The sequence below is a fragment of the Platalea leucorodia genome, assembly GCF_965183815.1.
Source record: "Platalea leucorodia genome assembly, chromosome: 3".
Classification (NCBI taxonomy): domain Eukaryota; kingdom Metazoa; phylum Chordata; class Aves; order Pelecaniformes; family Threskiornithidae; genus Platalea; species Platalea leucorodia.
This window is the reverse complement of record NC_138825.1, coordinates 5,999,739-6,241,806: the sequence shown is the minus strand read 5'-3', so window position 1 is coordinate 6,241,806 and position 242,068 is coordinate 5,999,739. Positions and strand designations below refer to the sequence as shown.

General features: G+C 40.3%; 3 protein-coding genes across 7 annotated transcripts in view; 1 reads left to right on the top strand and 2 right to left on the bottom strand.

Annotated features, from left to right (window-relative positions):
• The window catches only part of PAK5 (p21 (RAC1) activated kinase 5), a gene marked incomplete at both ends in the record, with an annotated part of 172,196 nt that extends 161,417 nt beyond the window's left edge, over positions 1-10,779 (top strand). For all 3 annotated transcript variants that reach the window (XM_082305228.1, XM_082305229.1, XM_082305230.1), the window contains 6 exons: positions 299-790; positions 2,547-2,680; positions 4,784-4,910; positions 7,854-7,979; positions 9,881-10,015; positions 10,624-10,779. In XM_082305228.1, coding sequence (XP_082161354.1) covers positions 299-790; positions 2,547-2,680; positions 4,784-4,910; positions 7,854-7,979; positions 9,881-10,015; positions 10,624-10,779 — 1,170 coding nt within the window. The remainder of the gene's footprint in view (positions 1-298; positions 791-2,546; positions 2,681-4,783; positions 4,911-7,853; positions 7,980-9,880; positions 10,016-10,623) is intronic.
• Positions 10,780-19,145: 8,366 nt separating this feature from the next.
• Positions 19,146-28,132, bottom strand: LAMP5 (lysosomal associated membrane protein family member 5; the record flags this gene model as incomplete). The annotated part of the gene is made up of 6 exons (XM_082305951.1): positions 19,146-19,324; positions 25,474-25,662; positions 27,102-27,207; positions 27,281-27,412; positions 27,661-27,833; positions 28,093-28,132. The coding sequence occupies 6 exons, from the start codon at positions 28,130-28,132 to the stop codon at positions 19,146-19,148; spliced, it is 819 nt and encodes a 272-aa protein (XP_082162077.1).
• A 6,015-nt stretch (positions 28,133-34,147) lies between these two features.
• PLCB4 (phospholipase C beta 4) lies at positions 34,148-241,464 on the bottom strand. Of its 3 annotated transcripts, XM_082306164.1 has the most exons (40): positions 241,375-241,464; positions 220,453-220,512; positions 166,476-166,543; positions 125,452-125,552; positions 121,770-121,850; positions 121,346-121,405; positions 119,849-119,992; positions 110,573-110,652; positions 109,951-110,004; positions 104,445-104,526; positions 103,204-103,304; positions 102,523-102,580; positions 97,573-97,681; positions 94,704-94,914; positions 93,974-94,067; positions 93,253-93,332; positions 92,696-92,780; positions 90,041-90,131; positions 89,025-89,120; positions 87,368-87,468; positions 85,608-85,643; positions 82,812-82,953; positions 82,084-82,168; positions 81,739-81,863; positions 79,678-79,729; positions 77,312-77,414; positions 75,389-75,553; positions 72,336-72,540; positions 67,752-67,840; positions 67,195-67,345; positions 64,418-64,467; positions 64,231-64,296; positions 56,969-57,084; positions 52,375-52,450; positions 46,278-46,453; positions 41,592-41,693; positions 39,792-39,849; positions 39,280-39,366; positions 37,098-37,134; positions 34,148-34,300 (listed from the first exon to the last, which is right to left on the bottom strand). In XM_082306164.1, the coding sequence occupies exons 4-40, from the start codon at positions 125,533-125,535 to the stop codon at positions 34,212-34,214; spliced, it is 3,621 nt and encodes a 1,206-aa protein (XP_082162290.1). In that variant the 5' UTR covers positions 125,536-125,552; positions 166,476-166,543; positions 220,453-220,512; positions 241,375-241,464; the 3' UTR covers positions 34,148-34,211. The 3 variants fall into 3 exon arrangements, with proteins under 3 accessions (XP_082162290.1, XP_082162291.1, XP_082162289.1); XM_082306165.1 differs by lacking the exon at positions 166,476-166,543; XM_082306163.1 differs by lacking the exons at positions 166,476-166,543; positions 220,453-220,512; positions 241,375-241,464 and adding an exon at positions 131,855-131,872.
• Positions 241,465-242,068: the final 604 nt, after the last annotated feature.

Genomic DNA, 242,068 nt, shown 5'->3' with positions numbered 1-242,068 from the left:
TTATTGTATCTACAAGCAGGTACCTGGACAGAAACATAGACCTGAGATGCACAAAAGATCTCGTGGTCTTCCCTGGCCTCATTTTGGTGCTGATGAGAGCACAGCAGTGCAGTGGTCTGAAAAATCTCTTCTCAGATACAGGGCAGCAGTGTCATGTTGAGAAGAACGGGTACCTGCGGGAGCACGTTGTGCCAGCGCCCGCTGAGGACCTCTGGGGGTGCCGAAAACGAAGCGAGTGGGTGGACAGCGAGAAGGCTGGCTGTTCATCCGTGTTCACTTGTCTGCTTTTGCGTTGCAGGTGGATTATGATCGAGCGCAGCTGGTCGTTAGCCCACCGCTCTCTGGATCGGACACCTACCCCAGGGGCCCAGTAAAGCTACCTCAAAGTCAGAGCAAAGTCAGCTATTCAAGCAGCAGCTACCAGTACCCTCTGGTCTACCACAAAGCATCCCACTATCACCAGCCATCTCTCCAGCCCAGCTCTCCTTATATTTCCACCGCCTCCTACCCCAGCTCTCCAAGTATCACGTCAAGTGCTTATCCTCCGCCCAGCTGGGGATCCTCCTCAGACCAGCAGCCCTCCAGGGTGTCCCACGAACAGTTCAGAGCTGCCCTGCAGCTTGTGGTCAGTCCTGGTGACCCCCGGGAGTACCTGGACAACTTCATCAAGATCGGGGAGGGCTCCACGGGGATTGTCTGCATCGCCACCGAGAAGCACACAGGAAAGCAAGTCGCTGTGAAGAAGATGGATCTCAGGAAACAGCAGAGAAGGGAGCTGCTCTTCAATGAGGTACGCTGTTTTGGGTGGTGCGAGGGGTTTTGCAGCCGGTAGGTTCAACAGGAGACGTGGGCCAAATGGCAACCTCAAGAGCCACATTAATCTCTTTCTAAAAGAGGTGGTGAGTCCCATGTGCATCTATGCTGTGTAAATATTGTATAACCGTACCAGTTTCAAATGAGCTACATCTCCTGGCTTTAAACCTGTAATGCGGTGGGAAGTCACAGTAAACAGCTAATCAATCTGTCAGCCGGTCCGCGTGGCTATCGGGTGCACAGACGTAGCCCAGCTGCCTTTTTCTGACTGTTTGCTGGTGAAATAGTTTGTTCTTCCGAGATGGAGGATCCAAACTAACCAGACTATTCAGGCACCGTATTCTGGCATATACGTGCTTTTTGTTTCCTCCCTCCTTCCTCTCCTAACCGTTAGCAGTCCCTTTGCTTTCTTGATGGTTACTAAGCACAGAGCTGACAGTCCCTTTTTCATGGCACCATCTGTGTTAATTCCCACGTCTCCTTTCCTGAGTGGTTACAGCCAGTTCAGAGCCCACAGCTGCCTATGGAAGATTGTTTTCCCCATGTACATTATTTTAAATTTAAGAACACTGGTTTTCATTTGCCAGTTTTTCACCCAGTTGTTTGGTGCTGAAAGTTCCTTCTGCAACTCAAAGAGTTTCTCCTTTTTTACTTCTTAGTCCCATAAAGAAGCTAGTGGTGTGTGTTCTCAACTCCCTTTTCGAGATCACTTATAAATATGCTGATCAATGCCAAAAACACTGCAGGTCCCCAGGGAAACCCTTGTGAGAACTAACCTTTTGCTTCTGTCATTTGTTTCCTGTATTTTAACTCTAAAAGGATCTTCCCTCAGCACGTAACAGACTGGTTTCTTTAAAACCTTTAAAAACTTAATATTTTTAATTAAAATATTAGTTTTTAACAAACTTCACACAGTTGTCCTTTGCACAGTCCATGCCTCCACTGGGTATTTTGCCTTTGTTTTGCCTCTGCTGGAAGACTGCACTGGTTTGCGTTGTGGTAGCTCTAACCAAGCATCTCTTGAATGGTAACATCTTGAAGCAGGTCCTGCATGCTGTGCAGGACCAAGCTGCTTCCCTGAAACGCTCCAGTCACTCGTGTCATCTGAAAATTTCTTTTCAGCGGTGCTGAAATTCCTCAGTCTATAATGAAGCCTTCCCTGGCTGTTGTTTTCTCTCATGATTGCCTTTCTGACGTCTGTCAGTACCACGTGGCCGTGGTCGCCACCTTGGCCGGGCTGCTGTTGCTGTGGTCCCAGTTCTGTACAGTCCCTTTTAGATGTGGGATTTGAGTCATCTTATGAATATCCCCTATATTACCAGCATTCTGTTAAAATTCTGTGCAAAGTACCATTCGATACATGACGAAGATGGCTTTTATGGATTGAGCAATTGATCAGCTCAAAAAAAAAAAAAATCTGTTGTACTGAAGGCAACTGGCAATAAAAAAGCAATGAAGTAAACAGTCCTGTTCCTGCAGTCTGAAAAAAACCCAATTATCTACCACTTATAATTTAGCAACTAAAGATTCTTCCTTCTTCCTAATGCATTTACGATGACTGTTATTTTTATGTAAAAATATTGATTTTATTTATGCATTGGCATAAGAATTAGGAAGGATGTGATTCATAGCAGAACCTTTACTAAGCACAAAAAGTACAGTGAAAAAAAGGTCAAAACAAGTATCAGATAATGCTTGTAGCAATTCACGTATCATCGTTTTCTTCCTCGCAGGTTGTAATCATGCGAGATTACCATCATGAAAACGTGGTTGACATGTACAACAGTTACCTTGTTGGCGATGAGCTGTGGGTTGTGATGGAGTTTCTGGAGGGCGGCGCTTTGACAGATATAGTGACTCACACGAGGTGGGTTGGGTGTGCTGCGCCGGGGACCCGCAGCGTAAATCCTGCAGCGTAAGCCAGGCCAGAGGGAGGTGCCGCGGCTTTCCTTCGCGGATGCCTCCGGACCGCGCCCGCCGCACCTCACCGCCTGCTGAGGGAAGCTGGGTACCTCCTGGCTCTATATGTGTATTTTTAGATATATATTTATTGCTGTATATTTGTATTTACATCCAAAATACATATATATACAAACATAAAAATACATACATGCGTAGAATATACATACACGGAAAATACATATACAAACATATATATATGTATGTGTGTGTATAGCTCTGTATGTATGTATGTGTGTGTATGTATATACATACGCTTTTATATATATACACACGCACATACTTACACTGTAGCATGCTCACTTTACCAGCATAAATAAGCCACTGCAGATGAATTCCTGTCAGTACCAGCATTTTTTACATACAAGGGAAAGAAACACCTGAAAGGGCTTGCTGGTAGCTGGGGATTTGCTAACGCTTTAGGAGGTGGTTTAGCAGCAAAGCAACTTTTATCCATTAGTTCCTCAAATGGCAAAAAAAAAAAAAATCTTCTTTTCCCTGTTTGGTGATCTGTATGGTTGTTTTTTGTGGTCATAACTATGTCAGTTGTACGGGTGATTTCTCTCCGTACTCATAACCCACGTAACCACAATGTCAGAAATGTTAACTGCAAACCGAGCCTAAGATGTAATGGGAAAAGTATTTTTATATCAGAATATTTGTGCTTACGGCAGAGCTTGTTTCCATATTTCAGTTAATATTGCACCTTTAAACGAGGCTATTCGCCAGCACGAAAGCTGTAGTGTATGGAACCGCTCTTCCTCTTCTGAGTGCGGACATCACGTTTTACAGCCCTCTTTACATCTGCTCTTCACTCATCTTTTCCTGATAAGTGGGATAAAATGAGATAGAAAAAAGGAAGTCTTTATTTAGTTTCTTCCTCTTGAATTAAAAAAAAAGAAAAAAATCCCACATCATTCCAGTGGGGGAGTATTTAGGTGAGCAAGAAGAAAAGCAAGGAATAGTAAATTAGAAAAGTTATCTCCTCTCGTAGTTTAATGGTGCTCTTAGATCCTACCAAAAGCAGAGTTGGTAACACAGGTATTTTATTTTCTAGTGCTGCCTTAGCTGATGTGCTGAAATAGATCACAATATTGCACGTCGTTTCTTAACTCCTGCTCCCCAAAACATTAAAAGCTCTGCCTTAGATATTTCTGACAGGAGTTTAATGGCAAACAGATGTTCCCAGGACACCACTTCTTACGAGCTGTCATCTATTTTTTTACTCAAAATAGTCTTTCCTTAGTCTTCCGGGTTTTTTTTTTACATTGCATGACCTTCCCTCAAAGATTTTGCTAAAATACTGCAAACGGCACACAAAGTTAAAGCAGAAAGCTCCACGGGTGTTTTTCTGCTCACGTAACAGGGATGCTGGGGTCGTCCAGCAGCGGGGCCGCGGGGTCCGGGTATGCCACCCATCCCGGCCATCGCGCTGTGGCACACAGCTTCTTCCAGAACGGGGTTTTGCACGCGTGTACAGAAGTGAGGACTCTTGCTGTTTATTTTTTCTACTGAAATACCCTGAATATTTTTATAGAAGGCATAAAAGCAAAGAAGTGCTCTCGAAGAGCTGCACCCAGGGCCTGATGTTCTGTCTGCACAATTAAGAGTGGGTTTTTTTCATATTTATTCCCTGCCTGTTCCCTGTTTCCATCCCAGCAGTGATTTACCCTCCTTGGCAAGCAATAAGTTTACCGTAAATAAGGCATTTCTGTTATTTCCCAGAGGGAAACGGGCTCACTGTAACACACCACATCACATAATACACTCTGCTTTTTTACTGCTGTAGGGAGACTTATCCAGACCTCCTTGCAGCGTTGTTCCTCACTCCTCATCTCCCCTTTTTCGACAGAAATGGGACTGGAGAGTCACCCCACAGAGCCATGGCCTAAAAGATCCCCTGGCTGTCCCTGTGCTGGCGTGAAGGGGGACTTGTGCCTCTTGGCTCCAGCTCCCCTTTCCTGCTCTCTTCATTAATGCTCAGCTCGTTTCTTCCACCTTCCTGTTTCAGGATGAACGAGGAGCAGATAGCGACTGTCTGCCTGTCCGTCCTGAGAGCCCTGTCCTACCTGCACAACCAAGGCGTCATCCACCGCGACATCAAAAGTGACTCCATCCTTCTCACAAGCGACGGGAGGGTGAGTGCCCAACGTTTCTCCTGCCATCTCTTGGGGCTGGCATGAAAATAGCTGTACACGTTCAAAGTGACACTGACTTAAAAAAAATAAGCCAGGCGTGTGAAACCAAGGAATATGACCTGTGAACAACTTGTTAGAGAGCTGAGTCAGAAAAACAGAGGCCTGGCCTTGGCCGGTGATTGACGTCTGCGCTGCACGCAGAGTCCCTGGGGGGGATCGGAGCTGTCAAAAGGCAGTGGCAGAAGAAACTATGCCACATGGGTGATGGTTAGGTGACGGGAGACCTTTTACGCTGCACCGCTCCTACTCTGATGCCTCTCAAAAATATTTTCTTTTTACTACATTTAGTTATCCTTTAGTTATCAAGCTTCTATACATTTGCTCTGTTTTCCCAAGCTAGTTAGGAGGCTAACATCAATCTATACGAATAGGAAAGATTCTGCATTCCTGCTGAAAAACTCCTCTGATGGTGAGAGTAGCTTTTGCTGTAGGTACGCTTACAAGAAGCTTGATAATACCTGTCCCACACTTCCATTTACTTGGATGGGATGCTGCTGTCAGTGAATTGCTCTTTCTTTGTGTTATTAATGAGTGGGGAGAGAGGGAGAGAAAATGCTGCGCAGGACCTGCACAATAAGCAAAATAAAGTTTGCATGCAAAAAAATACTACTTCGGCAGTGTTCGGTCCCAAAGAAATTGTTATTCCCTTACAAGGAGAAAGGTGGGTTTGGGCAGCGGTATTTCTGGGCATATGCAGCCGTAGAACTTGAGGCGCCTAGAACTTGGGGCACCCAAAGGCTTAGGTGGAGGGAGGCAAATCACTCTTAACTAGAAGACCCTAATTTCTGCTTGAGTGAGGCACTACTTTGCATCTCACCTTGTGGCCCTGTTGGGATAATTTGAGTAGAAACTAATGCACTCATGGCCAGTGAGTCCCATAAGCAGGGCTTTAAGGGTCTTTAAGCAAGACTTAGCGGGTTGGACTGAGCCCAGGAGCACCTGGTCAGTCTGGAACCAAACCTAGACCTTCTCCTTCAGAAGGTAAAACTCTTGGCTTCCCAGGCCTGGTCTGATTCCCTAATCAAGGGCTCGCCTTTATAATTTGATTCCCGCTTCACCGAGGGAGAGGGATTTTCTTCCTGCAGCGGTCACGGGCTGCTCCTGTTAATCCGTTGGGGGAAGAAAATTCCACGTGTGTAGGAGTTTTTCAGTTGCAATTTCAATCCATGCTGCTGAAATAGCATCTGATCTGCTCTCGGGATCTGCATACAGTGCCTCATTATACTCATTACTCCAGTACTTATTATCTGCATTGCAGATTTCTTCATGGCTGTGTTGTGCAATTATCTTTTTTTAGAAAATCGTCTTCTTTTACGTACTCGAATGAGCAATAGATACGCAAAACCTCTTGTGCTCCTACAAAAGAAGATTGGGCTCTGCTTCCAAAATATGCATTATTTCTCCCATTCTTCATGCTGTAAACTGAAAAATACATTTAGCACAGAGAACTTGGCTATTATTGGCTTTGTTTTAGAAATACCAACAATCATCTCATAATTCTGTTAAAAATAATACTCTTAAATTTTAAAAAAAAGTAATGTCTGTATGAATCAATGAAAGAAAACAAATCAGTGCTGATAATAAAAAGCTGGTCTACACAATGCGGGGATTTATGCAGCTTCCCGCTTCAGTCGTCCTGGGGCTGTTTGGGCTCGCTTCGTATCCCCAGGGGCCGAGTACGTGATGGGATACACGGCTTACGGACCTCGGACATGGGTCACCGCTGCACTGTGTACCTGGAGGTGATGGGGGTTAGGCTAATGTCTGGGAAAACCCTTATGATAGCTCCTAGGCCTCCAAATAATAAATACCTGGGGGAAAGAAGAAAAAAGACTTTAGCCTTAAGGAACAAGCTGCTTCAGGAGGGGGGTGATGCCTCCGACACTCAGACCAGCTTGTAGGTTGGAGGAGTTTTCACCTTGGCGTTGTACAGCAACGGGGAGGGGGAGGCGATAATTTTCCGTAATTTTTGTTGTAAAAAAAAAAAAAACTTGGCATAAAAGTATGAGCAGGCACATGATGCAGCAAGAGCTGCTCTCCGGAGTGCTTGTGTATCCCATTATTTCTATTTCAGGTCACTGCCACAGCTACTCAAGGACAGTACCGTCTTTAATTCCCGAGTTCCCAAGCAAGGCAGCAGGTCCCCTTATCTCGTACAACCATTTTGGGAGAGTCTTGTACCCTTCCCTGCCTTCCCCAAATTAGCTCCTCTACTACATCAAGAAGACAGTTTCTTTAGTGATAGTCCACAGTGTGAGGTCCTGGTCTTGAAAAGTAATTGGCAGGGGTATTGCTTTTTGTGAGTGTTAGATCATGCTCTCTGTGGTGAAAGAAAATGGAGTGAAAGCCACTTGTTTCATCTGTTTTCTGGCAAACTCACAGATCGCATACCTGATACAAATAATAGGAGTGGTGTGTATCACTTGAAATAGGTATATTATTGAGTATCAGTATACATACGTAGACTACAAACATGGGGTTTCTATATATATACACAATAATAGATTCATTATAAAGCACTGTTATTTCAGAATTTTTTGCTTTCCTTCTATTTTTTAAATATTATAAGCCATTTATCACCTCCGCATCTTTTGCCGGTGGAGAGGCAATGAGCGAGCTATGACAGGCGATCTTATTAACAAGCACCACTGCCACTCTCTCCTACTTCTTTCCCTTGCCTTCATTTTCATGAGCCGCGCGTTCCCCGGGCTGTATTGCCGTCTCCAGCCGCGCTTCCAAAACTGCTGCTGTCCTGTCCCAGGCAAACGCTGCAGCTCCATCCCTGTCCCCCAGGCCACAGCTGGAGATGCGCGTCTCGGAGGCGTGTGGTCTCGGAGGAACCGGCCTTGTTATTCACGAGGGGCTTTTTCTTTTACTTTTCAGATAAAATTGTCCGACTTTGGGTTCTGCGCCCAAGTGTCAAAGGAGGTCCCCCGGAGGAAGTCGCTAGTTGGGACGCCGTATTGGATGGCGCCGGAGGTGATATCCCGCCTGCCCTACGGCACCGAGGTGAGCACAGCCGGGCATCGCGCGGACCCAGAGCAGCTCTTTTCCCTCTGCGTGGTGCCTTGGCCAACCCATCAGAACCGCGCAGTTCAAATGCATTTACACCGATACGCCAAATAGCAGCAATTATGTTTGCCCCAGAGTGCTACACTGTGGCTCTTTTTAAAGTATTTCTCCAAGACGAAGTCGTTAAATAACGACTCCGTTTAGCGCACTAAACAACGTAGTGCTTTTACATATTTTAGCTTAGGGTGCTGTATTAAAGGAAACCGGCATCATTTTCACACCATGAAAGACCCTTTGACGATCTTTACTATCGGGCCTGCGAGCTGGAGCTGCAGTTACAGGTGTCTACACCTGCGTATGCCAAACCACATGCCCGTGCTGCACAGCCAGGTCACAGCAGCATTTGCACAGACCTGCAGCAGAGATCCGCTCTGCTGTCAGCCAGCTAAAGCCTGAGACCCCCTTCCTCCGGAGGAGCGCCGGCAAAGGCAGAGGCATGGCCCTGCAGGGTCCCAAACACAGGAGCCGGCTGGGTGGGTTGGATTGCCCCCTCTGTCGTAGCAGTCATCTCCACAGCGGCTCATTCCTTGCAGTCATCGCTCTCATTAGTTGAGAGACCGGGGAGGGGAAAGCGTATCTGTGGGAACTATTTTAAGCACTGCCAAATGGTCTGAAAAAGGCAATTCCGTTTTTATCGGAATCCTTCAGATGAGACCAGAAACGTGGGGACGCGGCAGCTCTGCAGTGCCGTACCCCATCCGTTAGGAAGCTCTGAGTCACGGCACTTCTGCGCTGCCAGCCTGGGAAGAGCAATCCCCTCTCCCGCGCTCAGCCGTGACAGTGACTCACGCCTCCCCAGCCAGAGACGCGGCTGCGTTTTCTCCTCTGCGTGGTGAGGGGAGTCGTCTTCGGCTCAATAGTGCCGGTAGTAGCAGCTGCAGAGAGCAAACCTGCAGGACAAATATAGATACAGATATAGCTGTAGCTAGAGATACATTGACGCACAGATACACGCATACATATACATACATACATGTATGAGAGAGGGGGGGAAAAATGAGCCCAGGGCTGAGGGGGAGACGCTGCATCTTCACAGAGCGCGGCAGGGAGAGCACCCTGCAGGCACTGACGTTCGCCCAGGACGTGTGGCGTTGCAGAAGACATTTCAGGGATAATAACATCAGCTATTATTAGCCCATTAATAACACTGAAGGGATTATAAAGTGGCTGAACTTACAGCTACATTAGGTTTCCCCACCAGAAGGGAAAGGAAAAGAAAAAAAAAAAAATTTTTAGGCCAGTCCTAAAAAAAAAAAAAAAAAAAAAAAAAAAAATTTTTTTTTAAGCTGGAGCTGAATCACTTTCCAAAGGGATTATCTAACGTGTTACCTGTGCTCGCTGGAAGTGGGCCCGGGTGTAGTAAGTGCTTGTGTTTGCCTTGGGCTTCAAGATTCAGGGGAAACAGAGTACCTGATTTCACAGCAGCTGAACTCCTCCGCTCTCCCACTAGCTGCACCTTTCTGCAGCACTGCAGAGCCAGCCTGGGGTAAATATGGAGTGGGTGCAAATCAGTGCAGCTGAAATGCAGTGCATTAGGGTGCAGCCAGCTTCTTGAACAAGTGTCCCAGTGGACAGCACCTCAACCAGCTGCAGCCCTGGGTTTGGAAGTAGTTTCTAATTTACTACTTCTTACTGCTCAGAAGAAAAAAATTGTTGTCAGCTGGTTAAAAAGAAAGCTTTGCAGTGACGGCTCACCAGACTGTTGGCTTTTAGACTGGACGCAGACAGCAGGTACGGCAGCAGGAGCCAGCTCGGAGGTTTGCGTGAACCCAAGCTCTGAGCCCGTTAGCCCCTTGCTGCGCTGCCAGCGGTGTTTATGACCAAACTGTGTGTTGCAGGTGGATATCTGGTCCCTGGGCATCATGGTGATAGAGATGATAGACGGCGAACCTCCCTACTTCAACGAGCCGCCGCTGCAGGCCATGCGCCGAATCCGGGATAACTTACCGCCCCGGGTGAAGGACATGCACAAGGTCAGACTGTCTGTAGGTGATGAGGGTCTTTCCACATACAAACATTTATAGCCACACGTATCCACGCTCAAAGGATAAATTCCATCTTTAAGGCCCCTCCTTGAGCAGCAGGTCCTACGTAGGGACGTAGCCTTTTTTTTTTTTTTTTTTTCCCCCCGGCCCTGGCTTTGCTTTTGCAGCAAGTGATGGCAAAGGGAGCTGGGCAGAGCCTCGTGCTCCCTGCGCTTCCCACCCTGCCCGAGGACCAGAGGCACGTCAGCCCTGCTGCAGATGGGTTGGTGCATCCATGCCCAGAGCCAAAGCCTTCGGGTGCCTCCCATTTTGGGTGTGCTTCTAGAAGTCAGACCTGAGCCCTCTGCATATCTTAATGCTTTTCTCACCTAGTGCACGCAAAGCTATGCAGTGTGTGCTGTTCTGCACCTCACTGATAGCCAAATTCTTTCAACATTAACGGCACGTAGAAGACGTGCGGCTCAGTACATCTGTTGCCATAGGGAAGCTCAGTGCGTCCCTTTTGTCTTCCCAAGAAAAGCAGTGTGCACAGACCCAGTGTAGGCTGGAAACGGGTGTCTGTCTTTGTCCACCCTAACGCCAGTGCCATGTTGCAGGTCTCCTCAGTCCTCCGGGGCTTCTTGGACTCGATGCTGGTGCGGGAGCCCTCGCAGAGAGCTACGGCACAGGAACTGTTGAGACACCCGTTTCTCAAACTGGCTGGGCCCCCTTCTTGCATCGTGCCCCTCATGAGGCAGCACAGGCATCGCTGAAGCCGGCGACTTTTCAGGAGGTGGTCGGTGCAGAGTCTGTCTAATGGCCGCGCAGGAATCCCGGCGGTTGTGTGGGAACCACGGGCAGGGATGAGTGAAACCTTGTGGAGGAAAACCAGCCCTGCGGAAATAATGCGGTGTATAAAAACCCAAGGAGGTGCTCTCTGGGGCTGCGCGGGACCGGGGAGCGATCCTGGCCGCCAGCCGGGTGGCCACGCTCCGCCGTGGACCGTCGCTCCCCAGCGCTATCGTCGTCTCGGCCATCCAGGCAGAAGGCGCCAAATGCAAACAAGGTTGGAAAGATAATTAGTAGAGGATAGCACAGCCAGAGTGAAACACCAGAATTTTATTGCAGGCTACGGCACTTCTATTTCAGAAGAACACTTTTCTGACAAAAAAGCACTTTTTATCTCAGTCATAGCAGCGCAATGTATTTTGCAACAAATTTGTAATTTTCTGTACAGTACATTTTGATAATTTGCAGTACTTTGTCATGTAACTGTTGTGTTAGTTGAAGTAATTTAAGTGTACCTTCGCAAGAATTTGAGACGATAGTTTCCGACTTTTTTAACCCTTTTGAAAACAGAAAAGAAGAAAAAAAAAAAAAAAAACCACCTTTAGGAAGTTAGAAGGTTTTGCAGATTTTCCGTTGGGGTGAGGAGAGCGCTCGTCCCGCCATCACGGCAGCCTGAAGAGCCAAGGATAAGTGATGCCTGTGACGCAGTGGCCGTCAGAGCTGCTGCTGAATGTTAGCAGTCGTCAGGCTCTCCCTCATCTCCCCGTCTCGCCAGCGGTGGGAGCTAACGCGTCCGGCGTACCCTTGCTCAAGGGTCATCTGCGCACGCCGCGGCCGTCCCGTCGTTTCGTGCCACCGCAAGGCCAGTTTTGTTGTCACAAAAAATCTCCGTTATTTCTGTCACGCTCTGGAAGCGGAAAGGGGCGGCAGGAGCCCGCCCGCCCGCCCAGCGGGCATCCTCCCGGGCGCAGACAGACCCTTGTGATGCGTTACGAGATGTTTGCCATATAGAAGTCGTGCTGCTGTCTAGACCTTTTTGAATGTTGATGCAACAGTTGACTACTGCGGTACAATTTTGTGTTATTTGTTGGATGACTTTGCATGTTAACTGTAGGCCTAAATAGATTTGCCTTTAAAATTTTTAGAAGTGCTTCATAATTATTTCAATGATAAATGAATTTTATTTATTAATGATTAGTTCTTTTTAATTATGTATAATACAAAAGCCATGTTTTTCAAAAGTTTGTTTTTCTTACTGACCTCATTTTACGATCTCATTAAGAAACACAAAGCCAATTTTGTGAAAACACAGTTAGTTTCTTTCTTATTATGGAATTTCATAGTGAATAAATTAATTGTTATTTATTGTAGTAAATTATAACCAAACATCTAAACCTGGCAGGAGCTGTTGCTTAAAGGTCTTCCTCCGGGAGAAAAGAGTTGCCAATAGTAAAGAAGCTCCTTTAGTACTCTCCTTTAGTACTGCCCTTAAAAAGTTAAAAAATATTTGAAGGGAGAGAAAAAATTAAAAAAAAAAATGAAAAGAGGAGATAAACATGAACTTGAACATGGAATAAATGTTCCTGCATCTGGGTGTCTTACTCCCCGCTGCTTTCTCTTCTTAACCCTGTTTGCACATTTTAAGACGACACTAAAGAAAATGTGTCCGGCTCCCGCCGCCCCGCCGCAGACCCGCTCCCGGTGCCCGCCCGCAGCCACCTGGCCGAGCGCGCAGCGCCCACGGCCTTCTGAGGGCTTTGCTTCTATTTTGTAGTCTTGACAACTCAGGAAAACCGGCTGCACCAGGAAAGGCAATGACCTACAGGCGAAACTCCAATGCTAGCCACAAAAGGAAACTTTTTTAACCATCTTTGAATAAAAAAGGGGTTGGGGTTGGTGGGGGTCTTTTTCTTCAATATTCAGCACATTTTAGGCTGTACAAGTGAAGAATTTTCTGCAACTTTCTTATCATTAGATACTTTAAACAGTATTCATCGAGTTTACTGAAAGTTTTGTCGATTTCAAAGGTTTTTTTTGTGAACACCAGCTACTGGTGAGACAAATGCACATGCAAGTTAAATAAATTAATTAATAAACGCTTTCATTTTCAGTGTGTTTTTTTTTTCCCCCATGCCTTGTTTGTGTTTTCTGAATTTGACTCAATCACACGGTACCAGACGAAGCAAATAACAAGAAAAAAAAGACGGTCCGTGTATATATGTGCGAGATGATACACACACACACACGTGTATATATATATATATATTAAAAAAATATATATAGTGATTTATGAGCTGCCCCTGGTGATTTTGAAGTGTCAGCGGCCATGTCTGTGTTGAAAGGCAGCTGCTCCGCCCTGGCCCCTGGTGCCCGTCTCGGCCGCGTCCTGACCGCGGGGTGGGGAAAGCCCAGCCTCAGTGAAGGTCGTGGGCTGAGCTCCAGGACCGTGAGGGCTTGGGGTTAGGAAAGCCACTGATCCAAAATAAAACCTGTGCCTGCCCGCCAGCCACGGGGAGCTGGCAGTCAGGAGTCGATGGCTGTACGGCTGTGAGAAAATAGGTTGGTTCGTACTTTTTTTGATTGTATTTATTGGTTTAAGATAGTCAAAGAGTGATATGCTGCTGTCCAGCTATAAGTTTCCAAATTTAGAAGACCTCAAGAAAAGAGTATGAGCATCAATGACTTCCCCTCCTCCTGGCTGATGGCACAATCGCTGCATAAACACCTATGGTGAACTCCAGGACATGAGTCACAATAAGAAGCCTGAGATTCTGACTGTGCCTCTACCCAAAATTAAGAAAAGAAAAGAAAAGAAAAAAAAAAAAAAAAAGACTTACCAGTTGTCCCAAGCACATCAGACTTAACAAACAAGGACCAGCAGGTTGGAAGAGGCAAAAGAGCCCCTACACGACTGGGAAAAAAAAAAAAAAAAATAAATCTTGCTGTAAAATAAATTTGCTGTAAGGAGGAAAGTGCAAAGGCTTAGGGTGTGCAGTGCAATGGGGCATGGCAAAACCAGGCAGCCCATGAGCTAAATACATCACCAAAAAAAACCTAAAGTGAGGGGAAAAATAATGGAGGGAAATAATCGTTCAAATCTGTATCATCGGCCTTTGCAAAAACCTTGACGTGGGAGACTGACTTAATTTCTTTCTGGCACCTTCCAGCTCCCAAAGAGGCCAGTCCTGATCAGCCCTGCAGCACCCATTTGTCATGCACCAGCCTCCCCTCTTCTCCTTGCACAAAAAGAAACCCCTGCAGCAGAAATCAGCAGTGTGGTTTGTCAGGCTGAAGCAAATGATGTAGTTGGAGAAATACTACAGAAATACCCATTTCAACCCAAGATACCATGATTTAGCCATTCCAAGAGGTTCCCCCCCAAACACACACACACGTGCACACACATACATACACACTTACTTATGTTAGAAAAATACACAACTTCTCCTCTACACACAGAAAAAAAATAAAAAACCAAACCACCACCTTCATGGCTCAACCCAAGTTGGCAGCGCCGGCACTGGAACCCCCCAGACGTCCTGTCGCAGTCAGTCATACAGCACAGAACATTTTGAGAAGTGATTAGCACACCCACACACCTCCACATGTGAGGTTACCCCCCCCCCCCCCCACCTGTTGAAACATTTCCACCTTGCTTTCCTTGCCCCCCCCCCTTTTTTTTTTTTAACTTGGCCTTAATTTTTGGCTCCTAACCATTCAGCTCTCTTGCCTAGCAAAAACATTCCTCCCAGGCTCCCCAGCAGCAACATCAGTCAGCTAATGAGTCTACGCTATTACTTGCTCCCTTAAGCACCTTCAAGTCTTATAAATGAGGTTTTATATTACTTTCAGTTGCTGACATCAGTAAATTATTCAAAATGCATTAGCCATCACTCAAAAAAAAAAACCAACCAAAAAAAAATGCTTAACGTTGGCTGTTCCACCCACAGCACTTCAAATAGAGCCAGAGCCAGCCAAAAAGCAGGGAATAACCATGGCCTGTTACCTTACACAGTTGACTGAGCTGCGTTCATCACCCTCTCTGCAAATTCGTTCCTTGGGTAATCTCTGTAGGATCTTCCCAGGTCTTGTCTCCTGCAACCTGATGGCTCCCGAGCCCTCATCCCGGTCCCTGCAGTGCCCACGCTGCAGGAGCAGTTTCCTCCATCACTGTCACCTCGTGGGCTAGGCAGTCTTGCCCTTGTTGGGCATCTCAGCAAAAAAACATACACTCTTTAGTCTTTTAGATACCCGATGTTGGGAGCATCCATTCACCCAGAAGACGTCTTCATCTGCTCCACCGGCTGAGGCTGAGCCCCGCGTACGGCCGGTTACTCCAATGCATTTATTCCTGCCTGTCACTAAGGAACGATGGCTTTTTCTGAGGTCAACAGCTCTAAAAGTATTCACAAATACTCATAATTTTAGTAGCAGGGGCATTTATTGGCTATGTAACTCCCCTCCTCAGAAATACATCAATAATTTATAATTAAAGTTCTAATCATAAGTAAGTACTTTGTAAGTCATTCACAGCTGCTTTAGTAAGTAAGTGCTTAATTATTACAGGTCCTTATAGAGCTCAGTAGGTTGACAAGTTTCTTCTATTTATCCACCTTCTACTAGTGTGTTCATAAACATCTATTAAAGCAGAGTGTTCAAGTTTGCCGCTAGCTCATGACAAGCCATCGATGAGTGAAAGCTAAGTATAAAATGAAATCACAGTCGAAGTGCTGCCATCCTCAAGATGCTGCTGAAGTTTGATAGGCAGGAGGGAAGCTGGATGGCTTTTTTTAACCTCTCATAACTAATTTTTCAAAAATAGGCTTGGAAAGCTTAAATCAATGGAAAATGCAGGTCAAATTCAGTAAATAATTGTTAGCAAAAGGATGGAAATAATTAAAAGATTCAAAGGGTTTTCTTTCAAACTTTTTCTTTAAACAAGATACATCAGTCGGGGGCACAAGGCAAACTGTCATTGAGCTGCAATTATTGTTCCTATTTCCTTTCTTCCCAAAAAAGAGAGGAAAACCGTTTCAGTCCAACAAGAAATTATTTTCTATCTTAATTCAGAAAACAAAGAAATTACTTACTGTATTCGTGCAACTCTGTTCCGGATAGCTTACAGATGCTTGCAGCCTGAAGGCGATGCTGAGCGCTAGCTAAGGGAACCCTCTATCACCCGAGGTGAAAAGCAGCAGGTACATGGTACATGGGCACGGGGTTCAAGAGCTGCATCAGCTTTTGGAGGCTGTCCTCTCGTCAGATGGCCGATGCCACCGCTTCAATGCATCGGCCAATGCTCAAGCAGTGGGATCAGTCAAGGACGGCTTCCTATGAGCGGTGAAGGCAATGCTTTCTTTGGGTGGCTCTGCTGTGACTGCCCTTACGGGGTCACTGCAGGTTGAATTAAAATTAGTTTGCAAAGTCAACCATAAATTAGCAATTTTTTTCCATCTCAAATACCTGTAGATGTTTGAGAGAGTCTCCCCGTTACAACAGGCACGTCTTGCTCGCTTTCTGAAAACGAGGAACGAACAACATGACCTACAAGGGGCTAAAACCCACCAGCAGCTTTACTTGAACAAGACACAACAAACTCCACCTGCTCTAAAAACCAGCCTTCCTTCAAGGTCATCCCTTCATTGGGTTAAAAATTTGGGGGGCATCAGAAATCAAAAACATTTATAAAAATGCTACACTGTGCGTTTCTTTATCTCTGTAAACCTTCCACTAAAGGCAAGTGGAAGGGAAGAAGCTCTTTTTTACGTCATCCGTTTAAAGTTTCAATATCCAAGTGGATATGCAACTAACTCAAATTTTGCAAAGAAAAAAATCCAACGCCAAAAGAGGGATAGGTGCTGAGGAATGTGAAAAGAGGGAAAAAAAAGCCCTAATGGGCTCTCCTAGAGAAACAGACGGCACAGGGGAAAACCGGGACCCTCTTCCTTGTTTCCATCCACAAAGCCCTTCTCTTCCCCCATTTTTCACAGACAACATCTCAACTCTTTTATCTCTCTACCCATTCTCAACCAAACCAGCAGAAATTGCTCCTCCTGACAGCAAAGAACTGCAGCTCATTGGGAAGAAACCAGCTGGGTGGGGACCAGCCTCTTATTGACCGGGATTTCTCCTGTCCGGTGCCATTTCCATCCCCATCCCGCCACTGTGTCCTGCCCCCCGCTGCTCACCCACACAACCACGCCATCCCAAGGGCTCGCTCCTGCAGCCACCTTGCCGAAATATGCTGTGAAGAAGACAAATGACAAGGGAGGGGGCTCCTTTGGCATCTGTAGTTCAGCTGTTTGCTTCCTTTTTTACTTTATTTTCTTTTTTTTTGGATGTCAAATAGAGGAGCAGATGCTCCAGGCTGACGGGAGCTGGCTGGGAGAGCCTTTCTGGCTGGAGGGCAGAGAAGAGCAAGGCAGGACAAAGCTGATAACTATGGCCCCTCTCTATTAAGGATGAGCCTTTAATCCTTTTATTCACCCTCCTGCTACCTATGGCTTTTTCTGGCTCTCTCTAAAAGAACCTTTTCTTTTTTTTTTTAAATAATAATCAGCTCATTGTAGGCAGTGGCACTTGGTCAGCCTAAAGCCCGCCCAGGACACTTTCACTGGAGTTTTAAAAGAAAAGGGCAAAGCCATAAGCATCATTAGCGCCATAATTTTGCTTCTTGCATACAAATGAGAAAACAAAACGCGAGCGTAACAGAGAAATGAGACCAGACACAAGCCAGGACTAAAGGCAGGCTCTTGCTGCATCCACCTTAGTTTTCACCTTTGACAAAAAAAACCCTCATAAATTTTGGAGGAGGCTGCAGCATTAAAAAGCAGTTAAGTTTCTCCTCTTCCACTTCTCAACATTGAAATTACTGTTTTTCTTGGCCTATTACCCTGTTTTTAAACTGACAGGGGACAGTTTGTATGCATCCCTGTTCGGATCAAATCAGTTCAAGAAGAGCAAAGGATTTTCCATACCCTAAACAAACACGAGGTCTGGACTAACTCTTGTTGCGGTAACACCGGGGCCAAGGGAAGTCAAAGGTTTCGGTGGGAACTGGATGGGACCAGAGTGAAACCCACCATCGCCCACAAAACACATAGGAAAGAAACGGCCGAGAGATTTGAAGAATATTAGAAATAGCCAACAAATCACAGAATACCGAGCCACCGCCATGTCTTCACCAAACCATCTGCACCAGAACACTGCTAGAATAAATCCTACGTTTCACATCCATTCAGACCATGTCTTTTTGCACCGATTCCATTAGATACCATGGAGTTAGTAAAAAGCACTATATCATTTCAAAATAAGAAGGCAAATCATGTATTATATATGTGCATGTTTTAATTAATTTTAAAAATGGTCTACATTTAAGGATAGATTTCAAGGGTTTCCTTATATTTTTTTCTGTTACATTAGATTACACCTGAATAATCTGCATAGTAACTTTTAACATTTCTGTTTTCTTTTTTTTTTGTTTCATTGTGAAAATACCAGTTGCAGGTAGCAATGTAACATCTCAATGACAATCACAATACGTGCAGGATGTCCAGCCAGAAGCATTTCTCAGTTGACTCGCAGTAGCATGGCACTTTATAATTTGTGTATCAATACTCTTTTTTTATTATTTTTTAAGTTTAATTCAGATGTGGCTCAAGAAGCAAAAACAAACTTTCCTCACTCAGCCTCAAGCGTGGGGTCAGCTCCTCAGCTGGCTGTGATCTACTACACTGGATTTACTCCAGTTTATACCAGCTTGAGGTTCTGGCCTTTATTTTTTTTTTATTTTATTTTATTTTTTTCCAAAACACACCTGTATTGCCTTCATGCTTTCCTTAACATGAGTGCAAACATCAGGAATGTGGTCTGAGTCCCTTCATTAGAGGGCCTGCCCTGCTCCCTGCACAGACGTGAACGGAGAGGGCTGAACGCTGCCAAGAGCGGCGCGCTGGGGAGGTAAGAGTCCCGCGGGGGGCGGCGGGGAACGAAGGGGGGAAAAAAAGAAAAAAAGAAAAAAGCTAATTTTGCTCCAGTGTTAAACTTGACATGTGAAGCATTTCTGTTTCCAGATGATCGGCCCAGCTGCTTAAGAAGGTATTCATATCACCTACTGCCACAGACAGACTCCTAAAATCAGATGCTCCGAGTCTTCTTGCAGAGACAACTATGTCTCTGCACTGACTATATTAAAGCCTAACCTTAACTTGTGTGTCTCCACGAAATACCCACGGTTAGGTGTTGTGAATACCATCTCTCGCCCCCCCCCCCGTAACCTTTCCTCACCCTTAGAAAAAAGTGCTTTTGCTTTTTCTACCTGATAAACATTTGGGCTGCTCAATCCTGTCCCCTATCCCATGTGTTTGTACTGAGATCTGTCCCGAGGAATTTGCACTTGGTTGGCTGTCAGCTTGTGGTGGATATGGTAAAGGCAGAGGGTTATCACGATAACCAACCCCAGTATCAGGCCCAAAATCAGAGGCAGGGTTTCTTCTAACTGCTCCCTCTGGTCCACCGGGCACTTGTGTTCTGCAGGGAAAGGAAGAAAAGGAAAAAGAGAGAAAAAGAGAAGGGAATGAGACATTGCAAATCTGAACGCCTGCTGCAGTAGGGAACCGACCCCCCGGAGTCACGGTTCTGTGCCGGGGGTCCCTGCGCAGAGCAAAAATAGCCACAGCAGGAAGGAGAGACAGCAACAGTCATCGGAGTCCCAGGGAGAAAATCAATTGCTTTGGAGGAAAGTGAAATCACAGTCACAACGCAGGGTTTGGAGGGAGAGGTAACATCTATCAAACCAGCCAGCGCGGTGGGAGAAAATGCTTTCATGCCTGTAAGCTCCTCTTCAGGCCTCTGCCACACCAGTACAGCAATGGCCCTGTTGGGAATGGGACAGTGAAAGTACAAGTTTCCTGACCATGGCTGAACATCTGCTTTGTTTATTTAGTTATAAAGTCTATAAATATTGTATCACAAGACCTCAACATCAGTAGGTCTTTAACCCTGCATCAGACTTACCCTGCTCACGGTTAAAAAGATTTTCCCCCTCTATCTGCAAGTTGACAGAATTGTAACAGCATCTCTCCCCTCTCTCTGAGCTCCCCATGGGGAGTTTACCAGCACTGGCAGAGCACACGTGTGGCCAAACAGCATCCTGGCACCCCATGGTTTTTGTCAAATATGGCAAAGGATGAGCAGAAGCAACACGAGCCTCCCCGGTGTTTTCCCTTCTGGCCTACGAGTCCCCATCATAGTCTAATAAACCACTAGAAAATAATAATAAGCACCCAATGGGAAAACACTTTCCTATTTAGCTTGCAAAGGCACAGCCACCAAGGTTAGGAAACACGTTACGCTGGTAATCCTGGTTCAGCTCCCTTACACTTCCAGAGCCTACTGCAGGCCTGAATGACAGAATCACGATTTACTTTTTTCCCCACAGGACTCTTGCCCATCCGTGCCGATGGACAGGCAGAGCCGATGCTGCCGAGATGGGGCTGCCGGACCAAAAAGAAGAAAAATGCCAACTCGCGGGGGGAAGGGGGGGAAAAGGGTTATGGGGTACAGGAGGGACAGTGATCTGGCCCCTGGATCATCATCTTCACAGTACTAGAATTGTGCTGAAAACAATGAAAACAGCAATTACTTTAAAAAAAAAAAAAAGTAAAAAAAAAAAAGTTAAAAAAAAAAAAAAAAGGCTGCATGTTAGATGAACACAAAGGGCACCACTAATTCCTCCCCTCACTAGACTGTCCAGATGGGTTCCCCAGGCAGCTGATTGCAAGACGCAGAGATCTGCAATAACCAGGAATGGCAAACGCTCTGCAAATCTAACGGCATGTGGCAAAGAGCAGGAAAAACCCAGAGACCCCCCAGGCCCAAGCAGGACACGACAGCAGGGACGGCTCCTCCGGGAGCTCCGGCGTGGAGCCGTCCTCCCAGCACCAAGCTCGCAGAGATGCCATTAGGAAACGTCTCGAGCTGTAAATGAAGTGAAACAAAAAAAGCAAAAGTGAAACGTAGTCTAACAAAAAAAAAAATGTCCTTTTCGGTTCCAGTTGCTCACTGTCTCACTAGAGGAGTGATTAATCACCAGGACTGTTACAGGCGATTCAGCAATTGCTGCAATGCAGGGGTTTTGTTTGTTTGTATTAAGGAGAAAAGGGAAAAAAAAAATCCTGATTATTATTTAGCTCCCAAAATTGGGTTTCTAGAGTTTTATAAAATTCTTCCCGGTTTCTAGAGCTTTATAAAATTCTTCCCGGTCTAGAATGCTAAGGCCTGACCAGACCGGCAGCACCAAGGCAGAGACTGCACGCCTTTCCTTAAACAAGAATGACGCTGTGTTTGCAGGAGAATGGGGTGAACGCAGGGGTCTGCAGCCAGTGAAGAAGGCAAAGCTAAAAGCACCAGTGCTGCGACGCAGAGGACTAACCCAACTCTAACATACTTACTTGCGATATTTGAACTCCCAGCTTTTGCCAAAGCAAACCGGCTGCAGAGCGCAAAACGTGCCAGAGGACATGGCCAGAACTCCAGTGTCCTCAGAAAGCCACAGTTGTATTTAAGTGTCTGAATCTTAACTCAAAGAGGTGTCAATTCTTGCAAGCAGCCAAGGAAGATAGTTCTTTATCCTGACACTTTTTAAAGAGGATTAAAAGAAAAAAAAGCCCATAAGGGGGGGGGAAAAATCAAAGCAAAGCTTGCAGTCTCCAGCAGCACACCCACAAACCGTGCCGCTCTCCCCAGCTGCACGTCCCCGGGGGCAAAAAGCACCCTGCCCCGGCAGCGAAGGCAGCCTTGCAGAGCAGCCACCTCCTGCCTTACCAACACCTTCTCCTCACAAGACGCATCCGTTTTCTCGTTTTGGAGCAGATCGCCAAAGTCCGTGCTCTTTGAAGAGCATAGGAGGAATGGGAACGGGGCTGTGGGGGACACAGCATGGCAGCACAGGCAAGTGCAAAGCACAAAGACATTTGCAGAGGATCTAAGGCTCCCCACATGCTGACTGCTAGGAGGATAAATTTTGTATTTTAACATTCATACGGTGTTAAAATACATCATTTTACAACAAAAATATTTTCACATTTGTAACAGTGTGTACTTCACCATTTGTGCTGCATTTTTCACCCCAAAAGTTCCAAGCATTGCACAGGCACTGAGGTCCACACCACCATGGAGAGGTAGGTAACAGGTATCATTCCTGGTCTATCAGCAAAGGAAAACACAAAGGGGGAGTGGGAAGGGAGAAGGGTTTGCATAAAGTCCACAGCAGACACAAATCCAGACACTCAACCCCATCAAGCACCGTGCAGGCAGGTGGGCTGGCTGATGCACGACAAATGAAACGCCATCGCACTGGGAACTGCCGTGTATTTGAAATCAATGCCTTCTGCAGGAAAACAGCCCTTTCCACCAAATTTTCCTGAGTATTTTGTTTCAGGTCACAGGAATCTCCGCATGTGCCCAAATCGCTGGGTTTTACCCTCAGTCCAGGAAAGCAAAAAGGTCCCTGGCAAATTTTAACTACGTGAAAAGTAGTTCATGTGATGCTGGGAGTTTTGCTGCATCCTGCACCCGGCAGGGTCACCCCTCTGCCAGAGAGGTGCCACCCCGCAGCCCCGGTCCCTGCGGGCAGATACAAAAGAGGCGTTTAGGTACGTTCCACGTTGTTCTTTTGTGCTGTGCTTCCTCCGACACCCCGCAGCACCCAGGCTCACGTACCGCCACGGTTTCTATGGTGAGTGCTTGTCCAATTTCAGTATTAGGCTACGAAACCACCCAACAGGCCCATTTTCTTGTTTCAGCATCCTTCTGCGGAACAAATAGCAGCAAGGCAAAAAAAAAAATCAGCAGTTTCCCACAGTCACGACCGCAAGCCTGAGGACCAGTGCAGGGGCTGTTCAAAGGGATGGAAAAACAGCTCAGTTGTGTCTGGCATGGTAGGATGGATTTTGGAGATTTTGAGATGGGCATTTATAAGTGATTAGCTCAAAAAAGAAAGACTGGGTGCTTTTTTAAATGTGGCCGCATACCTTGCAAAGAGGACCTACTTGGTGCCAAGGACCTTTGAGAAAATGTGACCCTCGTTTGGGGTGGCTCAGAGGGAGATGAGACCTCCCAGGATCCTGGTCCCTAATTCTCAGCCTTTGTACCCCTTTGTATTTTGCATTATTTTGATTAAAAACAGAAGAGCTGACAATTTCTGTGGTTTTTTTTCACCAATTTAAACACTCTCCTTGCACCCTCTTGATCCAACTCTCTTTTACACCAAAAAATGTACACACAATTTCCCTATTAAATAAATTTCCCAAGCTCTGAATGAAAAAAATGTTCTGCTGCTTCTGTATTGAAAAAGGTAAATACATGTATTTATGTACATTTATATATATATACATATGTATGTGTTTGTAAGGGTTGGAAGCAGTGTCTTTAAAAAAAAAAATAAAATGGATATTCTAGCACATGAGTTTAAGCATTCAAAAAAATCAAAGCAATCCAGTCACGCCCTACAAGCTTTTAAATCCATCCCAGACAGGACAGTGTCAGGACTAATGACAAAACCTTCCCCCCGTTTCTTTGCGGTAAAAGGGCCCTGACCCTCCTGCATCTCGGCGATTCTTCTGCTCTAGCAGGTCTCCTTCTCTATTCTAAAATATTTTAAAATGTTCTGTAGCTTGTTCATAATTAATAGGAATTTTACCTAATGGGAAATTAATGAACCAAAAAGGAGAAGGCTAATTACTGTAATTTAAGATTGGCAGCGATTCTCAGACCCCACAAAGGATCATGTTTTGCCATGCACGTGCCGAGGACGCGCTGGTCCGCGGGGCTGGTGGGGACGCGCCGCGGGGTGAGGCGGCAGAGCCCTGTGTGAAGCTTCACTGATAAATGCCCTCTCGGGCATTTCTGACCATCCTCTCCAGGTGCTCTTTGCTATTGAACTTCCAGGGGAATTAAATAGAAAGCAGTGTCATTGAATAACGAGAGCAACAACAATAAGCCAGAAAGCTTGACAAAGAAAGAAACAGTGCTTTCCTCAGAAGGAGGAATTCCCCACACGTTTAAAGATTGCTAAACCAAGTGGGGTCTCCTCGTGTCCTGGATTTAAAAAAAAAAAAAACAAACTACAACAACGCAGGAAAAAACCAAACAAAACAATTTACCACCTGATACAAAAGAGCATATCATGAAAAAGGCAGGTAGTCCCCCTTTGGCAATGAACTCCGAGTTTGACTGTTTAAACTGTGAGCTCTCGGACGTTACAAGTTTGGTATCACAGAGACACAACAGCTAAAATTGAGTCCAGACTTGCATATTTTAAATATGCTTTTCTCAGCCTCCAAGGTCTGCCCAGCCAAACCCTGAGTGTAGGAAGCCTGGATCCACAGGAGGAGGGAGAGAATGAAAATGTGCCAACAGACATGATACGAAACTATGAAATTCTACCTTTTTCTCCCTGTAGCCTACGCAAAACGTGGTACTACTTCGATAGGAAAAAAAAAAAAAAAAAAAATTGTAATTTATTTGTGCCCACGGATGAAACCTACTCCATACTACACTGGCCTTGCCATGAGTAACGCAGCCACGCAGAGCTCTGCCAGAGCCAGTGTACATAATAGCATGTATTTACTACATCAGTCAGAGGAACGTGAGTCATGAGCCTAAGTGCTCAGCTCTGTAGTCAGCGCTGGTTTTTTATTGTGTTCTATGTTATTTTGCATGTGGGAAATATTTAAGCCACGCGTTTTTAATGCTAGGCTTGAAAATAACACCACCATTTTCCAGCTCATTATTAAAAGATTTGGCTATTGCACATTTTATTTGCATCTTGTTAAAATAACGGAGTTAACTAATTTGCTAAGATGGCACTATAAAAAGGAGACTAGTCTTGAAGCCCTAATTCAGGCAAGCATGTTTAGACTCCCTCGTTCAACCTGACAGAAAAGGCAGAGGGAAGTCGGGGAGGAGGAGCACCACGGGTTCCTCAGGATAAAGGCAGGCAAAATCTGCAGGAATTCTGCCCCACGGCAGTACTGCTGCTGACTTCAGTACAACCCTTTGATACGAACAGCACGTGTTAACTCACATTTTCTTTTATCCACAATTAACATCAAAGAAACCTAAGAAGAACAGCATCCCATGTGTTTGGCGCATGAGGCGCCTCACTGAAGTCCCTGTTATGCTTCCTTCACCCTCGCAACGAGCATTAATCAAACGGAAGCCAGCAATGTGCATTGCAAGTATTTCCTCCTGCCGCAGCCCCAAGCTTTCCTCGGGGTGCTGTGGCCCTAAAAAGCCCTTGGAGCTGTACTGAAACACCTTCTGTGCTGCAGGGGAGACGCCTAAGCCTCGCAGGGCTCCTCAGGGATCAGGCAGTTCTGGGGCTTACTGGCAACGCAGCCGGATGAGTCCTTACAGAACTCATATTGCCAACATACATGCAACGACAGCCCGTGTCTTGATCAAATAGCAGCTGGGCTGAATTTGTAAAGGCTTTGGGGAGACCACGGAGGCAGGGAATGGGCTGGAGGGACTGCAGGGAGCACTGACAACCCGCTGGAGGGAGGGGAAGGTGCTCTGATAAAGGTGGGACCCTTCAGTACCTTGCAACACCCCCAAAGGCCTTGGCAGCGTCAGCATCTCGGGGATGCAGGACGGGCCTTTGCCCTGCACCTTACCTTCACTGAAGACAAAATCTGCGGTGATGTCGAAGGGCTGGACACGCACTTCTGACAGCAAGAGCTGCACAGACTTCTGGTGGTCGCTGGAGATGAGGGAGATGGTCTGCTGTGCCTGGCACTCGTAGGACTTCCCAGCTGGGGTGACCAGGGCAGAGAGCCGGTGTGAGCTGGCCGTGTGCTTCCCGGCTGGCCAAGGGGCAGAAACAGCAGAGGTCAGGTCCCGTCTCTGGGGGACCGACGTGACTTCATTAACAAAGCTAATGAATTGAACGCAAGGGTATGCAGGCGGTGTGCAATGCGGCAGCCGCATGCTCCACTGCTCTTAAAGCAGCATTTTCTCCTGGGGTGGGGCCACGCTTTCGGCATGACACCCCCACACAGCCGGGGCAGTTCCCGCACTGGGGCTGCCTGTCCGCAAGCAGGAACAGACGGCTGCAGCGTTCGGTCCTGCCGGCACGAAGGAGAGCTGGCTCTGCCGCTGCCAGCTACGCTCATGTCACAGGACTTGAAGTCCATAAAGTCGGAGGAATGGTAGAAAAGATGTGTATGCAGGTTTCAGCCTCGGACTGTGCTCGTACTCCCCATGTTTGGGAAACGGCAATTCCTGAGGCTGCACTTGGGCTCTAAATTCAGGTGGAAAGGAGCAATGCAATTTTGGGACCTCACTACAAAGCAAAACAGGCCATAACACCCTTCCTGAAAATACAACATGACCATTTCACCCAAGTATAGATTATGAGAAAATATTTTCCCATCACATCAAGCTTGTTTTATAAATGATGGCCGAATGCGGCTCAGCAAGGTGGAATGAGGGATGCCTTCCACCTCCCGCTCTTCTGCAGCCCTTTGTTCCCCTCCAGCAGCACAGAAAGGCAATCAGTGTTTCACATTTGCGGAGGGTGATGAGGCATGGCCACCACCGTGTTTTGGGGACACAAACAGTAGAAACATCAGTGGGAAAAACAGCTCCACGACCAGCGTCTTATGCCACAAACTCTTAATGCACCATTCACTGGAGTTTAAAAATCTTAACAACAACTTGCAAATGAGAGTATTTCAATTTTCAATACAAGACAACTCATTCCTGAGCAGAACTGAAATAAAAACAAAATGAAAGCCAAAAGAAAGGAAACCCAGTGAGAAAAGAGGTGGCTGTTGGGTGTGGAGGCGTGTAGGGGTATGGATATTGATGTCAATCTCATCGTTATCTTGGGAAACCGCTGCTTCCCACCTATCCAACCATCATCAGAATGGAGGAGATAATTAATCTTAAAAAACATCTCCCGCAGGAAAGGAGACAAATTTTTCCAGGCCAGGCGGACCCCTGCCCTGCTGCCCACCCCCTCGGGCCCCTGGGTCCTGCTGGGAGGGCCCGGAGCAGCGCAGCAATTGTAGCAATTAAAAATGAGAATATAAAGGGGGGGGGGGGGGGGGGGGGGGAAATTAATACGCAGCTTAAAACCGGCACCTGGTCCCAGCTTTGTCAGGTGAGTTTGGGGTTTCTTTTTTCCCCGTTAAGCTGCATTTAGGCGAGTGGCCCGCGGGGTGGTCGTGTGTCGTCCCCCCCTCCCCGGCTCCCCCTGACCCCAGGGATCTGCTTTAAACCCCGTCCCCCAGGCGCTTACGGCTGACGGCGTCCTTGAAGTAGGTGCGCTCGGCGGTGTCGTAGGTGAACTGGATCCGGCTGAGCCTCCAGAAGGCCTCCTGCCCCCGGGACGTGTTGTGCCCCTCCTGCCGAGACAGGGCCGGTCAGGAGCCCGGCGATACCCCCCGCACCCCCCAGCTCCCGGGGGGAGCCCCGTACCTTCAGGAAGAACAGTTTGAGGGTGTACGCTTGCTCCAGCCAGGAGATCTCCAGCTCCGACTCGTTGGTGCCGCACTTGCCCTTCATCTCGGCGCCCCGCGACAGCGGGATATCGGCTTGCTCCGTGATCAGCTGCCAACGGGGAGCGGGGCTCAGGGGGGCGGCCCCGGGACACCCCACCACCCCCCCCCCCCGATACCCACAGGCCCCCCACGGCCCCGGCTGAACATCCTCGGAAGGGATAAAGGACTTTCCAAAACTACCGGCGGGTTTCCCCCCCGCCTCCCCTGCCGGTCCAACGTGCAGCGGCTCCGCGGCTGCGGCAAGCCCGCGCCCCGGCCGCCCCGCAGCTCCCCCGGCGCCCCCCGGCCCCCACTCACATCCACGTAGTTGCTGGCCCACACGTCGTAGGGGACGATGAACTTGGCGGCGAATTCCGCCATGAGACACGTCGTCCGGTTTTCCCGCACCACGAAAATGTCCTTTTCGGGGTTAGGGGAGAGCCCGGAGAGATTTTCAACTTCTTGCTCCGCAGCCAGGCGAGCCGCGGCGTCTGCGGGCAAAGAGGCGCTGAGCGGCGGCAGTGCCCGCGGCCTTTTGCCGGCTCACATTAACACCCCCCCCGACCCGCTGGAGTAAGCTCCTCTGTCGCGACGGGGCGTCCCTGTCGCGATAGAGCGGGCAGTGGAAATGGGGCAGCCGCTGGCGGTGAAGCAGGACCGGTGCTCTAGCAGCGCCAGGTCGGTCTCAGCGCCAGCAGCTGCCTCATCGCGACAGGGCTCCGTGTCGCGATTCGCCGCCGCGGTACTCACGCAAGAGGAAGAGCAGCCCCGGGAGGCGCCCCCCGGCCATCCTCCCTGCTCGGCCCCGGCGTGTCCGCGGCTGCTGCTCCTCCGAAAGGGTCCGCTCCGGAGGAAAGAAAGCAAAAAAATAAAAAGAAGAAATATTAAAAAAAAAAAAGGGAGGAAAAAACCCCTGAAACACCTCCTTCCTCAGGAGCTCACAGGCTGCAAAAGCACTCTGCTGCGGAGTGGCGGGGAGGAGGGACGGGGAAGAGTGTGTGGGTGTGTGGGGAGGAGGAAGAGGAGGAGGAGGAGGGGAGATGCCGGCGGCGCTGATGGAGGCGCCCACGCCGAGGGACGGGGCGTACGCGGCGGGAGGAGGGATTCCCCCCTCCTCCGGCCTGGGGGCCCGCCGCCCCCCGCCGAGGGGCTCTCGGGGATCCCCGCGGGGAGCCCGGCGGAGGGGGAGCCGGGGGGGCCCGGGCCGGCCCGACGGTGCCGCCGGAGCGGGGCTAAACCGCAGCGAGCGGCCGCCGCTGCCCGGGCGCACCCCGCAACGGGCCCGGCCCGGGGCACACGGCTCCCCGCCGCCCCCGCTCCCCTTGGGGGCCGCTCCGGCCGGGCAGCCGCCGTCCCGGGCCGCGCCGGCGGGGAAGCGAGCCGCCAAAGCGGGACAGCGGAGGGAGGGGGGGGGGGGGCTGGTTATCTAGTCCAGCGCCGGCTGCTCACGGAGCGTCAGTAATTTCGGTGAAGGCGAACAGCTGCTTCGTGTTTTAATTTAGAAAGAAACGTGCAGCTATTTTTGTGTGACAAGGTCAGAAGCAAACCCGGCACCCTTTTGTAAACGGCCGCCAACGCACCTGAGTTCTTAAGATGTCGTGACATACTCTAAAACAGACCATCACGTAGCAAGGGGAGCGGTCCCGACAGCACCGAGGAGGTGCATTAAAACAATACAGGCCGTGCCTCCGCGGAGCGATACCGGGGGGATTTGGGGCACAGCGGGGTGCGCCTCGGGGGGCGGGAAGGGCTGGTCCCTGCCAGGCCCCAGGTCCGGGGCGCTCAGGAGAGCAGGGGCTGCAAGGCGGGGGGGGGCTAAAAGCAGGGCGCACCCCATCCCTGCCGGGAGGGCTGCCCCCGGGCAATCCCCTTTAGTCCCTGTAACACCGGTGCCTGCGTCTCCCCGCTCCCGAGCGGGGTCTCCGGGGAGGAGCCGGCGCGTCCCCCGCCCGCAGGCACGGCCAGCCCCGCTCCGCCGCCCGGCCCGGCCGCTCCCGGGGCAGCGCTGGCCCCCCCGGCCCCCCGCCTTGCGCTCCGGGGTTTCGCCTTTCCCCCGGCCAGGCGATGCGACGTTAAAATATCTATTTCGCCTCTCATCGGGAGCCTTTACGGCCCTTTAATGCGCTGCCACCCTCGCCCCGGCACGAAGAGCGCACCCGAATATTTACAATTTACAGGGACACCGGTCCCAGCAGCAGCGGGCGACAGCAGCCTACGGAGGATAATTTTTTTCGTAAAGAGCCGAAAGGCCAGCAGCTGTTTGGAGCGCATGGCGTTACGCAGATTCACTAGCAATTCGCATTTCTAGTTCGGGAAAAGGAGTCCGGAGGAAACGGTCCAGGGTTTTGCGAAGCCAGGTATTACGAGGTGAGTTCTGATTTCTCTGCCAGGGCACACCTGCAGAGAGGGGCTTTTCTTGCTGGGAAATAGCTCTTTAAAAATAAAAGCAGATACTGAAGCAACATACTGATTTTTGTAACTATTCTATTGAAATCCCTTTTCTGCTGGCTGCACATATTAAATATTATATTCTGGCCACTTCCTCTCTCTCCTGTTTTATGATAAAGAGTCGTTCCTGCCCGCCAAAATGGAGCCAGACCTGTGCCAGTCGTGATACAGGATTAATCTACGGATAATAGTTTCAGGGGACTATATAAAAGAAAAAAATATAATCTTGTATACGAGGCTCTTTCACTGCAATAGACTGTATTTCTGTGGTGAATTTAATGCCTGGTCTTTCCCTGATGACCTCGGTATTTAACTAGCCTCTATTTCCTCCTCTAGCTCCCTATTTAATTTCCAATTTTTTTGAGGTTTCTAGGTAGCTTCTAAGCCTCCAAATAAATACATGATCCTGAGCAGCTGCCCGTGCATCCAGCCTGTGCAGGAGGGTACCACAGGGAGCAGCTGGCTGAGAGACACAGGCAAGCCTGACCCACAGCCCCCCGAGCCCCCTGGCGCAGAACCGTGCTCTGCCGGCACCCGCCAGCTGCACAGCACAACAAAAAAGCCTTCGGCTTCAGTGACAATCCCTACTTCCAGCCTGCAGAGCGGTGTTTATCCGGCTCTCCCTGGCAAAAAAGGGAAAGGCCTAAGATTTCCTAACAGCAAGCAAGCCCCAAAACATTGACAGAGCAGAAAGGTCTCACCTGAGGGATCCAGTGCCACATTAGCTGACCCAAAATGCTGTGACCAGGGCCAATTTATGGTCACAGATTGGATCACCTGGAGCCAGCCCTGCAACCTGCCCTTACCCCCAGCTGTGGGGACTGCCTGTGTCTCTCTGAAGGCTGAATCCCCCTTGCTACCCCCCAACTACCAGACAGCAATAACTCTTACCAGCCTCCTCGCAGGGAGCACGCAGCACGGTGACAGTGGGGCTGCGGCACTGGGACCGCTGCTGGTGCATCCCCAGGAGCCGGGTCTTCTGGTCAAGCGGGTCTGGGACATGTCTGCCACTGGCAGCCGGCTTCACAGGCAGCCCCTGGGCAATAGCATATGGAGCGTGCAAGGAAATCGGGCCGCGAGGGGTATTTTGGGTCTCTGGCAATGCAGTTTGACTGCACTCGAGCGGGGTGGGGGTTAAACAGACCCCCACTTGGAAACAGTCAAGCTATGACCAACCCCCAAATTACTGGAAGTGAAAGGATAGGGGGCTGCCTGTGAGGCCAGGGTGTCGTGACCCTCCCCATCACAGCTGCGCTGAATTTTTCTGAAGAGATTCAGAGAGGGAGAATCTGCCACTTCCCTCGATGAAATTTCACTGAAGTGGAATCCATCACCCCGGCGGCGAACGACATTTTAAACTGCTTTAACGCAGTATCAATGTTCAAATTGATTAGCCTATTTCATCTCAATGGAAATTCTCACCTCATTACATTAGCGGCCAAACTTCAAATAATTTTTGAATCAAATACTACTTAAACAGTATTTCAAAATACTTAGCTGACAAAATTAATCACTTAATTTCAAATTACTGTCTGCATTTTATGCTAAATTGTCAATGGATGAAATATGTAGCAGTTCTGGGAGCTGAGCCTGCAAGCTGAGGCTACCCAGCTCCACTGTTTCCCAGAAGCACATTTTCTCTCTGACTTGATAAATGTCTCGCTCCTGGCTGAGCAGCGAGCACAGACTCAAAAGGAGGCTGTGGACAGTATTTCCTAGCCTTCCGAAACCAGCGTATCCCCTGATGCACAGGATACTTGCCAGGGAATTAAGACAGGCAGGTTTGATTTTCCTCAGAGAGGGACATGAGCTGAACCCAAGCCCTCTATTTCCAGTTATTTCTTTAACAGGTAGGGCAGTGGTTTCCAGCCAGGCTGTGAGTGAGCCTAAGAAAACTAGTAACATTCGATGCTTCACCATCTGGTTCCCTCCATATCTGGTGTCAATTTTGCTTCTCCTTACTGGCTAGAAACCACTGCAGTAGGCAACAGTATAAAATGCCAGCTCGCAGCACTGTCTCCACCAGCTCTGTTTTAGAAGACATTTTTAATTAAAAAAATAATAAAAAAAAATCTATATATTAAAAAAATCACTGCCCTTTTTGAGATGCCAGCTCCTGTCCAGCATGCTCTAAGACTGCTGCTGCTCCCGGCTCCCTCCCTCCAGCACTCGAGAAGAGGACCAGCCAAGCTTAGAGAGCAGGGAGAGCTGCTCCCAGTAGCACAGGCACACACAACTTGGCTTTATAATGCTATAGATCATAAGGAGCTGGAGATGCCTCTGCAGGTTAAGTGGCATCAGAATGGGAGTTCTGAATAGGCATCACGAGTTTGTTTAAATCCTGCCTTAAACGCCTAAAGACTTCACTGACCTCTGTCTCAGTTGCATTCTCAAGGTAGTGCTGCTACACTGTACTCGGGTTGCTGCATCTCAAGGTAGTGCTGCTACACTGTACTCGGGTAGTTCTGTAGTGCTGCGAGGACCAATGCTGCACAATTCTTCTATCACTTAAAAGAAATAAGACTCCTTTGAATAAATAAGCTGTGATAGAAATATATTTACACTATGCACATTTTTACAGGAAATACAATTTAGTAAAAATTTGTAAGTAATAAGACCACCACCACCCCCCTACAATTCACTACAGTCAAAACTAAAGGTTTTGAATTTTTAAGGTTTTTATTAGAGAAGTTGAAAGTTTCATCTCAGGACTGACAATAACATAATTATCTCTTTTCATTTATTTTGTTTATAGGAATATGTAGAATTTGTTTGTACAAGCATATACAACAAAGTAATTGGTGCTTAGTACATTGAAATCAGGAATCTGATTTGTTCTAAACTACCAGTTTTCCATGCAGTCATCTTTGAATTGGCAGCATGGACAAATTCCAAGCGGAATGCTTACATGCATTGTTTTGCAATATAACTACAGCAAGCGCTGGAAACATGCAAATTAACACATTAGCAAATTGGGTTTATATCTAATGGACATAAAAAGGTTATTCCTGATATGAAATTCTGAAAATCTGCATAAATACTTCTGTGTAAAATTAAATTAGTTATGTACTTTTCTTTTACTACAAGTATCAAGAATGCCCACGTAATTAATATACACACATATATATAGAGACCTTGTTATGCTAAAAGTCTTTGTAATTAATCAAACAATACTCTGTGCCATACATTTATTCAGTATTTACCAGCTAGTAGAATGACTGTGGTCATATAGTAGGCATTACAGTCTTAGTAGCATTTGTATCACATGCAAACATACTCTTAGCATTTCTGTTTACTAGTTTTATCACGTGGCAACATGTATGTGATTTTCTACAATGTTGTGATTCTGAAGTGTATAAATACTTTTTACATTTTCACAGTTACAAACTTTTTGCCAAAAGCCGTTTAAACAATCTTTAAGTTACAATGAACTGTAATATCTGGGATCTGCCGCAGCAGGATCAAAATGCAATTTCTATACAAGCAATGTAGGATGTAAACTTTTCTTAAAGTGCCTAATATGTAATTCCTTAGAGCACTGATCAGTTTTGGCACAAATACACTGTATTTCCCTCACGCTAACCATTGCAGTAACTTTTACAGGATATCGGCTTCTTTCAGACATGATAGAGTTGATATGGCACTTGTGAATGACATCATTGGACTGCAGAAATATCCTGTCAAGTTACTGTTACAGTTGATGAATTTGGCCGATGACTTTGTACATATTGTACTTTTGAATATACGCAGTTAACTTTCAACTGCCTACTGTCTGCTGCCTGAAAAATACTTTGAAATCTAATTTAAAATTGCCCAAACTCAACTCCTTACTATACTGATTATTACGGTGACTTAGCAGAAGATCCAGTTCAGTGGGCTCGACGACATCAGGTGCTGAGCATCTGACGAGCTGTTGCTTCTCAGGATCTGGCAGCATGGGGTTTCTACACAATATATCACACGTGAGAATAAAAATGGTAAATAACATGACTTGACTACAGTTTTGTTGCCATCTGAGATGATGTTAAAAATATCTGTTGTGTTTCAAGGCTCTGATTGTGTAAGTCTCTTGCAGGCAAGCTGCCTGTTGAGATACAGAAAGGAATACAGGACTGGGTTTAAAAACTGTCTTCATCTTCCAATTAGTGTTTTTCTAAACAAAGGAAATTCTTATCATGGAAATCCAACAAAGGAAATTCAGTGCCCAGTGTTAAAAAAGAAATAATGCAAACCTTAAGACTTGGTGGTCCATAGCTACACTTTATATATTAAAAAAACAAAAAACAAAAAACAAAAAAACCCAACCAAAACACCACACCCCCCCCCAAAAAAAGGAGAAAAAAAAAAAAAGCCCACTTTTCAACCTCAGCAACGTTATTTTGAATTTTGCTCTCTTTTTAAGGATGCTGTATTCTCCAACTTCAATTCGCTTGTTGAGGCTTTAGACCACTGTTGCTGGCCTGCGATCCATCTCTGCTTCCAGCTTCACCATCTGCTGCATCTCCTTTGCCTGCAATCCAAAATAACCACATGAAGCATTGCATTAGACCTTTTGTTCAAAATTAAGCACGTTTTATACGATAGTGTCTGAGTGAAATACAGGCAAAACACACTAAAGATATATGTAATAACATCATGCTTACTCCCCCCAGCGTCATTCTGTTTTCAAAATCAGACGTAATTCTTACAACTGCAAATTCTTGGAAAATATTTTTGATCCTATTCCAAGACTCATGGATTGATTTTCTGAAGAATTGTATGGTAAAATGCAAAGCTCCAGTTTTGGGGAGGAAAACTAGGCAGATGCTGATTCGACTGTTTCTCCTGATAGGAAATGGCTTTGGGAACGTATGGTTCGCTGCTGTGGTGGGAGTACTGCCGTCTGTTACTTCCTGAAACGTTCAGAGAGTTCATCTATGATCTGGACTCGTTTCTTTCATAAAGACAATGAATGACAAAAACCCATCAGTGTAATACCTTCCTTGCAGCGGGTAACATTTTTTAAAAAATGTCTAAAAAATAATTTCCATCTGGCCTGGAGATCCTTACGATTACAGACACGGTGTTTTTCACCGCAGGATCAGACTACTGCTATATGCTCCATGGGGTTACATATGCTGAATCCACCTGAAACTGTATCCAAATGCGTTGTGCAGAATACAGCAACGAACCTATGCCAGATCTCGCTATAAACTCTGCATGCCTCGGGCTTTGCAAGCAGAGTTAAAGCACTGTATATAAATGGTAACTGGCCTGGGAATCCCCTGCTTAGAGAGCGGTTTTTTAATTCCCTTCCTCTCCCTCTCCCCTCCTCTCTCTCTGACATGCACACACACACATTTACTCCTTCTGTGGCTCAGTTACAGATTCAAAGTTGTGCTTTGGTTTGAAATTCTGCAGTTTAAAGGAACTGGGAGTCACCAGCTCTTCATTTTCTCTGAGGGCTCTCAATCTGGGAAGTGATTTAAATCCATATCCCAAAGGACTCTGAATAAGTTGCCCCAGAGGGCAAGCTAACCCATCTATCTTTACAACCAAGATCCCAAGGATTAGGACAGGTTTAGCAAGAGGCAAACCAAGCCAGTATTTTCTTTAGTGTAACTTCTTTGTGTCTGTCACGCAGGGAAGAACGGTTACTGGACTTGATTTACGTGAACTATGTTCCTAAAAAAGTTGTAAATGTTGCTTAGGCAGGGAACTTTGCTACACAAGCTCCTACTTAAGGAGTCACCTATTCTGGATGTGCAAACACATATTTGCATATGTGAAAATGGGCAGATGTAGATCTAATGAGATGCACAGCTATTCATTTTGCAAGGTAAATGTGGGTTTGTGCAGATGTGAAATACGTGCCTTCTTGAAAAATCTAGCCCTGTACTTTCACAATCATGATCATCATCTTGGGGAAAAAAGTAATTATGATAATAGCAAAGCAACTGTCATAAATATGATTAAAAATTAATCAACGCTCTCCATTTAAATGAGTTAAAAGCTTGAAAGTAATGAAGAAATAATTTTAACATGAAAATATGGAAACATAATAAATAAATCAATATGTACAACCTCTTCTGAAATGTTGGCTGGATTTTGCCTCTGTGTGAAATGAAATCCCAGATAAAACAAAACCCTGTGTGTGTTTGTGTGAGTCACACGTTTCATGTTTTAAGCTTGTGACTTAACTATTGGCACATAGTGTCCTGTAAATATTCTGCATGCCAAGATATGGCATACGGAATTATTTTAGAGATAACTTGGTTTCAAAGAACACATTAGCATAGGACCAGGATGCCTGGTTTTGCTAGTCTGAGGCTGGTTCAGACAGTGCGTTCTGATGTGAACGCACAAGCACGATCCTTGAGGACGAGCCTTCTGGAAGGCAGTCTTGAAGCTACAGTGCATCCATGGAGTGAGTGGCAGCTAATGGACTCTGCTTTCAAGATGCTTGCTCTCTAGTGAGATCTGAGACAGGCTAACAACCATATAAAGTAAAAGATTTTTTTTTTTTTTCCCCCTAGCTTAATGAATGCTTTTTTTCCTCATTAGATGTCTATAAATAAATGTTAAAGTGGGTGCTGTCAGACTCAGTGGTGCAAGATACAAGTATGTTATCAATTCAAGAAAATAATTCAGATCAGGCAATACTGTACAACTGGATGTTCAAGCGTTTCCCTTGGTAAGACAAGGGTTAACAGAGATTTCTTTTGAGTAACGATTATTTAGGAAGCCACAGCAGCACAGCCACATGGTAAATATAATTGCCATACCTTGTAACGTGTTGGATTTTGAAGTGAATTTTAAAGCACTGGAAGCCTCTCTTCTTTAGACACGAAAAAGCTATTTCTAGCCATCTGTTCTATATTTTGCTATTCTTAATGTGGAAGTACTTATTTTATTACCATATTGATATATGTGGATCCTCTTTGTCTATCAGCATTAGCAGTTAATCATATGTATGTTAACACTAAAATAGTTTTCTTAGATCAATAGACACTTCTCACAGACACAGTTTAGAACTCTAAGCGTATCTTTCAGTAACAACAGGTAATGTACAATACAAGTTAATCTCTAAATATTTCCTCTGCACATCACTGCTCATATGCATCTGAATTTGGGATGCTAAAGCACAAAATACTGTTAATATTGTGTCAGGCTTAAATATCCGTGTGCAAACAAGATTAACATTGTGTTCACTATGTCAATGGTACTTCCCAATGGTTGCATTTACAAGGAGGGCTCCAATGATGATGAGTTAATTTAGAAGGAAAGCACACTGAAATAATAGTTTGCTTATTATACGTCCATCCTACCTTGTGTTTGAGACACTGCATGACAGGATTTCAAAAGCTGTTTGTACAAAAATAATAATGTCAAAATTGAGTAATACAACAAGAAGCAAATTAAATGAATGAAAACTGAAGTGAGATTGAAAAATTAATGCAAGAAAAACATACATAAACCAAAACAAATTTAAATTCATAACAGTTTGTACTGAAGGCTCTTTCCACCCATAATTCTACTTTTCTACATTGCATATTTGTAGGAAAAATTTCTTCTCTTGTTTGATCAGGAAAAAAAAAAAAAATCATGCTTTGAACTTCTCGTTAAACAAATACCACCTTTATCTTGATCCAACCAGCTTTCATACATCAATGAGTGTAACAACGAAACCAGACCCAGCTGAGGTTTTGCACTCGTGCACTTTTGGGGCTAAAAGGAAGTCGTCAAAACAGCAGATATAAAAATATATGCTCCGATGGATCAAATTAGAGTGAGTTAAAAAGCTGTTAAGGACCACCCCAGTGGCGGAGGCCACCACATGCCCACACAAAAGTGATAACCAGCACGTGAATGATCTTACTCCATTTAATCATTGACGATTTAAGCTGGCTTCATCTTTGCACTGAAATGGAGTATGAGCAAGCTCAGGTAGGCTGTTACCATCTCTGAGCGGTGGAAGCTGTAACCCCAGGTGAGGGAAGTATCTAATTGCCGAAAGAGGTGACTCCTTTAATGACTCACACTTACTTCCCAGCAACCTCCCTCCCTTATACATAAGGTGTTTATCATGTTGTGGTTAAAAGCACAACTATAATCATTCCCTCCTGTCCTTATGTTTTTAAAAAATGGATCCAAAGCCCTCTGAAGCCAATGGAAAAAAAAACCACTGCTAACACCTATCTCTGGATCAAGCCCATCAGTTTTTGCCAACTAGCACAGTTCACAGGGAGTTCTCTGTCATGCTCTCTACAGTGATGCTACAGATCCGCTGTAGCCCAACTGCCGCCCCCGAGTGCCTGCCTCCTCTGCCTTTTGATTATGTGCAGATATTGCTCAGGAGCAGACTGACTGACAGATCCATTCGCGCTGGATGTTAGAGACAGCATCTACAGAAACCCTGTGAGGGAACAGAGTAGGAAGCTTTGGCTGTTGTCCAGAAGGGAGGTGGAGCGATCAGAAGACAGAGCCATGGTGGCTGGGGCTCAGTGGCAGCAGCTGCCTGCAGTCCTACATGCCATCACCCCCCTAGAAGTTAACCAGGCTGCAGCCTTTGGGGCTGTAGGACTCTCTCCTGACAGTGGAGATCCTTGATTTGCATGTACTCTTCTCTTCCCTCCCACTCTGCAAGATGGTTTTAATTCATACTATAATGTCTGCCAGAGAGTTCAAGTTCTGAACATTTAATAAACAAAGAAGTACATAACCCTTGAAAGTAACCGGTATTAAATGCACCTCTTCTCTCTCATCTTACTGAACTGCTGGGTATATTCCCCTTGTAGTTTACGTTTTTGTAAGTGCAGTACTGCAAGTCCATACAATTATTACAGCTCTGCTGGCTCAACCTTTCAGCAAGGGAACCACTCAGAACATAGCATTGCTTCTACCAAAAATAAGATTAGGATTTTCCTTTCCTTGCCAAGTAGTTTTTCAATTAAAAAAAAAAAAAAAGCTTATAAACTAGCAGAAAATAATAAGGTATTTTAATGAGGAAAGAGTGTACTAGGACAGATAAAACTCCCCATGCTACTATGCATCTCTAGAATTCAGTCCAAACTAACTCTTAGAGTTCAGAGATGCTCTGTGCACATGTTTCACCCCTAGTTTCCAATCAGCACTAGAAATGTAAGTTCCAAAATGAAGGAAACAAATTTGCTTGAGGTACTTTTTGGGAGTAATTAAAATGGATATGCTGGGCCTTTTATGACTGTCATATCTAGCTAACAAGTATCAATGCGGCTGGACAGCTGAAAAGGACAGACTCTGGCTAAGCAGTCTAGCTTTCACATGCTTATCCAAAACAAATCTGGTTCTGTATCATTATTTAAGTCACCTCACCTCTTCATTTTAACTCCCCAAGTAGGTGAGTGACCAGGAACAAGGTCATTTTCCCAAGTTCGGTAATGACTTACATTCAGAAGCATTCTACTCAGCCTGATTCTGGTTACTGTTTTCACTAACTTGCTTTTCTTTTAAGCCTCTAAAATAAGATACCTGCTCATTCTGCTTCTCCAAGACTTCTAAATGCTCAAGCTGAACTTTTTTCAACTGATCCATTTCCTTTGACTGCTTCATTGCCAGCTGTAAGCAAGAGAAAATAATGGGGGAAATGTAACACATTGTTATCAAGCAAAATAAAAACTTGCTTGAAACATACACATATATACATTGTCTTGCCCCATTTGGATGGCACAAAACATCACATGAGGCTTATTATATCGCCCAATCTTAAGAAGAGCTATTCATATAATAATATATGTATATTATACGTATTACATATATAACATATATTACATAAAAGTAGCAAATACACAACAATGAATAGTAATTTTGTTAATTTAAAATAGCTTTCTCTTATATAGATGTTAGATCTTTTACACTATAAGTATGTGGAACAAAGCAAGGACAAACATCTATTTGTTTACTAGAGCTGGATTCTCAACACAGAAAAATGAAAATGAATATCCAGAAATAGTGCCCAGTGACTTTGTCAAGGTCATAGTTACCCTTTTTCTCTCTTCCAGGAACTTTTTTGTGTTGCTGCTGTTCAGTTCTCTGACTCGCCTAAAAAAATGCAAACATTGTCCATGAAGATTCATTGGAAAAAAAGAAACCCAAGAGAGAGAATCACAAACTCACAAGGTGTATTTTGGTTTCTGATTATCTGTACCATGTGGGACTAAGGGCAAATTGTACACTCCTCTGGCAACGCACCTTTACACTTAAAGGTTTCCAAGTACGTTGACAGTATGATTGAAGACTTGAAAAAAAAAGACCAAGACTGTTTTGAATGAAATTTGCTTTTTCTGTTACTCAAGAGTGGTGGACAGAACTTAAAAATGTTTAATTCATTTGTGTATCCCTTACTGCACTCTGCTCTCAATTTATTTTGGTATATAAAAAGTGCTACATTTTCTTAACAGTGGTAATGGAAAAATCACCTGATGATTGTAAGTAAAGTTGCAGCTTACCAATGCTGTAAGGTTCTTAAAGCTGTTATTTAAGCAAAAAGATAAGTATACAATTAATATTTACATAAAATACCTAACTGCAAAGTGTCTCTTCCTAAGATTTCCATCATGAAATATATCAAAAATAGTTCCAAGAGCTGCATCAGACTAATCGCAAAGCCTGAAAACCAGAACTGCATTCAGACTGCTTTCAAATCTGGGAACAGATTTATCCCAGAGTCATTAGTGGAGGTCTTGCATTAACTAAGCATACAGTTACCAAGGGCTCCGACAACTCGTCTTCCTGATGAGCTAGGAGGCTGTAACACTCAAGGGACTTAGTTCAGTGGGAACAAGTTCAAGCCTTTTGACCAAAATAGCCCAGTGCCAAGGAGGGAATGTGAAAGAGGAAAGAATGAGCCAGATGGCAAGCCCAAAGTGAAGGGGAAACCCTGAAGGCTTATAAGACATCATCGTGTAGACTCCGCTTTTATCTATTTATTTGGAAACTTTTAGGATAAATAGAAGAAACTTAAAATAGCTGTAATGCAGATCAATCCTCCAAAAAGTCTCAGTAGCTGGTACTGGCAAGTGTCTCTCAAGTCAATCAAGGCTGTCATCCCCAAACGTGCTGTGAATAACCCACTTTCGCAAGTGCAGCAGTGCCCTTGGTTTGCTGAGCCTGGATGCTGGCCCGGTCTCCAGTGCCAGCACATAACGAGGGAGAGAGCTGCAGTTCAGTCAGGAGCGGAGAAACAGCACGTGTGTTGCTGTGGAGTACGTCTCCTGCTTCTTCACTCCTATCTTCCATCACCCTCTCTGCTGATTATCATCACTTTTAGCACTCCTTCCTTCTGTTCCACCTCTCCTCTGTGTTATCAGTAGATGAGGGAGAAAGCCTTTCACTGGCACCACCTCCTGTGTTTTTAGTGATGCTGCCTCTCCGGTTACTCTAACTCCAGCTAGAACCAAACCTCAGACTCCCTTTTCAGTATAGCCCTCATTTCATTTAAAAAGCAACAGCAAGAAAGTATAATGCACTTTAAGTACAATCATTAAAACTCTTACAGATGTGTTTCAATTTAATAGTGTGATTAGACCTACAGCAGTCATAGCTGATGAGTATAAAGTTAAGAACCTTTTTATTTCCCTTATCAGGGCATTACATTTATTAAAAGCAGAAATATGAGAAAAGCGACATTTTTCCTAAAATGGTCATCTAAAATATATTCAGCGCAATCATTAGGCATTGTTTCCATACGTAGATGTGTGGTTTTGATAGAATTAATCCATGAGTTCACCTATCAGCCTTTGAAGGCATTCTTCCCTTCTCAGGAAGGGAACTCTGATACTTACCTCTCTCTTTCAGCTTTATTTTTGATAGATTTGTCTTGGCTTATGGCTTTGCTGTTCTCCATAGATATTTTAGCCTGGTTGGCACGCATTTCCTTGCTTTCCCTGGGCAAAATCAAACAAAGTCATTAATGCCTAAGATGCGATTGTGTTGAGGTTGGTTTCCTGATATTACTCTACACTCTGGTTAATTTTGTCCTTGAAGCATTAAGGAAGAGGAAAGAACAAAACATAGGAAAATTGCCTTCCTTTGGGTAGACTTTATACAATTTGAGCAAGCATTTGGAAATCTCCATTTGTTCCAGAGAATATCATCTGAAAGATCAGTTTAAAGCATTTTTACACTTTGAAAGAGTATAAAAGACTCTCTTTTCTCCCCAGTATATGAGTTGTCCAAGTATGAGCTACTATCAGCCATTTAGAAAATACGATTTGTCTTTTAAAACTGCCTAAAAAAATTACAAATCCTGCACTCGGAACATGACTGCAATATGAATAGTAATAACACTTGCTAGCTGTGGTGTGAGCTGACAGACTTCTTTTTAAGATGTCTGCTTTGGGCCTGAAAAGAGCCTTGTGGTTTAGACCATGGTCAGACTTGGGTTGGGTTTCTCCTTCTGGCCCTGTGAACCTTGTAGCCTTTTGTGTGAAACAAAATAGCTTTAACAGGAGGGTGGAAACCACCTGCCAGGGGTAATGTCCTGAGTGGTGTGGTTTGACTCTGGAGGTGGAAAACCTCTTCAGTGTTTCAGCCAGTATAGTAGAAAAATAGAAAATAAGTAAATAAATATCCTGTTGTTTTAAAAAGAAGAAGAGATTGTGATTGTTTGTTGGGAGTAACAGCACAGATGCTGACTTTCAGAAATGGCTTATGAACTGTGAGCGAGCAGAAGGCTTTTCGTCACTCTGGGTAAGCCAGCCAAGCTCCCAAAAGGCCGTCCCTGAAGGCTAGCTCTTGCTTTCCGCCTGCTTAGCATTCCAGCACTTGCAGCTCCTGATCTTAAGCGCTTATTTAAACAGGAATTATATATGGAAATTAGGCAGCGAATAACGGATTGTAAAGTCCCCAGTAGTGCAAAAGCATCTAAAAGTTACCCGTCACAAGCCAAGGCAGTGCCTTAGGCTCTTTTTCTGGACATGATCTTCAGTAGAGCACTGAACAATTATTGTACTTATTAACCCAAAATTCTAAGTATTTTGCGTGCACAGAAGAGGAGGGGTGTGGCACACAACAGAGTGCTTAATTTAACGAAATGTTGTCACTGAATCTTTTTTAGCTTTCTTTCATCTCTAAAATATATTAATTATTAAGTTGCATGAAGAAACGTTGTTCCATGACTTATATTTTCCACAGTTTAAAAGTTTTATTAAAAAAATGCAGTGCTTTTTTTTCCTCCCCCAGTTCATAAGGTGAAACATTTCCTGAATACAGATTTAAAAGCAGCGGTATCACAGCAAAAATTAGACTGGGTTCTAAAAAATATTGTGTCAAGAGCACATTTCATTCCAACAGTCTTTTCTCCAAATAAAAGCTTTTATTTTCTATACTGAATCTGAAGTAATTTTCAAGCACACTTTCTTAAGAGCAGTACTGAAATAATTTATTTTTATTACTGTGCTCAAGGGTATGAAAAAAGTTACGCGTAGGTGTTCAAATTGATTTAGCCTATTTGCATCAGATATAATTTTAGAGTGAAAGAAGTTAAGAGGATTAGAGGACTACTGTGCATCACTGATGATTTCAAAATGAGGCTTTGGCCATGGATATGGCTGAAAAAGCCAACACATCTATATGCAACTGTTTCTCTGTTCTGCAAACTATAATCTAGCTCTGAGCTGCGCTGCTGTTGGGTCTTTCTGGGTGCGTCGGGTTTTCATCGCTTGCAAGAAATAAAAAGTATTATTAAGAGAAGAAATGAAAAATCTTATCTTCCTTTTAAAATCACCAAGCAGCACTTGTAGGGACCGCTCCTGGTTTCTGAAACAGGGCTTTGCAAAGATGAGGCCAAAGTTCTAGTGCCAGTTCACTGCTCAACCGCCTGGCATGGGGCTTTGCGTCGAGTCTCAAGTTCAGCCCGCGCTGCCCTGGCTGGCAGCGCTACGCCGCCACGAGAGAACCCCCTCCCGCTTGCGAGTTTGTGCTGGGGCTGTAGCCAGAGTTAACTGGAAGAAGTAGATACAGCAGGACGGTAAAGAAAACAAGGATTCTGAAAAACGTGGCACATGAACTGCAACATTTAACTGCTGATTTCCTACTGCATTATACTGACTGCAACTCTGAAATTTATACAAACATGTCTGTTAAAGGGATACTTAACTTTAAGCATGTAAGTCTGTCCTTGGAATTTATACATATATTTAGATGACATTGAACTGTATTAACATGTTAGTTTATGTCGCCAGTACTGTTTGAATGACTAGAAATCTCTTCTTCTATTAAAAAAAAAACCCACACATAATTTTTCTCTCTCATGTTATTTTATCTGGAGCACGTAACGCTTGCGAATAACAGCTTCACATGCCCAATTTCTGAAATGCTGCAAGCTCGCTACATCCAAGTCAGTCAAGCTAACCCAGTCTGGGGTGGCAGGGGGCACAGCACCCTGGCGTTCAATAAGCTTCAGATTTTTAGTAGCATCTTCTGTCTTCTGCTTTGTTTTTAAATGAGCTCAAAGCACAAACTGTAATTGCTTTTTTTCTGCACATGGAGAGAAAGTATCTACCCTACAGCAGATAACTACATCACTTTAGATGACTGATCTTTCCTACTCGCCCTGTGTCCTCTGTTGTGATAGCTAACTCATTACCTCAGCTCACAGAGAGGGCAGCGGCAAGAACATCATGCTGAGAGCATGGGCCACCTCCCATGCTGCTCTCGGATCCCTTTTTTCCTATGGTTACCTGAGTTATCTCTTGGCTATTGCATACACCTACACAGGTAAATGCATGGGTATTCCTACACACAATATATTCTATAAAAAAGTTTACAAGTGATTAAGTGTAAAGTCTCTTTGGGGCATTATTATTCACGTTTCAGTATTCCACATTCCAAATTCTCCTGAAATATTCATGGATTCAGAGTCTTAAATTTGTTTTAAACAGAAAAGTCCCTAGTCTGCACATTTAGAGGTTACACACAAATTCCCAACTACGCAGAAACACACTAAATTACAATGAATAAAGCAGAAAGAATTTTGAAGGTTGTTACTCTGGGACAGCTGAGAAGAAAAAGTTCTTAGTATTTATCAGGATGTAGATTTTGAAGTCTGGTTCTTAGTAGCTCTGAAAACAGAACAATACATGGACTGAACACAAATGATTTCTAATAAAGAAAGCAAGATCCATTACTGAGAATATAAGAACCGTTTACAAGAAATAATATAGGGCTGTTTAAACAATATAGAGATACAAACATTCTAAACCCAAGGACAAAAACTGTAAGAAAAAAAGCTTTGAAAAAAAATTAAACTTTGCCCTAGTGTACATATAATAGCTGCCTACAATGACAGCCTTTAGCAAAGTTAAGAGAATAAGGAAATATGTATGGAAAAGAAAACAAAAACTTACTTTCACAGGCTATGTATTAGCAAATTATCTTCTAAGCATTGTAGTGAATTTCAAATAGGACAGAAAACAGGACTCAAAAAAAAAAAAGTGATGTGATTTCTCTGGGCTGACGCAGCCATGTATGATTTAGAGATACAGTACCAAGGACTACACCTTCCTCTGGCTAGTATCTTTTGAATGATGCTTTGTATTATAATGTAACAATTTTTGGACTTCATTTTTGACTGGGTATGTATTGCAGGACAGCTTGAATACATGGGTTAACATAGAGATTAACATAAAGATGAGCTCACTAAAAGCCTTTTGCTGGGACAATTCTCTGTTGGATGGAAAGCTTGCAGGTCCCAGCATGTGTTCTCTCTGATGCAAAGATAAGCTGTTTTTTTCACTCAGGAACTTAAAAAATCATTTCAATTCCTTCTTCAAATGTGATTTATTTATTCCTTTTTCCCCATGCTTTTTATGTGAAAGATGCTGAAGACAATTACACATGAATACACATACGTATGAATATATACGTATGTATATATTCCTCTACTTACTGCCATTTTTAACCCTGTGGATGCGATGTGTATTTACTTTTATTTAATTTCAAATGGGCAGGATGGTTAATTACAAAAGCAACAAGAGAGTAGTGTCATGCAATATCTTTGAGTATTGCCAGTGATCATGACATACTGTATGAATACATCAGTCTAACGTAGCTTATCCTGCTACCTGTTGTTTTTATGATCTTACTTTTCATGGACCTTTCTTATAATCACCAATGCTATAAACACATGCGTCCGCAACTGCTAGCAGCTCCAAAGGATATCTCCATATTTGATACTTCTCCGTTTCCAGCCTCTGAATTAAAAGTTCCTGGGTAAAGCATCCGCAGTTGATGCAAACTACCACCACTTATCGCATCCACTGCCTTTAATGAAGTTCAGGTAATCTAAACCAGCTAAGAAGCCCATTCCTGCATCTGTCTAAATCTGGTACGATCACTTCTTTTACTTCTACCATGCATACAGCCCAGTACCTTTGACAGAAGTACAGGAGCGATCAACACAAGAAACTAAAACAGTATACAAAGCAGACATAAACCAACCCTTATTATCAGGTAACACTGCTGCTCACCTGTCATGTGAAAATTTTAGCTGCTGGGTTTGTTGTTCATGAGCATTAATCAGCAGTTTCTTCAGTAGTTCACACTGTTGGTTCAAGTGTAAATCACGGATTTCTTGCTCTTCGGCACTGTGCGTATTGATCATCTCAGACCACTCTTTAGTGTGCTGTGCCACAATCTCTTTGACCTGTAGGGAAGTAACAGCAGCTTTGCTAGAGGTTCTCAGCTAGGCTAGGGGATCAACTATTACTGCTGCTAAAGATGATGTAAAGACAATCATAAAAAAGATAAAGAACGCAGCTAAATTGTGAAAAATGAAGTTACACAAATGAAGTTGCTTCACAGAGGAACAAAGCCACTGAGGATGCTACAGTGTATTACAAAAACAGATGTAAAACAACCCCTACTATTAGGACTCTATTATCTAAAGTGCCCTGAATAAATTGGCTGCGTTTATGCTCTTGACTGTACTACTGTTATTATTAAAACCTTCTCTAACACTGAATTCATAATAAAACGGTTTCACATTTTTGGTTGCCAAGAAAAAATATATATTAAAAGTATTGAAATTAACAATGGAAAAAACCTAGTGAGCGGGATTTCTCCGAGGGCTTAAATACAGTCTTTGATTTAGTGGAGACACTTTTACAAACACAGTCAGTTTACAGAGAAATCCTGTCTTTAATACAATCTGAATCTGAAGATGGGCTACGTATCTTTGTTTTATATTCATTAAGTCAGCAGGGAATCTGACAAGTATTCTTCTCTTGCTTATCTCCCAAGACTCACAAGAATAATGAGATTAAAGTTTTGGAAAGTTCCCAAGAGACAATATGAAGAAGTCTAAATCACCAGAGTTGTTGTTATAAGAATATATTGCACTCAATGATTTAGAAAAGAAGCTAATAGAAAGGTATATTTTATTATCCTTTAATAATTATCTTTGGGTATTTTGACAAGCCATCATACTTTTCCATAAATGGTATACAAAATATGCCTCACAATAAACCTATTTTCAGGTAGCCATTTCAGCTGCTACTATGGTAACTAATAGCACCTGGGTCATCTTCCTTATTCCTCAAATCAAAAAATGACACAATATTGCTCAGAAAGTGAGAGACCGATGCCAGTATTTTAGGTGTGGGCCCACATGTGGGCTCTGCATAATGCAGAACAGACTCTCCTGCACACACTGATGATGGTGAAAGAAGAGGGGACCCTAAGTCCAGTCTCCGTTCTGCCCTGGAGAGGCTCCTCTGAAGGCCCTCCTACACAAAGCTCGTGTTGTGTAATAAAGCTAGACTCCTAATGAAAAAAACAACAACTGAGTAATTTTGTAATAAAGCTAGACTCCTAATGAAAAAAACAACAACTGAGTAATTTTGTAATAGATCAGGGTGACTACCACTACCTGAGAGCCAGACTTGTATTTAACTATCGTTAAATAGTGGTCCCATATCAAAACAGATAGGATTGGAGGCAGAAGCAGCTGATAGAGAGCTACCTGGAGTTTTCTGTGGCTGTCAGAAAAAAACCAAAAGCATTTTGGGGCAGGAGAGTGGTATGGCTAATATAGGCCTAATTCATCAGGGTGTTTAAGAGTGAGTGTACCTGCAGCAAAATAAGCCATGCTTATTTTTGTGCATGTGGGTAAGTGTACTACTAAACCAGAGCTCATCAAGTACGAAGTGATAAATACACTGAAGGATGTGGAGCAGTTAGTGGGAGTAGTATCTTTAATAAAACGTTCATAAGGCAGTACTGCCTTCAGAGCCAGAAAAACATGAGGATTCAGTTTTAAAATAGGTCAAAATCAATGCTTGGATGTTGGTAAGGAAAAGACACTAACTTTTCAGATGGAGCTTCTGAAAGGTCGAGGGGCAGACACTCCAGCTCACCTCTGGCATCCACCTAAAGCACTTAAGTGAGGACCAAGTTTAGTCCAAGCTCCTTGTATTGCTGATGCAACAAGGTGAGCAGTTTCAAAGCAGGATTTATCACACCTAAACACTGCCTGGAGATGCCTCTCTCATATCCACAGGGCCTCAAGCAACTAGACACTTCAGTTAGGTTGCATGCATCTCCTTTCAGTAGTGACCTCACTTGGTTTATCAACCCCCAGGGAGACCTAGAGTGGACCTCAGGGGACCTAGAAGTAAGTCATGGCTGAAGTTCTCAGGAAACCCATTCCTTATTTATTTATTTTTCAATGCAGAGTTTCCAGATGGAGTCAGCTCCACCCACAATTTGGAGGAAAAAGGTACAGGTAGATCCAAAGTCCTGAGTAACTGGGTGTAATTGGGACCACAGCAGAAGAGGGACCACGTACTCAGAAAACTTTTATGGTCACAACGATAGAAAGTATTAATATTTAAAAAAGACAAGTGCTATTACGTGACCCAGGAAGCAGGCAGAGCCAGCAGTAAACCACACCTGTGTGGCACACATCTCGGCACAGGAGCCAACACATGGTTCCTTACACAGATATGTGATTCAAATTGCCTTCCTGCAGAGAATGGTCTGATGGGGCTCTGCCCCTTTCAAATATCAATAAAATAGTAACGGGAACTGTGACAGAGCTGGCCGGGTATTCTCCTCCACCGCTTGCTGCTGTGCCACTCTTCCATATAGTCTGCCATTTAGGACTGGGTTTCAGACTAATCTGAAGTATTAGAAAGTGCAGGGGATATTACCATACGAGATCTGATCCCCAGTTACAGTAAGAGCGTTTTACATTGCCCTAAAAGGACAGGCAGGCATTCCAGTAAACAAAAAAGAGTTTGCTTTTATTTAAAGCCTCCTTATGCTGTAGAGGAAATGCAAAACAATCTTTGCATAAAAAAAGAATCGTAACTTAATAAAACTGTGAAACAAATAAGTGTATACATAGTGGAAGCCATGGCAAAAGCAAGTATTTCGTGACTTAACCGCAAAGAGCGTTTACAAAGCCCAAACAAATGCAGAGAAACAAAGACTCAGGGGCCCATGGCAAATGAATAACGTGATCATTGTTTTTAAATGGTTAACGTTATACACTACAGAGGAACACAAGGGCAGGAATCCTATACCTCAGGTACACTGATACCAAAGAATCACAGAATATCTTGAGTTGGAAGGATCATCAATTCCAACTCCCAAAGAAGAAACCTGCAAAGATACTTAAGCATGGCAGCACTTTAACTGTTTAATCTGAGAAGATAGGAAGTAAGAATCATAAAAAAAACTGCCTGTGTTCATGGACAGATGTGCTACTGATTTGAAAATCAGCATGCAGTCTAAGAAGCAGGTACAGCTCCTTGTAAAACAAGTTTTTTTCTGGGAGTGGGAGAGAAATGTGAGATTTCTTTTCTAAAATATCCTGCAAGCTGGAAGTCTCATTTCAGGTAGAGCAAGATATAACCTGATGAGAAGGATGTAAGGGATTTGCCAAACACCAGTTACAAGACTTGAAATACCCAATTTGACTCAGATTCAGACGACCTTAGAACTCAAGACCATTAAATCATCTGAAATCCAATTTTGCTGCAGATCTGTGATACACTTCAAAGTTCAGATGTAGTAAATTCAGTGTACATCCCTGCTTTTCTCCTATTTATTAGCATCATAGTTAAAATTACTATTTCATTTGCACTGGGCTGTGCTCTTGTCCTACTTTCCACTATTAAGGTAGTGTTGCTTGTCCAAAAGGATAAGAAAAATAACCATTAGCTAACTTCTCTCTTTCCTGTTCTACAGACTGTGTTTGCAATCCTGTCCTTTCATCTGTTCCTACACTGGGCCTAAGAGACTAATTAAAATCTTGATAGGGAACTTTCTTTTACACAGCATATACAGAAGATGTTTGTTTAGTCACTAAGTTCAAGCAGGAATAATCTTTGAAGTAATCTTTCCTTTTTTTCTTTTCATCCTCTGCCTGCTTGATATTGGGACCTACTTTTCTAATGCAGGGGAGTAATTTGCATCTGCTAGGTTAATTGTGTGTGAAGTACACATTGGGACATTCAGATCTAATTTAAATATTTTGTGCCAAACTTGGGCTGGATGTTTCCTCACGGCAGGAAGACTTTTGTAGATGAAAAGGTCTCTTTGGTGCCAGAAGTGTACATGCACATTGCGACACAGAGCTGCACTGGAGGACACGAGCTGTAATTAAAGCTGAATTATGGTACAATCTGATATCAGAATTAGTGGGCCAAATGCTGAGAAATGCTGAACAACTGTTAATTAATCAAACTCCCACTATATCAGTGTAATGCATTCAGCATCTCAGAATTTAATCTAATTTAATTGCACCTACCTTCATCTAGGAGAAAAGTTAATTTCCCTGTGGTGTTAAGCACTGTTTTCCAACCTGTTGCTTGCAAACCTTTGAATGATCTCCAGGAATAATTCAAGGGCCCACACACGGCAATTGAAACAAAAGAAGTCTGTGAGAATACTAAAATCGGTACGTAATCTGGACAATTTTGATGGAACCACAGTGAGCAAGATATTGAAAATCACTGACCTAGAGAAAACCACAGAGGTAGCTGTCTTGCAGAGGAGTTCTTCAGGAATTATCCAACACACAGAGGCTTGGCATTTCAAAGGAGCTTACATTTAAGTCTCCTTTGAAAATGTCATCCTAAAATCTGACATGGGAGTGGACAAAAATCAATCTATTTTCCAGGTACGGATTAAATTGAAGGGAACCAGTTTGAAAGCAGGATTTTAAAGGGAACAGAGCTCAGAAACTGCATGCATTTGTGGAAAGGGAAAACATGAGTCACGTTTACTGGATTTGGAAGGTTAACGAACACTTGGATGTCCCTTGTGTACAAATCACACCTCAGCTCCAGACTGTGAACGACACAGGTGAGAAGCAGAGATCACAGCAAAGAATTTTCTACACAATATAACTTCAAATGAATTTTGGAGCTTATGCCTGGATGCCAGGGAGCTAGTGCTCCTCAGAGAGTTTAGTTCACTAGGAAATGAATGAATTATCTTTTTTTTAAGTTGTCAACAAATTTGCTTTTATTTAAGGAAACAGTTCTGGACTTTTCATAGGAGAAGGAGATAGGGAGATAAGACAGTACACTATGTTTTATTCCTGGGGATTTTCCTACGTATTTGAGCAGGCAGCCTAAACAAGAAAGAAACCTTGTTTAGAAAACCAGGATCTTCTCCATATGAAATAATAATACCAAAGAATAAAACCAGGAGAAGAAAAGATGGAAATGACCTTATTCTAGTCTCAAAGATGTGGCTGCTTTTCTTTGTATTTTCCATACTTGTCTGATTCTTTTCACGGGTTTCAGCTTTTACAGTAACTCTCCTGTACTGTGGTCAGTCTCCTGTACTTTTCTCCCTCCAGATCATTTTGTACATGGATGTGTCTTCTAGTGTACCTGCCACACTCTAGTTTGGATACCTTTCAGAAACTTGAAAGCTTGTCAACAGGTGGTAGATAAAACTCTCAAAGGAAATATGAAGTCAGTGAGCATAGCAGTGGTAGGGAAATACATAGAGGAAGGTGCTCTAAGCAACTCAATGTGAGCCATGAATCACAGCTTGAGAATAGCTTTTTCAATGAACTGAGGTTGAGTCTCAGAGCACTTTTCTTCTCAGCACCTTGGAGAAAACAATACAACTAAGCAATAGAGAAAAAAAAAAAAAAAAACAAAAAAAAGAAATAAGAGGGCACTTGGTTCAAGAGCAACTTGGACTCCTCCTTCCCTAAGCAGCAGACTAGCAAGCGCTGTCCATGGTGACAATGAGGGAAAATGAAAAAGAAACTTCTTTATGTACGTATTTGGGAGAGTATTTAGCATCCAAATTTCATACAGAATATATTTGTCTCTTTGTTTAGCTAGAACTGACACAAGTGACCCGTTCAGCTTTATGAGGCATGAATATGGCACTTTCTTCAATAAAAGGGCAGGAAATTGACGTTGCTTTTTAAATTTTTTTTAAGAAACGCTTTTAGACACCCTATTACTCCCATTCTTTTCAACATGTTATTATTGCTGAAAATCATTCATATGCTTCCAAGAACAGTAACTGCCACTTGGGTCTCAAACTCTCTCTTTCAGATGTTGCATGTGTTAAAACTGGCTGATTGCTTACCTTAGATTTGTGATCTGATGTTAGTGTCTGAATTTTAGTTTCCGTTTCTTTCTTCAATTCAAGACAATTACTTCCTCTAAAAAAAGGAAAATTGCAAATGTGTGCCACAAGTTAAACATCTTCCCATTCAGTCAGCTCTTACTAATTAAAATGTTAATCAAAGTTGAAGTGCTGCAGCGTATTGGAATGAAATTATTTCTTCTGGCAATTTATTCACAACTTACAAAATATTGTTGGATTAATGATCATTCAATTCAAACACCACACAATTAATTCTAGATTGGCCCAGCAATTATTCTGTTGCTCAGGATATGTCAAGCATCTCCATTTATGGTACTTAGTTCCTTTTCCAGGCTTAAAATACCTTGCCAAGAGAAACCGGTTTCTGCCTGAAAACTTACAAGCATATTCATTGCTTTGCCCTGATTTTATCCTCTGTTTTAAAAGTAATTTTTGCTACTTTTCTTTTAGTTTGAGGCAGAGAAAAAGAAGTCATTTGAATAACTACCTCACAGGGCAATTTGGGCATACTAAATTTGAACGCCTATTGAAAGTGTAAGTGCCCCTCTGTGAGAAAACAGAAGTGAATGGGTTGCAAAGAATGGAGCCTCATTACCCTTGCAGACCACACCAGCCCATGTGGATGAACGCAAGCCATTAGATACCTTCTATGACTTGGAAAGCGGCAAATGTTGAAGACAGCCCCCACTCCTGCAATAAGCCTTATACAGCACGGCCTTTGTGTTTGGGTAAAGTTAATGGGGTTGAATGCAAGTGGCAAAGCTTGTTTAATGCAGGAGGAGTGCATGATTCTAAGGAACAGGCTGGTAAAATGCCTGCAGAGGGCCCATGCTGAAGCTCCCCTGATGAGCCTGTGGGTTAGGAGATGGATGACTTCTACCTCTCACCCACAGGATTTCCTTCCCTAAGCCCAGTTACTTGGGCCGTGCACTGGGTGGGACGGATGTACAGAAAAACTATTCCATTGCAGCTACAACAGGAATTTCAATTACTGTCTCACCAAAGTCAATAAATTTTTGAAGGCTGACAAGCTCCATCTTTACCAATCTTCTTGTTCCCTTTTTTGCAGTGAAGGGTTTTTACAACAGAATACAAATTCACACATTGGGAGTCTCTGGTTTTTCGTCTGGAATAATACAATATATTGAGAGGAGTCTATTTTAACATCACTGTAATATTGCTGTGTCGGATCATCCACTGATATAAAATGGTGTAACTCCACTGAGTGGATGGAGCCACATTCATTTATCATCTGAAGCTGGCCCTAATAAGAATGGTTATTGCTTGACTGCAGTAATATTAATCCATGTTTGCTCTAGAAAAGGAGATTTATGAAACTCTTAACAAGTTTAAATCCTATTTTAATATCAAAGTACTGCTAAACTTACGGAAATTAGCAGAAAATTTTATCATCAAACAGTACCAGGAAAGCCCTTACTGAAAATAGTAGTGTGATGTGCCTTGTGTTCCCAAGGGCCACCAGAAGGACTAGTCATTTATTTTCTAGTCACAGCAAGGAAATTTTTGTAGAGATTTCTAACACTCATTTGACACTTCAGAAGTAATATAAAGGCATAGAGACAGGTTCTGACCACTGTTACCTCTGCCTGAAAAAAAAACAGCTGGAAAGAAGGTGTCTCTGATTATGCGTGTGGGTAGCTGCGGTCACAGTCTGGCTATAATTCATATATGATGTGTCACACACTATGAAAGAGACTACTTCTTAGGTAAATCAAACATATTTTATCCCAAATTAGCCTAGTTGGTTCAATCACTGGACTCTTCAGAATCCCAGACATCAAAACCACCAGCTGATCCCTTCTCTGGAATAGCAGCTTTTATTATATCTCAAGGCAACTTTCAGCCAGGCTGGACATAATGAGAATCGCCCCCAACTGCAGTGGCATAGTCCATGGCTAAACCATCGAGTCACAGCTGGGAACAAATACCCAGAGACAGCCCAACCCAACGTCACATGTCCGTGCTCACATACACACATACGCTTCAATTTCTGGCCAGTCCCAATAAATCAGAAGGACCTTTATGTACCCTCAACTCCATTTCAGAGTGGGAACACGAGCATACATATCCCCATAAGTCTCTCTGAGATTTGTAAGCATTTGAAGTGTACAACACAAATAGCGCAGGGAGCAAAATCCTATCCATCTGTCAGTGAATGAGCATGTGATTAGAAAATTCTACTTTGCTGAACAATATGCAGTTGACATTTGTCACACCATGTGGCAGAAGTGGACCACAAAAAACTGCACAACAAAATCAGAAGAGGACGTCTTCTATACACCTACCAAAAAGCCTTTTTTTCAGGAAGTATCTGACAATTTCAGTATGAATGCCTTGAAAACACATTTTACATGTTCTTTTACAACTTTTATTGCTTGTAGAAGGTTCCAAAATGATAGCCAAGGAAATGGAGCATGTCCTGTACTCACTGAACCCAGGACCCCTTATTCATCAGATTATTTCAGTTCAACAGTCTTTAAGTCTCAACCAATGTGTTCGCTTTTAAGCATGTCCTTAAATATGCCGCACAGTTGGGGTGAAGAGAAGTGTATGCATAAGCACCTTGCTGAATGGGCTTTCAGGGCTGCATACACAATGTCCCTGAAGGAAGCCCTTAAAACACTCTGAGACAGAATTAAAAAGTGTTTTCACAGAAAGTCTGTGCTGATACTGGATTCAACTTGGCTGTTAATTAGATACCAATAGGTATTCTTGTAACACTGAATAGCCATCAGATGACTGAGAACTCTGGAGGCCATGGAAAGTCTGGAGTCATGGCAAGGAACAGAATTTGGCTGTGTATTTGATCTGCTTCTGGAGTGGTCATTTCCAACTTTTTTTAACTTTTTATGATAATTTAAAACTATCATAAAGGCTTTGGCATCCATGAGAGAAGTGTTATAAAACTAAGAAAAGACACTGCAAGTAGCCAATGAAGTGATCTCCTACTAGGAATCAAATTATCAACTACTTTCATACTTGTCCCATTTGGGGTTACTCTGGAAAGCGTTGTTACCCAGCGCTTTCCACTATTTACTGCACAGAGACAGCCATTACCACCTTTAACTTTCTGACACACCTTCATTTGCTGTTTTGCCTGGACACGCAGAGGCACGGGCTGCTTCTCAGGCCAACAGGAATACTGATTCATGACTTCTGATACGAGATTCTTAAATACCAGAGCATGGGGAAGCCTTTCTCCCCCCACGATAATTATGGCACAATGTCCAGGGCTTAGTTCACTGCCACTGTAGTAAATACCCTGACTGTAATTATATATCCAGCTATATCAATAACCTTCTGCTGTGTTATATTCAACGGAAATTGAATCAAAGCTACATTAATTTATTTAGTCCTGTAGTTGTTCGTCTCTCTTTGGAGTAGTAGTAATTTTCTGGAAGAACTACTTGGATTAGAAGTATTTGGGTGCTTACAGTTTGCCTTTCTTGGACAAAAACAACCAACATGAGCTTTTTAAAATTTGTGAGCTTTTAATAATTCAGTGAGGAGAATTCTCCTTACCTTGTTTACTTCTGACAGTTCTATTATTTCTGTTCCATTGCAAGTTTATAACATGCACACTCAAAAACCACTGCCATTCCAAATAATTTATAAAACAAAAAGTATTTGTGGAAGAATCCAATGCCAAAAAGGCATCTATATTCAGTATTCAGTGAGTGAGTTGGTTGCCAGTTGCTGTTGCCAGCTGACAACAATATGAAATTAAGACTAACTATTAGCATAGCTTGATATAGAACTAAATACAGTAATTCCTGCTTTAGGTCACAGTATTATAGTGTAAACTGCTGTCTCAGTGAAATGCCAGTCATAGGGCGAAAGGTGGAGAGAAGAAACTGCTGCCAGACTGCGTGATTGCAGCAAGGCAACAGCAGGTCCTGCTACATAATTCCAAATGGGACTGTAAGAGGGACACTTGGTTAAAGTCACCAGTATCTTCCAGGAACTTTTCTGGGACAATTAAGAGATTCACACAGATAATATCCCAGGCCATCAGCTAGTGCAAAGCAAAACAGCTTCACGCAAGTCAAAGGAGTAATACTGATTTATCCCAGCTGAGGATCTGAAGGTTTTTTTGTTAAAAAGAAACTTCAACTTGACAGCACAGCAAAACTCTATTATTCTAAAACGTTCAGGATTTAGAAGCCAGTTTTTCCCCCAAAATCAAATCATTGCTACTTTCCAGTCATTAGAGCTCTTGAGGACCTTAGTCTGCGCTCACTGAATACAACAGTGGCATTCTCTGGGGAATGCAGTGAGATCAAATCAGACCACAGAAATAAAAATTTGAGGTAACTCGTTTGCTTTTACTTTTAAAACTCTGATAGTAGAAGACCACAGAAAGGCAAAGCGAGTACAACTCTTATGGCCCACTGCTAGAGCCTTCAAGCAGCTTATACTCAGTTGAGGCAGGATGCTGGTTGAAGCTGCAATTCATTCATCTGAATGACCTTTTTAGGAATGTTTTATTCCAGACCACAAAAGCATAAAATCTATTTTAAGTCCAAAAAAAAATTTTAAAAGAATATCTTACCCCTTCTTCTTGATTGCCTTCTCTAACATTTTCTCGTATGATACCTTTTCTTTATCATATTGTGCCACTATTTTGTCAATTTGTGTGCAGTGCAACTTCTGCATAGCGCTGTGCTCCTGGAAAACAGTAGGACCTTACAATTAGGTTGCTGGATTTTTTATGTTTAGTTTTCTTACAGTGTAAAAATATCAGTGTACGAACAAGTAACTTTGACAATGGAATTTAATCTGGTTTAGCCATCTGGTATTAAAGGTTCCAGATATTCTACCACAAGCGCTAAAACATTTCTTCTTTCTTTGAAAAATGAAAATCTGTAGTGGACCTTAAAAATATGGTATACCTTAAACCAAAAGAATGATGGGAAAAAACAATCTTTTTGAATAAATGTCTGCTTAAGTGCAATGTAAAAAAAACAGATTTACAAGCTCAGATCATATCATTCAAAGTTACTTAATGCAGAGAACAAAACTCAGCCCAGTCCCCCCTTCCTCTACATATCTCACACTGAATACAGTGCTAGCTCCTTAGCCACTGCAAATCAAATAGCTCCAAGTCCAAACATTAGCTAAAAATCAAGTCATTAACAACTGACATTCTGAAGATCTGGCCCATGACCCCTAATGACAGCAGCAATCTTATTAAGAAATTCCACCTTGCTGCAGAGCGTCTCCCTTTGCAAGCGATAGTAAGCTGTGCAATATGACTTTCAACTGCACATGAAGGCTGCAAATAACCGCTGCTCCCTGTTTTTTCCCCCCCAAACAATACAGCACATGTGGATAAACTGGACATACAGGGCTACCTGTGGAGTATTACACATCAATGCCAACCTGCTGTCACTACTATAGTTATGTGACTTGCATTGATGAAGTGGCAGAGGAGGTTATCTATGGAAGGGGAGGAAAAAACTGTTCCTGTGATGAAAAGATGAATCACTAATGCGTGTTACACACTTGGGTCTAGCATACAGACAGTTCCTTTCCATTACAAGACTGTACCAGGACCAGCACACTTCACTTAGTGCTTACATGTAGACTTCATTATTGCACTTGACTTCATATTCTCCTTTATCAGAACAGCTGCTCATAATGATGCAAATATTTAACTACCACAGAGAGCACTAAATATTAAATTTACATTACAATAGGAAAAACTGTTGTTTGTTCATTTGTGTTATTTTATTAATACCCAATTGCTCCACATTTTATCAAGTTGTGACAAAAAGCCTTGCATTAATTCATATGGCCTCTTCCAGGACTTTATCTCTATTTTTGCATTTATTCTACCCTTGCTATTCTACTGCTCTTTGTTATTATTTTCTATACACCTGTGTTTGCCTTATCACTGTTTCTTCCTCTAAAAATACTAATTAAAGACTTTTACATTCACTTTTACTAAAACATTAATACAAATGTTGTGATGCTTTTAAAAATCTAGCCCTGGGCTGTATCCGAGCACTCCAACATCTGCCAAGCGCTTCCCTGGGGAACACGTACAGCTTCCGAATTTTGTACTTCGAGTGGGGAACTGAATTTTCTGTTCTACAGAGGATTTAAAGGGAAACAAATAGACTCCATCAACGTTAAAACATGCTAGCTTCACCAGGGAGTATTTACACTGACTAACCAGGTAGGAAAAAATACGGACAGTGAAAAGAACAACATAAGCGTGACAGCACCAGCCAGCCACAGGCGAAGTGACTGAGAGCATCTCTCAAACTACCCACTCTCCTCTAGATGAACAGAACAACACAATTCTTGCTATAGAAGACTAAGCGCAACCATTGCAAAGCATGAGACATCTGCCCACTCATGTGACACTCCTCCGTAATCTGGGAGGGCACATCACACAGAGCTAGAATCCCTGCTTTTCCCTCAGGACAACCATGATTTAAGCCTTCTCTCTTTAGCACAAACACACTGTAATCTTTTGCAGACTCCCCTCTGCTGCTACTTACTGCGCATACACAACTCTCTCTTGTATCTGAAACAGATATATCGTGGACCAGATCCCCCTCATTTCCTTCCCTGGCTCTCCTTCCCATCCAGTTCGTGGAACATGCATTTGTTTGTGGACAATATAAACAGAGCTGGAAGAGGAAGATCAGCTACTAGCAACCTCCACATGCATGGCACAAAGAGTAGTAGGAGTCAATTCCCTTGAATTATATGACCTTCAGCCCCTGGAACACTATTTAAAATGGGTTAGCTGATGTGAGTTTGATTTTCTGTCTGTGCTCAAAGGAAAATTCATCACAGCTAGATGCTGCGTCCTGAACTTCTGTCAAGATTCTAAGAAATACGAGTGGTTTTGTAGCATCTTAAAACACCCATGAGTATGTTTTCAGATGCAAACAAAGTTTCAGGTGGTAACGTGTTCTAGATTAATTCAGAATATGTTTGCAGATAAAAGGCTCCTCAGCTAGGTCTCTCATGATTTCCTCAAGTCCACTGAATTTGCAGTTTGAATTCACATGCCTTTTACATAAATATATACACAAATTACATTTAATGGCTATATTACAAACTGAAGCCACAGTTCAGCCAGGGTTCTGAGAGGTCACCTAACTGATATAAAAAGACTCAAATCACAGCAAGACTATCCATGGGAAAAAAGTAAAGAATCATATATAGTTCCACTGCAGTGGGGGGGCAAGGAGGGGCAGAAACCACAATTCAGTCTATTGAAGAGAAGATAAGTAAGTTCCTATGATACAAACTGTTATTCCTGCCTGGTATCTCCCTAAAGCAACACAAATACTCCTGTGTACAACTGAAAACTGAAGTCTGGAGGATTCTCATAACAGAACACAAAAATGAGGAAATAAAGAAAAAGAAACTATCATTTCCAAATCAATAATCCATTTTGCAGAACTTTATTAGAGTCCCATAGTCTTTTTTACTGTTGCTTTTGCATAGTGAAATGGAGATCTTTTTTATGTTCTTTTTTTACTAGGCTTTATTTCAAACAGTACATATATTCAATGTCAATATAAATGTGCAGGAGATGAATTCTGGGATTTATATTTTTGGGTGGTAATTATGCAATTCTGGATATTGTCTATGGTCATATTAAATTCCTTAAGGGGGCACTTGTGACTATCACTGTCTTGTCTGAAACTGCTAGAATGGTGTACCACAATCATCTGTTGTGCTCTTGACTTTTAGAGAATATATCAAGATAATCCCTCACTATCCTTCCTCTTCTGTCTAACCCAAGAAGCACAAAAACTACATGACATCCCTGCAAAATATTAACATTCAGTAGGGGCCCATAGATGCAGGCTGCCAAGAGATTAAATCAGTGACTGAGACTCCTACGTACGCACATCTCCTTGCCTTTATAGCCCATCTACCCGTGATGCCACCCCAGATCATTTACCTAAACAGTACTCAAGAGCTAACTTGATAAAAAAAAGATATAAACCAATGGACATCGTTCAGACCCATCAGCCATTCTGCAGTTGCACAGTAATATTCATACTGAGAGATAGAAGTTACTTTGGGGAATGTAGGCAGGAAATCCTTTACTTCAAAAGCTACACCCAGTATAGGTGTTTTTGTGAAAAACATTTCTGCAATATGCAGAAGCAGCTGGACGTATTATTTTAAAATCACCAAAAGCACAGGTTACCAGACCTAAGATTCATCTGCCACTGTTTTTCAAAAGTCAAACAACAGGAATACTACAGCGTCAGAGGCTGATAGCTTGCAAAATAAGTACCACTACAAAAGCATTCTATTTTGCTTGTTGGCAACCCTATCTACTGGTGTCAAAAAGGTGTATTTCACACGCCTGGATTTTAAACAGACCCATGAAGGACAGAATATTTTTGTTGCTTTCTGTACTTTTGAAGATCTTGCCGCTACTGCCTTACTGTCCCTTAAATAACGGCAGTACTATAGATGATGTAAAAGAACAGAAACCATACACGGGCCAACAGTTTCAAACTCCTCGCAGCAGCTGCTAATCTACTCTGAAGTGACAGAACATGACCGTGATGAAATCTGTCATGCAGACAGAATCCCAGGGGCCTGGCCTTTCTGGTACCAGCTTCTCAGATCCCACTGATTCTTGTGGCACCTCAATAATCTCAGGCAATAAGATAATGCTGACAGTCATTTCTTTACAAGTAACATTTTTTCCAAATGCCCTTTGTGAATGTGAGGACTCTTGAGGAAGCTCACTCATTTCTTGACAGGGAAACTAACTCATTTTTTCCTCTCCCTGTCCCAGCCTATAGGACCAGCTTTGCTCACTGTCCAACAGATGACAAAGAGTTTGCCCTAGGAGTTAGCTACAAAGATTTACATATAATCCTTGCAACATGTTCCCCCCTATAAATACTGTATTTCTCATGGTATCATCAAAGAAATCTGTGTTAGCGTCCCATTCCTTGGCTTTTTCCCCCCTTCTTAAAGAATTATGTCCCACGTTCTTTGCCTATCTGGCAAACCTACACCGTTTTCTCACGGTGACCTGTCTCATTCCAGATTCAGAATGCCGTTAGGTGAAACTGGTTCACAATGCAAGTAAATGGGCTGAGGTTTGGATCATGTTCTTTGCTCACAAGAGCAATAATCTGTTCTTTAGCAATCCCAACAGCAGGACAATGCTACCTCAGTCATACTCATGCAGACTTACCTTTTCAGAGACTAAACCAGTCTGGAGAATATTCACTCTCCCCCCTTTCAGCTCTCTCTTCCTTCATAGCCAGGCCACAAACTAAGCAGAGGACTGGGTTCAAAAACTAGAGACAACAGCTCTGTTGCACAACTGAACAGGTTCTTCTGAAGCAGAGAAACTACACTTGCACACTGACTCTGAAACTTAACTTGCTGTGAAATATTGACACTCTTCAGCATTCACTACAGTTTGTCCTGCCTTTAATTTCTATGTGCTCTATTATTCCCTCACAATCCTTCAGGATTTCTTTAAAAGCATTGTCCTGTCTTTGCAGAGCTTTATAGATGTACCTTTTACATGATTCTCAGTCCTGAGTAAAATCTCAACTCTTCAATATTTGTGAAAAAGTCTAGACTTTGTGAAGTCCAAAATTCTGCATTTTTTTGCAAGCCATTAATCTGACATCAGGGAATGGGCGAATTTAATTTTATCGGCCACAGACCGGCTGCCCAGTAATGGTGATACTAAGAACAGTGGTCTTCCCGCCAATCTGATGACCTCTATCCCACTTAGACTAGATGCCTTATTTTTCCCCCACAAAAGTGAAAAAAGGAACAGTGAAGATTGTACTTTCACCTGCCCAAACATCCTTCTCTTAAAAAAAAACAGATTAATAAAATCACCATCATAAAGTGAAGTCACAGTATGTGATGTGTCTGTCTGTGCGTGTATACAGCCAGTTCTGCCCAGGGCTGCCAGAATAGCTCCTACGCCGCTTAGATCAGAGCTCCTTCTTCTCAACCGGCTCTCTCTCCCACACTTGCATGCATTTGTTTTCCATAACACATTTTCCAAGGCCAACTTTAGATGGAAAAGTATTGGACTTTGCTTTCCTTAAACAACATGAACAATTCCCTTCTGTTCACTTCTTCCTCCAGATCTCTGGAGTGTCTGTGGCTAAGTGAGAGCCAACCTATTTCTGGAACTTTTAAGTTCAGTCTGCTTAATACACAGGCTTCCTCAAGCTGATCATGGATGACTAACTGCATAGCTCTCCTGCTCCATCCCAGCTGATAAAATGCATTAAGAACAGCGATGAGTACACCAAGCACTTCCCTAAGATCACCTGTGAGCAGAAAAGTGTGGCCATATTAGCTCAGACTCTCCTCTCCAATTTCAAGAAGTTGCCCTTACTGGAGCCTTTAGCAAGGCATGCTCTACAGAGGCACTTTCTTGCACTCTGTACTTAAGACCAGCAGGACACAGGCTGCCTCAGACCTAAAATAGCTGTGCTTGAGCTAATGCTGAAAGCCCTTCTGAGTGCACAGCATTTTCAGATTGTGGCTGGCAATTTTTTCCTCAGATTAGAGGAAGCAAGTGCAAGCCTGAACAGATGGATCAATTTTTTAACATTAGCAAGCGCAGTCTTGGCTAAGATATCCTTACACTACTGTGGGTCACACATCAGGGACACAAATCATTGAGTATGGCTGTTTTCTATGTAACCATGGTACCATTTTCATTTGCAAAAGCTGCTATAGCAAACTGCTGGATGTTATCCAATGAACGAGAAAGTAGTGTTTAAAAATAAGAAGCCCCCCAAGGGATCAACCCTATGAAGGTCTAGAAACTGTCCGTGCCCAGAAGTGTGGATAACAGACTCTTTCTTGAGCATGGGCTTTGCACACAACACTAAAATGGAGAAATCACTCATTTCCTTTCTGCCCAGAGTCAGTAAGGAGTCTAAAATGTAACTATTTAATTTTCTTACACAACTTTTAATACTAAGAGCACCACAAAATTGCCAATTATTGAAAGTAATTTCTTCATTGTACATAGAGTCCCATGTGCAAGCAACAGTCATGAAAATAAACACAGTTATTAAAAATGCCCAAGCAACTACATTACATCAGATCTGCAATGAAATCTGCAATCAAAGAGAGCAAGTGAATAACTGCCCCAAAAGCCCAGAATGGATTTGTATGTATTGTCAAAATTCAGCACTTAAGATACTTTCTTCACTTGTTATGCCTCTTTCTGTAACAAGAGCAATGGTTTTCTAATGATAAAGGGCAGGAGAAAATTGGCTGTGATTTTCTAAAGTAAGGTATGTTTGTGATAGTGTTGTACGTGTTTGGGACTTCACTGCCAATGGTACCAAGCAAAAAGCTGACTATAAAGTGGTTAACATAGATATAAGTGAGGAGGAACAGGGCATTCCATTTTTCAGTTATGCATTCCAGTTCCCTTTGGCAATTTTGCAGTTTCTCCAGTGCCTGTCTTCGATGCAGCACCCCCTCACATCATCACTGCTTTTTTTTCCAAGCTGCTTGTCAATATGTCATGCAAGAGGGAGCTAGATAAAATCATTACCTGAAAAAGGTGAGCTTTGGATGCTTATATGGGTCAAACAAATGTGCACCGAAACTCAGGGAGACATACAAAGGGTTGCTAAAGGGAAAATTTGCTCACTGGAGCATATTTCAGTACATTTAGAACACATATGCCTTTCCTGATGGTCCAACTACTGTTCCTTAGTTTTTCCCTACAATTTAATTTGGAGTGCTCAGTGCTAATGAACGCTGCAACTTTTTTCAATTACAGTGTGCTGCTCAGAGAGCTCTTAATGATCATACCTTTGCATGTTTCTTCTTTAAGGCATTCAGCTCTTTCTGCTGTTTCTTCAAATGCTTTATATAAGCCTACAAAAAGAGAAGTTGGATCAATTTTTCTGTCGTCATATTGACTTTAACCAGATAAAATCCTGGCTACTTAAAACAAATAATTAGGAACACATCTTGAAAAGCTTGTGTCCATACTTACTTTCATTTGCTTTAAATCTTCTATCTTCACTTGAGGAATAAGGTCTATACCTAGAAAGGTATTGATACAGTTTATCTAAAACTTCATGCATACTAGTATATTTCATACTTTTAAATTTGAGTTCTACCACAGAAACCTACATTTATGCCAGCAATTAATGTTTTTCACCACATAAAAAATAATCGCAGGTTAATGAGAAAATTATTCATCGAGATATAGCTAAGACACAGTTAATTTCCTTTTCAAATGCACTGCTCAATCAATTGCCTTGTGAAAAAAGAAATGAATCAATGAGTGTATTTTAATCTCTTCTAGTTCTGGACTGAAGTGTCAAAACATAGCAATCTAAGAACTGACAAAGCTCCTTTTCTGAAAACACAGAAAACCATTTATGTACATTAAAACTGAACCACGCAAACTTCAGAATTTTGGTCCACAGCTGGAGATTACTCTGGCACCACTCGTTTTAGGGCGGAGGCTTCTTCATTTCAGTTCTACATGACTGCATAAAGGGTTAACTGAGGGTAGATATACTTCTCCTCCTCAATTTAAAACACAAAAATTGTAGGCGTGAAAATTTACCTGCAGCCTGTATGTTAATGGAGGTAAAATCTGCATTTTGGTTCATACCAGGCTATGAGAAAAGGAGCAACAGTACACTCCAAGACTAAAGGAGAGTTAAAAATGGAGGAGAAATACAAAAACATAAGTGAAAATTCTAATGAAAATTCAATACAACAAGCAAATCTATCCTACATGACTAACAGTTCTATTTAGAGGAATGAAAATATATTTTGATCACCTGAACTGCAATGCAAACAAAACCCAATCTCATTTCATGTTTATGCTTTAATAAATGTTCTGTGACATATTATGATTTTTTTAACTACTAAGCACATCCTACATGTAATCATTAGTAAAAATGTCAATACAATGCCATGAGAGTTGTAATGTGTAGGTTTTTTCTGCGTTTTTACACAAAGATGTTCGCCTGTACATAAATACACTGCAAACATATTTAGTTAACTGCTCTTGAATAGCGTCTGTGGACTATAAGATTCCCCCCGCCCTGAAAAGGACTTTCTGCCTTTTAAGGTGAATTTAACTGGAAAATATACAGATGCTGTAAAAGAAAAAAAATGGGGGGGAGGTAGACAATCTCCTTAGGGAACACAATTTTTTTATTTTCTTAGAAGCATAAGATTCTGCTCAATTATGTGGTATTAACATTAGTCTAGTAAATGAGACTGGAACAGATTTAGGCACAGACAGAGGCTGAAGTTTTTAAAAACACAAATCACTTAACTATTACTCAAAGTCAGAGAACAAAAACCCCAACATTCTTGTGCATTTGAAAGCCTTCCCCAGACACCCTATCTTGCTGGATACGTAATTTCTAATAGCAAAGTGAGTTGTGTATTGTAACAATGGTAGAATTATTCAGATCTTAAAAGATCATAGAGATAAGTAATACAAAATAAGGATCGTTACGTGGGATATAAAAATGAACAGCTCTATTTTAACATGCGAGAACATGGATAAAAATGGTTGCAGACAAGAATGCTAAGTACTGAAATCTCAGTTTAAGACCAGGGCTGCATCAGGCGTACTGTGTTCTAAACAAACTTCCTCAGGATTTTATTTTAAAACACAGGCTCATTTACTTTGCTCACCAGGTCTGACTCCATGGCAACCAGGAATTAGTTGGCAATCCCAGCAAATTTCATGCTTAATTACTGCACAATAGAACTAATACTTGTGTATCTTCGTTATGATACATGAAATATGAAAACATCTCACTGCATAAAATAATCTGGGTTTTATACCAGGGAAGAACTTTGAAAGAGTTCAGGTGCCAGAGATGGCCTGTTCTGTTGCCAGAAGTGACTCCAGAGAAATGGCGTCTTGTTTCTCAAGAGATCCTTTCACATGTGTGTATTCAGCCATGTCTGCTTAAGTTTAAGAACAAGAGCAGTCGGTGCTCCTTTTCACTCCTATCAATCCCTTTGGGCCACGGCGGATGAAAGAGAGTGAACCAGATTCTAATTCTTGTGGCCCATTAACAGAAATATTTATTGTGTTTCATTCAGCTGTACAAATTTGTTTTCTCACTTAATCTTCATTACCTGTGATGATATGTGAGAAACAAATAATCCCATTTGACTCTATAGGATGATTTTGTAGAGTGAAAGATTAATAGTGAGGAAAAAATACTTATGCACTTATATAAAGGAGCACATTTAATATGGATGTTTTTTACAATAAACATGCCATTTCCATAATCACTATGCAGAGTAAAACTGCACATTGAAAGCATTTCAAATTGTTGGGAAATCTCTACAGAATCCAATGAATTCTAAATACCTTTAATTACTTAAATCTGCAACTCTGCCAAGGGATTTGTGGAGGAAGAAAAAAAAGCAGAAGAGTTTCTGTGCAGTACACCAGAAAATAGTCATTCCTATTGGCATTCCTCCAGTAGATCTTTAGTAAACTACTCCCAGAGTCATGCAGGTTACTACTATTTGCAGTAGGTATACAGCTATACAAAGAGGTCACTTAGTAAAATAAAGCTGTATTGGCTTTATACAGCCATTTAAGTAATATACAAAATTTATTTGCAATTAGACAAAGACCACTCTCAATGGCAAAAGAAGTTACCTTCTAAAAGGGTAAGAATGTATAGAACTGCAAAACTATAATTAAGTAATGGGTACTTCTCTGTGACTTTCTGAAACGCTTCAGAACTGAGGGAGTGGCATGTGATTTTTGTCTACCTTTCTTAGTGTCGGTCCCAGATCCAAAGCCTGCAGTCGTACTCGGTCGAAGTTCAGAGCTACTCTGAGGCGTTACGTTGGCTTTGGCATTATTGGCTTTTCCTTTTCTATCATTCTTTGAAGTGTCATTTGGTACATCGGCTATATCACTCTGAAAGAAACATTCACATCGTAATAAATTAATTGTTGTTTTACCTGTAGTATAAAAGTTGGGGTATGGGAAATTTCTGAACTTGCTTACTTTAAACATAATTAAGAAAATGGCAACATACTTTCAAACAACACTATACTAAAATATGGCTCCTTTCTCATGTCTTAAAATTTCTACTCCTAAGGGACGTGTTAGTATGATCCGTGAAAAGTCAGTTAGCGAATGGTATTTCAGTACACGTTAACTAACATAAGCCAATGTATTTCAGAGCAGAACAGGGAGGCTTATTTTTGAAAATGAGGAATGATAAGGTAATATGCATCGATTGGAGAAGGACCAGTTTACTTTAAAAAAAGAACATAGCATGAACATAAATGGGCTGTGTTTGTCATTAAGTTCTACTTACAGTTTCGATACCCATAGCTCTCATTTGGTCTGCTCTTTTTTCTGTGATAGACAAAAATTTCTTTGGATCTGATAAAGCATCCACAATATCTGTAAGAAAAAAATAATCAACTTTTTATGATCTTCAGAGGCATTTGGAAATTAATCTTTTACAAGAGCTTTATTCTACCCCTGTTGTTATGAGCCGTGGCTTGCAACAATAGTCCAACTTCCCATAGCAAACTTGGCAGGACCGAAAGCACTCATTGCTACGGCACTTGAAAACACAAGGAACATGAAACAGTTTCTAATGCACCAAGGGGGTGGTATTAATCCCGGTACCTTATTTAGGAAAAAAAAACCACTGACTCCATCAGACCAAAGTTACCCTAACTTACTCCCAGTTGAGGACACTAAAATTTGAGATCAGAATGGGATCTCATGAGCCACAAAGCACTTACAACTTTGTCTCTTGGTTATTCGAGGGAGTGCTGACTGTCTTGAGATTGCAGGGAATGGTAGAAAATGCTATTATATTTCCTAGCTAAACAGCAGTTTCGGATGGGTGGTTAAAGCAATCGGGGAAATCTGTTCTCACTCGCCTTTGTGATGCTCCATGCCTGGAACACGGCAGGCTGTGAAATGGCTTTTCTATCAACCATAATGACCAATATTTGAATCTTGCACATGACACGGTACCACTAGTGGTATCACAGAACTACCCACCACCAGATACCGTATAGATTATTGAATCTGTTTTCCATATGCAGTGATAAAATGTGCAAGCATAGGTTTACAGCAAGACAAAGACACATGAATCTTTACCTGCATATTGAATAATCCCTTTCCATGCTTAATTTCAACAGTCAAAAAATTCACAAATGGCAAAGGAGGCCCTCCACAGCAAGAAATGATTTTACAAGTTAAACTGATTCAGCACCTACAGTAATAATGCATTCAGAGGCCACAGCAGTGATCTGTTTTGATGATCCCCCTGAAACTTTAACTTCAGGATTACGGAGAAAAAGGTCACCAGTCTCAGTTAATAAGTCTTCCTTGTCAGAGCAGTAACTTAAGAAAGGAAGTTTGAACGCTGCAGCCCGACTGACTCATCATTCACTACAAAATACTGTCATTTAATTAACTCGGGTTTTTTGCCATGACCATTAGGACGACCACGGACAGCGCTTCACTTGCAAGGCAGCCGTTTCTTGGCAGAATGCTGCAAAGCCCTCTTTTTGGCTGCTTATGAGTAAAAGATAAATGCGTTTGTACCTTTATATTCTAGATGGTCTCACTAGCATAATAGGCCATTATTTCTGCAATGACACTTCTGACACTCATAGTTTTCATCATCATCTGAATTTTGCCCACGTTTCATGTCATCTCTTCAGCCACTTTCTAAGTTAGCTTACAATGATGCAAGACAGAGAAGCTAGTCCACTGACCAGGTCTGTAAAAATATCCAACCCATCAAAAGCTTTGGCAAGAAACTTGCTATCCTTCTTGTGCAGACTAGCAGCTGGACTATATCATCTCCCTTCCAACCTAAGTTGTTCTATGACATGTTCTTCTGAAGTCACCGGATGCATTTCTCAAGCAAAAAAGCACAGACAGGGCTCCCATTCCACCAAAAGTTGTATTAAATACATAGGATTACCCTTGACAGCTCTGTCTATCTACACAAATATGTTGTCTCCCATAACTGTCATGAACCAATGATGTCTTCTGAAACTTACTTCATATACACAAAACTCACGTAGAATTTATTTTCAGCTGTAACAACGGCCTCGTAGCTCAGCACCGACCGTTCCCCTTTCCCTAACTTAGTAAGCATGACTTTTTGTCCTTGGCATGCACTCTTCAATGAAAAACCAGGACTACCCTGCTAACGTGATGCGTCATTTGAAAATGGAACCTGATTATCACGAGCTTCAAGGTAAAAATGACTAACATGTTGGGGAGAGCGAGACCTTCGTAAATTGTATTACTAACCATACAAGCACATCACTAAAGGCTCAGCATTTCTACCGGGGGATGTGACTCATCACTGCTTCTCACATTGTCATTTGTCCTCTGCTTACGTTCTTCTTTCTCCCCAGTGAGGTAAAGTGGGGGTGAGGAATGGCATTTTGTAGAAGAATCACAATCAAATACAAAACTAGGAAAATCACTGAAAGAGTACATTACAGAGGACTCTAACCACTAACCTAAGTAGCCATGCTTACTTACGTAGAGACTTCTATTATAGAAGCTTCTCTTTGGAAAATGCTACTTCATTTGCATTAATTTGCGCCAGTATTGTGTTTTATTGGGAAGAGAGTAGCTGATGCAAATAAACCACAAGAAATTACTAAGTTATACGAAAATAAAATTCTGCATCTTTTAAAGCCTACAGTGCATTACCCATTCTAGTTATTATTCGGTGCAAGTTTTTAAACCTTACTCATACAGGTTAAAAAAAAGAAATAAAAAGGAAAGTAGGCAGCTATTGAATTGAGCTATACCTTCCTACAGGTTTGCTAAAACAGCCACGGAGATCCTAATGATAGCTCATAAAACAATGAGAGGTTCACTGCAGATGGTAAGTAATTAAAAAACACATGCCCACAGAATACTAATGATTCCACCCGAGTGTCAAAAGTTATTTCCCAGTTGTTCATCATGCTGCTGTTTTGTATCGATGAGAAAAATACATGATACACATCAAAACTATCTGGGAAGGGAGAGGAGAACTAATAATTGAACTCATTTAGCTCATGTCAATACAGAGTCTGTTTTTCCCAACACTGACAGTAAGCTACGACAACCAGTTCTCTCATTCTAGTAACATTTTACTGTAATGATACTGTTACTTAGGGGTAGAAATGTTTTATTAAGTCCTCACCTCTACCAGATAAACCATCTGTACCAATGCTGACAAGGTAGTAGATCAACCAGTACTGAACTGCACACAATTTGCAAATTCTAAACCGGTGTTCGAATTCACTTTGAAAAACAAGTCTTTCACTTCTGAATTTGTATACTGCAGTTTAAAAAAGAAAATAAAAAATATTTTCTCCCTATGTGACCAGCACACTCAGCAGCCTGAGCCAGATCAAACTCTGCTAAGTTTAAATTCTACTCTTAGAAAAAGTGGGGTATCATTCAGAAAAACATCAATCCCAAATCAGAAATATGTCCCTAGTTTAGAAAATATTTTAACTGAGTCATTTACTGTCAAAGGCTTAAGTTCAGGAAAGAATTAAAGCACATGTTTAAATGTCCCCCTTAGATTCATGGTTCAATTACTGCCTCAAGAATCTCAAGCTTAAGCAAAAGCTTACATTTGTCTTGAGACAAAGTCCCTGAAGTTAAATACTGTAGATGAAACATGCTGCATAAAGGCATGGTAGTGCTCCAAGACCTGCGGCAAAACTCCAGCTGACTTGCCAGCAACCAGGATTTCACATATAAACAACACAAATGTTTCTGTAAATGCTTAACTTTTTCCATGAAATATTGTTACTGAAGTCTAGGCCTGTTCATTTTTTTAAAGCCTGGACGAATACCAGCAAACAGAGTCTTGAAGATACATTATCTAACATATTAGGTAAGTCTTCTCTTTCTCCAGTTTGTGCTATGGAAATTACAGTCAGAGAAGTGATGATAATTCTTTGCATAGACATCAGGTTTGAAATAATTTTTGTGAAGAGCAAAAGCTTATTCTTATCAATAACATTTCACCAATCAACTCTAACGTGAGCTTCATTTTTCTGCAGTCAGAGCACTAACGTTTCATGCAATTTCTATTTTAGTGTTTTAAATGGTTTACATGTTGTCTAATGTAGAAGTGAACTTCATCTGCAGTGAAGAAAACATTTCCCAGAGGTACACCCTGAGGGTGAACTTACACATTACACTGATTTAGGTGGTGTAATGATTATTTTCCGCTGTTTGTTCCTATCCACATATGGCAATTTGCCACCGCTCAGTAAAAATGACCATGGCCCTGCCAACCTGATCATGGAAATGGCGCACATTAAAAACAACTTCCCTGAAAACCCAAAAATAATTAAAACACACGAAAACCATGTAAAATCAGGAGAGAAAAATGCAGAAAGGTTTTGGATGCTAAGTTCTTTCACATTTTTAACAATATGCCAATATTCTCAAGAATACAAAAGTCGTTTTCTTTGAAAAAAACACGTCTAGATTCTGCATCAATTGTTTACACCTATAGGCCAAACAATATAGCTAAAATACATTATAACCTTACAAATATTTATGTCAGAAAAAATGTAATTTAAAAAAATCAAAAGAAGAATCTTCCTAAAACGTCAATAGACAAAAATCAAATTGAGTTAACTCTAGTATTAGCTTATTTTCCATATTATTTTGTAATTTAACAGACATGTCATTATCACTAACACTGAGGCAGGCACTTGGTCTGAAAGGTGATTTCTTAACCAAATACGCAGGATTTCCAAGGAGTTAAAATACTAAACTTTCCAATCCTCCAGCATTGCGTGTCTGCTTCTGGCTGGCAGACTGACACCGCAGTACTTCAGTACTTCCACACCAACACTCAAGATCTACAGCACACTGAGACACAGGTTTCTCTCACCTCCAAAACCGTCAGGCACGTATGTTTTAAGCACAATGTTGCAGAAAACCGTTGGAAGAGAGAGTGGTTTGTTGCCCTCATTCCGAAGGGAAATGTGTCTGTAACCTGCTTGCAGACCATCCAGAGGCAGGATCCTCTGACCAATCAACTTATTATTGTCATCATACACTGCTATTCTCAGGACAGCAAGATCAGGGAGAATGACCTGGAAAACCATAAAATGAAGAAATTCAATGACTCTAATACAACAGCACCCTCCCCACCTCCCATGTTTGAACGATTCACTTGGCATGCCAGAAACAGACTATCATCACTGTAAGATAATGTCATTCCCTGAAAACTCACTCTTTGAGATTAATTTTTCCTAGAAAAGCTTTTTTTCACCCTAAATAATGAGTATATTTCAGAATATGCAAATCCTGCAGCTTACAGTTAAACTAGCTAAATATTTTGCATATTTATTTTTCTTTACTGAAGACAGGTGACATCGATAAGGCGGCAGGTAAATACTACCTGGGAAATGACAGACACAGTGGCAATCGAAGAGTAGATAGTGCTGAATCAGGAGGAACTATGGCAGAAAGATGGGATTTGGGATGTATCCAAAAGCAAAGAACAGAAAGCGTTCAAGCGCAAGCTGATGGGGACGTATGCTGAACTACAGGTTCTGCAAAGTGGAGAAGCAGACGGAGGAGGGCAGGACAGGGTGACAGACCTGCTGAAATGGTATGCTGCCAGCAGAAGTGGGTGTGCTGCACTCGCAACATGAAGGATACATGGTATGCATGGTGGGCAGGGATGCTGCCAGCTATCTGCATCTGTCAGCCCCCATCTGGACCGACCAAAACAGTAACAAAAAAATCTCCTGCCTTCCCTGGAACAAAGGTGCTGCCTCTGTGCATGGAGCAGCGAGCAGAAGACAGCCTAACCAAGAGGTGCAGCCTCCCTGCCAGCCTGCCTCGACTGTATGCTGGGAAAGGTCTTCCCACTCCTTCCCTACCTGGCTCTATTCATCGATGCTTATGGGACAAAAGAGAAGACCTAAGTAAACTGCATCTACTATCTCCCTTAGACTTTCCCCCTGCCACTTTCATTTTCAGTCTTAGAGGGCACACAATAAAGTCTACTTCTGGTCTCTGAACCCACCTGAGCTATTCACGGATCTGCTGCTCTACTTGATTATAACGTAGCACTCCCAGTACATGTTACCACCAGCACTCACCCTGTCCTCCCCCTTACACAACAGAATGACAAGACAGAACTTGGGTTAGAATGACTGAAGCTTTATTTTAATTAAAATAAAAACAAGAAAACGTGACAGAAGAACAATCAAACACATTACCTGAGGGCAACTGTGTAGGATTAAATATCAGCTTGAGGAGAACACTGTAACCCAAACAGGGCAGGTAAGATCTCTTGTCTACAGGCCACAGATCAGCACATCTTTCATTACATGATGGGCTCAGATATAGATTTGCTAGGGAGCAGGAGTGGGGACTAAGAAGTTTATTGTTCCCTCTCCATTAATTTGTTCTATGGCATCCTGGTAGGCACTTCCACCCTCATGACATGTTAGCACTGTGCACCCCACGCCTTCATTTCCTCCAATTAGAGGAATTGTTCCTGCTGTGTTTATGCCATTCATCTGCTTGGTCATCAGTGTATGTCTTGATTACAATGCTAAGCCTGATATGATAAGGGCCTGAGATGAAGAAAAATAATCTCTTGGCTGACTTACAGTATGAGTTGTTCAAGAGAATATGCAACCATGCAATCGTTCATTGCAGAGTAGAGCAGAAAGTCCAAGGAATATTGGCATCAGCCACTGTACCCATGCCACGATACACAGGTACCTCCCTTTTAGACTGAAGCTGTGTGCACCCTGTAGTTTATGGGCCTTTTGATTTAAGAAACCAGAAAGCAGCAGATGCTGGCCATATGGCCAGCAAGCCATGGGCAGCATGACTGCCTGTCATTGTACCTAAGCATCTTCCCTGTGCCTCCTCATATAAAGAGAAAAGCACTTGAAGTCACATTCATTCCAGAATATATTTGAGTCCTGAAAAACCTCTTGCATTAACTACATTTCTATTAAAAACTGGTTATACTGCTAAGAAAGAAGATTATGTGCGTAATACACCGAAGCGTGAAGTGTTATCACAACTCGGCAAAGTCTGTCACTTTGGAATAAAAGAGCAACAATTTTGCATGACAACAAAACAGGTGTAAGCAAAACAGACGTTATCAAAGACGGCACTGCTAACACATGTAGTCTGGATGAAACTCCAGCCGACAGGAAAAAAACATATATATATATATATATGTGTGTGTATCATATATATAAAGACTGAGAGATTAAAACTGAACACGGATGACTGATCTCTCTCTTTAAATCCCCCATACCAAGAAAAAAAGGTTTGTTTTTCTTTTGTTATTGAGAAAAAAAAAAATAAAGAAAAAGGTACATGATGCACATGGACTACTGAAGGAGGGAGCTGGCAACACATCTGAGGAACACAGCACCCTTCCAACCTTTCCATGTAATAACATTGACCTTAGCTTTGGATGCAGCATCTCACCTGCCCTCTGGGCTGAAGGAACAGTGCAAGATAGCAGCCACTGCCAGGGCAGGGAAGAAGAAATCTCCAAGGAATGATGGTGTCCAGCAGCGGGGGCTCATTCTGAGCAGACTGCATACCTTGAACACAGGCATGGCCACGGAGGAGGTGGCTACCTCCAAGTGGGAGGAGGAAGCAAAGGGGAGGGAAAAGCCAAACAGAAACAAACAAACAAAAAAATCATGTGACAGCTACAGAGGTTATCCATTAGAAAAATAAAACAAAGCAAAATTAAAAAAAAATAAAAACCAAAAAACAACCTCTTGAAAGCTTATTTCAGCTTTAGATTGTTTGCTGTAGTAAACAGGAACCCTACAAACCCTTTTTCATGGGAGCAGTACTTATTCATGTGAGCAGTCAGACTGAAGCAGGGAGGGGTGGCTCAAGTGAGCAAAAGGGCTGGCAACCACACACTGTGCTTTCCAAATATCCTACCTTTCGAAACACAAATGATTCTTCATTGTAAACAGGGTTCAGACCATTGTTCATCACCATGCGTGTTCGAAATTCTTTACGTATCGTGTCCGTGGGTAAACCATACATATCCACTTCTACATACGTACCGATTTTTTTGTCTGATAAGAACTGACCAGATATTACCTACAACATAACAACAGAGCAGTAAGGAAAAGCAATACAAAGTACACAGCATTTTATGAATACTGGAAATATTGGTATTTTTTTATTGACAGCAGTCTGAAAAATGCTTTATAGAGAAGAGATATTTATTTCATCACATGAAAATGGTATATTTAGTGCTAAAATCGCACTTCCTTCAGAAAAGCTTTTGTGATAAGACCTTAAATATATCCTTAATTTGAAATGATTGCGCTCATTGTGCTATGGTATTAACAGTTGTAAGTCGGTCAGCCCAATTAGCCGATGTCTCACAGATGTGTTCACTATATTACTGAAAAACACTGAATGAAACAACCAGATTGGGCAATGCTGTTCCGCAACTTTAAACATTCTGTTCGGACCCACTGTCACCTATTGTATGTCTTGACTACAAAGAGGTGAAAGGAAATTACTCTGCTTTCACTTAGGTAAAGGTTTTAAACTAATCACGTGTCAGTCTAACTCCATATTATGTGTTTGGGAAGTGTAGGATGCTTAAAAAGCAAACAAACAAAAAACCCACACGACTCCTCTACATTGTTATGTATATGAAGATTTGTTGCAATTTTACTCCAAGTCAAGATTAATCTAGCCACAGCAGGTGATTACTCCAGGGAAAATTTTTATTCCATGAAGATGATCTACTACTTAAAAATACAGCTAATGTTTTCATTAGTATGATCAAGGAGGGAAGAAAAAAACCTGAAACACGATTTCACAGACCTAGGCTCATTTCAAGTCCATTTGTTTTCATGATCTAACATCCTTTCAGGGAACACTTTGGATAACAAATCTGGAAAGTTATGTGGCTGAGGGGTACCATCACTGGCTTCAGTCCACTCAACTCCTCTATAACAGAATTTATACTAGTTTTAGTCACACAACAAGAGCAAGTGGCACAACATGTGATCTAAGTCCTATCTCTAGTGATACTTAGAACTTCTGTTCTTACTACCAGATCCAGCTTCCTTCTTGGAGGGATTGTACTGTCATTAACAGTGAAGAAAAACAACATTAATAAAAAGTTTTTGTTCTTCTGAAAGTGCAAAGGAAACTTAGTTAAATGTCTAGAATGCATAATGAATCCTTGGTCGAAGAGAGTTTGAAATTTCCATGCTGCACATAGAAAGTAATAAATGAAAGCTTGAGTCTTTTGTTAAGCTGCACATCGGGTATTTGAGCAAAGAGAGTAGAGCGTCAAGTCACAAAACAGGTTTTATAATTGTCAGCTTCCTTCCAAAACGTGATACCTAACCATGCTTTAGAGCTACAATAGAAGTTTTATGGACTTTGTTACTCATACATAACTCAAAAGTAAGGACCTCCATCACATGAACTATTTTTCTCTACTTATTTTGAAAATATCCTGTCCATGTGTGCCCATATCCTCATTGCTCTATGGTGACAAGTGATGTTTGTATAATTTCATACTGTCCACAAAAATGAACTTCACTCATTTATTCATTTGTGTGGACTGATGTAATTCAAAAAGAGCATGAGAGGGTTTAAAATTAAGTGATAACATGTAATAACAAACCATTTCTAATTCTATCATGTTCCACTCAGATCAAGTAAACATAGATGTCTTAGCCAGCAATAAAAAAAAAAAAAAAAAAAAAAAGGAAACAATTTGATGTAATCCACACAATACAAACACATTTTCTGTAGATATCCTATTTCTGTTGACATTTAAACATGATTTTGGATGTGATGAGAGAAGTTTGTCTGTTGCTATTTTACCTGTACAGAACACGTTGCAGCGATTACACCATCTACAGGAGTTTCAGAGAAAGGGTCAAATGTTCGATCTGGTCGTCGCATGAAATCTGGTTTAAGTAGATACCTTATTTCAAGAAAAAGAAGAAGAAAATCATTCTTGTGTGGAAATTAAAATTGTATTAAATACAAATAAAATGGATGTTCTAGCTTTAAACAATTAACTCTCCCTACAGCACTGTAAAATACAGACTATCATTCTAGCTGCAAGTGTGAGGAAGTAAAAGGAAATACTACGGTTGTCTATAATACAGATTAACATTTATCTTAATTTTGAATTACCAGCTACTGAGAGATGAAATCAACCCGGGATTTAAAGATGAAAATAAATGTAATATAATCAAGGACATCGCAAAATAATTTAATAATACATTTCAAAAATACAGTGAGTTACCATATAATAAAAAGTAGATGCTCTCATTTGTTTTAATCCTTTAACACTTTGGAAAAATACAGAGGTCTTATTCAATTTTATTTTTTTAAATGAAGCAGTTCCATAGAGTCAAGACTCATACAATAAATTTCAGCTTGAAGCTAATTTTTTCATCTCGGTTATAAAACCTTGGGGGAAACAGCTGATAATGTCAGTGCTGACAGATTGTTAATTATAGTAGCATGAAAGGTACTACCATAATAACACTTACAATACATCCCTGAGGACTATACACCGGATCAACATATCAATGAAGCCAATACGTGCTCTGATGAATCAAAACCCAAGGATTCTGCCATCAAAATGAAATAGCAGTTGATCACAGAAATGCTGTGCTACGCATGACAGGGGCTCCCTTCCACTGGTGGAAGACAATGTGTAACTGGAGTCATCTTGCTAATTCTGCAGCCCTGACAGACAACACCTGCTAGTAGATTATTTTTTACCCACCCTTAGTCCCTCTAGTGAATCACTGGTACACAATGTTACAAAGGCCTAGATAAAATTCAGAAATAATTTAAAAATGCTGCAAAAATTCCAATGGAAAGAATGTCAATGTCTTCTCCCATTTTTTTAAGGTGGCTTCTGTTTAGGAAAGTAATATCCCTCATTTTTCTTACATTATATATGTGTGCGATTTCATAATATTTTATTAATTTAAAGTAGGTTATGGGAAGAAGGGAACTATCAGAAACACCCTTAGCCTCTGCTTCTGGCCTGCTGAAATAAAAAATGCTGAAACTAGAGTGACTTGATCTTGTTTTATCAGCATGAAAACTGTAAACCAGAGAAAAAAGGAGTATAGACAGAAGGAAATGTCATTTTTTTATTTTCGTTGCCCTGTGTGTTTTCTGTGACTGAAAGAGCACCACATTTATAATGCATATCAAAATATTACCACTATATTACTGTAATACTAGAAGACTGGCATAAGAATCGAGTAATTTAGTTGATCATGATGCCTCTTGTCCTTTAGAGCATTTGGCAAGAGTGAATATGTGCTCTTTTACCAGGCTTGTGGGTCAAACAAGAAAGTTTTCTTCTATTTTTGTTATTCTGACTGAAATGACCAGAGACTGCGCCTTTGTCAAAGCCAACAGCCTCTATCTGAAGAGTTCCCAACTGAAATAAAGGCACGGAGTGGCAAAGTACTATGTTGCCCATTCTGCAGATGAGGAATTTTTCCAAGCTTCATCTACTTAGATTTTCTTTCTGAATAAGATCTGCATTAGTAAGAGAGTTGTTCCTTCCCAGGATGAGTTTGCAGATCTTAATGTGTTTCTGGACTGTCATTTCCTATAATTCATTAAACTTCTCCTTTCTCTCGATGTTAATGATCATCCTATCCTATTAAGGTATAAACTCAACATTTGAGAAACATCTATCAACATCACTTGAGCATCCTTTTTCATGCAAAAGTCATAAGCAAGAACTTAGAGAGATGAAACACTTCAGTATTCTCTGTGAAATCTGCTCTCCAACTAAAGTACATGGATTATAAAAAATGTTCCCTATGTATTAAGACTCAACCTGTCCAAGTAAATTTGGCAATTCTGTGAACTGTGCAATGAATCTCCATTCTGCGGCATATCTTCAAAGAAAGAACAGAACCTGAAGATGTATTTTAATAACTGTGTACGGTATTCATGATCTTCTTCATAATTTGCACACAAAGCCTCCTCTATCTCATCTTTAAAAACCAGGCATAATTAAAAAGCATATTCATCAGAATACCTCCTTGCAGGAGATAGTTCTGCCTGAATTCTGCTAATTTCTACTCTTCACCTAGCATGCCATTTTTCTTTTGTAACACATAATCAATAGCAACAAAATTTTATTAAAACCATAATGAAGGATTCTGATACACAGTGACAACAGTTTAAATCATATCACTCACCCGCATGATCCATTATATTCAAATTTTCCTTGATTCAACTGCATTGCTAAATCTGTCAAGAGAGAAAAAAATTACTATCTTTCCTTCCGAATAATGCAGATCATGAACAATCCTTTTTAGAAAAGAAAATAAGACTATTTGTCCAGAATTACCAGTTTAAATGAAAATTAAATTTAATGCATATAAAACACACATCTAAGAAATAAAAGGAAGTAATAGGAAAACTTCAGATTTCTTCACAGTAGCAACAGCTTTATTAACCAAGCTGAAGTCTACGCTGTGCTTAGAGAACAGTCTCTCCCTGAATTCAAACACACCTGGTAGGCAGAGAAGCATCAGACTGTGGTCATGTTAAGCGCCTGCGATGGGATTTCCACGGTCTAACTTTTGGTATCTACAGTACAGATGTCTCCATTCCTGCTAGTGATCTAGAATAATTTTGAATAATGGAGGGATACGGGCACTTTTAACAGTGCAATAATCTCATTTTAAGGCAGCCATACAAAATATACCAGATGAGACATCTTAGAACTGTGTATTTCTCTACAATGACCACAGACAACTACCTCTGATGAAGCAGTCTGTATCCTAATGTCTTAAAGAAGGTGAAATGAATATCGTACTGGATTTCTATGGACTTAATTGAATAAAATACCACAAAAAGAAACTGCAGGGGTCACAGCAGCATTGCTTAGTTTCAACATTTAAAGCATCTGAATTTTATTCAATGCATTATTATGCCACTTGTATATAAGGACAGATAGCAAACACATAATAACCCCCTTCCCCTCCAACCCTCTCCCAAACATTACAAAAAATAGAGTGTTTTCCCGCAGGTTTCCAGTTACACTAAATACAATATCCTTGTTTAGTGATAACACAGGTATTCTCTTGCCCAAGAGACTCTGCCTTATCAAAAGGGACAAATTCTTTTCTATATGTTCTCTGTTACACAAAATTCAAGATTCTCATATGCTCACATCAGTTATTATTTGCTTTTCCGGGCAGCCTTAACTTGTGTTTCCTCAGTTATTCTTCAGCCTGTCAGCACAGCTGGATCATAGAAGGCTAATACAGGAAAGTTGCTCACTTTCAATTATACAATTAACACTCTTATTTTGCAATATGAAGGGGTTGGGAATGACATGCAGTGGGCAGAGGCAGTGTTGGGAGAAGAATGAAGCTTGCGTATTGACTCCAACCTCCCAATCGTGTCCAGTAGAGTGCTTTACAAGCAATGTATCCCAGTACAGCTTTCTCTTGCCTCCACAGCTACTGAAATCAGTGCAAAGCTTTGCAGGACAGAACACAGGGTATGATCATTAGGAGTGTCTGCAGTACCAAAGACACTGTTCGGGGCAGGGAGTGGGGTGGGGGAAAAGCAGAAAAGCACTATCACAGCTAGAAAAAGAAAATGGAAAAACTGGTCTGTTACATCTATGACTGAAGACATTCCTAGATTAATTTAGAAAAGCCCGAAACAACAAAAACCCCTACCCTGTTAGTTATACTCACACCTTCATTGAACAGGAACAATACATTCCTCTCCGTTTATGCTGTGGAGAGGCATTTATATTCCCTGGCATCAGTCTCTACGCTGGGATCTCAGACCCCATTCTCTGACGCAGAACATGACTCTCTTAACACTTCACAATAACTGGTCTAGAAATGCATTTGGCACAGAGTCATTACTTTTTACCATCTTAATTTGTACACTCCTTCATCTTTATTTTGGAGACATGCTCCCAACTGTGCCAAAGCTGTGTTTTGTGAAAACAGTGATCTCCCTGTAATTAATACTTTTTATTAATAAAACATTACCATTTATGTGAGAAGTTACAGTACGCTATTATTTTTCCCTGAAAGGAGACTGAATTTTCCTTTTATGTATGGCTTTTTTATTGCTCCTTGTCTTACGCTTCCATAATTCCACCCCACCGTATTATTTAGCCATATGTCTGTTTCCTCAAAAAATGCCAGAAGCAAATCCATGGCATCTGTTTGAGAGTTACTGCCTAAGCCATTCTTTAGGATTGAGGTTCACTGGTCGTTGCTGCCTACCTGGGGTCTGATAGTTCAGTGAGACCATCTGGCAGCCAGCGTTCCAGAAAATTTGAGGCATGTAATTACTGGAATCCACTCGGCCTCCCTTTGGGTATATCCGACTCATTTGTCGTTTATTATAACTGTATAATTCATCAAGGAAAAGTAAATAAAAACATCATCGAAATGTATGGTTGTATCCTGGTATCATCAATATTTCTTACATTAATCTTACTATTTCTCATCCTATGAGCTGCTTTCCTTTTTCCTTTATAGACGTGGAACACTATAAATCTAGAAAGGTACACTTGCTGTTTATTTGTAGCATTAGTAGAGAAGTGGTATGAGGAGGTGAAAGGATACTTCACAAACTCAATAGCATGGGTCTTCAAATACCCTAGTCCCACTGATTCATTGAAAGAGGACATATTATGATGAATATTACGTTCTAGAAAGAAAAGACAAGACATTTTAAAACACTTCCGTAACGATGAATCAAAATTAAAAATCGTGCACTATATGTAATAGCAGGATATAGCAAATTCTGCTCTGTTTCCCCATTACCTGTCACTCATAGAATCAAATTATACTGAAGAGAAATTTCATAATATTTCTGACTTGCCTTTTTCTTTCACTTCCTGGGAAATCAACAAAATTTCCGTTTTTTTGTTTAAGACCAAATTGTTATTCAGAGCTTGCACTGTGTGGCTAGATAAGGCAAAACAACACAATAAGTGGTCTAGTGTGCAATATGAAAGCATCAGCTAACTGCTGACCACTGTGACAATCATGCTCCCCTTACTTTACCCAAAGATGAACTGAAAAAAGCAGTTTAGTTGGAAAGGCCTGTAGAATATAATCAACCTCAACAGCTTCATATTCTCCCAGTAATTTAGTGACTCCGTGTGGATGACCAACGGAATAACATGCTAACTTTACATTCAAGGAAACGGAGATCTAATAATATACTGACGACTGTCATTAAACTAGAAGAGTCTTATGCCATTTCTAAACTCAGGAAATGTAGAGAATAAAAAGCTACCTAGAATAAGCAGACAAATACTTTTATTTCATTCAACCTTTTATGTTACCTTCTGCTACATCGAAACCTTGAAATTTTACAGGTTGAGCATAGTTGACCATTGTTGATAAATATGGATGTATATTGGTTGTGGCACCTACATATTTGTAAGATGCCATCCACGCTTGTTCATCTTCAACAGTTACTAAACCCTGAAAACACATTAAAAAGAATAATCACTATTTGTGTGTGCAAACACTATTGTTGGAATTTTCAAGTGTGCTACAAAATTATACCCAAATCTGCAGAAAGTTAAAGAAAGTGCAAATTAATACAAGAAAAGTGGAAATTTAATGTCACAGATTGAGATTTATTTTCTTACTGTTATATGCACCAAACACTCTCAGTGTTACAAGACACATGCAAGAGGACTGATGATAGAAAAGCTCCTAAGCAGTGGGTAAATATTACATGATGTTAGTAGAATAACTTCGGGATAAAAGATAAATATTACAACAGACTGAACAATGGTGGGAGATAACGATCTGTCTTTGACAAATAAATTCTTAAGAATTGTGATTTAGTATACATTTTCTCATAGCAACTGTGGTGGGGTAATGCATACTTGGTACTGAGTAGAACTTTCTCAACATCAAAGCACAAATAGGTTCAATTGCTAATCTTTACCAATAAAAGCAGACCAAAATACAGGGATTACAACCTTCATTGGACAAACAGATGTCACAAGACCAACAAGAGACACAGTACCAGCTCATATTCCTGGCCACTTGAAATGACAAAAATCTGAATCCATCATTCACATAAAGATGCACTATATTTATAACAGAACTTCAAAAGTTTTCTACAAGTATCTCATCTGCTAAAAACCCACAATAGGAAGCGCTTCTCATGTGGATCTACCTGTCCAACTTTTTCCTTTCCCTAAACCAGTTTGAAACACATTCTTTTCACTGAAAGAAAGGAAAGAAAAAGAAAGATCTCTGTCAATCTAAGCAAACTCTGCAAGGCTTATTGTTCATGGCATTATTCCCACATTTTAGCTTGTTCTTCTAGCAGTGAACCAGTTACCAAAAACATCTAACCTACTGCAGGCTGACAGTGAACTTCTGCAAGGAATTACTAAGTGTATTAAAAAATTCTTACAGTACAGCTTTTTATTTTGAGAATGCACCCCGTGTTTGTCAAAGTTCTCCTCCATTATTGTAACGGGAAGCACGGCAAAGTCCTTTCTCAGGCAGTAAATCTCAGCATGTCTAACAGCATTAAAGCATGTTCACAGTACCTACACTACTGCAACTCCTTTACTCAGGAGTTGGGAGAGGCAAGGAAATGTGAAACTACTTGCCAATATTATGGGCATGTACCTCTACCTGCCATATAGTGCGGACACATTTCAAAACATGAATTCCATGTGAAGTGAAACAATTTATGCCTTGATATGGTAAGACAATTACAGTCACAAGGAATGTCATTTTCTGACTGCATAGAATAGCTGAGCTATCGGAATGAGTCCAGGTGCACGTGGTTTTATGTGCATTTTAGACTGAATTAAACTTCCAGTGGCCCATGAAATTTTAGTGCTGATCACCAGGGCTCAGCCCAACTGCTTTTCAGGAATCCACATACTGAGGGTTCACAGATCTGCTCCCTAAATATGCCAAATGGTACATCCCCTTATTAGTAGAATACATGTATTTTTCTGTTACTAGGTCAATATTTGTTAATAGAGTTTAGATCAAATCAAGGCCAAATTTCTTCAAAGGAACTAGTCCTTTTCAGTGTCTTCATTTTTGGAAGACCAGTAATTCAGGAAGAACTGGCCACCCATCTCCAGGCTCCTTCAGTGTGCCTCCTGCTGACTGCTCAGAATTGCTAATCATATTTTACTATCTTGATCCATAAATGTCTAAGTAATGAATCACAGTGCAAAGGAAGCCAAAGGGGATTACGCACGCCTTAGCGCCAAGGCAATAGTACCCTGCAGACTAGAGCTGTATGACTGCATTACTGACACACTAGCTCTAAGACAATGTTCTAAGACAATCTACTCATCCTTGATTTTATCTTATTTACTTGCAGACCCATAATTTTAGAGTAAATGGGCTATACTCTTTGCAGTGTTCACAAATTTAAAACTATGAATTAGAAAGGGGTAAGGATGGAATGTTTCTTAAAGCCTAGGGAAACAAAGGAATGGTTACAACAGTACAGGACCCTTTTAGGGGCTAGAGAAAACAATGGGGAAAAGTTGATGTCTCTCCAGGTTATTTACATCTCCCCACCCCTCAAGACAAGAAGCAGAACCCACTTAGAAAACAACATAGATGAAACAAAGTGTGGTTAGGAACAGGAGCAGCTTTAATGAGAGAAGGAAGGAGAAGAGCAGAAGGAGGTGGGAAGAGTCTTACAGAAGGGATTCCTGGGAGAAGATAAATGCAGAAGTCCCAAGGGAAAGCAAAAGGAGGAAAAAGAGAGAGGAAAACAAAGTGCAGTCAGGGTAAGGGAAGAGGGGAAAAAAAGAAGCAGGGATGAAACATCTCAACACCATTCAAAGAACTGCTGTTTCCCAGTGCATCACATTTGAGACTGAGATCAGACACTTCTAAGGAGGCAAAAGTCATGCACTCCTGTCTGTCCCCAAATTTTCTGACAGCCCTAACCCCAATATAAAAGTACAGCAGAAGAAACCCTAGACGTGAAAAGGAGGTAGAATCACTTTCAAAAATACTCTGTAGGTGCAGTGAAACCGTGCATAAAATTGTTAAACCACTAAGAATGCATGGTAAGTAATATGTACGTTATATATAAAGCAATAAAACAAACTACATAACATCCTATATGTCACCTTTTTACTGTTTTCTTGCTCAGAATCTTCAACAGCCTAAGGGAAAAAAATATATAGACATTACCCAAAGAAAAAGCAATAGGAAACACTCACAGTAAGAAAAAAAAAAATCCTCAAAAAGTTAATGCATTTAGCAAAAAAGTATACCCTTTTCCACCTTCCTGCGTGGCTCATCCGTCCCATACATTTGCAAAAATTTGCAGTTTCTTTCAAATCTGGGTACACAAGATATGAAATTCAACAGCTGGCTAGCAATGGGAATAGGAGGGAGGATGCCAGACAGGTAAGCCCAAACCAGTGCTATCACTAGATGCTGGGGACAGGAAGTTTCAGAGAAGAATGAAAGAATGACACACCCAGACAACACAAAAGACCGTCTGATCTGGACATGCAAACTGCCCAGGCTCTGAAAACTTAAGGGTTAAAACTGCTGTAAACTGTGCTTTAAATGTCCACATTTGGAAAAGGCCTATCTCAAGATGTTATTTGCAATGGGATGCTCTGCTGCCTGTCTTCAATTACAAGCTGCCACTACTGAGAATCTTACACAGATAAATGTTGACTTGGCACTGAATGTACATTCCTAAAGAATAAGGATCGAGTCACTGATCAGCAAAGAAGCAGAGAAGCTACCCAAGGGCATATGCTGAGGATGAGTGACTAATAAAAAAAGAAAAAAAAAAAAAAAAAAAAAGAAAAACAAAGAAAAACCAAACCCCAAAACACTCAGGCAGTTAAGGACAGGCTGATTCAGTAAGCGAAAGCAGCCCTAGAGCAAAGAAGTTAAACAATACTTCAGTGGGAGGATTCATAAAAGTCCTGAAGAAGCAAAGATGTTGATTTGAAGAAATACCAAGAAGGCAGGTCTGATGTCTCGGTGATACTGCTAGAGACATACTGCCAAGGGCAATCTGTGCTATGAAAGATTTTCCATACCTATACTTCTATCTGGAGTAAGATCCAGAGGTAGCCAGGCAGGAGAGAAGAAGTGGCCGAAATACTTGAGTGACAGAGGAGCATGATCTGATAAGGTACCTTAGCACTCACATGTGGGTGTTTTTTCTGTAGCAAGCAGCAATAACGCCTTCAGTGCCAGAGCAGGCTTAGTTTTGAATTCCAATATTCTGTACCTAATTACTGTCAAGTAATATTCAAGTTACTGAGCACAGACTGATAAGCTGTACTAAATCAAGTATGAGTGGAATAAAGGGGACTCTTACCCTGTCTGCCAGCTGGCTCTCTGGTACAGCCCCACTGCCATACCACCCCACTGGGGAATGATTGTCCTATTTTGCCATCATTGCTGTAGGTGGAATGGAGACTCTACCTTAAGAGTTAACAATAAAAAATGACCCAGGGAATCCCTGTAATGAAGATACAGGATGCAGCCTTGCAAAAACACATTGTTGAGCGAGGAAGCTGATATTCCACCTCATATTAGGGCTCTGCAACTGAGATGCAAAGTAAAATATCAGAGGCAGGAGCAGGAAACTGCTTGCTGCTTTTAATTAGTACTTTTTGATCAAATTCTCCACTTGTATACTGTTTCCCTACATACCTGCATTCTACCTGAAGAAGCAGAGAGTATTTTTGGCTACAGAATTTTGTCTTCTCATGAACCTAAAGGTTAGGAATCTGGTGAAGATCTTGGGTTTGACTCTTCTGAACATGTGCTGTGATGCTTCCACAAACCAGAGTGTCTTCTACACCCACCTCCATGGAAAGTTTCCAAAGAAATATATACAAAGCAGCAATCCCACCTTTTTGACACTGATGGCAACAGCTTCTTTTTGACTGTAATCATCTACAGTAAGGTCACTTCCAAATTTGTACTCTGGATGAGCTTCTTCTTCCTGGTCAGCTGCACAGAAAAGAGAAAGGATCAGTACAAAAAACAGCAATTACTGGTTTTGTGTGAGACATGAAACAAATGACAGTTGAATACACAGGTTTGGTTTTGGCATTTTTTTTAAACAGAAATAAAATCCAGGGTATTAGATATCTAAGCATTAGCAGTAAATTACAGCTAAGGCCTGAGATTCTTACAACTTTGACACAGTTAGTAAGAGAAATTTTATTTACTGTATTTTTGAAGGAATCAGTACTTTGCTTAGCAAAAGTGTTTAAAAAAACCCAACGCAATAGGCTTGGGGAAATAACAAGAAATGAAGACAGAGTTCTTCAAATAAAGATGTAAAAAGTTGCTGGTGTCCAGGCTTCTCATGTGCATTGTCAGAGTCTCCTTACGTGCTCCTACTGTAGGGAATAAATTTTCATTTGCTTTTAAGGTGATTTTCTGTTAGAACTTAGTGTACTCAAAGAAGCCAAAAAGGCTTCTTACAAACACAAAACCATTAATCACATTATTCATACAGATTTAAACAATAATTTTAGAAAATACTTATTTGAGCATCTTGGTAGTCTAGCACATAATTAATAACACAGCACAATAAGAACACGATTAGAACTAAGCATTCCAATGGAAACCAGCCTGCAAAGCGACAGAATCTCCTCTGCGCTCCTTGATCACCTGAAGAAAGATACTGAGAGGCCTCTCCAAAAAATTATTGTACTTCAGTCTTTTTTAGCATTGCAAGGACAGATACCAAGATTTGGATCACAAAGAATATCTTTCATGAGGCCCTCTACTGACTGCAACAGCAGTGGCTTTGTGCTAGTTAAAAAAAAAAAAAAAAAAAAATCAAGGAGAGGACCAAGGGGTAGGCTGAAGCTGGGACGTACAGTGTGACATGGGCCATGGGCCAGTACCTTGGTTCAGACACTTGCAGGCAATGCATAATTTACCTCTTCTGAAGGTGGACATTTAAAACAAACAAGGCGAATCACTCCCTAGATATGTCTATTTTTCTCTGTTGGCCATAAACACATTCCACATCACTGGCTCAGATCTAGATGTTTACACTGAAGATATCTGAAATTTGGCAAGAAAAATTCTATCCCTCATTTTATCCTTATAAAGTATAATGCAATAATCCAATCTGATGTTGACACAAGTATTAAAAATAGTGACAAAATATGTTTTCAAAGCAAAGATCACAGCTTCCCAGTCTGTCTGTCTGTCTCTCTCACACACACACACATATATATACACACAGTGAAAATCTGACTTGGTTGCTTGTCCAATATGACTTCTGAACAGTAAGTGGAAGTTAAAATTACCGCTATTACCACCAGCTGAGCTCACATTCCTACCACAGCCTGCCACAGAGCCAGGAGCAGCTGTGGTATCTATCTGAGATGAGATGGTAAGGCTGGAGGTCTGTGTAAATGGTCCTGCACTGAGCCCAAACTTACTGCTGCTGCCAAAGACCATGGGCATGTGCATAACATGCATACTAGCTGCTCATGCCAGCCTACGTGGCAATGTTTGAGAGCCCTTCTCTATGAAATCCTCACCACTTTCTATTTCTTCTTCATTATCATCCTCTAGGATATTTACAGGAGCAGCAGTTTCCCCAGCCTCCATCATCTTTTTCAGAGCATCAAGCTGTTCTGTTAATAAGAAAAATAAAAATAAATTACTTGTGACATGAACAGTTTGTAGCACAAAGAAATACATGAGAACAATCATAAATGATTCTCTGATCCTGAGAGCTACTTTTATTTAAAGGGTTCTCTAAGTTTTCAGTTAGCAATAAAATTTTACAGAGAAAGAGCATCATTAGAGATACACTGTTGTTAGATCTGAAAAGTGGTCAGTAAGGGCTGTATCCAAAGCTCACTAGAAGTTGAGAAAAATATTTCCATAGACTTCAAAGGTCTTTGGAGCAAGCATATTACTTCCTCAAAGAATAAACAGACAGCTATTTCTTTGGTGCCTGACCTATGCAAGTGGAGGCAAAGTGCTTGGATTTTCAGTTGTGTTCCCATGTGCATTTCAGTTAGACAGTGTGAACACAATCATGTATGACTGAAGTCAGGGGAAGGTCTGCATGCTTATCTTTGAATGGAGGAGGACCAGGGTTTATCACTACAGCCATACTGGAAACTAATACAGCAACATTATTATTACTGAAAGAAGATAAGCATCAGAACTGGCAATAATAGCAAGAAGAGCAATTTGAAATTCCATTTCATTTTATGCTTATCCTGGAAAAACACAGCAATGCAAACATACCAGTGTCGACAGGATTTTCAAGAGATTATATCTGCGCTATATTTTAGCTCAACCAGCAAGCCGATAAAAGACCCACGATTAAATTTCTAGGTCTATCTACGCCTATGCTACATGCTGATATCAAGGCCTTGACTCTGGCACTCCTATGAAACACAAGGGCAAACAAAGTGTCACTTACATATAATTCCTATTCTTCTAACACTACAGTACAAGCAATTTAGAAACCTTAGTAACAAAGTCTATTCGTATCTATCTGGACTTTCATTCAATTTAATACTTGACAAACTTTACTTACTTTTTTCTACTTCAGGTTTCAGCCTTTTATTCTTTATAAGAATCTTTCTTCTGAGGTCATTAGGAGAAGGTAAAGCTTTACCTGGATCAAGCTGTAAAATAATTTAAAGAAAAGGCTTAATAACAGCTGTCTGGCCCCTTTGTATTCTTATTTGGGATTTTGACTTTAGGACAGCAATGGTAAGGGGCAGTGAACAAGCAGTGCCACCTCAGGCACAACCCTGGGATGTAGTGTGACTGCAGTTATATAGTCTCCTCTGCTGCTTCCCTATCCCATGGGAAAGCTGTGCTCAGGTAAATGTTGCTGGCTGAAGCCAGCACATCGGTCTCCAGCCTACACCATCCTCACCTGCGCTGGTCAAAACGTCTCCCTCTCTCTCCTGCCTAGCAGTGGGCATGGATGTGACCTGCAACTCTTCATCAGAGGACTTCCTACTTTCCCTCTCTCCCTGCGGTTCACACACAGTTCAAGTCGCAGTTTAGCCCATTATCATTTGATCTCTAAATAAGTCACCTTTTATGGTCCCTTCAAGCTGCAATAACGCCAGTGAGGCAGCCCACACATACTTACAGAATAGAAATGGGCTGGCACTGGTGAATGGAAAACTACCCAGTCCTTAGCTAGGTAATGAGGACTATTTTTGCCAGTAGGGCTACAGGGTCACATCTTCAGCATTTGTGTAAGGCAAACGGCAAGTTTCACGTACACGAGGAAGTACTACTAAAAGGTTTGTTCCAGTTTGGGGAAGAAGAAAAAATATTATTGAGAAAAGAAAAAGTACAAAATCCTCTGATTTAAGCCCTGTCACATCACTGAGGTTATGAAACAGAGATTTGGGTATGGTAATTAGCACCCTCTCCACCTCAGGCTTGCTAAAAATATTACGCAGGGAGTTGCTGGTATAAGGGACTGTGGTTTCCAGTGAACCATAAGTGGCACACAGGAGTAGAAGGTATTTCCAGGACTAGTAAAAATTCTTTGAAGAAATATTTAGATATTCTTATCTTTAAATCCAACTCTGAGCTACACAGAAGCAGCATTCTAGATGAAGAAACAAAAGAACAAAGCACCACGACTTGAAACCAAATAAAAAAAGCAGAGGTAACAAATAACAACCCAGCAAAAAAACCCAAATCGACCCCACCCAACCTCAGAAGAATGGGTGCAAACCTCCTTGCAGGAGGGTAATGATTATCCACAACCACCAGGCTAGCTCAATCATGGGAGTTTCAGCATGTTGGATGAAAACACAATTGCTCCTGAGAGCACTTGGGTTGTAATTCCACTAGATGTCAGTGCCGCAGAGCTCATTTATGCCCAGGCTTCCAGGATGCCAGTCTGCATCCCCAAGCACAGGGCATAGCTGGACGCCCATTTGGACAAGTATTTGCTTTTACTTAAAACCAAATCTGCTTCAGCCAGTGCCATGACTCTGTTAAGTCTGCCCTCCTCAGTCAGTCGAGGTATGAGAAATCAAGCACTCATAAAATACACTTTTCAAGCTCCTCCTGCTATCTCTCCAACATTTGCTTTGTGAGCAGCTGGGGACTGAATTCACCCATGAGGAGGAATGGACACAAAATGCAGAAAGCTCAGTAGTCCTGCAGAGCGCAGGCAGCTGAGGCGTAATACTGAGCCCTGAGGTAGCAGCATGACGGCCTTTGGCCAGCGCTATTTTAGGCTTCCCTGAAAGCTGCTGGAAGCTGTCATTTGTGAGGAATGTGGCAAGGTGCTACATACATTACAGGGGAACGCTACAGATTTAGTTCTCTGGGATGCACTTTTCATGGCACCAACCTGATATTCACCGAGCCTTTTGCCTTGCTGTCCCTGCAACATGCAAAAGGCAAGCCAAGAAAAGCACAGCTCTAGAGATGACAATGCCAAGAGGCCCCTTTGCAGGGGTCATGAACAGGAGCTGAAAGCTAAGGCAAGAGTCCTCTTCGCCATGGTCCCCCACAGCACTAAAGAGCATCTGCAGGTTTTGGGTGGCTGCTGGCAGAGAGCGAGCACATTGCTCAGAAGAGTAAGGAAGGCCTGGAGGAGTAGCTGCAAGCCCTGGGTAACAAGCTATTAAAGTCTCAAATATTGTGTTTGTGAAGGAGTGGCTGCTGTCATCTCCTGCTATGCAGGAGAGTGAAGTGCATGCAGATTACAGTGCACTTGAGAGTCCAAATGAGACTGCGGGGAACTCTTTGTGCTTAATTTAATTCTTAATGCAGTAGTGGGGGCCACCTAGACTGCAGGACCTGATCAGGAACATGAAGCATGCAAAGTGCAGCTGAAAGAAGAGGTTTCCTCAGCTGAAACCATGCAATTTATAATTAATTGGTTTTCAACAGTGACTGGCAATTTCAGAGTTACGTATGACCTGCAAATACAATATATGTGGTGTATTTTATGTAGGTGCTGATATTACGTCACACATCAAGGGGATGGATTTCCCCAGGCTGCTCGCCAGAGCCCTGTACAGAAGAGATTAAACAAATCAGAGAAGGTCAAGTTTGTACCAAAAAGCGTAGACATCCAAAATCACTAGTCATTTTTGAAAGCACAGGACTGGCAGTGAACAGCATTATATATGATCCCAGTTTATCATCTCTTTTAAATACAGCTAATATAAAAAAAAAATAATACTGGCAGAATATAACATACTGGATGTGTTTCTAGAGGCTGCTTCAACAGGAGATCTCCAAAAAGATCTTCACAGTATTTTGACATCTTGTACTGTTGATATTTGCTGGAAAAGATCATGTTGGTTAATTTTTAAATAGGAAAAAAGAAATCACTATAACTCAGAAAAACAGAACAATACTATGTAATGTAGATATCCCAAATTATATACTGCCCACTTTCTCTCAACTGAGAAGTATTACTTTACTGTAATTAAACTGCCAATAGAAGTCTATTATCTGACATAGATGAATTTAGCAAGGCCAAAAAAGTAGATTAACTGAATCCCACACAACTAATGGAACATCCAAATATATTTCACAGCTTTACCACAGCTAAAAATATTGCCGTTATTAAGCTAGATAAAGATCAACTAGTATATTAAAGTATAGTCTCTTCCAAGTGACATTCAGTATACCTGCATATCCCTACACAGTTTTCAAGTACACTCAAATTACAGTATGTTTGAGCTGTGTCATCTCTCTCATACATTGCACTATATTAAAAAAAAAAAAAAAAAAAAAAAGGGCACTATATACCTGCAGTGATTTTCAAATGAAAGAATGACAGGATACTCTGATGTAACAAATGCTGTTTCCTTAATGGCTTGAATTACATCCTTTAAAATGCAATAATAGGATTCAAATTAGAACAGATCAAATTACAATCACAATGAAAGAGATTTTTTTTTGTTCTCCACCCCACCCTGAGAAACACAGAGCTGAGTCTCAAATGTGCCAAACGAAGCCAGAACTAGAACAAACTCTATGCTCACTCTTCTCTGTTTCCCCGCAACAACCCGGACTCAGCGCCCCACAGGTGCCTCACTGCACCTGCAGCGGTGATGGCAACTTCACCCAGAACCCATCAATGCTACCCCTGGATCCGCTGCCGTCTTCTCTTGCCAGGGAGAATTTCTACTCCCACAATAACTCCTGCATCTTCAGGCCATTTCCACAACTAAGGAACTGCTCAGACAATGGAGAAGATATTTATTCTGTGGTGCAAAGAGCCACGGGATGTGAAAATATGGGGCAAAAGCAGCAAGCCTGCTTCCTGCAGTTTCTGTGGAAAGGCAGACATAACACAGGGGCGTATGGTGCAAGTCAGAAATGAGCCCTAAGATCTGGGGACAAGAAACTGCCTATGCGATTTGTTAGTCTGTGACAAGGGAGCAGCGTCTGGGTGCTGAGGAGGGCAGGGTGCCCTGCATGGATTCTTGTCTGGGAGTTCCACCGGGGCTTACGGCCAGGTATTTACCTTGAAAAGAATATCTGTACACATTGCTTTTCCATGCGTTATTATTGGTTCTTGATCTTCACCTTTGCCATCCCAACAGTCCAGCTCGACACACCTAAAGACCCAAGAAAAATGATGTCAGCTTCCTTAGTGTTTCAGTAGAGGTGAGACACTGGGGACAAGTTCTGAGCAGTGATGTTCAGAGCAGTAAGTTACAAAGCAGTTTTGGGCATTACACAATTCCTTTTAAGCTGCACATGTGTAATTTCAGACCGCTTTTATAACTTTGGGTATTATTACCTTAAACATACTACGTGTGGGTCAATATATTTACACTTGAACAATAATGCTTTTAGCACTGTAACACTTCTAATTTATTTTCTTACTCAGTTAACTGTGACACATTCCAGTACGTTAAGAAATTAAGCAGGAAATCATAAATTGATTCTCATTTACGTATAAACTTCTTAATTACAAAGCGGAAAGTCCTCTGAAATTCTTCAGTTGTCATTTTGAGATCAAACCTCTCTTATCTTTCTCACAACTTGTCTCCTGACATCAATTTCTACATTCCACTGCCTTTCAATGTTTTTTTTGTGAGAAAAACAGTATCTTAAGTATGCATATTTTCATTTACCACACTAAGATATTTATACATCCGATTATGCAATATATCACCACCAAGGTATATTATGGAGGTTTAAAGTATTAGATCCACAAATATTAAAGGCTGTTATCTGCTGCTTCCAACCTGCATCCAGCCAAAAGCACTTGTCTGTACATCTCCACCGAAGACTTGCCACCAAACTGCCTGCCTGTTAAATACGTATTGTGAGAGGAACTGATGAAATAATGAGCCAAAGGATGGTCCATTTCTTGATATAATTCCAAACGGTCTAGGAAAACTGGGGCATTTTCATCTGACATCAAGTATCTGCAAAACCCATCACTTGATATGACACCTAGAAGGAAGAAGAAAGCACGGCAAATTACTACTAGAAATTTATAGTGGGCAGGAATCAAACTGCCTCACAGAGCAGGAACCCTTGCAAGCAAACAGCAGCTCTCCCCTTCCAATGCTCCAAGCTGACCAGCAACTGTGTCCCTGGTGCAAAATCTGCCACTGTGTTCCCACATAACAAAAGAAAAAAATCAGGTGCCCACCTAGCTCAATATCCTAAGTCCAGCACTCACCGTAGTACACCTAAGGCATCGAGAGGATGTGAAGAAGGCAAATAAGTAGTGACATCTCCTCAGAATACTCCCAACAGTTTTGAGCTTTGGGACTTTGTGAGACAGAAATTGTGAGCTTGCATGTACCGGTCTTCTATGGTACTTTTCTCCCCTCTTTCGCATTTAGTCCTGCCCTGACTGTGCTACTTTGCTGTTAATCACCTTGCAGCACGTGCAGAGACTGTTCTCCGCTGACAAAAACAAGTGGAGGTGTACGAGGTGTATCTGAAAACGGTCGCACGTGTTCATTTGCAAAGCATTAGGAAAATCTAAGATACCTTCAAGTTTACTGTCTGAAATACAGGTTTATTCTTTTATAATGAAAAGCAAGCCATTTTCTACAATGAACATGGGATGTACAGTAATTCAGAGGACAGAATTCATAACACTTTTATTTCTCTGCTGTTATATGCTTCATAAAGTATAAAAAAATATAAATCGGGATAAATTTCAATGAAAACAAGGTAAGAATAATCAGTACTGCACTATCAGTTTTAAAGTGGCCAAGAGACAGTAAAATGCTCTGGGGTAGGGAAGGAGGGATTACCCACAAGGAGTCATTGCAGAGCATAGTTATCCAGCACTAATTTGGAGTTTGCTTTCCCTGAAGTCACGTACGAACACTCAGCTATTGTTAAGGGACAGGTTGCAGCAGTCCTGTTTTTATTTAAAACAACTTTTCTCTTATACAGACAACTCCAGTAATCCTGCTTTTCATTCTGCTCCTAGCTTTCTGAAAAAAATCCTCAACTGGAGCTTAAATTTTCTGTGCTTGGTGTCAGCCAGAGGTGAACTGTTCTGGAACGTCTTATTCAAATCCTCTCAGCTGATTCTGACTTTTGGAAGAAGGGGGAAAAAAAGGGGGCAAAATGGAATTTTCAACTTTAAGAATGTGTTTAGTTTGTTGATCACTGAGAACTTAAAAGCATAGAGTTGACTAAAATCAAGTAATTAATACTTGGAGAATTCTACTTCATGTAGAGAGGAAGAGAAATAAGCTACACTGCTTGTGAGTGGAAAACCCTCATAACGTTTATAAATGACTCCTAGACAAGAGAAGTACCTCCCTTTCTCCCAGGTGATTCCTCGAAAGTCCATGTTTTCACAGAACTAAAAGAGGAATCTATTAACCCAGCGTACAACACAGCGTCTGGAGTAGCATATACAGCACAAGCTCTTCCTCTAGCGGTTTGGTCAAAAGGGCTAAAGTACTATAAGGAATGGTGAAAGCTACACATCCAGCTACGGAAAGATTCCTGAAGTTTATAGACTGAGGAAGAGGACTGTAAACTCTTCCCAACCACTGGCCCAAAGGAAGTGAAAGGGGCAGGTGTTGCTATGGAAGGCATTGCTGGCGTCAACGCCCGTGATCATAAAGCGACATAAAGGCACACGGGGAACCCAACAAGGCTGCAGCACTCGGCGAGAGCTGCCTCGGGCTTTACTGAAGCAGTTTAAGATATTAACCCCCTTCTGTTGTCTGCTTTGCACATCCTTCATCAACAGGGGCAGCACTAGTGGATGTGTAAAAGCTATTCAGCTTCTCCGGAGCTAGCCTGATACATTAGCCTAAATGCCTAGTGAAAGTGGCTTCCTGTGAGGAGGCCTGAAGGTCTATGGGCTTTGCAAGGCTGCAGTCTCCTCCTCTGCATGCTACAGTGACAGTAACTTCCAGCAAAAAGGCAGGGACAACAGATGGGGATAGCAATATTTTTAATTTCTGCAGTTGATCCCAACACAGCTATTTCAGCAGAATGGATAAGAACTGGGAGCCAAGTTCAACCACTGATACCTCCAACACCCACAGCAGCTCAGGACATGAGCAGTCGAAGAACGGCTTGGAGACTCCTCCTGCAATTTTCTTGCTCAGAGAGAACATTTTTCAATGCACCCATGCAAAATACCCCGTTCTAAGCTAGGCTGCCGCCCTCAAGCACTATACAGATTTTATTATAAGAAGGTGGATGCATATCCAATTGCACAGGTGGTAATTTATTTTTTATTTTTTACACGATGTCTATACAGCTTTGTAGTATCTCTGAGACCTTGGCCATAGCCACATGCATGTTGCCTTGTTGCTAGAAGGAGTCTCCAAGTTGTTCCCCATTTACTCAATCCTAGCATCTCCCATTTTGTATCAGGATGGCTGCCTTTGTAGCCACACAGTAACCTGGATCAGGGAAATTATCCTTCTAAAAAAATCATTGGTTTTGAGAGGAAGATTTTTTCAGCAGATCAGTTTTCTGATCAAGCTCACTGGGTGGCCACAGAAGTGCTTTCCCCCTGACCACAAGGGCCGTAAGCTCCCTTTTAAAAGTCTGGATGCTTTGGAACAAATTCCCCAAATGCCTAAAACCAGTGCATACTGAATTCCCTCCCACATTTACCTTTACTCTTCAAGTCTTCATCTGGCTCATATGTCTCAATTATCTGCATTGCTCTTTTTGTGTCATAAAAGGGAAATAAAATTTCATTGAGCCGAGGATCTCGTTGATGCTAAGGTTAGAAAACAACGGAATTCAGCAAAACAATATAGTGCATGGCTATCATCCAAGAGCATTTCATTACTGCAGATGAGAAAGAAAGAAGTGGACATTTAAAAAAAAAAAAAAAAAAAAAAAAAAAGAGCCCTAAAACTTACAGACTATTCAACAGTAACTTTAGCTTTAGACGGAAAACGAACCTTATCTTTCATAAGAAACCTAGGAAGTTTGATTATAAAAATACTTCAAAAAAACAATCCAGTGCAATCGTATAACTGGTCTTACTGTTGCTTGTTCATGAAAATAATGACTGCACGTGGTATACGTGCAAATGAAATGTTGAAAATAAATAGCTAAATCTCTTTTCTTTGTAAATTCTGTCTTCCTAATCTTTTTTGTAGGTCATGTAAACTGACAGACTTGACTGATGTCCCTGTAATCACCTCTGCAAAAATGCATGACTTCAGCAATATCTACAGCTAAAGTAAAAATTAAAATAAAGCTATACTATAAATTCAGAATTTGAAACCCGAGTTTAGAAATATGCAACTACTGATGTTTATTTGTGAATTGCGGAAACATTGTGTTATTAACTATTCAAAAAACAGCGTAGGTTCTTCGAAGAAATATGTACCACTTAAAAGAGCTTCACAGTATGATCTCTTCAATTCACAGTAATTTACAATATTAGGATTTCATAATATATGCAATATTTAGATGCAATTTAGCAGTGATTTCTAATACAGTACTAAAACTCAGAGTTTTTAAGTTTTCACTTAGTAGTGTGCTACGTAACTTTTGTTTTTCTCCATGCTGGATTAGAGCTGCACACTGTGTGCCTGATTCTCCATTAAAAGAAAATTAAAATCAGAATTGAACGGAGTTGTGGCATGTAAGCAGATGCAATAAAACAAAGAAATAAATGACTGTGAAAACACTCTTTTACCCCAGTAGGTGCACAGGTTTCAAGCTTTAGTTTAAGCAGAATTCAGAAATGTAACAGGCCACCCCCATATCGGTGATCAATAATTTGGAGTGGACAGGATGGTGTTGATATGGCTTGGCACAGCACTATCAGCATTTGCTGTAATTCCTTATGTGTAAATTTTGACTTTTTTTCCTGAAAAAAGCAATATCCAATCAAAAATAAGCACTTGATCTCTTTTTCTTTTCTTTTTTTTTTTTTTCTTTTTACAATCAATACATTGGTGCATGTGCTTAATTAATTCCAAGAAATTACAACCAATGCCAATTTAATCATGCAATTAAGGAGGGATCTTTCAAGTAATGCTACTGACAGTCCGCAGCATCTAAAATACAGCAGTTTCATTCACTACAGATCGGCTGTCCGGATATCTAAGTAAAACTCAGATGAAATATGATATGAGAGCAGATGGATGCAGGACATAACTTGCTAAGCAGCACACAACAGCAACACAACACTGGCATGCAACAGTACAGTCTACTGTGACAAATGACAAGCTTTATACCATTAGTGACAATACACCACTTCAAAAAATTGTAAGAAATAGTAGGGAAGGTTCTCAACTCAAGAAAAGTGCTCTTCCCCACTCTCTTTCTTCTACAGTTAGTTATAAGCAAACAGAAGAAAATAAATGGGATAAAGCAAAAAGTCTCCTCTTGAGAAAGAGTCCCAGAGTTATCAAAAGGAACTAAGAGCAAAATATTCTTCTAGTAGCATTGATCATTGCTCATCATCAATTTTTCATGTCTTTATGTTTACTTAGTTTAAAAAAATAAAGCAAAACTGACAACTGATGAAGTTTTACTTAAAAAAAGGAAGAACGCTTACTAGTGTCTCTTGGGGAAACATCCTCCACTACTGAGCTTGTTGGGACAGGAAAGTTGTAACACAAAAGCTGACCAAAACTAAAAGCATGAAGTTTCATCTAGAAAGACAACATGCCCCAGGACTAATTGTGTATGTCCAACAAAGTTGCATTTGGTTGTTCTAGTTACCATATTAGACAGGACACCCTTACACTAGACGTTCTTAACCGTATGAGGGTGAACCATCTAAAAGCACGGGGAGAAAGAATGCCTGCATGGTTCTGCAAAGAGAGAAGGATCATTTAGCCTCCCCAACCTGGCCTCCAGTCTCCTCTTTGAGTGGATGCAAACTGAGATGCACAGCAGCTAATAATGTGCCGTAACCAATTTTGCCTCTTGAATTTGTCCTGTGCAGCACTAAGAACGGTGTGCTTTTGTGGAGGTGAAAAACAGAGGGAGATAGAAAGGGCAAGCGAGTGAGTGGGAAGGAGGGAGGAAGAGCAAGGAAGTGGGAAAGAGGGGGATAGAAAAGGATCTCCTCATACCTCCTTCCCAGGAGAAAGGATGAATCCTGGTCAGACTACTGAATTTCCATTCTGACTGTTACTTGGCTTATTAATTTATTGCTGCAAATGAATGGCAGGAGCACATCTCAATAGTAGTGATTTCAATTCTTTTTCTACTACCTTTTCTTTTTTCAAAATTTGACTTTAAAAAAAGAAGACCTAGACAAAATACTTGGTGCCTGACAATAATTAAATTTCTAAAAACTTCCCAGAAGCTCTAATACTGATACGCAATTAAATCAGCTGCCAGCCAGCAGCATTTAGAAGTCAAATAGAGACAGCAGTTTGGAAAAACTCCAGGAAAGCAACTCGCTCTCCACTCATACCCAGTAACGTATTCTCATGCTCCCTTAAAAACCCATAACACTTAGAGCTTCTGCAGCATGCCTTGGAGGTTACTGAATTCAAAATAATTTTGGTTAAAGACTCTCATGAAGAATCGCTCTGCCAAGTAACTCCCCTCTCCTATATAATGATAATAATCTTTTTAGATTTTCCAGCATTAAACACCACTGCTAATTGCAGTGTTGGCCAGCTGTCAAGGGGACAGAAATGATAATTTCAGGAGGGAGATTCTGGGTCATTTAGTGCTTTTCACATCATGACCAAAACTTTAAACTCTATTTGGAGACCAGAAGACCTCCAGCACAGAGCCAAAGGCATTAGTTTCAGTCATCAGAATGAATGTCCTACTCTATAAAACCACTTGACTAATTTTTCCCAGCTCTGGTTACCAACCAAAGGGCCAACTACAAGATCTCCAATTGAAAAATGTGTTGTGTCGGTAAGAATGTAGCCACGAAGATGCATCTTTCTCCAATGCTGCCCACAGAATAAGGCTTCTAATTCTGTAAAAAGAACTGCTAAAAATCGACAAAACTAAGAATACAATGATTCAATTTTAATTTTTTAATCAGTTACTGGAGATAGCCAGGAAGTTCTTACAATTGCTGGCAGCTCTTCTTCAAAAGTTTGGGCTTCAAGGAAGCATACTGTAAACTAAAACAATTACAGAGATCAATTTTAAAATAATGATGAAATAGTAATTTACTGAAAAATTAGGATTAACACTAAAAAAAAAATCAGAAGCTAATGTGATTCAAGGTGGGGACAGGGCTGTGTGTGTCAAGCAGTGAAGTGGATCTATCACTACAAGTGAACTGGGGGGCTGAGGCACTTTAAGGGGATGGTCTATAATTTAAATCACAACATTATCCTTTCTCTCTTCAATGCAGAAGCAAAAATTGCATGCCTTAGCTATGACCCCAGTCCTGCAAACATTTGGACGTTGAACTTTGTAAATAGCTGTGACAAAAGAACATCTCACAGTAGTAAGACTGAGCACGTGCTCCAATTTGCTAACAGAGAACTATATGGATACAAACGAAGGCCCCAAGTACGTAACCATTAGTCCTGAAGCTGTTAATCTTCTCGCTATCTTTTATTTTTGAATACTCTTTCTACGTGTAATTCAGGTTTGGTGAAGAGTAAGGCATGCATTCCCTGCTGAAAAAGAAAATTATATTCTAAATTTGATATATGGGGAACTTACTGCTTGAATCTTCATACAGCAGTATCAGATATATAAATAAATATATCTATATACACAAAAGATATAAGGTAGATTTATAACTAGGAAAATAATTTTAGATGGCAAGATTTTTGGTAATGCACCCAGTCCCTAAAAGATCATGCAGAGAGGTAAAGCAGCTATCCATGTTCCAGATGGCAAGAATCTACTGGTAGAAAAACAAGTAGGATATACCTATTTTCCATGTGTATGTTCTTGTCAAATCTACATAGTGCATTTATTGTCGCAATTCCGAATGAGTCAGTCTTCTATAACTTACTGTGCTTTAGGAACGGGAAAAGAACCCAACACCGCACTGTTTATTGAACTACTTCGCACACTCGTGATGTTTTTAAGAAATACTAAATACTCTTGCCAACAACTGTATTCTGGAAACACAGCAATAAAAATATTTCCTCTTACTCTGCACACATAGTATTTTAAAAACCATATACAAACTCTTAAAATACCCTCTTAGCTCTTAGATTTGTAATAGATTGAAATAATACTGTCGAGAAGAATCAAACCACTGTTTATAAAAGCCTACATAATTTTTTCTATTATTCAGAAGGATTAGCAGGTATATGTAGCTGTGCTCTACAGGTAAAGTAATTGCTTATAATAAAATACCGGGGGTATTTTAGTTGAAACGGCATTGAATGTAACAGTATAAAATGTATAAAACATACATAACACACAACATAACACAACAGCAAGTAATCAACAGATGCAATTTCCAAAGCCAACATGTAGAAAGCACAACATACAAGGTTGGAGCTGATTTTTGCACCTGGATGTTACCATAATGGAAAGATCAGCAGATCAAAAGCATAGCAAATAATGGCATGATTCATGCAATGGAAAGATTGGAAGAAGCAAGCCACTGCAGACAGACTTGTATGGTAGTTAATGTATGAAAAAGCTTACTTCATTTAGAAAGCTCACTAATTGGTCTACCGTTAAATAATCAGTTTTGTCTCCATTGCTGAAAAGAAATTTATTAGAGAATGTAAGTTTTCATATACGATGCTACAGTAGGTATGATTTACATGTTGACATTGTTGATACTTTTAAAACCACTTGCTTTTCTACCTGAAGTACCTCTATAATCTCAAAATGAACAGTCACAGAAAACACACTAACCCTCTATGCTTGGCACAGTATATCTCCCATACTTCTTATAACTTAACAAACATTACTTCATAAAACAACATGTAAGTCCTCCAGCTGAGAATAAATTGAGTGAAGAAACTTTTTAAACTTCAAATTTCTTATTTAATTTAATTAGTTCACATACTGTGTTAATCACCTAAAGGAGCAAGTTAAAATTACAGTAGTTAGTAAAGCCAATGCAAAAAAAAAAAAAAAAGTTCCAGGTGCTTCCTCTAACTCATGTAAAAGTTGCTCTAGAATACAGAGTGAACTTTTACATTAACAATCTGAGAGGGAAGGAAGGGGAAAAACAGAGACTGAGTTTGTCTTAAAATACTGCTGATGCTACTAGGATTCAAAGCTAGATAATCTTTACAGTGTTCTGTCACTATTAGACATGGACTAAAAATACAGCAAAATGAGTTTAAAGCAAGATTATATTAAATTTGAACTTACATCTTCTTAAAGAGGTCCTCTATGTCAGTTCGGGGACATATCTTTTGAGTGAGCTCATAAAATTTCTCATAAGTAAATGCTGCAGGCTCAATTTCATCATTCTGCAACAAAATGCAAAGGTACATTTATCCAGCAAAAGAGAGCTTATATGCTATTTTCCCAAAAGCGTATCTTATATTAGAAAAAGCAACCGAGAACAGTTTTAGCTCTTTACCTAGTATAAGCTTATCTAGTTTCTTTTGCATTTCCTGAAAACAGTTCTTAATTGATCTTTATCATAGATCTGTTTGATGTGCTTATATTCTGACCTCACGTTAACATTAATGCTACGTAAACACAGAACTGGAAAACAGTCTTTATTTTTCTTCTGAAGCTTAAAAAAACCCAAAGTCCAAAAGACTGTACAAACTTCAGGATACTTATACTGAAGCCAAGGAACATTGAGAAAAAGTTCCAGGTTTGCTGCAAGGGTTTTAAAAAGCAAAGCAGCTCTCATACAGGGGCACATAAAACTTCCACGAGGGAGGGAACAGATGGCTAACACATTCAGTATCATGTCCTCCTCTAAACAAGATGACAACTGCAGCAGTGAGGAAAAAATTCATCTCAGGTGCCAGGCACTGCTACAGCTGGGGGTTCGTGTCTTTCTACACCCCCTCTTGCCGGCTGGAGACAGCAAGCTGCTGAGCCTGCAGGGCTGCCCCTCACCAGCCTCACCAGGCGCTTGCTGTGGTCAGGCCAAGAACCAAGGGCTGGAGTCTCCAAAATGAAAGAAGGGAGACTGGGCAGGGAGCAAAGCCGAAAAAACTAGCTGCAACTGTAACCAGCCATCACCTCTCTGGGGCTCCTGGCAGGGGACCCCGCTGCGAGTGGGACAGAGCTGGACAGCAGTTCTCCAACAGAAGGGAGCAAAGAGCAGGAGAAGTCCAAGAAACGCAACTGAGAGGACAGCATGCAACAAAAAAGTATTATGTGCATATTCTGCGCTCACGTACTTTGTATAAATGATGAAAGGTAGTCTGTTACAGAAAAGAAGTCTCATCTAAGAAGTTTAAGGACCACTATGTCATACAGATTTAATTACATTTTGGTTTTAGCAAACAATCTACAGTGATTAGTAAGTTACTCATGAACAATAGGCATGTTTTTATGTGATGTAAATTACTTAGGTCATAGCTACAAATATGAATCATTCATCAATTTATTAGTATACAAAAAAGTTATTCAAAACCACTAAATACCTTTCCACTGGGAAGACCTAATTCCTTAAGTGCCTGAAAGATTACTTTTTCTGTTTTACCTGATGCAAAGGTTCTGGTAATGCTAAAACAAAAAAGAGTGGGGAAAAAAAAGGAGAAATGTTAGTCACTTATTAAACAACCAGTTCTCTCTCTCTCTCTTGCTTTTACTGTCAACATTTTCCTCTGGCTTAAACTGATGAATGTAAGCATCTTCCAAGTAATAGTGCAGTTGAAAAAGTGCTTTAAGCTTCACAGAGCAGCAGTGCTCTGCCTGCAAGCTATCCATTAGAAAATATATCAAAATAACGGACTACAAAAAGAACAAATATATTTTTTCCAGTATACTGGGATACAGAGCATGCATGCAAAAGCACTACAGTGCAAAGCACGATTCTGTTGGCTCTTTTCATCTCTATGCATAGATAAATGACTGCTTAAAAAGTAAGGGATTCTACAAGTGAGGACACTCATGTCTCCAGCCATTCCTGGTTGTGGTGACTTCCCTTCCTTTCCAAGCATTAACCTATGCCTCCCAGGTCACCCCTACGGGAGGCATGAATCATTTCCAATGGCAGCTTCCCTCCTCTTTCCTTTTCAAGCAGTCACTGCTAGCAAGAGACTCTCACATGCATGTCGAATCTCATTCCCTGCTCCCTCACCAGCTGCAGTGCTCACTCCTCTATTTGAATGCTCCCTCACCTTATGAACATCCCTGTTGCAGACATACTATGCACAACTCATTTAAGTAGGTCTCAGCTGCCACTCAAATATTTCCACCAAACTGATTAACATCCACTTCCTTCCACAAAACAGGGGTGATGGTGATTTCACTGTGCTTGAGACTGACAAACTGGTTTCACTTGAAATTAAATAAATCCAATTAAAGCTTAGCTATTTGGTATGATTAATGTGAAAGCATTTGGTCTATTTCTGTTTCTATTTGGGATGAGTTTGAATAACCTCTAACTCTGGAAAAGGAGATCCAAACTTGACAGCTCTCCCTCCTTCCGTTTAGGGTCTAAACTAAAATGACGTGTCCCACAACCCCTTGATTTTGGTGTATCAATCTGGAGAGAAACACTGAAGCCTGTATCCAATACCTCTTTCTAATGCTAACAAAAGCTGTCCATTGGGAAAGACTCTATAGTTGCCTGGTAAGAATATGTTGCTCTTTATCATCAAGGGAGACAAATATTTGCTGAGACTTTGTTAACCTCATGCATACTAAATAATTTCACATGGTGAAAGATACTGTTGCTGTTATTTGTTGCCATAGCAACTCACAGTTGTTTTACTCTCCAAAACACTCTAAACCGCCTATGTAAATATTTTCATACTAATAAAATTAAGATCAGGAAGTGAAAGATCAAAATGATAAAATAATATTTTAACAAATCTTGGCCAATTTTTTTTTTTTACTGGGTTCTTACAACAGTTAGATTTCTGTGTCCCTATTTAGGCACCTAAATAAGTTATTTGATTTTCCAAAGCTGATAAGTACCAAGATGTTTTCACTAAAATATAGACTGAGTTTAACTTTAGGCACTTGTTTGTTAAAAAAATCTCAGGCGCCTATTTTTCTACTAATTCTAAAACACAGAGTAATGTTAGTTCTACCATTTACAACCTATCTCCAGCCCTGTAAAAAGTTCTATGTCTGTTCTAATGAATTGGGCCCCAATAATAAATGTCATGTACAACGTGTAATATTGGCATAAGTAATTAATCAGAAACTGTGAGCCAAGATTCCATGGCTGCAGGGAACTTATTTTTAATGCCAAACTATTTTTTATTTCACCAAAGATGACAGCAAACATAGCAGTAATTTGTAATGAGAGCAGCAGTCTAGAAAAGACTGCATGAATCAAAAAAGATTGCAAAAATACAGCATGACACTTTCATTTTGCTAAGGATATTGTAAATAAAACTACTTTTCCCTCTATCAGAAGAGACTTCATCCTAGCAGATTTACATTCACCTTGTATGCCTTGGAAGAAAATTGGGCTACTTCAGATGCAGGCAAGTTACCGCTCAACAGCTACCTACAGGTGTTTGCTCCTCATGTTCTGCACTGGTTTGGGGCTTTTTATGGTAACATGTCAAGGTACTTCCTCATAAATATTTAAAATACTTCCCAAATCTGGGGCTGAGGGGTATGAATCTATCGTGCTTGTTGATGGATTAAATTACTTGGTTACTTCAGACTTTCACCGCTTTCCAACCATTACTTCAAAAATCAAGCCAACACATAAGCTGTTCAAATCAATCTTTTATCATAGCACCACTGAATTTATCAGTTTGGCCAGAACTGGAAGTACCGCTGCCTACACTGTACAAGAAATTATCTAAAACTATGATTTCCAACCATCATCTAAGTACTGAAACAGATTTCTCCCAGGCACTCTGGAGTAATCAATACAAAACATATTTACTAAGAAAAGTGTAATTTCATATTAACTTAATTAAATTACAGCAAAACAGATTTAAGCCTCATTTGTCAGTTTAGCTTTTTCTTTCTTTGATATTTTCATAGTTAGAAGCCAAATTAGCTGAAATCCTTTTAAATGTAGTTATACAAGGGATAAGCATAGATTGAGCAAAGCTAAATTCTAAACAGGCTCTAGCTGAACAGGTGCAAATCACACATGTAGAAAATCCATTTTCTGCCAACAGAAAGCTGCAGAAACCAAGTAGAATTTTTTATTTAAACAAACGCTGACATTTTTAGTCATCATTTACTAAAAATGTGTTAAAATCTGAAAATATAAAATGCCTTACCAAATGCCCTGTTCTTGTAAGATCTGTAGATGTAGTTCTAGACTCAGACAGCTAAAATGTATTAAAGCCCAAAAGACAAAACTGGTGCTCTCCTAAGGTTTTTGCACTACTAACTGCCAGAATTTCTTCTCTCCCAAACACAATAGGTTAATAGTAATAGATATATGCCCCAGAGTACATTAAAATCTAAAAGCAGTTGAGAAGAATCTTCATGACTCTGCAACCCCCAACTGTACTAATGAGGAGTCAGGAATATTTATGCCATTTACCACTGACAGCCTGAGGAGTTTCACCTTCTCAAGGCTCATCGTTCCCCCTGGCCATGTATTAGCTGCAAAAATCTGTCTTAAAGCTGAAAAGAAATGCAAGGAGCTCTGATTTCCCAGGTGAGATCTTTTTTTCTCAGTGTTTTACTGCACTTCTGTGTAAAAATGAAATAAAGATGAGCTTGTGATACACACTTCTACAGTTTAATAGATCTGCTGGGTATTCTGAGAGAATAACCTCCCTATCTGTAGCCCCAGAGCTACAGCAATCGCTACAGGAGTCCCTGAGCAGCAGGAGGAGGAAGAGGTTTGAGGAAGCAGGGCTGACTAGGTAATGTATTTAAAAACAGGTATATGGGAGGGGCTGACCATAGCAATCCGGAGGTCAGCTGAAGGGGAAGCATCAGTGGTTGAAAACAGTGGAATGAGTTACTGGGGGGAGGCTTGGGTAAACAACGTGAAGTTGGTGCATCTCGCACAGCAGAGCTGTTCTGCCCATGTTTCCCAGTGCCTTCTGGCTTGCCTTCCTTGTACACATATCCTTCTCCTTACGCATCTACCTCCTTCTGTTCCCTCTTTATCTCTCCGCGCTCCTTCTCTGCATTTGTTCGTGGGAGGAGGAGGGAAGCAGTGAAGTCCCCCACATCCCTGGCTGCCCAGTGCTGCGACACCTGGGTGCCTGTGTCCCACTTCATGATAAGTAGCTGTTGCTGGACCAGGCTGCTCTCATGATCTTGCTGTCTTCCATCAGGGCTCTGATTCACCCTCTTTTCCAACGTAGGTCTACACAGCAGACTGATTTTTCCCCCCCCCCCCCTCATTCACATTCCTCCTCTACACCTTTCCTCCAGCCTCTCACTGACATCTCTCCTTGTCCTTTCAGCAGGTGATACAGTGCTTCCCGGATGAGCCCCCCAAAATTGCCACATTTCACCCACACCAACATAGCGCAATCTTTGGAGCATCCAGATGTAAAGAAGATTCAGCTTCCCTCTGCACAGCATGGAATAGTAGATCCCCTACAAATTTATCCTGCAAACTACTTTTGCAATAAGTTAAGCCGATAAGAGACCGATTTATGTCAACCTGGAAATGGTGCAAATTTGAAAAAACAAACTCTTGGAACTGGAAACATTTTTAAGAAAAATGATTCAGCTTTAAGAGACCATTTAAGTCCTCTAAAATTGAAACTGCAGATCCAGCAGGAAGATTTAATACACTGGAACCAGTGGACTGGACTGTCTTCAGCAACACGCGGGCTTGTCTGCCTGCAAAAATCAGTGTGCTGTAGCACAATGGAGAGAATTTATGCCTCGCTAAAAATAAATAAATTCATACTGAGGAATAAAGCTCTATGTTCAAACACAGGCATAAAGCTCTAAAGTCTTGAAAATGAATTTGCTCCTGTAGTCTTGTACCCCATCTTTACCCTTCAGTTGATATTCCTCATGGGACTTTGGCACAGAAGGTGCCTCATGGCAGTTTAGTTCGAGTTTGAGAAATAAGCAGGGGCTTGCCAATATGAAAGTTGAAAGATTAATACACTGAAGCAGCCTTAACACTGTCAAGGTGTCACTTGAGTCATGAAACTACAGAAACCTGGAAGGCAGCATGGCAGGCCCTTTGTCTTTTTGCAGACTGTATAGATGCAAAATCCTCTCTTTCTCCCTTGAAAAAAATGTTCTGTGAGGCTTATCTTGCAGTCCTTCTTGCTCCCATCTGTGAGTTTCTATTTATGAAAAAACAGCATGCCCCAAAGGTGTGGTTTTCACATACTGCATGAAGAGGAAAGAAGCTCAATGTATCAGCAAGAATTAATTTCTAGAGCAGGAGGGGGGAGAATTACTGCCTAGCCAGAGAGGACTGAAAATCAGTAACTTGTAATAGTTAATAGCTGTACAGAAAGAAATACACTGTTCTAGCTTTTCTGTTACTGACAACAACCAACCCAACGATTCATTTACCATGTGCAGAAAACCAAATATTACCCTGGAGGTTCCTATAAAAGCAAAAGTATTTTTGGCAGAGCTGTATCTGTCTCTTTTACACAGAACTACATTTTAAAATGTACCTTTCTGTCCTCTACTTAACTGGCCTGCAAGTTTTTATGGTTCTCTTGATAAGTATGTTATGAAGTCTTACAACTGAAAAACCCATCCCAGAGTCTGAGGAATTTTAAGCTGAGAAAACTGATGCTCTTAGCTCTAAGTAACTTTGAAAACAATTACAAGCACTCATATCTTCATTACAATGGAGTAAGACAAAAATTACTAGGCTGATAAGAAGTCCTGCCTAGTTTACCAAGGAGGTACGGAACTCAGATAAGTACGTCTAGTTCTGTACTGACTTTACATATGTATTAGTAACAAAATTGATGTTATATTTCATTATTAAGCCACAGAATTTTATTAACATTATACAACCAGTACCTGATAAAAACTTGAATTCCTAATTGTGCTTACCTCCGAACTGGAATTTTCCCATTTGTGTTTGTTAGAAAGGCCAGCTTCATCCAGCTGAAATTAAGAATGAAATATTTTTAAAACACTATTTATTAAAATTGGGATCTAGATACATATATTTAGATTAAGATTATTGCCATGTCTGTGAAATGAGTACAAACAAATAATTGTTCTCTAATAGAAACATTTTTCTGTAACCTTTTAGTGCTTGAGGCAGAGCAGTTCTGTAACTGTAAAGGCAAAAAGCAGCCCAAAAGAATCAGTACATCAATTAACACAAGCGTGAAGACAAGAAAGATTTATGGGGTTTTGTCTGCATATGTATCAATGAAAGAACAAACCATACAAATAATTAAAACATACAATATCAATAAATCGAATCAACAGCTATAAATTCTCTTATAATTTCTCCTGGGCAGGTACCAGATAGAGACTTGGGACCTCTTCTGGTCACAATGGAAGATAAACCCTAAACTAATTTATCACCATTTTCTTTATTACACTGTTTCGTGATTGCAAATGTTGAACTATGAAAAACAAAATATTTTTTTTTTAAATTTCAAGAAGGAAAATACAAGGACAGAAAAATAAAGGAGAAAGAAGAGGAAAGAAAGTAACTTACTGTTTCTTCAGACATGTCATTGGACTGACATTGTTAGCTCTAAAGTTATGTATGATGGATCCAAGCCCTTCTACCCATTGCTGAAAAACACGAAAATACAGAAACACCAAGTTAGGAAAACTGAAGAGGGAAAAGGTAGGAAAGTTTGTCTTGGGGGAAGGTTGTTCTTCTTTGCAGCTATGGATAATGTTAATAACCTGAGTTGAGGAAAAAAACTGCCCACTTCACAGTCTGTAACACCATGGAAAAGTCCAGCCACATTTTACCCATTACTATTTCATCCTTCACTAAACAAAGCGATGGTGCTTTCCATTCTTCCAAGTGCTACATGTAACATAAGCGGCGCTATTAAAACAGTTTATTGCCAGCAAAGGCAAGCAGTCCATTGACTGATTTATTAAGCCTTCTATTCATAGCCTGTATAAACATATGCCTCCCTTTCAGTTGTGGATGGCAATATTAGCTATTACTAAGCAACATTATACAATATGGGATGGCGTATTTAACTGGTCCAGTTTTAGAAAAAGGAATGAAACAAAATATTAATACGCTAGAGCAAACCACAGGGAGGTACAACAATTGTTCTGTGACGCTGACCTCATCTAACACCCTGTTACATATTCAAATCCTCCTTGCTTTCTTGCTTTCATCCTTAAAAAGCAAAACATGCCAGCAATCAGTGGGATGACTTTCAGCCAACAGCAGCATTACAGCACGCACTTATGTAATTCCTTTTTGTGGATATATTTTGCTACTATAGCTTGTACCTAGACTTTGCAGTACTGTATAGAAGAAGCTTAAGGATTAAGTCCTAACATGAACACTCATTGATTTCAGCAAGAACCCTGGCAGGACTAAGCTACAGGAAGAGAAAAAATGACAGCGCTACAAGCCAAGTTCGATCTCAATTATACTATTATAATACTAGGATAACCTAACAGATAATTTACACTGGTGGAACTGAGATGGGATTTGGTCCACTGCTCAACATTAACCTTATGAATAAAGAAGCTTCTTGCTTCTGGCCAAATTCTGTGCATGCAGCTTGAACTGACTTGGGCAGGATCCAGAATTTGACACTTATAAAGAGATGCAGATGAGTACATTTTTCTTTTCATGAATGAGTGCTGTACATCTGCAAAACAGATGAAAAAAAAAATCATCATTTTTATAGGAGGAATACTAACGTCTTTGGAAAATGGCATATTGCAAACTGCAGGCAGTAAATCCCTATGGGCTAAAAAAAGGTCCAAGGTGTCAATTCGGCAGATAAACACACTTAAGCAGACCCTTGTACTCATGACACATTACAAGCACATCACAATCTTCTGTTTAAACAAGAAATTGTTAATCAGACTCCCTTAAAATGTAACTTGTAAAACTATTTTGCTTTAGGAAAAGTAACGATTTATTATGACATTTATTAATATTTAAATATTCATTTTCAAATTATCCTTTTTAAGAAATACTGCATAAAATATGCATACAAATAGAGTAAGTGTGCATCTGAGAATTATTTGAAAACAGAAGTCTGACTTATGAGAAAAGCTAGCATTTGGGGGTTTCTCAGGTGTGTTTTTGTGCTTGAAAGCAACCCACCAGTAACAGTCTGCCCTCCCGTTTCTCTTTTCCCAACTGCATGAATAAGATGATGTAGTAGTCATAGTGTGGATGTCCTGTCTAGGGATATAAAGAAAGCAAGGTTCATGGGGAGAAATAATATTATTTATTGGAATTGATATAACTGGAAGCCATTGATAGGCTTAGGGAATGCTTATCTTTTCCTACAAATGTTCCCTCACCTAAGCTGATACAGGAATAGCACTTGTGATAATTTCAGGACAAATCCCTGAATAAGTCTTACGTGTATTTCAATCTCCTAGAACTGTCAAAAATCCAACTATCATCATTCAGCTGTCACCAACTATCTATGTTTGGGGTTGTTTGTGGTTTGTTTGGTTTTGGTTTTTAAACAGTAAAACGTAACATTACTGCTGCATTAACACTGTTAGAGCTATACAAAAATTTATCCTCATATGATCTGGATTAGTCTGTAGTCCCTTAAAAGCTCCTCAACCTTTCAACACTGACCCATAAAGTGAAATGCCATATGCACTGCTAATGAAAAACCCTTGCAAAATTAAATTATGCAAAATGCATGTTCAGTCTTTCAAAACTCCCATTTTTTTCTGCTAAAAAATGCCATTGCTGCAGTACTGGTAACGTCAATAGGAAAGAAACACACAGAGATCCATTCTGATCTGAAGACAATGGATTGTAACTACACCAGATATAACAAAATCTAACATTTAAAAGTAAGGTTACCCAGCACTCAGTTCTGAAGTTACTTCTGTACATCAAGAATAGCTGCCAAAAAGGAACACTGCTAGAAAAAAAAAAACAAGTATAGAGAGAAATCAATACACTAACCACTTACCAAGTAATTTCTTTGCAGGAATTGTCCTGACGATTCCCATTTTAGAGGGCTCCCTAATCTTTGTTCAATGATAATGCCCTTTCCTGATAGAGATGCCAAATCAGGAACTGCATTCTCTTACACCAAAAGAGCACAGAAGTAGAGCCAAACACTGATAAGCCACAAAAGCATCACATCTCTGCTGGCACCAAGCAAGAGAGTAACCTAAGAGTCTCTGTCCATCTATGAATCATCTTTACATTGGCATCATGTCCCCTGGGCAAGGCACGGCAGTTCGAGAGACATGTTTGCCTGTCTGTTCCGCACCACACAGCTGCACTACAATGTAGCATCTGGCTGCTTGTACTTCAGTTTGGGGCTGAAGCAGTTTCTGGAGCCTTTCATCAGATACTCCCCACAGTTACCAGCTGGCCCCAAATTAACTAGGAATAAGAGAGCTGAGGGAAAAAAAAACACTTCTGGATTGTGAACATGCTATATAGATGCAAAATGGCACAAGATGAAAAAATTTCCTCATCCATAGATTAATATACAGGCTCAGAGCAACACATTCAAACCCTTTGTCCTTCTGGGCCAGAAGAGTCTCCAAATAACAACTATCTTCATAATCACTTTTAAGGCACTGTGATCCAGTGCAGATATTCACAAAATATCCAAAGCCTGAATACTCTGACAAATGTCAAGCTGGCAATATTTTGCTTTCTTGACAACAAACCATTCCCAGATTTAATGTACGCTTGTCTGATGACCTTGTGGGAGGGATGACAGAAATGCTCAGATTTTTCTCAGCTAACATGCTACGAAGAATATAGCAGCAGTCTTGCTTGTATGCTATGACAGCACTCCTTATTTTACAGATGAAGCTGAAAGACCTGTACACCTGTGTAAGTAAACAGGGATAAAGATCCTCAATTCTCTTCTTTCATGCTCAGCATTTCCAAATCACTACCTTTCCAGAAAAGGAAAATCCTATAACAAGATGAAATTCTGAAATGAGGTAGATAGGAAAGACTTTGCTTGGGTCTTACAGAAAGTAGCGTTACAAAATGTTTTTGATAGAAATACAGGATACATTTGATTCTTACTGATGCTAGTGCTAAATATTTTCTGATTTTCAAAATACGGCTCAGTACCTTTCATCTGTCAATGTAACTCCCGAATGGCTCTCTATATTCCAAGAATTATTCCAGATTCATAAAAAAGAGGAATCTGGGCCCTGCTATCTAATCCTAGAGAAAAAACCACCATGAAAAGAAACAAAAACAAAGACAAGTACATCTTCCACCGATCCTTAGGCTGACACAAGAGGCCAAAATCTAAGTACACTGCAAGCTGGAATAAGCAGACTGTTGTTTTTCTCTAACAAGATCCAACATCATCAAATATCTCTATAAGGAGAAGGCGTAAGAAAAATTGATTGAAGAAGCACTCTCTCAGTTTTTGCTGTAGTACTCAAATGCTTCTGAGGCACTTAGTGACTTTGTGTTAGGTGGGGTTCATCAATGAAACATAGGCAGCAGTGGCAGGGCGCACAGATAAGTTTGACCTCTCAGCTCTCTTTTAGCCATCAACCTCTCATTTAGGAGGGTTAAAAAGGACAAAAATTCTGAAAGGCTAAAAAACCACTGTAACCTACAGCTGATGAAATTCTAGATAAGGTCATCCATGGCTTATTTATAGATGAGGTCACTATTATCCAGACCTCTTGAGATGATTTTACCTTCACTTTTTCAGTGCAGTCTCTCCACAGTTGCACTCTACTTAATTCAAGCATCGGGGACGCTGGGGAAGCAAGGAGGCATTGCCGTCTGATTTTGGTATTCAGTTCCTGTGACTGACTGTCAGAGTCAAGGGCTTGATAGCTTGAAGGTTCAGGAAACCCGTGGAGAACAGAACCATCTTTCCCAACTCTTACCAAGACAGGCACGGCCTGGCAGGATTCCCTGGTACTTTGCCCTCATTCAGCGATGCTGTGACCAGTAGATGTCCCTCTTCTCTCAACGCAGAAGTAATTTCTGTTCTATGAAAATTACCATATCTCTAACGTATGAGACAGCAAAAGCAAGGAGACTAGACTAGTGATGGCGTAAAACTTATCCCCTACCTGACCAACTGCAGCACAGACTTGCAGGATATTGCTGTGAAAGTTCTGTTACAAAGATAAAAGGGTCTTTTCTGACTTTCAGGTATTTCATCTGGAAAGCTGATGCTCACACAAACACTCTGTATTGGGAGTTGCCTGATGTGCCCAGACTGCTTCCACCCTTCAACAAAGCTTTCCATCCCGGAATGACTTTTCCAGCATTGGAGGGGTCTACTCTGAAAGCAGCTGGAAAACTCACTTTGGCTGCTTTTGTATACAGACTAAGACAAACACAGTGGAGCTTTACACAGTGAAATCGACCTCCTGGCTACAGAGAACCAGGGCTGAAGTTTTCAATTTACTGATAACTCCAGGTGGCATAGCCAAGAAAGAACACAAAAAAGCAGAAAAGCAAGCACATTGAAATCACAGACGCTTAACTGCAGACTGGCTAGGATATGAAGATTTCTCTAGAGAACATGGTATTACATACTTGCCACAGGGCTACCTGAACACGTAAGCAGCGGTCATATGTTTAAGACAGTCATAGTTTAGAAATGTTTATCATGTAGGTTATGAGACACAAGCAACATACTACCATAATGGGACACAGAGAACAGCGGTAGACTGTAGTTCTGTTCACGTATGTTCTGCAGGTTTCTTGGGAAGTTTTGCTTTGAAACATCAGAACAAACCAAAGCTATGGCAAAACAGAACTTTTCTGTAATGTGACTGTGGGATATTCCTGTGGGAATCTTCTGCTACCTTCTAGCTGCCCTCCTAGCAATATGATTTGGGCAAATAATTAATAGCTTGGTTCATGGAAAAAAAATCAGGGTCAACTGAAACAGAACTTTTCTGTAAGTAAAAAAGAGCCATATAGTAGAAATAGAAACAAAAACGATCAGTCATCTTCAATGCCGTATTATGAACTGTATGATAAAGCTTGCATTTTACCTTTATGTTATCAGCCAGCATATGAGTAATAAAGCAATTCAGCACGTGCTATTCATTCTGGTGCCTCACAGGTTAGCCATTAATGTGTGATTCACTGTCTCACTGAGTAACACACCTGTAGAAAATATCTATTTTCTATCAAATCCAGCTATGCCAGTATAAAACGTTACTCCGCTCTCCTTCTCACCCTGTCTCCCCCGTGGCTGCTCCCATCCCTACCTACCGTCAGCAGAATGGCGTGCGTCAGGGTATCTTGAGCACCGGTGTGAGCTCTGCCCGAAAATAAGCGATGTGAGCTTAACCCTATGGCTCTTCCTTGAAGTAAATTTGGAGTGTTCACCCCTAATAAAGTTCACATAAAGTTCTCTGCCAGCAGGGCAGCGGGAACAGTACTTTCTGGCAGAAGGGCCAGAAACTATCAGCTGGAGAGATGGTCCTTCCCAACAACACAGCTGGATCTGGGAAAGAACAGCTGTCAGGACAAATTTACCCCTGGTATGCAGTAATATTAAAGACTAAAAAGAGCTGACATGACTTAGGTTAATCTTTTAAGTTAAACTTCTTAATGCATTGCCAAAGTGGATAAGCAAAGATGACAAGAAGTCCAGATTTTGCGCTGCTGAACTACAATTGCTTTATTGGACTTACGCCAGCTTTGGATAGGCAGCCTATATGCCACGCGCTAAGTCCTCACAGCAGCACTACATCGCTTCTCCACTAAAGGAAATTTGCCCCCAAATACTCACTGGCCTTTTCAAATGCCCTAGATTGAGGAAAGCAGATTATCAGATTACTAGGTCACAGAACGTCCATCTGGGAAAGAAAAAAGAAAAATACACACATGCGCTCACACCTCTAGTATATGTGTGTGTGTGCGCTTTAATTTTAGCTCACAGTAATTTATATAACCTGATTTAATCAGAATTCCAAACATTAGATTTTAAATTCCACCTTTTACAGTCACTCTCTGCTACCACAGTGGAGTTGCTTTAGGAGTAGACCTTGACAGCTGCTTGCAATCAGAGACACAGTACACCCTATTTTGTGGTTGTTTTGTTTTAAGAGTGGAAATGAAAACCAATTTCTCAGCTGAAAACACCAATAAAATTTAAGTAGATAGAATGTAAATACCAGAGTCGGAGCTTGGAGACAAGTTGAGAGATAATAAACACACTCTTGTTGTTGGAATAGCTATACTTGGAGCTCAATGATGACTTGGCCAGACCTGCTGAGCACATCACCACAAGATGCAGAGGAACGTGGGGCTGCCCCAGCGCAGAGACGATGACAGAATACGACGGACAGCCTGTGCCGAGCCCTGCCTGGAGGGGAGGGTTCGCCCCTGCCCACAGCAAGCAGCAGCTCTGCGCATGCCCACCAGCCACAGCTGGGGCACCCCTAAGGGACTGCCCCCACACTCTGCCACCCTGTCCTATGGGACCTGGCAGAATCTGCTTCCCACTGATACCACTCCTTACATGGGTAGCCTGAAGAAGCCAGGAACTTGCATTAGTTTTCTCCTTTGTCATGGTTACTCAGCTCCATTATAACCCAGCCTTCAGTGAGTAACAATTACTTCTTTTCCAGTTGTAAATTATTATCTACAGAAGCACAATACCTTTTTGCCCTCCTTCTGGGCAGAAAGATTCTGGGCTTTTGTATTGGGATCTGTCACTGAATTCCCTTGTTCGAAAGGGTCCCAAATCAGGTCCCAACCAATCCTGACTTTGGTTTATCTGAGGAAGGGACAGAAGATATACAGGAAGTAATGCTCACCTTCCTCATGGCAATGGGGGGGAAACAGCAGAAACCACTGCAGATGCATCCCTGACACATATCTGGGCTGCTTAAGCTACAACCATTGCCCCTTCTTCTCCAGACTCTTGCCTCTGTCATTTTCCAAGGGGGGCTTACTTTTGAACGTGGATTAAATCAAGGCCTATTTTAAACTGCGGTTAGTAGCTGCATAGCTAATTAATGCCACGCAAAAAGACTCCCTTCTTCTAGAGGAGATTTACTATGTCTCAGAAGAAAGATGTTTTCTCATGAACAAAACAGGGAAAATTAAGCAGGAACAGCTCTATGTGCAGATAACTCCTAGAAAATTTTATTTTAGCACAGAAGTATAGTAGCAAGTTGATGTACTTACCATATAGGAAAAGCCAATACAGTACAGATCAAATTACTTCCCATATGCCCATAAACCCGGCGAAGGCAACTTCGAAAGCTCTACATTGGTTTTGGCTTGATCTACTTTACCCTCTCCCTTGGGCCTCAAACATATCAGATCAGGTGGATCTCCACTGTTGACAAGTTCTGGATATATATTTTCGTGGAAAGATTCCCAAATGCGGGACACTCACATTTATGGGCCTCTCACCACCCACCCACAAGCTGACTGCAGCATGACACACCATTTTTGGTAAGCGTCTTGGCGGTTAATGAAGCAGTAGATCTTTTAGACAGTATAATTAGCTCACCTGTTGAGACAGTCTATGTAACTGGCCAACATGCTCCTCAGAAACCAATTAGTCTAATACAGTTTACTGAGATCTAAGGTGGCTAAGAAACTTAATTCCAACTTCCTGTTTTCAGAATAAATCAGAGACACTGATGGGTTAAGTATAAAAGTGAATGCTGCCAGCATCTCCTTTTCTTTGCTTCTTAAATGTTTTCAAAACATAACTGTGGCATGTTATTTCCCTGAAAGCCTGCTGAAAATACACACAGTAAAATCAATTTAGTGTACCCATGTAAGTTATGCAAGTATTTCTCCTATCATGGAGTTTACTCAGTACTGCCAGTGTTTAAAGAGGTATGGATCCAAAGCAATGAAAAATCAACCAGGTCTGCCAAGGGATTTAGTGATGCTGCATTCAGCAAAGAGATACTCAGTTTTAAAGGAGGGGATTTAGCAGGTGTGTGTTACTGATCACTATTCAGTGTTTATCTCACAGGCAAAACAGCTTATAATATACCGTAAGTACATACCATCAGAAAAGCAAAAAATGTGTATTTTTAAAATCCCTTGAATCTCTGGATCAAAGCTAGTAGCATACTATCAGTACTCTGGATCAAGTTTCTCAGAGCAGTTTGCAGCAGACAGATCAAGTACCAGGCTTTGGTGGAGCCACAGAACTTGCATTGTGTACTGCAATCTTAAGCTCTCAGGAAAGATGACGTGTAAAAAAAGCACCATTGTTTTCTTAAAACCATTCCATGTCAACGGGAAACAGAAAAGAACCTGGGTACACTGGAATCCCCTTAACTGTAGAGAATTTTCTTTCCTGCTTTTGTCGTTTCAAATAATATGAACCACACAATACAATTAGGTTATCGCTGAACAAAATTTTGGAGGGCTGAGCAACACCCACCAGGAAAACGAAAGTAATTGCACTTCCCTCCAGCATCCCTGTGTGTTACAGATCCACTGCATGATCGTCACATAGTCTGCTGTACAAGCCCCACACAGAGGTACTCAACAACTCAGGCAATGCCATGTCCTATATTTAATGGTCTCAGTGTCTAGTTTTGATAAATCACCATGCACGCAGAGGCTGATAAAGTCCCTATTTCCTTTCACTGTGGCACGCAGACGTGTTACAGAATGCTCCAAACAGATGTTTGCTGTCCTTTTGTAGAGTGTGGCAGCAGACATTAAAACAGGTCTTTCAGTCAGCCAAGCAGCCTGACTTACTCAGGAAGAACAACTGAGCACTGCTGAGGAGCTCTCCTTTTTTTTTTTTTTTTTTTTTTTTTTTTTTTTTTAACTCCCACACACTGTTTAATTGTGAAATACCTTGGCTATTTCCGTGTTTTCCGCTACCATGAAAGTGAAGCTGATGTTCACCAGATCTGTGCCACTGCAAACACACACTATTCGTCCTTCCAACTCATTTTCTGATTTTCCAACAGCCTCAAGTGCAGTTAGTATTTTGGGATCCTGTTAAACAGAATAAATAACTTGTTACATTTGCAATACTTTTCTTATGCAATGCACTATAGTAAAGATGCATTTCCATCTCCATGTACATCAACACCTTTAAACCTTTGCCAATCATGTTAAATGAGTGCTCTCGCTTAGAATTACGGTGTGTAAACCTGAAAAACAATATATTCTAACAATTAGGAACACAACTGTGAGAACTCAGAAGTAAATGAAGTATTTTAAATATATTTTAGAAAGCTAAATTAGAAATTACATATATTTTCACCATGAAAAAGAAAAATTAATCACTCCAAGGACTGGAAATAGAGGAACAGTATTAATCTCTGAGTAAATTATTCCCATCTAGTTAAGATGATAGTTATAATTATATAATTATGATCTGTGTGACTTTTTGGCTGTTTCTTAACGACACATTGTACAAGCTGGTATCTCTGCTGAGGGTCAAGGGCATAATGGGTTTAATGGGCATAAAGAGCAAGTTACCTATGTAAAGACAGAGGTGAAGTCTGAAGCATTATTGGTATGGTTGTCAGCACATGAAGCATGGGGTTGTCTGCACCACCACTTCTCATGCCCCTTCTCAATGGGGGAAAGATTTTAGTCTATGGATTCCCAAGAGAACTACTAAGAGATAGTTATCTGTTACAGTTAACACAGAAACACTTAACACATGAAAGTGGAAATGCAGAGGTGTTAACAGGTACCTTGCTTCACAACAAATCTTCTAAACTAAAGGCCTGGAGGAGTGAGGCCCACAATTCGCTTCAGAAAATTCTATGTATCCCTTCTGAAGAATACCACTGAAAATATTTCCAAAGTTTTGAGTCTCTCTAGAACTCCTAGCTAGTACTTCTGTTGATATTCTTCAAAATGGCAGACAGTGACCACCTGCCCTCTCTGACCATCTCACTGTATAAAGAGGGATACAAACAAAACTTTCTACATTTTATGTCAATGGAGCAAGAAGATACAACAAATTTTAAACAGATAGGAACAAAATTTGGAATATGAAACATTTTTTTCCTGATCCCCTAAAATAAGTATCGCAATACATGTTACAAAATAATTAAAAACTCCTGATACATGCTCTTAATGTCTGCTGTTCAGCTTTCATGGCATCCTGAAAGCTGAGCACTGTACTACATCAGAAAGACCAGATGACAGAACCTTCCTGCTGCAATCACACCAAATTACTTGACTTTAAAAGTTAAAATTTTAGACTGTGATTACAAAATAAAAGCTGTGCTGCTGATATTTTTAGAAGAAATTAACTTCATCCTGCATTTCATCTTCAGTTTAAATATTCTCTGTTTAAATGATGAAGAGTATAAACTAACTACAGAGTACCTTTGGTACGGCTCCAAAACGAACACTGTTGATTAGGGAGCATTCCAATACCTGTCCTTCCTGAAATGGCAAAAAAAGGTACAAGTTCAAAGGTCTGTTGACATATGGCTCCATTAGGAACTGCAGCAAAAATAAACAATGAATCTTATTTGCAAACACTGTTAATTAACAATAAACAGTCTATTTCCCTTTTATTTCAGTTAATTCCCTCTTAAACACTTCTGTCAATTGTAAAAGAATAGGACTAAGGCTAGTTTTGTAAATAATATTATTATTATAATTAATAATAATAATAATAATAATTATAATTATTAATTAACAACAACAACAACAACAATAATAATTTAGCTTTTTAAAAACTAGCCAGAATATAAACGAAGTGCAATAGTATCTAATATATATTCCTGATATAATTGTAATATACCTTTCCTTCACTTTTCCAGCTCAGAAAAAAGCCAAATTCATCCACTTGGAAGAGACAGTTGCTTTCAAAGACAAAAGATTCCTATAGAAAAGAAAATACAGACCATTATTTTAGTCAGTTTGACAAATGCCATAGAATTATTTATTGTTCAAAAAGAAAAGAGAGAAGGCAGGCCTTTAAAAAATTATCATTTTTAATGATTTGCCTTTTTGCTGCCATTTGAGACATTGGGATGCACTTAATTAATATTTTCCTACTTTTTTGCATCTATGAAGATTTGTTTTGTTTAGTAAAAGCAGTGATTCTTATCTAATCAAAAACTTTAACTAAATGGAACTTCAAAAAAAATTATTGAAAATTAAATGCTTCAAACTACGTAAAGGTTAAAAATATGTAATTTGCCAATACTACTTTCAGGATCAAATGACCACATTTAATTTTAACAATCAGAATTTGGGAAGCACTTTTCTGTTAGACTATGACAGTATGCATGCCACGAGCGTTTTGTAGCCAGAGTATCAGGCAAGCAGAGTTTGAAAGATACTGATTTGTAGAGAAAACAAGAAAGAATGGTATACCGAAGACACTAGACAAGGCAAAAAATCAGATTAGCCGAATTAAAAAAGAAATTTCCTCCACACACTTCTAGCCTCAATTAACGCATCACATATTAAGTTAAAATGCAGGATAATACTGTGCAGAATCAATCACTTTTTAAAGAAAAAAAAAAGGATCCAGGACTTCCTGACTTCCTTAATTGAAAACCAACAAACATGTGTGCAGGCCACAGCACTGCTTATCGTTTCAGAGATCAGTGCTTTGTTCTGTGTTAAAGACTGAGGTACCGTTCTGAAATGCCACGTCCGCTCCTGTGCACATAGCAAGGGCAGCAAGCGCATGAATTTACACAGCTGTTTTCAGAGCAAAAGGTCTTGCATACAGGACAATTTCAATTTAGGTAACAAAACAAGGTAAAAACTCCCATGGCCTCAATCCATGGAGCATGCTTTTAAATCAGTAAGTCTATCCAGGACAGTTTGCTCTCACTGGGTTACTGAGGCAGGGCCCCGGCCCAACCTGGGATGCAGGACATCTGGGGCAGCCACAGGTGCCTTTTTGGCTTCTGCCATGGAACAAGGGCATCGGGTGGGCTAAGGAACAGTAACATTCCAGTCAGGTCTTATTCTGACTTGACACTGGGCATGAAGTCAAGCAAGTTCCTGGATCCACAGCTGGGTAATGTCCTTGAGCCCTCCTATATGGGCACAGTCAAAGGGGATACGTTGTATTTGGGATAATTGCTCCTTTTCCCTGGACACGTTAATTATTGAATGGTGCCTACCACTTCTGGACAGCATTTTAGGTCCTCAAACCAGATTTACAGGTTTTAAGGACTGACACACTGCAGTTTTCCATCCAAGCAGCAAACAACTATGTTAATTTTACAGGCAGGGGAGCTGAGACAGAAAGTATAAAGGTGCTGCAGCTCAGTCTGAGCCAACACCAGCATGCGTGAGTTTCCAGCACGCACCGCTCTGCCCATCTTTCTCCGCTATAACTTCTATTTTCCTGCCTTCACCCTAGCACTCGTCCCTCGTGAAACCTCCTTGTTGCCAGACACCGCAGGTTTACTAGTTTTCAGCCCTTGGAGTCCTGTTTCATATAGAAATGCAGCTAGCTACCAATCGAAATGAGAGTCTCTTGCATTTCCCAGAAAGATTACTCATACAATAAAAGGTAGGCAGTTTTTTGCCTTTTATTGTGCCCCCATCTATCAAAAAGCTCTTGATATACCAACGATGTTGTTTTCACAAAGGTGTCTACGTAAACTGCACTCATGTTAATGTTCCACCCTAGCCTTGACTCTATTCATCAAATTACTTTTTCTGCAATTTGTCTTCTTGTATGATTAAAAAAAGCACCTGCCATCAGACCATGTAGATGCAACATGACCAGTGAGACTCCTAATCATGTCTGATTTATTTCCCATATTCTGCTGAGATAACCCTGTTCTAGACTCAGACTTCTGCATAATTTTGTAATCCTTCTGGTTAAGGGACTCATCTATCAGCAAAAGATGGATCAAGACACTGCTCCACATGACAATGACCCAAATTTTTCTAGCCACTCAGTGAAACCTGGGCACATAAAAGATCTCTCATGCTGTACTAGAGCTGTTCAGTCACCCAGACCCTGTACCAGGGCTCCTGAGCCCCAGTTCTGCACTGCCCTGCTGTATGACATTTCTCTTTTCCCAACATGACCTTTCTGTTAGGGTGGGGAATTAAGCACAGAATTTCCATGAAAATTAGAAGCCTGGATCTGAAACATTTTTCTTGAAAATTTCAAGAAATCTGTTATCTCTATAGTACAGAGATTGAATCTTGCTATGTTTGCATAGCATTCCTAAAACAATAGTCTCTCGCTTGGGTAGGCTACCTAGTTCCTGCCACAACACAATTAAATAATAGCCTATGTATATCATAAATCTGATCATATCAAACCACCAAACCATCAAGGGCTCACTGTTTACAGGCTACAGATTTTAACTTCTGAGTCACAGGTTTGCTGTGGTGTGGTTTTGGCTTGGGGTTTTTTTGTTGGTTTTTTGGGTTTTTTTTGTTTTTTTTTGGTTTTGTTTTTTTGTTTGTTTGTTTGTTTGTTTTTTTCCAGCCTTGATGATTCCTTTAAAATTGCAGATAAAATATACAGTTAGTTACCTAAGTGAAAGCCTTTTAATGTTTCTGGAGCAGTATTTGCTGAAGAAAAAGAAAGCTTTTATGAACTTCCTTTCTAAGGAATTCAAATGTCCACTAGTATCTTCTTAGTTTATCTGTCCCCAAAACTGAAAATACAGGGTAAAACAACTATCCCTGTCTTGGCGGTCCTCATGATAAAAAATACCTTTTACTTATATTTCAAAAGGTAAGAGGAAAATACTAATATCCCTGCAGGCACTTACTGAGATACCTTCAACTTTTAGAGGTTTCCTGTCCAAACAAGATTAAAAATAGAGCCTGATAAAATTATTCTCACAGGCATATCAATGCTGAGTATAAGGCAAATGTCTCAGCACTTCATTTCGGCTGTCTGTGTAAAATGTCCTGTTTTGCATTCCTTTAATAGATTTGGATTAAAGCACAGATGAAAGCGGGATCATAGTAATCATATTTCATATAGAGTATAGGATGATTTTCTAAAGGAGATAAAACCACTCCAGATCTGAAATGATGCATTTGAATCAGAATATAAATGTTTTGTGTTCTCTTATTTTCCTTTGTGAGATACAGGTCCCCAGTTTATATATTAAAAGATGACATATTCCTCCCCCTTCCTATTTTATAGATATACAAAAAATGCAGGGATGCACTTTGTTCAGTAATGTGCTTTATGGATCTGCAAAGATGAGCGCTTTATGCACATTACAGATATTTTGATCCAAATCTCCCTTTCTCTTGCTCAGGGCTTATTTCAAATCAGAGGGATTAAATATATTTTAAAGTTATTTCTTTTAAAAGCAAAAATCTGTGCAGGAATGAAGTGTGTTGGTATTTCCTCCCCACACACATTTCTGGAGTTATTTGAATGTTTATTTGTGTACAATGAAAGGAAAATATGAAATATTCTGTAACATCTACATATTTAAAAGAGAAGAGCAAACGAAATGCAACTGGCCTCTTACCTCTTCGTATCTATCAAACACAGCTCCATCTTGCATAAAAGAGGGAACTGGCTTCTGCCAGTTAAATTCATAAGGTTTTGCCATGATTATAGAAGAAAAACCTGAAACGGAATGAAAAAGCAGAGTTCAACTACTGTCTTTTAATGGAGTATTTCAAAGTCTAAGTAGGAAAAAAAAGTTACTTTTAGCTCTTCTTTTCACACAAAAGTATTAAAAAGTCACAGTGCATTTCCAAATCAAGAGTTTTCCTCATAAGAGTATTTTTGTTTCATAACTTTAAAATGAAAAATACTTCTAAAATGAGTTTCTGAAATTAATTATTTGGAAAAATACTTGCACTGTAACATTGCTTTAGTTTAAATATCTGCTACATCACTTCTAGAGTATAATGAGGCTGGGATTAACACAGCCTTAGGTGACACAGAATACCACAACCTGTAATAAACACGAGTGCTTCTTTTTTAGAGGAAAACATTAGATCCTACACAGACAGATTTTTTTTTTTTTTCCTTAACATTCTAAATTGCATACGACATAGGCAAACCATATTTTTCCTCTGTGTTTTGTATTTCAAAACCCACTTCTACTAAATAAAGTCCTGGGTATTTTCAGTGGTATTTTATACATAACTTAAGATATGGATAATATATAGGTCAAAACTCATAGGGAAAAACACTGTTTAAGGAATAGGGCGTTAAATAAAATTAGGTAGTAGTATCATGCATTTCTGCAAGTTTAGGAATGTGAACAAAACTTAATTTAGAATATAACACAGAAGGCATAACATATAGACCTTACAATAAAGGCTACCAAATTATTCAGTATCCTGTCCAACACCTTGGTGCCTTCTAGGTTATGCTGCTTTACACCAGCAAATGTCCCAACTACATACTCTGAAATACTGAAGTTCACTTTACCTGAAGTAAAGTGCATCTGCATTGTTCCTGCTTACTAATTCCACCTAGGACAGACGGTATCTTGGTTATTCCTTTATACGCTGGGCCAGAAAGTCTTGCATGAGAGGGAATACACCTGGCAGCAGCAAGATAAGGCTGACTCACAGATGTCAGCAAGTCATTCTGTGAAACGGTATACTGAGGATGAATACAGCACACGGGCACAATAATCTGACCCCACACACTACTGCCTGTCTCACAGGCAAACACCACCTTACCCTGTTCTTGTCTGCTTGCCCTAGCCCTCCTCTGACAACTAACAACATTCATCTCCTATTGACCATCTCTAGCCGCACGATACAGGGCTAAGCATAACCAGTACAGCTCTTACTCTGTTACAACGCAGGCAGCCAGTCCAAGCAAGGTTTGTCTAAATGCGAAGAATAAAAAGCATACATAAAATTCAAGGGAGAGCATGACCGTCTGTGTAATCTATGCTATGCAAACCATCTTTGTAGTGGTTTTGTAGGCCAAAACTCTGAACAGCAGACTAAAATATTACCAATTAGGTTAACAATCGTTCCACAATGTTCTTAGACAGAAAGGTCTACTCTGACTGAACTTTAAACCCAGAATAGGTGCAAGTGTTTTAAAAAAAAAAACAAACAACCCCCCCCCCCCCCCAAAAAAACCAAAAACCAAAACCCTAAGAATTTTGCAGTATCCTCCTCCTCTGTCTTGTTTTCATTCATATCAAAAGGGTTCTAACAAGAAAAAGAACAAGAACAAAAGAATCCAGAGAATACTGTTAAAAGACTCTGTCCAACATTGGCTTTTAGAACAATTACTTTTGATAGTTTTCTACCGAAAAAATATCCTTACTACTAAAAAAATGCAAAATACATTTGGATGCTGCCCATCTCTTTATCTTTTGCCCTTTTTTGGTCATTGATACAGAAATACCAAAAATAAATATCACGTTTCCAAAGCCTTAGGAATGAGATAAATAAACTAATTCTCCATAACTATCAAAAATACAATTTGACAGTTTTGTATCTATCTATATGTGTCTCACCAATTAGTGTTCAATTTTGTTGAAAATGGGATGAAAATTCAAAATAACATACCTGTACTCTCCAATTTAAAAAAAGAGGCTAAACAATATTCAAGACTACTCATCTGTACTTTTCCCCCCCCCCGATGAAGAGATGCTTTGAACAAAATAGAGGACAAGGAACTAGGGCCAAGAAGCGATCAGCTACATTTAGTATCTTATCAAAAGCCCCCTCTTCTTTTTTCCAGCCCGGTGCATTTGGCTCTTACCACTCTGTAAAAGAGTAACATCATCTTCCTCGTGAGGACCATGAGATGTTTTGAGATCCTTTCAGGGAATGTCCCAATTATTGAATTTTTATTATTTTTTTAAAACACACTTACAATGTTAGGGTCTCTTCCAGTTTAGGCCAGCATAGAGCTGCTTTTTCCTCATTCTGTGGAGGAAGCTGCAAAATAGGACAGCCATCCCATTGCAGTAGCATGATGTTCCATACGGCTCACAGGCTTCACACAGTAGCTCAGTATTATCACAACAACTTGAAAACCTAGTGCTTGTTCTTACAGCAAAGCTACATTTAGAGACACGCAGCTTCAGAAAGCTGTTTTCTGACTTCACAGGCTTTGTTAACAGCAAAGTTGAAATCGGAACCAACAAACCCCCATACTATACAACAGATCCTCAAAGGTCTTGGAAAAATATCCCTTAAATTTAAAGGAAACTTAAAACACACACATCTGAAGTGATAAACACTCCATTTTGACCATTCCGTTATCTGTTGAAATGACTTTCACTGTCAGAACGTTCCCGAGAAGAAAAGTTACTTCAAATACAACAGGTAGTTCATGCAGCAATATATGCTGCCAGCACGTGAAGCCCTTCTGGGAAAAGCAAATGCATTCTGTGCTAAATCATAAGAAATGTGATGACACTTTTAAGACTGTGAAGAACACTCTTCCACAGTCCCTAGCCTACATACATGGCCTTTACCATTTCTTACTGACATTGAACCCCACACAGACACAGATTTTAAAACCTACAAGCTCCGCAACTGCTCTGAACTCCTGTATAAGACATGTCATAACATTCTGTCCAGCATCTGGCACTCTGAATGCTGGATGTAAAGAGTGTTTGAACAGACACTTATCTTTTAGAAAGGCTAATTACCTTAGCACTACAAACATGCACTTTATTACCAGTTTGAACTTTGCTGAGTTCATCATCTAGTCACAGAAATATAGCTCCATAAAAATCCCTCCTTTACAGATATCTTCTCCTTGTCTGGGTACTCCCACAGTATGATGAAGTTGTCTCGTTACTTCATCGCTGATAAATTAAATAGCTCTTCAGTTTCTGCTCCAATGCACATTTTTCAAATCTGGGAGTCAGCCTGAGCCCTCTCCACTTCTCCAGCTGCCTTTCTGAAGTCAGGGCTCTGGACTGGGACACAGTAGCCCAGCGCAGCTCTCTGCCATACAAACCAGAATCACAGTCTTTCTTCTTATTTGCATAACCTTGCATTTAGCTGCAAGAAAACACGCTTGATTGCTCATAATTTATCAAGCAATCAAGTTCTGTCTCAGGGACTCAAGCTCATTGTTATTTACCATCTTACCAATCTCTTCTCTAGCCCTGCTCTCTCACCAGGTCAATACAGTTTACAGATGAACTGAGACAGATGAAGTGTGAGGGAAAGATGGCTTGAGTACATGTAGCGAGGAGTCAGATGAATTGTAACAAACAAGATTTTTAAGCCATATGCTTTGGCAGCTGTGCAGAAGGTGAAGAAAATTCTTTCTGCCCTTAGAAAAGCTCTTTTCAGTCTCTCACATTCCTTACGCTCCTCTCAAAAATCAATTCTTCCGTAACCCTGTTAGCTTTTAAGATCACAAAAATAAAATACAGAATATTCCTTTGTCACTCTTTGGAGCTCTATTAATCTTCAGAAATCTTTAAGCAGCTGAAAGAAAGTAAAAAACCCACAACCAACTCCACCCACCCACCAAACCCAAACAAACATAACATTCTAACATTCATATGGTTGCAAATATATGCATGCATATACCCTCACTATGATGAGAATCAAGAATTACTCTCTTTAAAGAAATTTAATAACAATGAAATGTGTGAAGATTCAACTGGGAGAGATAGAAGATTTACGAACTAAATTTAAAGACAGTAAAATTTTAATTTTAGAACTTTCAAGCAGCCTTTAAAAATTAAAATCAAAATCATCTCACTGATTTAGGGTTCTTAAAGTATAAAAATGCCTCCAAATAAATACCGTTCACAAAAGCAGAAAGAACGCTCATACACCTCAGGACTTAATGATCACAAGGGAGAAGTAGGTGAAGTCTCTCAAGTGCAGTAGTTAAATGCCTTTTGAGCTATCTCCCTTTCTTTCAACACTGATTTATGTCTGAAGGCATGAGTTGGATCACATGAAAAAAAAGCACCTTTTGATTCACCTGGAGTGTCCGAAGAGCGAGGACACAAAATTAACCATATCCAGAATAGCATTATTTAACACAAAAGTCTTCCTCTTTTGTAAGCTTGGCTGTACTAAGCTAAATCTGGGGTGCGGAGTGACTATAAATCCTGGGTTTTTTTAATTCTTTGACCAAAAGAAGGACAAGGTGTGGCAGAACAGGAGGAGGAAAGGATTCTGTTAATACAAAGCAGACAAATGTTTGGGGAAAGAGGTGATACTCTAAACTAACCCACAGGGCTGGCTAGCGTGATGGATAGGATACTCCTTGGATCCCATAAACATCCTGTCAATGTTGAGACACTGTTGGAAAGGACAGCAGTATTCCTCAGAGCTGACCCCCCCCAGCCTAAAACACAGTAACTCACAATTTCCGCAGTTTGCTTAGCCCCGAATATTGTAACAATACTTGTGAATTTTTTTTTAGTAATTATTATTTTTGCCTCTGGAATGAATCGCTATTTGCTGAGTGAAAAGCGAGGAGGCTCCACACTCTGTGTTCGGCATTTCACCACTTACCTCTTCAAATCGCACCGCCTAAACCTGCACCGCTTACTGCTTGTGTGGGTTTCAAGGGCAAAGTATAAGCACCCACAGAACACTATGCTGAGTTTAGTAATCTTACCTGGGCATATATATTTTTCTTACAGACACAAGGAAGCACTTTTAAAAAAAATAAAACTAATCTATTTCCCAGTCTTTCCCCCCTTGAAGCACCTATATCCTTCACCACCACTCCTCTTTGGTAAACAAGCGTCTTCATAACAAAGACAACCAGGTCTACATCAGCAGACCTCTAACTTTTGGGGTTTTTTTATGGAGTTCATCCCAGTCCAGAAAGTCTACCTGCAGTGTTATGGACTAGAGTGAGAAACTAGCTGTCCAAGGCTAAACAGGCAGTGCGACACTGAAATTCTTATAAAAACGCCCCCTTCAATTTTTAATGAGGCTCTGAAGTACTTTCATATTCAAGTACTACAATTGCTTCTAGAGATTTACAGAAAGAAAAGCCAGATCTTCATACATTCACTCATCAGTGTCAAATTTATTTGGTCCTAAATGTACCAGCATTACCACATGCACAATGCAGAGACAGAGTGGTTTTTTTAAACACAAAACTTTGGTTTCTACACTAGAATTTAAAACTCAGAGTAAGCTTGAAGAAAATCTAGAAAATAAGAGCCACTACAGTATGATTCCTATGTAAAAAGTAATGGTGAGAGCCACACCGCTGAATTTCTGCAGTATCCACACTATAGTGTAAAGCAATTCTAAGATTTCACAGCTCTCCAGGCTCTTCCACAGTCAAATTTTGTTGTTTTTTTTTTTTCTTTTTTTAAAGAAAAAGAGTGCTTTTTCAGCAGGTTATTTTTAAATGCATTATTCCCACAGCTAGTGCAAGCAACTCAAAACAGTTCTCCCAAAAACAAGGTCCAGAAGCAACAAAAGACATACGACAGAGCTCACGTGCTTGAACACGTATTGTCTAGTAATGGTCTCATTTTCCATTTTGTCTCATTTTCCATCTCTTTTTAATTGCTGGAATGCATTGGCACGCAGGGGCAGCTAAGAGGTTAGCCCAAAACTAGAGTGGCCTGTTCTTAACTAACCTCTTCTTCAGCATTTCACCCAAGTTCAGTGAGGCTGCCCACTGCAGAGCTCTGCTTTAGGCTAAGAAACGAGTGTATCTGTTGCTGACAGCAGAAAACAATTGCTTACACCATAGTGCTGAAAGTGAGACGGTCCTGCCTTAACTTAAGGTCCGAACTGTGGTTCACCTGATGACAGCCATTATCTCCAACAAGTAGAATTCCTAAGAAAGACCACAGGACCCAAACATGACCTCCCAGCTTCCTTAGATGTTTTTCTTTTTGTCCAAAGGCCTTCCTAGTTTGTTAGTATCTACAGTTTTTCCCAGCCTTCCCATTCATTCTAAAACTCTCGTTATCTGCCATAAGTACTTACCACCCATCCTTGCGGGGTCAGGGACGACATTCCACTTTCTGAGAAGTGAATGGTATGTAAAGAAACATACTGGTTATGTAAATAAACTTCTGGGCAAGGTACATTTGCAACAGTGTAACAAGACTATGTTCTGACAATGACAAATATATTTAAATCAAGCCATTAAGGAAAGCTTCTCACTCAGACGATTCACTCGGGCCTAATTCCTCACAAACTTCTAAATTAATTGATGTAGTGGGAGCCTAACAGGGACTGACGCAAAAAAATTTGGAGTGCATTATCAGCTTGGCTTACACAGTGCAAACCAATGACTTAACCCTGCGCACGCACACAAACCTCATACAAAATAATCTTAAACAAGTGTTTACAGCACCATCAGGAATATTTCAGAAAAAGGAAAATTTCCAAATTCTCTGAGAGAATGGACTTCCATAGAAGTCGCTATAAACTCAAAGTTCATTAATTCTCAAAAATACATGTGCTACAACAGACATTACCTATTCAATATATTTGATGCAAGAAATAGACTATGTATTTTTTATAAATTATATCATTTATGTTGAACAGAAAAAATAAAAAGCATTGATTATGGTCATAATGTTAAAAGACAGCTTAATCAGACTAATACTAACACAGAATCAGCAGAAAAATCCAACATGAGAAGTGCTTACATGTAATAGAGTACCTACCAAATTCCCCCCAAAATAGAAAACAAACCAATACCCATAACAACAAAACCATCTAATTTTGTCACCTGCTCAAATGCTAATCCTACTGATCATGGTTGCCTCTTTCATCAGTGGAGCTGAATCATCTGAACCTCAATTAAGGGCCTTCCTTTCCACTCTATTAAGGAGCCTAAATTTGATAGCATGAATATCACTCCACTTAAACCAGAAAGATAATTAACCCATCTCATCCTCAGAACAAATACTTGTAGTCCCGAGAAGGCAAATTATTTCTATGCTCAGCAGCAACACAGAGTCACTGGAGCAGATTTTCCCTTTTGAATTGATCCAAATCGATCACTGAAGCCATCTGGACTGGTCACATAGCGTCCGATAGAGTTGGGATCAGTCCTTGTGTGCCACCATTGTAAACTAACACTGTTAGCTTCACTCGCTGACGAAAATGAGCCTTTAGATAGGTGCCACTTGAAATGCCTGGAAAAACAAAAGCAACCTGGCAATTTCAATAGCAAAGCGTTCAAACAAAAAGGCAAGTTTTTACTCATAGTCCACAAGGAAACTCCTACAGAAAGGACAGAAGCTCATCTATACACATTCCTAGGAAAAGTATGATTTGAATAGTGAGCCAAAACGCAGAGCTATCATAACTGGAAGTTAGTAAAAACTTAAGTGTTAAAAAATAATGAACCATACATACAAAACCATAGACTTTACTGAGTAAGTAAAGTTATTTTTGTTGTTGCTCTTTTCTTCTGGTGATAGAAAATTTGGTGTTCATGTTTTCAACTTTGTAACAGTAAAGGCAAAAGGCAAGGGGAAAGGCACGGATCTTCCCAAGGGATGATTTCAGGAAGAGACATGCTCATAATGCTGTCAATTGTACAGAGAATTTAGCAATCTAACTCATTAAAAGATACAATAAGTGACAATTTATTTTCATTTACACATATTATTCAGGATCCATCTAACAGTAACTTTTTGCTTTTGACCTACCAAGTGAACTTAATTTCATAATGTGAGCATATGATGAACCTTTCCCTAGGAATTACCCTGTTTTGTCTCATTCCAATAATAAACACTAACCATACATAAAATTGTCTAAAAATATGGAAGATGCTACAGTTTTATCTTTAGTTAAGCAGAAGTGTTAGAGGTGTTCAAGATTCATTTTTAGTATAATGTCAAGCATCCCATTTCCCGGAAGCCATCTCCTCCCCAGGGAGTAACAGAGAACGAATTGGACTTTGATGAAAGCAATGGTTTGTGTAATAGTTGTCAAGAGCTTTCTGAATCACTATAGCATATGATGTATGTATACAGTGTATCTTGATTTAACCAGCAGTGACTTTTATTAAGTTTAATTACTTCACTCTGTGGCTTTCTATTGAAGACAGTTAAACCAAAGGCTACTTCATGGAATAATAAAAAAAAAAAATTACAAATACGTAGCACTTGCAAAACATCTCAAGTATTTTCTGCATTACTCAAGCCCAAATTCTCTCTTTACAGTCTTGTAAAATCTGACCCCTAAAGGAAAGGGACTTGTCAGATTTATTTAAAAAAAAAAAAAACAAACAAACAACAGTATCTCCCATATATTCTTTGGGCAATTAATACTGTATTTCATTTCTACTGTTGTTGTTTAAATCCGTAGCTGACAGATAACACCTTTTAAGTCAGTGAGTAGTGTTTCTCCCTTTTAGGTACACCTGTATGAAGTATTTGTGTCAATTATTTTCATTAAAATCATGAGCGATTTTGACATTTAGAACTTCAGTTTCTTCTTTTTTAGCCTCCTTCTGGGGCTTAGTGCTCCAAAAGATCTCAAGCAGAAGTGATTCCTGTACTTTAATGTGATAGGAAGACATAACTAAACGTTTGAAATTAAAATCCTAGGAAGAATTTAGGTAGGAGTACAGACAAACACCAAGTAACCTTAAGTGAGCATCATTCCTGTTATGAATGCAAGAGTTCAAGGATCCTAGGACATAAAACAACTGCAAAATTCTAAGACCAAATTATTAACTACAAATATCATAGAAAAGGCAACACAAACTTCCAAATCAGATTAATATTGCCAGTCTTTCATTTTTAAGTGCAAGGAAAAGTTTTGGAAATAACACAAGCTAGTACCTCAAACAAAAATAAAACAAACTACAAATATCAGCTGCTGCATGACCGCATCCTGAGGACACAGTTGTCTGTTTCCAAACAATGACACAGACTCAGACCTTGTGTTAATAAAATGTAATGAAAGGTCAAGATCACATTTTTGGAATAACTTCTAAATCTCTGTGTGTTTGAAATAATCCCTTCTATGGTCAGGTACTTTAGTTCAAACCAAACTTTAATAAAGTTGTGACATGACTTAATATGAGTTTGTTCAAAATATACAGATATTTTAAAAACTAATAAGCTGTGAGGAACATAGACGTTACTTTAAAATCTAAAATTAGGAAAGCGCCATTATAATTTGCAGGGTTCAACTGACTGGATTTCTAGACGACATCTGAGAAAACAGGAGTGAGCCATATTGCCGGCTTAAAATTTCAGACAAAGCTAAGGTGATCTTTGGCAATTGTTCCAGTGGTCTGAAATGCATTAATACCAAAAAATTGCATTCACTATTTGACAGGTGGGAGTGTGTTAAAAGTAGATATTTGTTGAAAGTTTAAATTAATTACAGATTTCTTGGTCCCCTGGATAAAGCCTACAAACCACAGTCACCATGAAAATACAGGGGGTTTTATACTTTTTAGGTGAGATTATCATTGTGCAATTTAACTTATGGCACTGACCAGAAAATTTTTGTATCTGTCTTAGAAGTCCTAATGCTGCTCAGATTTCATCTCAGCACCCAGCTTACACCCTAGAGATAGTGGGGTTTGCGTCCCCTTCTTTGAACAAGAGATGATAACCAGGAATGAAAAGCAAGAAACATAGACCTAGTATCTGCATTTGATCAGTACGCTCCTTCCTTCCTTGCACCTGATACACTTGTTCTTGTTTTCATCACCCTTTACCTCCCCTGCTATCCTGCTCACACGCGTGTTGGCTCATGCCCTGAATCCAGTCTCAGCTAGGAGGCCGGGAATGCAGGCATTATCAGCTGGTTGGAATGGAAATTATCCATCACCCTTCTGACCACCCAGCCCCAGCGGCTGCGGTAAATCCAAATCCTGGGTAGCAGAGATTTGTAGGCGCAGCCTTTCTTCCTTCCTCAGTTCTGTGACACGACTTGAGCTCAGGAAGGAGCAGCAGCAGAGTAGCTGTAACCTGCCCTAGCTAACGGGTGGCTGGAGCAGACTGCAGCTTCCTCAGAGCTTTAGCGTTAATGGTTGGTTGGTTTCATGTTATTTTTCTGCCAAGATTTCAGGTTCAAATCACAGAAAAAACCAGAAAGAAACAGAACATACTAATTGTCTTTAATAAAGGCTCTTTCTCTGATTCCTCCCAGTATCAGGAAAAGAAACACACGTGCAAAAGAAACATTACTGTGCAAAAAGCAGATCTATGAATCAGGATGATATTTAACAGATGGGGAAAAATAATCATGAACGGTCTGGCCTAAACACTGTTGTATAGGCTCAACTTGTCTATTTTCCTCACTCCCAAACACTACCTGTTGTATGCAGAAACAACATTCCTCACCAATTGTTCAGGAAAAACACAGCCCCTTTGGGCTAGCCGGGAGTCACGGCATCTGGGTTACAGCTGATGTTTAGCCAGACTGCTCTGGAGCCCTGGAAGGACACTTTGCCATTTTCCTTTTTCCCCCTCTAAAAAATGAGGCTAGCAAGACCTGTCTTAATTACATACTTAGTGATGCTAATTATTTATAGAGAGAGAGAGTTTGAAAGCACTGACAGCAAGGTGTCCCAGAGCTAAAAGTCATTAATGTTATACACCTTTAATCACCAGTAACATCCAGTATTAACTCATTAATAAATAACTGGTCATTTTTCAGAAGATGAGATTGCCACAGTTCTAAATACAACGTATCACAACTAGGTGAGGCTAAAAATAAAAAGCTGCCTATAATTTGGAAATCTAGAAGCCCTCTTTCCAGCAGGACAGCTGTCCAAATATGGACAGCCATGTCTGAGATATACCAGGTTATCAGCTATTTATAGCTTTAATTTCTTAGAGATTCAAGAGGAAAAGCAACTGGTTCTGAACTTGAAATTATTATTGTTATTGTTACTTTATTATTGTAGGTAAGTGGCAGAGTAAGCATTTCTTGTAAATTTGTTTCAGCCAGACTTCTCTTTAAATGGCTGTTGTGCCACTGCCCAGAAGCTCTAAAAGCAATGGAGACAGAATAAGAAAGATTGTGCCCGTAATGGGACCAAGGATAAAAAATAAATAGCACCAATCCTTTTAGCTGATAAGTTCATAGTTAACTATAAACAGAAGATGGGGATGCATAAAACATAGCATCAGTCTCTTTCACTAATCCCTGCCTCAGAGTAACAGTGCAATCTGCATATACGTTTCTACTAATCAAATATTGAAACAACTCTCTTGACATTGTGCTACGTTTCCTGCCACATCAGTCATTATCGAATTGACAGTTGTTGTCTCTTTCAGGTAAAATGAGACTGCGTCAGACATCTGAGGTAAGTTTATCTGATAAAACAGTTCAGAGTGCTAATACACTCATTATTGAGGTATTCAGTTGCTTACATTACTTGAGAATAATGTCCCTAAAATGTCTTTTTGAATATTAATGCATCGCTTGTTTAAAAAACGGACCCAAACCAAGCATGCCAACATTTAAAGAGAGGGATGGGAGCGTATTCTGAGTCAGCAGCCTCTCCAAATCTTCCTGCTGGATGCATTTTGGATGTTCAACTATTCATAACATACATGAAAATTTCTGGAGGAAAGGCATCTCAATTTTTGTATTGCTCCAAATGGATAATTTGACACAGTATTCCATGAGGGATAAAAATAAAAGTGTTAGTATGTAACCTATTTGTCCAGTATGGAGACAAAAAGGAGAGCCAGTCTGCCAGTCAGAAGTGCTGGTATGGCATGCTGGCATACACAGCCCATTTTGAACACTTATTTGACATCTCATAATAAACAGCAGGCTTTACAGCATGCTGAGAGATTCAATTTATTCAGATTTTTCTGGACCAACTGGAGACACCAGAGTCAAGGGACTTACTTTCTCTAAATTCCTAACATTAAGATGCAAAAGGGAACAAAAGGGGGAGCTGTTACCTCTCCAAGCCTCCTCATCACTGTTCTTTATTGTCACCTGCTGCTGGGACCTCCACTTCTACTGAGGTGGAAAGGAACACAGGTAGTACGAGCGGAGGATACCTTTGCCCTCATGCTGAGACAGGTACATAATGGAACACGCTCACACAGGCAGGAAGATAAGCAGCGCCTTCTCTTCCCTCCCTGGAAAGGTGAGAGTATGCACATCATGCTGGAATATGAAGACATTCTTGATTTTGGACAACCATTACAGGAGAAAGAAATGAAACAGATGCGTGGGGAAGAGCACAAGAATTGTAAAGAGGAGGAGGGAACTAACAACAGAAAAAATACAGAAAGCAAGGATGAGATGTCTGACACTGAGGTGGGCTTCAACAGAATGAGGAAGTGCCCGAGCAGGCCAATACAGCTAAAATGAAAAGGGAAGGTGGCAGCATTTTCACAATGCTAGAAAAGAACAGTGGGTAGTCTGGAATAGCTGAAATGGAAACAGTTTGGGATAGCACAAGCAAGGCTATTTTTAGAGATTATTCCAAGTATGAAGCTGGGTTTCTGCAATAAGGCTGGAAAGGAAGGAACAGGGTAGAATATACACTAAGAAAGACCAACAAAACAGAACGCTGGTGTCTATGCGTGTGGGGTAAAGAAGAAAGAAGTGGCAAGAACAGTGCCAACATTCCAGGCAACAGCAGCGTGGGGTTATTTATTGTGACAGCTCGGGAGTGGGGATGGCAGGGCTCCCGGAGATGAGTTCAGCCTTCCCCCGTGCTGCAGGCAAACCAAGGGACACATGGGCAGAGTGCCTGGGAAGGTGAAAGAACTGATTCTAGATGAGAGGGTGGAGGTCAAAGGCGGAGGAGTCTGCTTGGAAGCCATCAGACACGACAGAAATCAACAGATACAACTTGTTACACCATAAAAATTGATAAGGGGACACGAGCAGAAACAGAAAGAAAATGTTTTGCCACTTGCACTGGCTGCATGCATTGAAGTGTTCTGTGGTGGTTAGCTAACGCTGCCACTATCCACTCTGGCCTCCTACAACGTAGTAACAAGTAGCGCACAGACTCATGAAGCATAGCACCCACCAAAATCAAGAGCAGTGTCACACGCAAAGCACAGCAGACCCCGTAGAAAGTGAGGGTAACATTTTTAAATGTCTAAAACCACCTTTGCTTCGTATATCACCATTAAACTTTTCCAGCAACATCATTACCACTGCAAAGAATAAAAACTTGCGCCCAGCAGGCTTTTCCCATAAGAAAACCGGTCAGCTAGTTCAGACGGCTTTTCTTCCTGTCACATATTTATTAAATGCTCTAGACTGTTTAATGTGATAAAAATGTCTAGACTGTTTTTTGACTGAAAGCTTAAAGAAGAGAGTCCTTTGCCCTTGGCTAGCAAACTCCTTTGCTCCTTTCTTGGTAAGCACAATAATGTGCCTGCTGTAGTTCTGCAGACCGTACTTTCTGCATACATACAATAAATGCATTTCTGCTATCTTTATAAATCTTCTGCGATTTGAGAGATGAGCCCAGGGAAATGTGAAGAATATACACACAGTGTATACAAACAGTACTGTATAGTGTTGCTTTGTAAGGAAAAATCTGGAGCTTACAATCAAAGTGCAAATGTTGTTGAAGAAAAGAAGATGATAGAGCATCTCTCACAGTCCAGTGAATAAGAAAAGCAGAAAAATTAACTGAAGAAGCTCTGTTAAGATTGATAAAGAGCAAGATGTTTTGCTGAAGCAGGCAGTAAAGGTAGAGTTTAGGCAAGAAATCCCAATGGGCACATTAGAAAAAGTGCTACCACATGTGAATCAGTGCATTCAATGCTTTGTGGTCCCTAGCTGCCTTCAGTCTTTAGCAGCTGCTTATTTTTGTATAACAAAACTTCTGACATAATTACAATCACTCTAAACTTAGATGCAAGTACACAATTTATACTAAAAATATCTCTGGCAGTGAAATTACCCAGCTCAACTGGTACACGCCCTTCAGTCCTTTCTTTTTAGGCTCTATAAATCTGCATCTGTGGAGTGGGTCATGGTCAAGGAACAGGTGCATCTGATTCTTGTCAGCATGTGCGACTTGCATGTTGGAAACTAAGCTGCGTACCATGGAAAAAGCTTGAGAAGAAACACTATCCCTGGACGCCACTCATTGTAGCTGACTCCCATAGGAAATACGACTTGCCAAAAGAATTAACGGACAATGTGATGCGACAGAAACATCACTTTGGCACAGGCACAACTGGATTGTCAAATCATATAGCAAAGTCCCACTTCCCATCTTCCTGTACCCCATTTGTTCCCAGAGCAGTCTTAACATCCTGAGGATAATTTTTTTGTTTAAAATGCTCTTCCTCCTCGTCCAAGACCCTAACTAACTCTTGTTCTGTGTGATCGGACCATGAAGTGCACTGCCAGTCAGAGGAGCTGAAGAAGAGACAACTGACGACTCCACAGGAAAACAGCTAAGGGCCTGGGAATATCTACAGGAAGGTTATTTCAAGGGAAGAAAATGGCAACTTCTCCACATTAAAAAAAACTGCGGGCAGAAAGATCTGTACAGTAAAGATACTGGCCCACCACTGAGCACTTCTGGTTTCCACTCTCCTTAAGATACTATTTCTCCTGAGCGAGTCACAATGTTCCCCTCTGTTAAAAGCAAGAATAGGGTTTTTCAGCATTACCAGGGAAGGTGATTTTCTTGTTTTTTAAGCACTCAGATACTCTACAATTACACTATACAACAGAGAACAGATTGAGCAAGGTGCCAATGTCTAAAATGAGTCTTCTGTGAAAAAACTAAGCATACAAGTTGAAAGCCTGGATCAGGAAGGTTGCATGTTGGGGTTTTGTTGTTGTTGTTGTTTGCTTGTTTTCTTAAATATTAGTATAGGTTTTGATAAATAAATCTTTCCTTTTGTCAGCATACTCTCCTGCAATCGTCGTTTCTGTACAGCTCCCATCCATGTCAGAGGGTGCTTTGCATAATCATGGCACTGCTGAATTAAATCCCTTCTTTTCTCCATATATGCACAGTTCCTTTGGGCATCTGAGCGGAATGGCACACGTAGGGAAAAGGGAATAGGCCCAGCTGGTGTTTCTCTGGAAAGCTCCATGCCATCCCGAGTAACACTGAGAGTGGTCTGCAAGTTTTTTTTATGCTGAGCAGCTGGCAGAAGCCTCCTGAAAGCAGGCACGCAGGCTGTGCTTACTGAGATACCAGGTTGTTGGCAAGGTTTTGTTGGATGGGAGACAAAAGCAGCACAGGGAATAGAGAGGCTACTGCTTCTCCTGAAACAGAAGTGGCTGGCACAGAAGCAGAAAGAACAGATTTTATAGTTACAGCTTTCCCTTCCACAGTTGCATTTCTACTGTTTTCTCCAAAATCTTGTAGCATGGGCTAGTTAAGGGTTAATCAATAATATTGCTCACTGCAGTATGCAAACTAACATGGATAAAGATTTGTGTGTAAGAAAGTGTGAACTAACTGTGCCCACCTCGGAGTATCCTTGATTAACCACGTTAAGGGCTCAGATACCCATTAGCTTTGTAAACAGGCAGAGCAGTGGTCACCACTGTCCCCAAGTTAATTGTTACCAGTGTGTGCTGGAGACAACCACTTATCAGAGGTAACCAGAGTAACCTAACTGCAGAAAAACCAGGGAAATGCAACACACAGCTGCTTTTTCAGAGTGCCAGCAAAAAAGGAGCCAATCCAACTCCCTCTCACCGAAAAGAGCGGTCCTACCCCTCGCTTCCATTTGCTTTTGGATAATCCAATACCTGCTAGCCCAAGTGATCCCAGCTTAGCCAGTTCATCTTGGTGTAGCGGTGGAAAGCTATTCACTTGTTATCTTCTGCTAGCTTCATGCACTGTATCCCAGTCACACAGGAGTCATGACCAGAAGCAGCATAAGGGAAAGACTGGCAGTGCGTGGCTGAGATAAGCAAGAGCACCAACCTTCTTGGTAGCAGCAAACTGCAATGCTGGGCCAGGCAAGCTGGTCTCACAGACACTACTGGGAGAGACCATCGTGATTTTGAAAACTGGTTGACTTTGAGTATGCTTTCTCTCAGCATTGATTCTTTGCAGTCCGTTTTGTCAGGACTGTTGCTCTGATCTTCCAATTCTCAAACAAGTTTGCTATTTCTGTAAATTTTACAACAGAGTGCAAACTCTGCTTTAAGTAGAAACTTAATTGTTTACAAAGGCATTTAAGAACTTGCTTACTGTAATGTAAAAAAGCAAACCTACAGCTACAGCTACCATAGCTGGTAAGTTGAAACGTTTTCAATAACTTTTTTTTTTTTTTTTTAAATAAATCCTGTCTGAACATAAAGAAACAGATAGCAGAACTATTAAGCAGAACAAGGACAAAATTTATTCTTAATTTGTTTTTGAAGCTATGGTTAAAGAAGAACCTGATTTTAAAGTTCAAGATGGCAATACTTGAAAATCAGGCTGAATATAAATAACATCATGAAGGTGCTGGATGCAATAAGCAGAGACACTGCACTTTCTATCAGAAAGCCAAATTCACACACAAGATAAAAAGGAATAAGTTACTCAGACAAACACCGTGGCATAACTATCAAATCTAGGAAACAAAGGCTACTCTTTTCAAGCTTCTATAATGGGCAGCACTCTGTTACAATTAAGGAAATCAGACTTCCTTTTGCTTTAGGATTGGATCCTGATAGGCGCAAGGTAACATCATTTCTATCCAAACCTGCCTTTCTTAGAAGGTGTGGCTTTGTTTTGGAGAAGTATGAAACCAGGACATAAACCAGGTTGATGTATCAGGATAAAAACTGCCACAAGATCCAAAGCTAACAAAAAGGCATAACTCTAAATAACAGCTCCAACCATGCTACCTGAACCCCTACGACTACAGTCTCCAGCATGTGCCGCAAACTGAACTTGAGCAGCACAAAGTCTAATCAGCAATACTACACTGCAGAGCAAAGCCACCCACTCTGTAATCATACTTGTGGCTTGGGACAATAAGACATGTCCCCACAGACCTGCTTTAGAAATGGCATGCCATGAGACCAGTTTACTCAATGTTGTTTACAAAAATATTCTTGGAAAAACATGTGCAGATCTTTAAAATTTCAGTCAACGTTAAACAAGAAAAAAAATTGTAAAAATTAAGATCTTTTTTCCCCACTTTTTTTCACATGTGGGTATTAAGAGACATCCCTTTTTGCCCTACATCAAGAGTACAGAGGATTCCTGGAGAATACAATGCCTCAATCCACCATTTTGTTCACATACAAAAATCTTCTGGCATAAATTAAGTGATGTTTCCAACTGGAGCTAGGTGGTCCCTCAGTGGTAACACTGGTCAAAGATCAGGTATACCTGACACACAAGCTGGTAACAGAAAAAGCAGCTCAGACTACAGTAGCACGTGACTGTTTTATTCAAGTCTTCGGTAGGCACATTTATGCTGTGCAGTGTAACATGTAGATGGGCGAGTCAGCTCTGAGCTGGCAGTGTTTTGCTAGGCTTTCTGGGGTGCTAGAAGCAACCTCCCTGTGCAGGTTAATTTAGTCTGCTTCTCAGCCGTGCAGAGCTCCACGTTACTACAGCTAGGCTGCTTCCAGCTCATTTAGTGCTTGCCCAGGGATCTTGGGGATTTCTACCCATTATGGTATGTAGGGCAAACATACCTTCTGCTGCAACACTAGCGTGAATGCTGTTTCGCAGTACATTTACAGTCACTCAATACAGGCTGGCTGAAAGCCTTAAAATATCACACGGCAATCTTTGAAGCAATCAGAGATGATTTTAGACTGCAGTAATATTCTCAAAGACTCTTCAGTAACACTTGTCTTTGTTCAGAATAACAGCCTGCAGTTACTGAATCCTCCATAAATTACTCTGTACTCACAGTATTGCTGTAATTCTCATTTTCACAGTATATAAACAGTACCTGCTCCTATGTAACATATAAGGACGGTGAAAACACAGGTCTCTCTAATAGATTTCTGTCTTCCAACTATGAGCCTCTCCCGGCAGGTACACTACAAGGTAAGATTACTTCAGCAAAGCATGGGTGAAATCCAAACCCCAGGTTTGTACTCTAGCCTTTAAAATTGAAAGTTTACTTCAATAAAACCATTGTTTAAGGATTAAGTTGAAACTGAAACTCAGGAAACTGAAGCAAATTCAACTGTGAAAAAGTATGCATTTTTCCCCGCTGACTCCAACCTGTGTTCAGCTTACGTACCACTTCTTAGGAAGGACCCAAGAGAACCCCATGAGGCATTTGCAAGCAATGTTTCAATGTAAGCAACTCGCTTGCTAGATTCAAGTGACCCATCTCAAGAACAGCTTGAATGGCATGCCAAACCCATTTTTTTCTTATTCTATAAAAGACCTAAGCAAACAATTATAAATGGTAACAGTCAACATACAGAGATGAAATGAAACTGCTCAGTCAACGTCAGGGAAGAGGCCACTGCCTCTGTTATAAACAACGGGACAGAGAAGCAGGGTGGTGGGACACCTGGGAGGTGCAAAGGCTGCAAGTCCCGATCGTTCTGCTGGCAGAGGATCAGCCAGTATCAGCCTGTGTGAGACACTCAGTTTCATCATAATTTTCACAACATTTTCTGCTTCTCCCAAAGCCCTTGACAGCACATGATTAAACAAGAATCTCTGCATCCATCTTCCGCATGGTTGCAAATAAAACTTGGAAATCTGACTTCATTATCTCTGAAATAGTGTTAAGATCAGAGACAAATAAATGAATGCGAACACACACACACAAATTTTAGTTACTCCTTTTGGATGCTTCTGGAGCAGTTAGTTTGCATGGTTTCATACAGCTCTGGCTGCATGAAGGGTTTGAAGCTCTAGCAGTAACAGACGCTCCTCATCAGTATAATGTACTCTGAGGCACCTTGCATGTCTCAAGTGATATAAGCCATCTGAAGCATCAGTGGAATTATATTTTATTCATCTTCTGATGAAGGAGGAAAAAAAGTCACTTGCCAAACATTTGAGATGGGTGCAGAATGAATCTCAGAAGACCGCTTATAAGTTTAAAAATAAAAAAATTATTTAAAAAAAAAACCCAAAATAATATAGACCTAGTCAGAAAGACAGAGGGATGCTGCATCCAGAATCACTAACCTGGGAAATCTCCAGGTAAATCATTTGGTTTGGCTGTGAGAATTTTGCTCAGCTCTTAATTATACACCATGCATAAGGTCTTTGCACAGTTTCAATGTAAATACAGTCAATAAATATTTTTTAAAATAGCGTTCTGATGCTGAACCACAGTATGACAAGAAAACATAGTTGCAAAAGGTCACAGAGACTGAAAACCCAGTGGACGTATACCTTGATGAAGAACCAGATGATCTGGTCTCACTTTTCATTTTCTTCCCAGGGCAGTCCCACCTGCTTAATGAAATGGAATTTATGCCTTACTAGCAAGTCTTACTAAGTTGCATCGCCTGTTTTGTGTAGGATGAATACAATAGAATGTTACCTCAAAACATACAGAACCTAGAGATTCAATTTCTGCTAAACCCAATCATGGGGACTATTTGCTTGTACATAACCAATAATAAAGAATAAGCAACAGGAATAAATACTGTTAATATCCATATTAACCAGATATAATAAGCAGAAAACCAGAATAACAGTGAGGAATATCGGTGGAATGAACCGAAAGTGCTTAAGGATGGTTTCTGTGCGTTGAGGACAACATCAGGACAAACTTGATTAAAGAATTAATGAATACAGTCTTGGCTATATTACACATTCACCCCATTTTAACATCACAGAATTTTGTTTCTTTGTATCTTACAAAACAAAAACATTTCAGGATTAGAGAATGTAGTTTAGTTAACAGGCACTGTGAAATAATACATTAATTTTTTTTAAAGATTAGCAAGGTGATATCACCTTGTTTTTCCTCCCTGGTGATAAAGTCTTGTTGTATACACCTCGTGTACTCTTCATCTCTGTAGTGCCATACTTAATACCACCTCTCAGAAAGAAGGGAGAAAAATTAAAGCTAACTTGTTTCATTTCCTACTCTCGTGTAACATAACATTCTTCTGCTTCACAGCAATAAAACAGTGACAAAATCTGTGCCTAAGTCTTATGTTATTTATTGAAAACCACTGAAATAGATTTCTGATGGGCAGAAAATGGCAATAAATGGTAAAGACAATAAACAAAAAATAAATTGAAACGAAAATATTAGACAATGCTAGTGAATTCAAAGACATTTTCTCCACCCAAATCTTATAGTAAATAGTACAATTTTACCTTCTTCACAGACTGCCAATCTTATTTTTTTAACATATGCTGACATATACTTAATCAGCTTCTTGAAGTTAAAATGTATGTATCCAGCAGGAAGAATCAATGATCTTAAATTAAAAAACACCATTTGATATTTTTACCTTAATTTTCAGCATATTGTATATACATTCAACCCTTCCTTTAAAAACAAACAAACAAAGAAACAAAGGAAGATGAAGAGGTAGAAGGGAAAAATTCCTCTTTAAATCTCTTCAGGATTTACAAATCTAATTCTAGTACAGTAATAAACTTGACTATATACAGCATTGTTCATCAGATGGTCAGAAAGCTCCCCAGAAAAACAGACCCCTCTCACAGACAAGAAATAGGCTACGAATGGCTGAAATAAGAGATGATCTAAGAGAATAATTTTATTTATCATCCACCAGATGTGTAATGGTATTATTTTTATATACCACAGGGTCTATTTTCACCAGAACACCTAATCTGACATCGCACAACTACTACATTTGTGCCTTCAGTTAAGCACCTATAGATACCCAAATAGCCAGCTGGGAGAAGTTTGCTCATTAAGATGAGCAGCTGGGAAAGATACAGCTACTTAATCTACAGGTTTGAAAACCATGAACTGCACTTCTGCTGGAGCACGTGGATATAATAGTAATAATAAAGAGTTTAATGAAATGGCCAGAATCACCTCTGAGACTCAGCTAACCCTCCTATAAACTCCAGTGACTCGTTACTTGCACTACTATATGTTTAAATACGCTTGCAAACCTGGTCCAAGTAATGCGTGAAGTCAAAACCACATCAAAGCACAGCTAGGTCCCCAAAAGTCTGGTTCCCCTGAAGGTACTGAGGTCATTGCCATTTTGTTCCTGCGGTCAAAATTCTACCTGGATCTCCCGGTCCACTCCTCTGAACACCACAAATGCTTACTAATAATGTTCCTATGATTTTTGATTTGTTCATAAGGTCAACTTTCTGAATGTCACACACTGCCGCAGTACCTACCAAATTCTTTCAGGACAGCGTGGAAGCTCTTTCCAAGTATAAAGCATACATTTTTGGTTGTTGTCATCACAGGGTTTATCCCAATCCATTCTGAGAATTATCCCCACAGAAATATCTAACAGATTTCCATTGTCATACAAGTTAAAGATGAAATAAGCACCCTACTTCTACTTCATTTTGGTACTCTTCAATCATATCTAGCAAAATTGTCATTTCCAATCGTTGAGCCAAAGCAAAATTCATAATACCATCATGTTGGATCTGCAATAGTTTCATATTGATTTGCAGGTTTCTCATTCATTCTTATTCCATGCTTTGAATATGCTTGGATCCAAAACCATTTTCCCGAGATACATTCCAAATATTCACAATCTAAATGCCGCAGAGGAATCTGTAATTTATAGTGAGATTTAAACTTTTGCTTAGCTTTGTAATTCCCTCTATATTAAATCACCTTTACTAGATACTTTTACCATGAGTGCTTTACCAGGAGAGTCATTGCTTGAAAATATGGCTTCAGCCATATTATAGGTAGCAAGTCTCCTACTCCTATTTGCAGTGATCCCTTAACATAGGGGGAGCAATACAAACAGATTGGGCAGACTTAGGAGGACAGCTTAAAATCAATATGAAGATGTCATCAAGTATAGTGGCATATCAAAGTGAGCATCAGCTGCAAAAGATGTGACTGGTGGTGAGCTACAATTATGAAGAATAAACACTAGCTTAATTTTAATCTGATTTTTTTCAGCATAAACTCTTGCTGTCCTCTACATGCTTGGAAAAATTAACAAGAGCAGCTTCTGCTACTAGATAAGATCTTAGCTTTTGGGTATTTTTACTTCTAATTATTTTTCTCTATAAAACAAGTAAGCTTTTCTAAATTCGACATTTAGTGACTAAAGGGTCCAAAGTAATCAGGAAGATTTATTTGGTGCTGCCAACCACATTCAGAATGGCCTGTGTCTTAAGAACAGGTTTTAAGATTTTATATGTATACATGCGTACATATATATAAAGATAAAATATATATACACATATATATATATATAAACCCCTTGCATTATTCAATGCACAGAGACTTTTTTGAGAAACCTCATTATTTTGTTAGTTAACCACATTAAAATTTTTGTGCAAAATTTATTTCTAAAGGATTTAGAAGATTTCAAGTCTTGGGCAAAGGGACACAGCTGCTAGTTTTAATAAATGACTGACATTAAAACCTTTTTAAGCCAGTAAATATCTGATTTCAGGCAGTTTTGCAGATCTTTTGAATGTGTCTTTAAAAGAAAGTTTCCATCAGAATACCTGTTCCTTCCAAAAAAATCCAAACCCAAAACAACAACAACAACAAAAACCATTAAGTCCTTGTACTGGAGGACACTCAGAAGAGTCATCTACTCCATTATCCAGCCCCTGGAAGGGCCAAACCTATTCCATCCTGATAGATGTGACTAACTTTCATGTAAACACCTGCAGCACTCCGAAGGCAACAAGCTTCGCAGGCAACCTATTCAAGTGCTTCACTAGCCTTTACCCTGGAAAAGTTTTTCCTAGTTTAAATAATCCTCACTTCAAAGATTTCCATGTTTCTTACCCTAGACACCATGGTACATGGATTTTTCCTTTTCTCTTTGCAGAAAACTCTTGAGTATTTAAAACCCATAGTTAACCAAAGATCAATTTTCCAATTATCATTTTCAGAGACTGTAATCTGTCTAAAAGCTATACAACTGATAAAATGATCTAATGCTAAGGATAACTAATGAGAGAGACAGCTGACAACATGTTCACTCCACACAGTGTTTAGGACAGGCAGCTTCATCTGCCTCATAGCCCGGTTGTCACTTTCTGGAAAAATTCATGTCACAACTTACAAAGACAATAATAATTAAAAAAAAAAAAAAATCAGTTGGAAACTTGGAAGCATCTTGCATAAAGCAGAGAAACACAGCAGCCTGCCTCATAATGCTTTTAAGTACTCAGGGTAAGATACTGGAGTGAATTTTCATATCTGTGCTTTTGTTGTAGAGTGCTGGCATCTTATCAGAGCTTAGCATCCAGAAATGAATGACCCTTTGGAGCCCCAGACATAGCCCAGATCTTTGCTGGGAGACAAGCAGGCAGGCAATCAGAAAGCGGCATGCTGGAAATACACTTCCATACTGCTCATGGAAGCACAGGTATTTTTACCTGCCTGATGTTATTCATCAAGTCTGCCTACAAGAGCTCCAGATGGCTGATGGAAGAGAAAAACATTCCCATAGGAGATTTGCTCATGCATCTGCAGGAGACCTGCAGATCCCACTGGCACGGTCCCAAAGTACAACAGATACCTGGACAAGTCTGGCAACCTGCAACCTACCTCACAGCACAGAGGGAGGTACCAAAACTGGACATGGGCTTGCAAAGATATGTCAAATGTCTGCTGCACAATATGAGAAACAGGATGCCTGTTTCTGGTAGGATGGTCTCAGGTAGGGTAACACTGAGAATATCAATTTTGGTCCAGAGCGAGCAGTCATCGCTTGCTCTCCCATGCACGACATTTGCAACAAGTGGCAGCAATGGACATCAGTAAAATAAGTGTAAAGCTGATATCCAATGGAACAGTATGGTTTTGCATCTAATGGCCATTGGTACAGTACTTACAAGAGAGTATCTAATGGTAAATGACTACCTCACTTTTAGAATGGCTAGTATTTTTTGTTTTAAATGACACACATTTTTGAATGACAAATTTGCAACAAACTCTTGAGGCAATGAAGTTTTTCAGTTTCCACCTAAAAGCCGTTCCTGAATACAGACACTGCTGGTTGGCACTGCCCTTCATGAGTCAAGCTGTAGATATATAAGAAACTGAAAAGAGCCAATGAACACAGCTGCTTAGCAAATGTTTACTGCTATTCAATAGGTATTGCCCCTTAGCAATCTCAGAGCACGCACAAGTATTGTTAATGTCAAAAGACAAAAAGTAGCACTGGACACAGCTAAGCTGCTCTCAGTTTTTCTAATTGATGACTGTGAATGCAATCAAAAAACCCAACCGGCAATTGGAATATGAAGACTTTATTGTTTCTAGGCTAAAGAACTCCAGTTCATTCAATCTTTCCTCTTTTCTCATACTCTAATCATACCATCTCTCTCCTTTCACCTCTGTCCAGGGACCACACTTCCTCTGAGGTACTGTGCCCAATACTGGGTACTCCAACAAATCCTTCCTAGACTTTTGTTACCGTAATCAATTAGGAAGCACACAAACTCCAGTAATTACCATTCATTCAGAAGTCATGGGGAAGAGTATAATAAAAAAAACAATCCAAAACAAAACCAAAAAAACCAAAATAGGTATGATTGTTAGGTTTAGTACTGGACACGCATTAAGCCCTGCCTCAATTTCTTGAAGACACCTACAGAAGCTACGTTCCCTTCAGGCTCTTTGAAAACTCAGCAGTAGATATTAATTTAAGAATTCTGGCAAGTTCACAGTACTTTAAATGATTTTTTTTTTTCCCCTGAAATACAAGCGGTAATTAAAAATACTGATTTCCAGTATGACCTATAATCAGGAATTCAGATGTGCAGGCTCTGTCAGAAATGACAAAACACGCATGCTGTGACAGCTAAGATCTCTGCACATGCTGGGCCAGTGGACAGAAGTGATCTCGAAAGGCCAGCATCCCAGTTTATGCAACTTGGCTGGGAACATTTTGCTTAAAGAATAAGCCATCACAAGTTTGAAAGAGAACTGGTACATGTTTTTGCTACATAGTTTCCAGTTTACACAATTTTGAAACACTTTTCCATTTTAAATTCAGTCTGATTTGAAATGAATTATTATAAAAATAAGGATGCCCGAAAAATAGGAACACAATTCTTTCGGGGCTGCAAAATACACTTATTTTAGCTTAGTGCCAGACTGCTGCTTTTAGCTGTTTAAAATAGAAAACAAACTAGGGACCAAAGCACTCTTCCACACAATCCTTATTATCATGTTTAGGTCACTGAAATAAATTATAGTACTTGCATGAGATTTACTACCTAAAATGTTCAATCCAGCTTCAGCCTGGATTAAAAAGATGCAAGGAATTAAGGAAGAATGAGAACACATGAGCTTTTTGAGACAGATCTACACGGAGTCCCATCTGAAGAAAGATGTGATTAGCAAGGTCCAACTATGACATCAATACCATGATCTGCAAATATTTACAAAGGGCTAACTACACGTATTACAGCTAGTTGCACTTAGCAACTACTCTGTGTCTTGTGGGGGCAGGGGTGGTATTCTGCTTATGCTGGTATTTATGAGATTGATGCTGTTAAAATAAATTAAGATGGCACCTTAACGCATAATTTTTGAAAGACACAACAAAGGGAACCTCTACTAAGCAAAGGAACACATACAATACACTGATCTTCTGAACTTCCAATACATACTTTTGTTCTTTTTGTTATATGTTTACCATTTTTTAGGGAGAGAACACTATTGTTTAACTATTAAACATAATGAAAATGAAATCAATTTTCTCAATTTGAAATTGCGATCTCTCTAGTCATTGAAACACTGTAGTAAGATGACAGACAGGCAACCAACAACATATAATTAGTTGATCTACAACTTCCTCTTGATTGCTAAGACTTACTAATTTTTTTATCAAACATATATAAAATTATACATGTTCCTTTCCTGGGTTAAGTAAAGGTGGCCCATCCACCTTGGTAAAGACCAGTAGTTAATGTCTTTTGGCAGGAATTTGGATGATGCATCATGATTCTGAGCCCATTACCATCCCTACGTACTATCACACCCTAATGTGTCGCCTTTTCATCTAAGCTTTTGTCACCTTCGGCATTCTCCAGTGGGGTGCAGCTCACGCCTTAGACAGACAGACAGACAGATAGATAGAAGAAATCAGTTTATTTACAGTCTATCAAACAATACAAGGACAGTTCATTAGTTCATTATGATCTTATAACAGTCCGTGTTTGACTTACAAATATATGCGCAATGCCTACTGATGAAAATAACGCCCCATTCGATAAACAATGATCGACCTTTTCCTGCTGGGAACCAGAGAGTCCTAATTCTTTCAATAACTCATAATTGCCTTAATACCATTTTCCACGTGCTCCTAACAGAAATCCCATAAATTTAATAATGTTAGTGTTCATCAGTTCTTGAATTTGCTCTTTCAGATGCTGATATTTCTTAACGTGTAGACACTACTCCTGCCTGCCCGATGTTTAAGGCATGCCTTTTTTTTTTTTTTTTTTTTTTTAATGGTATCTAGACAGCTAAAGAATGCAGCTACCATTAAAGGAATCTTCAGTGACATTAGCATGCTTCAATTAATAGAACTAGCTGGCTAATACTTGCCAGTGCTTATGCCTATATTTAGATTTATTTGATAGTTGCAGTAAAATTAATGAGTTAACACATATTGAGAGTGTTTCTAGGATTCAGACCTAACTACTGAGGAGAAACAGAACCTCTTGACCAAATTCCTTTTCCTGTTAGCTTAAATCTGGCCACATCCCAAAACTTTTTGTCATTTAAATCATTTACACTCAGCCAGTCAAAATGGTCCTGTACTCTACGTACAAACTCTTTCACAAGAACTTCAATGGGAAATTAAAGTACGCTACTACTGTCTCTGACAGCGGCATGCATTTTAGAGTAAGCACAATGCAAAACAGAAAATCACAATGGAAAACAATCACACTCACTTACTCAGATGCTGTTTGCTGTTGGAATGTAAATTGTCCCTGAAAATTAGGTTGTCATGAACAAGCAGTACTTGGTACCTGATAATTCTGAGTTATTGGGCTAGGGTCTAGTGCTCCTTAATAGATGAATAGAGAAGTCTGTGGTATTTCCAAGGGCTGTCACAGCATCCACAGAGCCTGTGCACTGCTCCATAGCACCTAAAGCAGTTCTCCTCCTGAGTTCAGCACATTCTGAGAACTCTATATAGTCTTTTTTTTTTTTTTAAGCATAATGAATTTGCAAAAATTAAGATTCATATGATCACTTCACCTCAGTTTAATTACTCTCCCAAGAGAATATCACGTGCATAACCAGTGCCAGCCATACTCCCTGATTCACAGTTTAAACACTTACGTAAGATCATCTCTTTACTTCTGTGAGAGAAGAGGAAAGCCCGCATTACAGACGGTAAAATTATATGATGCAGGGAAGGTGACAAATCTAGGTTTACCAACCCTTGAATTACGCTGAATGGTTTTTAACTTGAACTCCTTTTGGAACACTGCCAAGGATCTAGTATCAAGGGATACTTTAGAGCAACATATTCTGCATGCAAGAGTGCCAAGAGAATATGTTAGAGAAATTAAATCATTCTGTTCCACTATTCAGCACTCACGGAAGCCTGCGCAGAGGCTGGTAATTAGCTAATTTGCATGGACTCTGTGCAGAACAGTATTTAAAAGAATTCCAGCAGTAACATCTTTAAGGGGCAAGACAGCCTGGCCCGACTGGCTAGCTAGCTTGCATATCTTGTCATCCCTCTGTCTGAGGCAAGACAAGCCATTTTTAGCTGTACAAGGATGGGCGGGTAGATTTCTGAAAATAGCTACATCTGCAGTTTCACAGTTAAATATGTAATTTCCTCACAAAGAGTCTAATCAGACTCCCATTTAAGTGGACTGCAAAAGCTGGATCAAGAGAAGCAATGAATCCAACCCTCATTCCAATTTATTTCCCTATAGGAAAACAGGAGTTGTTCTTGGGTTTATCCAGCTATCTTTGTGATTGTGACCAGAAAAAGTACGAGGGCAGTCAAAGCTGAACTCAGGAGGAGAACTGCTTTAGGTGCTATGGAGCAGCACACAGGCTCTATGGATGCTGTGACAGCCCTTGGAAATACCACAGACTTCTCTATTCATCTATTAAGGAGCACTAGACCCTAGCCCAATAATTCAAAATTATCAGGTACCAAGTACTGCTTGTTCATGACAACCTCATTTTCAGGGACAATTTACATTCCAGCAGCAAACAGCATCTCCTTCAGGCAGAGCTGGAGGAAAGCCATCACCAGTGTATACGCTGACCTGTGCCTGGGCCTCAGCAGCAGAGCTTCTAGCTTGCGGTGCTGGCGACCAGACCTCATACCAAATTAGGGGCCTGGTAAAATCTGATCCTCACTTCTCCATCCCTCCTCAACACAGTGCAAGTCTCCCAGACAGTGTTTTAAGTACAAAGTCCTGGGTGCCGTTGTAGGCACTGTGCTGAGCCACCTCAGAACAGATCTGCTCCCCAGAAGTTTTGCATTCAAAAGGACAGTGCATTTTAACATCCCTCCTCCCCTCTCCCCACTACCACCATTACTTTGCTTGACTTTGCCAACTTAACCACCAACTGGAAAAGAAGAAAGTGGCCCTGCAATCCAGTGGACCTCTTACAGCTTATTTGTTGCTTTGGTATTTTCTCTTAAAAGAAATGGGAGGTTGAAGCCAAAGCATTTCTTCAGTCAATTTTCTTTGATAATGAGTATTTTGGAGTAATTTCCTACAGGTGGTAAATTATCTTTCTACAGATTTTCAGATAATGCAGGGGAGGGTTTTATTTTGAAATACAAGCACCTTTCCTGTATATGATGTTTTATCTTCCCAAGCTCCAATTCTCCAGTTTTAGGCCATCTCCTTCTGAGGTTTGCAATGGTAAAATCACAAGCCAAGCATGAGACTTCAGCTACAACAAACCATTTTTTTTACACTGAGGAGGAGAACAGTTATAACTGCACATACCTCTGCTTTTATACTACTAATGATCTGCACATGGCTCTTCAATCACTGTGGTGTACTGTCCGTAAGCTGATCAATTCTGTATATGCAACATGCATTTGAGAAGTAATACTCTCTCTGATGATACAGCTCCATATCCCACTTATGAAACACCAGCCCGAAAGCTGTTTTCAAAGTTACACAAATATTACATCTAATCTACTATGCAAACATCTATTTTGGAATCTTGACAACAAGGAACTAACTTTTAATGCTTCCATAACATTCGCAACTTGGAAAAAAAGAAAGAAATGTCCTGCGTCAACAGCATCCTCCTTTTCATGGAAATTAAATGCCAAAAATAAATGTGGAATTCCCTCATGTGGCCCTGTTGTTTTCTTCACTGTTTTCCCATAGACTTAAAAAAAAAAAGAGAAGTCTACACATGGATTTTAAAGAACTAAAAAAACCTTACATTGCAGAAGGAAAAAAAAAAACCCAGCTATATATTTCTACCAGTTTTTAAGGTTTCAAATTATCTGCATGAGGTACACTGATAAAGCTAGTACAGCACTTTAGGTGAGGTGAAGTTTACAAATATTACCCAGTAACTATAACTGAGAATAGCTGAAAAGAAAACAGACAAGGTTTGGACACGGAAGCCATATTTTTAGGACTGAAACAGAAATAGCAAAGTTGAAGCTAAATGCAGGTTATATCTGAGCTTTTTTTGCCCTTGATCTTCTGCTGATCTTTCTGACAACATTTGCAGCCACGCTTCATGGTCCCTAGGATGAAGGCAGCAATTCTCTAGAGCGACAATAATAGAGGCACAGAAGAATGTACTGGCTTAACTGCTGGGACTCTTCTATGATAAATCACAATTCCAACTTGATGGAAACTAATTTTCACTCATTATTATTAAACATCACTAGGTAAGATAGCTCTCCTCTCCTATTCCCAAGCTCTCTATGTATAAACCCCTGGTGCCCTGTCTGCACCTTCTACACACCCCCTAAAACATCTCCCTCTTCTGCTTGCTCTCTCCCCTCTTCAGACATCACCCAGCTCTTCACAGACTCCCTTGCTTTGCTGAATTGGCGAGTTCTGCTGCTGTTATTCAAGCCACTTTGCCTCCTTTCCAAACTCTCATACCATCTCATTTCTTCTTCTCCTTTACCATCATACTTTATTCATCCCTTGTCTCCTCTCTCCAAATACAAGTTGCCCATGTCCTTCAAATTCTGACTCCACCATTCATTCCCATTTCTGGCACACCCTCCCCTTCATCTTTGACCGTTCGTGAGCCATTTAAAACTTGTTCATCAGGCAGGGAGGCTCCTCTGACAGGCAATTCCTACCAAGATTCAGTTCAAACCCTGGTTCAGTTTCCAACTTGACTGCAGGTCCTGTGCCACCCCAGGCAACCCTGCTTATGCTACAGTTCTACAGCAGAAATACAGAGTTAACATTTTCCTACCTCAATATTAACACTATAAGGATAAAGAAAGAGAGGGAGAGGCTGTAGCATGCTCACCGATTCAAAATCTTCAGAGAATTCAGGTGTAAAACTCCGAGTATACAAGGAACAGTCTTTTAAAATCTAAAACTGTCAAACTTGGATGATTTGCTATGCAGAATGGACATCACTGACTCAATACCACTTTGACCACCTTATTGAGTACAAATTGTAAGAGCCAGAGACCGTTCATTCTGCATACTTCAGAGCACCTTCAAGGCTCTTAATATGGAACAAATTACAAAAGGTAACTTTTTTACTCGCTTCAGGGTTTTTTTTTTCCCATGCAGAAGCAAAATACCAATTTTTATTAACTGAAGAACATACAGACATATCGGGTTTTTTATCCTTCTACATCAAAACATAAATCAAAAAATACTTAATTAAAAATGCTTCTTTCTTAAGAGTATGTAAAGAACTGGTAACTTTTTAGTTTTTGGTATTCTTTGTGATGTAAGCAATAGGAAATTCTTGGACTAAGTGAATTACTTGATCCTAAAACTGAAAACTGCAGCAAACAAACAGTATTATGGTGGCATAGCAAAGTTGATTAAAAAAAAAACAAACCTCAGAGTATCAAATATCAGCTTACAAAGCCCTGTTCTAAAATGATGGGATGGCTGAAGAGCGTGGGAAAAACGTTTGCATGTTGGCTGCACCTGCAAAACTCTGCATGCAGACATTCATGCTGAGGGTAAACAAGTAGTCAGCCATGCAGCTATTTGCAGAGCGTGCACTTACAAATGTCCACTTCCATGTATAAATGCTGCACTTGAAGGGCACAACATTCATGCCTCTAAAGGGAAAAACAAATTATGAGCCTCATACTGCCGACTGTCCATGCAAAACATCCAACACTACAAGTCCTAGCTCTTATTCCTGTACAGATAGAGCCCCTCCTTATTCCTGCCAACCAAGGTCTGACATAGCTACAGTTTAAGGCAAATGATCTGATGCTCCTTTTCAGTTTGTGCTTTCTGCATCTGCCTTTCTAGTATCAGTTTTGTGAGGTTACTGTACAAAATAAACTCCCTCTTGCTTCTTGGGGGAAAGTGAAATCAGTTTTTAAAAACAAGCAGCATTGAAGGATTTGCTAAGTGTGGCCTAGGCGAAGGGTTCCCCCTCTTTTCTTCTTTTTCCACCTAAGATCAGTTGTTCCCAACAGGTGTGGTGCCTCCCACTAGCAAACACTCCACCAGTAGAGGTGTGGAGGTCAGTACCTGCAAAAGGCTCCATCATTGCCAAAGCCACTGGCACGATGGGCGAAGAGACGAGTAAAGGTGACAGATCAAGAGAACATAAGGAGGTGGAAACAGATATCGACTGTTCTTTTTCACAGCAAAATATCAAAAAACCAGCAATATTAAAAAAGATGCTATGCTCTGCTGCAAGCTTAGTGATTCCTATCTCTGTATTTGTCAGGCCATTACTTTGTATTTGGTTAAGTAAAATTTGTATTTGGTCAAGTAAAGTCAGCATACCAAAACATTGCCAAACATGGTATGCTAGTAACAGAACCGAGTCAAAAGGCAGTGTTTGAAGGGCGAAATTTAGATGGATGGAAGAATACTTGCATATAAAATGTCAATCAATTATGCAACCATCTGCATGACTCATTAGATGTGAAAAATTATTCTCCTAAAGGAATGTGCTTAAAACATACGGCACAATATTCTTTCTCCATAACTTTCCTCTACTCTGCGCTTCCTCTGTCCATTTAACACACACAAAGGTGCTTCAACACTGTTACGGATTACAGAACATTTCATTAAACCTTAATCTCTCACAGGAAATAACAAGACTGCAGCCTGTAGCTGTTTCACCCAGGCTTCTCTTCCCACACTGAGATAACTCCTGCTATCCAAGTATGAAACTCGCTAACTCGCTAAGCCCAGACCTGCAAAAAGACTGTATTGCTTCATAGGACATAGTCCCATAACAGATTTTCCCCCTTTCTTAAGTGAAGTAATACACAAAAGCTTCAGCCCTCCAGGTAATGGTCAGACACCTGTAACTGCATTACTGAAAAACAGTCATATAGCATATGATCGTATTACACATACGGGGACAGATTTTCAAAATGGCTCAATATTTAAGGCTCCAAAAGAATTTCACTCCTTTTTAGGCTCATGAGTGAAGTGCGTGAATTTTCAAGTGCTGAGCACCCAGTGAGAACAAACAGTCCTGTTCGTATCACTTGTATAGCAATTGGCCATTTCTCAGAGGACATTATCAAAAGCTGTTCCAGCTTTGTTCTCTTCAACAGCATCGCTGCCTAATGGCACCAAACATTTCCTGCAAAATAAAGATAGGCTTACTTAGCTTTTCAAAATAATCAATTTGAAAAACTGGGGCAGGGAACATGTGGAATGTATTAACTTGCCCTGATTTTTAGGAGGAACTGTCAGTTGAGTCAGTATGAGAGTAGGCCATTCTCTCCCTGTGTAAGCTTTGCATTTCAGGAATTTAGAAAGTGGCTTGGGTGAAAAAATAATTCCTTTTCTGCCGAACTCAGACATAAAAGGATCTGAGGTCAGAGGTGCTTTGCCACTTTGCTTTCTAAAAAATAAATTCTCTAAAATACGAGTACCTTTTGACAATTTATGCAAGTCATAAAAGCAAGTTTACATAGTCTGGTGCTTCCCTCTACACAAAAGATGTTTCTGTTAGAACTACAGTTACGAAACAAGAGCCAAGTATGGTGACTGAAGCATAGTAGATGCTCCAGAAAAGACTGGTCTCTGTTTAATAATCTTCTGAGAAAAACATGCAAAGCAGAGACTTGACATTGTTTACCATCGTTACTGTTATTCTGACTGTTCTTCAGTATGTGTGCATGTATGCACGAGCACCGTTCTATAGGCAGTGTTCTAGAAGCCACAAGTGGCTTCGTAAATTCAACTTAAGCATAAAATCTTAAGACTATTTTCCCCCCAGTTTTCTTATTTTGAACAAGTTTTTCCCCCCCCCCCATTTTCTGCTCAACCTGAAAAATTGGCCAAATTTAAGTACTGCTTCTTGACTTTTATTTTGGTAAACTTAACTTTACAAGACTTCCTCAAATAATGCATAGCAAAACCGCAGTTGTGGAACTGAAAAAAAACCCCCTAGGTAATGACAGGGCACCAGCACTGCTTGCAGAGCCTGCTTCCCATTCAAGAATTGCTAAAAAGCTACAAAATTTCAGTGGGATTGAGGCACCTTGAGATCTCCCAATCCCTCCCTTTGCAAAACCCCATGCAAAAATGCTATGCCTTTCCTACTGATTCTAACACATTCAGTTCCTTGGTCAGTAATCTCTCCACAGTGGAGTGGCATTTTAATCTTTATAAAACTGCAAGTAGTGGTAACAGTTTTCAAATTCTTAAGGGTCAAATTTTAGCTTTAAATTATGCCTCTGTTAAACTTTTATATTTTCCCACTTTGCCACTTCTCCCCTCTCTTACGCCTACTATCCTTTGTGGCAGCTCTTAAGTTTCAGACAACTCAGCAGAGGTCTAACTTACTCTAATTTTGATGCTCATGCATTGCAAATATACTCACAGGGAACCCTGGGCATCACCCTTGAGGCAAGGCAATTCAGTGCAGACAGAAAATGCCAGAGAGTTTAACAAGGTAATATGAGAATACACAAAATACACAAGTAAAGAGAACAGCAATCAAAGCTAAAACAGATGGTATATGAGATGGTACTGAAATCATCACTTACAGCACTGAGGTAAACTGCAGGAAAACCACCACACTGCAAAAGCATTACTTCAGCTCATGTTCAGCACAAATCAAAAGCAAATTGCAATCCACTGAGAAAACGTGCTTCACTATTCTATGAGTTTACAAAAATGCAAAGACTTCACTTCTCCACTATAACATTATAGCCTTGTTTTCTAGCAAACTGCACTCAGATGTTGCTCCTCTGACATCATTAATCTCCATGGAAACCTCAGAATGACTGTTGGCCTGAAATAGGTTCTGTCATCCCAGATCAACTCAAAAGTAGTCCAGCAAAAGATCTTATATCTCATATTTTTTGGCTGTACGCTTTTCCCAGTGAGCACAGCTGAAGAGTTACAATTCCTGCGGCCGCTGTGAAATAGAGCTTTCATTCCTAACAATCAGAGCATGCATAAGGTGAACTATTTTTCCAGTTGAGGCTAAGATACAGAGATTCAAAGATTACCTACTTCTAGAATAAGATGTAGACTTGAAAAAACCCCAAAACACGTGTCTGTATTGAATGTTAGAAGATGATTAAAGTTAGGAGACCAGGCTCCTAAAAATCCGCTATATCTCTGCACAGCATTATCCCCTTACAAGAAGGGAGCAGGGCAAAGGAAAGAAACCTTTCTAAAGGGATTTATTAAGATTCACTTCTGGGGATCATCAGGGAAATGCCCATTTTAAATGGAGTGCAACCAGATGGGTCGCGTTGGGTGTTTCTTTCTCACGCAGCCTCTCTCCATGACTAACATCCCCAGCACACGGTCAAGGCAGTTACTCAGAGATGTTTTACCTAGCAAACAGGTCCTCTGCAAAGGAGTTTTGTGCCGAGTTAAACTGACAGACTGAGACAGAGGTATACTAAATGTCAGGAAAGCTGTTTTCTTGGCAAGAAGCCATGTACACAAATTGTTTCTACAAGGAAAATATACTGCCTGGCTGTATACAAACACATAATGTGTTACACATATATATAAACAATTAGACTTCTTATAGACCAAAATTGAGAAAGCAATCAGTAAAAAGGAGCTTTGAGACTTGCAGAGTTGCAAGTGTCACACTGCACTAAAACTTACTTTCTGGAGTGTAATTCAGTCATTGTTATGAATTTCCAGGGATAATTAACATAAATTGCCATACAAATTTGAGACACATAAAAGGAAAAAAAAAAAAGCAAAGACAGGCAGGCAAAAGAAAACAAAGGAAATAATTTAAAATAGTATATAAGGATTTCTACTTATTTCATTCATTTTCAGCAGTCCTAAAAGGAGTTACCTCCACTTACAGCTGCAAGTACTTAGACATTTCCATGAAAAAAAAAAAAAAAAAAAAAAAAACCAAACCAACCAACCAAAAACTACCTTACTTCCTTAGTTCTGACCTTCCCAACTTTAACTCTTACAAGTCATTCCTTGATCACAGTTTATTTCTGTTCTGGGCAGAAAACTTCTTTTGTAGTGTATTTGTCCACTTTCAAACCCAATGAAGTCCTGGTGTTCTCTGTATGGCTGGTTTTTTTTAGATGCTGTGGTAATATGGTAAAAGAGAAATATCTTAATACCGGGTTGTTAACAGGCTCACTAACTCGAGTAACACTACTGATTGCTAATAACATCCAAGGTACACTGTCAAGTCTGGGGTTTTTTGTTCGATTGCCTGTTTTCTCTCAGCAGCATGTAGATGTGCACTATGCAGAACTGGCTGAACTTGGTAGCTGACTTACTGACACCTTTACCACCTATATTGCATTTACGAGTTCATTTGTTAATTAGTAAGCTGCTAAGTGAAACACTAGAGACCCACAGTGTCTGTGTAGAGAAGTCCACATCAATTCATAAGGGGATACGAACATCCCCCTGAATGGGAGCTTTGCTGTATTTTATAGGAAACCAATCAGAGTTTACAGGCCTTGACTCTATGGCTTCGAATAGTAGGATACAGTCTTTGCTAGCACTGGTCTCTGGACAAGCCTCAGTTAATCATCAACAAGCCCTCTGCATGCCTCCTAAGCATCAGGCCCTTTGCATACCTACTCTTTTATGAGGGAAAGGGAAAAAAGGACAGGAGGTATACATCTGATGAATAAGATACTGGACTGGGACCTCCGGCCAGTAACTGAGGTGTTCAAAGCCACACACTCTCTAATTTTGTCCCTTCTCCAACTCACAAGCAGAAATAACAAGGCAGCTGCATGGTGGCATCCTTATTACTGAAGTGCTGGGGAAAGAGGAGCAAATTCATCAAAACCTAAAGACTGAATGATGCCAGTTTCACAAGCATGCATCTTCAGGGGGCACAGCAGGCTCTCACCTTTTTCTCACTGTGGAGGAACCAAACACACTCTCCTGTCTTTATCCCTGTAATCAGTAGTGAGCACAGAGTCAACAGGATGGCAACAGACAGAGCTTGTCTAATATGAGAAGAGAGGAAAGCAAATGCTAGGCAGCAACATCTTTTGCTCCCTCTGGGAGTTCCTTGTAGTTTGGTGTATGCTGTGCCGTACACTTGCTAACAATGTAATGTCACCTGTGCAGTTTTTATTTTTGCCTGGAAAAGAAGAGAAGCAACAAAACACCGGATTTTAACTCTTAAAGAAGTATCCATCCAATAACACAATAATCATACTAGGCCTGATCAAAGACTCTACCACCAATGGTGGCCATGAGGTGATACCTAGGGGAGCGCACCTGATCAGGCCAAGCACGTAGCTACACTTTTCTCAGAATATTCTTCTGCAGTCTGGTGCTCAGAGACTTTAAGCCATAAGCAGTATTTTTCTGTTAAACTGTTTTCTTGATGAGTGTTCCTTTCATGAGTTTGTATAATCAACTTATTAAATTCGTAAGAACAAGCTCTAAATAACACAAAACCAAGCTAACAGTTATATAATCTAATCCGCTAACGCTGACTAAAATTCCACCCTTGGAACCCAGGCATGGACATCCAAGGAGAGACAGCAGTGGGATTGCTGCCTACGCCTATCTCTGTATCTTTTCCTCCAGGCCTCCCTTCATTTTTATGATGGCCTCAAAACTATGGAACCACAGTGCAACATGAGAATACAAAACCCTTCAACCAGAAGAATGACTCAGTAAATTAGGTTAGAACTAGAGCAATAAATTGCTGCTTGTGGGGTTTTTTTCCCCCCTAATTCTGCAAGTCTGGCCCACCTTCCTTTTCTCTGGCTCCTACCTCTGAGAGTAAGAAGTTATGAAGCCTTAATAACCCTGCTGCTAGCACGAAGGAGAAATTGCTTGGTTCCTTCTCCCAAAGAGGCTTTTATGAAACATTTAGACTTCACCAGCTCAGCACCCAGAATACAAAACACTGCCTGTAGCAGAGAACTTCAAGGTATGACATTCTTGAAAAACAGAAAGAAAGGGCAAGTAATTTTTTTTTGTAGCAACTGATGTTAAATTTCACAAAGGCGGTACTCAAGTTTTTGTAACAAACAACATGTCCTGGCTGCTTTTGTTACTCGTCCTCACCACAATAAAATGTCTCATTCTGGTCTTATAACAATTAACTGTAACAAACAGAAGCAGCAGGGAGAAAAAGAAAAGAAAAAAAAAAAAAAAAAACATCCACAAAAGACAACTGAACTTCCAAGCGTTTATGAAAGAGACTGAGGACCAAAAGAGGTAACATCTGCCAGAAAGGTGACACAGGTATCCTTGCGAGGCAAAAGCTCTGGCTGTATCAGCAGCCTGACATTGCTAGGCAACTCTCACTGAAGCACCAAGGGTATATCAAAACAAGGAGTTTCTTAATTGCTGTAAAGTCACTGTGTCATTTTATTATACAAGAAGCACCAGACACAACAACAGCTGAAATGTTTTAAACAAACTCTGTATTTTTAAAAAAAAAAAAATGCTTATTGAATATGAGCTATCATTCCCAGTATTTCCAGGAAGCTGCTGTGCTAAACAGATCTCATCCACTGTGCAATCTTGTGTACTTAACTAAAATAAAAGAAAGTTCTCTAATACCTGTTACTTCAACGACCTCACGTATAGGTTTTTACTTTCAGGATTGACGTGAAAAAATGATTTGACTCCGAGACAGGTTCAAACAGGCTTCCAAGCTACACATGAAATATTCAAAGCCAGCAAGGCTATCATAAGGCTTAATTACGGAACGCAAACACAGTTGATTAAGATGAGCCTTCACGGGTCACACATCTCATTAGACGTTTAGCACTGGACTCCGATGCTGAAGTTTGTTTTGGTTTTAAATAAATACTTATTTATACTTCTAAAAGAGCACTTTACTTTAAAAGTAAGTCCAAATGTAGCCTAATCACTTTTGGTATTTTGAAGTTTAAGTAATCGAAAACACATTTTCATTTTGGATACACACACACACATATGCATCCATATGCACCAACCAACCACTGCAGCTCAGTAACAACACAAATGCTTTCTGAACTCTAGGACAGCCTGGATATTATTGTTCTACCCTAGCCAAACACTTCATTATCCACTTGATTTCTGAACAGCATGTATTCTCTTTGGCCCCATATGAATGCCAAAAAAGACTTCTGTTGTTGTTTGTCAGTTGCCATGTATTGTCAGCTATTTCACCCCTTGGGAATACAACATCCACCCACAGTTTCTCAAGTTTGTATTAGTAAGCTCTGCCTAGCACTAGCTGTATTTCCAGGAAAATGGTAACATTTTTCAACTGTTCTAATCACTGATTTAAGCTTTACTAGTAACAAACAGATTCAGTTTAGGCATTATCAGTAACACTGGCATCCCATGCAATGGCAAAGGGGAAAACCAAACAGAGCAATACTCCGGTATATCCATGGAGAACATGGAGCTGGGAGTATGAGATGAGAGGATGCTGAGTTGTCTGGCCTGGAGCCAAACCTATTTTATAGGAGAAAAAGGCGATTCCAGATAATGCCTGTACCAGGAAGCACTCCCTTTTCCCTCACTGCTGGGTACACGTAGGCTTTTCTGCACGGTACTGATTGCAGAGAAAAAGATTGAAACATTCTCCACTGCCCACTATGAGATTCACTTGGGTGACCCAGAGCCCTTGGTGACACTGGTCCAGCAGATGAGAGCATTTAAGCAGACTGGCCACTCCGTAGTGGCTGTTATGCAGTTTATCACTGAACCTCATCCTAACACACAGCTCCCATAACACACAGATACGCATTAAGGAGCAAGACATTCAGGTGCACCACAAGGAATTGTCTGGAGGAGTAGTTACTTTCCTTTGGACTTGAAATCTTGGATTTTCTGGATGAAAAAAAGTACTTCTAAATGCAGGCCACTGATCCAGTATTTCTTATTAGTCTGCAGACTTTGCACCTCAGCAGGTTCATCTGTTGCCAGTGTTGCATGACACTCATCCACGGCAACAGAGTTCAAAATTCAATCATGAAGATGTCTCCCGTTTAGCAAGAGCAAGAACTAGATGGAACATTTGGCAAATCTTTTTGTGGGCTTAGTTTTGTCATGACAATTACTGAGGTTGGTATGAACCAAACAAGAGCTAGGCAAGTGCAAAAGCTACGTTAGGGTTTTGTTAAGCTGCAGTTTGGGAGGCCTTCTGGAATCCTAATAGCTGCCTAGGCAGCCCTGCTGTGCAGAAGTGTGTTTCTACCTGCTACTTCTTCATGAAGTTCCTCTTCACAAGCTGGTCATCTACATGTCATGACCGCTGACAAACTGAGCAGACTCTCATTGTGGAAATAATGCTACTAATAGCTATCTTGGAATTTACCAGTCAACAGTTTTCCAGTGGCAACAACCCATGCCCCACACGCTACAGTCGCTCCCTACTGTTCCCCAAGCTGCCTCCTCAATTAATAAAGCTGTCTCTTTTGGGTCTTGGCTATCTTAAGCTATTGGATCAGGTTACAAAGACTTCAGTGACACCACCAGCTCCCTGACCTTCCTCCCAACATCAGCAAGTCGTTCACATCTCTGTAATACACATGCTACTTCATCAGCAATTACACCACAATACAAAAAAAGTGTGCGTGTGTGTGTTTTCCTTTGTTCTTTAAGAAAAAAATTGGCTCCCGATGAGGTTCACAGTCTGACATCTCCACAGAAACCAGCAGAAGATGGTGGCAGGCTGAGATTTTAAAATATTATAAGCCAATACTGCCATGAAACACATAAGACCTAGAAATTACGTGCCAAGTAACAGCCTCTTCGTTCTCTGATACTCTTAATTAGTTTCATTTTACTAATGACAGAATCATATATATGAAGCGAAGTCATATACATATATGTATATACATATACATACACACAGTTGATTCAGAGTCATACAATAGCGGGCCAAAAGTTTAAACTGATACATTGAGAGAGAGAGAATCCATTAGCACCACATTTGCAAATTCTACTCAACTGTAATTTCTAGTTTACAAGCAAGGAACTTACAAAGCAGTTCTGGACTGGATGGATAAACAGTGGTCTAATTAGGCTGATGTGCTGGGAAACTCTTCCTTCTGTGAAGCAATAAAACAAGATGATCAGCATAAAACCTGGTGTTATCTGCTAGACCTCACTATTGGCAAAAACGCCCCTCTCAGTCCACAAAAGTACAGTATCAAGACAAACACTTCAGAACAGGATTTGGTTACGTCACTGTTAAAATCTTTCATGGGACATGTTTTGCTATATAACCTTACATAGAAAGAGATAAGTCGTGGCTGGTACTGTCGGAAGCTCTGGATGAAGCATGCCATTCCCCACTGCACCATGCCAGGACAGTTTTTAACATTCATAAAGCATCCTGAATGATTAATAATCATCACAAAGGAGCAGCTGAACAGTGCTGCCACATTTATATCTTCCCAGAATAAATGCTAGCTGATTTTAATTGTTTCTGTTTCACATCTTCTTTAGATGAGCAACATAAAGTTGGAAGATTTCACTTCAGAATGAGTAACAGACAAGCTCCAGTAACCCAGGACTAGTTACACAAGAGCAGAGCATGAGCATTAGAAAATATGAGGACAACGATCCTCCTGGACACCCATTCCTCAGGTTTCTAAGCATCCTGCCTGCCACATGGCCACGTTTCACCCACAAGTTATTGCAACTAAAACGTTTAGCAAAGGGCATATTAGTATCATCTATATTTCCAGACCACCTCAGAGCTCCAGTCATAAGCCACACGCTATTTTGTCTGGCATTGTACCAAAACAGAACCAAAGTTCTTCTGTGTCACAAACAGCTCATAGGAAAAGTTGCCAGAGATGCACATAGCTAAGCCGAAGGGGTATGAGCGGCCTTGGAAATAACAAGACAATACTTTTTACACAAGAGTCTCAAAATAGTGGGTTCTTTATAGAAAAGAGACTTTACGAGAGGAACTGAAGAAAGATAACGAGGCAGCTTGTCAGATGTTATGGTGGCATCTTTTGCTGCAAGAGGCCACAAAAAATAGAGAATAAAGGTCTTGAGTTGAGAATGGAAAAAAATTAACAACAAAGGCTTGGGTCCTGGCCTGATCAGGGGTGAGAGTACGTTTCTTATTACTGAGAGAAACAGAGCAGAGGTGACAGCCACTGGGAATCATGGTGAAGAGCCTTGGAAGTACAAAAGGGCAGTTGATGTTTGATGTACGAGAAGCCAGGAGAGGGAGAAGCAAACAGGGCAATGACACCGTCAAAGGAGCAGGCTAAAAACTGCGGAATCATTTCAAATTGGTAGGAGTGAAGTAGGACTGCACTTATCAAGGCAAGTTTGTAACAGTAACAGAAATGCGACACAGTAAGAATTTGGGGAAACAATTAGATGTGTGCACAGATAAGAAGCTTTTTCCAACAGATGTTAAGCATCTGACATGCAATCCTCTCCTGCAACAGTCTTCAGTCTGTGACCCAAAGAGATCCGAGTAACACCTAAAACTGTCAGTCAGAGCAGTGTCATGGTGGTGCTCACAGCACTTAAAAGTAAATCAGGGGCAAGAAAGAAGCAACAGAGGAATCTGGGGGAGACCAAGGAGGACGAAGGAGGTACCGAACAGCAAGAGTGCGTGAAAGGTGAAAACAGCTTTTAGCTCTGTGCGTGAGTTTAAGAGAAAACTGAAGACGGAGACTGAATATAACGAAATGCACCAACAGTAGATGGAGCTGTGAGATAAGAGAAAACAACTAACCTTTAAGGGGACTAGTTAAAATAGAAATTCTGAAAATGAAGGCATAAACCCCTACCTTCATGGTAAGTCATGAAACCCAATCCACAAGAGCTGAGTTTGAGATGACAGCCATACCATGTTAGCAGAAATAGCCAGAATGACTTGTCACTTCTTTTTCCTGCCCTTAGATAAGCAGACATTGCCCATGCCTAATGCAGGTTAAATCCCAGCCAGCTTGCTGTCAACTAAGTGCCAAGATCAGCCAAGCACTAGGCAAACACAAACTCGACCTGATTTAATAACCATATTGAGGGGTCGTTCACATTTGTCATGCATGCTAATACCAGTTGAAATTTTTCACAGAAGCAGAGACGAGAATTGTGTACTATTTTCTGAGGTCTCTTAAAAATAAAGGAATTATTTATGAGAAGTCTGTTGATCTCTGGAAAGGAATAAGTAATACTTTGAGGTAAGGGCTAATGAACACTAATAATATACAAAAAGATCTGCAGAGACAACTGGTATCACTCTATCACCATAAGGTAGTTTATAAATGGACTTCACCAACACAGACTCTAATTCATATTCAGCTTCAAAGCAAAGCTAGACAACTCTAGTAGCAGACTACTAACATACATGCTAACTATTTGCTACTGAACAGTAATGTATAGCTAGATGTAAATTACAACATGGTAGGGTTGGTCAAGCCCTTTGTTATTTAAAACACTTTTACACATTATCTTTTTTCAAATCAGCATCATAGCAAAGGCACAAATGGCAGTAACAACCCAGTTCAACACACAAAAGAAAAACTGCCACTGCCAGACGCTGTTCCTCACTGCTACCAGTACAGAGGCTGAACAACAGAGGGAATCAGACAGGACAGAATCCATCCTCACTTCAACCTGAGCACGGATTGCCACCCCAGCTACCAACCGCACTGACGGGCAGTAAATAAATCCCTTTTCACCATTGCCGTAACAGGGACAACAGATATACACAGACCCTTGCTTTGCTTCTACTTGTCTACCTCCAACCTAAAGCTGAAGCCACGAAAAAAATCCATGATGAGCAAATGCACTGCTGCTGCTGAGATGTCCTTCTTCCCACTGCAGAGCCTCTGCCTCTCTCTCTATACTCAGTGAACCTTGCTTCTGAAGACTTGATCAATAAAGAGACAACAACAAAGGGGTTAGACACACAGCTAACAACCTATTCAAACGTGAATGGCACTGCTAGTACATGACCATGAAAAGCAACCCAAAAGGGAGGGAATAGCAAACATTTTCTATTTGTTTCTAAAACCTCAAACATTCAATTGCTATAAGAGAACACAATAAAAAAATAATGGAGCAATGTTTAGATCTAACAACTGCCAAAGCCAACAATACAAAATCTTTCTGGTCCCCAGTGTAGCTAGTCAACTGTACAGTATGCTAAAAGTTGAAATATTTTATTGTTGCTGAAGCAAAAAAATTTGTGACTGGAAGCACTGCAGTAGAATTCCAGGCAGAGCAGTAATTTCTGCCATAATACAAGGACTGCTAGACCATTTGGAAGATTAATAAGGCGGCCAGCATTCACAACACTGTTGGATGGGGATACAGGAAGGAGGGAGAGAGGAACGGCAGTGCCATTTTCTTTTCTTGAAGAAAACTGGTCTTGATTGTTTTTATGACAGCAAAGTACTTCTGGCCTGATTGAGTTGATCAAATCTGCCTCATTTTGGCACCTAGTAGAAGCCATGTTCTCAGGGAAATTCCTAAAAACCCTGTAGCAAGCAAGTAGGGAAAGTGGGGGAGTTGTCCATCCAAGTTCAAACACCTGCATTAGACAGATGTGAGCTTCCTCTGAAGGCCCTCCAAAACATATACATGAATTATACAAGGAACACAGGAATTACACAGGGAACACTGGTACTTATTTTAGGGAGACTGCTTCAGCAGGTGCAATCTAAGCTGCCCACTACAATTTCCCAGTAGCAAAGACATTTTACAAGTTCCCCACCACCTTTTGGGCATAACTAAGTAAACTGGCAGTTTGCTGCTATCCTACTCACATAGTTGCGTCTGTGCAGCTGTTTGTGAGACAAATTATTTTAGGGGGGAGAAAATTGAACCAAACTCTACCTCTTTCCTTCTTTTCTTTTTTCTTATTTTCTATACTCAGTTCACTGATGAGGGTTAAAGGTTTGGATTGACAAACAGATATGTAAGCACAGCTGAGGGAACAGTAAATTACAGTTGAATAAGGAGAAAAAAAACAAATTGAGTCGGGACATGGAACAGGTAAAAAAGCTTTACATCCAGGGCAATACAACATGGACCTGCATCCTCATACTTCTGTTTCATACAGGCGAGACACATTCATCTTTTTCTTCAGCACTGCCTTATGTGTGCTTTAATTGCAGCATGCTAACAGCAGTTGGCATTTTACAAAATGCTGGAACTAGGGATTAATGCTTTAAAGGATTTAAAGGCTGTGATTTCAAGCTGCTTTACAATTGTAAGGAACATTGACTTCTACAGAGTGTCGTAACAGGAGCAGTAAAAATCATGTCTAAATGGATGTGGGGAAGAAAGAGTATTCAAAATGATGAGATTTTAAGAATCAGCATCAGTAATGTGCCATATCTAGAGTAATACATGGAAAATGGAGAACTCAAAACTCTTAACTATTTGCTGGACTTTGCACTTGCTGCTTCTCTTGATTCAGGCATCCTTCTGTTAGTTCTGGTGTACATATGTATTGCAACCAATGACCTGTCCACCATTATATCCCTAGCATGAAATCCTGGATTCACATTTGTCCATGGGGATACTTGCACCAATGCCAATAAACTATAGCAGAGGTTCTGCAACTGTGGTAAAGGAAATTACTTTTAAAGGGTACAGAGAGATGCCTCTTCCTGGATAGAGGAAAAGCTCTGCTTTTAGCTTGGTCTCCTGTCACACTGATTTTAGCTGTAGCCTCAGGCTATCTGCCTGTACGCAGCCTTCTCGCCTGAACACAGTAAGCTTCTGTATGTAGAGTTGTTACTCTGAGTTCCAGCAAAGTCACTTGCCCAACCATCTGATACCAGTATTATCTGAGCAAACCCAGTTTGACGATCACTGCTTCACTGAAGGGAATTACATAAGCCCACAGCAGTTAGAGGCACTTATGTCTTTCTCCTACAGCTACTTGCTGCAGAGACTGGCACAACACTAATCCTATGGGCCCAAGGCTGCACCCCTCTATTCCATGAAAGACCCTTGGATTCTGGGGATGTTCTTGTATTTGTTTTTGGCACCAAAATCCCTCACATCCCTCTTCACAAAGAGTCAAGTTTCAAATCTGTATGCCTACTTAAAGTATCCAGCAACAAGTTTGTTCTGTAGGCTTAAGTCTTAGGAGCTCATGGGAACTCATTCTGTCTTGAAATGAAAGAGTTACACATCACTCCTCTTCCCTGCAGCACTGTACTCAAGCTTTTATATTATTTTCTCCGTTCACTTTAGAACATTTAAAATGTAAAATAAAGGAAGATCTCCAAAACCACAAGGCCATTTTAAGAAAAATATCAACAGATACCCATACTCCAATTACAAAGATCTGCAGAATGGTCAAACAGAAGCCCGCAGTTGCCACAGAAAGCAAACAAGAACCTTCTCTAAGACAGGCTGTGGCAGGAACAGAGAGGAAAAGCTAAGAAGATACTTTGATCGCAGCAGTAACTGCCTCATTCAACTTGATGAAACCCATTGTTTGTTACTAGAGGCATCACCTGGTCCTTCGCCAATGACTCAGGAATGATACAAAACTGCCGCTGCATAGCAGCCACACCGAAACCATTGTGGCAAAATGATCAGCCAACACTGGGGGATTAAAACAGGTCTGTGAGCTCCCTTCTCCACACTCAGAAGGTGCCAGTAGTGAGGTCCTCGGACCTTTTCCATACTTCCCAAGTACAGCACGGTTCAAGGGACATCCTTCCCAGAGTGCCAGGCAAAGGGAAGTGGCAAAGCAGCAAAATAGGTGGGGATCTCTTGCAAATGGACGCAAACTTTGTGTCCAAAAGGTAGAAAATACACACATGGAATAGAAATTAAGTGCTAAACCCTAGCTACTTTGCAGCCAGTGAAAATAAAATAATTGTAAAAATTTATTTATACTTGCTGGTGATCTGGGTGCTCCGAGTAGCACAATTCTGTGAAGGATTGCAAAGAAAAAAATTAAGCAGAAATACCAAGTGATGATTCCCAAAAACTTTCACTTTGTGTTCTTAAGCATTAAACCTGAAAACAGAAAAAGGTGGCCCCAGTGTGGCTGCAAAATAATTTATGAAGTTTTTTAGATGGTGGCACTTTGACAGTATAAAAAGGTTGTGACAACATAATAAAGTCACAGCAAAATAATATAATCTCAATAAAATAAGCAGCATATTTTACATTTAGTATTTTTGTGTATTTGATTTCCTTTTTCTTCATAACTCAGAATAAAACAGATTTTTCTCCTACATATCCTTCTTTCACTGCTGATTTGAATGAAAAAAAGAATACAGTGACTCTCATAACTTGCTTGGAGCATAATAAAGTATTTTGGAGAGTTGTAAGTATCCATTTTTGGCTCACGGTGATGGAAATAGAGAATCTATCTATACATACACTACTTTGTTATTTCTGATTTTGTTAAGGAAATAAAGTAAGACTTTCATACAGAAGAAACATTGAAAGAAATGCTATTCCTTCTTAACGTGAAAAATAAAGAAGTGACTGAGTAACTATTTTTATTTTTCCAATAGAATACTATCTTCAATTTTTCTGTTAAATCTTTGCTTTTGGTTTGTCTCCAAGTGATTAAATTAAATGACCACGTTAATTTCCCACATATCAGTTACACAGGCCAGATTTGAGTTATTTTTGACCAGAAAAATTTCAACAGTGATGTGCCTTTAAACCTTCAGTTTTAGGTCCACTTTCATATTTACATAATGTATTCATTTCTAGATACTGGGTGTAGAGTTCAGTAACAAATATTGTTAAAAAGGCAAAACAAAACACAACTAAATCCACAAATTAGGTTAATATTTATAATGTGTGAACAGAAACTCTGACCAGAATGCCGCCTTTGCTCTTGTTAGCATATGCATTTTACAAATTATGCAGATTTCTTCAGTACAAGACAGCAACTGTGCAACCACTTGTTCAACAGGGACTCAATCGTTCTGAACAAAAATGATCTGAAACATGAACTAATTGTCAAAGCCTCACCTCAATGCGGTCATACCCTGATTTTTATTCCCCAGTAGCACCTAACTAATGTGTCACGGTAAGGCCATATGCTGACTTCCTTGTGGCTAGTGTACTGACAAGTGAACAAGGTACCTTCCGTAATTAGTAGTCCGTATGAGACCTAGTTTCCCAGGGCAAATGACGTGTGCCACAACAATGCCATCTATGATCAGGCACCTAGTGTACCATGCTGTGGAGTTACCTGCAAGTAAGCTGTAATATAGGAAGTCTCAAGTAATTTAAGTTATATTCAGTAAATGCTCACAAAGGTACAGAAACATTCTCTAAATGAAGATTTTAGATTTTTAAACTGCCTGCTACATCCTTTAAGGCAATGATATTCTTTAAGTTTTTATTTTACCATCTAATAATGAAGCCTATCACCACCTTATTTTTTCCTTTCTCTAATTAAATTCTCCAATTCTCTCTTAACCTGAATGAATTCAATCCTGCATGTCATGCGCACTATGGCTTAATCCACCATATCGCCTGGACATACACTTAGCTTACATACACAAGTAGGGCCACTGATTTCAACTGTGTAACGTATACTCAGTTTTGAAATGGAATCTGTACTAATTACATATTCATTCCATGTCAACCAGAAATAACAGGGGAGCTATTATTTTGATCAGGAGCAGCAAGATGAAGCATGTGAGAATTTTTATTTACATGCAATCATTATTCCTTTTGAGACAAGGCTGGGCACTGACACTGGCTGGACAGTCGGTGCATGGGGGTCACTTAGAAATGGACCTCAAACGTCATCCCCTGTGCTCTGCAGCAGGACCTCTCTCCCCCAGAAGACCATGCCATGTCTGTTAAAAGTATGAATGAACAAACGTGTTACAGGTCACCTCTGGCAAAACAGCACAAGGAATTATGGGAGGGCTCCTGGAAAAGTCACACACCAAATATGAACAACTGTGACAAAGTTTGTTTTCAACTCCTGTGCCTCGGTTGGGGACAGGGAAAATCCCTCTGCAGACCTAACAATGCTGCTAAGTCTCAATCAACAGAGTTTTTGAAAAGAGCAATTTAACTGGTAACCACCACTAAAAGAAGACAAGACCTTCTTAATGCAAGAAAATGTTGATTTCTTAAGGAAATGCCAGAAGATTTCAACAAAGTTGTCTATTCTGGACTCCTGGAGTGTCTGGGTATTTACATTTCTAGCTGTATTCATATGAACAAGGCTCTGAGAGACTGGAAACCGCTGCGGCGGCGATTTACTCACAACAGTATTTCTTCTACTGAAGTCAACTGAAGTTTGCTACTGGCCCAACGGCTGACGGGTCATCAGTCCCCGGAGTATTCACACTTGTGCACAATACGGGCACATAATGCTGTCCTATTTATATTTTCATTTGAAGTCAGCTAGTACAAGACGCATCTGTACAACACGGTACTCATGGATCTCACTAAACTTTCTGCCATGTTTCCCAGTTTAAAACGCATTCCTTTTGGAAGTTATACATGATAAGTGAGCTTTGAATATTTTCACATCCTTTGAATGGCAATGGTTTCAGCACTGGAAGCTTCTTATGCAAGTAAGAGTTCATGAACATGCACAAATATACATGATCTCACTATGGTCAAATGATCCTGTTTAGAACTGAATAAAAACATATACAGACATGTAACATATGACTGGAGTAAAAAAAGTTCCATTCTTAAGAACATTAAGTTAAACATTTCCAGTATCAACAACAAAAACTAAACTATGGTGACACTTCCAGTCTGATGTAGAGATATGAATAGATTATAATACTAAAGAAACAAGGTAGTACAATTTATAAAGGAAATACGCAAGCTTGAAGAGAGCCAAACATATACCTTCATCCAAGTGGTTGGACTATATGATGCAAACAGCTGAAATTTGCATTTCATTTAATAAGACAGTTTTTGGCAAAGATTTTAATTCTAAGTTCATGACCAAAATGACAAATTGTCATTCATCACCTAAATGCTCTAATCAATTTCTACGTATGAATTCAGTCTTACTCAAACTTTGTGCTAACCCTGTTTCATTTTGTAATGGTTGCCAGTAAAATGCCGCAAAAAACTTCATGAATCATTGCTGTTTACTACTGTTTTCCATGAAGTTTTATATAGAAGAAAACATCATAAAAACACTACTGCAGTTGGCATGTAAGATTATCCAACATCATTTAAAAAATTAAAAAAAAAAAAAAAAAAAAAAAGAGAGAGAATAGACCGTCAAGTGCTTCTAACTGTTACCTTATAAAAAAACCAAAGATCAGTCCAAAGTATCCTGTACTGAAATCATGAGAACACACTGAGCAGACAACATTACAAAGCCTTATACAATAAATTCACATCTATAAAGACTACTCGGAAGTTGTATACAGTTGCCCTCCAACACAGAAAGGCCTTGACCTTTTCATCTTGCATATATTCAAGCCTCTGATTGTACTCACTTCATTGAGGCTTGTCATGGAAAAATAGTAAGGCTGAAAAATAATTATTTGCAAAAAGGAGAACAAAATCGTCAGTCAATCCATTCTATAGGAAAACTGAATAAAAGCAAGATCTAGAAATAGAGAAGTGTTCAGGGGAGCTCTTGTATGGAACAAGATTCACAATTTTTTGCAGAGCTCCAAAAAAGCAAACAATAAGCAAAACCAAGAGTGATAAAAGACAAAGTGCAAATAACCTAAAGGACAAATGCAAAACTTTGTATTTTTCCCTTATATGTTTTTTTTTCAATATTTCCATGTCTATATACTTATATACTTTTCAGAGTAAATTTGCTATCATTTTGATGAAAGAAATTCTCCACTTGAACTTGAAATAACTTGAGAGTAACATTTTGGGGTTTTACTTTACTTATAAAAATACAGGCAATAGTCTGCACAGTCACTATATAATTTTCTTGCAACCTAAATCTCCTAAAGCTACAAATAAACTCTTTCCAAAAGAAAGATGCTTTTCTTTAGGCGTTCTTAGAATTCCCCATGATCGTTAACGAACAGAGGGACTATTCGTTGTGATCTTATCACTCCCACATATTATATATAGTCCAAAGGCTGCTTCAGTGAAGGCAGGTGGAATGCAAGTGATTTCATCTGGACTGCATCTGGCCCTTACAGACCTGATACAAAGCCGTATGGAATAAGCTTAGAGAAAATGCATGAAATAATTCACAACACAGTTAGTTTGTGGTTTAAGACGACCACAAATGAAGCTGCATCAGGTTTCTTTTTTAAAGTCAACCAAATATCTCTTATATTTGCTGTAGATTAAGAATATAGAAAGAAAACAAGGAATCCATATTTGTTACTGTTTAGAAAAGTTGTATCATGAGAGCTGTAAAACCACAGCTGAGCTGTAGAACCACAACCACCTTTTTAGAACTGTTCCGTGAGCTTTTACTAGCCCTGCTAAAACTGCCCTGTATAAGATAGTTTGCAACACTTGTTCACGCTCTCCTTTCCCCTAGACTCCACAAGACTCTAGAACAGTAACAAATTGCAGTCCTGGCTTTTGCAGGCTACAATTTCTTCCAAGGGGAGCATTTTTCAAAGAATTTTGGTTATGAATCAGACAATGAGTATGATTTTGAAATCAATGTGAATTCTGTCACTGACTTAAGAGCTAGGATTTCATCCAAAGAACGTTACCATATGCTATTTAACATTATCTGTAATGTAAACTGTGATGTGAAATACAGTCTGACTGTTAAAAGAATCAGAAAACTGTCTAGCAAATTCCTGGTTCATCATATTTCCAAAATTTGTTTATGATAAATTGAAGCTCTTTTTTTTTCCAGTCTACAAAAGAATTTTTTATTCACAAAAATAATAAAATGAAATGCATAAAAGGCTAACAAGTTGTTTTGCCATGCAAAACCAGGAACATTCCTAAGTATAAATTTTCACCAGTACTGTAGCTGACTGGTTTTAAGTTATCGAACCGATTGACTTGATCAAGACTGGAAATGGGAGTGACAGAAAATTATACAAAGAACGGAATCCTTGACACTTTAAAGGCAGAACTTCTTGGCTTAAAGCATCTGATCGTGAATAAATTGACCCACACACAAAGAGGCAGTCTGCATGACTCTTCTAGATACATGGCTGGTGGCATGCAAGATGCATTTAAAGTATATTAAAATAGAAGAAAAGGGAATTACCTGCAGAACTAGATTAGGGTTTTTATTAATGCAGCAAGTTTTTTGTTGGAAGGAAACAGGGCATGACAAGCACTGTACATCAAAAAAAGGAGACGACGCTTTGCAGCTGGCAGTGTCCCTGATCAAATGCCATACTACAAAAATGCCAGGGTAATTGCAACTGGTCTGCCGAGACACTGCGCCCAAGCTGTACTCAAAGCAAGGTGTGAACCTCAGCAATACCTGAGCATCCCCTACCAGACATCCAGGGTTTCCTCGCCTGGGAAGTCAGCTGGCTCACTGCAGGCTCCAACTACAGCACCAGACCTCACGTAGCTAGCTTAGATCACTAACGCGTTTAGGTTCAGCTGCAGATTTAAGCCTAGAGCTATCACCAGCCGTACAGATGTAGCCTACCTGAATTTACATGGGAAAGTCTTCATTACGCCACACTCAAAAATGGTGATTTACAATGAAAGTTCTTCACATAAATAAACTCCCTACCATGTATAATTAGGATCTCTGTTCCTATTCACACAAAATTCTCTCTTTAGACCAACAGTGAATTTTGAAGGGGGGCGGGAGGGGCATGCTTTACCAGATTCTGTTGCAAATACTGCTTCATGCTTTGCATGTAAAGTTTCTGTTCTTAATATTTATGTGAAGGTTGTTGCATTGTTTCGTAACTTTTCTATAGGTATTGGAACCATTCTGCTTATTTTAAAAGGACGACATTACTCATGTAATTCTGTAGGTTAAGTTGAAATAGATGAATGATATTTCATTACATTTTACAGGATTTCCAACAGTCCCTGCAAAGTTTCATTGCATTTTTTTCAATAGGGAGGAATAAGAATTAACAGAAAAAAAAGCCTCTTAAGTCCTTTGGTATTTCAAATTACTAACTTTTCTATACTGTAACAGGCACATGCTTGTGGCAAAAAAACCCAATAATTCCTCTGCCAAAAAGTCAGAATCAGTTATGGGCACAATCAATTAAAAAGAAAATATGAGCTCTTATCTGACATGTAAGATATCTTCCAATTGCAAGTTCAAATTAAAATAGTGCTTTACATGAATCCCTGTGTATAAGGCCAGTTTTGCTTTTATTTGCGTAGGTGTACCCATCTTATTTGCAGTTCTATAAAACAAAACTAAATACACAAATGGTTCACAACTGATTAATCCAACTCAACTGGTACATATTTTATTTAATTTGTTTTTAAAAAGGAAAACGCCTTGTGCGTGCCCCAACTACGCTCACCATAATTTAACAGTAATGTATCCAGGCAGCCTCTAAGTCGATGAACCTTTGCTCTTCATCAATTTGCAATCCACCACTGTTCCCTACCAGCAGCTCCGTGCCATCCATTCGTATCACCCATTTCCCCGTGCAATCAACAGTCTTCCACCCATCCATAAAAAGCTCTTCGACTTCATGCCACTAGGAGATTACAATTCAACTCTTCTCCCTTAATTAGAAGGGCTGTTAATGTAGGATGATATCATTGACTTAAAATCCGATGCATTTCAAACAAAACAATAACTGTCCCCTCATTACAGCTTCAATCTGACAGACTGCTGGCCCACTGTCATGATTTCAACCTCATATTTTTCCATGTCTTATGCTTTTCTTGCATGCTATTGTGTGAGTGAAAGATGTAATTTCATTATCTACCGCTCCCATAAATGCTCTCCAGTTAAAAATACATCAGACGAATAAACAACAAAAATACAAGCGACAAGGAAAGTGACCAAGTACACAACTTCACACAGTGGAACCGCTCATGAAGGATGCGCTTACAGGTCCTACTGGACTGAATCCATAAAGGAAACATTGAAACAACATTAACCACTGTCAAGGTAAAAATCTTCTGCATTTTACTGGGCATTTTCTTTTCTGCTCTTTCAATTATAGCATATTAATAGTAGTCCAGAAGTGCTTGAAACAGACTTGTAACCTTTAAGATACCTCGGATATTGTGAAGGATGTATAAAGTGTCTGACAACAAGAAAAGTATTAGAAAAAAGGGCTTCATAAAAGTTAAAATATTTATTCAAAGAAGTTAAATATTCCTTTACTGTTTCTATTTCTCAAATGTTGCAGTACTTACCACCGGAAGACTGATTTACCTTAGCGCTCTCAGTTTTGCGCCATTGAAATACAAATACGTATCCTCTTGTAGGGTAAATAAATCAATTTTTACTAAGATGACTGCTTTCACCCTTGGACTTGTACTCATTCAGTTACATTAGCCAGTAAAACAAATAAATAAAAACATTACAATATTAACTGGCAAAATCACAATCAATACAATTTAAATTCAGGTGAGAGTTTAATTATATCAGTCAAAACCTACCAGAAACTAAATTTCAAAAATTTTTTCTTATCCAAAGAGGTCTGAATTGCACAAAGCAACTGTACAGAACCATTAATACGCATTTATTCTTAAATAGGTAAATGTTTGCTTCTTTGTTTACTGCAATGCTATTCTCAATCTAACCATCCGTTTATACATCAGCTTCTCTGTGAAAAACAAATGGCACAAGAACAAGGCTGAAAACATGTCAGTGTGAAATCTGTCAGCCTTTAACCCTGGGTACAGCTAACACTGCTGCTGGAGGTGGGACTGCCGCGTGCGCAGCCGCGCGCAGCCAGCGTTCAGCCTGCCCGCGTTAGCGAGGCCCATCAGCGCGATGCTGCGGGGGCTGCCTCTCGGCACGGGTCCCCAGACGTAGCCGCTTCTCCGGTGATACTGACATCTCCCTTAGCACGGCTGCGTCGCTGCTGGCACCCGCCCAAGCAAGGCAGACGGGAGCCACTTCAAACGTAACGCCTGATGCTGCGCTCACACAGCTAGCTGCAGGACAGACAGTATAACCACAGCAAGAACTTAACTCTGACAGTGCTATTCTATCAGTCCTTACCCCTGTGAGAAACCAATTCCTTCTCCTAACGACTGAACTGTCTCACCCTGTACTGCAGGGCAAACCAAAATCATTATGCCAGAATGACTTGTACAGAGCATAGAGGAAAGGAAAGAAGCAAAAGAAGGGAAATAAATCACTCTTTGCCTCCCCAAGGTCAGGTACTTTGCCCACACACAACAGCAATCCACACGCTGTAGTACCTTATCCGCTCCTACCAAGAAACTCTACCCGTTGATCCAGTGCCTGTGACTGCCCCTCAGTAACAGAGGGCATTAATTATCAGTCATATTTGCCATCCTGGCACACAACTAGCCCTTAGTGCAAGCCTGTGAAATGGTCTGTTAGCACATGCCATTCTATCACACTAGCCCTCTTCCTTCCACGTCTCGCTATTGATTTTTAAGCAAGCCAACAGTGCTTTAACAAGGCACAGTTTCTGCATTAAAGACAGGCTAAGCAGTGCCTAAAGTCTGCAAGGAAATTACAGCATAATGCAAATAAATACCCGTGTCTGCATCATCACATCATCATCATCAGATGACACTAGATCATCACTGCTTGTTGCTTCGTAATACCACCTAACCCAGAAACCAAATTACCTGGTGCTGTCTCTGCAGTTATTTTCCATTTTGCTGACCCCGAAAAACCCCAAAACAAACAAACAAACAAAAAAACCCAGCCAAAATATGGCAAAGATGAGTTACTTGCCTTCTAATTTTGCCAAAATCTTCTAGGAAATTAAATAAGAATTCCCTTGTGCTGTATTGCAAATGGAAATAACATGCTATGAGAGAGCTAAATGAATGCTACACTGCAGCTGAACAAGACAATAAAAGCATTGTGACAAATGGTTTCAGTGCACCACCATATATACTATTTTCCAGTCATGATTAAAAGCAGAGGCAAGTCAAAAGGAATGATAATATTGATTCTGCTTGACATACATTTCCTACCAGACAGCAGACTACTGTGAAAGAATGCCTGGTGACAGATTTTATAGTCAAATACAAAACAGCCCCACCCAGCAGACCACCCAGATCGTTAAATACAATTTCATTATACGTTCCCTGAATATACTTGCAGATCAGATCCATTTTGTAAGCAATATTTTCATGGTTTAAATTCCAGAAAATTAATAATTAATCTTAATCAGAGTCATCAAGTATTGGCCCCGAACTATAAAAGTCTATGCTTGTCTAGAGTAGGAGCTGGGCCTTGTGCTGTTATTAAAGTAAGTGCATGTATAACTAAGAGCTTACGCTTTCTCTTACATGAACATTCAGTACTCATTAGTGTGCGCTATGGGGTAGCAGTGCTGCACCCACTACTTGTGTTACTTGCCTTTTTTTTGGGGGGGGGGGCGACTGTAACTACCATGTACCGGCAATAGCCTCTTGGTACAATCCAAGCCAGCCACAACTTCCTTCCAATACAGGTCATGCAGCCCTCCTGACTCCAGTTCAGGTCCAGTCACTCCTATGTTTGCCATATAAATGGAGTAAGCAAAATGACCTGAGAAGTGAGCAGCAGCCCAATCTCTCCTTCCACTAGTAGCAATACTTGAATATGTCAAATGTAGAGAAGGAAAATGCACAGGAACAGGCAGTCAAGTAAATTAATTTTTAACTGCATTTTTTTGTCTTTAGAAAAGAGAAAAGAATTTTAAAACCCTCATACGTTTATAGGAGAAATGGGAAAGTATCTGCAGACACAGTCTAATCAATTTTTTCCCTTATGTGGATATAGCCTAGAGCAATGCACACACTCCCAAACCTCCAGATCCCTAACACAATAAGGCATGTGAGTTGATACGCACAGAGAAGAATAACCCAGTACAAGAAAATAAACATTTCTTTTTACTAACCTTAAAATATTGCATCTACAAATAATGCTTTTTAGGGATGGGATGGAGTGAAAAGCTTCTAAAAAAGCATTCGGATTTATAAGAATCTATTAATTCTGTAAAGCACAGCTGATAAGCTCCTGTTAATTATAATGCTTTCTGTGCATGCCTTTCATCTGAGGTTCTGGAATTGCTCGGAAAATCTTAATTAGGTCTCAAAACACTACTGTGAAGAAGGCATATTCTCTTTGCACAGAAGACAAGGTGCAGACAGCTTACGTGATTTGCCAAAGGTCACCAGAAGGCTCTGGTCCTAAATGGCACTCGGCAGACAGCAGCAGAGCTGTTCTCTCCCACACGCTCGTCCCTAGTCACATCTCATAACCACCACACCACATGCTTCTGTCCCTCACGTAAATATCTTATTCCTTCTTTGATTTTTCAGTCACAGATTGAGCTGGAGACCATGGAGACTGAAGAGTTTTTCCACTGAAGGTACGCTTCCAGTTTGGGGCAGTTGTGGGAATTTCTCTTCTTTAAGCTGAACTGGTCTATACAGACACAACTGTTCATTAAAGCTAAAGCAAACTCTGGCTGGTATAAATAAATGTTGTGCCTGGAAGGCTTGAATATCTTATAGCATCAAAGGTTTAAAATCTCATTTTCAGTCCTGCCCGATTACTTAAACCACTACTATAAAACTACAATGGATAAAATCTGATCTGAAGCTGATTAAATCTTTACTGATGTAATGGAAGAGTAGCGAACAATCAATTTACATTTTTCTATGGATATTTACCTCTATTGCAGCTTTTTTTTTTTTTTTTTTTACTGCAATGGAGCATGTTGCCTGCCAGCCTCCTCTAACTTAAGTCCAAAACTTCCATTTCTTGCTGCCAATCATCTGCTTCAACAAATCATACTCATAAACATTAAAACACACTTTCATTTGTTTAAAATCAAGACTACTTCAATTTGAAAGGATTTATGATAGCTGTAATACAAAAGTGAGGTGAGGCGATGAGATGACAAAGTTGTAAAAGAAAAGCTCTATCCCATTAAAAACAAAAAACAACCCAAACCAGAAATTATAAGGCCAAAAGGTGACTGATTCTTTTAATTGCTACTTAAAATATATTCAGCTTCCTACACAGACTTGTATCAATGTGTCTAACAGGGTATTTGATCAATACACACCATGTACCCATAACTAGACTCAGATCCACTCAGACACCTCAAAAATCCCCACTTTTCAGGGGTGATCAGCACACACAGCACGTAACCTCTGTGCTCACCAACACATTTTCAGAAGAGCAGGTTCTGGTGACAGCAAACCTGAGATGAAAGTGTACTGCTCTCCTGAGAAGTTGACATTTACCACAGAACCTGCCTGACAGCTCAGCTTTGGGGAGTGAGGGTGGAAGTGAAAATCAATTTCACACTGTCAGTATATATTTAGCCAGCTTTAAGCATTACCTAAAACAAAGCAAATCATGAGTAATCCATGCTTATCAGTCAGGTAAAGCTAGTGAAGCTGGTGTATCCAAGATATTACTCATTCATTAGGCTGAGATAAGTTTCATTTTTGAAGAGGGAACAGACCACTAACAAATTCTTCCCCTTCCTTTCACATTTGGTCACAGTTTAGGCTACTTATTTAATCACTGCCTGACAACACAAGATACACTTTCATTCAAATTAGAAGTCATTCTGCTGCTTCACACTACTCGTTGATTTGAAACTCTTATATTTGGAACCATCATTTACCATTCAAACAGTACTTGGTGACATGCAGAGACTGAAGAGTTGTCAAACAGAACGACATGCAGTTTTTAACTGTGAACAATGCAATAAAAGCTTTTAGAAAAAAACAGCCTTGCAAATAGTATTTGGAAGTTGTAACTGTGGGCATAGCCAGCACTATCAGAAAAAAAAAAAAAGGAAAAAAAAAACCACCCTTGAATGAAGAAAAACTTGAATGTAGGCCTGCAAGAAGTGTGATGTGCAGTGCTTCTACTAAGAAAAGGTTGGAAGTAGCCCCCTCAGCACACAGTAAAACCGAGATGAAAGCATTTCTCAGGTCCCATTGATAAAAACCCCGACGGGGAAAGTGAAGACCTGGTCCTAAACTAAAACAAATGAAAATGTGGTCACCCCAGTACTTTCACACACCAATAGCAAGAAAACTGGAGTTGTGACACGACCGCCCCCCTGGTATTGCAAAGGGCCACTGCCAGCACCCCAAAGTGAGATGCATTCCAAGAGAGCACACTTCTCTTGAAAATAGTTCGAGATGTTTCAATTTACTGCTGTGCTCAGAGATAAATTCAATTTGAAAAAAGTAATATAAGCATACATGTTTGGCCCCCAAGGACCCTGCAAGCTGAAAAAAAAAGAAAATCCAGTCATAGTAGTCCTCAGGCATGGGAACAGCTCTCGTGAGAATATACGGACACATAATCCAAAACAAATCAGTCAATACTTGGAAAACACACAGAACACACTAATTCCCTGAATCCACTTGCACCACCAGCCAGAGCCCCTTGTTTATAGCTATTCAGATTGCAAGGAAGCTGAAGATAGGCTGCGTTAATTTTATATCATGTTTTTTAATTAAATCTTTCTGGCTACTCAGAACCCAATTTTCTCTTCATAATACGAATCTTTATTGGATGTCTGTAAATAGAACATGGATTCATTTCCATATAAAGAGATCTAAATATAATATTCTTCACTAATGGAAAAAACAAAACAAAACAGAAAACCTCACGTTAACTAACAACCCCTCTAATCTTTCACAAACTTTACACACGCATCCATAGAAATCATTAATACAGCTCAAGCTGCTATGAATCAGTCCCTCTGAATAACATACAGGCACTAGTAACGGATATCACTGACATTTCAGTCCAGCTCTCCATGGCTAAAGAAACACTTCATTAAACCAAATGAAAAGAAGGAGTATCAGGCTGGAAAACAATGGCTTTTGAATTCTTGGTTTTACTTAAACTAGATTGGCATTTTGCCATAGATTTTAGCAGAGGCTGAAATCACAAGTAATTCTGGAGAGTGCCAGGGAAGGCAGCAGAATTTCCCACTGTGCCTACAAGAAGCACAAATGCATGTTTTTGCACAACAGGGTGTCAGTAGCAGCTGTAACAGTATCACCTTGAGAGGAACCCCCTCCTCCTGCTTTCTAACCACCAAAGAGTTCAGGGGAAAACTGAAAGAACTGACTGGTAGAAGAGGACCCAAGATAAGTGAAGAGTTTTGGGGTTTGGGTTTTTTTTTTTGTTGTTGTTGTTTTTACAGGGGATTTCAAGCTTCATGGTTTCTCTTCAGTCATAGTTATTGCAATAACAGGGTTTTTTCCTCAGGTCTTCATAACTAATTCAAGTTGTACATTGGGATTTGCAGATGTATCTCAACAGACATGTTAGGCAGAGAATCCAGTGGTCCAGTCTGTACTCAGGTTACTACTTCTGTCACATTCAAGTTATCACAATTTCTAATACACTGGTCGCACTGTAAAAACCATCGTGTATTTAAGCTGTAGTGTAACGATGCTAAAAAAAATCTGTGAAATTTTACAAACTATGCATGTTTTGAACATATAATAAAACAAGGCATTGTTCATTCTGTGTAGTGTCTAATGCACGCATATCTTTGTCAGGGAAAAATCATTTTTCTTCAGATATACAAAAATGTTTATTATTCAATCTACTCAACCGTTCATTTTGTTTAATAAAAATGTATTTGAGCAATAAAGTGCAGAAATATGAAGAAACCATTGGCTTCAGAAGGCAAAACAGCAACAGATAATTCTATTTACCTTTCATAACATATGTAATTAACATTTAAGCTAAAAAGCAGAAAGTTTTGCATATACCATTTTCAAAAAGTATTCTACACAACAAAAAAAGGAAGGCTGGTGTCATTTCCAGGCATTGCCTGTTAATAGCTTGAGAACTAAATACCTGTTGTGCAATTCTAACAACTACATGACACAATTGTTAAAATGACTGTAACACCATTCAATAATTTGATTGTCTGTACCGAGAGCTGTTAGATACTGAACGGTTCTGAAAATATGGGATTCGTTTATCTGATATCTTCTCAAAATCTCACCAAGAGTTAGATTTTAAGAGCTTTTTGACAAATCTAATGTCTCAACTACTAAAGCCCAAGTCATACAAGAACTAGTTTATGATTCTGATGCTAAGTCACCTTAGCAGGAATGCAAGAAGGATAATGCTTGGTTTTAATTATCGTATAGTATCACAAAAGAAAAAAATAATAATAATTAAATTTTAAAAGAAACAAAGTTATTTAACAGGCAGTCAAACTGTTTGACTGGGTGGGGAATCACTGCAAGCAGTTACCTTTTCCAGAGCATGAACTGCATGTGTAACACTACATGGACTCCTACTGTGTCTTCGGGTATTCATGAGCAGCTTTGGAGGGTCAGCTATTGCCTATCCCCTGTCTCAGGCCAATATGAGAGTCCTTGCATCAATGACTTGAAACACATTTCAATAATTTTACCCCTTCATGAAAACCAAAGCCACCCACTCAAAAAAAAAAAAAAAGGAAAAAAGAGAAAGAGGATTAAAATCAGTTTGAAATCTGATAGTTCTGCTGCTCATTTAAGACAGCTTTAGGAAAAACGTTATTTTTTATGATTATCAAACTATGCTTTGGTAAAGTCTGGTAGGTAAACCTCTTCAAAGCGATATGTTGATAACATGCAATGGAGGCTGCTCCTGACTTCCGTATACAAAACTTTGTAGGCAATCACAGAGAAAGCATGTCTCGCCTCCTTCTAGATCCTGCACAGAAGCAAAAGTCTAGAGCTGCTGCTGCTCTTGCTACAACCTCATACAAAAATGGAAGTTGGCAGCTCTGACCCTGTGAAGCCAGTTTGTTTACCTCTGCTTTGGGCACTGTGCCAGCCTGAGGCAGGAACCATGCTCTCAGGTCAGGGCTGTGGGAATGTGCAACCATGGAGCAGGAAAAATTGAGATTAAGGGTACAAGCTCCTAGGTTACACGTGGGAAGGTGTGTAGTATGAAGGTAAAGGAGGTAGAGAGCACAAAGAGAAGGGTATACCTCAAGTTGGAGCAGACGGATCTCATAGTAGGACAGGGAAGATAAAGAACATGAAGTTACGGAAGCACAGTGGGAGAACAAAAGTTAGAGAAAGTAGGGGAGACATGACTCATTTCAGAAGTCAGATGATGTACATGCAACCTGTGAATTTGAAGCTGCTGCTGGCCTGAACAGTACTTCCTAAGCAAGTTAGAGCAGGGAACTCCTCCTGTAAGGTTATACATAAGCTTCACAACAAATACAGCTTCTGCTAGCTTCTCCCTGAGCTCCACTGTTTCCAGCACAGGTACTCATTCTGTACAGCCAAGACTCCCTAAACATAAATCAGTTCATGGCACATAAGGAGGGAGAACCCAGCTTTGTGACAGGGGGTAGGATACAATATCTAGCTTCTAAAACGAGCAAGGATAGGCCACAAGCAGTTAGGACCATTAGGATCCCAAAGTAGCCAGCAGTAGAGGTTCCCCACTTCCATTAACTTCTGTTCTGTAATAGGAAATGCCGCCTTCTACCTTCTCTGGAAAGCAAGCTGTGACCTAAAACCAGAGGAAGATAATTCACTGGAGCATGGAGTCTGCAATTGAGCAAACAGAGCGATTCCAGAGCAAAGGGCCCAGATGGAAAAACTTCTACTGTTCTCAGCTTTTCACCCTGTCTCAGCATAAGGAAAGATTTACCTGACGAGAGAAGTATTACAATAAGGAGAAAGCAGAGGGCAGGGCCTGACATTACTAAAGCAAGGGGGAATGTGGGCTGTTTACCTTACACTTCCAGCAACATGGGAAATGCCCTGCCGAACTCCCCCTGCCTTAATTTTGCATGGGAGAGCAAGCAATCCAGGTTACATCCCTGTTCCTACCAGCAAGCTGGCACACCTTTCAGAGAAGTCCTTGCTCTCTCATTACCTGTCCACGTTGTCCCAGTAGTATTTCATCATCATACACTCTGATGCACTTTCTTTCTCTGCTGCTCACCTTTTCAACTCTTCACTCCTCAAAACAGCAATATTGACAATACTACCTTGAAACGGTAATAAATTGATGAAAGCCAGCAGCCAGCACTAAGTCTGAACTAAATTAACTTCCCTTCAAATAGCTTCTTCCTCACTCAATCTTGTCTTACTTTGACCCAGATTATTAATAGGGCTAGTTTAAAGTTTTCCACTCAAAATTGAGATTTTATGGAAAACATGCATTTGATTACATTAAATTTTGCCTGACCCCCATTCTCTTCAGTGATTCAGTTCTCGGGCTGCCATCATCATACTGATACTATCACCAAATCTTTTTTTCTGAAGAGAAAACAAGTTGTGATCAGCTGTATTTCCACATGTTTCTGGGGGAGGACTCTGCATCTTCTGTTTTTGTGCTTGGCATCTCAAACACTGCATACAGCCATATGAAAGCTTTTGTTAAGTCTATTACCACAGCTGTTTTCCAGTCCACCTCACTGAGACACTCTACAAAAAATGATGTGCATAAAAGTAACATAAAATGTAATAAATTCCACTAAAACAGAAACTACCAGCTTCACTAGTCCTCAGGTTATTTCCAAATAATCAAAATCAAATGCTTAAGGAAATTTGTCAAATTCCTTTTATTTCCAAATGAAATCAAAACACAGATGACCCTATTTGCTTATCACACCCAGGGGAATTCTCAAGAGTGATATTATTTAGGTTTTGCAGATGCACTAAACTAAACGCTGTCAGCAAACTCCGTTACATTAGAAGAGTTTTATACTGGAAGTATACTTTAACCTATCACAGACTACTTCAGAGACAAGGTTTTTAGAAAGGCTCTTAAAACAAGCACCAAACCAAACAAGGATTTTGTCAATGAGTTTACTACACAGTACTTTGTTACTCAAAAATCTTCTTCCTTCCCGTAAGATCCTTTGACAGAAAGCAGATGATTTCATTCACTGTGACTTGCAAAGAAACTCAATGAGGGCAGCATTCCAGATTGCCTTCCGGACGCAACATGACATCCCCATCACCCCCAGAGGAAACACACGCCAATGTTGAAATTCTTACTGAACATGTGCTCCCTCTTCACTTGGAAAAATCTCACAAGCCAAAGAGCCTCAGCTGCTGTGTCATACCACATGCCAAAACGGAGATAAACTCTTTGACATCATTCAACCTCAAACAGGAGAAACTCTTTATATAACCATGAGTAGTAGTTTTAAGTAGGAAAATTTCTTAAAACAACAGTTACATGAACAGCTCCTGAACTGCCCCAAACTCCTTCTCTTCCCTCCTTCCCCCATTAATACCGTCTTTCTGTGAGTATCAGCAATACCCACTCCCACCCCCTCCATACTGGCTACGCTGAGGAAAAAACATGGCAGTATAATCTTGTTCTTAGTATCTACAGGCAAAGTAATAGCATAAAATATTGCCTTCTGAAAGAAAAGTATGTGCATACATCTTGAGTTAGCCTGGACAGTACTAAAGGTACAGAATTTATTGCCTTCTCCCTTTTGGAGACTTACAATACAAGCAGATTGGTGGAATGCCCTGTTTTTCCCCAGGATCATCTCTTAAAGCAAAGATCAAATGAGATTAAAAAGTTGCCTTACAGAGTAAGCATCAGCAAATTTCAAAGCACTAGAAACACAAAGTGGATTAGATCTTGACTCTATAAAAAGGAGGTCTGGGTTTCAATCTCTGATCTGACAATGCCTGGCTACCTATCCTCGAACAATACACTTAGCCTTTGTGTTCTACTGTCTGTAAAACAGGGAATAATGCCATCTCAGGGGACTGTTTTGAGGTTTAATTAATTATTGCTCACAAAGGACTTCAACTTCCTCAGCTGTTAGGCACTATTTTAAGTATTAGTATCATCCATAATATAGATACTTGTAACTTATGGCCCTTAGCAATCAATCCTAGTAAATAGAGCCATACTATATGATGTATGTAAAACCTGATGTTTTAGCCTCTAGGAGAAAGGGGCTAACAGCTCTAATGTAACAGGAAAGTCACTTCTGTGCAGAAGGCACAGGTGGTTGTGTAACAAGCTCTCCTCTTTTGGGGCTGCCATCTTTCCCCTCCAAAAAAAGGCTTCTGGTAATCCATGGGAAAGAGGTGGGGCTGCTCCCGTAGTACCTCTAATCAACCTTTGGGACTATAGTTTCACATGAAAATGATACAGCCCTTACTTACTCTGATTTCACAAAACAATGGCTTTATTCTGAGCTACTGTAATTACACCATCTGACAATCTCACCTAGATATTTCCTTCTAGATTATGCCAGTATGGGTGTTCAAGGTATCAAGGCAATCCCTACCAGAAGAAACCTTGCTCCCCTTTGAGGCAGAACTGCAGCAGAACATGCTCATCATTCAACCCAGACATCCAGGGCTCCACCACACCTCTGCAGTGCACACTGTTTTGCTTCCTCATTCAACTCCTCATGCAACTTGAACATCTGAAGTATTGTTTCTCCACAGCTCAAAATGTGGGACCAGCAGAAGAAATCCTGCCCAAAGCCATTACAGAGTGAATCCCTCACACGATTCAGGTACTGCTCTGCTTATTTACATGCATGAGTATGATATAGCATGGATTAGAAAACTAATATTCACTCCAAACGCACTGCGGCTAACAACCTCAGTACAGAATGCTCTATTTAATACATTCTCCCAGTTATGACAGTGTCTCTCAAGTTTCAGAAAACCAAATGACAATGTTAGGCTGAAAAAGAAAAAAAAAGATCATATTATTCAGTATTATATTTCAGGAGAAAGTGAACTACTTTCAGTTCAGCTTTTTTGTTATGACCATAGTCTGCCTTCAACACAAAACTACAACTGAAAATGCTAGCTGTGATCATCAGCAATTCATTCCTTTCCATGTTTAAAGTTAAATGCCACACCCTATCAATATGCAAACAACTGCTTTTCCACTTCAAATCTCAGATACAAAAGGATGAAAGACAAGTTAATTTCAAAATTGCTTTTAAGAAACCAGTGAGAATCATCAAAATTGATAAGGATTTTAACTGATTTCACTCTGCTCTTGCACAGGAATATGATGATCAGGATACATTGAGACTAAGCTCCTGGCTGAAAAGCAAGGCTGTTGAACTGTCTTTGGCAGAGGAATGAGAGAAGATCCTGTCTCTGCAGCAGGCTGTGGGTATAGGCATGAAAAGGACATACACACACGTACCATATTCTCATAGTAATCAGGAGGCTGTATGAATATCAGCAAATCACCTGTAACTTGTGTTTACTTCAGTCATTTATAATGCAGCGATGAATAACCAAGAATGAGGTTGCACTGTTAGGCAAGAAGGCTTGCTCAAATTTAATGCTAGTATGAGAAAACAAAGGAAAATTTATTAGCTAATGAGCAGGTTGGCCTACTCCTTGTATCCCAGTTGGGATGTTATGGTCTGGAGAGGTGGACAACTAGGTGGGAAAGCAACTAGGTGGTTGGGCTCAGCAGCTCTGCAGAAAAGATCTGGGGCTCCTGGCAGCAAAGAGCAAGAGAGCATGAGCCAGCAACACGCCCTGGCAGGACAGAGCATCAACAGCATCTTGGGCACAGCTAAGAGGTCAAGGGAGGTGATTATCTCCTACTCAGCACTTGTTAGTCCACATCTGGAATAACATCCAGTTTTGGGATCCCTAATACAAGAAAGACTTTGACAAACTGCAGCAAGTCCAGCAGATGGCCTAGAGCACTTGCCCTGTGGGCGAGACTGTAGGACCAGGGCTTGTTTGCCCTGGAGAAAAGATGGCTTTAGGGGACACCCAACAGCTGCTCCACTAGTACCTATGATGGTGTTATAGAATCATAGAATCGTTTAGGTTGGAAAAGACCTTTAAGATCATCGAGTCCAACTGTTAACCTAGCATTGCCAAGTCCACCACTAAAGGAGATGGACCAGGCTCTTCACAGTGGTGCAAGGTGGGAGGAGGAGGAGACAATAAGCATGAATTTAAAGACGACAGCCTTCCCTTTTCTGTTCCCAGTTCTCTTGTGGCACCCTAAATAGGAGGGATAAGGCAGGGCAGGCCACAGGAAGGTGAGGAAGATGGGATGGAAATGAAGGGGCTGTGTAGTCTCACCACAGTCTGGCACTTGGAGAGTGGAGCAGAACTGAGCCCCCCCAGTTCCTACAACTGCCTGAGGCTGAGAGAAAGGCTTCGGCAGACCCACCACAATGAACTGCCAGCTGCCCAGCAGGATGGAGTGAAAAGAAAGCTTCCTTCAGTGGCAGAGAGGTGTGTGAAAGACATACCATTTGTGCTGTCTTCCATTTATGAAAGTTTTATATAATAAAAAGAAGGTACTAATTTTTGAGGCTTAAAAAAATTTAATCTGTAAAGGTCAATAAGCAATGCATGATTACAAACTATATAAAAGCCGAAGAAACTGTTGTGTCATTGCTAAGAGTTGGTTGTTGTTCTGTAACCTTTAGACTGACTTTCTGTTCAACAGTGAGTAATCACGACCTTTCTCATCAAAAGAGGTGAGATCAAATTCTTAATCCACTATGAAGAACATGACTGAGATCTCTCTTCCCCCTTTGTTATTACAATATTTATGCAGGCCACAGGCAAGTGAATAGTTTCAGATGATATTTTGATGTGTGAGGATAAGACCAAATGGACATTTTTGCAGACACCGTCATAAGGGAACAAAGCTGTGTTATTATGTACCTTCAGCTCAGTTTTCAGTTAAGGTTTTATCTGCTTGTTTGGAGAAAAACAAATACAGCCTTTTTCAGCTATTCTAAAATTTTAAAAATGCCTACTACTTCCCTTTGTAAATTATGCAAACCACAAAGTGTTAATTTGCGCAATAATATAATGTTGAACAAAATTCAGTTACAGATTATCCTCTGCATCGCTCCAAAATGAGCAATTTTTTAGCACACTTGACAGTTGCAAAAGCAACTACCTGAACCAAAACAATAACACAAGGAAAAAAAAAAAAAAGATTCTGTGTAAACCTTGGACAACAGTACACGTGGTAACTGTAACAATGAAGGACTACAAATCACCTTAACTGCAGAGTTCGCTTTACAGAGAAAATGAGAGGCTGGAACATGACTTTAACACAGCTGAAATCTCTCTCCCCTACCTCGGGAGCCTAAGAGCTACATGCCCAAGCTAAGTTATCTGTCTAGCTCTCTGATCAATGCAAAATGTTAGACAAGTTATACCATCCTAGGATATTTGTCTAAAACAAGACAGATGAATCATTCCCCCAAAGGTGCCTTATTCTCTCATGTGACTTTAGAAGGAGCCAGAACAACTGCTTAAATGGATGGCTAGCTTTAGGCAGCCATAGCTAGGCAAGATAAATCCTACCTGTAGAGCCAGACAACATATCTCCTAATACTGTATCTACACTTTTCTGTGCATGTAAAAATTGCCATTTATGTGCCCTTTCTTCTGTACAGCAACTTAATGCTTATTTTCTGCTTAACTCATCCCCCATCAAACCTCTAATTTTATGCCTTCTCCTGCAAACGTTTTTTCTCCTGTTTCTCTCTCGCAGCTCCTGTTGCTTTATGGTTGCTTTGGGTTTTAAAATTGTGGAAATCTCAGTTTAGACTACGCTACTTCAACTGAAAAAAATTTTTAAGATACCTGGAAACATCCACTGCATTGTAAGTTTACTTTATGCAATGAAATAACTTCTGAACTTCCTCTGCATCAAAAAAGTTGTGAAGTTCTTCTTTATGCAATAAATTATGAAATCATTAGAAACACTGCATTTTACCAGAAGGCCAACATGCTACAAAATATAATCAGTGTAAGCAATGAGTACGTGAGAACATTACTCATTACAAAGAGCTTAGTATCAGTCACAGCTCTTTTCTGAATACTCAATATGAAAATGTGGGCAGAGAAATACAGAAGACTCAGGAGTGTGCAGGAATAGAGCTTTTTTAAGCACTTATGACTGTGTTTACCACTGGCTTGATGTGCTATTCTTCTGTTCAGCCAAAAGTACTAGAGATAAAAAGACAATTTCTGAAGTCAAATGAAAACAAAAACAGCAAGCAGCGTAAAGCCTTACAACTACTTCAAAATCACCATGTAAGTTAACTACAGACATTAACTCATGCAGAACATTTTATGATCATAAGTGATCAGAACATTGGCAGCTGTTGTTATCCAGTGAATACCAGGAAAATGTAATTATATGAGAGCACAGTTAGAATAAATATCTTCCCTTATAAGTATGAAAAGGGGAAGGAACAGATGCCTGTCTGATAAAAACTAGAAATTTTATTGAAGTTACTGGCATCTGAAGATGTGAGCTAACATTTTTGTTTTTAAGGAGGGAAAAAGTACAGATATTAAAGAACGTGTTCCTTATTATGCACATATTTTTTTTAATTATTATTTTAAACAAAGGTGGCTGTAATTTTGCATTACATCAAGCTGTGTGATTTGACCCTAAAAATGCTGTCAAGCAGTTTAGGTGTAAGAAGTGACCTACTTTAGTATGACAGTAGCCCGGTGTGAGCATCCGTGGACTTGCAACTATATTAGAAATAAATAACAGTACAGTGTTCTCATGGCACTACCTGGCTGGTCACACAGTATTTCCTCAAGCATTCCTGCCATTAAACATGCACAAAACAGCTGAAGTAACCTTCTTTTTCACAGTACTAGGATTCTTGAGGAAAGTATTTCAAAAATGCCTTCTGCTGGCCCTATTGCACAGCTGCTGCCCTGACACCAAGGACAGTTTGATTAACCAAAAGCAAATTTGCCTGGGCCTTGTACAGGGCTTCCTCCTCATAAGCAGACACATAAATCATCCCATGTGTAAGAGTGCATAAGCAGAACCTGGGAAAGACTGACCTTCGTAAGTGTATTAGTAGTCAGCTATGCAAAAAGAGCACCTTTTCTTTAAAGAAAAAAAAAAAAGCCTAAGTTCAGAATAGAATGACAAATAGTGTCTGTTTTCTCCTCTCTGCTTTGGGGAAGGTAGCAGAAAGTACTGATTCAAGCAGATCTTCTGAATTTGCAGCAGAGATTCTAGTCTGTACTTTAGATTTAGCTGATTTCACTGAAAAAAGGTACTATTTTAAGTGAAGGAACAGAACAAGATTGCTTTGTTTACCGTGTTCTCCAAAACTTCAGATGTGTAGCGCTCTCTCCCAATATCTCACTTTTGTACATAGGAACACAAAGGTGAAACAAGATACTTTCAGTTCTCAATCAACTTCCTCAACAGTGACCGAACTGAGCTAATCGCTGAAATGGAATAGCCGAATGACCCGAGGCACAGCAAACACACGCTCTGCCTCTGCAAAAGCCTATTGTCAGAAGTTGCATGAGCTTCTCAGCAAAGGTTATGCCAGTTCTTCAGTGGTTATTGCCATTATGGAGAAAGCTTACTGGATGTTGACTACGTTTACAATTTCAGCAACAAACACACATTTCTTTTATATTTCTCACTGATATAAACTATGTTATCAGATTATCATTAAATTTCCATCTTAAACTAGGCTTATTTTTAAAATGTAAAGTGGAATTTAAATTGTAAAAATCACCTAAGTTAAAAAACAAACACACACACACAAAACACCAAAACCATCGCTTCACTCCAGGAAGCAGAGGGAGAGTCCACCACATACCGCATTTTACATTAAAAAGCGGAACATATGCGCACAGTGGAATAAAGGCAGGGGAAGATGGACAAACTTCAGATACTCATGCCCCAGGGAGCTCAGATGAACAAACCCTATCCCTGAGATATGTTCTTATCACCAAGGGCATTCCAAAGACGACAAATGAATAGCCTGTCCTATGGAAAAGGGCAAGGAAGACAAGCCTGCAATAAAGGACAAAGTGGGATAGGAACTGAATCACACCTGCAAGAGAAAACAAAAGGAATCTACAAAACATACTCTGCAGTAGTCCTTTGATAAAGCTCTTAACATGTACCTTTTAAAAGTTATTCTACTTCTTTTAGCTCACAGTTAAAAGAACAGATGAGAATTGCTATATATTCCTCCTTCTCCCAAATGCTCTTCGTTGACTAACAGAAGACTTATCTCTATTTTCATAAGCATAGGCTCCTTAACAAAGCCCGTGGAAGCCACAAAAATGAGACTTACGACAGTTTTTCACACTTTGAGCTTATTAAGATTCTGCAAAAAGCAAACACACAGAAATAAATGCAGGAAAGCAGTTATTCACACTGCCATTAATGAAAACAGTCCCACAAATAACATTGCATAACATTCAACAAATCAAATTCTCTCCCTGTAAAAATCATCAGTTGAATAAAACACATTTAAAAGCCTAGTCTAAAACCTATGAGTAGAATAAAATACTTTAGGTTTTGCTGTTAGTGAGATTAATTCATATTTTCTTTTTTTATTCCATTTTAAAAAAAAAAAAAGAATAAACTATTGTGAACACTTATCTAGGAAGAATAACCCTGCTCTCGGAAGTGCTGAAAACTAAATGTTCATCAACATGAGTTGAAGTAACTCCACTAGTAACAGAGATGTGCCAAGAAAGAGCTTTTTGTACTCTTTTCCTATAGACTACAAATAAACAAAGTGTGGGAATATGGCTGGGCAAGCTTGAAAAATGCTCTAATAAATATTCATAAAGCATTTGTCCTGCAATACAATCAGAGTTTAGAAGAGAAACTATACAGCTGCATATAGCTGTCATAAACCTTGAAATCGGTTCTCTTTTAAACCCTAAATTGACAGCAGGTGTTTGCTGTGTACATTACTACATTTAACAAATCAAAAACATGATCACTTATCTGCATGCTATCAGAAAGGTAATTTTTTTTTTTACTTAAGAAGGATGAAAAGAGCTGACACGTCTAAGAGAAACAACTTCATACACAGAAATCTTACGCAAATCAATTATAATTAAAGCAAACAAATAAATATAATGTTAAACTTGATCTGGTTGTCCAATACACATTAAGCATGTCTCAGAGACCTATATTTCCATTTTTTGTACAACTTTATATGTTTACAAATAGCATATTTCCTCCATAAATCTACTGATACTTCTATTTGAGCACTTACTATTTCATACTGTGCAGCTCAAGTATCTAAATAATGCAGAACAGCCACTATTCATACTTATAAAACACAATTTTTCCATGAATTGCCTTCGCTAAGTTCCCAAACTAAAATAGAAAACTGTACCTCATTAACACTGGCAAACTTCCATGCCCTCCCACTTTCCAAAACTTAAACTACTAATATGGAAAAAAACCCAAAACCATAACAAAACAAGATTAATCTTTAGTTTTATAGCAAAAAATGTTGCAGGTCACAAAAAAAAAAAAAAATTCCTTTAAAGCCTGAACCATATTTCCCTAAACAGTGAAACACCAAAACAAGCTATTCCTTACAGATAGCTGTATGGTAGCACCAGGAACAAGCCGTTTTGTAGCTGCTAGCACCTCAAAACATCATCTTGTGCAGGACTATGCCCCTCCCTTCCATACCTACTTTCTCTCCTTTATACAGCTTTAAACTACGCTTACAAAACAGAAAAATGAACGAAGTGCTTATGGCACGTACAAGCATATCTCACTTTGTCTTAAGCTAAGACAGATCCTATCCCCTAAGTGCAATGCAGGTTCAAGTTTGAAGTTTTAGGTTGGGACCCAGAGGTGTAACATGTTTGAGCCCTGCAGAATACGCAGCATTACTGGCTCCTTGCACCGAGCCATTTCAGACACCTGCCCAAGCAATCTTCCAGCATTTAGGGAAACCCACCTTTATAAATAAAATTTCTTGCATTTCCCCAGGCAACACACCTCCATCCTGGCCTTTTGCTTTCAGTTTGCTACTAAAAAGGTATCCACAGACAAACTTAATTCAGTTCAATTGCTTTCCTGTTTTCATATCTTAACAGAATAGGAAGGGAAAGAACAGGTACAAATGAAAGCAGCAAGCTCTTAAAATAGGACACAAAAAAATGCACCACACTAAGACAGCAGGGCATCATGTTTCTAATAGCCAACTTAATTAACCTCACCCCCAATAACTGAAGGCTTCCACTTCCAACCAAACCGCTGTTTCAATAAGGAGTAATTTTCTTACATTTAGACACAGCATAAAATAAATGTTGTTTTCATTACTACTTTTTAATGAAGCTGTGAGCGACATGAGAAAAACCTAAGAAACAAGAACATTACCAATCTGAAAACGAGTACGTTAACAAAACAAAGCAAAGAAACTTCATTTTACTGTGCTCTCCCTAGTTCCCCCCAACAACTTCTTTCATTTTACTATTTCGTTTTCCTGTTTTTTTAAAACATACTTGTCTCTCCTAGGACTGAGTAACCTTTAAATGGATCTCCAGCACAACTGAAATGGGAACACGCCTGACTGACTATTCAAGAGAAAAAGTGGAACTATAATTTACAGAGCACTGTCTAATGCACAAAGTAAACGAACTGGGAAAAGAATGAAAAACCCCCACTATTTATTTTGTGGTCACCTTCTGATAAATATAAAGCGGAAAGCTGAAATCGACCAGTTGGAAGGTGACTCACTACTGGTCAAATATTACTGAGGAGAAACCACAATGTTTCAACAGGTTGGTCTGAAACATCACTGGCTTTCTAGGTTTTGCAGTTTCCCAGAAGCCAAGGAAAACCCTCACCAGGTCACATCTCACTTAGCCAAACGGGCCAGCGAGACTACAAATGGAAACCACGCAGAATGTTCTGACCAGGCCACTTTTCCAATGGCATGTGACAACTCCTGAAAAATCAAAGTGCTTTATGGAAAAAAAGCCAATGTCAGCAAGTTTTCCACAAGCACGGTTTTCATGTGCCCAACAACTTTCCACGCAAGCAAACCTGCTCAGTGTCCTCCAGCACCCACACAGCGCTTCCAGCAGCCCCGTTCAGGCTAGGACAGGCAGATCTTCCAGGTCCCAGAGGGGCTGGATTCAGAAGAAGCCACAGCTGAGAGCTCACCTCAGCCCCTGAGAACTAGAGAACTTCATCTTGAAACTACCAAAAATAAACACTGGAATTATTTTCATGACATTCTCCTTAGACTAGTTTTGTTCTAGAACTGAACAATTACTTCTTTTCTGGTTTGTTTTGTTGGTTGTTTGTTTTGGTTTTTTTATTCCCCCTGCCCTGAAGATTAGGCTTTCATGTATTCTAGAAGGAAACCTCTACATAAGCATGCACATAACTACATATAATGCCCCCCATCTATAAAATAGATATATTTTATATGTCTTTACACATAGCATAGAGGTTTTTTATATTTCTGTTTTATAAATATTTTGGATAATAGCGTTATTTATAGTTATACATATTGTATATATACACACACATATGGATAGATGCATATTTACAGGTTAAGATATAGACAGATAGATACAGATAGATATAAAATTTGTTGTATTTTTCCTTCTCCCTCCTGGAATTTGTAGTCCAGCAGGACAACATACTACTTGACTAACTCAGGGGTGCGGGGCAGGAAATCAAACCAAGATTTTTTATTTTTTTTTTAAATTTTTTTTTAGACCCCTTTTTTTCCCCCTATGTACAGCATGTGCTTCACTGTTAAAGAATGTTTTTGAAATAGAGTGACATTAAGGATTAAAAAAAAATTGCATCAGCATATACTCTGGAGTCTTGTTTTTTTAAAAAAAGAAATATTATGGACACTTGTGTCATGGAAGAGTTGGCATTTTTGATGGTATACACACAGCACAGAGGTGAATGTCAGTCCAATAGATGCGTTTACTTAAAAATAAGTAAATATCAAGAATGTAAGACTTCTGTCTCACTGACTAGCCTTTACTATGCACACAGTATTAACCTGAAGCACATTTGTATGGTAAGAGATTTTACTTTCCTTAAGCCGTGAGCAAAGAAATAGCATAAGAAAGGATTTTTAGACAAAGCCTGAGTGACTGCAGAACACTCTAGTCATGTAGAAAGCAGCAAGGAGGAGAGCTGAACGGTGGTCCAAAGTTTTACCAGATCTCCACCCATCTGCCCTCGTATAGGCGACTACACAGAGCTGTGTGATACACATTGTCAGAAAAGTTAGCAATTAACTGAAAAAAAATCTTTGGATTTATATCTCGACATTTTAAAAAAGAAAAAACAGGGAAAAAAGAGAGAAAAAAGATCGAGTCCTAAAATGGTTCAGCTTTCTTTCCACAGGCAGTATTATGTTTCTTTTCACTACCACCTGATTGTCTTTTTACCCCTCCACAAATTAAAACCAGGTCTACACAGGAGCTATTAAGGCACAACTGTGGGAAATATTCCACTGTCACTGAGCTAAACAGCCTCCCCAACTTCATTCTGCAAGTTTACCTCTGGGTACATTGCATGGTTGGCCGTCTGTCTGCCTGCGAGTCCTCTGTTAGAGGTGCATTCTCTCTTTAGAGAGAATACTTCACTCTCTTTAGAGACAATAATCTATCATTTCACTGTACTTTGACTCCCTTTGCATCAAATATATGGCATTTGTGCATATCTGCCTTTGAAAATAAGGCCTGCATAATAAATTCCTGAAAATTATGTTCAGATTGGTGGCCTATCTGCAATCCTAAGTACACAGCTCCCTGTTGCTATTTTGGGGTAAGTGATCCCCAGTTTTCTGGCTACCCAAATATACAGCTTGCATTTTGGTTCTATCAATTAATTGGTTCATTTGCTGTCACTCTCAAATGACCACATAGAGTTCCAAAAGATAATTCTATTTTTCTCCTTATGCATCACAAGTTGTACTATATACACAACATGCAAACTAGCATACCCAAACTAAGCAGAGACACCCTACTGTGTTTTTAAATGGTCAATGCAAGATTTGTTTAGCATCTGCTGAAGTGCTTTTAGAATACCCAGTTCCAGGGGTTTTTTTGGTTTTTTTGTTTTGTTTTGTTTTTTTTTTACTAGAACAATACATTCTTGCCCTTGCACTTACAAGCCTTTTAAAAATTTCGTCCCTCGCTAATCCAGGTATTTGACACAGCCACCATCCTCCCTTGCCTCTATAACACTACACCTCTGCTGAACTCTTTCATCTCTTCCCTGCCTTCCCTCACAAGCACCTTCTCTTTGCCTTTGTTGCTGCTCCTGACTCCCAGGTTGCCATTTCCAAGTGACCCTTCAGCACTAACTTGCCTTTTCTTCAAAAGGGAGCCTTGCAGAGTCAGATGCCTGCAGGCTAATGGGAAAGGGACACAGATCTACCAATTTTTGGTATTCAGGTTATTCGTGTCTCAGTTATTCTGCCACAGAAGTGCAAGAGAGGCTCTCTTTTGCTTTAAAAGAAACTATCAGTTATGTCACAACCTATGGAAATCCAAATCACTTCATCTTTGCTGGCAGGAATACAACTGTAAGGGCATGAAAGAGAAAGAAAAATCTCATTTCCAAAGGAAAATTACTTTTCTGGATCATGATACTAATGCTGTTTACCTGAGGATAAAGAATGAAGCACAAACTATGCATTATGCCATAAAACTAAATATTGCTCTTTCCAACCATAGAAAGCTGTTTCTTGCCCCAAGTGAGGGCAGCCTCTGGACCATAAGGTGACTGCTGGCCTAAGCATGAATATGCCGCTCCTGTAGTTGAGACAGCATAAGCACAGCAGCATCACACAGGAGTCTCACTCTGTATCATGTCACTAATAACTGTTACATACAACAGCAAAATCTACGGATTTAACAGTCTCAAATACAATCTAAGCTCCCATAATTTTATTTACGTAATTCTTTAATAAAACTAATGTAAAAACACTTTCAAGGGGAAGTCAATACATTGGGTGGCCATGCAAATATTCACAAATTCAGAAAAGAATAGTTTCACTCTCTCCTACATTGTACTAACATATCCATGAATGAGGGAACACAACCAAGATAAAAAAAAAAGTCCATCTGATATTTCATATCTAGACAAAAACTGCCCTAAAATGTCTTGTATTAATACAATTATTGTAAGTCATTCAACAGCCTCACTCAATGTTAGGTTTTAACATATCACAGCTCTCATTCTACAGCAAATCAAATGCAAACTACTTCTTTTCCCTGAAGATGCCTTGCTCAAGAGGGGATTTTATTCTGTAGTCTGTAGGTGCCCTAGAATTGATATGTATATGTTAATGGAACAGTATATAAAGTCACCTCAAAGGCAATTGGTTTAAAATTGTAAACCCCTACAGATGGGATGTAGGGTGACAAGTTAATTTAAAATTAGATTCCTAGATATAGTGCACACCTGATAATTGAGAGAAGTAGGAGGAGGGAGAAGAAGGTTACTGCTCTATATTTGAAAAGGTGAATCCCTCCTTCATTAGAGGAGGAGAGGAAGGAAATCCAGAACCATACTGAACTGGAGATTGAGCTGCCGATTGCTAGGATTTCCAAACAGCTACAGGGGTTGGGGATGGATGTACTGGTGCTTGTGCCTTTTCACTATGGGTGAAATCCATCCAAATTAAGGGAAGCTGTGGGGCAGTTGTTGGGAGAGTAGAGAAGGACCACTGAACACCAAGTCTCAAACAGCCCAGCTCATGCTGGAGTGGAAGCACTGTCTTCCCCTTCTCCCATGGAGGGACAGCAGCAGAAATCCCCAGAGGCAATATTGCCTTAATCCCTGACACTGCTCAGAACTGCCCAAAAACCACCCTGTGAGAACGGTGCCTCCATGCCTTCCCACAGCAGAGGCACTGCACCAAATCTGGTGCCCAGTTCCTTGCCAGTCTCGACTCCGAGACTGAATTTCCCACCCAGAGCCCAGGCAGAAACCTCAGCCCCTTCCCAATGTTGCACACCAGCAGCACCTACTACAAAAGCTGAGAGCAAAAAGACAGGGTGTGTGCGCTGGGGAAGAACAATCACCCTGTGGAGCATTTCCCCACTGCACTCAAGGAATACAAATACTTTGCATTCCCGCTTCTGCAAGGCCAGAGGGTTTGGTGGTGAGAGTAACACAGCATTCCTGCAGACCGTATTTCTACCTATGGTAATTATCATTTGTGGAACGCCACTACTGTGTGAGACAAACTATAACACCAAAGGGAAGCAAGAAATATTTAGCTTTAAGTTGTCAGCCAAGCACACCGCTTATAGGAGGAACAGATAGAACAGAGACAATGAGTAGAAAATATAGTCACAGTAGCTTCCTATTTTAATAACGGTTCTAATTGCTGACACTCAATTACTCATACACAGCTACATATTCCTTCTGTGCCAGAAGCACTGCAGGGGCTTTGAAGGTAAGAGTTGCCATCCTGCACTTAGAAGTATGTTGTCTTAAAAATTACTTAGGCAAATACTTGTGTATGAAATATCTCGAAATGTACACAACGATGTGAGCACTATGCGCACTAGGAAATAAGCCAATCTCTGTAGGTTAAAGTAACATGCACAAGCGTGCCCCGTTCCTAGCTCCTGAGGCTCCTGCATTTTGCTTTGTGATTTACAGGAACCCCAAGTCCATTTCCACGACTAACATTAGAACTGCAATTGCAGGTAAGCACATACACACATTCATGCCCAGCCACCAAGAAAGTAAATATGCAAGCTGGACAGAATATCTAGAGATGTTTCATGACCAAAAGAAAGCAGCGGCAGCAGTTTACTTCAATTCTGAAAAAAACAAACAAACAAACCACCAAAACACAAACCCCAAAACAACCAAAACCAAAAATAGAGTAAAAACTATATGTGGAACTCACAGAAAACAAGCAGCAGCTCTGAATCAACACAGCTGAAATAAAATCTAAATCAAATCTTTGTATCTCCCTTTTCCCACTTTTACAAGAGTCAACCTAAAAGCACAAGGATGTAAAAATGCTCTAGTTTGGCAAAATAAAATAAAATAAAAAAAAAAAAAATCACATTCCATAAAAGACCTATTATTAGCTTTGTCACTGTTCCATTTGTCTTCAATGTCTTTTCTAATAAAACCTAGAAGAATGAAGGGCAATATAATTATTTTTAAATCTCTATGTAAACAAAAAGGGCTGTCCCTGTTTATTGTTTAGTACAGAATTAAACACCATATCAGTATTAAATTATTTAGGGAGCAGGCTGTGTTTATGTTGACCTTACCTTCCACTGATCGAGAATTTTCCATACACACCAAATAGGAAACAGCTTACAGGACACACAGTTGATTTTTATAGTGTCAGACAAATTCACTTTTCTTTCTGAACTAGATTTGTACAACAAACCTTATGGTCAGCCTCCAAGAGGCTTTTGTCTTCTCCTGCATTATGAGAGGGTACTTTAAGTGATGCCAAATTAAGCTTTTTAGACTACGTACCTTGAAACTACTGAAATACTACGGAAACAATCAGTCGCTTATTCAAACTCCCTTTATGCTAAAAATTGACTGACTACAGTTTCTTCTGTTAGCTAAGCCCACAGTACATTTTTCTTGCATATTAGCCAAAGATTATTTAGAATAACTTTTCAGCTTTTTCTCTTTGATTACTAAATACCCTTCAGCCTCCCAGTATCTGAGGAGCCTCCGTGAAAAGAGCCCATCCTATTCTTAGCTGCTGTTACAGAAGAAAGAGAGGAAACTGAGGAAAGAAGAAACAGCTGACATTCTCCCCCTGGTGTTAGCACCTGTCAGCAAAGAGAAAGGAAGGGCAAAGGAGATGCTAAGAGCATCACAATAAACCCCAGGGCCCTTATCCACACATGAAAGCACACGTGCACACCTGTGATGCTGTGGACTTGAGAAAAAGAGATCATTGGTCACAAGCACAGTGTATCACAGGGCACACCTGGGGACCAAAGAACAGACATTTTTAAGACAGTTCCTGCCTCCTGCTAAATCACCTGGTGTGCACTTCCAGTGACGTGGAAGATTCAGGTATCACACGCTGCCCTCCACCCTCAGGACCTCTGTCCCAGACTCACCCTAACCTTTCCACTCAGCAAGTTACCCATGCCACTGGTCTTACTTTTCCCCACATAATACCCTTTAACACTACCTCTCTAAAAAAGGTCCTCTTGTCCAACTGGGCATCACTTACTCTTCTCAAATATCTTTATTTACAATTTCCACATAGTTTTTCTTTCAAGTATTCAGCATTATGCCTTCTGGTTCCCCAAATTCTCCTTAATTATTGCCTCCAAAACCCTGCAGAAGTCGTGCACAGACAAAAGAGAACTCATATATACTATATATATACACACACGCAGTGTTTTCCTCATATAACAGCTTTCTTCATATGATATACATAAAGAGTGTCTTTGCAGACCAGCATTTATTACTCCTGTCAATGAAGCTGCTTGAGTTTCGTTTTCAGCCCTTACCTGTCATAAGCAAATATATATGGTTTTACCTGCAAGACAGAAACTGGACCCGAGACTACTCATTCAGAGGTTAAAAAACTCTCAATTTTAGGTTTGATCTGTTCTGTTTGGAGTTCTTTTTAAGAGAGATTAATCATTAGCAGTTAAAAAAATGAAAAGTGATATTTCCCTCCATTGTTTGTACGAAATGGTAAATACCATTGTTTAGACTGTACATTAAAGTCATTTGTATGTTTAATATCAGCACAAAAATAAAAATTGAGTCATAAGATACATGGGTTTCCCTTTTACACCATTTAGCTCGCAGTGCTAAACAAAGCCTGTTTCATTGCTACTTTTCTGGGTGCAGTAGATATTCTGGTTTTGTTTCTGAAGATACAAAAAACTCAAACACATGTGATGCTTTGAACTTTTGAAGGAATTCTGTGTTTTGCTGTCCTTTAATTTAGCTCTGAACAGTCACTACTGTGCTCCAACATACCTACCCCATCAACTCCAACAAATGTTTACCTACATGCTGCTCTACCCTATTATTCAGCAATTGTGCAACAATGCTTTAATTTACCAAACCCCTGGGAGCTGTTGTTAACATTTCCCATAACTCTGCAGAAGAATGCAAATTTATACACTTGAAATACACTATGGGAAAACACTGTACTGAGAAAGGGCTGAACAGCCATTTATGTAGCTGCAGTGGATTGGATGTGGTTGGTAAAGACAAGAGAGAAGAATCCATTCACGATGAAAAGCACATTATCCATGACAATGCTGGGAACTAGTTCCAGTAGCACCAGCCTAATGGTAACCTAGAATGAGCTATTAATTAGTTTTAATTTCTGCATCCAGTATGCCTAAGATAGGCACAGCTAGTGAAATCCTGGCATCCCAAACTGGAAGAACAACGTTCCCATTCATGTTAAGAAGATCAGGATTTTCATCTGTTGCTACAGTAGCAAATAAATACAGTATTTGCTTCTTCACTCTTGAGTGTGGTCTCAGTAACAGCAGAATAGGGAAGAAAAGAAGTGGCCACACCATTTGCTTAGTTCAACAGCGTGTAGAAACTTCTAGCTTGCTTAGCTTTTGTATTAGGACTCATTAGAGAAGCCACAGGGAAAGAACTTCTCTTTCTCCTTTTGCACAGGCATGGAGAGCAACAAAATCTCATTCTCCACAAGCCTCTGCCTAACAAAAAGGCCTGATAGAGCTTCCTCAATTTGTAGTGTTTTCTGTTACAGGGCAGATCCAGGGTTCTGTTAAACAAAAGCTGAGTATAATTATTTCTTATCAAACAAACCACGTGGAGAAAATAATAGCAAGACTAGCTGCAACCATACTAAATTCAGAATAAGATTCTGAGATACATTTCTTTATATCTTCTAAGAAATGGAAATATTAATTTGGCATGTTAAAATTCACACAAACCCTTGACCCATTGCTCTTCTGCCAACGACCATGTTCTACCATATTTTTTCTTGTCGTATTAGCTTTCTGGTTGGTAAATAAAACTTTGCCACCTTTTGAAATTACTCAGTACAATAAGGACAGTGAGAAGACCAGCTCTTGCCTGCCTAAAAAAATTAACTAATTGTTCAGCCAATAAGAATCATCACTGGGACTGACACATCATCATACCAGAGTACTCTTATGATGCTCTGCTTTCCTAGCTTTCTTTTAATGCAACTGGGATGCAAACAGGAAAGCTGAGAGCAAGAATACTTCAAACAAGACGGTTCCTGCAACAAGACGTTCCAGAAATGCAAGAGTACATGGTGGTACCAGCAGAGATCTAACTTCACTGTGCTAACTACTCTGCTGACAGATGGAGGGGCACATTTCTTTGAAGAATTCTTAAGTGGTGGAAAAATGGTGTACGAGGTGATACGAGCAATCCAAAATCAGTCACTGAACAAAACTGACCTATTCCTGCATTGCAGATCAATGCTGTCTCTACTGGACCTGTCAGTCGATAGATTTACAGGGGACTACAAGATGAGAGCAAAAGCACAGTAGTACAAGAGATGAACATGCTTACAGGGACACGTATATATGAGATACTTAAGCACCAAAATAAAGTATTACTTGTAAAACAACAACCAAAACACTGATGCTATCAAAAGCTGTGCAGGCTACACAATCTGCCACAGGAGGTGCAAGACTTTGTGAAAAGACCCCATCACATCAACAGTTTTGCCAACCAAATTAAATAAATGGAAGTGAAACATGAGAGAGAAGAGTCAAAAAAAAGCGAAACCGAAACAAAAACAACAACAAAACCACCACAACAAAAATCTATATGACTTCTCTCTTAAAGCCTATTAATGCAACTAGAAAAACCAATCCCGCTGATTTTAGCGGGCTATATAGCAAACTCATGGATAACAAATCTTCTTTATATTTCACATCAGAGGAGATTCAACTGGTACAAAATGTTATAGTGCCTGTGAAGATTCCTGGCTGGAAAGCTGTCCAGGGATTAGAACAATTAAAAGACTACTCAGGCTCTGCCCCTTAAATCTGCTTCTACTCCAATAAAACCATTGGATTTTTTCTTTCAACTGCAAGAAGGATTTGGCCTTAAATTACAATAGTCTGATAGCTAAATTTACAGAACTAGCAATACCCTGAAAATACAGAACCTCAGAGAGAAAAGAGAGCTCAGGAAAAAAATAAACCTTATGGGATTATCAATTAAGATATTTTAGCTTCCAAACTTAAAATAAATGGAAAATATGCCATATGAACCTCTGCAGATATTAAATCATTTTATTTTTATTATATTGAGACCCATAATTGCACCTGGAAGGAAGGAAAAACTGGATCACTTTGTCCCCATTGGTCTAAAAGCACAAGTACCATCAAGAGACATACCTGACTCACTGGCAGTGAGCAGCGATGAGACCTGCATTAGCAAGCTTCACATCAAAAAAAATAATTAGGACAGTCAGAAGAATTTCAGAGGATTTAATTGTTCATATAGGTATGAAATAAAATCCACACTGTTTTGAAGCTTTAATGAAATAATACTCATGTAAGGAGTGCTGCATCTAGCCAATTGTAAATACTGCCATGTATTTCACTACATATGCTAAATAAACCTACTTTTGGACCCTAACTTTATCTTCTGTCATGTGCCTGATATTTAAAACTTAGGATTTGTTTTGGAAAATTTGTTTTGGACTGTACAACACAGTTTATAGGTAGGCTACAAAAACCAGAATCCTTTATTGAATCACGTGTGCATGCATTTTACCAGACAAGTGTGACGAATTTGCATTTATCCCTTCCGCCCAGGATTATGTGTGTTTGCATAGAAATAATCTTCTAAGTAAAAACAGGACTGGCTTGACTGGAATTAATAATGTCCCCTCAGAGAACTGAGGTGTTTATGCTGAAGAAGAGAAATTTGCCTATGGAGACAACTTATGTATGAACAGCAAGCAGAGACTAAAGGTCTCTGCACTCAGTGTTAAGCATGTATCATAATTGACAATGAAAAAATAAAGAAATACCAAAACAGAAAAATATTTACAGGAGGACATAATCAAGATTCAAGTTTAAGCCTACTGACAGATTGCTCCCATCCTGCTCTTTATTTACACAGTCGTCAATTGCACCAGAATGCAGTTAATACAGAAATGTATCCACGAGAAAGGCCTTGCTAGTACTGCTTTTTGAAAATTTGTTATAAAGGAATGTTCTTATAACAGACATTTTCTGAAGGTAGTCTTGCTATAACCCTAATGGCTGCACGAAGCAAAACAATACCTTCAGTAAACCAGAAGCCAGCAGCTTTCCTAATGCAGCTTATAAAATCAGCGTACGCAAATTTCTCACAACCCTCTATTTCAATTTCCATCCATGTCAATATTCCTTGTTTACAGCTCTTCTAAAAAGACTAATAAACCATCTGCATCTCTGTTGAAGTAAAGCTTACAGAAAACACTTCACTGAAAAAAGGAGAATATTTTAAACTAAAACATGTATAATTAAAAATGTTTCTACACTCAAAAAAAATGGAGATGAGTAAATCTGAGCTATTTATTTCATTGCCTTTTCTGACTTTTTCAAAGTATGTGAGAAAACACGCATACCTGATACAGCCAGACTTTTAAGTGGAACTGACACAGCGCAGAAAACATTTTGTTTACCAGAGATGTTTATAATTCAATTTGGAGACATTTGCAAATGTTACCTTTCAGCCTGCCCTCTTAATGGGTTCTTTAACAACTCAGTAGATGCACAGTAACCGTGGGTATATTAGGATAATCAGTCTCAGGAGTAAATTATACCATCTAGCCTTTTACTAATGTTTTAACCTCAAAATCACAAAAAGAGCTGTTTCAAGCAACACAGACCTTCTGGTTCAAAGGAAATCTGTCTGGTGGACATGTTACATAAGTGAGAAAATCCAGTGTCAAATAATTTCTAAGTAATTATATCCTGAAGATTTGTTCTTATGTTTGGAAAACTTCTGGACGGCTTAGCTACTCGAATCTTTAGAGTGCAGTTCAGATATGCAATATCCCTCAAAGGAAACAAGGGAAGTTCTATCTGACAGGTAAAAAGCAAAATTAAAATGTAGTTTCCTTTAAAATTCTAAGTTTGGGGTTTTTTTTAATAACTTTTAATATTTTTTTAACAGGTTATTATTTTAAACGACTTCAGCACATTCCCTTTAGCAAAAGGAAAGTCTATTAGACTATACTGTCAAATTCCAAATAAAACATATAGACATTTCCAAATGTCAAAACATGGTCTCTTTTGCAACCCTGAGCTCCTTAAAAAAAAGATACTGACTTCGCAGTAAAGTGGAACAAAATGCTTTTAAAAAGAACTCTTAAAAAAAAAAAAGAAAACAACGCACTGAAAAAAAACACACAAAAACCACCACACCACAAAAAACCCACCAAAACAAAACAAAAAACCACACCCAACATTTCAAGATCCTCAAGTCACTAAGAAAATTCAGGTACAAACTTCAAAAGCTGGAGAGAAGAAAGATTTCTTTTTTCACCTTTCTGTAAAGTGTCAAAATGTAATATTAATTCTTCCTGTTCTAAGAAAATCTAAAGAGGACTACCAAGCTATTAAACCTTCCAGTGGATCATTTGTGGTATGAGTTATTAGCATAATTGGGGGCACACTTTATTCTGACCTTTGCAAAACTTTCATTTCCCAAATGTGATAGATACAAAGTGCTTTTATAATACCAATAATGATTATTTCCTATGGGAAACTGCCAATTATAAGTTGGTGAAAAACGCTATACCGGATGTACGTTGAGAAAATGAACACACCTACCAACAGTCAGACTAATTAAAGCCATTCTTCAAATATTAATAAAGCTTTTCACTTCCATTAAATATAACCTGTACATTTTAGTTCAATTGCATCTTTGTCAGGTCATTCATTCAACAATAATAAATGTTTGATTAGTGTTTAAATACAGCATTTATGCTGAACGTTCACCTTTCCCTGGCAGTAAACCAACAAATGTGAGAAGCTCTTTTAACATTTAACCACTTGACTCAAGTTCATATTGTTTATATCAAGTCTGGCATCGCATCAGCTGCCAGCAAAAAAAAAAAACCTCAGACACAGAAACAAACTCCTTGTCTTCTGGACACAAGTCTTAAAAAAAAAAAGAAAAAAAAAAAAAGGCACAGCAAGGATCACATGCAAGGATAAGCAATAAACTGTCAAACAGCATGTGTTTTGGTTTTATAATATTGACTTACTGACTCCAGTGCATTCTGCTGAGGTCACAAGTACAACAGGTAGTAGATTCAATAGCATCCTTTCCTGCTCTTCTGTCACCTGCTGTCTTGTATAACCTGCTGCCAAGATTCAGTAGCTAATGTGCACCAGCAAGAAAAGAAGGGATAGCGAGGATACAGCCAGACAAAACTCCTGAACACGCTAACTTGACAGAGGACAAGACAACCACCTTCCCACCAACACACCCTCAACTACCCAGTGTGCCCAGCTCTACTATGTGCGCATTTGACATGCCAGAGGAGGAGTGCGTTTTACCAACACCAGCCTCAGGCAGCTAGCTTGCAAAGCATCTTTTACAGCAGTAAAACCATATCAAACAGAAACAGGGAAGCCTCCCAGGAAATACAGTCTTGGAAGATATGGCGAACTCAATCTCTTCACAGGTAGCCCTGGCTTTTTAAAGCTCTCCCTGCATCCCACTGGATGAACAGATAGAGTTGGTAGGCTGCAGAATCATACTAGAGAGTAGAAGAGTAAAATAAACTCCATTAAGGAATACTCAGGACACAACCATGTGCTCACACAGCACAGAATGGGCTCCAGCTCTTACTGATTAGCCATTCTGTACGGTGTCGCTTTAGGTATATTACCTCATATTTAAAAGGCATTTGCTGTAATGTCTTTGCTTTAGTCATAATAATTTTTGAAGTAAGTTCTTAGGGTCTGATTCCCATTTATGCTCTTGACAATTTGCAAACCTTCACAAGATGAAACAGACATTAAAGTGAACGTAAAAATATTTTACTACATTTTTACAGCATCTGTAGATTAACGCAGAAAAGTAGAGTATTAAAATAATGACAAATCTGATTCCAAATCCTATGTGACAATAGAAAACACTATCGAAAATAGAAAAAATAGAAAAAAGCCAATTAGTTTTCAGGCAGATGCACCCAAGTGACTTGCAGACAGGCTTGTATGCCTAAATGTTTTTCTGTTTTTCCCCCCACAAAATACAACTATGTTATTTGGTCTGATAAAAGACACTATGTCTAATTAAAGATCTCACCTTGCTTAGTTCCAACAAAGCCACAGCCAAATACCATGCCGATGTCTGATATGAATCCTTCAGAGTTAATGCAGGCAGAACTGCTTTTTAAAAGGAAAGATGGGCACCAGCTTCAAATTCAGCAAACTCAAGTTCCGATTCATCTGAACCAAAAACTTCCCTTATTATAACTCAGGTATTACAGAATATTTGATCTGCCTTTCAGAGGGGGAATGAAATGGCTTAGTGGACTACATGTATCATTCAACATGTGCAAAAACACACCTTACTAGGCAAAATTTAAAAACTCATTTACTTCGTTTTCACAGAGAAAGGTTCAGAAATAACTTGAACAGAATAACCAAGTATTAATGTGAGGCAGACATGCATGACCATCTTGCTGGAAAGGACCTACTGAATTCATAAAGCCTGCTGCTCAGCCTAGGTGAATTCAAATGAAATGCAAGCCACAAATATTTTTAATAGCTAGGTTAACCAGCTTTTCTCCTCCCATAAGATCTCTAAAGAAGGGAGGATGGGGTTGCTTTCTCAAGGCTCAGCAGGAACAAAATGACTGAATTTTTGTCAGACTGAGCAACCCACTTGCGCACAAATAGGAGCTGGATATACACATCGGACCATCTAGATCTGATTTAATGAGGTAAGTGAAGTACTGCTTCCTTTGTATGAGAAGACTCTGATCGTCAGGCCATTTATAAAAAACGCTCACTGCAAAACAAGTATAACTGGCCAAAGTCTTCCAAATATACAAATGCCTGAGAAAAGGACTCTGCAGATCTTGAAAAAGCAGTCTATATATCAGCACAAGAATTACTTGTAACATCTACAGCAGTGCTCCCAACTGCTAACCCAGACTGCAAAAGATCTCATAATGATTTGGTTTACAATCCAGATTTTCAGTCTGGTACAGATCAAACAGCAATAAGTGCAGTTACGAAATCTAAGTAGATTTACTCACTGCTTTTCACTGTAATGTTTAACAAGTCTTATTAATTTTGAAAAGAAGAAACAACAGTTAAAAATATAAACAACTGAAAAATGGAATGTGTGTCGTTAAGCAATAAACAACATTCCATATTTCTCTGTCATTCCCCTTTGTTTTACAGAAAATAACTAGAGAGCAGTCTTCTTCACTCTACATACTGTAACTTTCAAAACTTGGCAAAGAAACTCTAACACATTATGTTTCGGATCCAATAACTCAATACGTGCTTCAAAGACCTGGCAGCGATTCGTTTGGGAGTTATTTCCTACTTTTCTGGCTTATGCAACCTGTCATGTTTGGAAAATTTACACTTAGTAGATTAAGAGGATGTACACAGAGAAAGAAGAAATCGTAATAACCACAATAATTATAAATGAAGTTTTGAATTCAAATTTGATTTGCCACATAGATATTCCCGTTGCCTGCAAGAAATCATTCTGATGCGGAACAGCACATGCCATCTTCTCAGATTCCAGTTTTCACAGGTACTGCGATCAAAAAGGATTTGTTTAGGTGAACAGCTGCCAATAGGGCAGGCTCTCACACACACACACTCCGTGTTCTCTAATGCAAGACTTATTTTAAGAGCAACAAAATTACAACAGATAAGATATGAACACTAGAACAAAAGCAGGTTCTGGGACAGCCACTGGATGATGTGGAGTTTTGCCTTTGATTAGAATCTGTTTACTTAAACACTCAACCAAGCATTGCTCCTCTAAACCAGACCACAAACGTAATTAGAGAAAACAGCCCTCTGAAATTTTCCATAGTTTGGGGGTTTAGAGAAGTTGAAAATACTGGAAGGAAAGAGAAAAAATCCTTTCCAAATACAATGCATTTTCTGGCAGTAATTCAGTAATTTTCTTTTTGGCTTCACCAGAAAACAATAAGAGCTAAAGATGAATGCACTATTCATGGGCCGTAAGAAGACACATCAGTTTAAAAGAAACTATCTACTGGGCAAATACTCTTGCTGTATCAATAGTAGAGCTTGGCAGATAGTTTCGATGGGAGATGAGAGTCAGAAATGAATAAAACATTGTCCAAACTCAGCTGTGCACATGACCTCGTGCTTTCTTCCCCACCACATATGTATTTCCTGTATCTGACAGTTTTATTATTACATTCCCCACTTTTTGTCTTGCTTCATTTATTTCACAGCTCTCCCCATACCTTCCAGACTGTTCTGCTTATTCTTTCACTTTACACTTCTCTTTTTCATACACTTGGCCTGAGTTGAAGTCAGCGGCAAAAATCCCACTGACCTGTCTGCAAAGGAATCCCTTGGGAACATGGGAATGTCACTCACCATCTCTGCCTCTGCTACCACTGCTCTTCAGCTTTCACACTGAGTCATGCCATCTGAGTTTGAGAAACTAGAAAGGGAATAGTTTCCTCCACTCCTTTCTAAACCCCTCTTTCCATTTCCAGACATGTACTCCTGCTGGTTAGTTAGAGCAAACTCTTGTCTGCTGGTTTCCTCCTGGAGCCAATTTAATTCACTACAAAGGAAGAAAGCAACCCAGAAAAAAAAAAAAAAACCACACCAAGGGGGGAGAGGGGAAACCACAAAGAACCAAATATGTCTTAGTGAGGCTGAGCCTGCACAGAACAAAATGGTCTGCAAAAACTCCACTTTCTCCAGGTTTTATTGAGGCCTAAAACATGAGCTGTCATTTTGTGCCTCACATTTTCTAACCAGTTCTTCCTACGTTATCCACTTTTGCATACAAGACCAGGTCTTTGCACGTTTTAAAAGAACAAGGTTCTAACTTTGGGCAATGATGAAATATAAATTCTGAATAAAATAACACTATAGCTTAGTTCCTTATATAACACTCCCATACATTTTCAAAAAACAGCAAATAGTCTTTCCTTCCTGGGGAGTGGCAGATAAATCTTAAGGGGAAAGTTTTACAAGGCAGTCACTTAAAGAAATACCCAAACAAAAGAAAACCACCTTCCTCAGCCGAAGACAACTCATATCATAAATAACCAAAATATACAGGAGCCAAGATTAGTTTCCTCCCTTTTTCTGCTTTAGAATGTCTGAAGATTCAGGCGCGGTTTAAGACAGACCTACCATGGAAACGATGGAGTATATTCAGCTCTCATCTCAGAGACATGAACTATTTGAGGCAGTAGTCTGGTAAACTTCAAGAATCCACTCCTGAAGTCCACCAGTCACTCATTCTTTCCCCAGTAACTTCTGTTCTGCCAGCACAAATGAAATGCAATTCAGCTGAAAAAGAACCTTTTAAAATTTTATTTGGCAGGTCTACTTTTCAGCCAGATCAGTTACCTGATTCACTAGTTACTTACACAGGCTTTTGGTGTGAACAAGCATCCAGGGACAAGAAATTAGAGGCTGGGAGTGAGACTGGGGACTACTTTCTGTATCAGAAGTGCCACTTTAAATGTACATGAAACTACAGAGAACCTGACAATGAAGACAATAACTACTGCCATAAATTATCTGTATGCTTTTGTTATCACTTGCTTTTAACTCCCAGAGCTCTCCATTCTCTCTGAGCCATCAACCTTTCTCGGTCTGAGACCTTCGCCAGTACATACTTCCTGCTCCTTCCATGCTCACCTTTCTCACCAAAAAGGTCTACCCGTCGGCTCAATTTTGCTGCAATTAAACAGAACAGTCTTTCAGAGGAAAGTATGAAGACTACATGGTCACAAACAGCAGGGAATGTTTGGAAGACAATGCTTCATCTGGATGCAGTAAGCTTCATTTATTTTTCTTTTGCCTCTCTATTTTTGTTTTATACTGTTGACTCCAAGTTTTAATGACTGAAGATATTTTAAGCATTCCTGACCTAGAAATGTGCAAAGAATAAGAGAACTTTTATTAAAAAAACATTGTCCATCTGAAGAGAAACTCACTGTATACTCCACCTAAGTAAGCTGTGCATGTTGCTTATGAACAGCAGAAAACTTGTCAGACCTAAAAGAACTCAATTTCCAGAAGCCAGAAATAACATGCATGAAGAATCAGATAGGCTGTAGCATTCATGGCCAAAATAGATGCTACAGAGCAAAATGCAGCTCAGGTGGAAAATACCCACACAAAACATCTTAATTGCTGTGCTTATCAGGGACAATACGAAGATACACGGTGGAGACACAGCCTAAAGCTAGCATTAAAAAACTCTTTATTTTCACAATAGCAAACTGAGCAAATTGCACTGGTCTCTAAGAAGAGGGCAAGTTCTCTTCTTTATTCTCCCTTTTAAAGTGTCAGTTCCATTTTGGGAGCAGTTATCATGCCCCATATAATGACCAGGAAGCAAATACTTTAGGTCTAAAATCCATCCTCAATTATGATATGCTGAGCGGGTGTGACAATGGAGTTAGTGTAGATCCACACTGGAGCAAGGAAAACAAGTGCAAAATATTTCTGTGATGTAGCAGAAAGATTACACAGAGAGAAGTTCATCGGAGTTTGGTCTTTTCAAGTAAAGCAAGTAAGCAGTGTTACATTAGAAATTACAGTAGATAATTCTGACAAGTCTGTTGGTGTGAGCAGCACCACATTAACGGGGTTTGTGTTTGCACTTGCAGTACTTTCACAGCTACAAGAAGATGTGTGTGGCTATATGGCCCTATTTTGGAGGCCCTAGAAATGTGAAGAACTTAGTCACGCAAATCTACCAAGAGTTCCCTCAACCCTTAAAGCAAAAACAGTAGTTGCTTCAGCTATAAAGATCACAGCAGACATATTCTGTTAAGATTCAATACTCTCCAGAACCTAGGTTTTAGAAGAGCCAGTAGTGAGCCTCCTATTTTGTAATCACAAAGGGAAGGAAAAACTTGAGCAATGGTATGATTAAGTGTTAATAATCTTCTTGAATATAAGACAAAGTTGCATCATTTCACTCCTACCGTATATCAACCTTGAGCTTCAACTGCTCTGCCCTTTGCCCCCACCCTGCCAGGGTCCATCAGAGCACACAGACCCCTTGATGAACAGATGTCAATCTGGAATATACAGCAGGGTGGACAAACACCATTTAGGTGCCCTGGAAGGACACAGTTGAGAGTATCTCTCTTCAAGCCTGTTTCATTACCTAGAGCTGTAAGAACTGCTACCCTGAAGGAATCTGCCAGTACCCTGATATTCTCCTTAATGAAACTATAAAAGTAAGATAAATAGGAAGAGTACTTCTTTTTAATATAAAAACTAAATACAGACTGCACAGCTGCAGAACATACAGAAACAGGTAAAGAGAAACAAAAGAAAGTCATACACGCAGATAAATACACCTAACACACTAGCTCCTAGTATTCCTGCCCTCCTTTTGCGATTCTAGCCAGTAGTCTATTAGATGCTCATAAACTCCGGGCTGAGGATGCAGTTACTCAATAACATCTTTAAACCTCATCAATGGACAGCGTTGTAGTAGTGGGAATCTTTAATTTCTTTTACAGATCAACATATCTTTGGCGATTGCTCTAATTTGCATTTCTCCCTTCACCTTCAGTCAGTCAGGAAGGCATTTCAACTTTTTCAGGGCAGAGGGGAGTCAGACAGCAGTTGGAGAAAAACATTAGCGTTCCTTCATCATAATCCGATTCAACTATTGCCTGCCTACAGGATAAAGAGAGTCAACCAGTGACTGCTCCAGTGTGCTGCTGAATCCTGAACAGAATTATTAGCAGACTCTCTTTTCCACAAGGCTAGGCTGTACTCAAATCAGAGACTGAGACCTTTCCTCATATTTTTAATGTAAATTACTTCTTTTTTTTAATGACAAAGTACACAATCATGTAAATAGGATTAACACAGGCAGCACATAACTGGCTCTTATTGAACACAAGATACAGTGATGACTAAGAATCCCTTTGGGGTTGGTAATGAGGCTGGGGTGAATGCTGCTCTTAGCTCCTCATCCGAGAGATACAGTGGTACACGAGTACCCACACAAGAGCACAGGTAATTTCATCAAAAATATACATGCCAAATAATCTGACTCTATCCTTTAATTTACAAAAACAATCTGCAACTCTAACTTGTAAAAATACCACAGGGATCTTATTTCACCTCCATAAAAATCAACTAAAAAGTGGTGATGAATAAAATCAATGAGGTAACTGTGATAATCAGTACATTGTTTTAATTATTATTCCAGTCAGGAATGCCCAGCGAACATTACGTGCAGCTTCACATTATAGACTTTGACAGGGAGTCAGCACTCCTTCCTTCCAACGTGTTAGAAACCATAGCTGATTAAAAAAATTTTCTTTGGCTAGTTCTCTCTTCAGCTCAATCTCTTTCCGAGTAGGAAAGGGGTCAAAGTTCCTATAGTTCCTGATGGCATTAAAGGGAGCATGATTATAGGTAATGATGTGTTATGATAAAGGCAACATCTCCCATTTGCACACCCCCGTCCTCCCACCACTATGTAAACAGAATAAACCTGTAAGGACACACTGGCTGACCTCATCTCCTGAAGAAATACTGTCTAGAATCACACCATAATGAAACGGACAATAATGCATGATGGTCTCACTTAACCTTCAATAATACGATGTTTTGGCATGCTTGCTACCCAAAAAACCTCTGTGTAACTAGTATTAACTACAGTACGCTGCTCACAGACCCTAAAACTGTCTGTACAAATGGTGACTGCCTGGGGCTATTCTTGTTTTGTTTTTGTTTTGTTATTGAGCCAAATTCTCTTCGTATTTATTCGATGTAAATTCAAAAGTTCTGGAATTTGCTTTTCCTTTGTTCTAAAAGTTTTTGAAGTCTTTGACTTTCAAGATATTGTGCAAAACCTACAGCATATCCTTATGCTATGTTTAAACGGTTAAAAAAGGGTCCAAGTGGAAAATGAAAAGCAACATCCCTACTTCCTTCACCTAACTCCATACGTAGTGGCTTTTCCCTCTATTACATAGAGTGTTGTTTTGAAAGCATGCAAGATGCTCAAATGCAATAGCTACTGAAGGTAAACTGATTCATCCCCTACTACAAAAATTTCAGTAGAAAGAGCAGTGAATGAAGTTCTACGCTCTACTTGCATGTGCAGTGCTCTGCCATCAAAGAACTCATTTAAGCTAAACTGAACGGCTTGCCCAACAGGGCAAGGTTGAGGTCTCACTCAGGATTACTGAGGAACTAGCATTTGCCTCAACAACCCTTTTGGGCCTGCTCAAGGCCTGGATGCTGAAGCAAGTGGAATTTTGTGACAATTTGGTGCTTCTGGAGGTGCTTCTTTCTTTCATTTGGTGCTTCTGAAAGTAGCTTTCAGACAGCAGAAGCAAACAGGGTAAGAACCCTTGATGCCAGTGGGATACATAAAACTACACTCAGACTAGGAGTACATATGAAGTGAACGTAAGTTTGTGTGCAAGTGACCCAACCCTGAATATTAAAAAAAATAATTGTCTTTCACAAATTTGAGGTGAGAAGAATCTGCTGGAATCACAGAGACTTAAACTGCCTTTGCAGCTGTTTTAAGAGTGGCTCTATATTATCGCTGTACTTTAGTCAGGCCTGAGGTGGGAGGAAACAAAAGATCAGTTTCTTACTCGGAAGAATTACTTCCCAGAACATTAGGCTACTACAAAGAGATGAGGCCACTGAGGACCTCGAATACCCCCATCTGTCTATGTCACTGATCCTCACACACACACTTCTTTCTTAGTGTCAGGGTATGTGGTTTTCAGGAGAGCACAGCATACTCTGAATTTGCAGTTATAACCTAAATTTCTAATAACTTCTCTCCTCTCTTAAGCCCCAACTGTTCTTTTTTTTCAGAATACATTTCTCATTCTACTAATTCTACTAATATGGGCAGCACAACATGGAAACACTAAACTGTATTTTAAACCTGCAGTAAATAATCTAGTAAAAAACCCAAATTAAAATGTTAAAAGAACAGAAAAACACATACCTTTTGAAAATCAGAAATTACTCTGTAGAAATTTCCATTGTAGAGAATGTCTTCCTGTCCCTAAAAAAAGAAAAGCAAAAAAGAAAAGACTTAATTGTGCATAGTAATATTTAATTACCTAATAAAACCACAGTGAACTACTTCAAGACCTTCTTTTTCCCCCAGAAATAATTTCTCCTTATGGATCAGAATATGTACACTATAGCAAGCATAAAGATTGCACACTCAGTGAGTTTTTGTTTGAAGTTAATTTTATTTTGAAATTCCCTTCTGTCTTTGTTATCTAAGCATAAGCACCATAACTGCGGGTGAAAATAGCACGTGGCATCCATTCTTCCAAGCATTTAAAACTAGGAAGCAATCCTACAAAACAGAGACCAAGAATGGAGCAGTGTGTCAGGAGCAGAGCAAAAAAATGCATTTCATTCTGAGGTATATAATCAGGACTATTTCTCATCCCAGCTTTGGGTAAAAAGTAAATTACACCATCGTTGTTAGTGTTAAAACATACTTCCCCCATTGCTTTTGCCAACACTTTAGAAGGATGATAGCATCACCTAATTCACTGATGTCCACTACTTCTGTCTTTACCCCTTCTACTTCTGTGGGGAAGGGGTTGGCAGCACAGGGGCATTCGACACATCTGTGCTTCTGGGGAGCACAAGTGGGTAAAGGGGTTCACACCGTTCCCTCAGCTCCAGACATCAGGGCAGCGATAGGGTCACAGCAAACTCCTAGTGACATTCTAGGATTTTCATTTTCATCTTCTGCAATATACTCTGTGCGTGATAAAGCTGAGTACTTCGAAGAAAATCTGACCTCTTCCAAAGCCTCCTCTGAGGAAGCGCTTGCACAGATCCTGTGGCTGTCACACCTGTATCAATAATACCAACTGCTTTGCTGTTGTTACTTTTTTCCCACTTTTTTAAAATGCACAAAACCAACTGATTTCTATATCTAAGTCATTTGTATGAGAGCTTAAAATGGACATGAGCACAATAGCCACTCAACAAGCAAAGCAGCAGATTTACAGAAAACAGAACGAAAAGGACAAAAGAGTGTTCGAAAATGAAGTCAAATCCAAATTTAGATTAGAAATTGATGTATTGTAAGAGAAGATGTTTTAAAAGAAAAAACCAACTGTGCTCAGTATTGAAAATAATATGAAATTAACTGTAGCTCTTTCAAATGAAACTCTATAAAGAGCTCCTACACATTAGGACAGAAGCTGTAATTTTCTCTCTTTCATTAAGCTTCATCTTTTTTCCTTTAACATAAAATAAACTGAAGCCTAAAATTGAGAGCATTCACTACACACATACTCAGGATTAAATCTGACCTGATACCTTTTAAGTTTTATGAGGTACAGAAGAAGAGAAAGGAAAAAAAAAAAAAGCCTCAGCAAGATTAGAAACAGAGAGGTTCTAGCAAACAAGTGTCTCGGGCAAGAGAGGCCAGAGTGCGTTGTAGGTCTAGTGTTTGCCTTCAACACTTCACGGTGCATAAAACACCCCAAGTAGCGTACTAGAGGGACTAAGAACCACAGCAATCACAATTCCAGCAACGAGAGCAGTTAAAGAAAATAGTTTCTTGTTCTGTTTAATTCTCCCAAAGTTGCCAAAAACTTCTATTAAAACAGAAGTTTTTCCAAAACATAAACAGCAACTCTAAGAGGATGATGGCTAGGTACTTTGTTCTCATTAAATATTGACAGTGCGCTCTTCTAGTAAGAGACTACACAGTGCCTTTGTTTGATTTTTTTTTTTTTTTTTTTTTTTTTTTTTAATGCCTCAAACTCTCTCATTTTGCTAGTGCACTTTCAGGCTGGCCTCAGTAACTCATAATGACATGACAAAGTATCGCTGGGTCTCCACCACCTCACAACTGCACACAAAAATGTCCTTACACTTACTTCTGAGGTCAACTAAAGCCAATTTAATGCTAAAATAAACTCACTATTCAAAACATGTTTCTGTCAGAAAAACAAAGACATTACAAAAATATTTTCAAGCATACAAGCTACTCAGTCTGCAATGATAGATACACCTCAGATTTTTTTTTTTTCTCTTGCAGCTTGTGGTCAAATTTCAACATGGTTACATCAGCGTAAAATCCAGCACAGCTCCACTGAAATCAGTAGCATCATACCATACCTAATGCGCGTAACAGAAACGGAATCTGCTTCTTAACTGGTTTTAATCATTTACAGCTTTCTGGGAAAAATTGCCATTGGGCTCTGAAATTTCTCATGTTCCATGTAAACAGATGAGTACAATCTCATAAATTTAATGAAAAAAAATCAGTTTCTTTTTAGTTATGCAAATACCAAAAATCTTTTCCTTTTCACCAGTTAAGTATTTCTTCAGAAGCTTGTTTGTGTTCAAAATCTCCAATGGCCCTTTTAGCAAGACTGTAAATTCTTTGAGGGAAACACTTAGAGCCAGAGTCAAGTCTCAGTTACAGAGGCAGAAACACTGAGCAATCCGTAATGCACAGTAACCTAACTACTGACGGGGAAATGGACAGCAGCTGCAGCCTCAGGTTTATCCTTTGTTCCGCAGCTGGCTGTAAAGGCTAAAATAGAAAAACCCTATAATTTCCATTTCTCTCCTGTTCCAAAGAAATAAACAAATAAATAACTTTTTAAAAGAGGTAAATAAGCTGTCTTAAGTACCTTGATACCAACTTTTTGCAAAGGATCATTAATTTTATGTTCCTCACTTCCTGAACGCCTAACCAGACAGACACCACAGGATCTCAGTTGCAACTAAACACCTAACCAGGTGTTGAGGCATCAAATTCTGAAGTGTCCAATGTTCATCATTGGCCATAACACAAATTTCTTAACTGTTGTTCAGCAAAGCAAGACTTGTTTCTTGACTAGTCACCTGAACATTTCTGTCACCTTAAATATACCATATGGGTTGCCTCCCTCCCTGTCTCTCTTCATGTGACTTAACCCCCTAGTAACCTACTAGGAAAGGACTTAAGTTCTCAAAACCCCCAGCTAAATCACGATGATCCTTCAAAAGGATGGACAGCCTTCATCGAGACTCTGGTCTTATCAACAGATTTTTTTTTTTTTTTTTTTTCTTAAGCAGAAACAAGGTTTCATCAACAGGGATCTAACATACAAGTTTCTTTTTCACCTGTCATTCTCTGACATGATCAGGGAAAATTACCTGACAGGAACGCACTTCTAGAAATTTATAACTGTTTCCCATCTATGGACACTTGGCTAAGGAAGCAGTGCACTTCCTTGAGTTACCCACTAGGAGACTGAAACTTTAGAATTCCAATAAGGACCTTTTGCCTGATTCTAATTAAAAGTGAAGTACAAGTACCCAATTTAGAAAAGACCGTTAGAATCTTAATTTAAACATGACAGTTTTAGTCCATCAATATATCCTATTCTGAAACAGTCATTACCTACAAATCCTTCACTCATGTTGTGCCAGAAAGGAACATCAACCATGGTTTATCTGCTTACTGTTTCTAGACACACAATTTTTAACATTTTGCAGACCTAAATTCCCTACACACCAATCTGGACACGTAGTTTCTAAAAAGGTCCTTTCTTACTTTGTATTAGGATCTGGGAAAAAAAAAAAACCACACACACACGCAAAAAAAACACAAAATCCCACAAATACAAAAACCAAAAATACTGGAAAAAAAAAAAAAAAATCAGTCTCACTCTAACACTAGGTCTTTAATAGGATGATGCCAGCTGGTACACACTTGTGGGCAGGAAACCACCCTTACCAAAACAATGTTATGTCAGCCCCCTGCCTCCTAACAGCAGGCAGCAGAGTTGTGCACTGCCAGGTCCTGCCTTCAATGGGGCAAACTGTTCTAGCAAGGGCCGCGCTGTCAAATTGTTCATTCTCATGTGAAGCCTTTGGGAAACCTCAGCTCCTTCCTGGAGTGGAGCCTTGCCAGGGACATCAGTCTGTTGCTGGTGACACACTCTACACACAATTCGGTGGCTTCCTGCTCAAAGCATTACATAATTTGAGCCTCTGGCATATCTTTCTGGAACATTTCACATACTAATCCACAAGATCAGCAGCCTCTTCAGTTGCCAGATAACTCTGCACCTTTTCTTCACTGATACTGACCTGGATGGCACTGACTACGGGGCATATGGCTGGCTGTTCCCAAGTAAATAAAAACTGGACAGTATGATTCATGGACACGGACAAAAGAAGCAGCTAAATACACAATTAAACACAATTATTGGTCAGTAACTTCTGAAACAGTAAAGAAAAAACCCCAAACAACATTTCATCCATTTCTGCCAAAGGAACACCATGATGCAAATCACATTCATAAACCGCATGGTTTTATTAAGGACTGTTGACATTCAGCTTCACTGAATTAAGTCAGAAACTTATTAAAGAAAGAAAGTACACAACCTGCTGCTAGTGCCACAGACAATACACACTTAAGTCCTAGTCCTACATCCGACTCCAGACTTGCAGTCATGAGTCGAGAGTTCTCGACTCAGGATCAGGCTGCACATAGCTAAACTGAAAAGTAAAAGTACTTCTTGGTGTTTGCTGATCAAGATTCAGCACACTGAATTCCTGAAACAGGCAGACTATTTCCACAGAGACTGCAAATAATTTGGAGCCTAGAAATTATACTTTATGAAAAGCATATCAATCAAATAGTTAAGTACACTCTCCAAAATTATTTGGAAGTAATAAAATCTTTCAGACCCCTTCCTACAGTGAATGAATTATATTTATATGATAAAACCACATGATTTAAGCCAAGCCATAAACAGCAGCAGCATTTGTGCAATGTAAGAATAGTACCACAGACTCTCATCAGCGTGCAAATGTAATAGCCCTAAGAGACACAATCTGCAATTTGAGTCACAGAATTTCAGGGTGTCTTGGATGTAACTACAATATACTATCCTAAAGTTTCTGCAGGTAGTTTTACCTATGTTTTAGGAAGGTCACGTGTTTTTTTTTAGGCAGGGGGAAAGTACTCTATTTTTACAGTCACCTATAGTAATTGTCTGGAACCAAAATTATTGTGCTGTAGTTTAAGAGGTTTTCAATCTATGAAATTGCTCACTGCTGATGAAAGCATTAACAATCCAAGACTTCACTTACGGCATTACAAAGAATCCAGCTCAATTACGGGTAAATGCTTTTACTCTGCTTGGGCCAATGGAATTAATTATTTTCATAAAAAATTGCACTCCAACTAAGTGTAAAGTTTAGTGGCGTCTCACCGTATCCAAAGAAAACAGAAAGGAAGGGGCAATCCCAGACTCCAATGTGCAGCCTGGGCAGCCAGTGCAGGCACTGGGGAACACGCAGAGGTGAGAAGATGGGAAGAGGATGGATACTCCTTTCAGGCCAGCAAGCCACCAGCTGCCAGCACTTTAAATCACTAAGATAAAATGCAATCATCTAAGGTCTGCAGGGAATGCTCAGCATCATCACAGAAATCCTACTGCAGCTCAGTCATTCTTTTTTCGGATGTGCCCCGCATTCCAGAAACTGGGAGCTTGTTTCTTGTTGTTCATGTTTTGAAATGTATGCCAGCAAGTCCAACATAGCATGTTCTGATGTATGCTTTTGTTATCCTGATCCTTCATAACAGCAAGACAAAGGAATTAGGCAGCATTATTTCTCCCCTTGAATATTTACTGAGATAATTACATATCAGTTATAATACAAGGTACACCGCACAGTGCAAAATAACACAGAACGGGCATGCCATTTTATTCAAACCCCTTTGTCCTATAACACGTGGGAAGGTACATACCTGTTCATATCAAGTATGTTCCTCCAGGAAAGTTTAGTGAGAGCAAACTCTTCCAAATGTGCCAAACAGATGCACTCAGCTTTTTCGTACAGTCCCTTTTTTGGCAGTCATATTCAGTTATAATTTTTTTTTAACTATTTTACAAAACATTATTAATTACTAAAGCCATCTGTGCTCCTAGAGAACACTCCCTTCCATCCCTTCTTTCCTTCCTACTGGGCTGCACAGTGAAGATGCAGCAGTATATTTACAACCATTTTTATGCTAGCAGATGTTACACCACAACAAAACTGCTTTGCTGCAAGTTCAAGAAGAAAGTGGTGGGAAGAAGTTTACATAACCAGACATTATCAACCAAAGCAACAGAGGATGGCAAACCACAGGCCATAGACTCTTAATTCCTACAAATATCTCTTCCTCTTTCTCACTCTGCTTTCCAATTTGTTTTAATTCCATAGGAGAATCTGACTGGTAGTCACTTCATAATGCACTGCAAGGCCCAAATGCCAGCAGCTTTTCTCATCTCAACAAAATGCACAGAGTTGAAATTAAATTACAACTGGCTTAAACACACTTTTATTTTGCTTCTACCCACCTAAAACACATACCCCATTCAAAGTAAACATGTTTAGTCACTGAATAATATGAAGTATAAAAGAAGAACTTACACTGTAATAAAACAGAGATACATTTCAAAACAATTTTGATTACTATCTCTGAATCTGGCTGCAACCAGCTAGCTAGAAGTGGCATTATTGTGATGGAAATAGCATGGTATTTCAATGCAAGAAAGTAAATACATTCTACCAGATACTAGCACAGGAGTTGAAATCCACCCAAGAAAACCATTTGCATTATCAGTTTGCATTATCCTGCCATAACGTTTTGACACCGAGTTTAAACATTAAGCTGGAAGTACAATGCCTCTTTTTTAAAACTGATGCAATTTCTTGGGGCAAAATCTGATACGGCTAGCCAGATTTCCTGTCCACTAGTTTCTCCCAAACAAAAAAGTGGGAGACATCGCTTTATTTTTTTATTTGTCCAGTAAGCAGATCAAAGCATTACACATCTGCAGCAGAGGTTTACAGAGCGTCATTGTGCAAGCTTCCTGGGCCCCGTGCTACAGGCTTTATTGAAACAAATCTCTCACGATGGTAGCCAGTACTAGTCTGTGCTAGGTTGCCCAATGTAAAAACTTACACTTAAAAGGAAAGGCAATAACTTTGAAGTCCCACTTGGCCGAAAACTATTAAAACATGCAGCTTGAATTTTAAGGCTGATCTTTACCACATGTAATTAGAGTTGTTTCACACTTGCATTCTGTTGCCTATACACTAAAAATTACGTTCAGTTCTAGGCTCCTCCTATACTGGTGTTACAAATTCTTTGAGGGAAGGAGCATTTTTAACAATTATGTACAACGCCTAGAAAAAGCTTCCAGAACCACTATGAGATCACTAAGTGTTGTAAGACTGCAAAGTGTCAAATAGTTTTCAGCATAGCTGAAACAGCTTTCCAGATCTATGCGCTGTATATTAGATTGCAATTTCTGCCCAGTCTCTTCTATTTCTTTTCTCATCCAGCTATGCAGTTGAGTTTGTTCAGGGTTTGTTCTTTGCTGCCTTTCACAGAACTAAAAGAAAGAGGGAGGAAACAGAAACAACACAACCCATGTAAATTAGTTTTAAAACTGACAGAGATGTTCAGTGGTAGGCCTGATATCTGCAGCTATTTCAGTTCATTGAAAAAACCCTATTTTTTTTATACATATATATGGTTTTGACTTGAGAGTGTCCCTTTAAGCAAGCTTTGCTGATTCAGACTATCACAACACAGTTGCCAAAAAAAAACCAAAACCCACCACACTCCTGAGTTATGCTCTGACTTAAAGGTTTACACAGGGAATCCTCATACCTAGAAATAACACTAAGCAGCACATTTACATTTTTGCTGGAAGACTGGTGTCAAAGATTATATGAAAAAAAGACTGCTTGATAAATATCCTGTATCAGACTATACTTCTAAAACTGAAAAGAACGGAACTTTGCTACTGCTGGGCTATAAATCAAAACTGGATCTGTTCCTTAACAAAGGTATTAAAAACAATGGCCTCTAATACTGCATGACAAGTTAATATAAGCAGTATGAGCAATGCCTTGCTCTATACATTAAGCTGCACTCCTGGGAGTTTGTCCTGGTATAGTATGTCCATGCCCCTGATTTGCTACATTTTGATTTGCAAGTCAAGGTCAAGAAGTAATTTACCAGAATCCCTGTTGCTAACACATACGCTGCAGGCTTCTGTAAAGCCCTCTTATCATGCTAAAAAAGTCTCAAGAATTGGAATATAAAAAGATACAAAATTGTCATAATCATTCTTAAAGCTGTTTTACACCTTTAGACACTTCGGCATGTTGAACTGAACAACATGGATGCCATTTCTTTTTCACTAGCATAAAATAGTGTGTCTATATATTCTAATTAAAAGCACCGTGTTGCAGTTTATTATCTCATCTGAGGTATCAGCGAATGGGTACCAATCAGGTTACAAAAAGAAAAAAAAAAAAAAATAAGGCTGCATTGCAATAAATGCTACAAAATAAATAATGCAAGGATAGTTCCTGCCCCAGAAACCTTGCAATTTAGGACATGAAGAACGAATTCTTAAGGGATCATACCAAACCTACCTAACATTCCTGAATTGACATTTACATTGTGCTGTACTTTAGTTCATACTTTAAGGGCTAAGCTGGAAGTATGCACATTGTACTGATGTGCACTGCTGAAGGCTGTTGTCTATCTCATTGTTCACGAGACAATGAGCCTTCATGTCAGGCATTATCATGACATTTAAGGTAGGTATTGAAAAAATACCATAATCAGAACACTGGGGGGGTGGGTGTTCACGTGTGTCCTGCTGTATTTAACCCAAGTCCTGGTTTAGGACAAAGAAACCTAATTTTAAAAGTCCACTACAGCCAGATATGCCTATGCCCAAAAGACACAGGGAGGGGGGGAGGGGGCTAGATAGTGGAATTTCCAAACCAATATCAAACAGCAAAGAAGGAGCTTTCAGGCTGGGTCCCTATTCCTCCTGTGTCACAAAAAGTACGTATTCTAACCCAGTAAAACACTACTACACTTACTACAGGATCAAATGTGTCCTCAGAGCCACTCCTTGCTCTGCTTAAACTGAGCTAAAAATTAATTTTCAAGAAATTATATCAGCCTCAATGCAGTCATCTACAATTCCAGCAATTTCTCTCATCCTGAAAAAGTGCAGTCTTTGACAGCTGATATCACAAACTAGAGGGCTTTTTTTTTTCCTGAAAAAGAGCATTTTTAGCAAGTACGTGTCAGCCTAATGCTACAGTCAGAAGCATCTGCATCTTGAGACAACTTTGTGGATATACACTTCACTTTGGAAGGAATAACGGGAGCCACCGTGGATGTATAGCCAATAGGATACTGTCAAATACAGTTCTGAAGTCAAATGAAGTATTGCACCTGCAAAACCTACAGACTGATTTAATCATACCTGAAGCGCTGAAGGGCTGGGTTTGTGCAGTTGCAGCGTGCTGTAGTCAGGTCAGTTTTATTTCTTGTAGGGGGCATACCTCCTGCCAAGTAACTCCTGACACTATTTAAAGTCTCGTTACCTTTCTTTTGTCAGGTGAAATTTCAAGACTGAAAAAAACAAAACAAACCCCAACAAAACAGAAGCTATTCAATTATCTGTCAGATAGAATAGCCTTTTTTTTTCTCCCTCCACTCCCTGTCTCTGCTTGGCTTCTGAGTGATATTAAGCAACTGCCAGCTTTTGAGGCAGTGAGTAGAGTGGTACAAAATAACAATAATCAACAACAACTATAGCAGTGTTCATAAAGAATGTCAAAACACTCTGCAGACAAGCATCACCCAGGCTTTATTAATACCTTGGAAGGTGACGATAAGATCTCTTCCTAAACATGGGAAGCCACAAGGAAGGGAAAAATTAAGTGACTTGCTCTAACTTTTGCAAGGCCAAAACATGGCCCAAATGGGAAAGCAATACTAGCAGCACTGAGCTAGGCATGATCTACGGAGCTACTCACCATATCGAGCCCAAACAAGAAAGATATAAGGCTGAAATAAACAGTAAAGTTTATATACCCTGCTTCTCATCAGTTCTTCAAAGAACGCCATCTCACCAATCCTTGTCTCATGGGCTTTGCTCAGACTGAGCTGCACTGAGAGCAGAACAAACCGCATCTCCAGTGATAGACTCCTCACACAGTAGTTTTTTCTATTACTATTTTCCCTTTTAACAATTAAAAGAATAGACCACTAAGTGGACACACACAATTTTGGCCTATGAATCTTGCTTGATAAAACTGCAGATGCATAAACGCAGTTGCAATAGTATTACAGTAAGAGAGAACAGATGAACTGCAACAGCCTTCCAAAAGGTGCCTTAGATGAGGCACAAAGTGATTTTGAGTTGAATACAAGGCTCAAATTGACTTAGGTTACATGCTCCTAACACCCACACTTTGCCAATAGACATCACTGAACATGGAGAGCCAACTTCTGTGAAAATTATGTTTCAGTCATTAAGAGATGTGCTAATTACCAGCTGAACTGAAGACTACTCAGCCAAGCAAAACATGCCCTGACAAAACCTTTAAGACAGTATTCTTTTGTTTCTAAAACCCAAAATGTGATGATAGCATGAAGAGGTGGAAGGAAAAAAGATTCATTTGCTCTCGGTCATCTTTAAATAAGAATTCCTTTACATGATTTAAAATTAACGGAGAAGTATTATTTTTTCTTCAGCTTCTGCAAAAAGAAGTATGTATACAGAAGCACCTACTTTTCAACTGAAATGATGAGTTGGCTTCTTAATAACTGAGGGATTCCATGTAATGGTTTACGAAATTAAGCAATATTACCAGAAAAGCAATTATCATTTAAGGTACCAACTACTTTCTAAGGAAGAGATGTACCTCACCTAACAAATACCACGGGTCTACAATTTTACAACTTTTACATATATAGCTTTACAGCTTTTAACATAACTAACAACTTACTCTGATAATTACTACCTCTAACAATTTGAAGAAATACTTCCACAGATCTTTCAGATGAACCAGGCAAAGCAACACTTTCGCAATCCAAGTTTTGGTTAAAATTTCAAATTACTCATGAAGGTCTTCATGAGTATTTAAATGCTGCTAAAGGCAGGGGTAATTCTTTTAGATATCATCAGCCTTTATTAAGGGAATAGAAAAAATTAAATAATTCAGAAACTCAGCCCACAAAAAGGCTAATGTAATTTTACATGACTGGAAAATCTCTCATATTTTGTTGTACTAAGACTGTGTTCTGTAAAGAAAACAATTCCATTTTTTTAAAAAAAGGAGACAATGAAAATTACATGAAAATACACAGAGAACATTCTAACACTAAATTACAGTGGGATGGAGCCAACTTCTTAAAACCATATAATGCAACGGTTTACACAGCAATGTAATTCCCTCTGCCATTTCTACCTGTGCATTTCAAAATCTGTTTTCCAGTTTCCAAAAGCCTTAATCGCCACATTGCTCAGCACCTGAATCATGCAAAACTACTCACCATATCAATCATCTGATGATTCAAAATTACCTGAAAAACTACCTGTATATCTTTCCATCTAATTTCAGATCAATTCAATAGATGTTTTTAACATACCAAGTATCTGATATAATCTGCGATTGTATCTTTGTTTTCACAATATTCATCTTCAGCTGTTCTACTGTGGGGAGGGGAGGTGGTTATACTAAATTAAAATGAGCAGTGTCTTTTCAAGGATAAATTAGAAATGAAAGCAGGATGAGATCAGTGAAGATTACAGGGCACTGTTTATTTAACTGAGTAAAACTAAATCAAATATATATAAATCAGAGCATGTATTTCTTGACAGATTGATTCAGTTGATTTAGTTTTGAAAATTGAAATATCACAAGGATCATTATTAAAAAAACACATCCTCAGCAATAAAGCTTACTTTTTTTTTTAGTAGTCTACTTCATGCCAATTCACAGCTACCCATGTAAGCATTGCTTTCACCTCGTGTTTTAAAATACAAGAAGCATTTACAAAATAAATGCGTTTGTATAGCAAAGAATTACTGCAAACATATACTTTTGATTTCCCCATATCTAGAAATGCATTTACATTACACAAGGCTTTTAGCTCACCGTGGGAAAGCTGTTAGAGAAACTAACACGCAGGGATCTGCACAAAACTTGGAGAGCATCATTTATCTACCTTTAAAAAAAACAACAAAGAAAAAAACAAAACCCTGAATAAATCAACTGGGAGACTGTCACCATAGCCAAAGACCAACACATTTTCTTTTTTCTCAGGCTGCAATTCAGTGAAGGGATCAGCACTGAAAATGAAGATGCAGCAGAGAAATGGTGATTAAGTTTTTATATGCGATCTGGACTACCAGATAAAGGTCTAAGTGAGCTGCGATTCCCCTATCCACACAGGGACTACAATTTTGCAGTACAGACTTCATTAATAAGAATCCTTCTAAATGAACTCAACCAGACTAGCAGAAATTAAGATTTATACCTTCCACACCAACTAAGCAAAAACATGCAATAGGAACAGCAGCATTCAACACTTCACCATAGTAATAATCACACAGCTCTCGAGAGAGATAAAAGCAAAATGCACAAGACTGATACTGCTGTTCCTTTTTCCTATCCATCTAAGCACCCATACATATTTACTACCAGCTCAGTCCAGAAAATTAAGCAATCATCAGCTATCTTTCTTTTCCAATGCAAAGGTAATTAACAGCTAAGTTCACATAACACACATTTGGGGTACTCACTCCTATGCACACAATCCATACATCCATTCACAAAAGTATCAGTATGGGTTACCAAGTTCGGCAGCACTACACCAACTTTTCAACCCTCTCTTGGGCAAGTCCAGTGAAGTACCATACGCTTCTTCCAAGGTGTCAGTCTTCATTAATTCAACATGGGAAGAGATGGCAACCGCTCCCATAAAAGCAGTGCAAATACTACCATTACCTGATGTAAATACTAATTTAAGACATTTTCTTGTATAAAGACGCACACACAAAACGGCACACCGTTACAAACTCTTTTTGTATGACTTTTCAAAGTTAACCTTATGGTCTCATCAGGATATCTCAAAGGAGACCATTTTAGCACCTGCCTGCCAGGCTAGGCGTTTGTGCAGATCCCAGTACTTTCTCAGTCTGGGAAGGAGAGGAAAAAAAAAAAGCATGCAGGGCCAAACATACATAATGCTTTAGGATGCATCCAAGTAGATGAAGGTCTGCTTGAGGTTAGCAAAATTATACTGATGCGAATGCAGGGAAGCAGCAACCTGTGCAACTAAAAATCTGTGTCCATTCTGTTCTGACCTGGGCCAAGGTCTTCTCAGAAGTTATTTCTCTTCCCTGCCACCTGCTATAGTCACGGGTCAATGAAAAGCCACTATGTATTTCATAGCTGAAAACCAGAGCATCAGCAAAAAGAACAGCCAGACTCCGCTAGAGATTGCCAGATTTGAAGGATTGGGGGGGGGGGGGGGGAGGGAGGCAGGGAATCACTGTATCAGTTCAGTTGCAGCAGAGAAATTACAGGACCAACAGTCCTTCCCCAGGGTAAGTGCACATGTACAGCAGGGGCTACTTCTCCGAGCTTTAGAGCAAGCAGAAGAGCCTGCCAGGGTCTCACAGCCCCAGCTGTTTTGCCTGGGAGAATATGGCACCATCACCCCCCAGGACAACGAGCAGCAGGTGAATCTCCTCCCCACCCCGACTGCCCTATGTGAGCCCACAATTATTCTCCCAGGTCACATCTCCCCACTCCAGAAACCCCCACCTTCTGCTTCAGCATGGGAATTCCCCAATCCAAGCAGATAAGCGCATCATGAGAGGGATGCGGACACGCTGAGGGGAATTTCCAAGAGCTCCCCTGCTCCTGCAGCATACACGGATACAGGAGATTTCCAGTGTGAAAATTACCAGCTGAGCAGCGATGCCCAAGTATTCGCGCTACCTGCAACTAACAGCTCTTATGCCAGACTGCAGCACCTAATTTGCAAGCTGCTCTGATATACCTGCAATCACATTCCATCTTCCCTTGTCATTTAATGTATGACAATTATTCCTAAGCATATTTTGCTAGGAAGCGGTACACAAATAACACAGACTGAAAGACCAGAAAGCAATAATTACTCAGTCTATTCTTTGCTGATGTCAGACATGCAGTACAGCTCTCCAAATCCAGCAGAGAGCCCAATTAATCTGCGCCAATCCTCAAGAACTATATCTGAAGAAAAAAAAAAAATCAAATCAAATCACTCAACAGCCCCTGTCTGCCTTGCAGTCAGGGTTTAGGAGCAATACACAGTCCATTTCATCGCCACACCATGCCACCCAACCTCTCTTTTAACAGAGTTATGCTTCATTGTCATCTCTGCAAACAAACCCGCAGCGAATTCATCAGCCTCTTGCCCCATCTCTCCCCCTCCTTCTTCAAAAATGCTTTTCCTTCCCTGATCAGGGTCCTTCATAGAAAAGATTATACCAATTCTATTTGGTTCAACAGATCACGTTAGCCCAGCCAGAGTAACCACTCCATGGCTCTATTTCCTATTTCCCAATCGGGCATTCATCCTCCATTCCCACTCACTCTTTTCTGAGGGGAATTCTGTAAGAATTACAGTAACATGCCCTCATCATGTCTACGTAACAAAAATAAGCAACTTGCATAAAGGTATCAATATTCAATTTTTTTTTTTTTTTTAAGAACTTTTATCCTAATTTGTATATTTCAAAACAAATAGGCTCTTACTACAGCTATCAACTCCTTTCCTCCCCATGTTTCCTTTTAGCAGCTGCAGCAGCAGTGCAGATGTCTAAAGGTAGAGACAAGGGCAAGCATCCTGAATCCAGAACACAGCCTGAGCTAAGAGGAGAGAAGATCTGTACATGCAACAAGTATAGCAGATACAGCAACATCAATGATGAACATCTCCACAAGCTTAAGAAGGGAAACCAAAATGCAAATGTGAGAGACATGGCAATTTCAGGCATGGGAAATAAATATGTTGAAGAAGAAGAAAAATGGGAACAGAAAAGCCTGCAGAGTTTTGGAATGGCCTAAAAGATCAAGGAGGAAAAATTACCACTTGGTTATGAGAAGCTCTTTCATCCAACCTATCTTGTTCAAAACCACAGCTTACATCTCACAAGACCTCCCTTATTACTTGTTATTTTCCACAACATCACACTGTTCACAGGATCATGGAAACTCTAGATCACTGCAATCCAAGAGATGCTTCTTATTAACCTTTCAAGTCCTTACTCTTTTTGCCCCCTTTATTAGTCACTAACCTCCTGACTGATTGCTTCCAGTCTGCAGGAGAGTGTGTGCTCAAGTTCAATATAGAAATTGTTAGAAAAGGAAATCTATCTCTAACTTCAAGAATAAATAGCCTGCTCTTTAATACCTTTTTCATACCCATTTCCTCCTTACCAAAGCGCACGCAAACATTTCTGAAGTTGAATATATATTCTCTCTCAGATGGCATATTGCTAGACCAACTGCAGATATAAAATGCTTTTATATAACTATTTGATAGGTGGATGACATCTGTAAATTTTTTCTCTCTTCATATTTTCAGATGGTATTACACATAAAAACAAGAGAATACAGACACCAAGCTTAGATTAAAACTTTTCAGGTAAATGACCTATCAGTACAACATGTGAAAAGGAGCAATGTAGGTTATTCAATCTGAACAGTCACTCTTGAACCTAGCACCTGTAACGTTATACATCTTCTCACGGTCTTCTAAAATTGCCAATTGCAAGGTTAGCTCACAAGGAAAGTTACAATTTGAGAGCCCCGAAGTCAACTGAATAGAGCCAGCTTCTTCAGAAAGGAGAGGGCAGAGGTGTGTGGTTAGCGATACTAACCTCAAGAACCCCACAAACAGACCTTACAGTAGGCCGCGTTCCAAACAGACTGTCTCACCTCATCTGCCTAAAGCTCCCAGTTATTGTTACTGGTTAAAGAAATAAGCTCTTATTTTGAGAAAAGACCAAGCAAGTGACCCTTAACTGCCCAAGTGTAGGGCCTCATGGTGGTACGATAACAGCTTCCATATAAAATGGAAAGCAAGGCCCTAACTTTAGATGTATGGCAGCTCCCAATCACCTACTTAAGTTTCAATCACTTACTATTATAAAGACGAGACACGCAGCATCAGGAACTGGAAGCGCTTACTGGTTATGGAATAGATTTTCTACCAGATAGCATGCAGCAATTGCAGAAAGTCAGATTATGGATTCACCTACTCATTAAACGAGTTGATCATTAAACAGGGGAGGACAAGTGAGACTGCTCCATGCCCTATCTATGGTCTTTGTGATCTATGCTGTCTGTCCCACAACCAGCTATTAGCCATTGGTGGGACAGGATCAAGACTGAGCTCAACACCAGTAACTGGCAATGGAAAAGAACGAGAGGCCAGAGATCAACGTAATAGCCTCATCTGCCACAGAAACCTAAACCACAAAAAAGGCAAGTGGCCTTAAAAGCTGGAGACCTTGCATTTCTCCCTTTTCATGAGCAGATATACTACATTAAGGCAACCTAACCTTTCAGTGACACCTGCACTGCTCCCCAGGAACAGGTTCCCTCCCACAGAAAGACTGACTGGTGCTTCTTAGAACTCCAAAGGTGAAAAGAAACATGACAACCAATACTATTCATCCAAGCCTAGTAACAAGGCAAACAGGACAGTATGACTTCGTAACAGTCTGCCTAAGGGCTGGGCTCTTCAGTAGCAAGGAAGAGAGAGTTTTGTTTCATTCTTGTCCAAAAATCAACATTCTTTTGCTGTTGCGCAGGCATAGCTTTAATGAGTTCTTAATTCAGTGGATGATACCTAGAATGACTTGTATAGCCAAACTGTCAAAAGAAACCACACCACTTCACTACCTTACATAAGCTGATGTAGGTCTTCAAAAGGAGGGGATGTAACTATTGATTTTCCTCCAAGATCCCAGCAGCGACAGCCTCGCAGGGAAAAGATCAACAACTCATCATCCAGAAGTCTGCTGGAGAGGAATCTCTAAAGCCACAATTGTGCTGCACCATCTATTTCTGTGCTTCACATAAGCCGCTCGGGAGCATCCTGCCCTGAAAACTACAGAGTCCCAGCACTAGCGCTGCGAGGACAGCTGCGAAATCTGGGGTTGTTTAGTTTGGAAAAGAGGAGGCTGAGGGGAGACCTTATCGCTCTCTACAACTACCTGAAAGGAGGCTGTAGTGAGGAAGGGGGTCGGTCTCTTCTCCCAAGTAACAAGTGATAGGACGAGAGGAAATGAGCTCAAGTTGTGCCAGGGGAGGTTTAGATTAGATATTAGGAAAAACTTCTTCATGGAGAGAGTGGTTAGGCATTGGAAAAGACTGCCCAGGGAAGTGGTACAATCACAGTCCCTGGAAGTATTCAAAAAACGTGTGGATGTGGTGCTTAGGGACATGGTTTAGAGGTGGACCAGGCAGTTAGGTTAACGGTTGGACTCGATGATCTCAGAGGTCCTTTCCAACCTTAATGATTCTATGATTCTATGAAAGGGCTGTTCTGATACTCTCCCCCATGTTGTGGCCCTATTCCAGGTACTCAGGTACATCAGCATGTCTTCCTGGAACATGGAAATTAGACATAATTAATTAATTCATTCCAGAATGGCTGGGAATCTGTCATCTTCTGCAGTTTCACAAGCCTCTTTATCCATATTTACAAAACTTCCAGAGACCACTACCATAAGAAGATGGGCGAGGACCAACAAGATAGATAGATTTTCATAGCTTAGTGCTCACAGGGTGACAACATAAGCAAAGCAGGCTGGTTAATGTCAAAGCACAGTATTTTCAGTATTTATGCCATTGCCATCCCATATATTCAAACCCTCTACAGGTCAGATCTTTGGGAATACAAAATCCAAAAATCACACGACAAAGTCAAGTCAACACACGCTTTTCCTGCAGCAGCAAGAGGACCACAATGCCTGCTCTCAGAAAGTCCCACTGAATAAAATTTATCTGAGCCTTTGATGCATGCTCTTAGGTCATTTTGATGTGGTAAGTGTTACACATGCATCTTTCATAAGAGTAAGATGTCCTGAACAGCATAATCAAAAAAACTTTTGAAGAGTTAACAGTCTGGCTCATGAGCCATCTCCACTGTGTGCAACTTCTGCAGACATCAAAGAGTCTTCCCAAAACTGGATGTGTTACATATCTTGCAAAATTAGTAAATGAACTCGAGCCATCAATTTTGCAATTTTTGAAGTAGCACAATGCATCTATTTATTAGAGAATGGAACTAAGCCCAGGCTACTTTTTGCAGCCATCCTGCAAATAATGCTTATGCAACCTTTAATAATGATTTCCACTAGCAAGCAACCAGAGATTTTATGATTTGGAAAATTTCACTTCTAAACTAATTTACAACAATTCCCCGAATCTAATGGGACAGATGATTGAAACTACAGAGGAAACCAGCCTTCTCAGAAATCGATGAGGTATCAATTTGCATAACTAGCCACTCTTAGGTAAGATGCCTGCATTAAGTTTTTGTTCTCATTTTTTAAATTCTGATAAATATTCCTCTGTGACTTTCTTCCTTTCCCCTGGAAAAAGGGATTAATTCAATTTTAAGGAAAATATTAAAACAGCAGTTTCAGACTTCAGTCTTCAAATTACGAACAGGAAGGAAGAGCAATTAAGCTGTTAAAACCACCAAGGAAAGTAAACCACTAAACAACGCAAGTAGACGACAGAAAATGACAAGTTAAAAAATTAAAAAGTAATACAAAGTAAGTAATCTCCATAAGCATGGAAATTATACTCCTACAAGTTTTCAACACAGTATACGTAAACCTGGTAAAAATAAAGCCATCAGTTCCTACAAAGCTGTAACAAATACTTGACAGACTCACAGCTTAGCCCGAAGTTCATCACCACAGCCAGATATTACTGGAACAAATGGCCAAAGTCTGCAACAGAAGTCAGCAGTGTATATCAAGCCAAACCAACTCGCCGCTATTTCAGAAAAGGTGAAAGCAGAACACAACCAGTGATTTGGGGTGATACATAACAAAGAGGTATTTCCTCTGTCAGTAAGGGAAATTCATATGAACTCTTTCTCCTCCCCCTCTTGGTCTTTCTCTCTTCCCCCTCAAGGTTCTTTCTTCCCTGCATGCTAAGAAAAAGCGGAGAGTGTAGGCTATGCATAAATTCATGACAGAAAATACTGTTTTAGAACAAAGCTCCTGTGCGTGGGCGCATGTCTATAAAATAAAAGGCATTGTTACTCTACTAGTATGTATCCACATTCAGCAATCAAATTGGATCTTAAAATTTTATTTTGACAGCTATGTGCAGTTATATTTTCACCAGAGGTTTGACTTCCATATTAATATCTGGTTTTTAGTGATATCATCGAGAGATTAATCAAAAGTGACATTTGAAGGCAGAGTACTATTAACAGTTGTGGAAGAGAATTCTCATTCCTGAAATCTGTAATTTATTTTTAATTACTTTACAAAGTTATTGGCTGCAGAGGAGAATAAATCCATTCCCAACTCATATTTAGAAACTGTCTCTGTATAATACAAAATTGCACAGCTCTATATAACAATAATTATTTTGTGGTATGTGGCAATATTAGGTACCCTTGATCCAAAGAAAGCCTGCAAATACTGTCGACATAACACTTTCAGAAGTTAGAGAAAATAACCTTCAGCAAGTAACATTATCAGCTTGCTAAAACTGCTCAAGTAAACTACAGAATACAACCATCAATACAAATGCGTTATGAAAGAATCTGCTCCATCCTCTTGCGGAATCAGAAATGCGACATTTTCTCTAGCATCCTCATTAACTCCAATTATTAAACTTAAAATGCCACGGTGCAACATCAAGTGAAGTTTGGAAAACACGAACATTATTTACATATTAAGAGGACACGATGCACGCTTTACTGAAGATTTATGCTCTGCAAGATTTTGATTTTCTGTAGCCCCTACTGCCCGCCTTTCTTACAGATGCCTCCCCATGGACACTTTAACATTATATAAACTCCCCCAGAGATAAAGATTATTCTGTAACTTTCCAAAATCACCTCCCTTTGAGAAAGCATTACCTAATAAACACACATTATATACCTCACAAATGCATTAGGTTCCTGGGTTTCTGCTAGATGCTAACATAAAAAAACCACTTGTAATTATTTTCAGATATTAAAAAAAGAAGACCGAGGCTGGATAACTGTAACTGGAAAGGATAAACAGGATTAAGTAACAGGTGTCTGACTGCACATAATTCAAAGTTATGCATCAAATACGGTGCACAGCCTTGCTGGCAAAATGGAAACATTGTTTCTGCACCTTGCTTTGAAATTTAAGTGTTTTAAAAACATCCGTGTAAATGACACACACACACAGACGCAACACAAGCACTTGTATCCCAAGAGACCTTTCAATACATCTGAAAGAAAACAAACAAACAAGAAAATCTTCAAAGGTGAGCCTTCCTTTCTCCAAGAGGAAAAAAAAAAAAAAAAGAAAAAAGAAATGAAAAAAAACCCACACCACAAGAAAGTTATACTTAACTACACAGAAACATTTGTCACACCGCCCAGCACTGACAAAATCCGGATACACTCAGAAACTACAGCGAGCTGCACAGCTGGCAGTGAAGATGAGAAGAATAATTCAATCACCAGCCACACACACACGCGCACGCATATAGAGATGTACATAAAATCTCACACACGTACGCACAGACATACGCGTGTGGGTACGTCCAGCTCCTCTGAGGCAGCGGGCCGGGGCGAGGAGGCCGGGGGCCGGCAGAGCCGCCCGGCGGCTGCCCCGGGCGGAGCGGGGAGCCCAAGGTGACGGCCCGGAGCGGAGGGGCGGGCAGAGCCGCTGCCCGTGAAGGACGCGATGCCGCCGCCAGACCCCAACGGTCGCCCTCAACGGTCGCCCCTAACGGTCGCCGCGCGCGCAGCCCCTCACTACTGCCGCCGCCTTACCTCAGCCGCCGCCGGGGCGGGAGTCAGGGGGCGCGCGCCGCCGCCGGCCCCGCCGCGCTGCGCAGGGTGCCGGGGCTGCGCTGAGGCGACGACCTCCTCCTTCCTCCTCCTCCTCCTCCTCCGCACACTGTGCGTGTGTGTGTGTGTGTGTGTGTGTGTGTGCAACCCGCCCGCTCGCAGCGGCGGCGGCGGCGGCTCCTCCTTCCCCCCCCCCCCGCCTTTTCCCTTCTCTCCTCCCCCGCCCCGGCGGCCCCGCCGCCGCGCCCGCCTCAACCCCCGCAGCGCGGAGAAACGCGGCAGGGAAGGGGGGAAACCCCACCGCCACAGCCGCCGCCTGGGCTGGGCGGGCCGCGCCGCGCTCCCCCCGCCCGCCTTCTCCTCCTCCTCCGGACGCGGGCAGCCGCCTCCCCCCGCCGCGCAGGGCCGCGGGCAGCGCATGGCAAGTGGGCGGCGGGGCCGCGGGCGCGGAGCTCCGCCCGCAGCTATACCTTACTCCGCTACAACGCACGGCCGCCTACCGACGCGCACACACCGCACGGGGGGCCGCGCGGGCGGTGTTCCTGCGAGGATGCCCGCGCCGGCGTGCCTGTGTTTACTACATGTCTTTAAAGGGCGGCTGAATGGGCGAGAAGGAAATCCCTCCCGTGTGCTCCCGGCTCCCGCCAGGCCTGCCGTCTTCAACACGCAGCTGAGG

Bases quoted from the DNA above. Each gene is read 5' to 3' on its own strand.
- PLCB4 (XM_082306163.1), bottom strand. The intron at 87,469-89,024 runs GTGAGGATTTCA...TTTTCTGTGCAG, and splicing joins TGAAGAAGAAATAGAAAGTG to CTGACCAGGAAGAAGAAGCT. The intron at 57,085-64,230 runs GTATGATCATTA...ACTGTTTTCCAG, and splicing joins TAAAGAAGAAACATGCAAAG to GAGCACAGCGCTATGCAGAA.